Here is a 225,803-nt window from a genome sequence, read left to right as displayed (position 1 = left end):
AAACAGATTTGTTGGATATTTTACTGCTGATCAGCAATGATATTGAACAAGGTTGACAATTTTCAAAATTTTCTTTAGGTTTCAAAGTTGATCCATTGAGCTATATAGGGCAGTTTAAGCCTTTTAGAACTACAGTTACAGAATGTCCGTAAACTCAAGAAGACACCACTGCATTAGTTTGTACTCTGAACATTTTCAGCAATATCTTCTATGAGGGCTAGCAATATTTTTAAGTGAAATTTTAAATTGGGAAACCCAGTGCAAAGGCAAGGGGTAGATTCCACAGCCACAAAAATCACTGTCTATGTACAGACCTAGGAGAGAGAACACTCGGAGACACATTCCATTTTTTCTATAATTTATACAAAAATGCTGTTGTCTTAACCAAGGAGAGAGGTGCAACATAATCTGCCAAATAAATGTATATAAATGCAGCTGCAGACATTTTCTAAAATCTTATATATTCAGAGAGCGTGTGCACACTGATAGTACTGTCGTAGTGACTGAACTGAGAATTCAAATGTGGAGGGGCTAAAACCCTTACATGGTCAACCTCTCCTATGCAAAATATATATTTGTAATTGATACCATCAGGCATATTCCAACAGCAAATATTTGCTCTCCTGACATATCTTTATCATCCAGAGACTTGTGTCTTCCCTGGCAGTGAGTGATGTTTTAGCAGTAGCCAGAAAAGGCTGGGCAACACCCCTTCTAATTCCCCACATTCACTTTGTATAGCAAAGTTCAGGGGGGGGTTGTGAAAGGAGATAATGTGTGTACACAGGATGTGTGATCCATAGAAGGCTTGATTTCTAGAAAGCAGGCAAACTTTCATTTAGGTATCCATCCCATGCAGGGAAAGGGACAAGAAAGTATGTAGTGAGGAGAGAGGGAATGATCCTACAACAACTCACTCGGAGTCCACTACAGAAATGTGAACATGGGCAGGAAATAAGACAACAAAATAGCCATAATTAATAATAAAAAAGCAGGTAGAAACTAAAGAAACCGCACTTAGATACTACGGTAACCAGAGTAGACAACTAGCAATATTAATACTCTTACTCAGAATAGTCTGTTTTCCTCAGTGTCTGCAAAGGAACAATAATCAAATACAGAACTTAAAATAAAATTCTTAGAAGTTGCCTCTTTTTGGCCCCTTCCTCTCCTCTCCCTTCCCATCTCTCACTCATTCTCTGCCTTCTCACCATTTTTTCTCATTCACATTTCTATACAATGTATTCTCTTATATTTTAGTCCTTTCAGGATTTCACCTTCTGTAGGTCTCCCCCACCATCTGTCAACTGTCTTCTTCCCTTGACCCCCTTGGATTTCCACACTTAGCATTTCCTTCTTTGCCACCTTTGTTCCTCTCTCTGTTCCCCAGGATTTTCCCTCCACTCTCCACCCTGAGATTCTCCCCTCCCCTCTTTTGGATTCCCCTTCATCCTCTCTTTCCATCACTCCCATGGGATTCTCTCCACCATCCCCTCCACTACTTTCCTGGAATTTTCTTCTCCCCTTTTGTCACTCCTTACAAGGCCCCAAGAGGCAGGACCACAGTGATAGAAGAAGAGAGACAGAAAGAGGCTGGGGACCCTCCAAGGCAAGGGGTATTTCTCTGTCTTACTCCTCACACCTTACTCTCCTTCACTGCAGGGTTAGCAATGTGAGGAAGAAGAGACTAATGCTGATAGGCCAGTGGGGGTTGCCATAATGCTCCTCTGCACTCTGCTGTGGTGCTGGAAGTGGCTTGAAAAATAGCTTTTCTACCTCCTCCCAGATGCTGGATAACCAGGACGGGGGAGGGGGGGGCAACAGGACCTCAGAGATAAATGCAGAGCTGTCCTACAATCTGTTAGATCATAGAATTGTCCCACAAGGGAAATAACATAAGAATGGCCTACTAGGTCAGACCAAAGGTCCATCTAGCTCAGTATCGTGTCTTCCGACAGTGGCCAGTGCTAGGTGCCCAGAAGAAATGAACAGAACAGGTAATCATCAAGTGATCCATCCCCTGTTGCTCATTCCAAGCTTCTGGCAAACAGAGGCTAGGGACACCATTCCTGCCCATCCTGGCTAATATCCATTGATGGACCTATCAATAGTGGGATCCCCATTGCTTGGGACATACATGCCAAGCATGGCAATGTGCTAGTTAAAATCCTGCACTGGCAGGGGCTGGACATAGTGGACTAATAGGTCTTTTCCAGCTCTAATTTCAATATTTCTGTGACTCCACAGGGAAATCCAAGTATATCTCACAAAGCTCCTTTGCTTGCGGTAAACATCAGAGCTAAGTGGTTTCTGCTACATGGTAGCTTCATTCTGGAGTTTGTTTAACATAAATAGGTTCCACAGGTGCTCCTGAAGCACTGGGAATTTCACAGCTCAAAGGGACATTGTCAATGCCACGTTTCTAATTTGTTAAGGAGTAGGTGGAGTGGACTTCTTACAAAATTGCCATGAACGGAATGGTTTAAAGCAAAATATTTACAAAATCAGTTAACATTATTTTGAATGATCCCTTCTCATTTCAGTCAGGGCATAATAGCATGTTGCAGGAGAACCCACCACCTGCTGCTGTGGGGGAATGTGAGTGAAACACAAGTGGGAGGCCACAGCCTTGCTGTGTGGCCTTGGACCAGTCACTTAACTCCTCCATACTATCGCTCTGTGAAATAGGGAGCAAGGGGATGAGGAAAACTTCATATTTATAGAGCATTTTGAGAACTGTGGATGAAAGCACTGAAGTGCCCAGTATTATTTATTATCAAAAGTGAGCAAACGTGGGGAGAAGAAAGCATGGTTAATATTCTTTCCATTCTGGTAATCTCTGGTTATTTCTAACAATGGTAAGGAATGTTTCCTAACAAGCTGTGTTTACAGTGTCCTAACCATGGTTTAACAGACGGGGCACCAGCATGCACAGCAAAACTCTGGTCGGCACCACGATCAGTACAGTACAGTGTGCTTCCTGGATTGCCATAGAGTAGGCGTCAGCAACCTTTCAGAAGTGGTGTGCTGAGTCTTCATTTATTCACTCTAATTTAAGGTTTCGTGTGCCAGTAATACATTTTAATGTTTTTAGAAGGTCTCTTTCTATAAGTCTTTAATATATAACTAAACTATTGTTGTATGTAAAGTAAATAAGGTTTTTAAAATGTTTAAGAAGCTTCATTTAAAATTAAATTAAAATGCAGAGCCCCCCGGACCGGTGGCCAGGACCTGGGCAGTGTGAGTGCTACTGAAAATCAGCTCGTGTGCTGCCTTTGTCACACGTGCCATAGGTTGCCTACCCCATAAAGGGCACGGAGTTAATACTGAGCCATACTGGGGGATTCCGTGGCATTCTTATGGAAAGGCGGGTGGGCCAGCTTCCCTGGATCAACTTGGCAAAGGCTTTTGTGGTTTTTGCCGACATTTAATAAAGGAATCCTTGCCTGACACAAAAGCAGCACCTTTATAGATTTTGCTATATAGTGTTTGAAGAAAAATACATACATATTAAATGGATAAAATACATTTCATATATTGATCCAGTTTATTACATTCATCCAAAACAGATTATGTTACTTGAAGATAACTTTCTGAAATAAGATTGTGAGCTCTTTGGGGCAGAGTCTGATTTCAGTGTGTGTGTTATGTACATAAAGGAGTTAGCACAATGAGACTCTAATCTATGACTGGGGCTTCTAGGCACTACCACAATACAAATACTAAATAAATAATAATAAGACCACTGCATCTTTCCAGGCTGATTTCACATCCAGCTGGAATTTAGCAATACCTTAGTAGGAAACAAATAATGCAGGAGAGGGGAAAGAGGGACGGAATTTGATGAACGGCTCTACAACCAATGGATAAGACTGAAAAACTGAAAGGCAGTTATTCTATGAGAATAAAAGTTATAAAGGAGAGAATGCTGAGATCGGGCACCGAGCCTGGTCAAAGATTCGCATCAGCATAGAATAGATAATCCAGTCTTGGACAGAATTAACTGTTACCTATCAGAAAGTATCTCCAGTACTATAGCTATAGCTTAAAGCCAATCATTAATCCAGGCACAAAGAGCAGAGGGAAGAGAATCCATAACCATATGTCACTTACCCATATAACTGAACAAAATTTACCAACTGTTCATATATAAGATTTACAGCCTTTGGTAAACATGTGGACAACTTCAGATTAATAGACACCTATATAAAAATGAAGCAAATATTAACTATATTGAACATCACAATAATTATAGATTACATTTTTAAACATTCTCAAAGTTAAAATATTTGATTCAATTGTAATTAAATACAAAGTCAACCTAAAAACTAATTTTAAAAGTTGTATTTTTTGGGGTTAATGTGTTGGAAATATTTTAATGATTACATATAAAATGCTGTAGATGTGAATAGTGCTTATTTCATGGAAAATGCAATTTGATTTCTGAAGCAGTTAGAACCCAGTTCAAACAGGAAAGTAGCATCCATGTAAGTACTTGAAAAGAGCTGAGAGTTTCTTTAAGAAAACATGCTAGTATTTCCACATGACCTACTGAAGGGAAGGAGCACTGGTATGCTGCCAAATTCCAAGAGAACTGAGCAGTGATTAGAGTTTAACTCCAGCATAGGAGAGAAATGTTTTCCTTTGATATCCCAGCTCTAAAAAATTCCACAGCCCTCTCACTTCTCAAGTTCAAAAACATCCAATAAATACCAGTAAAGGAATTTCACTTGGGAGATACTTCCAGTGTATTTCAATTTTGTAATTCAGCAAAACATCCAATAATTTTTCACATCATGCAGACACATAGCATGCTAATTTGTATATGTGTGTGTGTGTAATTCTGTAGCCCTGAGCAGCACGGGAGACAGGCTAATTTTTTTGCTAAATCAGATTTAGAGATTACTACAGTATGTGGCAAGGACAAAGGACCCCATCCTGCTTCCACTGAAAATTCTGGCACTGATCTTGAGTAGAAGCAGAACTGAACCATGGATGAGGACTGGTGCAGCAATCCAATATTAACTTGCAGGGGAAGAGCGCAGCTCACGGCTCTAGCTCAGTCTCAATTTGGCTGCAGAAGCAGCAGACAGAATCCCCAGGATGAGGGCAATGCTGTGTGTCACTTAGTGCTGATCCCTCTGGCCAACTCAGGAGCAGTTTTGATGGACCTTGTAGAGAACTGAGTTTAGTCTTCAGCTAAAAGGCTAGGTAGGCTGACATGGGCAGGGGAAAGAAAGTACTGTGCGGGACAGCGTGTGGAAAAGAAGGATCCAGTGAGGATCCCTGAAAGGCTCAGACATTGTTGAAAATTATGTGCTCTTTTCTCAGACCTACAGGTCTGCCTAGCTTTCCTTGGAAACGTACTGAACAGCTTTCCTTGGAAACGTGCTGAACAGCTTTCCAAGGATGTAGAATAACAGACAGCGTTCACCAGTGTCTGACAGGCTCTTTGGCCAGATAGCCTCATCAGAGCTTGCACATGTGACTTGTGCCTGAAAGTTCTGCCAAACATAGGCCTTAAAGGAAAACTGCATCTCATTTGTTCATCCCACCTTTTACAAGTTCACATGGTAAGCAGACCTGATCTCAGTGCATGAATAAATGAGGGCCTCAGCTGCAAAACACAAATCTGGATTTAGATTCCTTACCCAAACAAATGAAAAGGTCTGAGAGGTTTGGTTCTCTCTGTGAAAATGCTATTGGTCAGTTAGAATAATCATTGTTTTACACATTTGTATTTATTTCAATATTTTACAACACACTCATGTTAGAGTATAAAGAGAGGCTACCGATTAGGAAAGACAATCGCAAACATCCCCAATGGAGTTGCCATAAAGTCACATACAAAAACTATTCTCAATGGGTCAAAAAGTTCAATAAATGAATGTTCTACTCACAAGACACAAACATTTAATTTTAGGAATAAATCCCAGGATCTTCAAACAAGTTCATGAATAATACATACTGCAAGTGCAGATCTCCTAGTAGAACTAGTCAATCCTATTCATCGCCGTACTCTACGCTGTGTCAGCTACAACACCTCTACCTGTATAATGTGTATGGTTGAGCTCCTCACCTCTGCTTCAGCCCCTCTGAGCTGAGTAAAGGGCCAGAGCAGCCTAAAGGGGCCCTAAAATCCCTGTATGCAGCTGGGGGCAGAGTTCCCCAATGCAGACACTGTGGGAGAAAAGCTGTCCTCCCAGGACCCCCTCACAAGCCCTGGTGTGTGTGGAGTATGCTGGGGAGGAGGTTGCAGTACCAGTACAGCAGAGATTTCAGGCAGTGCTTTGGCTCAAAGGGCACCCAGGGGATGCTGTTGTAACATAGCCAGTCCCCTAGAGCTGTCTACATTATGCCAGGGGCCTCTGCAACTCCCAGAACTGCCCAGGGTCAGGAAGGCCCAAGAGTGGCTTTAAGCCACCATACCATAGGCCTCTCTCCCTCTGGACTGCAAGTTCTGTGTTACACCTGTTAAAGCAGGGGTGGGCAAACCTCGTGGCCCAAGGGCCACATCTGGGTATGGAAATTGTATGGCGGGCCATGAATGCTCATGAAATTGGGGGTTGGGGTGCAGAAGGGGGTTGTGGCACCAGAAATTAGGGGTTCAGGGTGTGGCCAGGGGGCTTTGGGCTGGGGAAAGGAGCTGGAGCTTGGGGGGGGTGAGGGCTCCAGCGGGAGGTAGAGGCTCTGGGGCAGGGCTGGGGATGAGGAGTTTGGGGTGCAGGAAGGTGCACCAGGCTGGGACTGGGGTTCAGAGGGCAGGAGGGGGATCAGGGCTGGGGCAGGGGGTTGGGGCACAGGAGGAGATCAGGGGTGCAGGCTCCATATGGCGCTTACCTCAAGCAGCTCCCGGAAGCAGTGGCATGTTCCCCCTCCGGCTCCTACGTGGAGGTGTGGCGCTGACCAGGCGGCTCTGTGCGCTCCCCCATCCACAGGCGCTGCCCCTGCAGCTCCCACTGACCACAGTTCCCAGCTAGTGGGAGTTGTGATGGTGGTGGTTGGGGTGGAGCCCCCTGGCTGCCCCTATGCGTAGGAGCTGGAGACAGGACATGCTGCTGCTTCCAGGAGCCGTACAGAGCCATGCCACCTGTGGAACAGGGAAAACCTCCAACCCCGGTCCCTGGTGGGAGCTTGAGGGCTGGATTAAAACGTCTGACAGGCCTGATGCAGCCTGACAGCCGTAGTTTATCCACCCCTGTGTTAAAGGAATAGCAAAGAATCTCACCTATGTGTTTAAGTAATGGCAGAAGATCCAGAGCTTTTGCGGATGCCTTTTTATCCTTTACCAATAACTGTCAATAAGTTCCAATATCTTTTGAGCACATCTAGCTGCCCCCCTTCAAAAAAAAAAGAAGCACCACAATTAATTAGATTAGTCTGGGCCTGATTCTGCAAAGATTTACAGATATGCCTCATTTTATACACTGTTAGCAATGGGACTAGTCACAGTGTGTAAATCTTTGCAGGATCAGAGCTTTCTTTTGTATAGAGCTTGGCAAAGGGAAAGAAATTACTACAAGAGAGTTACATTTGAAAGTGTTTCAATAGAGTCTAATGGGTCTGACATTTCCCCACTGACATTGTCATTCATTATCACCCTGAAAAGGTATAATAAATATTTGAAACATAAAGCTCCTTTCATCTCCAAGGTCTGCAAAGCACTTGCAAACTATACACACTGTTTCATAATGCCTCCTCCTCTGGGGTGAAGGCAGCAGACCAGTTAACAGCTACACAACTGGAAGAGGAAAAGACAAAGAAATTGAGGCCAAAATTCCTACTCTTATGAAAAGTGCCATGGACCCTTTGATGGTGCTGCAGAGCAGACAAGGCCTTGGGTTAGAATGTTTCCTCTGAAAGAGTCCAACACAACAAAGTGTGTTGAAAAAATAAGCATATTTGATAGCTTTCTAAAAGTGGGTTGGGACAGGCTGCAATGCTTTATTCATGGCAAACCAAGCCTCTTCTCAGGGCTTCTTACTTTGGGGAAATATGTACCAATGGGCAGCGTTTTCCTTGATCAGTCACATGAAAACACAGGCACAAAGGGCAAGGTCAGAAAGCAGTGTGGGTGCAGTCATGCTCTCCATGTGATGTGTATAGTGAGAGAATTAACAAAGTGTATAGGATACAGCCAAGCTTTTGGAATAAAAGTGCTTTTGGAGGCAATGGTGGGGGGAGTCAAAGGGAGGAGGCAAAATTATGTAAACTTTTATAAAATCAAGAGTTTTAAAGGCCCCACAGCAGGTTTGAAGAAGGATGAGGTTCATTTACTATATTCTTTATTTCCATAGACAAAAGGGGCCAGTGAAATGATTGATTGCAACTGTTTTATAAGAGTTTGGTGTTATGTAACAAATCCACTTCATTCACTGCTCAGATGGAGAAATGCAAATATTTATTTTTAATGCGACTGCTGTTAACTTCAACAACATTCTTCTGTCTCAATGTATTTTAGCTACTATTGTTACAAATGACACCTAGGATTACTATAACAAACAGCCCAGAGAAAAAATATTTCCTTGTTTTTTCTGTGTGTTTAATTTCTACATTCGACAGCAATTTTTGTACAGTTTGGCCATTCCCCCTGTATAGTAATTTCTTCTGTTTATGTGCGTCTTTCACACAGCAATAGGGAAGAGGGGAACATTTAAACAAATAGGAAAATAATAGCAAAACTGGCCGAGAGACTCTGAGGCAGGTGTAGGATGTGAAATTTAGTCAAATTAAAAATGAAAATAAAAGTAGCTTAAAGTTGGCAGCAACCCTTTAAATGTGGGTGTGCTGTATTTGTTTGCCATTCAAATTCAGAGGTAGTTTGAGTAGGGTTAGTAGCCTTTTGCTTCCACCCCCAACAAATGGCATTTGTGTTGTCACCACGTGAGCACTCCTGCTGACAATGCGCTGTTCACACTGGCACTTTGTGTTAACACCTCTGAAGGACAAACGTTTTGTCATTCAATTGCCAGTGTAGACCCCCTCCCTATCTACTGGCTTCCCGGGTATGTGGATTACTTGCACTGCCAGGAAAATTGCTCCTGGCTGCTTCTCTGTTTCTGCATGTGGGCGTATACAGAACCTGCTCTCTCACTCCAGCCAACCATCAGAAAGTGGAGGGTTTCCCATGTGTTGTGAGTAGGCAGCCATCATTTGAAGAAACTGAATCAGTAATTAGGAACCAGGGCAAATCCTATATTCCTCAAATGTGTAAATAGCTGGCTGCTTGCTTTGTGTGCCTCCCTCCCTCAGTCACTGTGGTGCTTGCCCCACTCTCCCTGCCTCCATGACCATCTCCATCCTCCCCTTCAGGGATTCCTAGTTTTCCTCTTTTCCTTCTCCATCATCCTATTAACTCACCCCCTTCTATCACTTCCCCTCACTCCACACAAAAAAGCCTCTGGTTTGGGGGGTGCTATGGATCTAACAAACTGAGTGCCCGGTCCCCTGAACCTTTTGCTTGTATGTTCTATCCCTTTCCCGAAGAGTTTACAATCTCATGCCACACTCCTGTGAACATTTATGCAACTGCATATCTTTATACTGACATAAGGGCAGTGCAGGCTGGTGGGGAGAGGAGCTCCTCCCTCAGCCCAGCCCAAGCGCACCAGGGCTGCCGGGGACAGGAGCCCCTCCCTTGACCCAGCCCAGGAGGCGCCTCTCACGTGGCTCTGAGCTGCTGGGGTGAGAGAGGGCTGGGGGAATCCTCTCCCCCCACTACAGCCTGCATCCCACACCCATGGCCCCACCCCAGAGCCTGCCCCCCAATCCTGTGCCCCCTTCGCACCCCGTACCCCTCATCCCTGGCAACACCTCAGAGCCTTCACCCCTAGCCAGAGCCCTCACCCCTGGCCCCCAACCCTCTATCCCAGCCCTGAGCCCCCTCCCACACTCCAAATTCCTCGACCCCAACCCACCACATCATTTTGTTATGTGCACCAATATGACGGTGATGTGTCACACATCACCTCCATATTGGTGAACATAATTAAATTCATTCTGCATATGGACATAAAAAATTAGAGGGAACACTGGTTACATCCCTGACCATCTTGGCTAATAGCCCTTGATAGACATCATGAACTTATCTAAGGGAATGTCTACGCTACACAGCTTTTATAGAACCCCAACCACCAAAAAGGAAAATCAACCTTCTTCTGGTGGCATCTGACGCAAATAATGAAAATGAACATGTGTCGGTCCACACTGTTTGGATTGTTATCGAGCAGAACCCATCATCAGCATGGACGCATGTCTCCTGGGATGGTGGTTGAAGCATGAAGGGATATACTAATCTTTAGCGCATCTGGCATGTAAATATCTTGCGATGCCGGCTACAACACTGCCACGAGAACGCCTGTTCTCACTTTCAGGTGACGTAAACAAGAAGCGGGCAGCAATGTCTCCTGCAAATGTGAACAAACCTGTATGTCTGAGCGACTGGCTGAATAAGAAGTAGGACCGAGTGGACTTGTAGGCTCTAAAGTTTGATTGTTTTATTTCTGAATGAAGGTTGTTTCTGTACATAATTCTACATTTGTAAGTTCAACTTTCATGATAAAGAGATTGCACTACACTACTTGTATTAGGTGAATTGAAAAATACTATTTATTTTGTTTTTTACAGTGCAAATATAAAGTGAGTACTGTATACTTTGTATTCCATGTTGTAATTGAAATCAATACATCTGAAAATGTAGAAAACATCCAAAAATATTTAAATGAATGCTATTCAATTAACAGTGTGATTAATTTTTTTAAATTTTTTAATCCTAAAATATAGGAAGTGAATTATAGCTGTGTGTTAAGCTGCGTGTTTGTTTACACCATGTTCTGTGTGCCTCCCCTCTAGATTTCCTTATGTGACCCTTCTTCCCTGCTGTCTTTTAGACTGTAAGCAATTTAGGTCAGTGGCTATCTGCATTATATTCTTACATCATATTCAGTGCCAAACATATTTCTATGCTTCAAGGTTCTTTTTAGAATGTCTATTTTTCTACCACAGTAAATAAAATTATATAAAGATTAATGTAAATCTGATCTTTGCCCCTCACTGTACAATCTGTCAGTTTTTAAGAGTGCATATGGAATGGTGGATCATAAATCTGGTAAACTTCACACTTTAGATGTCATTGGAATTTCTCTTCAACAAATACTCATTTCTCATATTAAACAGGTTATATTCAAGAATCAAGAGTTACAGCTGCAAAAATAATTAAAACTAAAAGCAAAAGTCAGAGCCAGCCTTATGCACACACAAAGCTAGCAGCTGCTGGGAGTTTCAAGTCCCCTGTATGATCTGCAGAGATCTCCTTCTGCAGTGGGAGGAGACAGCTCCTCACTGTTTCGATGCTCTTGGCTGTGTAGTGGCCCGAGTTTAATGATGGGCTTGAGCAACAGTCGGATAGCCAGCTCACAGAGCAGATTCTACTCCTGTACAGCTAATACTGACTGCAGTAATGTTTTACTTGACTGCCAAACCCCACATTAGCTGATGAATATCTTATTTGTTCTAAAAACCTTGATGAAACCTTAATCTGAATGTTATTTTTCAGTTGTCTTTTGGGGTCTGGCAAATTGTTTCTTTATCAATTTGATGGTTATTGAAAATTTTGCCTATTTCCAACTACATTCTCTATCAGACAATGTTCTTTCCTGGAGACATTTTTCCTATGATCAGCAAGAAAAAAAAATCAGTAAGTGAACATGAATAATTAGAGTAAAAAGTTGATTAAGATTTTTAATGTATTAGATCAGGTGTCTGCAACCCGCGGCTCCGGAGCCGCATGCGGCTCTTCAGCCTCCTTGTTGTGGCTCCCTTCGGCCTTGACAAAAGAAAAAAAAAAGAAAAAAAAGAATAACGGTTATTTATTAATTTAATTTTTATTTATATATTATTTTATTTTTGTTTATTTTGTTGCACAGTTATCTTGGAGTTCGAGGTGATACTTTAACATCGAATTTTTAAAAAGTTTTTATAATTTGTCAATTAAAATATGCGTCACATCCACGTCTATAGCCCTCGCCTTTACCTGCAGGCGGCTTCTTGAGTGTGCGACCCCCGCGGTAAGCTAACCATGAATACATCCCAAAAAAGAAAAATCTCAGAAGAAAATAGAGAGTTTAATTCTGCATGGACAGATTCCTTTGCCTTCACTGCCAACGACGCTGGCTTACCTGTGTGCTTGATATGTGGCGAGAAATTAGCAAACAACAAAAAATGTAACATTGAAAGACATTTTCAAAACGAGCACTCAGCATTTTCTGAAAAGTACCCAACTGAAGATGGGCGAAAGAGAGCGATTTCGGAACTACTACGGAAAGTTGAGCAGAGCAAACATACTTTCAAGAAGTGGATCAACTCTCCAAACTCAACTACAGCTGCTAGTTTTGTGGCAGCTCATGAGATCGTAAGGAGGGGGAAGCCGTTCACAGACGGAGAATACATGAAAGAATCGTTCATAAAAATATCAGAGCATCTATTCTCCGAATTCAAAAACAAACAGGAAATTATTCAGAAAATTAAAGAAATGCCTCTCTCTGCAAAGACCGTCAAGGACAGGACCATTAAAATGGCAACAAACATCACCAGTAAGCAAATTGATGACATCAATTCAGCTCAAGCATATTCAATTGCCTGTGATGAGTCAAGTGATGTAAACGATATTGAGCAGACAGCACTGTTATGCAGATATGTGAACTCTGATGGGCCGCAGGAAGAACTGATTGAACTCATACCGCTAAAGGGCCAAACGCGGGGACAGGACATTTGTGAGGCTGTTTTGAGTTGTCTAAAAGCCAAAGGAATAAACACCACTCACCTGGTGTCAGTGTCTACTGATGGTGCACCCAGTATGAGAAGAGCACAGAAGGGCGTTGTGAATTTACTTCAAAAGTCGCTGGATCGAGAGCTGATGACGTTTCACTGCATCTTGCACCAAGAAGCACTGTGCACTTAAACACTCCCCCCTGAATGTGTGGAAGTGATGAACCTCGTTATTAAGATAGTGAACAAAATACAGTTGAACCGTTATGTCGCCGGCCTAGGGGTTTGCCAAAAATAGTCCAGATAACCGATGATCGAGATAAACCCCTATCCACCCCCCCACCCCTGAACTCCCCTGCCCTCTCTCCAATACCCCCTCCCTGCCCCCTTACCGCGGTGCCTGCACGTGGCTGGATCCGGCGAAGCGGGACGGGGACCCGGAGCCGGGCAGCCAAAGAAGCGGGACCCGGTAAGCGGGCCGGGCGGCAGGCGAAGCGGGACCGGGTAAGCGGGCCGGGCGGCAGGCGAAGCGGGACCGGGTAAGCGGGCCGGGCGGCAGGCGAAGCAGGGACCGGGTAAGCGGGCCGGGCGGGCGGCAGGCGAAGCGGGGACCGGGTAAGCGGGGGCGGGCGGGGACGGGCAGGGACCGGGTATGCGGGGCCGGGCGGCGGGGACGGGCAGGGACCGGGTATGCGGGGCGGGGATGGGCAGGGACCGGGTATACGGGGACGGGCGGGCGGGGACGGGCAGGGACCGGGTATGCGGGGACGGGCTGGCGGGGCCGGGCAGGGACCGGGTATGCGGGGCCGGGCGGGCAGGGACCGGGTATGCGGGGCCGGGCGGGCGGGCAGGGACCGGGTATGCCGGGGCGGGCGGGCGGCGAAGCGAAGCCGGGCGGAGGGGCGGGCGGCAAAGCGGGGACCGGCGAAGCGGAGCCGGGCGGGCAGGCGGCAGGCAAAGCGGGGACCAGGTCTGCGGGGCCGGCGGGGCCGGGTATGCGGGGCCGGCGGGCGGGCGGCGAAGCGGAGCCGGGCGGAGGGGGCGGGCGGCAAAGCGGGGACCGGCGAAGCGGAGCCGGGCTGGCAGGCGCCAGGCAAAGCGGGGACCAGGTATGCGGGGACGGGCGGGGACGGGCAGGGACCGGGTATGCGGGGCCGGGTGGGGACGGGCAGGGACCGGGTATGCGGGGCCGGGTGGGGACGGGCAGGGACCGGGTATGCGGGGCCGGGCGGGCGGCGAAGCGGGGCCGGGCGGGCGGGCGGCGAAGCGGGGACCGGCGAAGCGGAGCTGGGCGGCAGGCGAAGCGGGGACCAGGTATGCGGGGACGGGCGGGGACGGGCAGGGACCAGGTATGCGGGGACGGGCGGGGACGGGCAGGGACCGGGTGGGCGGGGGCGGGCGGGCGGCTGGGGACGCGGGGAGCGGGCGGCTGGGGAACCGCGCAGCTGGAGAGCCAGGGAGCGGGCGGCTGGGGACGCGGGGAGCCGGGCTCGAGATATTAGGGTTCGGCAAATCGACATAACGGATGAGAAACCCATAAGATAAAGAGGGAGTTTGGCGGTTCCACTTGTAAAACCTCGAGTTAATAGGATTGGCAAGTTAACCGAGGTCGAGATAAATGGGTTCGACTGTAATTGCAAATGGGTTAAACCACCGACAGTTTTGTTCATGGTTAGATGAAGTCGAGAGCGCATATTTGGATCTCCTGCTGCACAACAGAGTTCGGTGGCTGTCAAGGGGAGACGTGCTGAAACGCTTCGCTGCTTGTCTGGAACATGTGAAAACCTTCTTGGAAAGCAAAGGCCTCAGCTATCCCGAACTGGGAGACCTCGATTGGCTGGAAAAGTTTTATTTCATGGTGGATATGACAAGTCACTTAAACACGCTGAATAAAAATCTCCAGGGAAAGGGAAGCACGGCCCTGCAGTTGCTGGAGGATGTTCTGGCGTTTGAGCGCAAGATGACAGTGTTTGCCAGAGATGTACAGAGAGGTACACTCTCTCACTTCCCCTCCCTGAGGGAGTTCAAAGAAGAGAACAATCACATAAATTGTGATTTACACCGTGCAATTATGGCAATGCAAGCTGCATTTGGAGAAAGATTCAGCGAGTTCAGAAAGGAAAAAAACACTCTGTCCTTCCCTGTCACACCGCTGGACATCGACCCATCCCTGCTGAACATATCCGCATTCACAGGGATAAGTCAGCCCGATCTTGAAATTGAACTGGCCGACATAGCGGATAAAGACTTATGGGTGTCCAAGTTCAAAAGCCTGATAGCGGATCTCGAAGAAGTCGCCCGTCAGAAGGCCACTCTCGCTAAAGAGCACAAATGGAATGATATTGAAAACCTACCCAAGCCCGACAAACTTGTTTTTGAAACATGGAGTGCCATTCCCGACACGTATATGAACATGAAAAAGTATGCATTTGGAGTCCTGTCCATCTTTGGCTCAACATACTTATGCGAGCATGAACTTCATAAAGTCCAAATATCGCTCCCGCCTCACAAATGAGAGCCTACAGTCCTGTGTAAAGATCAAAGTCACATCTTACAGCCCCGACATAGGGAAGATCAGCATCGAGCTTCAGAAACAGAAGTCACATTAAACAGGTGAGAACACTAGCATTTAATAGGCTATTATTATTCAGAAAGAAACATTTATTTCAGACCCGGAGCTGATGTAGTTTTTTATTGTATGTTCAGGTGCTTCGGTTGATTGCTGGCCGAGAAAGAAACCCGAAGAGGATGAGAGCACACTGAAATGGACTTGTCAAAAAACGTTCCTAATTTTATGTTTACTTTTTTAAAACTGCTAAGCTGCAACTATATGTTTTTTTATATTAAAGTGGGCTACGTTTTATTTTAATTTTACACAAATACGGGAAGGACTCAAAAAGGCCTGCATAGTTCAGTGTTTAATTTATTTCAAAGTAGGCCTACACATGCACACTGCACTTCTGTTTGTTGTATTCTGTTGTTGTAACAGGTAAAATTAAAAAAAGATTAAAACTTTTAAAAGTTTATAAGCAGTGTTATGTTTTGCGGCTCCAGACTATTTTTCTTTAGTGGAAGAGGGGGCAAAATGGCTCTTTTGATAGTAAAGGTTGCCGACCCCTGTATTAGATAGAGGAAGTAAAAACACTGAGGTTTGGCTTTGTCTGGATAAGAATACAGGAGTTAAAACAGACAGTAGTCTGGAAGTGTTCAGTAGAAGCCACTGCTCCTGTGTATGAACTGAATAGACACACTGGATGTATGGCTTATTACAACGATCTGTAACCTACTTAACCCCTCCCCTCAGCTTTTTTTCTTTTCTTTTCCCCCTCTGACTGGAGGGGTGTTAACGGACCACTCCACCTTTGAAATGTGTTAACTGCTTATGCTCAGCAATCTGTTCAACCTTCTATTAGTTGTGACACTGAGTTCACTTCCCAGACCTAAACAGCTGTCTAAGCTCGAAACCCTGTCTCTCTCACCAACAGAAGTTGGTCCAATAAAAGATATTATCTCACTCACCTTGTCTCTTCAGTGAAGACACTCCTGCCATTTGCCAGGCTGAGATTTCTTTTTCAAACTGTGGTTAGCATGGGGAAAACTGCTTCTTTATGCTCAGAGTATGATACTGATCAACAGCAGCAAGGTAACAGGCATGATACGGGCATTCTTCCTTTTTTGCAAGTGTTTTCATGCTCCTTTTTAAAACTGGAACTTCAGTGATGCTGCAGCTGGAAATGGAAAACTCTTCTAGTTCCCTATAGTACAAAGTTCTGTGCACAAGAATGAACATATTGGGTAATTCTCTTACTGCTAATAAACAGTTCACGTTTTCTAAATTTCACCTTATTGGTTTAGCCCATTTCTTTTCACAGTTTGCTGTGCTACATTCTTTACTGTACATTAATGAACTAAAATTAAAAGTGAGACATGCTTAAGTTTATCCTCTATAATCAATAACTCGTATTATTGCTGCACAGGGCTTCATAAGGATTGAATTCAGCAAAAACTCTATTGTAGAAACCCGTCAAACTTGGTGTGGAAGGCAGCTATTTTAATGGGAAAATGACCAAAGAAATCTTGGATTAATGTTGGAATAACCAGAATTTTGGTGAGTGACAAATAATGGAACAGGTGTCTAAGGTATAAAAGCCAGATTTCTTAAAGAATACTGACTTCTTTAAGCATAGGAAATCAAGTAAGAAAGGGTATGCACTGAAGCCAAAACAAAATCAACTTTTAGTAGATTGGAGGGGCAGCTCTCACCATATCAGCCCAGGAGAGGGAGTTGTGGTGGAGCCCTGCTTGCTCAAGACAATGAAAGGAAGGGGAGTTCCTCACTGCTTTTAGCAGAGATTGGTGAACTGCAGTGCCCCTGCAGCTCCTTACTTTAACCCCTAGTAACTTGGGTTCTAGTCCTGCAAACCTAAGGCCAAGTCTACACTTGGAATGCTTTGCTAGTATAGCTATAATGGTATACTATACTGGCAAAGCACTTAGTGTGGATGCAGCAGGTTATACTGACAAACTGCTTTTGCTTATTCCAGCCCCTCTCCCGCACCCCCCGACCAAAATAAGCTATACTGGCAAAACCTGCCCAGCTATGTTGGTCAGGGATCACAACATAGCAAAAATGCGTAGTATAGCCATGGCCTTACCCACTAAATTCAGTGCAGCTTTTGCATGAGTAAGATCTGCAATGGGACCCTTCGATAATATAATAAAGCCAGTGACGTTTCTCAGCTATGAAAAAATCATGCCTGCTGTTACCTACATGCCTTAAGATTCTGCCTCCTCCAAAAAAGTACTAGAATTTGTCTTTAATAAAAAAGGCACAACATTTTAAGCAGTCTGGATTCGTGTTTATTGAAGCCAGTAACTAAAGACATGTCCTCATTTTTGCCAGCACTAGAAAGCAAGATTCCACATGACTGCATACTGCACCTGGTTAAAGCCATACAACTGGACTAAGGTTTGTGTTTGATACATCTGCAGTCCTAACTGTAAGTTAAAAAACATCAATAAACTTAGTATACAGGACAGTTAACTTTCATTTACAGCATGTATATTGTTAAGTTCATGATGTACAGAGCAGTCACCTTCAACGTAGTTAAATTAAATAAAATATGACATTCTGTTCAGTTTAAACAGTTTCTAAAACGCCAATAAAAAAGTGCAAACTTAAAATCAAGCAGCATAACCATAGCATTTTTATGGAGGGCCAATCCTTAACCTTTATACTTGCCTTATCTTCAAGTTGATAAGTTATTTTATTTTCTTAAGTTTAAACAGAACAGTAGATGCAATCACTATAATGCATATAAATAGTCATACAATAGTTTTAACAGTCTACCATACAAGTGTATCCTGCAAATAAAATTAATTTTATTTTAAAATGTAAAGGCTGTTTGCAGTTTGGCCTTTGGTTCCAATGCTTGAAAACACCAGAAAAACAACTGTGCAGCTCTCCAAAGTTGCTAGACTTTGGCAAACAGTGGACACTACATTACTTACAACTTTCTTCCAATAAAACTAGGAGCATTGACTTGCAATGAAGAACTGGAAATCAAACTTCTGTTTTGTCAGCAGCATCTCTTTACACAACTGACAAATTGTATAATACGTTACTGGCTTTTGCTCAGTTTTAGTAGATCTAACAAATTATACTTAAATTGTAACTTTTAGCCATACTGATCCAGAAAGTGCTTATCAGTTCAAATGACAAAACATTAATACAAATATGCAGTTTTGCACAGGTTTCATTACAGCTGTATATCATTAGAAACACATGCTTTTTCAATGTATGCGTCTTGCTTTTGATGTTTTATTCCCCAATCTCAATATCACAAGGACAGTATGCAATTGCTTCTTCTGGTGTGATAACAGGATTTTTTTTTTTAACTTAATCTTGTCACTGGCACCTGTTACACCAGGCAGTACAACCACACAACCTATCTGCTGTCCACAGCCTCTCAGTTTTCAACCATTTAGACAAATGTGTAACTCAAGGTCATAACATTAAAAAAGTAAAAAAATGGAAAAAATATAATATATTTTCAAGAATAAAACTGGCACAAGTAACATGCTTTTATGTTAATGTTTGTCAAAGAGGCAAGTAAATACTCTTAGCTTTCTAGATAATGTTTAGACAGACATACAAAAACAGGAAAAAGCCAGCCTCTTGATTTAACATAGGATTTGAAGTTATGTCCAGGACTGTGTTAATGGTCAATCTAATTCTGTATATTTAAGTAATGATATATATTAGGGAAGCTATATCCAGACATCAGATTTAGTACAACAAACAAGTTCATATCAATAAAAAGGAAACTCTGTATAATTCAAATTGTGGTTTTTTTTCCCTTCAAAGCACAGAATATGCTTGATACAGTTCATTTATGGTAGTGTTTATGTGTAAAACAAATATACCGTGATAAAATCAAAGTGCCATTTCAGTAACTGAAGAAGTGTTTTACATGACCAAGAACACTACTCCATATAGCAACAGGGGACAACTGCAACTTTCCATATGAAAATGCTACATTTAGGGAAAAATACAAACTGAACAGTCACTGGTTCTATATTCTTCAGTGTACACATTCATACTCTTCAATTTATTGTTAGAATTGGACAGTCTGCTGCAGATTGCAGCCGACATGGCTGGAATAAGAACCTTGAAAGTCTATAAAACTTCCATAGGTATAAGGCAGGAATCAGTCTGAGCTTGGTAGCCATTGTTTAATTACAAACAAGAAGTATTTGAGTATTCTGTAGCACATTTCATTATGAGAAAATGATATGTCACCCATCACTCTTAGGCTAGCCTCTTGGTATTTAAAAAAAACAAGGCAGGAGCAATCAGAAAACAGGATTTGAAATTAAATACAATTGTTAAAACTACTGATTTTAAAATAAAACCGAACAGTGACTGTTTGTACTACAGTGCACAATAAGTTCAAGCACCTTCTAAAGACATCACACTTTGTGCCAGGCACTTGGATCTAAGCAAGTTGTAGTTTCTCCCTGTGTTAGCTATACCAAAAAGGGCATGCCCCCATTTAATACATCTTTTGTTAAAGACGTAATTTATAACAAGAATAATTCCCATGATGCTTAGTGTTTGGCTTGGAAACTCTCTAATTTTAAGAAGTCTTTTAAAACAGTGATTATTTGCCCTATGTTGACCACAGGATTTAGTAACTGTGTTCCCTCTCCAGTTCAGTCAGCATTCTTTATTCCTACTGAGCCAAATCTTGCGTCCCCCTACCAGTGCTGCATTTCCTACCTGGATTCCTCTCTCCTCCATCTAATTAATGCTGTGCTGTATCACCACCTTTCCAAGTACACCAATGTGTTTGCTAACATACAAATGGCCAATTCCAGTAACTCTGAAAAGGGATTTCATGTCTTTCTTGCTTTGTGTGCAGTCAGTAGTAGTATTGCAAAAGGTATTCTGCATTTTGCTTCTCTGTGCTCTTCATAACAAGAAATTCAGTTGCTGATGTACCTGCTTATCTCCAAAATCAAGAGAATTGCCCTATATAAACTCTAAATGGTTATCTTATACAGAGGGATTTTATATGCAAACTTCCTGAATGTGCACTTTATACCGGGACAAGCCAATGAAGTTTTAAGTTCATTTCCCCTGCCCCAAGAAAACCTATAGCATCTGCCATAGCAGAAAAATCCTGGTCTTATCAGATCAATATACATAGTTATTTGGTCATTTACAGATACATTTTTTTAAGCGCTATCAAGCTTCATTCTCTGTTGGAGAGTTTGCTGTTACCATGGAATCGGGCTTGCGAGTCATTCTATCCAGTTCTTCTTGAACATTTGTCAAAACAGTCTTTTGCCCTAAAGAGAAAGGACAAATAGTAAGTAATATAGTTGAAATGCATTGTTTGAAATATCAGCAGCACAAATATTTATAGTAATTGTTTCTGTTGGTATTTTATTTAACTTCTCATTATTTCATCCTTCTTCATAGTGCCTGATCCAATTATCAATTGATGAGTATAGAAAGACTCCTAATAACTTCACTGAGAAATACATTAGGCCTTAAAATAAAAGCGAGACTGCTGTATAATTCAGCATTTAAGTATGTCTGATGATGTACATTGTTATGACAACTGAAATTTTAACTGCAATCATGTTAAGATGTTTCCTCCAAAAAACTAATAAGTAAACAATTCTTCCATAATTAGGATGATCATAGTATGTCTGTCTCATATCGAAGAGTATTTTATATGGAAATCTTTAAGTATTTAATAAGTTGCATAAGAAAAAAAAATCATGATATATGTGGCACTTGCTACAAAGTGTTGTTACTTTGGTTTTAATCACACATTGTTTCCTTCATTATTTACTGTACTGATCTCTCTCAGGAATCAAAAGTTTAATTCATATTGTGCAATTTGTGCCCCTCAAAGAAAAACGGGAAAAATGCAGATTCTTTAATACCGCATGAAGTGTTAGAATTTAAATATGTTGCATTCATTAATTAAAATCAACAGATACTTTCGAGTAGCTGTACAAATGGGAGATTTTACCCTTCTGATTTTTATGCATTAGGATTAGTATTCAGTTCAGTTATAGACAGATCACTAGCAATTTGTAGTTAGTTTTATTTTCTTCTCTCTTTATGCTTAATATATGAATTAATATTCATTTGTTAGCCTGTTTGTATCCTGGTTTATCACTGTCTGAATATGGACTTGTATATGACATATAATATTTTTTCAAGTTAAACTACACAAATGCTACGGTATAAAAGCAAGGTTTTGAGACAGGCACTTAAAATAAAAAAATAGATTAATTATATAACTATGTACAGCTTCCTCCAACAGTCTTTTTTTCATAGCCAAAGAATTTAACAAGCATCTGTTTTTCAGCTCAGAGATGTGTGTGAAATATTAGGTGATTTTTTTCCCAGGGTACATGCTGAAAACATTAAGTGGCAAGGTATGACTGCTCAGAGATTTAAGCGCTTTTTCCAAAGTACAAAGGCATGACCAAGTTAAAAACAGCTATCTTTAATTTTTTCAAAGGGCTAAAATACAAACTCAAGTTGAAATCCCTTAGCAATATTCTTATCAGCAGTACGAGTACTGAAGCATCTGTTCGAACAGTACTTATTTTCAAATTAGTTTGCGTACACTCAAATATTAACACAAAGCCCATTTTTCTTGCATCCTATTAACACCTTTGAGTTACAAAGGCACAAAGAAACCCTACTCACAAAACAGAACTAGGCCTATGTGTGAAGACATCAAAAAGTAAATAAGATATGCCAGGAGCTGGCTGCACGGAAGGAAGGCAAAGACTGTATGAGCAGCATCTGCCGAAGTGAGGAACTTCTTTCAAACATGAGCTGAAAAAAGTTTTGGAAAATAATACAACTCAAAACCATCCTGACGGACTGACATCTGTGGCATTTTTCTCAACCCAAGACATAACCCTATAATTCCTCCCACTGACAGGTAACACTGACGGATCTCTTCAAACAATGCATTGGGAATAAGTTTACGACTGAAACAGATGTACTGAAGAAAGTAAAAAGAACAGGAGTACTTGTGGCACCTTAAAGACTAACAAATTTATTGAAGCATGAGCTTTCGTGAGCTACAGCTCACTTCTTCGGATGCATAGAATGGAACACACAGACAGGAGATATTTATACATACAGAGAACATGAAATGGTGGAAGTATGCATACCAACAGGAAGAGTCTAATCAATTGAGATGAGCTATCGTCAGCAGGAGGAAAAAAACTGTTTGAAGTGATAATTAAGATGGCCCATAGAAGGTGTGAGGAGAACTTAACATAGGGAAATAGATTCAATTAATGTAATGACCCAACCATTCCCAGTCTTTGTTTAGACCACAGGTAATTGTGTCTAGTTTGCATATTAATTCGAGTTCAGCAGTTTCTCTTTGGAGTCTGTTTTTGAAGTTTTTTTGTTGCAAAATTGCCACCTTCAAGTCTGTCACTGAGTGGTTAGAGAGGTTGAAGTGTTCTCCCACTGGTTTTTGAATGTTATGATTCCTGATGTCAGATTTGTGTCCATTTATTCTTTTGCGTAGAGACTGTCCAGTTTGGCCAATGTACATGGCAGAGGGGCATTGCTGGCACATGATGGCATATATCACGTTGGTAGATGTGCAGGTGTACGAGCCCCTGATGGCGTGCCTGATGTGATTAGGTCCTATGATGGTGTCACTGGAATGGATATGTGGACAGAGCTGGCATCGGGCTTTGTTGCAAGGATAGGTTCCTGGGTTAGTGTTTATGTTGTATGGTGTGCGGTTGCTGGTGAGTATTTGCTTCAGGTTGGGAGGCTGTCTATAAGCGAGGACTGGCCTGTCTCCCAAGATCTGTGAGAGTGAGGGATCATCTTTAAGGATAGGTTGTAAATCCTTGATGATGCGCTGGAGAGGTTTTAGTTGGGGGCTGTAGGTGATGGCTAGTGGCGTTCTGTTATTTTCTTTTTTAGGCCTGTCCTGTAGTAGGTGGCTTCTGGGTACTCTTCTGGCTCTGTCAATCTGTTTTTTCACTTCAGCAGGTGGGTATTGTAGTTTTAAGAATGCTTGATAGAGATCTTGTAGGTGTTTATCTCTGTCCGAGGGATTGGAGCAAATACGGTTGTATCTTAGAGCTTGGCTGTAGACAATGGATCGTGTGGTGTGTCCGGGATGGAAGCTGGAGGCATGTAGGTAAGTATAGCGGTCAGTGGGTTTCCGGTATAGGGTGGTATTTATGTGACCATCGTTTATTAGCACAGTAGTGTCTAGGAAATGGACCGCTTGTGTGGATTGGTCTAGGCTGAGGTTGATGGTGGGATGGAAATTGTTAAAATCACGGTGGAATTCCTCGAGGTTTTCTTTTCCATGAGTCCAGATGATGAAGATGTCATCAATGTAGCGCAAGTAGAGTAGGGGCGTTAGGGAACAAGAGCTAAGGAAGCGTTGTTCTAAGTCAGCCATAAAGATGTTGGCATACTGAGGGGCCATGCGGGTACCCATAGCAGTGCCACTGACTTGAAGATATATATTGTCCCCAAATGTGAAATAGTTGTGGGTGAGGACAAAGTCACAAAGTTCAGCCACCAGGTTAGCCGTGATATTATCGGGGATACTGTTCCACTAGCCATCACCTACAGCCCCCAACTAAAACCTCTCCAGCGCATCATCAAGGATTTACAACCTATCCTTAAAGATGATCCCTCACTCTCACAGATCTTGGGAGACAGGCCAGTCCTCGCTTATAGACAGCCTCCCAACCTGAAGCAAATACTCACCAGCAACCGCACACCATACAACATAAACACTAACCCAGGAACCTATCCTTGCAACAAAGCCCGATGCCAGCTCTGTCCACATATCCATTCCAGTGACACCATCATAGGACCTAATCACATCAGGCACGCCATCAGGGGCTCGTACACCTGCACATCTACCAACGTGATATATGCCATCATGTGCCAGCAATGCCCCTCTGCCATGTACATTAGCCAAACTGGACAGTCTCTACGCAAAAGAATAAATGGACACAAATCTGACATCAGGAATCATAACATTCAAAAACCAGTGGGAGAACACTTCAACCTCTCTAACCACTCAGTGACAGACTTGAAGGTGGCAATTTTGCAACAAAAAAACTTCAAAAACAGACTCCAAAGAGAAACTGCTGAACTCGAATTAATATGCAAACTAGACACAATTACCTGTGGTCTAAACAAAGACTGGGAATGGTTGGGTCATTACATTAATTGAATCTATTTCCCTATGTTAAGTTCTCCTCACACCTTCTATGGGCCATCTTAATTATCACTTCAAACAGTTTTTTTCCTCCTGCTGACGATAGCTCATCTCAATTGATTAGACTCTTCCTGTTGGTATGCATACTTCCACCATTTCATGTTCTCTGTATGTATAAATATCTCCTGTCTGTGTGTTCCATTCTATGCATCCGAAGAAGTGAGCTGTAGCTCACGAAAGCTCATGCTTCAATAAATTTGTTAGTCTTTAAGGTGCCACAAGTACTCCTGTTCTTTTTGCGGATACAGACTAACACGGCTGCTACTCTGAAACCTGAAGAAAGTAAGAGTTCTGACATTTTACACTGTCACTTAATTGCAACTTTGATTAAAATAAGTGAACTACTCTAAACAAATCTGATTGCTGTGATGTGAAGAAGTTCAACAAAACTGCCTGGAGAAAATCTTTGTCTATATTTTAGCAACTAGTGATTTGTGGTACCCAACTTGAGGCACTATAAAGTGTCTTGACTTTCAGAAAGTACTGAGAATCCCTCTTCTGAAAATTAGACCCCTTGAAGGGGTTTTCAGGTTGGGCACTCGAAAATCACTACACCAAGAGTACTTTAGCATGTTTATTAGTGTAGAATAGGGTGCCACAGAATAACACACTTTCTAATCCGACCAACAGTCAGTGTCATTTCAAGATATGCTCCTCAAGGACCATTTATTGAGCTTTCCCCATATCCTCAACTTCACTGGCTCACAAACCAATGTTATTAGGAGCTCTTACCTTCGCTGAAAGTTTAATTTTGTGCTGCTTGAATAGAATCAAGAGCACATACTGTCAGAGTGGAGGTAAGATTTTTCTTGTGATGGAAAGTCCATTGTGCCATTTTCAAAAAGCTATTTATTTTAGGTTTAACACCCACTTCTGCTACATAATGTACTAACATACATTTTACTTTTACACTATCCACCCATATATATATATAACTGTTGACAATGTTTATTTTATAGCTAGTGCCTAATAATGCCCTCTGGATCGAGTTTAAGAAGTTTCCATTTTAATTTTTTTTTTTCCCCTTCATATAAAACTTTACAAAGTATACATCATTTGAACTGAAATATTTTACGCTCAATCTCTGCCTGAAGGTTTTTTGTTTTAATCTTCGAGCAAAATCCTCACAACCATTTGAGCTATGAGAAGATGGAAAATAATATGGTTGGGGGGGGCGGCTTTGAATTTTTACATGCCCCTACTCCATGATAAATATTCTATTCTAGTTCCTTTATTACAGCTATCATATGGGTATCTCAGTGACTACATTTTTTTTTCTTTTTCTTTTTTTTTGTGTGTGTAAGTTCAGGAAGTTTGGGGCTTAGTCAGCCCTCTCAGGATTTAAACCCGTGGTAATACTGAGTGACTTGAGAAATTTGAAAAAAACAAACAGGAGCCATATATTTATCCACTGCAGTACGAATAGGTTTTCAAAGTACATAGAAGCATGAATTTAATGGAAAAAGAAGAGAGGAAGCCAATATCAAAGTTGAAAGGTGACATGGTTAGAGCAGCAGTAAAGGGAGGTAATCTTGGGAGCTGCCTTTTGGGTGGAATTATGATGCAACTATGTATATTAGAAAACTGAATTAGTTCATTTTTATGGTGTAGGTGCCAAAAATCCTGAAGGTTTAACTTGTGTGTTCCTTCAACCTACTATAACTGCTCATTAGAGCCACAACTACATATGTATGATTGAGTCTTTGATCAAAGCTGACAACTGCTTTTGATGATACTTTAATTAAACACTTATTACTGCAGCTTTAAGACATTCTTTCATATTAGTTGCTATATATTAATTTTAAACTTGAATGCCAGAGAGATTTTAGGGATTTGATTGGAAACAGCAGCCTAAAACAAATAAGCTAAATTTCTTCCTCTCAGGTAAGTAGTAGCAAAGTGCCACATAGATAGAATTCAGAAATAAAGTTTAAATTACAAGGTAGATTAATATCTTCTGAATACAATCAAGGCTCAATGCTGTTTATTTCCCAGCAGTGCAACTTCATTAAAAGAGTCAAGCTATAGCAAGTTTAATAGCAACCCCAAAGTCTGCAAACCTGTAAGAAGAGACTTTTTATTCTGGCTCCATATCATATTCCTCAAGTTCTGTTATTTGACTGATCAGCTTAAATGATAAGCACGTTGATTTAAATGTGGTCCAAATAAAACATTAAAAATATGCAAGACACCCTGCAAAAACAACAGATTTTCAATACCTGATTTTTTGGCTGTGGTCTGCACTCCTCCAGCTCCAGGACTCCCAGGAGGGCCAGTCTTTTTACTCAACAGACTGTTAAAGAAGCTAGCCAACACACCTTCACTTGCAGCATTGTCTAATTAAAAAACAAATAATAACTTATTACTTTTCTGAAATCATAAATTCTAAAACATATGTATACCTACATTTCTCTAAGTGTTAGGAAAAAAATGTTACACACACACTAGCCAAAAGAGAAAAATCTCAAGTATAGGACAGACTGTCTCACTTATCCAGCCCCTATTTGCTGCTAGTTCCTCCTTTACCGTCTCCACACATATTTGCACTCTGGCACAGGAGGCATGTAGGGACAGCGCTGTAGCATAGATTGCCAAGGAGGATTCTGGGATGCACGAGCTCCTGAAGTAGCCCAGAATCCCCAGGTGTAAGGGTGGCTTAAGGCACCTTGTTTCTCCCTGATTGTGCCTTCTGTGCTGAGCCTCTTAAAGGTGCAGCAAAGAATTTCAACCTAAATCTATGTGCTTCAGCTTTTCCTTGTCTAGATGGGAAATGTAAGTCTCATGGACTAGATGGTGTCTGCACACCAGGTTTACCTAAAGATTTGTTAGCAAATTAACTGTCCTAATATTTCAGCTGCCGTTCTTCAGCCTCATTCTAAAACAGGAGTGGAATTTCTGTGGAGAGTTTTCAGTAAGTTTTGTATGCAAAGCTGTATATAATACAGATGTGTCTTGAAATCTTCAGCTAGCTAGTGTCAATTTAATATTAATGCTATAAATGGAGTGTTGAAAATTAAGACTGAACTGCTCAGTTTTCACCCCCCCCCATATATTTGATTTTAAAGAGGCAAACAAACAAGCTCACCAGTTGCTAGGCTCTTGAGTATTCACAGTAGCAAAAAGCACTACTGTTACAAAAGTAAGTAAAAATAAGTCAGATATCTAGACCAAAAATATAACTAATAACGGCTAATATAGCCAGAGTTATATGAAATCAACTTCCCACACGTAGTATGCAGGACAAAAAATATGAAGATATAGTGTGAACATGTAAGCCTAATAATACGTGTTAAGCATGTTAAAGCTACACTATCACCAGGGTTTCATTCAATCAGCCTAACACATCTTGACGGCTCCACAGCCTTGTCTTCACTAGGCTAGCCAATATGTGCCAACACTGCTCCTTTATATCCTAGTCTAGACAAAGCCTAAACTACCTTTAATTCATACCTTTTGTTATTTCAGTGCAAGTGAGAGCATGGACACTTGTTTTGTAATAAAAGTGTCCTATTTTAATTATGCTTAAGTTGCTAAAAATTGATAAATTAAATCAAAATAGGACATATCCCAAAATAAGAGTGTCTACACACAGATCTGCACTGAAACTACAACATATATGAATTAAAACCAATTTAGTTGCAATGGTGAACATTTGTGTTTAGACAAAGCTTTAGTTTGTTATGAATTCACCTTCTGCATTTGAACGCTTCTCTGTGTACTTTGGCCAAATCCTACAAATCTTGCATAAAAACTTTTATCCTGGGTACTCTTCATTTTTTAGTTATAACATTTAATTGAGAGTCTTTAAAGCTCAAACAAATTTAAATAAGTAGTAGCTTCAATGTTTCTCTGATCTGTTTTATTTATTAAAATGCTTAGGAAGCGTTTCCCTTATCTCTTCAGTATGCTCTGCTCTACATAACCTGGGCTTTGCTTCTCTGAGTTAACTACTATTCTCAGTTTGGCTACATGCTTTCAGGACTTGGATGCAACAAGATATTGTGTGAGGACAACTCTGCTTCCTACTTCACCACGTTATAGGTGAAACCGCATTATATCAAGCTTGCACAGCCCCACCCTCCCAGAGCGCTGCTTTACCGAGTTATATCCGAATTCGTGTTATATCGGGTCGTGTTATAGCGGGGTAGAGGTGTACTTGAACTTTGACCAGCTAGACAACAGTGCAGTGCTACTTGAAGCAATGAGTGTCTCAGAAGACAAATTGGAATTCAAAGGATTTGACATCTTCGTGTGAGTTGCACAAAGCATAAAGTATCAGTGAGTCAATCTCAAAACCAATGTACACAGGTTTAATCAGGAAATAATATTTTTTTCCCCTTTTAAAGGGAAACAAAAAATGCCTGGTAAAATACCAAAGTAGTAATGCATACTTTTAATATTTGGATCTGGTTTCTTAACTGATGTTATTGGTGAGGCACTGGGTACATTGACAGGACCAGCTCTGCCTTGGGTTCTTGGGGATCCTGCAGGTCCTCTTGCAGGAGATTCCTTAGATAAAAACAGTCCAAATCCAAGTAAGTGAATTAACAGATTAATTTATGACCATCTATAAATATTGCACTACAAACAAAGCTCCCACTTTTACCTTTTTTGATACTGTGATGTATATACACTTTTACCCTGAAAAATTATCAACTACAAGAGCCAATTTTGGGAGAGAGTGCCTCTGCATGAATATACACGATAATTACCACAGCACATTCTAAATTCAACTCATCCCCAATTTCCAGATTATTTAATGCCATGTTTCCACAATTATTTGTTAAAACCATGCTGTCACATGACATCTGAATACCTACAGACACTTTACAATTTCCGTGACACTGGAAGTTTTTTTTTTTTTATTAGGTCATGATTGCATTTATGAACTGCACGCTATGCCCCACACAGATTAGAACCATGCACTATGAAGGAGGGCTCATTTTTGGTTATTCAGAGAAGGAGCTCTAGTCTGTACCTTGTTTATAGACCAATTAATAGCTTCCTAGTCTAGGAAAAGCCGCCCCCCTTTCTTGAGAGGCTACTAGTGTATACTTACTGATGCTCTTGTAGGCGTGGCTGGCTGCTTGGCAAGTAAAGACTGCAAAGACAGTACAGTGATTTGTAAATATACCTCAGCAAAACTACACACTTTTCAAAATAAAAGCAGGGAAGCAGACTTTGGTTAAATTAACACATGGTCAATCTGTAACAAAATTTAGATACATTTCCAAATTTTACCAATAGAGGGCACTACAATTAAAAAAATTAAATACTGTGTGATAAATACACAAGAGCTTCCTTACACAGTTTCACTAAAGCATCTCAATCTTAACCTATAACATTCCTTAGAACTCAGTTTAGAACCTCTCAAGCACGTCCACCCAAACACATACAACTGTAAGGCACTGGTATGTTCTCATTTCTTTACTGTATATATTTATTACCAGTCTGGAGGCTGGCTTTATTCACGCTTAACACCTTGAAAGCTCATGCCAGAGTGTTGCTTGTATATTTAAGCCTGTGATGAATGAGACATTTTAATTGGGAGGTTGGCTACTGCATTATTATTGAAGTACAAAACAATTTCACCTCACTTTTAGGGTTTACATATCTGGGTAGCCAATTTCAAACATTCTGCCATTACTTCTGCTACTATGTTAATAACATTTATTTTTCTTCTCTGCTGTATAAATTAGTATTCATTTGTACCTGTCTGGTATTTTCGGGAAAATATGCCAATGTAATCCCAGCACGCCACACCCATTCACAGCCAAGCTTAAGGTACACCTAATATTTTCAGTTATGGCAAACATCCAAAAAGGTTATAGGATTCCATTTTAGAAGACACAAACACATTTTCCAACTTGATTGCCCAAAATTAGGCAACCATATCATACTTCAGCATCAAAAAGTGGCCTTATTTTTCAAGAGTGCTGAGTATCCCCAGCTCCTGCTGGCTTCTCAAAGGCACTCACTCTCAACTAACAGGTATTCCAAGTTTGAAAATGGTGGCCATACTTTCTATTCATATACAGGGAAGTAAAATAAAAATGGACATTTCTTATGCACTCAAAGTTTTATTATTTCATTTTAATCTGCAAAATAGAATAATGGCTACCCACTCAAAAATGAAATATTAAAAACAATGTACCTTGCCCTAAACTTCATATAACACTGAAAAGTTCAAAGTGAAGCATTGTTTATTTAAGTAATCTTTCATTTCAAATAGTTTCATTTTCACATTCTTACCTGCTGCTTCATAAGAAACACTTGCTCATCTTCTGCTGCCAACTCTTTCTCATGGACTAACTGTTGAACAATGCATTTCTCTTTAGAAACAAAGTGGTCACCCAAGCTATAAACAATTACAGCAGCATCTAAAAACAAAAGCCTAACTTCAACGCCTTTCAACTTCTTATATCCATTCAATCTTTTACATCCATTCTATGACGTGTGGCTTATTTCAGGTGCAGAATTGCTACTAACTGGGCAGTACGTTTGCTATGTCCTTCTGTCTGGCTTTCAAAAGGAGGGACACTTTTGCAGCAGTTACCCTTAAGGAAACGCAGGACCAAGATTATAGCTTTTTTTTTTTTTTAAATAGTTAACAAGTGTAAAATAACAGTGACAGGATTTGATAATGATCCCATGTAAACTTCAAGAACAAACATGTATATGCATCCCTAATCCATGCTTTTGCTGGTTAAATAGGCACAGCTGTAGAAATATTTTAAGTGGTTTTGTCCTTTCAAGAAAGGAGAGTATAGAACTAGCTCAGTGCTGTATTTACATGCAAATATTTGATCTTCCATCAAATACCGTCAGCTTTTTAATATCTGAAGCAAACTATTTCATGCATATTCCTAAACAGTGTAGCCAATTAGCGGCTTCACTGCTCGGCATCCACACCAGCACCTATGGTGCAGATGCATTTCACTAGAGTTCTGATGGGCAGTTGAACCCATCAGAACTGAACAGTCACTTGCCGAGTACATTAGACTACAATAAAGATGTGCTGCTTTTATATTTTTAATAGATATCTCTACCACTTTAAGCAGCAATGAAACTACTTCCAGTAAAAGCTTTGGGTTCAGAATGACTGGCCTGGCATAGTTGCAAAAAAATATTTTCTGAGGACAATTCCCTGGATAATGAGGAACTGGCAGTGGGCTGTATACATATTTGATAAATAATATTCATATTAAAATTTACTGAAGACGGCAAAGGTTTGATGTTCAAAGAGAATGGTTGCCTGAACTTTGGAGGGCTGCCTCTCCCATCACTCCAACAGAGCAATAGATACCCCCACCTAAAAAAAGAGTTGCCAGTGGTGTGCTATATCTTTAGCATCTTTAAGGGAGAACAATAAGCCCATTCCCCTCTCCTCCTTTCTCCCCACAAGTGTCTTCAAATGTTCCCACTCGTCTTTTCTTTCCCAATTTACCAGGATTTTAGATGGGACTGCAAACACGCAAGACAAAAGGTAAACAAACCCTGGGGAGTTGTCAAATATGGACTGAAATAGCATTTAAGGGTTTTACATATTACTTACTCTACTCCAGCCCCATTAGAAAAGAATGCATTCTTCCTCTATCTTTAATAAGTTACCTGACCATTGTCCAGACAATTAGCAGTCTACAGACTATTTATTTGTACTCCTAGATTGTGCTCCACATCTACTCTACAAATAGAATTTTGTAGTACAGAATATATTTTGGTGATAATTTAAAACAAGTAATAGAATAAATAGGGGCCCTTCTGTAGGACTCAAATTATGGACTCAATGTGATTTTTGCATGTGCATATCATCTGAAGTTAGAATTTTACGTAAAATTAATATTTTGGGGGCTGCGATTAATGTTAATGTTAAAAAGTATTGAAAAGTAACATTATGACACTAATGAAAAATACCTAGACCACCTCCCAGATGACCCCACCCCTAACCCGGGACCTCCCCACATGACCCCTCCCCATGTAACCCCTACCTGCTCCTAGCCCGGGATCCCCACACTCTCCGCATCCCATCCCTTCTCACCTTACTTGGGGCGGGCCAGGGGAGGATGTCTCTGGCCTGGCCGCAGCCTGCTGTGGCAGGCCAGGCGGCGCGGCTGCAGCCTGCCAGCCTCGAAGCTGCAGCTGCTTTGGAGGCTGCAGGGAGAGCAGCATGGTCAGAAGAGGAGAGACTCTGGCCCTGCCTCTTCCCTTCTGGCTCTGCTGGGGGGAGGCGGGGGGGAGAGGAGAGAAAAGTGTTCCAGCTCTCCCTCTGTATACCCGTTCATAAGCCAACCCCGTACTCTGATGCTTCCCTTTTTTTTAACTAAAAAAATTTGGCTTATGAACAAGTATATATGGTAATTTTTTTTGAGTTAACTGCAATTAATCAACAGCCCTATTAAGAACCCCTGCCCTAGACCAGTAGAGAATGTATGCCACTACTTCAAAAGTGGTTTAACATTGAGAGAAAAGCATATTATTTGTACGAGCTGAAGTTCTATATTATTAATTGTCAATATCAACCATCCAATTATAGTGAAGTGATTTGTAGTTTCTTTACACTGAACTTCAAAAATTAACTCTCTTGTACCTTTCTTACTGGAGGTTTTACAATGAAGTCTTCATATGCATCTTCTGGTTTCACCGTTGTGAAGTTTTCATGTAAAATAGCAATTTTCTTTTCATTGTCCCAACCAGCAGGTCTATAGGAAAAAAAGTTTTAGGGCAAGGTTTGCTTTTTTAGATTCAAAAGATTGTTGGCACAGCGCATGCATATTTAAGCAAGTAATCGTATTACCATAAAACTGTTACAGAGGAAATACAGTAGTATCATGTCATTGAGAGGTCCTCACTCTGAAAACACAGGCTATGCTTACCAAGATGTTGAGATGGCATTATCATTCCGGGTAAATAGACCTATAGCCACTATGCTTTTTTAAGCTATTGTGGAACACAAGAATGTCAGACTATAATTAATCTAGGCACTGAGCACTAAAACAATGCAAGCACAATTTTTTTTTTCTTAAAACCCAGAAAGTGCTTGCTGGAGAATCAGTCTAAAATGGTGTTTCCAACTTCCTTCCAGCATGCTGAATGTGACTATTAGATATTAGATTCTTTACAAATTTACTTCATTTCAATAAGTTATAGTATGAAATGCTCCTACAATTAAACAACCTTTTCAATTAATTATCTTTAGCCCTTTAGTTATGTATGGAAAGTACATTTAAGTAAATGATTCAAATTATTCTTTTTTTGTGAAATATGGTTTTGGAAGGCAGACTTCTAACCAGATATGGAAGTATTTCACAGAATGAGACAATTATATTTGGGGGGGGGGGTGCGTGTGCGCGCGCGCGAGAGAGCTATTATGGAGCTAATGATGAATTGTTTATGTGGAAAGAATTTTTCATTCTACTTTAACAAATTTAAATTGCACACATTAGAACAGAATATTTCACATCCCAGAGGCGATTTTATTTTCAGTTGAAGAGTTAAATGCACTAAAGCTTGGAGTGTACAAGTTTCACTTGTGTTCATAAGGAAATACAACATTTCAGTGATAAGAGCATCAGACAGAAACAAAAAGTTTGAAAAATATATTTCTTACATCAACTTACATAAAGACTGCATCCTTTTCTACCACTAAGGCGGGTGTGGTAAAGTGAAAACCATATGTTTTATGTACAATGTACTTATACAGTAAGTCAAGGTTCTTTTCTTCCTTAACTGATGTATAAATCAAGGCAGCTCCATCTAATTACTTCATTTAAGGAAAACTATAAAGTACAATACTTAAACATTAAATTAAACTGCAATAATTACTGAAGTTTTCTATTGAGTAATAGCCAAAATTTTCAGAGTAGGGTGCTTAAAGTTAGGCACCTACTGGCTCAATTTTTAGAGGTCAATGGAAACTATAGAAACTATAGGAAGGCGACACGCAAGCTGATTTTCAGTGGCACTCACACTGACCGGGTCCTGGCCACCGGTCCGGGGGGCTCTGCATTTTAATTTAATTTTAAATGATGCTTCTTAAACATTTTAAAAACCTTATTTACTTTACATACAACAATAGTTTAGTTATATATTATAGACTTATAGAAAGAGACCTTCTAAAAATGTTAAAAGTATTACTGGCACGCGAAACCTTAAATTAGAGTGAATAAATGAAGACTCAGCACACCACTTCTGAAAGGTTGCCGACCCCTGCTATAGGTGTTCAGCACCTTTGGGAGGAAGGGAAAAAGAGGATGAGAATCATGTCACTTTGGAAAGAGATTCAGCTTTTAAAATGTTGACCAATATAGACACCAGAAAGCTGTTTGAAAAAGTCACAGGGTGCAAGTTTAGTATGGAAATCCACGTTCTGGGAGAAAGAGTAATGCGGTGCATCTCAAAACTGAAGTCCCTTGCCAAGGAATGTAACAGACCCTAGATCAAATGTATGGCTTCAGATAAAAAAACTTGACAAACCTCTTAATGTATTTTCATAACTACACTCCAAATACTATACATTAAGTTAGTAAATGCCAGAAGTTATTTTGATATGCAGTTTCTCCTTCAGTTATTTTATTTCCCTCACACACTATAATAAAATACATTTCCTATCTTCCAGATTTTATTCTGCCACTATCCTCAGATTAGGAAAGGATACACTGTAAGCAGAATCTACGAATGTGTGACTGAATGAAGTCAAAGTGTTCTTCTCTGTAGTCATGTTCCTTCTCTAGTACACTCACTGCATCACACTGAAAAAAAAAAAGCAAAGCCACTTAACACTTTCTTGCATATAATCTGCATTTTCTTCAAGATTTTAGATATACAGTAAAATCTCAGAGTTACAAACACCATGGGAATAGAGGCTGTTCGTAACTGACATGTTTGTAACGCTGAACAAAACGTTATGGTTGTTCTTTCAAAAGTTTACAACTGAACATTAACTTAATACAGCTTTGAAACTTTACTATGCAGAAGAAAAATGTTGCTTTTAGCCCTCTTAATTTAAATGAAACAAGCTCAGAAACAGTTTCCTTACCTTGTCTAATCTTTAATAAAAAAAACAAACTTTCCCTTTATATTTAGTACTTTATGTTTAGCCCAGAATTGTACTGTATTTGTGTATGGGGAATTTATTTATTTAGTCTCAGCACTGCCTGATTGCATACTTCTGGTTCCACATGAGGTGTGTGGTTTGTAACTCTGGTGTTCGGAACTCTGAGGTTCTACTGTACACATCTTCCCTTGTATTAATCAGCATTCAATTCACGCTTTTTGTTGGGGAGACTGCACTAATTAACCAATGGGTAAAATGCTTACAAGGTACCAAAGACAAAAAGTGTCTAATTAAAAGTTAAAGCCACATCAAATATCCATTCCAACAAGAAACTGAGTTGATGCCATAAATGTGTATTTTTGAAATGCTATTTTCATTAAGTCATTAGTTGCTAAACACCTTCTCATGTAGTAACTCAGGTAACTATATGATGTACAAAGATAACTTGAAAGTATCCTTCTCAACTGACTCTTTTACATTAGAAATTCAGATCTCATCTACACTACCACCCACAGACTATTTAAGGAAAGACTGAGATACTATGCAAGTGAAATCTGATGGGAAAAGGAAGCATTTATTTCACATGCCTCAAAACACTGGGAGAAAAGATTTTTTGACAAACATAACATCTTCCCTTTTTCAATTAAGGATGGAGAATGTCCACGTTTTAGACCGCTAATGTCTTTCATCCAAACTGAAAAGACAAGACTGGTCTTTCTCAATCCTTGTGTAGTAAAAATAAAAAAATAAAAATAAAAACACTTAAGTCTTGTTTATACACCAAACGCTTTTGGGGTTTTTTTTTCTTCCCCAGGGGAAAGCACGAACGCAGTCCCTCACTAGCACAAATTATGCAGTCGAGTTTCCCAAATTTGAGGAAATCGCAAGGGTCAGCACACCTGCAGTGCAATGGAAGAGCCTCACCCTGGGGAAACCACCTTTGTGATCATGGTATCTCCCCTGCCAGGTAAGTTTATTTACTCTAAATCCAGAACTTTCACTTTCAGCTTGCAAACATCTGCATCAAAGTATCTTCCAAAAGGAAAAGTAACTAACCTTTCTAGTAAACTCAAGTTCAAGCTCACCTTTGTACAAACCACCAGCACAGGGATCCCAAGATTGTGAGTCAGCACATTCTCTCCAAGTGGCAAAGTAATATTTTCATCTTCTTGGCCAGATGATGAAGGACCTCTTCTCTGTGGTGATCCTTGGTAGCCTTCTTCAGGCTCCACATACTCCTGGAATTCCTTTATAACTATGAAAAAAGATATTTGTAAGGTAAGAGACGGGAATAAATTTTTAACATTTATATTGAAGTAAAATAGTTTCAGACAATTATATGTTTATGAGCAGTTGGGACATCTTTTCAACAACTTTTTTAAGGTAACACATGAATTGAAAACAGAATTTGAGCTTCAAGAAATTGTACAATTTCTACTGAACCAAATTAAAAAAAAAAAGATTTTGGAATCTGGCTATTACTAGCTTTCAGCCTTTGAATCCAAAGCACATCTCTAATTTAAATATAAGGGCCAACATTTTCAGGAGTGTTTAGTGATTCTCGGTGCTTCAATTTTTGGTTACTCAACTAGACAGACTGTGGAAGTTTGATTTTCAGAAAGTGCACTATGCTGTTTTGGGGGATTAAAATCATGCAATTTCAAATAAGCTTCCATGCCACGGAATAATCCAACAACTTCAAGTGAACTCTGAAATTATATTTATGAATAACTTGGACAATGTGAAGATGTTTTGTATTTACAGGGGGAGCCAATGGAAACATAAAAATAACCATAATCTTAGTGGTTAAAAAAGAAGAATTAATGTAACTTCTGATATTCAAATCTAGAAACTGTTAAACAAACCCTGAGATCTAAAGTACAAGTGCCTAAAATTAAAGAAGATGAGACGCAAAACTATTCAAACAAGTGATTTCTAATTTGATATCTTAGGAGCCTTGCTGAACAAAAATTTTGTTTTTGAAAAGTGGTTTCAGGCTCAGAAAAGCTACACATTCAATTCAGGGTACTGAAAGTTTAATCACAACACACACAAAAATAAATAAGAAATCTAGAAGTTAAGAGCTGAACATAGAAGTAGCACCCAAAGCAAACAAACTTCGTAGTATTTAAGTGTGCACTGACAGAAGCATCAAGAATAAAAGGGTTGTTCTGGTAGTTCAGGCCAAAAAGCCCCACACGATAGCTTTCTGTGCCTTTACATCAGACAGTTCATTGTAACTTACAGCAAAGCAGGGCTGTAACTTGTATTCACTACAAGCCTACTAAAAGAGTTAACATCTATAACTGCAAGCAAATACTATTTAGCCACACCCTTTGGAGATAAGCTTTTTTGTAAAATGTAAACAAGTACAGAAAACACCAAATTAAACAGCCACTCCTAGTTTACAAAGCAATCCATTTTTTTGCTGTTATTGTCTCTTACAGGAAGTTAACCACTATCTGCACACTGAATGCATGATTATATTCAAAGCTATTTTTAGTATGTGAGACATGAAATCTAAATCATCTGGAAAGGCCTCCATTTACGTAGCAGAGCTGCAATGAATTATGTAGAAAAATGAGATTTGGCAAAGATCTAAAGTTCTAAAGACTTTTTTGAAACTGAGTATTAAAATAATTCAAAAATGCAAAATGAAAATACTTGACTCATACAATATAGCAATACCAACTGGTATTCTGAGCTTTATGAAGTGGCCAACCTTTGAAGAGGTAATAAACCAATGTTCTCAAAACAAAACCACCATAAGCTTCTCAAGAAGAAGGGTGCCCCCCATGACTGAAGAAGTTGTGGTAGGAAGACCAAGGAAAGAGGACTCCAACACTACTCAATTTGCTACCACCACACACCCAAGATAGCAGGGGAAGAGGGAAGGGAAACAGTCCACTACTTACTTTCAAGGTGACATATTGAGTTTTTCAGTTGCCAATTCCAATTATCACCATTAACTGAACTGGCAGCCAAGAGAAATTCAGAAATAAAAATTTCTTCAAAGGCTATTTATTAACTCCCCCCTCCATTTAAACAGTAGAGCTTGGAGACAGATCTCCCAGCAAGAAAAAAATCAACATCTCCAAGTGCAGTTTCCTATATAGAGGATCTCTCCATACCACATTGCTACTTGAAGAACAGTTATTTTTGCTCTAAACTAAAGTGAAGCCCTCTCACATGCACGTGGAGGCCACAGCAATACCGGTATCAAGGAAAGACTTGACTCTTTTGCACCTTTGTGATCAAACCACATGGACGTTTAAATTCCAATACAAGTATGGAAAGCACCGCAAACATCACATATAGAATATACAGGAGTATTATGTATATTTACACGCACAAGTTTAGAGGAAGTAATTTATTCCAAAGCATTTAACAGGGATAAAAACCCAAAAATATGTATCTCATTATACCACTGAATAATCAGTTCACGGTTTCTCTCATGAGGGAAATGTGAAGTGATGAAATCCTTCATGAACACAAACATATTTTTGTGGCTAAAAGGATTCCTTTCTTCCACACACACACACAATCTTATACTACTGGTAGGTTTAAACCATGATGGGGTAAATTTGACAATCACCATAAACATATTTTATGCTTAGTTTAAAGTATTGGTAACAAAGCAAAGCTATCAGTGGTAATCTGCTAGGTCAAGGGTTCTCAAACTTCACTGCACTGAGATCCCCTTCTGTCAACAAAAATTACTACACAACCGCAGGAGGAGGGACCAAGGCTTAAGTCCGCCCGAGCCCCACCGCCCCAGGTGAGGGGGCCAAAACCCAAGGGCTACAGGGGGCCTGTAACCTGAGCCCCTTCACACGGGACTGAAGCCCTATGGCTTCAGCCCCAGCCCCAGGCCCAAACAAGTCTAATGCCAGCCCTGGCAACCCCATTAAAACAGGATTGGGACCCACTTTGGGGTCCTGACCCACAGTTTGAGAACCACTGTGCTAGGTTGTGTTCACATGATGGTAGAAAGTTTTCTTTACAAAAGAGTAGATTTATCAAAAGTCTTCAAATATGAAAAAGCCAAAGCCTTCCAAGATACCAAATGACTGCTATTACACTAATAAAAGCCGCCGAATTTTCAGTAAAACAACATAGAGCCTCAGGGCTCAGTTAGTAATTGTAACAAAAAGTCTAAACTAACAAGTATGGAGGGCCCAAGCCTGCAGAGGGTGTCCAGCACTTAATTCCCAAATGCCTTTGCAGGATTAGGCAGTGTGTAGATATAAGTGGAGATGAACTGGTGTAAAAACTGTTAAGAAGCTCAAACTATTGGCTGTTAAACTTTGATATACTTTGTTTCTGAAATACCAATCTCTTAAACGAAACACTATCAGTTGCTTGTACAGCTCAGATTTGTGCCATTTCTTTAAACACCCGTTTGCCAAATTCTGGAGTCTTTGTTCTTCCTTAAACTAAATGCTGGGTTTTTTTTTTAAATGCCAGAGATCAGCCCCTAAGAGCAAGCTGCATTCATCAGCATTCATATGAAACAGAAAAAACAAATTTGTTTAAGAACAATTTATTTCCCTTTCAATATATAAAGGAACCCTTTAAGACAACTTTAGATACACTTAGTCTTTGATGGATCAAACAGCACCAGCAGAATAGAGTTTTTTCCAGTGGGGTATAAATTCTTTTGCAGACTCTGATAGGAGAGCGTATACACATCCAAAATGTTTATGTAAAAAAAAAAAGAAAGCAACAACAGAAGCAAATGTAAATATAGAAAAGCTAACTTGTAAGTACTACAAATTTTTAAAAAGACTTTTACCCCCACACACACACCTCAAGAGCATTAGAAGTAACTAAAAGTCAATTGTATCATGGTATCTGAACAAAATACAATGTTGTAAGAAGTTAGCAATGTATTGTATTAAGTACACACACTCGCTATGGGATGTACAGCAATACCTATGAAGACTATCCCTACTCAGTGATAAAAAAATTGGCTTCCACCAGGTTTCTGGTTTAGGCAGAAAAGATGTCCATTACCTGTAAATATTAACAGTTTAATACACAATGGTTGAACTTCATATCAAGAGACACAGAATACCTATTAGCCCTATTCTAGTTAAACAGTTAAAAATATACTAACTATCCACCTTTCACTTTATACTAGATTATATATTAGTTAAGTTGCAAAATATTGATAGTTATGAACCACTGAAGCTATTCCACAGTGAGTGACTTCTTAAATAGGTACTGAGATATATCCTGCCATATTCTCTTGCCCTCCTCAAAGAGTGTGCAAAACCTGTTCTGAAGTTCCTACTATGCCAAGCCTTTTTTGGAGGTATGACAAACCAAAAAGTTAGTGGGATATTCACAGGTGAAAGCCCAGATATTTTTTGAGCCTCAGCATCTCCAGAATAGCTTGCCCAATTTACTCCAAGTTCTCCAGAAGATTCTACCCTGACTGAACAGCATATGAAGTATCAAGTGGAACAATCTGGCTTTGGCAAGGAAAGATCTGGATCATTCTCATTATTATGGTACCACAGTGCCTAGGAGGCACAGATGCAGTCATGCACTAGGACCCCACTGTGCTAAGCGCTGAACAAACACAGAACAGCCCCTGATAACAAGTCCACAGGTTGACTCTGTGTTGTCTGAAGAAGCACTTTCTTTGTTTTAAACCTGTTAACTATTACTTTCATTGGGTGACCCCTGGTTCTTGTGTTATGTGAAGAGGTAAACAACACTTCCATAGTCACTTTCTCCACATCATTCATGATTTTATAGACCTCTATCATATCCCCTCCTTAGTCATATCTTTTCTAAAATGAATAGTCCTAGTCTTTTTAATATCCGCTCATATGGAAGCTGTTCCATTCCCCAAACAGTTTTGTTGCCCTTCTCTGTACTTTTTTCCAGTTCCAGATTTTTTTTAGATAGAATGACAAGAACTGCATACAGTATTTCCAGGTGTGGGCAGACCCTGTATTTATATAGTGGCATTATGATATTTTGTGTGTTATCTATCCCTTTTCTAGTGGTTCCTAATATTCTGTTAGCTTTTTTGGCTGTCATTTTACACTTTGAGCAGATGTTTTCAGAAAACTATCCATAATGATTCCAAGATCCCTTTCTTGAGTGGTAACAGCTAATTTGGAGCCCATCATTTTGTAAGGATAGCTGGGGTTAAATTTTCCAATGTGGATTACTTTGCATTTATCAACACTGAATTTCATCTGCCTTTGTGTTGCCTCATCACCTAGTTTTGAGAGATCCCTCTGTAACTTGTCACAGTCAGCTTTGGACGTAACTAGCTTGAGTAATTTTGTATCATCTGCAAACTTTGCCAATTCACTCTTTACCCTTTTCCTGATCATTTATGAACATGCTGAACAGCACTGGTCCCAGTACAGATTCTTGGGGGACACTGCTATTTACTTCTCTCCATTGTGAAAACTGACCATTTATTCCTACCCATTCTTTCCTATCTTTTAGCCCAGTGTTTCCCAAACTTGGGACGCCGCTTGTGTAGGGAAAGCCCCTGGCAGGCCAGGCAGGTTTGTTTACCTGCCGCATCTGCAGGTCCAGCCGATCGTGGCTCCCAGTGGCCGCGCTTCACTGCTCTGGGCCAAGAGGAGCTGCTGGAAGAGGCACGGGCCGAGGGAAGTACTGGCCGTCGCTTCCAGCAGCTCCCTTGGCCTGCAGCAGTGAAGCGCGGCCACTGGGAGCCACGATCGGCTGGACCTGCAGATGCGGCAGGTAAACAAACCTGCCTGGCCTGCCAGGGGCTTTCCCTACACAAGCGGCATCGCAAGTTTGGGAAACACTGTTTTAGCCAATTAATGATCCATGATAGGACCTTCCCTCTTATCCCATGACTGCCTGCTTTGCTTAAGAGCCTTTGGTGTGGGCCTTGTAAAAGGTTTTGTGAAAGTCCAAATACACTTAATCCACTGGCCCATCCTTAACATGTTTGACACCATCAAAGAATTCTGACAGATCTATGAGGCATAATGTCCCTTTATAAATGCCATATTGACTCTTCCCCAACATATTACATTCATCCATGTGTCTGATCATTCTATTCTTTGCTACAGTTTCAATCAGTATGCTTGGTACTGAAGTTAGGCTTACTGGCCTGAAATTGCTATGGTCACCTCTGGAATCTTTTTTTTAAAAATTAGCATCACATTAGCTATCTGCTACAGAGGCTAGTTTAAGCAATAGGATACATACCACAGTAAGTAGTTCTGCAATTTCATATTTGAGCTCCTTCAGAACTCTTGGATAAGTACTATCTGGTCCTTATTACTGTTTAATTTATCAGTTTATTCCAAAATCTCCTCTACTGACACCTCAATAGGCTACAATTCCTCAGATCTGTCACCTAAAAAGAATGGCTCAGATAGCGGAGACAGATACAAAGAATTTATTTAGCTTCTCTGCAATCGCCTCGTCTTTCTTGAGTGCTCCTTTAGCACCTTGATTTTTCAGTGGCCTCACTGACTGTTTGGCAGGCTTCCTCCTTCACATGTACTTAAAAAACCTGCCGTTAGTTTGTGTACTTTTTGCACATTGCTCTTCAAATTCTTTTTTGGCCTGCCTAATTATACTTTACTTGCCAAAGTTTCTGTTCCTTTCTATTTTCCTCAGTAGGATTTGACTTCCCATTTTTACAAAAATGTCTTTTTGTCTCTGCCTCTTTTACTCTATTTACTGCCGAGATGACACTTTTGGTCCCTTTTTTGGAAATTATTTGGGGTAGCCTATAGTTTCAATACTGAGAGCTGTTTCAACCATGCTGAGATTGATCTGGCTGTTTCTGACATCTCTGAAAAGATGTCAGAGAGAAGCTTCCACAAGGTTGGGGGATAAAAATAATTTTATATAAAAAAATCTTAAAATCTTAAATTTATTTAAAAAGGATTTTTATTTACATTAAATTAGATTTTTTTAAAATAAACCCACTTTAAATTAAATTTGAACTTTACAACTTAAGTCTTAAACTTGTATTATATCAAAATCATTTAAATTAAAAATACAAAGAATACTAAGCGCTACATTTGCTACTAAGTTTCAAATAAAGCTAGACCACTGGACTGTTTGAAGTCGCTAGCTGAGCATCTGGAACCAGAGTTTGTTGAACTGCTAAGCCAGCTTTTGACATCAGTAGTCACGTCTGCAGGTGTAAACAGAATATTTTCTTTGTTTGAACTTACTGAATTAGTTCAGTTAAATGACTAATTCATTCAAAATTAAGAAACCAACCAAAGCAGGAAAGCTTATTTTCCTCTTTCAACCTATGAACAAAAGCTACGTGTGAGTGGATGAGATCTACTAGTTACAAAGTCTCAAAGGATATGGTGACCAAAACTATCAGTTCAATTCACTAACTACAGATATTTCTTCCTTTGCTAAATAAATCAGTTTTAAATACAAAACATGTTTTGATGAACTTTTTTCTTATATATATACACACACAAAACATATATGGTGATTTTATTTTTATAAAAAAATTAAAAGCTGTGGTGCATTTTTAACTGAATTTGAATTTCCATCCAAATGACGGTGGAGTCTCATATCGATGTTGACGTACAAGGATTCATCAAACACTACTGGTGAACACGTATATGTGAGGTCAGACCAATGTGAGAACCATGATATGGTTACACGTGAGACAGACAAGATCGTCCATTACCATTGCAGACATTACAGCATAGGCAGTGTGATGTTTGCATGCTCTGACAGAGATGACAGAACTGAATGTAGAACTGCAACTGCAACACTCAAAGTATTGGCACGGTACAATATGGATATTGACGCATTCAGTGAGACAAGACTTGCTGGTGAGTTGCAGACAGAAGAAGAGGGTGCATCTTTTATTGGACTCTCATATCTGAGGATAAATGCAGATACTTTGTTGTGGGGTTTGCCACTTGCTTTTTGATTGCCTGCAAACTTTAGTCACTGTCAAATGGCGTCAACGACAGACCTATGCTTCTCCACACTGGCCTTTGTGAAAGCTCATTATGCTTCTATCATCAACCCATGCACTAAAAATGATTAATCCAGATAAGGATACAGAGGACTTCTATCAAACCCGATAGCATCATCACATCAGTCGCATGTAATAAGCTGACCACTTAAGGTGATTTCCATGCCAGGGTTGGTCATGACTGCATCCTGGGGTGATGTGATAGGTTGTCATGGAGTTGGTAACAAGAACTCTAATGGCTTGTTACTACTTGCCAAATGTACCGAGTACAACCTAGTCATCATTAGTGTTTCAACAGGCAAACAAGTATAAGATGACCTGGACGCGCCTTCATTCAAAATAGTTATTTTATGACAAACAGAGCTCCATGATGTCTCCATATCAATATTTCAAGCCCTGAAAACTATGACACTTAATTCCAACAGAAACTCATGGAAGCATTTCCCTCAGTGACAGAAGCCTCAGTGGATGTAGGACTAGCCTGGAAACATTTTTGGGACTTGACATACAATATGGCTTCGCTTTGTTTAAAGGGAAACATCAGAACTACTTTGATGAGAATGACCCTGAAATATGTCAACTCTTGATCTCACCGCATGCTACCCAATGAGTCTATGTAGTGGACAAGTTTCAGTAGCTAGGAAGGCTGCATATCATTGAGCACAACAGATGGGTCAGACTGAAGCTCTGATCCTTGGCACCCCCTCGCAGGGCTGAACCCAGGAGGCATGGGGCTGAAGCCCCGATCCCTGGTGCCCCCCACGGGGCTGAAGCTCTGATCCTCAGCGCCCCCTCACGGGGCTGAAGCCAGGAGGCGTGGGGCTGAATCTCGGATCCTCAGCACCCCCCTGCGGGGCTGAAGCTGGGAGACATGGGGCTGAAGCCCCGATTCCTGGCACACCCCGTGGAGCTGAAGCCCAGAGCCCAGGGGCAGAGTTGGGGACATGGAAGGCATTGCGCTTCCCCCCACAAACCTGCAGTGCAAGATCAAAGCAGTCCTGGGGCATCACCACACCTTACCCCTCTCTCCCCCAAATCTCCAGTCCCCACCCCTTGTCCAGGTCAGAGGTGAGAAGCCGGAGCCTGACATCATGGGACAGCTGCTGCTCTGGCTGGTGCCATGGAACAGACAGCAACAGCATTCCTTCCTCTCCTGCTGGTGCCCCAGGTTGAAGCTGCTCCTCAGCTCCCAACCGCCTTTGCAACCGCAGATGCAACTGGTAAGAGTGGCTGGCAGACCCCTCCGGAAACAGGGACCACAGGGGAGTCCTCCCAGCACACAGCCCCTAATACCCATCTCCCTGTACCCTGAGCTATGCCCTCCCTGTAACCTAAGCTACCCCCTGCCTGAACACAGTCTCTAGTACCCCTCTCCCTACACCCATAGCCACTCCCTGGGCACACAGCCCCAGCTACCCCCTCCCTGCCAAGTTCAGCTACTCCCTGTCTGCACATAGCTCCTAGCTACCCCCTCCCAGCACCCTAAGGTATTTTCAAACTTTTTGAGCTAAGCCCTCCACCTCTGAGTTATAACTTTGGGTTGGGGGGTGGGGTGCAACAGGTTGGGTAGCCTACTGAGGTTAGTCGGGGGTGGAGGTGTGGACAGTACTTTGTCGGTGGGAGATGCTCTCCTGCCGACTAAGCTACCGTCCCTCATTGGGGGTGGTTTTATTTTGTCAGCAGGAGAGTTCTCTTCTGCTGACAAAAAGCAGCTACACTGCATATCTTACAGCGGCACTACTGTAGTGGCACAGGTGTACTGCTGTAAGGTGTGCAGTATAGACATAGCCTCAGTGTGGATTTAGGTCTGCACAGGGCATTATAAACATGATCTTCACAGCCTGTCAGCTCCAGAAAAAGTGTGTGTCCAAATAGAGCTTGATACAAACTGCAAGTAAAACGTAATCACCTAGTAAAAAGTTAAGCTACATAGTTGTGTAAATAAATATGCATGAATATAAATATTTTCCTGGTTAGCAAAAAGCAGCAAATTTACTGTAAAGGCTATATTTACTAGCAAATCAAATGTTTTAATGATTAGCAACCAATGAGAATGAACTTTTCTTCAGAGGAATAAATACACATGCAAACATTATTAAAACTGATTATTTTAATTAAAGTTTCCTGCTTGATGACTTAAATTATTATTAAAATCGGGGATGTAAATTGCTTTGATTTATCCACGCTCCTACTAAGCCCATGAAGGTCACTAACATTTCTCCATAACAATCACCTTCCCAGAATCTGTTATAGCAAGGAGCAATACAAGCTACTCATTCCAAGAAGCTTTGATATACAGATCCCAAAACAAGGCCACTGTGATCTTTCAAGATCCTCACACTGTACACTAACAACTTTGCTTCAGCGGTATCTAGACTCAAACTGACTTACCCTTCAGTTTACAGCTCTAAAGGACAGAGATTGCATCCCGGGGCTACCTCTTAACCTTTGTGCTCTGCTATCTCAAAGTTCTGATATGTTTCAGGGCTGCACATTAAATAAAAATCTTGTGCTGGCACTAATTTATTTAGATGTTGGCAGGGAAGGATGACCTATGCAAGGGGTCCAGTTCTCCTGACACCTAGTTTTATAACAGAATTATACAGCAGAACCCAGTTTATTCTGATTTAATTGGGACCAGAACCAGACTGGATAATTAAGCCAGCGAATGTGAAAAGGCCATTCTGCAGAACTTTCTAGCAGTCACAGGAGAGATCACCTGCTTCTGGCCCTGGAGTCCTGGTTGTCCAGTTAATGGAGGGTCAAATAAACAGGGTTCTACTGTACACCCAACAGTATTTTAAAAAAGCACAGATTCAAACAGAAAAAAAATGTTTGGGAAAAAAATTCAGTTAAACTAAAGAATCGGTTACAAAAAAGATCCTTTCCACCTTCCCTCCTCATTGTATGTATCCTTAGCCTTCTCCAAAAACAAAGCCAAATGGCATTTAATGGAACAGACAAGCGTGTGGGTTTGAAGTGGTACAAATGAATCAATAACTTTTCTTTTGCTTTGAATGAGAGGTAGAACAAAATAGGCTCCCCACAACAGAGGGTACCGCTATGATGGGCACATTAAAAATGCCTTTTATAGGTTTAACCTTATCTCCTTAACATGGCCAGATCCATCCCCCACCTCAACACTGGCATGCAACCTTCAGCTGGACAGCTCTGCACTTGCAGAAATGGGGGGGGGAGGTATGTAACCCCATGTACTCCCCCATGCCTCGCCTCTGTGTGTGGGGGGGCAATCCCCCGCAAAACCGCACACATCGTCGCCCCGCCCCCCCCAGCCCCACACAGCTTCCCTTTGCTTCCCTGCCGTTTTCAGCAGGGAAGCACAGGAATTTTGCGGGCACGCAGTCCCGCAGAATCCCCCCCCAGGAGCAATCCTTTAGAAAAAACATTAACTCTTGATTTAAAAATGGCCAGTGATGGAAAAACTACCACAACCATTGGTAAGTTGTTCCAGTGGTTACTCACTCTCAATTTTAAGACTTATTCCCAGTCTGAATTTCTCTAGCTTCAAATCCTTTAATTATTTGAATGACTCTTTTCTGAACCCTCTCCGATTTATCAATATCCTGCTTGAATTATGGACACCAGAACTGACACAGTATTCCAGCAGTGATCACACCAGTGCCAAATACAGAAGTAATACAATCCCTCTACTCCTATTCAAGATCCCTTTTTACGCATCCAAGGATTGCCAGCATCGCACCAGGAGTACACATTCAGCTAAGTATCCACCATGACTCCCAAACCATTTTCATTGGACCTGGTCCACACTTAAAACTTAGGTTAACACAGCGGGTGTTCAGGTCTGTGAAAAATCCACACCTTTGGGTGCCATAGCTATGCCAACTTAACCCCCAACATAGACACAGCAAGGTCGATAAAAGAATGCTTCTGCCAACCTAACTACTCTTGTTTGGGGAAGTGAAGTTGCAACAGCGACGGAAAATCCCCGTCTGTTACTGTAGTTTGCATCTACATTACAGGCTTACAGAGGCATAATTCTGGAACCATACCTCTGCCACTGGAGCAGCCGTAGTATGGATGTGGCCTAGGTAACTTTACTCTGCCATTCAGCTACAGAATACACCTCTACCCCGATATAACGCTGTCCTCGGGAGCCAAAAAATCTTACCGTGTTATAGGTGAAACCATATTATATCGAACTTGCTTTGATCCGCTGGAGCGCAAAGCCCAGCTCCCCTGGAGCGATGCTTAACTGCATTATATCGAAATTTGTGTTATATTGGGTCGCGTTATATCGGGGTAGAGGTGTAGTACATGTTCTCTTCTGAAGGCTGCATCTCACTCATATGGCTCTCCAGCTGGGTGGCTTCCTTACATGCTGTATTGTTTGAATTGCTGCTTACCTTCTTACTGGGGGGGGATGGGGCAGAAGATAGGGAAGGGCTTTCTCCAAGACTGACAGCATTTGGTGGACCATCACATGATGAGTCTTCTGCCCTTATTTCCTAAGAATTCACTCCTACATATATCAGTCCTATTACACTGTATCTTCTCATTTCAGTTGAAAATCTCTTAAAAATCTTTAAGAACTTCCAGATATACAATTACGGCCACACTTGAAAAAAAGCATTCAAACTATTTTCAGGACTGTAGCCGATGTAACACTGCATCCAACTCTAAACACCAAGCATCACTCCAGTTTTTTAAACAAACATATGCACCAAGAAAACCCAGAGTTTGGTGAAGATTTTAGTGCTCTTTCATGTAACAAACAACCCTGACCAATTACAACGACATTCTAGAATGACAAATACATTTAAAGAGTTTCTCTGAGGATATTAGCCATCTGAATATACCCTGACGCGTTTTCAAACCAGGAATGTAGTTCTTCAGAAAGTACATTACAGGGAAACCACTAGCCTCAAAATGACACTGTGTTTTAGTGTACCCTTCCTCTCAACACCACACTTAAGATAGGATTTTGCAGGCTATAAACAACCACTATTAAAGCATTCTTTCACCTAGATCATAATCCAGAATTTGACACTGGAATATACAACAATGGATACTCAACCCTAAAGAACAAGCAAGTAGAAGTGATTTAGAGAAGGTATATATTTGTGAGTATTGTATTTATGTACACAGCTACACACAGAACAGTGAGTAGACAGAGAAAAGTGTAAGTTTGTTCTGGTAGTTTTTTGTTTTTTTTAAAAGCTTGACCATATTTCATGTTGGCTGATTAAATACTGATCTATTTCAATGAAAGCAGGAAGGCTCAAATACAAGGCAACTTGAAAAGTTACATCATTTACTCAAAGAGTGATAAACTCAACTAGTATTCTGATAGTGAATACAAGCAAAAGCTGGAGGAGTTCTTTAAAAGCTTGATTAAAAGTCCATTCACTTAAAATCAGTGTTACAGTCAAAACTTCAAAGTTTACATTTAGCCATCTCTTGCTTGCTTGCATTAGGGAAGTAGTACAGCAAGACACGGTTTAAACAAACTGTCATTAAGATGCAAAAAGCCATGCAAGAAAAATCAAACTAGACTTACATTTTTGTTCCATGTCTCTCATCTCTTCCGGGGGAATTTTCAGCTTATCAATGTGCTCACGTAAGACACTGGCCCATTTTTGTAGAGATTCCATAACAGTCCATGGTCTAGACATATCTGCCACAAAGACTACTAAGGTCTCTTGCAGGTTTTCTGCAGAAACAGCAAACTTCAAGAGCCCTTTATGATACAGATCTCCATCTAGAATCCAAACATTACAGCGAGTCTGATCTGAAAAGGAAAAGGGGCAATTATACCTCAAACTAACGTGCCTTTTGCTACAGCCACATTAGCCCATCAGTAAGTAGCAAACCAACATGGTATTACAGTGCCAAATTGAAGATGAGTGGAAGCTAGCTACCAGCAAGTCTAGCCTGTTCGCATTTAACATAACGAGTGTATGTGTACCACCCATCCCTTAGGGAAAAAGAGCACCAAAGCAATTTGGCAGCGTCCCTGTAAAATGAGTTGTTGCTTTCTGTAAGAATCTTGGTTTTAACTTAGCGGCAAAGAGGTATGAAGATCTGTATTCTCTTGCTTTTCCTAAGTACACATTTCCTAAGTACACATTTTCATTTTTCTGCTTAGTGTGTTACAATCATTCACTTAATACACCTCTACCTCAATATAACGCTGTCCTTGGGAGCCAAAAAATCTTACCGCGTTATAGGTGAAACCGTGTTATATTGAACTTGCTTTGATCCACCAGAGTGCGCAGCCCCGCGCCCCCGGAGCACTGCTTTACCGCATTATATCCAAATTTGTGTTATATCTGGTGGCGTTATATCGAGGTAGCGGTGTAGATTATACAGCACAGCTGAATTTGGCATATGTATTCATACCTGGACTCCAAGTATGTCATGAGATCATTACAGTTGTGCCTACAATTAAGGCTTTACTGTGTTAGGCGCTAGTATATTTAGCCAGAATCCTGCAAAGTATTGCAAGTCTAGCATGAGAGGTTAAAATACACATTTATAATAAATTTGAAAATGCAGCTTTCAAAGTAATCAGTTTATGAACAAGCCCAACTGGAATTGCAATATAATTTAACCCCTACTCCACCTGTACATGTAATCTTTTATGCAAACCAATATTCTGCCAAGAACACTGAAGTATCTAATATTAGCAATCACTGGTCTCCACTCTTGTAGCAAGATGTGTTTTCATGACAATACTTATATGCAACATGTGAGAATTCGAACTTTCTACTGAAGATCTGTATGTATTGTAAATTCAGTAGATATTTTAAGCTATGCACCCCCCTTTTGCCCCAATATAATCCGCCTCCCCAGCAGCTGCAGACAGGAGCTGAGGCTGTGGGCGGGGCCAGAGCAGAGCTGGGAGTAGAGTGGCGCTCCCTCACCGTCCGCTATGAGGGTTGGCTCAGGCCCCACCGCATTCTCCCAAAACATTCCTCCACAACCCCCTGGGGGGGACGCCCCACAGTTTGGTACCGCTGTTCTAAGATGACTTCACATTTTGCTTTTTTAAAACTCAGTTGGTGCAAGCTGCACTTTAAATAATCTAAAGTATAGCAAATGTGGCCATCCTCACATGGTTAAGCCAATGAGTCACACACCTGAGACTTCATCAGGACACTTTTAGAAAGATGAAGAGGATAAAAGACTGAGCACACGGAGAACATACACAGTTAAAAATATGACCACTTTTTTTAACTGTGACTTTAAAAATTAAGAACTCAAGAAACAGTCAAAAGTTGATTTACTGCTTGACTTTGGTTCAGTTAAGTTATCCAAGTACCATCAACCCAGAAAATAGGTCAACAGTTATGCTTTTAATTGGATTAAAGATGTCTCGTCTCCCATCTGTGCTTCCTAGTAGTATCCACTTACTTTAAACAGTTACTCATCACAGTAACTGTGGTTCTTAGGGAGCTTTGTTGCTGCATATTCCCACTTGAGAGATATGCCTCCCCCAGAACCGATCACACTTCTGGAACTTCTAGAAAGCAGTGCCCCTTGGAGCCACAGAAGTACTCTCACAGCACTGAATGTTTGGAGCTGAAATTACAGAAAGGCCAAGCAGTCCTACTGCCTCAGTCCCTTCTGTTAAACCCAAAAGTCCTATGAGAATACAGAGGGGAAGTCGGGCTGAGTAATGTTAAGCAACCATTTTCTATTTTTTAAGAAGTCTCATCTGCATTTCCAGTTGTGGAAGTCTAGCTAATACAAGCTCCAGGAAAGTGGGCTGAGAATTTTTAATAAAAACATGAATTGCAAAATTACTTTTTGAAAGTTAAGATGACCAACTTGTTCTAGATACCAGTTGAGTGGTTTTGTATACATTCAGGTACATGCTTCCAGTTAGCAACCCCACAGAAACGTTTAAATCGATGCTGACTTAACTATGGGCTCTAAGACTCTAAATAATAAATCATGTCTCATTGCACAGTCTAATCCACTGAGCACATGCCTAAGAAAAAATGGCTTTGTACTGATTCCAAATTGGGAAATGGCTACACAGTCTTATTTATCTGCTAAATGCCTTAGTCCCCATCCAAACAGCAGCTCAAAGCCATCTTAGGTAAACTAGTCTCCGTATACTGGATGCTAAGTAAAATCAAGTTGCTGGGAAGAACACAAAGTCTAATTTGTGTCAAACACCTTTGGACACCTTTTCAGTTTAATGAGAGATGAAGATGCATGACAAAATTTATTCTGTGTTCAGTGGGATGATCAGTAGTAAAACTTGCAACTCATATTTCTTCCAGGTGTAACTACTTTATAAACAAGTAGTATAAAGAGCATTCTTGCCAGGGTTTGAATAGTGTGCCTATCAACTTTATCAGCGTCATGGCAACATCCCACCAGTCAGAACCTATTCCGTGATAGGAAGATGTTAACTAGATCTTTCAGGAAAGTTGTAATAATGAGATGACTGAATAAAGAATCAAACATTTAGCACATCATACACTGATATGCAGACAGGTGCAACTTGTTAAGATAAAAGGAGGGCAAATGTATTTAGGGTACAATAAATAAAAAATAAAATGATGCAACCATAGAAGAATGGTCCTATTTTAACCACATCTGCCATGGTCAGAATCTGCTTATATTGCCCCTGCAGTGTGAAGCAGTCTGATAGCATGCTCTTTCTACTGTTATCTGGGCATCAATCCCACACAGCCTTTGTCTCCTGCCACTTCACCCCTTGCTGATGTAATAGTCTGCTGTCTTGTACATTATCACTTAACAACGCTACCCTTGATCAGTGGCAGAAAAGATTTTAAAAGCCACTTTATAAATAAATATGCTGTAACAGAGCTATATGGAGCTCATCTTCCACATGTTCCACTAATTACATCCGCTTTTGACAATGTGCTCCTCTACCTAGATAAGATGTACTGGTGGTGATTACACAGCCAGGGAAAAGAAATTGAAATGAACTCCATGACAATCCCTAGAAACTCTCACCATTAGAGGGTCTGGTAAACTTTCAAAGGAATATAAGGCTTACAGGTCATTCACACTGAGTGAATTTTGCTGACCAAAATGTTCAGATGAGCTGAAAGTGTCATGTATGTGGAAGAAATGACATTAGCTTAAGGTACAGGCCTACTGGCCTTGGAGGATCCTCTTGCTTGCCAAGTGTCCCTGAACCTCTTTTATGGAATAAATCCCTTGGCCTAGGTAGAGTAGGGGATAACACGCTATGAAGGAGATTCTTCAGGTAGAGATAAAGTAGTGGATTTGTTCTAATATGTCTGGAGACTTACAGATCAAAATAGTGTGCATGTAATGTTGAACGACTAATACCTGGTAATAACTGGCCTGAACTGACCAGTTATCCCAGAAAAGGACTACATGAATAACTTGGCACCCAAGACAGATGTTAGTTACTCCCAAGAATTGGGCAGAAATCTCTGATGTGGTAGAAAGGACAAAGGTAAGAATAAGAGCTCCAAGGTAAGTCACTAGGGCCTAACAATCTATAACTATTCTACTAGAAGTTGAAAGAAAATGAACTAAATGCTCAAATGGGATTTTGGAGGGAGGAAAGAGGAAAGCAAAGGGTGAAAGAAGGAAAGTAAGTTTATCTGGCTTTGGACTCATGAGCAATCAAATTTATCATCTTGCTTCTAAAGGCTAAATTAGGTACAGAGGGAAGACGAGCCAGTTCTCTGCCCAACATATTTTGCTTTTTCCTCCCAAGATTAAGACTCTTCTGGACCCAAGTCTGGAAACATGAAGATACCAGATAATGGTCTCTAGAACCAAAGAAAGATGCAAAGGCCATTCTCTTCTTGCTTCAATGAAAGAGTTCCAGGGACCTAATGTTGACTTGGTGCCCTTCATTTTCCTCCAGCATCTTGTTGGTTTTCAGGAATCCTTTCTTTTGACACAGGCCTGAGTCCCTGATAAAAGGCAGATGACCTGACTCAGACATACCATCTTAGAAAAGATATTGATGCTACTGCATAAGTCAAAGTCTGAAACACGGTAAGCTGCTCACTGGATGTTACTCAACACTGCATTCTTCTCACTTGCCAGTTCCTTTGCTCTCTTTCTGCTCCTCAGAAAGGTGGACAACTAAAGAGGATGAGTCTCCAAAGAGGAAAGTGGTACTTGCCAGTTACCCAGGACTATAAGAGAGCGTGAGGAGGGAGCAATCCCTTCCTGCTGGTTAAAGTACTGTTGCAGATCCCAAATTCCTTCCCTTGCCTCTGAAAGAGGCAAGCAGTCAGGAATAATGGCCAACAGAAAAGGCAATGCTGCAGATGTTAGTATCCATTTGGGTGGCAGAGGAGATAGCAGTGAAGATGTTATCTTCACTGCTTTGGGAGAAGCAGAAGGGTAAGTTGCAGTAGGTTTTATGTCTGATTAATTATCTCCAGACCCCCAGGCGTAAGGAGGACCACAATGCCAGCAAGACCATATAGCCTATGGGTCAAATATAGTATGACAGCCTGTAGACGACTTTAGCCGTCTCTGGATTCAAGGAGTATGACTCATAAGGCATCTTTGGCAAGGAAAGTACCGAGCCTCTGCTGAGTATCGATGTGAGCATGAGGTGTGTCAGTCCTACACACAAGCAGCAATGTGGCCAATGCACTGCTCCTAAGGTCCTCTATTTTCAGGGGCACAGAAGAGCAACACCATTATCACTTTCATCTAGAGAGCTCAAAGCATTTACAAATAATGGTTAATATCAATATTCTCACTTTATAAATAAGGACACTGAGGCATAGAGAGGTAAAGTGACTTGTGCAAGATCAAACAGCAGGTCTGTGGCACAACACCAAGCTCTCCTGACTTTCAGACCAATGCTCTACTTCCTGGACCATGCTGACTCTTTTAGTTAACTTGTCTTTTTCCTCCAGTGTACCAGAGAACAGTTGCAATGAAACCAGCAACAAGTTTTGGGAAGTGGGAGAGGAGGAAAAGAGAAAGACAAGCTCCAGTTTGAAGAAAAGGAAATATTGGTTCTGTCAGTGGCTTAAGATCTCCTTTTCACTCACCTAACCATGCTTACTGGAATTTCTCCATTATGTAGACGATGGCAATAACCTAACCAAAGACACAAGATACAGAAGACTGTAACCTACATATAACTTAGTTTAAAAAGTTTTGGCTACAATAAGAAGTTATGAAATCCAAATTTAAGATCCTGGTTGCTCTTGGATGGGTTAAGAATCCTTCCTGTAGCTCAAGACTTGGTATGCACCTTTATTTGAGTGTAGGCAGGATGAATAATGTACTAGTAAATCAACATCAGCAAAATGTCATCCTGCAAGTAAATGGATCCTCTGAGAACAAGTTGTTCTAATGTATTTTTCCTTAAAGAGCCCAGACTGCAGGAAGGGCAGAGAGAAACACAATACTCTACGTGTGAAATGCATTTTTCTTTTATGAGCCATATCAATTTCTTACAACGTATACAACAAGGGAATGCTGAGACAGCTATTTCACTGTAATCCAAAGATACACTACGGACACCCATAATGATTATAAAAATGTGTCAACTACTCAATTTCAGCAAAAGACTACACCTGAAAGCATGTAACTTACCATCTCTGTCTTCATCATGAATATTTAGGTACAAATATTCCAATCCTCTTCCTTTCTTGCTGTGCTCTGCTCCTTGTACTTTAGTCATAAGTGTTGTTTTACCTGAACCATCATCACCTGCCAATAAGTTTGTACAGCAAAAAGATACATTCAGAAGTGTATTTGTTACTGGAAAGATTTTTTAAGCAAACTTCAGAGGTTAAAATTTTTTGTAAAGGGGTTCTTGTGTTTCTCCCTTCCTCAAGTTTTGGGGCTAAATTTGTGAATTTATAGGTTGACAAGTGAGAAGAGCAGCTGCACTGTTCAAAAACATATTTCATTAGTTTGAATATAGTCTAACAGCATGAGGCTAGACAGTTCACTCTTCTGGGGACAGGGACATCACATAGCACCTCATGAATTTAAAGTAAGTTTATCTATATCTTAATACCAATTGATATATCTGATATTCCACCTCTTAATTCCCAGTATAAGCAAAGCCAGTTCCAGAGCAACTTTTCAAGTTCCACCCAACCTGGGGATCCCATACTTACTACATTTCTGCTGCCTGAAAGAAAAGATAAAATTTATGATCACCCATGATGGGCCAATTATAGTCCAACAAAATGGCCTTGTCTACCCATTTAAAGTTATTTTAAAAACACATTAAGTTAAACCAGTACAAATGCAGATCTATATTTGCCATGTTATATTGGGTTAGCTTGCATGTATACATTTACCAATGCAAGCTAACTGATATAAGCCAGGTTTAAAGCCAAATTACGTGCATCAACTCATGGTTTTGTCCATACAAAGTTTTGAATGAATTTTGTTAAATCATTTAACTCCGCCTTTCCCTCCCCCACAAAAAAACCCTGTTCTGTGTGTGCACCATGCTTTATTATTTCTAAGAAATCCAACCCTCTCCACTGCTTGAAGATACTACTCACCAAAAACAAGAATGTTTTTGCCTGATGGTAATTTAGACCTGGACCGGGTGGAAACTTCACTCAGTATTGAGGACCTATGGGGACAGCACCACTTGTTAGTTTGCCAGTGGGGCACCCAAAAAGAAAGATCAGGTAAATGTCAGCTCCAAAGCCCTTATGAGCAGATATTTAAGCAGACCTGTCTAACGTCATCCATTCAGAAAAAATATCTACCAGCTATGAAATCTCTAAATAAAAATATTCAAAACAGATACCTCGCTCAGATAATCTGAAAGGCAGCTTCCAGAGCTGCTCACTTTTATGACAAAGAATGTTGCACTGCCTCAGTGACACATTCAACAGCGAATCGTTTTTTTACAAACTTGAACCTCTAATGAAGAGGCCTACTAATTGTAAGAAGATCTAAAGCTATGACTGCTGACTGCCTGACTGGTACTAACCTATGGAGAAGGTTGCCTTTACTCTGTTGTCTTTAAGACCAGGAGAGGAAATCAGACCCATTACTTAGTGGTGAAAGCGTAAGGGCTGGGAGACCACAGAGCATCCCCAGCTCTGCCATGATTTCCTATGTGACTACACGCAAGTCATTCTCTACACCCCACCCAGGAAGTGCAGAAGCGCTGTGGCCAGGGCTGCCGAGGGGCTTCAGTCCCTGAAATCCCTAGGGCGCAGGGAGAGTCCCCCGAGGGGGGCCAGGCCAGGAGAAAGCGGGTGCGAGCCCACGCGCGGCGCCCCGATATCCCACCCACCCGGGCAGCGCAGGCCCCGCCACTGCGCCCCAGCTCTGCTTCCAAGCCGCCTGGCCGCTGCAGGGGTGCTGGGGGCCCACGCGGCACTAGCCACCGAGAGCAGGCGGGCAGCAGGGCCCTCCAGCCGCGCCCGGCCCCCTCCTGACACGCGGGGCCGCGGCCAGGCTGCCACCCCGCTCCCCCGGGAGGGGACCCAGCCCCAGCCCGCCCCGCCCCGCCGGGGGAACCGCAGCCCCGCCCGACCCTCGGGCGCAGCCGAGGCCAGCCCCCGGCCCAGCTCACCACAGGTTCTGCCCTTCCTCCTCCTCGCTGGGGATCTCGGCGGCGCCGGCCGCCTCCGGCCCCAGCAACTTCTTCTCCACCAGCACCGGCGCCATCTTGCCAACAGCAGCCGCGGCCACCACAAAGAGTGACCTCACCCGGGCCCGCCCAGGACCCGCCTGACGGGGCTGCCCGCTGCCGCCGCCTCCCACCCGGGGGACACCGCGCCCGCTCCCCGCACAACCCCTCAGCACGGCAGCCCGACAGAGTCCTCGAGGCGGGGCCTGTGGGGGGGGGGCGCCCCCGGACCGCGCGCCGCTTCGGTCAGGCAGCCACGCGGGCAGCTATGAGTTCAGCGGCTGTGGAGAGCCGCCGCCTAGTGTCCCGGGGAGCAGCGCCCCCTAGCGCCCGCAGCGCTCACAGTGTCCGCAGGGAGCAGCGCCCCCTAGCGCCCGCAGCGCTCACAGTGTCCGCAGGGAGCAGCGCCCCCTAGCGCCCGCAGGGCTCTCAGACAACTGGATGCAAGTCCGAAAACAAAGCAGTGGAATTCTGAGACATCCATCTTTCTCTCTTTTTACTGTGCTCCTTACCACGGATTCTGCCATGTTGCTACGGTTCTTAGGCTTTTCCTTGCCCCAGTTGTTGCTGGTGAATGAGTGCTGGAAGAGGCCATTTACTTCTGCTCACGCTAACTTCCAGTTGCTGAAGAGGAGTGAGGTTGAGAGGAAGAGTTTTGCTTTTTCTCTCCCCAGTCCTTGCTCTCAGCTGCTAGGTGAGAAAGAAGAAGTTACTCACCTTGTGCAGTAACTATGGTTCTTCAAGATGTGTGTCCCTATGGGTGCTCCACTGTAGGTGCGTCTGCGTCCCTGCGCTGCTGATCGGAGAACTTCGGTAGCAGCGTCCACTGGGCCCGCACATGTGCCATCTTTCCTCATGCTGCGCCAGGAGGCTAGCCAGCACGCAGGAGCTAACCGTCCTCAGTTACTTTTCTACCACAGAGTCGTAAATGAGAATTCCAAAGTAGAGGGGAGAAGGGAAGGTTGTGTAGCACCCATAGGGACTTACATCTTGAAGAACCACTGTTACTGCACATGGTGAAAGAGAAGGTTACATTAGGAATGAACTTTGGATGTGGCCTGAGTGTAACTGTGTCTGGGAAGAATATTATGTAAGGGGGATGCACCATCCCCTATTCTTCTAGCCGAGGTAATTGCTATCAGAAACGCCATTTTCATTGATAGGTATGTCAGTAAACTGGTGACATAGATTTGAACATAGATTGAAATGGGGGCCTGGTCAGCCTTTTCAGTACCAGGTTTAGGTCCCACAAGGGGTAGGAAGTCGAGTTTGAGGGAAGTGGTTTGTTATACCTTTGAGGAACCTTTTGATAATTGGGTGTGATAGTACTGAGTACCCCACTATAGGCTGGTGAAATGCTGTGATAGGTACTAGGTGTACCCTGAGAGAACTCAGGGATAACCCAGTTTTTTTAAGGGTCAGAGCATATTCCAGAATATGTGGGAGATTTGCTGACACGGGAGAGATTGGTTGGGATGTGCACCAAATCTGAAACCTGGACCACTGCTGCAGATAAGTGCATCACACGGAGGGCTTTCTACTGTGTAATAGAACTTCTTGTACTTCCCTTGAGCATGAGCTTTCTACATGCTGGAGCCACCTCGGAACCATGCTTTGAGACGGAGAATCCCCAAGTTGGGATGTATGGTACACCCTTTGTCCTGTCAGAGGATGTGCGGAGTGGTCAAAAGGAAGATCGTCGGGCACATCACGAGCTGCATCAGGTAAGGGTATCAGGTCTGTCTTGGCCAAATAGGAGCAATCAGGATTACGTGAGCTTCGTCCTTCTTTATCTTTAGCAGGAGAGGAAACGGAGGGAAGGTGTAAAGGTCTTTGTCCCAGGGGGAAAAGAGAGCATCACCCAGAAAGTGCTGTCCCGTCCCCGCTTTGGAGCAGTATTGTGGACACTTCTGGTTATGGTAAGTGGCAAACAGATCTGAGGAAGGTGTTCCCCACTGTGAGAACAAGTTGTGAAGTACTGTCAGGTGCATCTCCCACTCATGGTTGTGTGGGAATTTGAAACTGAGCTTGTCCGCTATCGAGTTCTGTGTGCCTGGGAGGTAAGCCACAGACAAGGTGACATTGTGAGAGATGCACCAGTCCATAGCTTCATCGCTTCTGCACATAGGGCGGGCGACCTGGCCCCTCCTTGGAGGTTGATGTAGTACATGGAGACTATGTTGCCTGTTATAATCTTCATCTGTGATCCTGCTATCAGTGGAAGGAAATGAGTGCAGGCATTCCTGACCGCTCTCAATTTGAGGAGATTGATGTGAAGCAATATCTCCACAGGTGACCATTTGCCTTGTGTTGTGAGTCTGTTTAAACGCGTGCCCCATCCTATGAGCGATGCATGGGTGGTAAGGAGCGATGATGGTGATGCCTGCAAGAAGGAAATCCCTTTGCATGCTATGGCTGGGTTATTCCATCAATCCAGGGAGTTTTTGACCCGTAGCAGCAGAACCAGGAGGTGTGGGTGCCAGATTGTGGTTTCGGTGCCAGCAGTGCCGAGGATATCAAGAGAGATGGCGATCGCTTTCAGCTATCCCTGGGCTCACTGAAGGGACTTCCCACTCTCTTTTTTGACCCGTGAGAGGAGTCCCTATCCCATTTATTTGACCCATTGTCCTACAAAGTTGAAGGTGGGGGGGGGAGGACTCACCTGCCGGAGGACTGGGGTAGGAGAGCTACCTCCATAATGATAATTTTTTTGTCGAAGCTCTCTGTCCTTGCAGGGTCTTTGGCAGTGATGCTGGCAGAGGGAGCACTTTTGCTGGATGTGACCCTCACCAAGGCAGCAGATGCAGTGGTAGTGCTTGTCCGTGACCAGGATCTCCTCATTACAAGTGCAACACTTCCTGAAGCCCAAAGACCTGAGCATACTCTTGTCTGGGGGTTCCCCTCCCACTGTAAGTTGACAAAAGTCCTTTCTTCTTCTTCTTCTTCTTTTTTTCTGGAAATGGCCAAATAAACAGTAAAATGGGGGAAAGAAACAAAAGAGGCTTCAAAGGAAGCTAAAAATTAGCAATTGTAAAAAAGAGTTAACAATCCGCAAATGGACAGCTAAATCTCTGTCTCTGTCCAGGGGTGGTTGAGAAGGAACTGAGGTCTGTTAGCCCGCACACGCTGGCTAGCCTCCTGGTATAGCAGGAGAGACTGCGCATGTGCGGGCCCAATGGACACTGCTACTGAAGTTCTCCGATCAGCAGCGTAGGGACTCAGACACATCTACAGTGGAGCACCCACAGGGACACTCCTTGAAGAAGAACATTGGTGTGGCCAGCAATAATACTATTACTGTGAATGTGGGAGGAGAAAGGAGGTTTATATATAAATTCCTGGGCCATAGTTACCAAAAGAGAGGTGCGAGCAGGAATATTGTCCACACCTTTGCTTACTGGTCATGGCCACAGCCATGATTCTTCTTCTAGAGGGGTAAGGGTGGGGTGCCAAGAACTAAAAGACCAATATGTAGGTATATGAGGCTTCAACGGTATCCTGGAGGAAGCGTACAAAACAGCTAAAGGCACTTGATGGTAACAGTTTCTGTGTTATCCTAGTGGCAGTTGGTGAGGCATTGATTTCAGGGTGGGATAGAGGCTAGAAGGAGGCCATAGTGTGTGATATCCCATACACTGCAGGAGTTTTGTGAGAAATGTCTAAGAACCTTTTTCAGTCCAGTCACCTGAAGTCTTGATGATAGCATCCTCACTGCAGTTCTATATAAATGTATCCTTTCTCCTCTCTGAGAGATTAAGCAGTTTGACTTAATAGAGACAAGAAAATAGAATAATGTTCTCATAGAAATTTAAAAAAGTAAACAAGGAAACTAAATCATGTCAAGCCAATCAAATTTCCTTCTTTGATGGGGTTATGGGCCTAGTAGATGGGGGGGAGGGGAGTAGACACGATATATCTTGATTTTAGTAAGGCTTTTGACAAAAACCTACATGACATTCTCATAAGCAAACAAGATAAATGTCATCTAGATTACATTTAAAACAATTATCAATGGTTCAGTATGAAACTGGAGTCCCACGGGGTGAGTCCTGCATCCAGTACTATTCAATATTTTCATTAGTGGCTTGGATAATAGAGTGGAGAGTATGATTATAAAATTTACAGATGGGAGAGATTGTATGCACTTTGGAGAACAGGAGTAGAATTCAAAATGGCCGTGACAAATTGGAGAATTGGTCTGAGTTCAACAAGATGACATTCAATAAAGACAAATGCAAAGTACTCCACTTAGGAAGGAAAAATCAAAATGCACAGTTGTAAATGGGCAATAATTGGCTAGACAGTAGCACTTGCTGAAAAGAATCTGGAGGTTATAGTGGATCACAAATTGAATGAGTTATCAATGTAATGCAATTGCAAAAATGATAATAGTCTGGTGTATATGAACAGAAGTGTTGTACGTAAGACACAGGAGGTAATTGTCCTGGTCTATTCGGCACTGGTGAGGCTTCAGCTGGCATACTGTGTCCAGTTCTGGATGCCAAGCATATCATTATAACAAGTGGAAGAATGGGGTTTCCTTTCTATTACAGGAAAACACTTTCAGTTTATTTTTATGTTAGGTACAAGTTGTGTGACCATGGTTATAAATTATTTCATACTGTAATTTTAAACCTATAAAATGTACATGATGTTTTGAAACACTGGGGTAGGGAGAAGAGGAACTATTGTCTTGGCGCTTAATGAAAAAATTAAAAACAATTTACTTGATTTAAACTAGATGTACAACTCATTTACTCATCTTCCCAAATAGCCCCACTGAAGAGGATACTATTGTCCTTGGATCAAATTAGTGGCAAAGTTTATAATTGAATATTATGTTGGTGAAGTAATGTTAGTCTCTAGTCACTTCAAGCCTTTAAATCTCACTAATGTAATTCCCATTTCTATGTGTGAGAAGAAGAGAGGGATGTTTAAATATTTGTCTTCTTCAGCCATTAGTCTGCATTAGAAGCATGTTATTATTATGATCCCCTGACACTGTAATTCTTTCCCCTCTTCATATATACTAATTGTAGCCTAATCAATTCTCATATAACAGATTAGGTTTCTCCACTTGCAGTTTATTTGGGTAGGGCTCAATCTTTAATAGAAAGAAGCCTGACAAGAGTCTCCTTAAAAAGGGCCAAATTCCGTCCTCATGTGTATGCCACTCCCAGTGACTAACTTTGTCTCTGATCGGCCCTGATCTAAGTGCTTAACCTTACTAGCGTGAGCAAGGATGCTGGAACAATTTGTGTAGTGGGGATGCTGAGAGCCATTGAACCAAACTGTGAACCCTGTGTACGATGGAGACCACTTCAAGCCAGGGTGTGCAGCAGTACCCCAGCACCTCTGAGCATGAGTAACATCACTGAGCGGAGTATTAATAGTAGTAAAGTTAAGCATCTTCATAAGTGTATGAAAGACCTGGGTCTTTGAGGGTATGTCGCTCAAAGAACACCTTTTGTAAGTTTTTGAAGAAAGATGCTTATGATGCATTGATTCAGCCGATACAAAGCAGTTACTGTATATTATACAGAGCTAAACAACAGCTACAAATGTTAAAATACCTATTGAGGATTTTTGAAAGACTTTTTGCAGCAGAAAACCAAGAATTACGTTACAGAATTACGTTTTCCCCCCTGTAATGATGTTAGTGCAGTATTAAGAAAACTGCACACCGAATAAGGCAAAACCCATGTTAACTAACTACAGAATATTAACATTATTTGCATGTTAAAATTAATTATATCAGAGCCTCTACATAATTTGAACTAGAAAATAAAAATGAAATATTAAACTTATCAATGAAAAATGAAGTTACTAATACTTTTAAAGCATTCTATAAATATGACATAATCAGAGCAAATAGTGGGTTTACCCAGATTTCTGAATGTCATATGGTAATCTGTTCAATTGTAAGCAGAAGTCAAATTTGATAGTAGTTGCTGTCTAATAATTTAGTGTAACATTTAACTAATTTTACATGGTACTCTGGACAGCTCCCCAGCCAAGGCTAACAGACAAGGACTATTATAGCTGAACTCACCAGGGACACACCTAATCTTCTGTACAAAAAGTTCTGACCTTCTCTTAGGCTCTCTATGTAGAACACTCTAAACAATATATTAATTTTACTAATTGACTTAAATTTTGCTAATTATCAGTATAAGACTTTCTCAGCAGTCACTCTAAATGCTTATACACTTAGTAGTGCCCATTTACAGTATACGGTTAGTCTTTTGTAGCATAAATTTAAACAGCTCTGAAATCGGACTTTTGTATGTAACAAAAGATACGTTACAAAGCTTGTCTAACCTACAATCCTATCTCTTTCTCTAAACCTCCCATGTGTTGTTTATAGACTCTGTAAGGTGTGGAACTCTGCTACATTTGTTGCTCTGACATCCTGGCAGCTTATTTTTTTTTTTTTACATGTAATGGTTTTATTAGCTTCTGTAATTTTCAAAAAAGTTTTTCCTTGAGTATTTAGATTAGTTTTTCAAAGCATAAATTAGTTGGGGACCTGGTGTCACTATTCATAATTTTGCAGCAAAAATGCATCTACGGTAGAACCTCAGAGTTATGGAGACCTTGGGAATGGAGGTTGTCTGTAACTCTGAAATGATCTGTAACTCTGAAGAAGAGGTTACAGACTTCAGCCACATGGGGGCTTGGGGCTGCAGTCGCAGGGCAAGTGGGGGATTGGGGCCCTGGATGGGGGGCGAGGCAGAGTTGGGGCTTCTAACCGTTGGGGCACCAGGACTCCAGGCAGGGGGCTCGGAGCTTCAGGGCAGCAGGCAGGGAGCATGAATTCAGTGCTTTAGACCTGTGGGCAGTGCTGGGGCTCGGGGTTTCAGCCCCACAGATTTGCTCCCATTTTCAGTGCTGCGGGGGGTGCCGGAGCTCAGGGCTCCACTCCTGGCTTCAGGGGGGAGGGCATTGGCATGCCAGGGCTCGGGGCTTTAGCTACGTGGGAAATGCTGGGGCTGAAACTGGTGCTCCCCTCACAGCTAAAACCCCGAGCCCTGGCGCCCCCCACGGGGCTGAAGCCAGGAACAGAGCCACATGGCTGAAGCCCAGAGCCCCAAACTCCCCCCACGCCGCAGTCTAAATCCCTGAGCCCTGGTGCTCCCGAGGGGCAGAAGCTCTGAGGGCCTTCCCCCCGCCTAGAGTCCTGATCCCCCCCCCCCCACCCTGCAGCTGCAGCCCCCAACCCCCTGTGGCTGAAGCCCTGGGCTTTGGGGCTAAAGTCCCAAGGCAGTACAGTATTTGCTTTTATTTATTTATTTATTTTTGGTCTGCACTGCTGCCTGATTGAGGATTTCTGATTTCACATGGTGTCCGGTTGACTGGTAAGTCCATAACTCTAGTGTTCATATCTTTGAGGTTCCGCCAGGGGCATAGCCACGGGTGGGCCGTGGCCCATCCACTTAGCATCCAGGCTCACCCAAATCTGAGCAGGGTGTAGTGCTGCCACAGTGGCCCAGAGCGTCACTTGGGCATGTGAAATCCAGGACCGAGCTATGTGCGCGCCCTTCCGAAAGCTATGCTCTGGCAGCTCTGCCCTGCCATTTCCTGAGCCGCCCCATATGTGTGCCCGACTCAGCAGGTGAAGCTCTGTGTCTGGGGGCAGCAGGGCCAGGAAGAGGGCCTGGTGCTGGAGGAGAAGCTGAGCTAGCATAGTCTGTCATTGCCTGCCCACCCGAAAGTTGGGGCCCTGCATTCCACTGTATTAACAAATTTGTCATTGATAAGGAATACACCATTTTATAGCTGTGAAGGGGTTGACTCACTGTTAGCACCTTCTTCTGGCCAGGCATGGCATAGCAGCTCTCTTCCCATTGGGGACTTCCTGCTGATGGTTGCCCCACCTCTGTTGTGGTCTGCATCTTCCTGTGACTCGGCCCTCTGTCCAGGTCACTTTAAAGTCTCTTCCTTTCCAGGGTAATCCATGAACAAAAAGAAGGGGGAATTAACACAAATAGGAAATGGAGGGGAATTATTCCCTCTCAAGGTACATCAGAATTTGGCTCTCAGGAAAGGGCCACTGGGGAGCACTCATCTGAGGAGCTCCTACCTTCAGTCAGCCCTTTCCTCAGGAGTTGAGGGTCTGTTCTCTTACTGGTTGTGGCAACAGGTACGCTTCTTTGCTTCTCTTTTAAGCTCCTCCTCTATGCATGTGCATGTATTGCAGGTGTGGTATGAAGCTGCCTGAGCCCAGAGCAGCTCTTTAGTCCCTTGTTGTCCGGAGTGGGGTTTGTATAACCCATCACAATAGCCTGCTGTTCTTGGCCCGCCTGAAGTCTTGTAGTGCATTATATAAGATCACAACAAGCGTGGCTGCTTAAGTCTAACACTAAATTATTTACTCTTATTGATTTGTGACATCTTACATGTGACTCAGTACAATATTACAGAAAAGGACAGATTCTCCTGTTACATGAGTAACCTAATTGACGTCAGTGGAGTTACTGTTTCAGAACCTCTGCTGGTGTAAATGAGCGTAGCATAATGAATCATTGTATTTACAAAGTTAAAGAATTTAGACTCAACACACACAATTAAGTTAGTGATAACAGTCATGTTAGTGGGCATATAGAAAGTAGATTAAACTGGGACAGGCATACATGTAGCAAGAGTTTCTTTAGAGTCAATTTAAAATATTGGCCTAAAAGTCCCCCAGGGAAGAGGACTACTCACAGTGCAATAAGTGTATGTAATTCTTTGCAGGATTGTGGGCAGAGACTGAAGTTGCTAAATGGGACATTAGGTAACTGTCACACTCTCTTTGGGGTTCTCAACACTGAGGATGGAATTTGAAAATAAGCTGTCATAAATTGTAGGTACTGTTTTATATCTAACTACTTGATTTTATGTATGTTATGACAAGTTCTATGAAAATACTACAACAAGAAGGTAAATTTATTTTTCTATGGAAACACAATGTATTGTTAGATGTATTATCAGCTGTTAAGCTGTGGTATACAATGGCTTTATTCATGTGCAGTTCTAGCTCTATCATCAGATTTTATGACAGAGTGAATGAAATACAAGATACACTTCAACCCACATGTTTCATCTTGGTATTAAAAACCTCATCCTTTTTTAACAGCTAGATAAATGTGGATCCTATTCATTCTTCTTTCTTGTTCAGATGATCAAATAATTAGTATTAGTTACTGAGGGTATGTCTACACTGAATTAGACACCCACAACTGGCCTATACCAGTTGACTAGGGCTTATGCTAAAAGGCTTTTTAATGGAGGTTTAGACATTCAGGCTTGGGCAGGTGCCTGGGTTCAAGTCTCTGTGGGGTGATAGGGTCTGAGCTCAGGCTGCAGCCTGAGCCCGAACATCTACATTATAATTAAACAACCTCTTAGCCCAAGTCAGCTGCAGGTATCTAACTGCAGTGCAGATATACCCAAACTGACTCACCAGCCTTGTGGCTTGGTGCTGTGTTATAGGGCTTTCTCTTTATGTGGCCCCACTGGCTGGCCATTCAGGTCTGCTGCTAGCCCACCTGTTTTTGTGACTCAGCACTCCAGCCAGGTCGTGTTTAGTCTCACCACTTTCAGGGAAAACCAGAGTTCAACTCAACAGTACTGCCATGACTGTACATCAGGTCATCAGCTCAGATCCAAGCTCCGGAGTCCTGATCCTTTTATCAGGGTCTTCATGCTAGCCTCTGTGGGTGAGGCTGTACAGGAACCCCGTCCCTCCCTCCACCCTGGATTCCAAACCCAGGGAGCCTGTAACAAGGGGTTGTTCGTCTCATCAGATCTCTTGCTGCTTCTGTTGACTGCTTCCTATATCAGCCCACCTTCTCAGGGGGGTTGCATTGTTGTCTGGGATCTGCTCTAGGGTTAGGCCTCTAATCCCAATTTCCAAGGTGACAAAGGAACGAAAACTAAATTAACAGAAATAAAAACTAGCCCCAGCCCTTCTGTCCTGCAAGGGTCTTTCAACCGCTGTATTACTGCTCCACATTTGCAGGAAACCTAAGAGAGCTTGGCTCTCTGGTTTGCTTATTTCTGGGAGGTGAGAGTGAGACATCAGTCCAATCTCCCAGGGCTGGGGCCTTCTGATCAGGGCTTCTCCTGGCATTCCCAACACTATTACTACCGTGTCTAAAGGGAATACAAGAACACTAGCTTAAAGTACCCACTGCTCTTCAGAGTAAAGGAAGAATGGCTACTAACACAAAAAAAATGGAAATTAAATGAACATCCAAAACAGAATTAGTTTGATAGTAAGCTCATAAAGACAGGGTCCATAACTGAGGTTTATAAAGGACTGCATATAAGTAATGTTCTAAAAATAAAAATGGCTACAACCTGCTTTCCTATTCATTCTGGTATAGATGTACATTATAATTGGGCTCCTTCAACTTTAGCAGCTTTCAATATTAGTTCTGTATACCCACACAGCAGGGTAGTTTGTGACACAGGCGCCAACTTTCCTTGGGTTTTTTTGGGTGTGCCTCTGTAGTACAGTTAAAGCATTTTAATTTTCCTGGTATACATTTTATTTAATGAATGTACATTAGCATTCTGAAAATACCTATCAAAATACATTTCACTTAAGTCTACATCAGAGCCTAGCCCTATACAAATTACAATAAAAAATCTGAAGTGAAATATGTAGAGTGAATATTAACAATACCTAACTCATTTACACTATAATTCTGTCCTTTAAACTTCCAAATTCTTTAGCAGAATATAAAATACTTTAGAAAGATGTTACAGATCTTCTTTATTTTCATTCCTCTGTAAAATTTAAAAAAAAAAGTAAATGTCAAGACAAACTGGTATTTTCATATACTAAATTGTGATACAAGATCTAGTACACATTATATAACAGGGTTAAGAGGAAGAATACCTGCTAGTTGTTCAAAACATGCTTCAAATACACCTCTACCCTGAAATAATGCTGTCCTTGGGAGCCAAAAAATCTTACTGCATTATAGGTGAAACCGCGTTATATCGAACTTGCTTTGATCCTCCGGAGCACGCAGCCCTGCCGCCCTGGAGCGCTGCTTTACCACGTTATATCCGAATTCGTGTTATATCGGGTCATGTTATATTGGGGTAGAGGTGTATTAGCTAATCAATTATAATCCTTCATACCCTTGCATAAGGGGTAAATAAAAATCATCTTTATTTTACAGATAGAGAAAACTGATATACACATAGAGAAACTTGCCCCAGGCCAAACAAGTCATTCTCAGAGAGAAATTAGAACTCAAGAATTCCTGGCTTCCAGTCCCTAGTCAATATGTTGGACTATCTTAGGGATTTTGGGTGAGATTATCACTCATCCTGGCCCTTGTATTCTGAGTAATGGGGCGGGAATGACACTAAGGAGTTCTAAAAGTCCTAGATGTAGTTCTCTCCCAGCACAGGGCTTGAAGAAGACAGTCACAGTGAGCAACAGGCTGCTCCAGCTTAGGCAGCCTACTAGGGCTGTCTTACAGCATGGCTACACTTGCAGATGTAGAGCGCTTTGAATTAAACCAGCCTTCATAGAGCGCAGTAGGGAAAGCACTGCAATCTGTCCACACTGACAGCTGCAAGCGCACTGGCATGGCCACATTAGCAGCTCTTGCAACGGACACAGAGCAGTGCATTGTGGTAGCTATCCCAGCATGCAAGTGGCTGCAACATGCTTTTCAAATGAGGAGGGTGGGGTGGAGTGTGACAGGGAGTGTGTTGTGTATATGTGGGGGGAGAGAGAGTGGGTTTTGGTGGGGCTGAGAGCATGTCAGCATGCTGTCTTGTAAGTTCAGACAGCAGCAGACCCCCCTCTCCCCTCCACCTCTCTCTGTCACATACAGCATTCCACAGTAATGGTTGCTTTGTCTTGGAGCAGATAAGCATGCCGTCTGTCAAAAACAGAGCTTTCAAAGGACATATCAGCATGCCTGCCGTGATTCCAAAACAATGACAAGAGTGGCCACTTGACTTGGGATTATGGGACATTTCCGGAGGCTGATCAGAGCGTAGTAATGCAACACCTCGTTCACACTGACGCCTGGGCGTTTCAGCCAATGTGCACCAAGTGTTAATCTTCTCACCAAGGTGGAGTACCACGAGCGCTCTAGCCCTGGAGTCAGAGCACTCTACGTGCCTTGCCAGTGTGGACGGGTAGTGAGCTAGGGTGCCTGGGGCTGCTTTGATGCACTCTAACTCGCAAGCGTAGCCAAGCCCTCAGTTACAAGAGGGAGCAGCCTGAACTGGGAGGGCACAAAAGGTGGCTTACAGTCACTTTAGCCCTTTTGCTCCCTGGGCTGCAACTTCTGTGACGTGCCTCAAAGGCACAGCACAAAATCTCACACTTTTGTCATTTCACAGCAAAACTGAAAATGCAATTAGAGGTTACAATTCAAATCAGTTTTTAACTTTAGCATAAAGAGACTATTAGAAAATTAAGTTTCCCTTACATGTGTCTGTAACTGGCGGTATTTTTTAGCAAGATCAACGTTTGTCCGTCCTTTCTGAAATGGGTAGGACCACAAAATTGAATTCCAGTGATAGCCCATTTTCCTTACACCACTCAAAAGATAGTTTACTTCTTCTGTTGTAAAATCTTTCCGGATTCTTCGTTTACTCTTTTTTAAAGCTCTTGCATGTGTGTCCAATGAAAGACTTTCAGTGCTCTGTAAGTATTTATTTTGACTTATTTAAAAACTATGTAAAAGTATATAGCGTTGAAGTGGAAATACCATTTAACATAATTATTAAATGTTAGTTCTTATATTATAGAGGCCTACAGAATAACAGAAGGAGAGGTTACTTATCCTATACAATAACTGTGCCCCATGCACTTTTGAGCAGAGATTTGGTAGCTGCACCTGGTCTGCACATACACCCTAACTATTCTTGTGCCCCATACCAAAGATATATAGTGTTGGGTGAACCACCCTCAGTTCCTTTTCTACCACAAAGTCCCTTCAAGATAAGATTCTGATGCAAAGGAAAAGGAGGACGGATAGTGGAACATCCACAGGGATATTACTCAAAGAATTCCAGTTGACTGTATAGGGCAGGGGTCTCAAACATGCGGCCCGCGGGCCGCATGCGGCCCTCGGAGCTCTTCCCTGCGGCCCGCGGAGCTCCCCCAGTTACTTCCTGTCGCCGCCAAACTCCCCTCACCCCCGCCCTCCTCCCCGAGTTATTTTCTGTGCCTAAGCTCCCCGCGCGCTGCTCCCCAATGTTTGGGGCCGGGTCTCTCCCCTGGCCCCACTTGCTGCCCCCTCACCGCCCGGGAGCCTGCCCGGGAGCTCACGCTGACTCCACTCCTCCGCTATGCCGGCTTCCGGCATCACCTGCTGCCGCAGGGTCCTAGCGCCCCCCTGCACTAGGGCCAGGGCAGGCTGCCCTTCCCCTGCCCTTCTGCCCTAGTCCTGAGACTCTCCAATGCCCCGAGCCTCTCCAATGCCTCAAACCCCTCACCCTCAGCCCCACAGCCCTCACCCCTGCACCCCCTCCTATCCCCAAACTCCGTCCCAAAGCCTGCACCCCCACCCCCTGCCGCAGCCTGGAGCCTGCACCGAGCACAGAGCCTGCACTCCAGACCCCCTCCCCCACCCAAACTCCAGCCCAGGGCCTGTACTCCAGACCCCCTCCCCCACCCAAACTCCCTCCCAGAGCCTTAGGCAGTAAATCTAAGTGCGTGTTTTGTCCTTTGAGTGAGGTGCATTACTGAGTGTATATATTTATTAAAACTGCTTGGAAATGACTTCGTCAAAAAAAAGAACACTCATGGAAGAAAAGAGAGTTTTCCAAGACAAATGGGAGAATTTATATTTTTTCACAGAGGTAAAAGATAAAATTCAATGCCTTATTTGTCAGCAAACGATTGCTGTTCCCAAGGAGTATAACGTGCGTCGGCACTATGACATGATGCACCGTGAAAAATATGATGCATTCACCGGAAAAATCCGAGAGGAAAAAGTTCAGCAACTTAAAGCAGCATTTGCCAAGCAAAGAAATTTATTTTCAGGGATTAACAAGTCTAGCAAAGATTCAGTAAGAGCAAGTTTTGTGATAAGCGAAATGATAGCTAAATCATCGTGACCTTTTACAGAAGGCTTATTCATAAAAGAATGTCTTATGAAGGCCAGTGAAATTTTATGTCCTGATAGGAAGAAAGTTTTTGAAGGCATAAGCTTGTCTGCAAATACAGTTGCCTGCAGGATAACGGATTTAGCTGATAATGTGCAGAAACAATTGATTCAAATGGCAAAAGACTTTGAAGTATTTTCAATTGCTCTTGATGAGAGTACAGATGTATCAGATACCGCACAGTGTGCAGTGTTCATTAGAGGTGTGGACTGCAATTTGAATATAACGGAAGAATTGCTAGACTTAATGCCACTGAAGGGTACCACAACGGGACGTGACATATTTCAAGGATTGGAAGAGTGCATTGAAAAAGCTGCGCTGCCATGGAACAAACTCGTATCTTTGGCTACGGACGGTGCGCCATCAATGTGCTCTGAAAACATTGGTGTGGTTGGATTATTGAAGACCAAACTGAACAGCCTCAATATACCAGGAATTAGCTTCACCACTATACATTGTATTTTGCACCAAGAAGCCCTGTGTAGTAAAAGTCTACAAATGAAAGAAGTTATGGATGTAGTTGTTAAAACTGTTAATTTTATACGTGCACGAGGGCTGAATCACAGACAGTTCACTTCTTTTCTAGCAAGTATGGACAGTGAATATGGGGAACTTCTGTATCACACTCAAGTTAGATGGCTGAGTCGTGGAAATGTTTTGAAGCGTTTTTTTGCACTTAAAGAGGAGATTGATTCCTTCATGAAAATGAAAAACAAGGAGGTTCCACAGCTTGCTGATTCCACTTTTATCTGCAACCTTGCTTTTCTAACAGATGTAACTGATCACCTGAATGCACTGAACTTGAAACTTCAGGGTGGAAAACAGGTGATAACACAGATGTATGACAGTATTAAGTCATTCAAAGTCAAGCTTACTTTATGGGGGAAACAGCTGACTGCTGGCAATTTGGTCCATTTCTCAACTCTGAATTCCTTAGGAAAAGTTGAACCCAAATCCTTGAAAGAATATGCAGAGATCATTTCTAACTTACACAAACAGTTTGATGTGCGGTTTAAAGATTTCAAGGCACTTGAACCACATTTTCTACTTTTTTCCACACCATTTGCAGTTGAAATTGACAATGTTGCAGAGGAAATGCAGATGGAGTTAGTGGAGCTTCAGTGTGACACAATTTTGAAGCAGAAGTATACAGATGTTGGAATTCCAGAATTCTACAGGTTTCTTTCACAAGAAAGATTTCCCATGTTATTCTCTGCTTCTGCAAGGATAATGGCAATGTTTGGAAGTACATATATATGTGAACAGTTTTTCTCTTCCATGAAGATTAACAAATCTGTGTTAAGGTCAAGGCTCACTGATGAACATTTGCAAGCAACACTGAGATTGGTTTCGTCTCAGGATATCAAACCTAATATTGATGCTCTGGTTGATGCAAAACGCTGCCAGCTAAGTGGCCAAAAATGAAATGACTGTCAAAATTAGCACTGACGTTTCACATTACAGTTAAAGAAGTTAATTAAAAAGTTAATAAATTAACTTTTAATAGCATACTATATTTTAATACTATACTACTATATTACTCTTCATTTTTTTTCTGCCTACCTCCAGGCGCTTCCCGCCGCCAAGCCGCCAAACAGCTGTTGGTGGCGCTTAGCACTTTCCAGGAGGGAGGGGGAAGGAGCGGGGAGCCGCGCGCTTAGGGGAGGAGGTGGAGAAGATACAGGGCAGGGGCGGGGCCTCATGGAAGGGGTGGATTGGGGGTGGGGCCAGGGGCTGCAAGGGGGCGTGTCAGTGATGCGGCCCTCGGGCCAATGCACTAGTCCTCATGCGGCCCTCGGGGTCATTTGAGTTTGAGACCCCTGGTATAGGGTGAGCAATCTCTCCTTCAAGTTATGTCCCTATGAGTGCTCCACTTCAGCTGATTCCTAAGCAGTACTCCCTGAAGAAGGTGGACGCTTCAGAACCTGCTCTAAGATGGTCTGTAGAACTGCAATACAAAGATAGCATCTGTCCTGGAGGCATGCAGTAAGGCATAGTGTTTTGAGAAGGTGTAAATCAAAGCCTCAGTGGCAGCTTTGCATATTTTTGTAATGGACACATTCTTCAAAATGGAAATGGAAGTAGATTGAGATCTGGTGGTATGGGCTATAACCCTAGGAACAGGGTGATTAGCAGCCTCATAACAAGAGAGGATACAACTTTGGGTGGAAACAGATATCCCTTTAACTCTGGCAGCAAAAGAGCCAAAATTCTGGGTGTGGTCCTTAGCAGGACCGGGTCTAGACACCAGCAAAACAAGCAGGTGCTTGGGGCAGCACATTTCCAGGGGTGGCATTCCGGCTGCCTTCTTCAAGAAGTCCAACATCAATCCCCAGCTCTCCTCAGGCAACAAAGTGCCCAGCAACTGCCTGGATGTGTCCGGCAGCGGCCCTCCGGCTACTGCTACAAAGTCTGTCTGACCCCAGAGTCCGCCAAGAGCAACTTCATGTTCCTACAGCCCGAGTCCCCTGAAGAACAGCGAGAAAGCCGCGGAGAACTTACCAGGGCCGGGCAGGAAGCCCCGAGCGGCCAGTAACACTGTCAGTGCCACCAGCCAGGTAACCCTGCGCTGCAGTACAGCTGGTGGGGCTCAGGGAGACACACCAGGAGAGAGCGCCATGAAATATCACCCCATCCAAGGGTTAGCCCAGCTTTCCCCTTCTTCTTTCCTGCCCGCCTCCTTGGAAACGAATCTGAGCCAGGGGAAATCCTTTCATTGAGGCACAACTTTTTAAAGATAATGACCCGATCCTTTGATCAAGTGGCAGTGTCGGAATTAGCACCCGTCACACAGCAGGCAATTCTCCAGCATGCTCCTTACCCAAGTCAGTTAATGATTTGGGGAACATCAGGCTCATTTTAAATGAGCGAAAGTAGCAGAGCGCTCAGAAGCAGTAGCCCAGCTCCTAGTAAGACTGAAATACGGAGCGTGCCCAGGAAAGCCAAGGGCTGTCTCAAGAGATAACTGTCCCCTTTGGAGGGCTCTCGCTCAGCCTCCGATTGCGGCTGTTGTTTTGTTTGACTAGGTGCGGTACTGATGCAGCATTGGGCGACGACTGCATCCGAATCTGCTTGAGCCCAATGCTGCATCAGTACCGCACCCAGTCAAACAAAACAAAACAACAACATTGCAAAGTGCAAACATGTGTAAAAGCCAAAAAAAAAAAGGGGCGGGGGGCATTTTTTTGCTTGGGGCGGCAAAAAACCTAGAGCCGGCCCTGGTCCTTAGGGTTTGGTCCTGTCCTGATAAAAGGCCAACTGACCCCTAATGGCTAAGGTGTGGAGGGCAGCTTCCTTCACAGATTGTACAGAAATTGCTAAATTAGCCCAATATCATGATTTTTCCAATAAAGGAGAGATGGAAGTGAGAATCTGAACCTGGTCTCATGTTTGGTGAGGCTCATAGCCCTCCTGAACTGCTGCCTTGACAGCAGAATAGCCAATGCATGTGCAGTGTCTCTCGGAGACCTTACCTCCTTAAGCTCTGTGATTTACTGCCTATTAATGAAACCAGAGGCGGTGGTGGAAACTATGGCAGGGAGACGATTTCTGAAGAGCCCTGTCCCATCCTCCTTTCTCTGACCACATTGACCTGCCTAGCGTGCCCCCTCACCAGGGGAGCACTCAAGCCCCAGCTGCCCCATCCTGACTCAACCACCTGTCAGCACCAGCCCTCCACTCTGTGGCCACAGGGACCAGGTATTGGGCAGAAGGTGGTGGTTAAAGGAGAGTGAAGGGCTGAAAAAAAAGTAGTACTAAATACATCCCTAGTATAAGTGGGTGTAACTGCACTGACAATCAATGGAGATGTACCTGTTTACACTAGGGTTCAACTTGGTCATTCATCCTGGTGCTGGGTTCCTGTTACAAGTGACTACACTAATAACAATAAAGATATTTTTAAAAACCACACAGGTATTGACTTTATTTGGATTTTTATGCAAATATATAAGGGTATTATCTGGCCTCACAACTTACCTCATCTTCATCAAATGAATATTTATTTTTCTCATTCAAGCCTTGATATTCTGTGTAGTGTCTCTCTCTGACTGTTTGTTTCCTCAAGTGTGTGTCTTGGTTTGTTTGGAGAGCTGTGGAGTTATGAACAAGGCCATCTATTAATTTAAACTAACTGAAATCTAAGATAGAACTGAATGGGGTAATCTGAAGCAGCAGTTCTTCTAACAAAAGTTGAAGTGTGAATGTTACTTATTTTATAAATTCTAATACTCAGATAATATAAAAGTATCTTTTCTCCAGCATTAAGGCTACATCAATGTCACTGATGCATTAAATATGCTAGGGGTTATATCTTAGGTGCAGTAGAAGTAACTAACCAACAGATGATAGAAGACCATGCTCACAAGTCACATCTGTATTTATTAGAGTTGAAAGATAATAGTATATATCATTTTAAATTCTCATACCTTGATCTCCAATGATGAGCATAGATTTGTGAAGCACAGCCAGTTGCAATGCCCTCAACCAGAGACAGAATAAAATTGATTTTACAACTTCCTGAATTCTGTGATTAATTTTATGGTAATACTCACCTTTTGTGTATGTAGGTATTAAGTTATATTTTTCTTGGAAATTAATATTTTTGTTGAAGTTGTCATCTATATTTGAAATACTACTTTGGGTTTTCTTCATAGGAGTCAAACAAATACCTTTCAAAACACAACAAACAAGGTAATGATTTAGGAACCAAAATTCAAGGGAAAACCCTCTTCCCAGCTATATTATTAATTTAGCTGTGCTGGACTAGAAGAATGTGCCAGGCAGGAAACCTTTGCCTTCCAGATGCCATATCATATCAATCTAAAGGGGGTGATGACTTGAAAATAATCAGTAATTTGGAAAAGGTTATGCTGGCAGGCCAGTCCCTCTGGGAAAAAATTATAACCAATTTTGGAGTCTGGAGAATAAATGAACCAATTAACTAGTAACTTGGTATCAGCAATTTGTTAATTTGGACACTAATATAAACCCAAGATTTTCAAAAGTAAGAGCCTAAAGTTAGGTTCTTAAGTAAGTGGCCTGATTTTCAAAAGCATTGAGCACTAATTGACTTCAGTGGGTACTGCTGCATGCTCAGTAAATTTGAAAATCAGGGCACTTATTTAGGAGCCTAAATATGGATTTTGGAACATAACTTTGGACTATTTTAAACTGTGGTCATTAATAATACAAAACAGTGTCAGTCACTAGCACTGTATGGATATGGTTGGTGCTGTGTCAAAATGAAGTGATTGTGGTATCTTAAAGTGAGAATCCCTCATGAATTATCTTAAAAGTAGAAATAAGAGTTCTCATATTTTATGGGGTAAACTGACACACTGATCCACACCCATTAGACTGAAATTTATTACAGAGAGATTGTGAACTAAATTTAGAGGCTGAGATATAGGCTGGGAGTTTCAATCCAATTCTTAGTGCAGATTAGGGCTGTCGATTAATTGCAGTTAACTCATGTGATCAACAAAAAAAATTGTGATTAGTCACAGTTTTAATCACACTCTTGAACAATAAGAATACCCATTAATAAATTTCAAATATTTTGGATGTTTTTCTACATTTTCATATATATAGATTTCAATTACAACACAGAATACAGAATGTATATTATTTTTTTATTACAAATATTTGCATTGTAAAAGAAAAGAAATAGTATTTTTCAATTCACCTCATACAAGTATTGTAGTGCAATCTCTTTGGTATGAAAGTGCAACTTACAAATGTAGGGTTTTTTGTTACATAAATGCACTCAAAAACGAAACAATATAAAACTTCAGAGCCTACAACTCCACTCAGTTCTACTTCTTGTTCAGCCAATCGCGAAGACAAACAAGTTTGTTTACATTTACAGGAGATAATGCACTCTTCTTATTTACAATGTCACCAGAAAGTGAGAACGGGCATTTGCATGGCATTTTTGTAGCCGGCATTGCAAGGTATTTATGTGCCAGATATGCTAAACATTAGTATGTTCCTTCGTGCTTCAGCCACCTTTTCAGAGGACATGCTTCCATGCTGATGATGCTCGTTAAAAATAATAATGTGTTAATTAAATTTGTGACTGAACTCCTTCAGGGAGAATTGTATGTCTCCTGCTCTGTTTTACCTGCATTCAGCCATATGTTTCATGTTATAGAAGTCTCGGATTATGACCCAGCACATGTTGCTCATTTTAAGAACACTTTCTCTGCAGATTTGACAAAACGCAAAGAAGGTACCAATGTGAGATTTCTAAAGATAGCTACAGCACTTGACCCAAGGTTTAAGAATCTGAAGTGCCTTCCAAAATCTGAGAGGGAGGAGGTGTGGAGCATGCTTTCAGAAGTCTTAGAAGAGCAACTCTCTGATGCAAAAACCTGAACTACCAAAAAAGAAAATCAACCTTCTGCTGGTGTCATCTGACTCAAATAATGAAAATGAACATGTGTCGGTCCACACTGCTTTGGATTGTTATCGAGCAGAACGTGTCATCAGCATGGACGCATGTCCCTGGAATGGTGATTGAAGCATGAAGGGACATATGAATCTTTAGCACATCTGGCACGTAAACATCTTGCTATGCCGACTACAATAGTGCCATGAGAATGCCTATTCTCACTTTCAGGTATCCTTGTAAACAAGAAGTGGGCAGCATTATCTCCTGCAAATGTAAACAAACTTGTTTGTCTGACGGATTGGCTGAACAAGAAGTAGGATGGAGTAGATTTTCAGACTCTAACATTTTACATTGTTTTATTTTTGAACCCGTTTTTTTTGTACATAATTCTACATTTGTAAGTTCAACTTTCATGATAAAGAGATTGCACAACTGTACTTTTATTAGGTGAAAAATACTATTTCTTTTGGTTTTTTACAGTGCAAATATTTGTAATAAAAATAAATATAAAGTGAGCACTGTACACTTTGTATTCTGTGTTGTAATTGAAATCAATTTGAAAAATAGAAAACATCAAAAAAATTTAAATAAATGGTATTCTATTATTAAGTGCGATTAATTGCACGATTAATTTTTTTAATCACTTGACAGCCCCAGTGCAGATGTATACATCACACCAAAATTGCTCTTATCACAAATGGCACCAGTAACCAATAAAGGGAATAAAGGGAAAGAGGCTAAAGAATGAATGAGCCATGAATATTTAACTCCCTTCTCATTCTGAAAGTTGTTGGTACATGTCAGGTTTATGCAAATGATTGGGAGGCAGGTTCAGGGGCAACTGCTGCTGTCCTGCACTGTACCTGTTCTGTGAATGGGTAGAAGACTTCAGCCTCCTCGGTTATCAAGCTTTTCATTTCTTGAGGTCAATAAATTCCCTTTTTTTGCATTTAATATTTACGATACAATGCGTTTGCTCCAGGAAAAGTGCTTTAAAATACTGTAAAAATTCTGACTTTGTACTTACTAGTAAATTCCTTACTTAATTCACAATTGTGAATATGTATAGACAAAGTCTGCAAGAATATTCTGATCTTGTTGTAACCTGTCAATGTGCATTGCAACAAAACTGGCATGATTCTCCTCTCACATCAGTGAAAGTCAGGAGCAAATCCACTGAAGTCAATAGCTTGGTCTACATTACAGTTAGGGTGATTCACGCTGCCTTATGTTGACATAGTTGTGCATGTGTCTGCACTTAAATTTGTCTCCCACTAATGAAAGTGCTCAGATACAGTGATGCAGTAACACTACCTCCCCAAGTGGCATTGAGCCTGGGCAAATGTACTGACGTTGATGCAGTGCGAGTGTAGACACTGTGTTATTTATGTTGACCCTAAGAATCCACCCCCTTTCCTTCACAGATATTATGCAGGATACAGCTGTCAGGTATAACCATTGGGATGTTTTTTTTCACTGAGATCCAATCTTGTGAGTAAACAATGCCAGTGTCCCTTCAACCTAATAAAGCACATTCAGCTTCACCTACAGGTAGATGACTCCTTCGTTGGTGCTGTCAAGGTGGCTGGTGTACGGCTTCATGAGTCAGGAACCAAGGGGTATGCTGGGTCCCCCAGGATCACTACAGGCATTTCAACATTGCCAATAGTAATCTCCCAGTCAGGAAAGAAAGGCCTTGCTTGCAGCTTTCTGTGCTCAACCTGACCCTGATGTTTTGGGGCCTGTTAGGAATTGTGTGGTGCTTGATGTATATCTATGAATATAATAGTCAATGCACCTATTGATTTTATGGTGTTTGCTGTACATTTCTGATTATTACTATCACTGATCCTATGAGTTGTGTCACACTGTACAGTAACAAGTGGGTGCTTTCAGAACTACTAGGCACTCTGCAGCATATTTTCTGTGTTCTTAAAATCCATGCATCATGCACCTTCCCTGACCAGCCAACACAGATGTCAGTGAAGCATCCCTGGTGATCTCCCATCAATTGCATAACTATAGAAAAGTAGCCCTTTCTGTCTATGTACTCTGTAGCAAAGTAGTCTAGTGCCAAAATAGGGAGACGCATGCCCTCTATTGTTCTACTTCCACCACAATTCAGGAACCCCATTTCTGCAAATCCATCCACTATCTCCTGCTAATAAAAGCAAAAATGCCTATTTCTCTATTTTCTGCTACACCGAAATGAGATACCATCTTATTATTGATTATTGGAGTGATATAGTTATGCTTAATATTGTAGAGTACCCAGAGGAGGACATAATTCCCCACACAAAAGATCTCACAATGAAGTCTTGTACGGGTATGTCTACATAGCACTCATACTAACATGCTAAAAATAACTGGGTAGACATTGCTTTTACATTGTGGCTCAGGCTGGAGCTCAGGCTCTTAAGATGGGAAGGCTTCAGAACCAGAGCTCCAGCCCGAGCCAGAACATAAAAACAATAACATTTACGTGGCTGTTTTTAGCATATTAACACAAGCCCTGATACAACAAGTCTGGATCTGGGCTGGGAGGCTTATGTAGAAATGCCCCTTGTGTACCCATGCAATAGAATTACTCATACAATAAGAAGTTTTTGCATGAGCTTCAGTTGCAGGACTGGGCCCTTACTTTGGAAATTTTCCTCAAGATTTTTTCTGCTCTTGAAGGTTGACGACTCTGTATTCAGTCTTCCTTTCTTAACTGGGGTTAACAGTATTTCTGGAAAGCACAGGACAAACATTTTATCATCATCATAAATGCTAGAAGCTAAAAATCTTTCATTCTAAAAATCCAGTCTCTCTTTTCAGTAGAAAGCTATATGTATTTGAGGATGCAATTTCCCTCACCCACCATTTCAATCAAGAGTTCTAAGCCCCTCACATCCTTGAGGAAGTGATACTGGTATGAGAAAGGGCTTGTTGTGCTGTCATGCACTCATTCACTCTTTCCTAATGGTAGAAGGCAGGGACTTACTAATTCTGGCTAAGAGGACAGACAGTCTCATCCAAGTTCATAATGAGGATATACAGCCAATTACCAAGGAACACACAAGAGAGAAGTACACTGTAGGGACCGGGGTCTAATTATGTCTCAATTATACACCAGTATAAATTATGACTAACTCCAATTAAGTTAATGGAGTTACACCAATGTAAGATTACTAGATCAGAATAAGTCAAAACATATTACTAATTACAAATACCTTTTAAACTATACCCTTATCTATTATAAAAAATCCTCATAATTACTCTTAAAAGCCTCAGAACGACTGTTATTACAGATAACCGATTTTCGTAGTCCCCTTTTATATCTCTCTTCAGCTTCCAGAATGACTTTGTGACGATCACACTGATGTGGACAAGTATGCAAGATCTTGCTAAAATTTCTGCTATTGAAAGGCAGTCCTACTGTTATACATCCTGGAAAAAAAAAAACTATGTTGCAGAAACAACATATATAAAATGTAGATGTAGGAAATCTATTTGTTATAAATGTCTTCAAAGTGGTTTCTAGAGCTTATGCCACAGTCTTTCCAAATAGTGTCACTTATTTTAATTTCGTTCTTTCATGTTCTGCAAAGTTCAACCTTGATGCAGCCAGCAAACCCTTGTTCTGAAGCCCCAGCATGCATTTCTATGAGCCACCACTAAACTCAGCAGATTTGTTGTTTTGCCCAAGAAGGGTTCAATTTGTTCTTAGATTTCCATGTACACGTCAAGGAAGACTGGCCCTAAAATTTATATTTTTTAAAATGCTTGTTTAACAATTTGTAGTAGCTCTCCAAAAAAACACACTTGTTTTTATTAAGTCCATGGAAAATAAATTATATCCTCAAAGGGCCAGATTATGTATAGACCCCGCGCAGAAGTGCAAGGAAGGTACAGGACAGAATACAAGGAGCCTCTGTTCCCTTTGCACACTCACATTGGGGCATTGGTGGTGGGTGAAGCTTTTCTCTTCTGGCCAAGGCCCCACCCCTTCCGGCCAAGGCCCTGCCCCTGCTTACTGCTCTCAGTTCCCCGTGGTACGGGCTGGGGAGTTAGGGGACTGAGAGCTCTGCCCTTCCCCCCATGGCTCTGGCCAGGGAAGGGCAGGCTGAGAGCTCGGTTGGGGCCACAGGGGATTCAGCTGAGAGCTCTCAGCCTCAGCTGGGACCATGGCAGAGCTCTCGGCCCTGGCTGGAGCTCTGAACCCAGAGCCCCTCCCCCATTCCACCCCTTCCCCTGTGGCCACGCCCCTGTTCTGCTCGCACTCTGCCTCTTCCCCCAATGTTCCACCCCTGCTCGCTCCTCCCCTCGCCCCCTCTGTCCCCGAGACCAGAAAAGCTGTGCCCGCACCACTGGGGCTGTGGCAGGATGAGATTTTTCCAGGGGCCCAAATCCTTCACTCCCCTCACCCCCCGGTGGTGTGAGGTTTGGGGAGGCTTAGGTTCCCCAGCCTCCATTATGCACTGCCCAGGCACAGGGGCCAAGTACAAGTCCTTGTGCCCAGGGCCAGAGACACTGTTAATACCAAGCTGTATATAGTGGCCAGAGAGGGATGACAGCATGCTTCTAACACCTGTGTGAGAAGTGAAAGGCACTGCATACTACAACCGCTTTAATAGTGGCATAGCCACTGTACCTCTGGAGCATTGCAGTTTTTCAGTGTTCCCATTAAATAGCTGTGACTTAATGCTACAATTTAGCCACAAACATGTGCGTACTGGATTAGACAACCGGTTGGATATTAGCATAATTTTTAAAAAATAGTGAGAGTCAGGAGACCTATTTAGCAGAGAAAGAATATATTCTCTCCCCTTTCTGCTTACAGAAAGCAGAAAAATATCCAAATCTTCTGTTTGGGAAAAGGATGTGGACCTAAACTTGAGCGTGTGGCTGGTGAATCTGCCCAGTGGTAGATGGGGACAATTACACTTTATTACTGGGGAGAAAAATAGGCTAAAGGCAATAGATTTATTAGTATTGTAGATGCGTCAAATCAGATGTAATATCAAGTAATTTAATGTATTTCTGATGGGGCATAAAAAGATTTTTATGGTATAATAAAAAGTCTAAGATAAATATCATTTACCTGAGCACCTTAAATCTGTCATTTTAGGAGATGCAGAAGTAATTGGAATACTTATTTCCTTGTTTGTTGAGTCTGAACAAAATGTAACTGTTTCTAAATTTGAAAAAAGTTTATTTCACTAGGATGGAAAAAGCAAACTGTCTTTCTGGTGGTAACTTCTCCACAGTATACATAAGTCCAATTTTATTTTACATTTCTAGAAGACATATAGATGTTTAATTTACACAACAGCAAAGAATGAAAAAATACTATACGTCAAATGGGAATTTCAGTTACTCTAGTGTAAATCTAGATTAACTCCAGGAAATTCAGTACTTATATTGGCTTCATTTTATGCAATGGGCCTGATTTGTTCATTTGGTCATATCAGTTTTACCTGGTGCAACTGTGTAAAATAGATATGATGAAGTTGGACCTCAGGTTAATTGTATTTATTTCAAATCTAGAGTCTGATCCTGCAAAACCTTACTCATGTAATAGTCTTTACTCTTGATTTACAGTGATGTAACAGAACACAATTTGGCCCTTTCTAAGGTACCAATCAGGCAAACACTTATTCAGATGAGAAATTCTTACTCCTCTAAATTGTCAATAGGTTATTCAAGAATAAAGATTAGATGGATCAGAACCGAAGTATGAAAAATACACTGGCTATAATGAAGCAGAGATCAAAACTAATCCCTTACACCCCATCCTACAAACATTTACACATGTGCTTAATTTAATGCATGAATAGTCCCACTGAAATAAAAATGGAACAATACACATGCTTAAATGCCAGTTCACAAGATTGTTTCTTTTGTCTGTCCACTATTTAGAGCAGAGGTCAAAACAAATTCTTGTACTATTGATGGCTTTCATTGCTCAATCCAAATTTTTTTTCAGACATAGCAGAAAACATTTATCTACACTTATCCTGTGTAATGTTAGAAATTATTTTACAGTAACTCCTCGCTTAACGTTATAGTTATGTTCCTGAAAAATGCGACTTTAAGCAAAACGATGTTAAGCGAATCCAATTTCCCCATAAGAATTAATATAAATAGGTGGGGTTAGGTTCCAGGGAAATTTTTTTCACCAGACAAAAAACTATATATTATATAGATATACACACAGTACACGTTTTAAACAAACAATTTAATACTGTACACAGCGATGATGATTGTGAAGCTTGGTTGAGGTGGTGAAGTTAGAGGGTGGAAGAGGGTGGGATATTTCCCAGGGAATGCCTTGCTGCTAAATGATGAACTAGCACTGAGCTGAGCCCTCAAGGGTTAACACATTGTTGTTAATGTAGCCTCTCACACGAGGCAGCACAAACACCAGGGAGGGGAGACAGCATAGCAGACAGAGACAGACACACACCTTGTATGTGGGAGAGAGAGAGAGAGAGATGCACACTGCCCTTTAAATAAGCTAACCCACTCTTAAGTGCATTGTCTTTTTAAATGGATCAGGAAGTTGAGACAGCAGCTGCTGCCCCAGGCTCTCTCTGGCTCGCTCCATCTGTGTCCCCTCCCTGCTCTATATGGAGAAGGAGTAAGCGGGGAGCAGGGGGGAGGGGGACACCCTGACATTAGCCCCCCCACCACTCCCAACCAGCAAGCAGGAGTCTCTGGGAGCAGCTCCAAGGCAGAGGGCAGGAGGAGTACATGGCAGTGGGGGGAGGGATGGCTGACCTGCCTGGCAATTGACAGCCTGCTGGGCGGCTGCAGCACAGGGAACTTAGGGGAGCGGGGAGCTAATGTGGGGGCTGCTGGTCCACCCTGGTTCCAAGCCCCCACCAGCTGGCTGCAACGGGCTGCTCTTCCTGCAAGCAGTGGACAAAGCAGGCGGCTGCCAAACGATGTTAGAAGGGAGCATTGCACAACTTTAAATGAGCAATTGATCAGCAACATAACAATGAAACAACATTAACCGGGACGACTTTAAGTGAGGAGTTACTGTACAAAAAAAATACTAAAGAAAAACATTTTAGAAGATAAAATCTAAACAAAAGAAACAGATTCTCATTTTAATAGTTATTTAATATAAAATTCCAAATCTACACAAATATTTACAATTTTATAACACTGTACATAATGGAATGGGGGTGTACATACAGTATGATACACACTGTATGATAAAACATAGCTTTAAAGGTAAGCGATATGGACCATATTTTATTTCCAATAACAATCCATAACATACAACATTATCTGGAAAAAAAGAATATATTTCAGTTATTTGTACCTGTTACTTGTGCCTGTTTCAGATTTTGAACAGTCAGTGATGGCTGTTTAAACAAGTGTTCACTGGAAAGATCAAAAACACATTAATAAAGTTAAAACCAAATCTCATAACATTTAAAATAATAGAAATATATGGCTTGCAGGGATCTTGAGAGGTCATCTAGTCCAGCCCCCATGCACTGAGACAGGACCAAGTATAGCTAAACCATCCCTGACATGTGTCTGTCTAACTTGTTCTTAATACCTCCAGTGAATCCACAACCTCCCTTGGAACTTAATTCCAGTGCTTAACTATCCTTAGGTTAGAAAATTTTTCCTAATATATAACCTAAATCTCCCTTGCAGGAGATTAAGCCCATTACTTTTTTTCCTATTTTCAGTGTACACAGAGAACAACTGATAACAGTCCTCTTCATAACAACCCTTAACAAATCTGAAGACTGTCATCAGGTCCCCCCCTTGGTCTTCTTTTCCTCAAGGCTAAACATGCCAATTTTTTTTAACCTTTCCCCCTAGGTCAGGTTTTCTAAACATTTTATCATTTTCTGTTGCTCTCCTATGGACTCTCTCCGATTTCTCCACATCTTTCCTAAAGTGTGGCATCCAGAATTGGACAAAATACACCAGCTGGGCCCTCACCAATGCTAAGTAGAGTGAGAGAATTACCTCCTGTGTCTTACATATATAATGCCCCTTTCCTCCCTGGGTTACTCGGGAACAGGCAACACTCACCTGTGTGCCTGATTCTGTTGACATTAAAGAAGATTCTGAGTATCCCACTATTCACCCCTCTGCTGCAGTCCCTTTACTCCTAAAGGAATTTAAAATTGGCAGTGCCTCTACCTGGCTGGCCCCAGTACACACTCAATGTGCCTTGGGAACCTCCAGGAATGAAGCTATTCTAATAATAAATAATAATAATATAATCCGTGGCATGGGCATAACTCAGAAATACCAATTATAAATAATATACATCCAATATACTTAAATTAGAGTTAACACATCTTTACTTAACAACTTAAAAAATCAGGGTATAATAGTCTAAGATTAAATGTCACTACTAATTTAAATCCACAGGGGGCTGTTGAATAAAATCAATTAACAAATATAATATACAGTAATAAATGAAACCTATTTAACTAGCATTTGCACTGCCACCATTTACCCCACCCTGGAGTGTACACTCCTCTGGATTTCAGAGTCGTAGACACTTGCGTGGATGTGCTTGAAGATCTGCAGTTGGAGACAGTGCTCTGTTGGTTCTGTGTATCAGTCCAGCCAAGGCAACAAGCTGCACAACCCCTCTGACAATTGGAGCTAGTCCCACTGAATGTCAACAGCTCTGGGTCCTGGTTCGGTGGGAAGATCGCTCTGCCTCTCTTCAGACTCCATCTCTCTGCTGTGCCCCTTCCCTTGCAAGTACTTTCCCAAACCAGAGTGGGGGTTACTCACAGTCCTTCACTGCAGGTCCACCTCAGTCAGCTCTAGGCACAGCAACAGTCTCTGGCTCCAGTGAAGCCACCAACAGCCTCTGAGGCTCCCTGCTCAATCAAGGGCTGTGCCATCCCTTCTTCCTCCCCTACAGGAGGTGTTAATAAAGCTCCGTCAGTTTTGGCATCCACCACAGAATTACTCATTGTAGAAGGAGCAATATCTGTAGCAACCTGGTTCCCTTCACTTGAAGACACGGGGATTGTTGCATATATCTACACCCTCCCTATGAACTTCTCCCATAGGAAAGAATGGAAGAGCTTCAGGGTTTAAAGGGGGTGTGCTAGTTGCACTTTCAGGTTGATCTGGCTCAAGTGACAGCACAACAGACCCAGGAGACATATCTGAGGATTCATGATACATAGATATATATTCAGGGTAAACCTCCTCAGAATCAGTCTCTGATGGGGGACCAATTATGTCCATCATGGTAGCAGGGCCGGGCACAGGATTAGTACCACCTATGGAGTTGGGGGAGGAACTTTCAGACGTCAGAGCTGTCCTTTGGTTCGATGATCTGGGTAGATAGGTAGGCTCAATATCTGATGGGTCATCCATTCTGACGTGTTGCCCCAGACGTGTTGGTTTCGATGTAAAGTCTTTAATGGGCTGCCATTCTTTTCAGGCTTTAGGTGATATAAAGGTAGCCTGAGCATCTGATTCTCCACAACGCCTGCTAATCCCAACAGTTTGCAAGTTTATGTTTTCCAGGGAGCCCAAGATTTTTTATCAGAACACGATCACCAGGTTGCAGATCACAGTATTGCACCTTCTGGTCATAACAGTCTTTATTGCCCCAGTTCACCTTATCAGATGCTGCCTGAGCAAGCTGATAAGCAGCACACAAGTCTTTTTTAAAATTAGCCACATACTGGAGGTAAGACTGGTGGGAAGACACATCCACTGAGACCCCAAAACAGAGGTCTATTGGTAATCGTGCTTCATGTCTAAACATTAGGAAATATGGAGAATACCCAGTGGCCTCATTTTGGGTACAGTTGTAAGCATGCTCAAGACGGCTAACGTGCTGGCTCCATCTAGATTTCTGTTTGGTATTCAAGGTTCCCAACATATTAAGCAGGGTCCGATTAAATCATTCAGGCTGTGGGTCTCCCTGTGGTTGATAAGGTGTTGTTCTAGATTTTTTTTATATCTAGCATAGTCAGAAGTTCCTGAATTAATTGACTCTCAAAGTCCCATCCTTGATTTAGTGCATCTGCTTGGACAACCCATAATGCACAAAGTACTTCTCCCAAAGAGTTTTAGCAACAGTAGAAGCTTTTTGATCTTTAGTGGGAAAGGCCTGTGCATACCTTGTGAACATTACTAAGTATTTCTGCTATCAGGTTCAATTGTGAGAAAATCTATACAGACCAAATCCATAAGGCCTTCACTGTGAAGATGAAACAGTGGAGCAGCTCTCATGGGTAGAGTCTTCCGTTGTATACACCGGGCACGGGTCTTAAAATACTGCTCTACATCAGTCTTCATCCATGGCCAGTAGAATCGGTCCCAGACAAGGTCAGATCCCAGGCTGCTGCACTGGACAGCACAGTATGGGGAGGAGGTGAACAGCCCTCAGTGGTGAAAGAACAGGTTAAGGACTATTTAGAACATGCACAAGTCCATGGGGACGGATCTAATGCATCCGAGGGTGCTGAGGGAGTCGGCTGATGTGATTGCAGAGCCATTGGCCATTATCTTTGAAAACTTGTGGCGATTGGGGGGAGGTCCTGGACGATTGGAAAAGGGCAAATATAGTGCCCATCTTTAAAAAAGGGAAGAGGGAGAATCTGGGGAACTACAGACTGGTCAGCCTCACCTCAGTCCCTGGAAAAATCATGGAGCAGACCCTCAAGAAATCCATTTTGAAGCACCTGGAGGAGAGGAAGGTGACCAGGAACAGTCAACATGGATTCACCAAGGGCAAGTCATGCCTGACCAACCTGGTTGCCTTCTATGATGAGATAACTGGCACTGTGGATATGGGGAAAGTGGTGGACATGATACATCTTGACTTTAGCAAAGCTTTTGATACGGTTTCCCACAGTATTCTTTCCAGCAAGTTAAAAAAGTATGGATTGGGTGAATGGACTATAAGGTGGATAGAAAGCTGGCAAAATCATCCGGCTCAACAGGTAGTGATCAACGGCTCAGTGCCCTAGGGGTCTGTCCTGGGGGCAGTTCTGTTCAACATCTTCATTAATGATCTGGATAATGGGATGGATTGCACCCTCAACAAGTTTGCGGATGACACTAAATTGAGGGGGAGAGGTAGATATGCTGGAAGGTAGCGATAGGGTCCAGAGTGACCTAGACAAATTGGAGGATTGGGCTAAAAGAAATCTGATGAGGTTCAACAAAGACAAGTGCAGAGTCCTGCACTTAGGACGGAAGAATCCCATGCACTGCTACAAGCTGGGGCAGTTCTGCAGAAAAGGACCTGGGGATTACAGTGGAAGAGAAGCTGAATATGAGTCAACAGTGTGCCCTTGTTGTCAAGAAGGCTAATGGCATATTGGGCTGCATTAGTAGGAGCATTGCCAGCAGATTGAGAGAAGTGATTGTTCTCCTCTATTCAACACTGGTGAGGCCACATCTAGAGTAGTGCATCCAGTTTTGGGCCCCCACTACAGAAAGGATGTGGACAAATTCAAGAGTCCAGCGGAAAGCAACAAAAATGTTAGGTGGCTGGGGCACATGATTTATGAGGAGAGGCTGAAGGAACTGGGCTTATTTAGTCTGCAGAAGAGAAGAGTGAGGGGGGATTTGATAGCAGCCTCAACTCTCTGAAGGGGGGTTCCAAAGAGGATGGAGCTAGGCTGTTCTCAGTGGTGGCAGATGACAGAACAAGGAGCAATGGTCTTAAGTTGCAGTGGGGGAGGTCTAGGTTGGATATTAGGAAAAACTATTTCACTAGTGAAGCACTGGAATGGGTTACCTGTGGTGGGATCTCCATCCTTAGAGGTTTTTAAGGCCTGGCTTGACAAAGCCCTGGCTGGGATGATTTAGTTGGGGTTGGTCCTGCTTTGAAGCAGGGGGTTGGACTAGATGACCTCCTGAGGTCTCTTCCAACATCATCTCTGATTCTATGAAAAGAAATGTGAGAGAAAACTGGAGGGGGGGAATAGTATGGATTTTATAGTTTAAATATTTAATCTTATATCAGATTTTTAAAATAGTGCCTATAAATGCATTTGAGATAGCTGCAACCACTTCCTCTAGAGTACAAAGACAAAATGCTTTTCCTTTTTCTTTATTGCATTGAGATTCTATTTTCTTTGATCTAAGATGTCAAAGATACTACCATCTACACCTAAGAAACGCTGTGGTGACCAAAAAGTTGTCTATTTTCTCTCACAATAAAGAGCTAGTTAGTAAAAAATAATTAAATAATTAAATAAAATTACATTTGATTTGGAAATTTTCATTAAGTGAAGAGCAACTTTACATTTTTACTTTGCATTGAGACATCAAATACTATACCTTGCTTGAGGAACTGACTGTTTCTTCTCACAAGCAGTTTGTTCATTTGTAGTATGACTTTTTTGTACACTACCTGTGTGTAGTTTATCAGCTGAATGCAGAGTAACATTTTGCTCACTCTCTCTGGTAGAAGCATCTATTAGATTCACAGTCTTTAATATTCCATTTTTGGATGACTGATTATTTGCAGATGTAGTACCAACCAAATCATCAGACTTACAATTTAGCTGTGAACACTGCATTTTTGTATGTGTTCTTTCAGTGTTTGCTTTTTTGTCACTGGCATTCATTTTATGGTATTTTGATGTCGTTTGCATAACTGCTTCCTGAGGTATATCAACAAATATTTGTCTTCTTACTGTTTCCTATATTGCAAAAATACCAATTAATGATTGTACAAAGCATGAATAAATCCTATTGTAGGGTGAGAAGAAGACAGACCTGGGCAATTTGAGGGTAGACCCTGTTAACTATGAAGCTGAAGAACTGCCTGGCTCTAGTTAGACACTGTTAACAAGAAATCCAGCAAAGCTATGAGAAAGAATTTAAAGGAACTGTAACCTAGTGAGAACTTGGATCTGAAAACAATAAATTGGGTCATACTCAGGGGCGGCTCTAGATATTTTGCCGCCCCAAGCACGGAAGGTCCTCTGGTCCCGCGGCTTCGGCGGACCCTCTGCAGGCAAGCCGCCGAAGGCACCCTGCCTGCCGCCCTAGCGGTGACCGGCAGAGCGCCCCCACGTGGCTTGCCGCCCCAGGCACGCGCTTGGAGCGCTGGTGCCTGGAGCCACCCCGGTCATACTACAGAGCAGTTCTAGAAGCCTGAGACTCATGTAAATTAAGTCACTGAGCACTTAGCTACTGACTACCTAAAGGGACCAGATAGTAATGGCAGACATAGGAAACCATCAAGGAAAGACTGAACTGCATGCTGAACAAGAAAGATACAGTACTATATAACACTGAATAATCAGTATACATTAATGAGCTCTATCTGAATATTTCAGCATCTTTTTCTGTTACACTCAGACCAATATGCCTACAGCTTTTCTTACATGATTCTATGCCATTTCACACAACTATTTTCTAGCTTTGTCATTTGGCATAATTTGGGTTCTTTATCTCCATTTCTATCACAGGGTTGATTACAAGGCTTTTTTTTATCTGATTTGTTCTCTTATGTTACAGAAAGTATATAGCTTTTTTAGCTGGATACTGCTTTTGATGGCTATGTACTGTTTCCACAGTTTGAAAGTTGCTGCATATATCCTTGAAATATAAGAAACATTTTAATTAATTTGAAATACATATAGACTATTACTTTTCAATAAACCATGATAGTTACCTGGGTCTATCCATTCAAACAAGATATAAACAGAGTCCTAGCATAAGAAGGCTTAAGCATTTACATTTTAGAACTAGATATTTGGATGCTTAATTTGAGTACACATTTGTGCATGAAGTTATTATGACTGCACAGGCATTTCACACACAAATGGGGAAATGGTAGGTTCAAAATACATATGGACACTGTAGGGGGCAGTTGCCCCACTTTGGCAGAGGAGGGGTTAAAGCAGGCTGGTGGGAGCCTGTGCAGAACCCAGCCAACCAGAGAAAGGCAGAAAGACAGCCAATCAGGGCCAGGCTGGGCCCTATTTAAAGGTTGCAAAGCAGAGGAGACAGCAGTCTCTTCCTGACAAGCAAGGGAGAAGGACTGCTCCCTGCAGATAGAGCACCTAGGCTAGAGCGGTGCTGGGCAGGCCTGGAGGAGCAGAGAGAGAGCTCTGGCCTGTCACCTGCCAGGTGGCAGCCCCTGACAAAAAGGACCAAGAAGGTGCATGGGCCCAGGGTTCACAGGGAGAAGAGGGGATTGAAGGAGGGCTGTGGGAGACTGCTGCTAGGGGGTCCCTGGATCGGGACCCAGAGTAGCAGGCGGGCCTTGGTCCTCCCCTCCCCACTTACAGCGCAGCTTACCATAGAGGAGCATGGCCGATGGACTGTGCCTCGTCCCTGAGGACTGCACGAAAACAGGTGCAGACTGAGAACTGCTGATACCCCCCTGGAAGAGGGGAGAATAGAGCAGGGGCACAGCTGGAGGGCTGTGTCCAGAAGAGGATGCCGCAAGCCAGGGAGCAACGTGGGTCCCAGACAGCACAGCCAAGCAGGCAATGGGTGGGACACCACCCACAGAGGGCGCTCCGTGGCTAGGACAGAGCTAATTCCTAGAGTGACCAACAGGAGCTGCCAAGGTGGTGAGCACAACCCATTACAGACACTTAAAAAAATGTGGGTATTCTTTTTCTGCCACATTGTTCAACCTGGATTAACTGCATACTAAGTACTACAGAACTGGATTTTCTACAATATATTTTGTACAGTTTCTCGCAATGCACTAAAACTAGGATCTCAACCTTGTATTCATTCCCTTCTCTGAGTGCCTCCCCTCATCTCTATCTTATTATAATATACAGTAATGCCAAAGGGAAGAGTTGTAGGACATGGACATCAGAGAAACTAATTCTTTCCTACCTCTATAGTTCACTGAGATTATCTAATGTATTTCCTTCTACTTCTCCCTAAACTCGAGGAGAAAGCTTTCTTTTGAGAGATTTGCTTAGGTTTTCCATATTTTGAATAAATGTGCCTACCTCATCATGCTCTTTTTCAAGAAGTTCTATTCTGTGTAAAATTTCTTTTACTTTCTTCCAGTAGTCCTCTAGATTCCTCTCTTTAATCTGTAGATCCATTTTCAACTGTTCTGCATCATTCAGATTTAACGAATATTCATTTATTTTCAGAGACAATTTCTCAGCTTTGTAAAGCAGAAAATAAAATAAAAATGTGGTCTTTATACACTGAATAGTATATTGAAAAATGTTTCATTTTTATTTTTTTAATAGCTTAAACATTAAAAAATAAAAATCTTAAATCCACTATTCAGTTACAATATATATTACAACCTTTTTATAGTTAAATTTGGGGATAATGAAGTAGAATGAAAGTTCCATATAGCTTCAAAATGTAAACTGCAGTTATGGCTATTGGTCCCAGTCCATCAAGATATTTAAACATGTAACTAGTCTCTCTGAAGCCACTGGAATTGCTCACGTGCTTAAAAGTAGGCATGTGCTTCTGTACTTTGCTGAACTGGGGCCATACTGAGTTGCAGTTATAGTAAACCTTGCTTCTGTAGAAGTTGTTCCTTGAAAAACGACTTTACCATGGACCTGATCTGAAGCTCAATGAGAGCTGTAGCTTTCCAGTACTTATCAAGATCAGGCCATATGTTAAGGTTTGATTGTAATATTTTATCACTGTCCACCAAAAAATGGAAATTCAGTAGGAAATACACTATAAGCCAAAGCAGCAAAGAATCCTGTGGCACCTTATAGACTAACAGACGTTTTGCATCCGAAGAAGTGGGTATTCACCCACGAAAGCTCATGCTGCAAAACGTCTGTTAGTCTATAAGGTGCCACAGGATTCTTTGCTGCTTCTACAGAACCAGACTAACACGGCTACCCCTCTGATACTATAAGCCAAGGTTTTTGTTTGTTTATAAGTGTCCCAAGTCCTACAACAAAAATCTGCTTGCAACTATGCACCCATATATGAATATGTGGTACAGCAGGAGCCTGGATAGATACTTATGCAGTTAAGTACAAACTATTACCCAAATTGCACACACCATCACAATAATTGTGTGCACAAATAAAGGCGTAGAGTTGCACATAGATAAGACAGTTACTCACCTTTGTAACTGTTGTTCTTCAAGATGTGTTGTTCATATCCATTCCAATTAGGTGTGCGCGCGCTGCGTGCACGGCCGTTGGAGAACTTTTACCCTAGCAACACCCGGTGGATTGGCCGTGGAGCCCCCTGGAGTGGCACCTTTATGGCGCTGGATATATACCCCGGCCGACCCAGCGCCTCCTCAGTTCCTTCTTGCCAGCTACTCCAACAGAGGGGAAAGAGGGTGGGTTTGGAATGGATATGAGCACCACATCTCGAAGAACAGTTACAAAGGTGAGTAACCGTCTTTTCTTCTCCGAGTGCTTGCTCATATCGATTCCAATTAGGTGACTCCCAAGCCTTACCTAGGCAGTGGGGTTGGAGTGAAGTACCGTGGATTGTAGAATCACCCCACCAAATGCTGAATTGTCTCTGGCCTGTCTAATGATGGCATAGTGTGAGGTGAATGTATGCACTGAAGACCAAGTTGCAGCTCTGCAGATCTCCTGGATAGGCACCTGGGCCAGGAAGGCTGCCGACGAGGCTTGAGCCCTTGTGGAGTGCGCAGTGAGCTGCGGGGGTTGGGATCCTGGCCAGATCATAGCAAGCATGAATACATGATGTGATCCAAGAAGAGATCTGCTGGGAGGAGACCAGAAGACCCTTCATCTGGTCTGCTAATGCGATGAAGAGCTGCATCGTTTTCCAGAACGGTTTCATACATTCAATGTAGAAGGCAAGAGCCCTACGAACATCGAGGGAGTGAAGCCATTCCTGACTATTGGCGTGAGGTTTTGGGAAGAAAACTGGAGGGAAGATGTACTGGTTGATATTAAAAGTCGATACCACCTTGGGAAGAAAGGCAGGGTGAGGTTGTAGCTGCACCTTATCCTTATGGAAGATCATGTATGGTGGTTCCGATGTAAGAGCTTTGAGCTCAGAGACACGCCTTGCTGAAGTGATAGCAATGAGGAAAGCTCTTTTCCAAGAGAGGTACAAAAGGGAACATATGGCCAAAGCTTCAAAGCTTCATAAGTCAGGAGAGGACCAAGTTGAGGTCCCATGTGGGTACAGGCTGTCGTACCTGTGGATATAGACGGTCAGGGTCCTTGAGGAACCTACCAACCATGGTGTTGGTGAAGACAGATCAGCCATTCACTCCCAGGTTGAAAGCTGAAATGGCCGCCAGGTGAACTCTGATGGATGATATCATCAAGCCCTGCTATTTCAGGTCCAGGAGATAGTCTAGAATGAGAGGCAGGGACGCTTGGAGGGGAAGCGTGTCGTGGAGAGAGCACCAGCATGAGAATCACTTCCATTTAGCCATATACATAGCCCGAGTGGAAGGTTTCCTGCTGTTCAACAGGATCTGCTGCACCAAATGAGAACAGAGAAGTTCAGAGTGGCTCAGCCATGCAGCATCCATGCCATGAGGTGGAGGGACCGCAGGTCAGGGTGACAGAGGTGGCTGCGATCTTGCGTGATCAGGTCCAGAAAGAGAGGCAGTGGAATCGGGGTGTCCACCAAGATCTCTAACAGCGTGGTGTACCAATGCTGCCTTGGCCACCCTGGGGTGACCAGAATCAGCCGTGATCTGTCCCTGCGTGCCTTGATCAGGACCTTGTGTACAAGGGGAAACGCGGGAAGGTGTACAACAACCTGCTTGTCCACAGGAGTAGGAAGGCGTCTGTGAGAGAGCCTGGGGAGCGGCCCTGGAAGGAGCAAAACGCCCGGCACTTCCAGTTGCTGTGCGAGGCAAAAAGGTTGACCTGGGGAAACCCCCACTTTAGGAAGATGGAGTGGATGACATCGGGGTGGAGCGACCACTCGTGGGATTGGAAGGACCTGCTGAGGTGGTCCGCCAACGTGTTTTGGACCCCTGGGAGAAACGACGCCACCAGCTGAATGGAATGGGCTATGCAGAACTCCCAGAGTTGAATAACCTCTTGACAGAGGGGGGAAAAACGAGCCCGCCCTTGTTTGTTGATATAGAATATGGCCATGGTGTTGTCTGAGGACCACCACACAACGACCATTCAATCACTCCTGAAAGGCTTGGCAAGCAAGACGCACCACCATCAGCTCCCGTACATTGAGATGGAGAGAGATCGGACAGGGCCCATAGGCCTTGCGTCTGGATGTCCCCGAGGTGAGCACCCCATCCCAGGGCTGACATGTCCGTGACAACGTACAAGGAGGGCTGAGGGGTGTGGAAGGGGACTCCTTCACATACCACCCTTGGGTCTAGCCACTATTGGAGGGAGGCCAGGACCCCTTCCGGAACAGGTTCCGGATGTCTGACCTGGGCGGTAGACAGATGCCAACCAGGCCTGAAGTGGTCAGAGTCAAAGTCTGGCATGTCTGGTCACGTATGTGCAGGAAGCCATAAGACCCAGGAGACTCAGGCATGTTCTTGGTGTCGGGGTTGGGAAGCTTTGAAGGCTCCGGATGAGGCCCGTCAGAGCGTGGAAATGAGCGTCCGGCAGGAGGGCTCGGGCAGGCACAGAATCTAGGACCCCCCCGATGAATTCTATTCTCTGGGTTGGTTCTAGAGTCGACTTCACCACATTGATGAGAAGACCTAATCAAGAAAACGTGTCCGTGACCACTTGAACGTGGGATTGCATCTGTTCTTTGGTGCGACCTCAGATGAGCCAGTCGTCGAGATACGGGTATACCTGTATCCGTCTCCAACGAAGAGAGGCTGCCATGACTGCCAAACATTTGGTGAACCGCCGGGGGGCTGTGGAAAGGCCGACCGGAAGGATCATGAACTGGTAGTGTTCGTGGTTGACCACAAAGCAGAGGAAGTGTCTGTGTGCCGGATGGATTGCTATGTGGAAATATGCATCCTTCATGTTGAGAGCGGCGTACCAGTCTCCAGGATCCAGGGAAGGTATAATGGTACCCAAGGAGACCATGCGGAACTTCAACTTTACCATGAATTTGTTGAGTCCGCACAGGTCCAGGATAGGGCGAAGCCCGCCTTTGCCTTGGGTATTAGGAAGTAACGGGAGTAAAACCCCTTGCCCCTTAGCTCCCATGGAACCTCCTTGATCGCCTCCATGGATAGGAGCATTTGAACCTCCTGAATGAGGAGTTGCTCATGAAAAGGGTCCCTGAAGAGGGACGGGGAGGAAGGGTGGGAAGAAAGAAAATTGGAGAGAGTATCCACTTTCCACCGTGCGAAGAACCCAACGGTCTGTGGTTATAAGGGACCAAGTACAGCGGAAACAAGATAAACAATTCAGGAAGGGTGGGGTAGGATCCTGACCGCGGTCCAGTACATCGTCCTCAAGTGTCCCTTCAAAAGTTTTGCTTAGGGCCCGCTGAGGGCTTAGAAGGGCCTTGTCCGGGTTGGTGGTTGGAGGGTGTCCTCCTGGTATTACGCCCCCGCCTCCTATAGAAGTCCTGTCTCGGCCGAGGAGGAGGATAGGAGCTTTGGGGCTGAGGCTTAAATGACTTCTGCTGGGTAGCCGGTGTATGCATCCCCAGCAATCGCATTATGGCCCTTGAGTCCTTGAGGCTCTGAAGCCTCGCGTCAGTTTTGTCTGAAAACAGGCCCTCTCCATCAAAGGGGAGATCCTGTAACGTTTGCTAAAGTTCTGGTGGTAAGCCGGAAGCTTGCAGCCAAGATATACGTCTCATTGCAATGCCCAAAGAGAGGGTCCGAGCGGCAGAGTCTGCGGTGTCCAATGAGGCCTGTAATGTGGTCCTCGCCACCGTCTTGCCCTCTTCCACCAAGGCCCCAAACTCATCTCTGGACTCTGAAGGAACCAGCTCCTTGAACTTTAACATGGAGTTCCAAGAGTTATAGTTATATTGGCTCAGGAGTGCTTGCTGGTTTGCAATCCGGAGCTGAAGACCACCTGAGGAGTAGACTTTGTGCCCAAATAAATCGAGGCGTTTGGCCTCTTTTGATTTGGGTGCTGGGTCTTGCTGACCATGGCGCTCCTTCTCATTCACTGAGGCCACCACCAGTGAACAGGGCTGTGGATGTGTGTATAGTCAGTAATATTCCTTGGAGGGTATGAAATACTTCTGTTCCACCCCTTTAGCAGTCGGAGGAATAGATGCGGGCATTTGCCAGATTATTCTGGCTGTGGTCTGAATGGTCCGGATGAGCGGTAGGGCCATCCTAGATGGCGCCTCTGTGGAAAAAATGTCAACCACAGGGTCCTCCACTTCTATAACCTCCTCCGCTTGGAGGTTCATATTCCACGCCACCGTACGTCAGAGGTCCTGGTGGGCCTGGAGGTCTATTGGGGGGGGACCTGAAATAGCAGTGCCTGCCACCGCCTCATCAGGTGAGGAGGAAGAGGAGGCCACAGGAGGAAGAGGATCATCTGGGCCCTCTTGGTCAGCTGTGTCTTGGAGTCCTGAGCCTGTGATCTCAGCGTCCGGAACTGGAAGCGGGGTTGGAGGAGGGTCTGGAGCCTGGATGGACGACGCCCCAGTTTCCATGCCCCCAGGAGCAGGATGGCTGACGGTGGCCTCTGGCACCTGCGGCTCAGAGGGAGCTGAACGAGAAGCCCCTGATGGAGCACCCTGGGCCTGGTGGTACGCCCAGGGCATCCAAAAGGGCCATTGAGTAGACCCTTGGACCGGACCTTGTCCCAGCGCCTGCCAATGAGCAGCCCCTGAGTTCAGATGGCTGGAATCCAAGTGGTGGCAGTTGGATAGACACGACCCCGCGTCCGACTCTGTTGAACGAGAGGTGGAGCCCGATGGCCATGGTGGTGCCGAGCAGGTCTGCGCCAAGTCGTATCGACGCAATGGAGATCGGTACCGTGAAGATGGAGAGGGGGAGTGGTGCTGTGACCTAGATCGGTGCCGGGGTCTGGACCAGTGCTGAGATCTGGATCTATTCCTCGATGGTGATCATTGTCGGGAGTGGCGTCTGGACCAAGATCTGCTCCTGGATGGTGACCGACGTACAGAGCAGTGCTGAGAACAGTGCCAGGAGTCTGATTGGTGCCGCAAGTACAACCAGCGCTGCAAAGGAGAGCTGTGCCGGGACTGTGAGCGACGTTGGGACCGCGAGCGGTGTCAGGAGCGGGAAGAGTGCCGAGAGCGGGATTGGAGCCGTGGCTCAACTGACAGTGCCGGGTGGAAAAGGGCCGGCTTGCCCCAGGATGGGACCACAGGAGCAGGAACCAGTGCCTTTGTCTGCTGAGGGGATACTGACACTGTCATAGCAATCAGATCCCTTGCAGCTGCAAATGTGTCTAGAGTCGATGGCAACTGGACTTCAACCATGCTAAGCATCGGGGAGTCCAGACGCACCGGACTCAACGGCTCTGCTCTCGGTGACGGAGTCAATGGTGCCGAAGTCGGCACTTGTGCCCCTGGCTGCTCCTCTACGGGATGCGACACCAAGGGTGGGTCCAGGGAGGCTGGCATCTGCTGAGGTGGGCCAACCTTTTCCGGTCTATGGTGCCGCTTCTGACAAGGCGAGTGGGAGCGGTGCCGGACCGATGATGTCAGTTGCGGTGCCGGGGAACGCCGGTGCTGTGGGTCTCTATCAGAGTCCGACCGCGGTGCAGTTCCTACTGTTGCCGCCAGGGCACTGCGCACTGAAGCCTGGTCTTGGCGTGGTGCTGGAGGTTGAGGGCTAAGAGCTGCCTCCATGAGGAGCCGGAGGAAATGTCGCTGCTTCCTGGGAGCCACCTGATGTAAGCACCACCCAGAGGAGCCTGCACCCCAGCCCCCTGCCCCAGCCCTCTTGCACCCCAACTCCCTCCTGGAGCCTGCACCCCAACCCCCAGTCCTGAGCCCCCTCCCACACCCAAACTCCCTCCTGGAGCCTGACCCCTTAGCCCCCTCCGGAACCCAAACTCCCTCCCAGAGCATGCACCCTGCACCCCCTGACACACCCTAACCTCCTGCCCCAGCCTGGAGTCCGCTTCCACACCCAAACTCCCTCCCAGAGCCTGCACCCCAACCCCCTACCCCAGCCCTCACCCCCATCCTCCAAACTCCTCAGCCCTAAGCCCCTTCCTGTATCCCAAACCCCTCATCCCTGATCCCACCCCAGAGCCCGCACCCCAGCTGGAACCCACACTCTAACTCCCTGTCCCAGCCCAGAACCCCCTCCCACACCCTGAACCCCTCATTTCTGGTCCCACCCTGGAGCCTGTGTCCCTAGCCAGAGCCCTCAACCCCCCCTGCACCCCAACCCCATGCTCCAGCCTGGTGAAAAGGAGCAAGTGAAGGTGGGGGAGAGCAAGCAATGCAAGAAGGGGGGATGGACTGAGCGGGGGTGAGGCGGGAGGCAAGGGTGTTCAGTTTTGTGTGATTAGAAAGTTGGCAACGCTATAATTTAAAGGGAATCAGCCTTTTGTTCACAGATTATGCCTGCACATTTTTGCATTCAACTGAATCTCTGCAACTTTTCTTTCACCCCCCTAAATGTTATAATCATTCTATGGTGGAAAATATACAACTATTCCCAAGGAAAACAAGCGTTATTGAAGTGCACTGCATTACCAACCTGCTACGGTTACAATTATTTTGAAGGTTTACAAATCTTAAATACTGAGAACAATGAATTAAATTTTTTTAAAACAATAATAAGCTTACTGATTTGCTTGCAATTTTGCAGCACAAAAGTTGCAGCTTTGTTTACTTCTTCATCCTGAGACTCTGTTAATAACTGAATCATAAGTGGAAGGCCATTGTTCTTAAGCAGATCATACTGATTTTCTTCTAAAGAAGATTAGCATTAAAGGAAAATAAATCAGTTTCTAACTTGTACCATGGTTAACAGTTTTCTTACATTATCTTTAGAAGACGGTATAAATTTAAATAAAATTCAGCAAAATGTTTCTTTTTATCCATAAGCCAAATTCATTAAATCGTATCTGGTTAATTTACGTATAATGCATGAACTACTTTATATGAATTGCTTTATTTATTTTTTGTCCAGTTTAGGAAGCAATTAGGGATGATTCATAACTTCTAACTTACTGTATGAAACAGTCACTTCTAAAATTTCAGTAGTAGTATAAGCTAATCCAATAAGGATTGAGTCAGCTAAAAAGTAAATACTGCTAATTCAAGTGAAAAATACATAGCTATCCATAATTAAAAGTCTGCATTAAAAAAATCTAGAGTTTAAGTTAGTAAAAAACCTGTATATTTATTAAATGGGACCCAAGTGAATTTCAGTTGTTGACTAGGGCCTTATTTTTCATTACGGTTGTTGGTTGTTTTGGTTTTTGGTTTGTTTGTTTGTTGCACTAAGGTAGCTGCATTAGTGCAAACCTCTCACTTACATGTGTATAGTGTAAACTATGATTTACAATTGTCTGGTGTACTCCAGTTCGAAGTCTGCATTGTAAACAGAGCCTATCTAATCAGTTCTTCCCTGGGCAAGAAAAGAATAGTCACTCCATTCATAATTCATGTAATCGTCTAAAATTGTATCTTCTAAAACTATGCTAACATTTGCATGCTAATATTTGCATAAACTTTCCAAAAACATTTTTATAGTTCAGACAGGATCTTAAACTCTCTAATTATATTGGATCTTTTCTTTTCTTTAAAAAAAAATCCTGAACTCTGCAAACAATAACATATTAAAATAAAAATTCTCTTATTTTATAAGATCATAAAATTTATATTTGCAATATATTTTCCATGGAGCAAAGCCCTCCTTTGATTCAATTAGTTCCTTTACAGCCCAATCCATCTCCTGTTGCAACTGTCAAACTGCCACTGACTTCAAAGGCAGCAGGATTAGGGCTTTACAAGATATTCTCTATTTGACAGATTCCAGAGTGCTCTTGAGAGAAAAGCGAACAATATAAACAATCAATCATCAGTATCTTGCAACTATCCACGCAGTTTGCTTTCATTGCCACAGGGTGCCAATTGACAGTCTGAGTTGGGGAACTTTATTTTGGACAAACACTAAGGCCTGGTCTACACTAGGGTGGGGGGTCGAACTAAGGTACGCGACTTCAGCTACGCAAATAGCGTAGCTGAAGTCGAACTATCTTAGTTCAAACTTCTTACCTGTCCAGACGCCGCGGGATCGAAGTCCGCGGCTCCGCCGTTCGCGGTGGTGGAGTTCCGGAGTCGACGGGAGCACGTTCAGAGTTCGAACTATCACGTCTAGATTAGACGCGGTAGTTCGAACTCCAAGAAGTCGAACGCTACCCGTCGACCCGGCAGTAAGTATGGATGTACCCTAAGATGTCAGGCAAAAGCGTTTCAGACAAAATCCTGTTCTCACTTCCAAAAGTAATGCTATTAAATTCAGTAAAATTATTTATAGGTGAAATATATCCCTGTGCAAAGGGTCAGCACAACATCTATGCTCCAGGTACTACTGGAGGAGTTAAAATAGAGCTTAAGTGGAACTTACATGATGCATATGTCTTGTTCTGGCCCTCTGGACAAGGTGAATTTCACCCTATGTGAATGAGGTGAACAGGATTTGGTCCTTTAAGTGCTCCTCGTGAGACTCTACTTTCTTTTAACCCTGAAGATACTGTATGTTGTATTGAGATAACAGCTCTTCAAAACCAAAGATAGAACACTACAGATAACTTTTCTTTGAGTTTTAATATTGAATTAAATTATGTGGAAGAATTTTGCTTTGAGTATTTTAATGAAAATTGCTGATGAGTGCAGCATTGAAGTGTTTAAAGCCACAAACCAAAATTCATAACAGAAATCAGAATCTTACCACAACCTTCTGTGCAATGCCCAATTGTAAGAATAATACTAATTTTTTCTCCTGAATCCAGAGTGTCAGAAGTCAGCAACCTCAGTAGCTTAGACACAATGTGATACTTTACCAGGACATCACCAACAGCAGCTATTAGTACAAAATAATTTAAAGAGACAAAAATTAAACTAAAGAGTAAGTACACAACACAATGCTACAAAAATACATTTTCTTTTTCAGGGTGTCCTCCATATCCCTGAAGAAGCCTTGAGATTGCCCCCATTTCCCCCCAGCTTTCACTCCCTCACTCCAACATTTGAAGTCAGTCCTGTAAATGCTCATTCCCAGCCCCAACACTGTCCCATCCCCCAAATCCTGCTGCGTAAGAAGCCCTGATAAATCAGGGCTCTCCAGCACACTGGGGTGCAGACCTCTGGAAAAGTTCCCCAAATCCTTTACCAGATTCAGCACATGGAGAACTCACTGCAATTGCAGAGGACATGAAGATCTAACTCTTAGGTTTATCGGCAATAAGATCCTCCCCATAGAACAACTGGAGACACTTCCTATAAAGAAATCAAACTTCTCCAAAGACTTAGGGGCACCTAAATTTGTTTGTGTATCTATGTGCTAAAAATCAAGCTGTTAGTCAGACCCCCATGTCTCTGCAAATCCCAGCAGGTGCAGGTGCATTTTCTTCACTCTTTCTAATTTCAGTTGGAGACTGTTTAGGGAATTCTGACATGTAGAACTGTATTTTGCACATGTGCAATATATGTACACTTACTTGCCATTTCGTGTCCATCTACATACTTTTTTTCTAAAATCTAGACCTATTAATTTATTTCTAGAAATACCATATATAGATATAAAAATGTTTGGGGTCCATTCACTCACAGTTATCAGCAATGCAAGCATCTAGAGTCTTTGTTACCACTACTGCAAGTTTTGCACTTGAGTAACTTCTAGATGAATCACGAACCAGCTTGATAAGTATTTCAGCTAATACTTCTAATCCACCAACAGAAACAAAGTATTCCTGTACATATGCTTAAGGAAAAAAAGAATAAATACTGAATTGCAACATTTATATCTCTATAAACTAAAACAATATTAATAAAGCAATGTGGGAATGATTTTTTTTGTGTTTGCTAATTTTCCTGCCATCTAACACAATTCCATCAATACAACATAATCAAAATTGGAATTATAGAAGAGGTGGCAAATTTAGAAATGTATTTTTCATAAGCATTATACAAAATATACAAGCATAATATACACATGTAAACAATGTACTGGTGTTCTGCTTGATTTCATTTAGTTATAGCCATTATTTTCTGTGTTGTAATAATGATGAACTAACCTTTGGAAAATCAAAATGGTGCCCAAAGAATTTTACAGATTTTACTAACTTGAAGCTAATGGGACTATTTGTGGAGGAAGATATCAGAATCTAGCCCTTAAAGTAAATGTCACCATGTGCAAAGGAACCACACAAAGCCCTCTAAGCCACTTAAACTCTATGTTGTTTTTCAATGATGAAAGGGATGCTGATGGACAAGTTCCACTGCTTGTGTTCAGGGGATTGTGGAAGGGGCTGCTCCATGCGCCTGAGACCGGGAGATTCTTCACTAGCAGTGTCTGTTGGTCCGCACCTGTGCCCTGTACTTCCCCATGATGTAAAATGAAAACATAAGGAGCAGTGTAGACCAACCGCATCTCCAGTTCCTACTCTTCCATGAATCATATGAGGATCTGAGCAGAGGGGAAGGGAGGTTGGTTATGAATACCCATAGAGGCCACACATCTTGAACAACTCCAGTTACATAAGGTAAGTAACCTTTCTTTTAATGAAAACTGGTGAGGAGTACAGCATTGAAGTCGTTAATGCCATAAACCAAAATTCATAAAAGAAATCGGAAATTTCGGAAAAGAAATCTTACCACAGCCTTCTGTGCAATGCCCAATTGTAAGAATAATACTATTTTTTTCTCCTGAATCCAGAGTGTCATAAGTCAGCTGGGTATTCGCTGTGAGTCATTCACAAGCAGAACTCATTGATGAAGTGGAGCGAGTGTAAGGACCCATGCCCATACTACTGATTGAAGGACTGTTGTGACAAAGGATGCAGCAGTTGAAGAAGCTTGGACCAAGGCATAGTGGCTGGTAAAGGTGTGCAATGAGCTCCAGGTTGCCATTTCTACCGATTTCTACAAGAGGTATATTTTAGAGAGAATTTACAGAGGTAGCGTGTACTCCAGTAGAGCGGGCCCTAACATCCTGAGAAGGAGGGGTTTCCCTTTGTTCATAACGCAGTCAGATACAACTTAAGATCCATTTCGAGAATCTTTGCAATGAAATCACTTCCCTTTTCGTCTGCTTAGTGAACAAGATGAACAATCTTAGGGATTTTCTAAAGGCTTTCTCCTCTGTAGGTAGAAAGCCAGAGCTCAACAAACATCAAGAGAAAAGACCTTCATGTCCTTCCTGGAAGAATACAGGCAGATGAATAGGAAATTTGGAGGGAACCTTTGTGATGAATTTGGGATGTAACCACAGACACACTCCATCCTTATGAAATATTGTGTAGGGATGGTCTACTGGGAGTTTGTGGCTTTTAGGCAATCTCTTAGTGAAAGTTATTGCCTTAAAGAAGGCCACTTTCAGGGATAAATAGAAAGGGAGTAGAAGGCCAATGGCTTGAATGGTGGATTAATAAATGCTGACAGCACCAGATTAAGCTCACAATTAGGAGTTTGTGCTGATAATGGAGGGAGGGTTCTGACAAGGCCTCTCAGGCACCTCAAGCATTTAGGGTGTGAGAACATTGAGTAGTTGTCAGTCAGAGAATGGAAAGTGTTGATCACTGCCAAATGCACGTGTAATGAGCTAATGGATAAAACCGATGATTTCAGGGAAAGGATATAATCTAAAATGGCAGGGATCTGAGTCCAGAGGAAGGTCATGGTAATGCTGGCATCAGACGGCAAATCTCTTCTACTCAGCAGCATAGCATTTTCTTGTGAAAGCTTTTCTGCTATTATTGAGGACTGATTAGCCCTCCTGTGAGCAAAACATCTCTATACTTGTTGTTCATCCAAAACCCAGACCATAAGGTGGAGGGATGTTGGTTGGGAGGGATGGTTCTGCTATCATTCTGAGTTAGAAGGTTCAGCAATGGTCATAAGCAAATACATTGACATGTGTACATCTGGAAGATGCGGGTGAACTAAAATTGTTTCAGCACCAGAGAGCTTTGGTTGTAGTTGAGTCCAGGGTCACTCTAATAAATTCTTTAGTGCACGCTGGGATTAAAGTGGACTTTTCTAGGTTTCCTCAAAGTCCCAAGTACTGTATTAGATTGGGGAGGGAGCACACCTGACTTCTTGAGATGAATGGCCTGTGAGCAGCTGATCAACAAGGTAAGGAAACAGTGTGCTGCCCTGGTGATAAAGGTGTGTTGCTACTATGGCATGCACCTTTGAGAATACCCTCAATGAGGTCAAGAGCCCAAAAGAAAGGACTCTATACTGGTAATGTTCTAGGCCCACCGTACAGCACAGAAATGGATGACTACAGGAACTAGATATACTTTAGATCGAGAGCTGCAAATCAATTGCCTTTCCTGATGGAGGGATGTGTCCCTAAGAGAACTCCAATGCCAGGTGGCACTGTTTTCATATTAACCAGAAGGTGGCATGTAATATATCAATGGAAAACTAATAACTCACCAATCATTAATATTCTTCTGTGATATATGTACGGTAAACCCAGAAAGATCTTTACAGATATACTGAAAATATGTGACTAAAGTGTGTTTAAACCAGATATGTTGGTGGAGTTGATAAACTGGTTTTCTTCAGAAAAAGAAAGGAGGCCAACACCTCAAACCAGGTCTGGGTAAATTCAATGAGCTATTCATTTGTATCAGAGGTTGCAGGAAGAGATCATTTGCATTGTAAAAATCACTAGCTGGGGAGGAATCAGCATGGTTTCTACACCAGAAAGTATAGTGTCTATATGCAGCAGGAGAAAGGAACTTCATGTGGGCTTACTTTTCAAAGGTTTACTGGACTGTAAAAAGAAGGGGAGAGAATCCCTAAGTTATCCTTCACCTGTGGAGACAAAAGGAACTTAGAATTTTGAGCTCTGTGAAAGATCCTGGACATAGAGTCTGGTCACTCATCTGAAAAAGAGACTTGGTGAGAAACACTTCTTTGAACAATGGGGTATGAAGACATTAATTTGTCTAAGATCTAGAATGGACCTCCATTCATCCCTTCTTGTTGGGAATGAGGAAGCATCCTGAATACAAACTCTTCCCCTTGTGTTGAGGCATGGGCTGTAAGGCTCCTAGTTGTAGAAGACAGTCAACTTTGTCTGAGAAACCTCTTGTGAAAGGGCCTCCTGAAAAAGGACAGGGAAGGGGGTATGAATGAACGGATGGTCAGGAACTCTTATTGTGTAGTCCTTGGAGATAGTCTCCAGGACAATCTGTCCAAAGAGATATGTTGGCACATAGAGAAGAAGCACAGCAGGCAACCACCAAAGGGTGTAGGGGTGTCTGGTTGTCAGGAGACTGGCTGATAGCCTTCAAAAGTCATGTCAAAATGACTTTTTAGTGAGGTGCTGCGGCTGAGGAGGAAACAATGGTGGGGCATTCTGTCTGCTACAGTGAACCCTCTGGCATTTCCTGAGTGGTTTACAAACCTGTTGATGACAAAAGGGCTGAGGCATCGGGATGCTGCCTATAAGGAGGTGGAGTACTTTCTCCAAGGGACAGGGGTATAAATCCCTAGGGAGCAGAGGCTAGCTTGGGAATCCTTAAGACTGTGCAGTGATTTGTCTGTTTTTTCACCGAACAGGACAATACTGTTGAAAGGAGGTCTTCTGCTGTTGCCTGGACTTTCTTAGGAAACCCTAAGGAATGAAACCAGGAAGCCTGGCTCATGACTACCAAAGTAGTCATAGAACAAGAGAAAGTGTCAGCTGCTCCCAGCAATGCTTGAAGGGACAACCATGCTATGAGCTTCCCTTCATCCAGGATAGCTTGGAACTGAGGTCTGAGCACCTGAGGAAGCTTGTTAGTGAGCCGAGAGAGCTTATTGTAATCAATAAAGTCATATTTCAAAATCAGAGCCTGTTAATTCACTATCTGGAATTGTAGGCTACCAGAAGAACAATTTCTCCCTAGAAGGTCCAGTTTTATCATTCTTATTGGAGGGAGTAGACCAAAGCTGGTGCAGCCTGTTGTGCCTGGTAACAGGCTATACTACTAATGAATCAGGGACAGGGTGGGAAAACAAAAGTTCCATCTCTTTAGGTAGAAAACAGCATCTTTTATCTGTTCTTTTCAGAGTTGAGGCACAGGTGGCTGGAGTGTGCCAAACACCCCTGGCTAGTTCCAGAATGGCCTCATTGATGGGAAGTGCCACCCTGCAAAGGCCTGGAATCTGGAGGATGTCTGAAAGCTTGTGAGTAGGGTCCTGGACTTCCTCTAGAGCAATCTGTAAAGCTTCTGCAATCTTCCTCAGGAAATTCCTGAAATTGTTTATAATTATTTGGCAGTGAAGGTGAAGAAAGCATTGCAGATGGATGGGGATGCACTAGATAGGCAGGTTGTTCTTTCTCCTCATAGAGTTCCTGAGGGGACTGAGGCTCTTCTCTAGATGATGCCTGAACAAACTCCTGCTCTGATCTCCTGGAGATAGGAGGTCTAAAATAAGAGTCCCAAGCTCCTAATGGGACCAGAGTTAGGATTGTGTATTGGAACAGAGGTGGACATGGCTGTAAGGCTATGAAAGTGGAGCCCAATAGCAAGGGTAGCACTGGTCCAATAGTATGTCTTACGAAGGTGAGCGGAAGCCCATGAAGCTCTGGAACCCCTCACCACATGTCTTGTGATTCTAGAATGGGCAGTAGATGGGATCAGGGAACAATGTGCTGTTGATACTGGTAGCCCAATTCCATGGCTGGTGGAAGGAACCAGTGAGTAACGTACTCTCAGTATAGGCACCTCCCTGGAGATCACTGGATCAGAAAGTAGTGGTGGTTCTGGGTTGGTGTAGACCACTAGGTGCTCAAGAACAGTATAGCCTAGACCGGCTGGAGAGCAAAAGGCATTTCTGAGCACAGGCAAATTTAATGGTGCAGGCAGTACGCGATGGTACCGGTAAACCCTTTTTCCTCTTAAAGTGCAGAGCCAATGGTACTGTTGGTGACTGCTCTCTCCTTTTTTTTCCACTGGTGGTGGGGCCTGCCCCTTACACATGTGACCGTTTTTGGAAAACCTGGGCTTTCAGTGTCGACAGTGCCAGGCTATCATCTTGTCCAGAAGCTCCAGACCCACACATACCAGGACACTGCATTGTGCCTGATTTAGCAGAGGAAGGAGAGACTAATCTCTTCTTAGAGGGTTTAGATGGGGACCTTTCCTGCTTTTCACATACCGGTAAGTGTTTTCTCCTATCTTCGTTACATCCATGCGTATCAGAGACTTTAGCTCTAGGATCTGATGAGCCAAAACTGTGAAGCTCCGGGTTTGGAAGGGCAAAAAAAGGTGGATCTTGTCAATATACAGAGAGGTCAGATGTCCCTGTATTGGGCTGTGGCCTCATGGAAAGCTCCATTAGATGTCTCCCAAGTAGAAATTCATGAGATTGTCATGCACAAGGTGGGAAACAACAACAAATATCATACTTAGAATATGTGACTCTCCAAGGCAATAGAGGCAAGAGTGTGTGTGTGTGGCCGGGGGGGGGGGGTTGGGGGGGAATCATTAGGCGGGAAGACAAGGGGACAGGTCACACAGGACTTAAAACCAGGAATCTTGGGCATAATAGATGCCTGGAAAGCGAAGGTGAAGGGAGAGGTGGGAAAAAACCTTAACCCCAAACACTAAAGTATACTCTAAAATTAACTAGTTAATTAACAGGAACTAGGTACAAAAAACCTGGAAAAAATGGGCAGGAATACTGTAAAGCAGCAGACACTGTCGGAGTTCCATTTTGGGCATGAGTGGCAGAAAGGAAATAAAGAGGTGATCAGTCTGCACTGCCCCTTATTCTCTCAGAGCACTGTAAAAGGAAGTGCAGAGCCCAGGTGCAGATCAATGGATGCTTCTAGTGAAGAATCTTCCAGGCTCAGGCATATGGAGTTCATGCACAGTCACAGTTAGTACCCAGAGGAACCAGCACTCAGAGAAGAACTAATTCTTTTTGAGATGAAGTTTTCCCTATTTGGTCTCAGTCAAGAGTCAAATTTCTTTTGGAAAGTTTTAGCAAAAATTCTTCAGTCAGCTTTCTGTTTTTGCATGTGCGTAGGCCTAACTTGACATAAATAAGACCTCATTTCTCCCAGGCAATGATTGGGAAGGTGAATGGAAGATTAAGTTGTATATAAGGGTGTAACAAGCATTAGTCTGGAGTCAGTCTAGCTAAGGTAAGCAGGAACACCCTTGTACTAGGGACAATGGACAAGATAAACCTGGAATGTAGATATCAGTTTATACATGAACAGCACATTGACAGCATGCTGTATAGGGATTGATTCCTGAAAAGTAACCAACTCAATCACAAAGCACAGAATGCTGACAGAGAGATGGAGCGCACCCCTGCATTTGAGCCTGGCCACCTTACGCATAGTGTTGCTGTATGCCAAATTAAAGTGAATAATTCCAGAGTTGAACTGAGTTTTTGAGAATGGAATGGAAGAGATTCTTGGGGAATCCCAGCAATGTGTTTATAAACAAAAAAGCCACAAACATTTCTCTCATGTGTTCTGATCAGAATTTCTGTGCATGGATACCTCAGGTACAGCTGCACTTGTTCAAACTTGGATTATTTTGTAGACATAATTAAAATGTAAGTAGTGAGCTCAGTTTGAAGGAAGTTGGCTCAGTTTTGAACTTATGGCTGTTGAAAAGATATTATGTATGTAAAGAAGAATGTTGTTAGGTTCTATTGTTCCAGCATGTGCACTAGATGTAATTGTTTTTATGCTCTCTCTAAAGTAAATTAAAATAATGAGGACATAGAGATGCACTCTGCTTAAACTAAGCTCAAAAAGTCTTTAAAAACCTACCAAACATTGCAAATACTATTGGATACCCAGGATCCTGCACCAGAATTTCTCAGAAAGAGGACAAAGAGATAGTGCCCTCGTAGGAATGAACATTAGGCTGAAAGTCCAAAATTCCCAAATTCTATCATCACGTCTGCTCTGACTGGGCTTAATAATACTTTACACTTACACAGCACTTTACAAACCACATTTAAGGCTTTACAAAACTGCTATAACATTGTCAGGGTTTTTTTTTTCCATGGAATAAATATTTATTCATTTGTCCACTATGGAAGTGCAGCCACTTCTGGGATGAAGCTCTTCAATTCTTTAATAAAACACAGAAACACTATCCAATATTTTTAGAATAAAAAGTGAAGTAAACAGTATCAATTTGAAATTGGAGGAATAATTTAAATCAACACAGTATAATTATTATAATTAATTTTAATATAATTGTGTTATTTATTATAACACAATTTTAAAAATCTTTTTAAAGTATTTTCTTTATGTCCACCTTAAAGGAACAAGGGAGATGTCTCTGGCTGCCCAGAAGTTGGTTGCTTTTCCTTTTTCTTTGAGAAAGTCACAAGTCACTGGATAAATATGCTTATAAATTATGGACAAAAAAGACAACTTGACAGGGAAAAAATGGGCTTTAAATAAAGACCTAGAAAAAGTCCAAGTTTCCTTGGTAATTTTTTTTATGCAGCAAAGATGCCAAAACACCAAGAACTTGAGGTCTGTTGATCATGACACCAAACATTAGCGTCTCTCCACATTGTCTTGGAGTATAGTATCCACTTCCTTATTAGAACCCAACACTAATAAATCACACGAAGTAGGCAAAAAAAGAAGGAAATATCTGGAGCTCACAACACATTAATGAATGTTATGATAGGCCAGGTAGGGCCTAATGCATCAAAGAAAGGAAATGTGGCCACAAAGGCAATAGATACAGATAGGAAACATGGAAGATTAATAAATTAGTGCTGAAAGACTGTTCCAAAGTAGGACACTTACAGTCTGCTGGACAGAGGCTAAAGGAATGCACTGAAATTGAGAAGGATGGTGTGACAAAACTGCTAGTGGATAGAGCCCGCATACCATCAGCTTTTATACATCTTATACGATTCAAAAGAAACTCTCTTTACCTATCTTACCTAACTTCTATTTAACAGTAAAATAATTGATTAGCTCAACAGAAAAGCATTTTGGAAATGCACATGAAAAAAATATCATAAGGGACTGGGGACCGTAAAAGTATCTATGATGTTTGTTCTGATGTCATGTTCTCTTGTGGTATAACCAAGTGGTGGCAAGAGACAAAGAAAGGACAGAATCCTTAGAGAAAGACTCACCCAAGGCAAAGGTGCTTTTAAAAGAAAACTGCATCCATTTACCTCAGGAAAGCAATATAAATGAGAAATATTTCTCACCATGTTTAAACTGAACTATATTTGAAAACAAAGAGCCTGATTTTTTGTTGCTCTGCACCTTGTTTAGTCACTTACCCAGCACAAAGTGGATGTAAAACACTACTACACTGATCTGGTAGCATTTTTACACCTATGCTGCACTCTTTGAGGAAAATGACTAAATAGAGTCTAGAGCAATAATTTCTTCAATGCAACGTTTTTAATTACAGTTGGTATTTCTAAGATTACTACTGACAGTAACCATCTTACTGAAAATTCCAGAGAGGTTTCATAAGAGAAATATACACACAGAGACATTCTCTCAAGCTGGATACCTCTAAGCAAAATGATTCATGACTAGCTGGCCCCCAGCACTCTACCTCCCCACTCCAGCAGAATGGTTCCATTGGAGCTGATCTACCAGAACCTGGATTATTTTTTCCTAGGAATCTCCAGGAGACCAGTAGGGGGATGATGTGAATGCTTACTCCTGCCTCATGCTCACCCTACCTCTTTGCCCAGTGCAAACCCTGGACCTGTAAGTGTCCTCTGTGAGGTTTGGAGGAGAAGGGACAATGACACAGAGACTTTCTATGCTTTCTGCAAAGAAGGTGCAAGATCAGTGAATGAATCTGGGGAGGTAGGGAAAGAGGAAGAAATTTAAAACTTAATTATTGTTTCCAATTAAATGTAGTTCCATGAAATCTAAATTGTTGACAGGATGTCATGTACTTACAATTATTAGCAACTGTAAGTCCAACAAATGAACAAATAGGACGAACTATCTCAGGCTTTATGCAACTTTGGAGCCAGTCTTTTGCATGTGGAAAAACTGAACAGCAAGTGTTTTGATTGTCTTCTGTAAAGATGTAAAACAAACACCACCACAAATCTAAATGTAATATATAGTTATGTTTATAGACATGCTAGAAAATGGAAGTCAGATGTCACTTTTTAAAAGTGTTCTTTTTATGTTAACTATCATTTTATGTTATACAATTATTTAATAATAGTTACCATTTTGAGGATTATTAACACATGCACACAGAGTACTGCAGACTGAAGACCACAGCTGATAATACTGATTAACATTTTCATCTGACAAATTCATCTCAGATATTGGAAGAGTTGTTCTGTTAAGAAAAAAGCAAACATAAGGGCAAAGATGACTTAGGACCTAAATAGTCTGTTACTTTATATCTTAACAGAAACTGTTTATTTACCTGAATAATTGTAGCAGAACACCAATGCAGCCTGTTTCTCTGATGTGACTTTGCCCACTCTCTATAAATGACCATATGCCAGTATTGGGAGAGACAATACATAATTTTAAACAAAGTATTAATACTTGAAATGCCATTTAAATAGTTCAGTTTTACTTCAGCTCCCTTAGTAAGCCATGTACAAATGAACAATGTGTTATGTGCTTGCATCCTTAACTGTATAACAACAAAAAGTGCTAACTATGTTCTTCAATTTTTATAAACTACAAGACCTTCTAAATTAATTGTTACTTTGTGTTTTAAACCATATGTTGTACAGAGCCCAGAAGTATGGGTCCCTCTGGGTGCTACTGTAATACAAATAATAATTAATAATGATCAATTGTTATGTTTCAATTTCTCTAAAAATGTGAGAAACCCTCATTTTGCATTACGTTTTGCTAAAAACTACATGTAAGTTTCTTACACAATAAGATAAAGTAATTTCAACATTTAAAAAAAACCAAACCTCTAATGTTTGATCTACTTGTAACTGATTTTGAGATCACCTAAAAGTAATCTATGTCACAATTAATCTTTATATACTAAACGTACAAAATATTAATGAAATCTTGAAGTCATGATAAATGGTATGGGCTGTTAACCAGCAGTGTTTTAAAATGAGTTACACAGTTTTAATAATTTAATGGTATTTTTACAAGTGAATGCAAAATACTTACTGTTATTTGAAACCAGTACTAATATAACATAAACAGACATTCTTTTCAAATTCACACTAGAATTCTTATTAGTTAAGAGGAAAATGAGGTCTTCAAACAATTCAGATGTACACAAAGTTTGTTGACAGTAAACTGAAACCAGAAAATGAATTATCAGTATATTAATTCCTATTAAGTCATTTACAATTTATATTTATTTAGGCAATGAAGTCTACAAATTACAGACTGATAAAAAGATTCTGTCTAAAATATACAGACTGACCTATACTGAAAGGCTGTCAAGAGAAAAACAATTTTCAAGACTGAATCAGATATTAAAATTTAAATATTTCATACCATTACTTATTTGTAAGGCAAATTTCCTCTCCTCCCTTCCCCCAACCAACATATCTGACAGCCAGGCTGAAAAGTCTTTTGACCCTTCTATAGATGTGACTGACAGCAACCTTTCCCCGATCAACAAGATGATACATACACTAACCATAATTGGGTCATTTTACGGAACAAAGTATCAGGTCTACTTGAAAGCTCCCATTCTAATTTCCCTCTTCATGTCATGGCACTAATCCAGAAGTTCTGAGATAGCTGTTTCAAGACATAGGACATTAGAAATTCATCTTACCTAGCAACAGTTTAACAGTTACTAGGCAGAATGTAGCTTCCAGACTCACTCTGAAGGATCAAATCTCAAATCCACTTGTCAGTAACTTTCAATGTAACTTGACAATGTAACCTGCAGGTCTTTGCCTAGATCCTCAGTTGTGACCAATATGTGGTGGGCGCCTCTGATGGAAGAGGGCTGCAAAAGAGCTATTTGCTGCATCCTGATCCTGGAGCCAGTTCTGAGGCATGATACCGAGCAATCTCAGACCATCATGCCACTGGGGGACTGAAGAAGTGCACCACCCTGCTTTTGCCCACCCATGCCCTCTACACCAGAGCCTATAAGTGGGGCTGGTGATGTAGCACCAGCCACTCCACCCAAGGGATTCCCCCAAACCAGAGGAATTCTCAGATGTTCATTTAAGCTGGCTTTATGGCTCCTTTGAGCTTCCAGAATGGAGAAAGTATGGAACAGCAAAGTCAAGAATCTGGTCCCATTTGTCAGGCTGGGATCTGTTGTAACCTGATAAATAAATATATCTAAAACTACATTAAACCATTGGTTGATATGATAAATACAGGCTGTCATAAACAGATAGTTAAGGGTTAATGTCTCTTTTATCTGTAAAGGGTTAATAAGCTCAGTAGACCTGGCTGACACCTGACCAGAGGACCAATAAGGGGACAAGATACTTTCAAATCTCGGTGGAGGGAAGTCTTCGTTTTGTGTTCTTTGTTTTGGGGGGTGTTCTCTCTTGGGATTAAGAGAGGCCAGACATACATCCAGGCTCTCCAAGCTTCCTGAAATATTCTCTTCTATTCAATATAGTGAGTATTAGAAAAGGCGGATTAGTCTTTTGATTGATTTCTGTATTTGCAAATGTGTGTTTGCTGGAGAAATATTTTATTTTTGTTTGCTGTTACTTGTGCTTATGCTAGAAGAGCGGGGGAGTCCCTTTAGTTTTTATAAGCTGTATATCCTGTAAGCATTTCCATCCTGATTTTACAGAGATAGTTTTTACTTTTTCTTTCTTTAATTAAAAGCTTTTCTTTTTAAGAACCTGAGTGATTTTTTCCCTTGTCTGAGACCTCAAGGGATTAGTCTGCCCCACCAGGGATAGGTGGGGGGAAAAGAGGAGGGGGAAGGTGAATCCCTCTTTGTTTTAGATTCAAGGAGTTTGAATCAATGTGGAGCCTCTCAAGGCAACCCAGGGAGGGGAAAGTCAGGGAGGGGAGAGGAGGGGGGAAATGGTTAATTTCTCCTTGTGTTAAGATCCAAGGAGTTTGGATCTGTGTTCCCCAGGGAAAGTTTTGGGGGAACAGAAAGTGTACCAAAACACTATATTTTTGGTTGGTGGCAGCATTATCAGATCTAAACTAGAATTTAAGTTTAGAAGGGTCCATGCAGGTCCCCATCTTTTGGACGCTAAAGTTCAAAGTGGGGAATAAACCTATGACACAGGCAGAGGAGGAAATCTTAAATATTCAGAAAGTGCAGTGATATAGAACTTGGAAAAATAAAAGTATACATTACCATTACTCTCCATTACAACTGCTAATGTAAATAAGGCTGCTTCCTTTACTATGCAGTGCACACTTGACTTTGCAAGGTCACTTACAAACATCAAACCACCAATCTCTCGGAAATAATCACTTGCATCACCTGTTGCATATGCAGACACAATGAACAAAAAGGGAAATTTATCTTAGGTACTAATTTGGGAATCCAAAAACAATCAGAGCAGTATGGAATACATAACATTTCCAAGATTTTATACCTTTACAGTCTTATGACTCCTAGACATTATTTTAAAATGTGACAATGTTTAATATGTATTATGAAAAAAAATTCTAGTATTACCATATTCAAATATCCCAGATAGGAAACAACAAATGCCCCAGTCAAAATGTCATGGTAGAATACTTCTTACTGTTTTGTTGGCAGATTGAATAAATAGTGATCAAGGCCTCTTTTTGAGAAGCAGGGCTGTCCATTTGGTATTTAAGACATTCAAGCAGTAAATTCAGATCTGTCTTCATCTCTGGGGAAAAAAACGGTTTTAGAAGAATTTCACAGGAAAAGTATATTTTCCTTTGAATGCACCCTTTTAAATTGACGATTAATTTTTATGTTAAGACTCATAAAAATGTGGAACCATCTTCTATTTTGAAGAGAAAAAAAGAACAATCTGAAATTGAATCTTTTTTCCCCCCACCTAGCAATAAAAGTTATGCACAGCCCAAAAATGTGTCTCTAAGTAGTTTTTGTTACTAGATGATTATTTTATTTGCTAATGGAACAATCCCCTTTTCATATTCACCTTATTGCCTTCAGTAACAATGTTGTTCTCTAGCTGCAAAATTAATTTAAACAGAGAATATGAAATAAAGAAAGAGATACAGGTTGAAATCCCCATTGAAACCCCACTGAAGTAAATTGGTGTTTTGTTATTGACTGCAACAGGGCCAAGATTTTATCCACAGAATGTGATCTCTACTAGCAGAATTTAATCCTGGATCAGGACCAGAACAAATTTTGATTTATTAAGGAATACCGGATTTCCCCCCCCCCCACCCCTTTTTTTTCTTTTTTAGATCTTCCACTGTTTGTAACACTATTTTAGAAGATTAAAATACAGATGATTTGCCAAGCAATTTTGCCTTTGTTTATAGTGTTTTAAATTAGAGATGAAATTAATGTGGCTATTTTTATCTAACACTAATAAAAACAATCACTTTACACAGTAGCTGATTTTATCACTTTGTTTCTGCATATTTCCAGGAATATTACAATTAAAAGTCACTGCAGAACCAGCCTTTAGACAAAAGAACTATGTATTTGTTGGCCCTCTCCAAATTAATGGTATCTGTATTATTATTATTTTTCTATGATTGATGATAATGGCGGCTTCCATCAAATTCAACAGATGAGCTACAGTCATTTATTGTGGGTCCTGAGATGAGTCCAAAGACCAATTTCAGACATGCTGCCCCATCCGCAAATGCCACAGGTAAAAACAATTGAAGATGAATGTGCATTGCTTTTAGCTTTACACATCGCATGCTCCTCCTTCACTGCATCAATCTGTGAGCTCTCGAAGTCTTTCAGTACAAGGTGGCAGAGCTGCCGCTATCAGGTCTTATTGTGGGCTAAGAGCTCCCAAATGTTGAGGTCAACATTACATGACTGTAGGTGGGCCTTCAGAGTGTCTTTGTAACATTTTCTTGGTCTGCCCCTAAAACAAGTTCAAGTCTGCAATTCTCTGTAGAAGATGGCCTTCGGTATTCTGCTGTCAGACATATGGACCACATGACCACACCATCTCAAACTGCACTCTCACTATAAAAGCTTCAAGGTTTTTGATGTTGCAGCACTCAAGGACTTCAATGTTTGGAACCAAGTCTTGCCATTAAAATTTCCACTATCCGCCACACAGTCATTGTAGGTGGAACTGGTCCATGCATTTTATAAGGCATCAACATCGTCCAAATAATACAGCCGTAGAGCAGTGAGGTGATAACAATGGTGCAATAAACATCAATTTTTGTTTGCAGTCTGACATCTTGTCCATTCCAGAGATGATGTTGAAGTTTTCTGAAGGCATTACTAGCTGTCCAATGCACTTCAAAATGTCATCATCATCAATCACCGCATCTCATGAAACAACACTGCCTAGGTAGGAAAACTGTCAATGACCTTGACAGGTGCATCATCAATGAATACAACTGGCGTAGTTGCAATACTTCCTGGTCGAGGCTGAACCATGATTTCTGTCTTCTTTAGGCTGATTGTTAAGCCAAAACATTTTGCTGCATGTGCAAAGCAGTCAGTGAGCAACTGAATGTCCCTGAGTTATGGGCCAATAAAACACAGCCATTAGTGGACTGTTATTAATGAATAACTGTCTTCGTAACTTTTGTATTTGAATGCAGGAGATGCAGATTCAAGACACCTCCATCTATGTGGTACTTCATATAAATGCCATAACCAATGTCTCTGAATGCATCTATTAAAACAGCTGCAAACATGATGCTAAATAATGTCAGAGAAAAAAAACAGCCTTGTTTTACTCCATTGGTGACAACATAAGTAGCTGAGAAGCAGCCTTGGTCAAGAACACAAATCTGCATTCCTGCATGAAAAAAATTAATAATGTTGACAAACTTATCAGAGCAATCGAACTTGTGGAGAACTGTGCACTGGCCATCTTAATTTATAGAGTCAAAGGCCTTAGTAAAATCAACAAAGGTCTTGATTCTGTTCATGACATTTCTCCTGAATTTGCCAGAGTACGAAGATCCCATCTGAAGTATCACACCCAGGACAGATGCAACATTGGATTTCAGGCAATATGTTCTTTGCTAGTTGATAATCAGCCAGTTTAGCATGACTCAGGTGAGTATCTTTTTTGCAGTGGCAAGGAACGAGATGCCATGATGGTTATCACAAGATGCACGAATGCCTTGCTTTGATAAAGGTGAATAATACTAGCATCTTTAAGTTCCTGTGGCACAGTTTCCCGTTCCAAAAACTTCTAGTAGAGGCCAGTGAGCTTCCTGACAAGTCATGGCCCTCACATCTGAAGATCTCTGCAAGAACCATCTGGACTTGTTGCTTTGTTGTTTGACATTTGCTTGACAGCTTTCCATACTTCAGACATGTTCAGTGGAATTACAAGTTGGTCATGAACTGGAAGTTATTCAAGATCATCAACAGCTGACGCTGATGTAGTGGATGGGAAGTTCAGAACCTTATTAAAATGTTCAGCTCATCTTTTGAGAATTTGTCCACAATAAGTCAGTAGCAGTGACTCATCTGCATTCCAGACAGGGATGGTACCATTAGATAGCAGGTCATACATGGCCTTCAGCTAATCAAAGAAATATTTGAATTTTTTTGATCTGCTGCTGATTGAGGCTGCTCAGCTTTCATTTCCCACCAGATATTTTTCCTGTGGTGAAGCTTAGCTTGCACATTGCACTTTGTACAGGTATAAGAACTTTTTAATAGATGAGTTTTTATCATTTATCCATAATGTGTGAAGACCACACATGGATGTCAGGAGTTTCTTTATCTCAGCATCATTTTCATCAAACCAGTCCTGATGCTTCGTCTTTATAAAGCAAAGGACTTCTTTAGGATGCATCAAACATTATTTCCTTAAAAGATGACCAGGAAGACTCAGTGTTTACTGTGTCTGCCTGAGAAAGCATGTAAAGAACTTCATCAAATTCTTTAACAAGCCTTGCACATGCGAGCTCAGATTTCAATGCTTTGAGCATGGGTATTGCAGATTGACAACATTGGTGCTGTTTTAATTGCAAGATAAGTGTCATTTTGCATCTCGTACAGATGATCAGACCACATGCATGCTCCCTACAGTGCATGGGTGATTTTGATATCCCAGTGGTCACATTGGCATATGACATAGTCAATAAAATGCCAATGACCAGAGTGGAAATGCATTCATGTTGTTTTGTGCTTTGTTGAAATATCATGTTTGTGATGACTAGCTGGTTCTGCATTCACGTTGTGAAGAACAGTGCACCATTTAAGTGCTCTTTCCCCACACCATGTTTACCAATTACTTTTGGCCAAGCTTTGTGACTGTGACCAACTCTGGCATTAAAGCCACCTAGAATGATTAAATTTGTTGTGCTGACGAGCTGATTTTATGGCCTTGTCGAAGTCTTTGTAGAATTTTTCTTTGACATCGTCAGAACATGTCATCATGGGTACATATGCACTGATGACTGTTACATGACATACAGATGTTAAGGTGAGGCAAAGGACCATGTGGAGATCATTTATTCCTTTTGGTACACAATCAAGAGTGTGTGCAATAGATGTCCAAATAGCAAAGCCTATCCCTGATAGTGACCTCTCTTCCACAAACATGCCTATCCAGTACAATGTGTATCCAGCGCCGAACTCTTCAAGATTGTTATTACCTGGAAGACATGTTTCGTCCAGTGCAGCTACATCAATGTTATATTTGATATCTTTTCAAATGAGTGCAGTATGCCTTTTGAGCCCACCAGCATCATCAGAAAGAGTGTAGACATTTTTGGATGCAGAGTTCAGTATTTTTGTGTGATGTTGCTTTTTACCACACAAACTGGATGACCAGATAGTTGCAGTACACTAGCATGTTGATAATGGAGTGAATGACGTTTAGGGATCCTTTCTTCCCCCTTCTCTGGATTGGGGAGTGAAGCACTATTCTTAAAGAGGGCTGCTCTTCAGTCAGTGACAAATGACCATGTCACTCACTCTGCCTGCATGCAAGTTTGTGACTAGGAACCCCAGCAGCATCCTCTGTCTGTCCCTGTCACCACATGCCCATCACCACAGGAGTTTCAAAGAACAGAATTTAGAGGACTTTCCTCATTAGATTATAATTATAAATTATATCAAATGCTGGGTCTAAAATCTTGATCATGACAATGTACTGTATAAATAAAACCTTCAAGGACAAATCAGGAGAAGCTGGGTGTTTGGTATATTAAATTCTCATTTAGGGTTCAATTCTGCCAGGTGCTAAGTGCCCTTACTCTTGCTGAAGACAATTGGAGTTTAGGACACTCACCACCAACCAGGACATAATCACAATAATTAAGAGACCAATCCAACTAACACTGGGAGTTGGATCACATCCTAAGGACAGATGAACTGTTGAAAAGATATGGTCAGATTTAGGCACCTAAAGATGCAGATAGGTGCCTAGTGGGATTTTCAAAAATGCCTACACATCTAACTCAGATAAGAGTTAAATGCCTATGTGCTTTCAAAAATTCCACTAAGCACCTATCTGCATCTTTAGATGCCTAAATACCTTTGAAAATCTGGCCCTTAGGGTCTTGAGTGTGCTACCAAGGTGACTTTATTATCAATTATTTTACCACTTCTGTTAATAGTAGCTACTGAATTTCTCTTAAAACTCACAATGCTTTGGTGATTTCAAGGAATATAAATTGTTAAATGAAAATAGAGATAAATGTGGAAACAATAATTATCAAAAACGTGATTTCATATTGACACAATTTAGTGTCTGAAATTATGCCATTAGCTTTGTCTAGTATCTTCATCACAACATATAATATATGATATTATGATATATACATATATGAATATAGTAGCAAGGCACAAGCAAATTCACCCAACAGTCACCCATCCCTATGGTAACCCAGCTACCATCAGAGTCTGGTAAAACAGTGAAAAACAGATTCAGATATGACAAGTGATTCTAGAGATCTTACCACATTGTGTGTTCTGTACTTCTATATTTTCCATTTTCGATTGTATTCCTATTTTTATCCTGCAACTGTAAGAAATGGCACTTTCTCAACAGTTCAGATAAGCAATGTTCACAAAAAGTATACACACAGTATAAGTCCATCATGCCAACTTTCTTACAACATCCTCCCTCCTCTTCTGGTTATTTGATTTTTAAACTACATGCCATATGACATACACCCAAATCAGTGTGATCATGAATGAAAAAAAAGATTCCCTTCGGAAAGGTATCATTATAAGGTAATATACTACTACAATTACAAGGTTTTTTTATCCAATTTCATTTTGTAGACAAAGTAATTTGGTTCTACCATTATGATGCATGTAAAGATAAAAACTCCCAGCCTCACACATTTTTAATCTTGATTATATTATTTATCTCAATAAATCTGCCACACTTTCTCCCCCTATGTCTGGCTGCCCACTTACTTCAACTGCTTGCTGATGATATGGAACCACTGGCCAATTTAAAAACTAGTAGTTCAAGTTTTCAAAGGAAATCTATGACCTTCTAGCTCCTGCTGTTACCACTAAAGAGGAGCAACCAAACCTTGCATTGCATACACTTATGACTGTTTAAAAACCAGTATGGATCAAAAACAAAGACACTTGATGGAACATGGACTGCAGAGGCAACTCCTTCAATTAAGATTTTAATATTTAATTGATTAGTAAAATTAGCATATTTTACATAAAATCAGAAAAATTCACAATTTCAACTCTAAAAACAAACATAAGGGCCCAGATCCTTTGGTCTGACAGAGCATTCAGAGTGAGACTTAGGAATGGGGAGCACAAAGGTAGCTTAAAGTCACAGTCCCCAAATGCTTGGGCCGGTCTGCATCAGTCCAGACACTTGCAAGTAAATTAGAGCAGATTGAGAGGTGCTGTAAATTACACTGACTACCCGCAGCTCCCAAGAGATTAATCCAGCAACTGAGAATTCCGGGAGCATAGACATAATCCAACTGCATTTCCTTTTCCCTGGACATGCCAAATGTCCCAAGGTCAACAAAGGTAGGCCTCAAGCCACTATGGTATCTTTAAGCCCCTTGAAGATTTTCCAGCTCAATGTAGGAATTTCAAGGGGGTTGGTTAAGCTAATTTTATGACCACTTAGTGGCATCAGAGTAGTGCCTTTGAGAAATATCACAATGCTATCATAAAAGAGGACAGTTCTTGCTTTCACTAAGAATTCTTGATTTTCCCCTTCCCTCATTTCCTCACTGCTTCACAGAATAGCTCATGTACAAGGACCTTCCCAGTCCCCTCAAATCTGTCAACCACACAAATTACTTGAGAGGGAGAGGTTGAGTTTTTTAAGCAGAAAGGACTCTTCTTCCATTCTCATCCTATTTTTACTATTAAACACGCACTCTCTCTCTCTCTCCCCTGATCCTCTGCCAATGACAGAAAACTCTGTAGCCTCCCAGTCTCTCTCTGCTTCCCACAGAGGCCACATTGAGAGGCTGACAAAATACTAGATCAGCTTCCTATTTATTTATTTAGCAAAGGACTGACCTTTCTCACCTTGGAGCTTCAAATATCATTTTCAGTTCAGCTGAAGTAATTTTTTTAAAATGTATGATTACAAACATGATTTTTTTTGTAATGTGCATTGCTAGTTTTGAATACTTTTAAGATCAGAGTCTACTTGACTACTTTTTAAATGGACTTTTTTTGAGAGAGACTGTACATAAAATATCATTTTATAAACCTCCCATTGTTATGTATCAGTAGATCTGCTTCATTATAGTATCGCAGACCAGAGCCAAGCTGAGAAAGTCACCAAGCTCTGCTGCAGCAGAGAACGTTTGTGAAGCCTGTAAGTTTGATATAGGGTAGAAGACGAAAACATTCTTTCTTCTCCGTCAGCTAAGGCTATCCAACCCAAATAATATATTCCCAAATACAGGCCTATTTGTATTTTTGTACAGCAATAAGGAAACACTTGGCTTATAATATTCAGAAATGTACCTACAAAAATGAGGTCTGGGGAATGCTTTTCAAAGTGGATGAGAACATTCCAGACACTCAATGCCCAATTTCAGGCTATCATATGAGCTGTGTGACTCAATCATTCTGCTGTAACACCAAAGGAAAAATCCAAAATTCTCTCTGGCTGCTAATTAAGCCCTTTTTTTAAACTGTACGTTTTTAAAATCCTAGGGATAGATTGTCAGCTGGTGTCAACTATCACAGCTTCATTGAAATCATGACAGTTTATAGCAGCTGAGGATCTGACCTTTATATTTCCAAATATACCAGTGTGTTTATCATTCATTGGTAACACCTTGATGAACTTACAACACTTAGAATGGTCATCATTTCTGATCCCCTAGTGTGCCACCTGTGTGTTCATTCCATCTCTCCCGCCACAATTGCTCACATATGTTAATGATTTCCATGTGTGGGGTGGGAAACAATTAATTGCAGGAATCAGGCACCGAAAAAACCAAACTATTGGTCCACTCTACCCCACCTCAAACAGACATTAGAGATTTAAGAGTCCCACACTAGACAGAGATCAGGCTTCAACTCAAGTGCTTTCCCCCATCCATACTGCTGAGATGCCATGATCACTCAGAGGTTGCTTGAGCTTTCAGGGCACCCCGTCCCCTGTACAATCAAAAGGCCTACATGAACATAAGAACAGCCATACTGGGTCAGAACAATGGTCCATCTAGCCCAGTATCTTGTCTTTCGACAGTGGCCAATGTCAGGTGTTCCAGAGGAATGAACAGAACGGGTAATCAAATGATCCCATTCCCAGCTTCTGGCAAACAAAGGCTAGAGACACTTCATAGCATGGTTTTACATCCCTGTCCATCCTGGCTAATAACCATTAATGGCCCTATCCTTCATGAGCTTATCTAGTTCGTTTTTGAACCCTGTTATAGTCTTGGCCTTCACAATAGCCTCTGGCAAAGAGTATGCATTGTGTGAAGAAATACTTCCTTTCAAACCTGTTTATTAATTTAATTTGGTGGCCCCCTAGTTCTTGTGTTTACTCCTTCTCATAAAACTTCCTTACTTTCTCTAAACCAGTCATGATTTTATAGACCTCTCTCTTTTTTCAAGCCGAAAAATCCCCGTCTTATTAATCTAGGGTGACCAGACAGCAAATGTGAAAAATTGGGATAGGGGGTTGGGGGTAATAGGAGCCTATATAAGAAAAAGAACCCAAAATCAGGACTGTTCCTATAAAATCAGGACATCTGATCCTTCTATATTAATCTCTACTCACACCCCTAATCATTTTTGTTCTTTTTCTGTATCTGCTCGGGCAATAGGGACTTTAGGGCAACGTCACCATCCCAGATTCAGTGTGTGTGTAGGGGAAGACGGGGGAAGCAGCACACCTGGCAGCAGGCCCTAGAGCCAAGCACACTGGCCCCACCTCTCACGTAACAGGCTGAAGGGCAGAATGACCCCTTTGCCCCTTCCCAAAGTTACTGCTTGTCCCTGGGCTTGTCCTAGCTGGCAGCAGGCTCCAAGGGTATGGGTACACTGCAGTCTGACACCCACGGGTGGCCCATGTCAGCTGATCCGGGCTCATGGGGCTCAGGCTAAGGGGCTGTTTCACCGCCGTATAGACTTTGCAGCGAGCTCTGTGACCCTCCCACCTCGCAGGGTCTTAGAGCTCAGCGCTGCAGCAGGAGCCTGCACAGCTAGACACCCCAAGGAAACAGCCCTCAGCCCAGGCCAGCCGCGGATGTCCAACTGCAGTGTAGACATAGCCAGTGATGAGCTGCCAAAATCATAACAACCGGTTCCCTCCTCACCCCAGGAGGGATCATGGCCCACCCCCCACGTTCCTTGACGCCCCCGCCCACCCCAGGGACCCCTGCCCCATCCACCCCCCTTCCCTGTCCCCTGACTGCCCCCCGCCACGGCATCCAACCCCTCCTCTCATTCCTGATGGCCCCCCAGGACCCCTGCTCCATCCAACCACCCCTTCTCTCTGTCCCCTGACAGCCCCGGGAACCCTTGCCCCTGACTGCCTCCCACCGCCCCATCCAACCCCTGATCCTTTCTGACTGCCCCACCAGGACCCTTGCCCCTATTCAATCCCCCTGTTCCCTGCCCTCTGACCCCCCCATCTCCCTAACCACCCCCCCCATCCCCGAACTCCCCTGCCCTCTCTCCAATACCCCCTCCCTGCCCCTTTACCGCGCTGCCTGGACGTGGCTGGCGGCGCTACAGCCCGGCCACGGCTGGAGCCGGGAGCCCAGGGATGCGGGGCCGGGGCAGGAGTCGCGCGGCCCGGAGCCAGGCGGCTGGCCAGCCGGAGCCGGGGAGGGTCGCGCCCAGACCCGCGCTGCCGGAGCTGGAGCCCGCCCGCCGCCGCGCCCGGACCCGCGCTGCCGGAGCCCAGCATCTAGGTAGGTGGGGTCGCGGCCGCCGGGGGCTGCAGCTCAGCACTGGACATAGCCCAGCCCCCCATTAGCAGCTCTGCTCTGCCGGCAGAAGGGCCCACCAGCTGCAGGGTGTTGCCTGTTTCCCGCCCAGCCGGTGTGGAGAAGGGGCCGGGTCCTGGCGCTGAGCAGGGCGCTCGCCCCGCCTCGGGCTACTATGAGCGTCACCGGCCGCTTCTCGGAGCTGATGCTCTTGCAGCTGCACGGCGCGAACTGCAGCGAAGGCCTGTCAAAGGGCAGAAAGGCGAAAGCAACCACTTCTCAGTCAGGGACATACCAGCCCGCGCCCTGTCCCTCCGCGGGGAGACCCCCGCGCGGCCTGCGGCGAGGCACGCTCGCTCCTGCAGGGCGCCTCAGCCCCGCGCCTACTGGGGGCGACCCGCTTGTCTCTCCCGCCTCAGGCCGCTCTCGCAGAGTTGCGCTGTTGCTGGACAGCAGCGCGTGCAGCGCCCTGCCAATGGGCTCAGCCCTGTGCCCCGCTCTAAGCTGAAATGTGGGGCACGGCCTATACGAACTAGGGCCGGGCTCGCCCCGCGCCAGCTTCGCGCGTATCCCCGCAACATTTAACAGGGTCCCCGCCGCGCACTGCGCTCCCCTCCCCAGGGAGAGCTGTCCATAGAGAGGGGTTAGGCGCGCTCCCTGTTCATGCACCTGTAGCGAGTCTTCTACCACCTTCCTTGGGAACAATGACGAGTCACTACTTGGTGTGGGTGTCTTCTGGTAAAGGTGCTAAGGATGAAAGCTCCCCCCTGCCCCAGGATCTCTCTCACCTGTTTCCATCCAAAATGCTTTTAATACTATCACAGTCTTCAGCATTTTTTTTGATTACTGCACAAAGCTGCATGTGTGTATCAGGATGATACCCATTCTCCCTCTTGTGCCACAGGGCCCAGGGTTGAGAAGATTATTTTCCTAAAGCTTATTATACTCCCAATTAAAATACTATTCTAGTACTTCCTTACCGTAACCGGTTTCAGGTACAAGGGTTTATTATTACTATTTTGCTTAGAACCAAGCAGTTCAATAAGTCTCTGCCTAGACATAAGTCAGCAAGGTGTAAGTGACTAAATTTAACTTCAGTTACTATAGAATAGACATTGCATTGTTTAAAGACACTTGAAGAAATAATGATCGGAAATTCTACATATTACATGAAAACAAATATCTTCCATTTTATGGTGTGATATACCTGTCCTGTCCTCAGAATAAAATAATAAGAGAACCCTTTATTTGCAACAAGATTTTAATAGGGAGGAAAATACATAAGAGTTTAGTTAGTGGTACCACACCACACTAGTGATATTTTACAGAATGGAGCAAACCTGACTGCAATTACAATTTCCAACATATATACCGTAGTAGTTCTACAACTGGAAAGTTGCTGATGTCTGTGACATTCCACTGTAAATATAGGTGTTATTAAAAATTACAAATTGTCCTGTAATTACTTTGACAACCTCTTGAGCAGCAGCACCTATTAAAGTGAAGGGGAAAAAAGAATGACATTGGCAGGTAATTATATTTTAAAAAAACAAGAACATTATCTGGTTCAGATTTCAATATAATGATTAACCTCAGTCTGTCAAACTGTTTCAACGCTTTCCTGAATCAGGGCAAAAAGTGATTTGGTATTTTTTTTTCCCAATTCAATTTTTTAAAAAGGCATATGCATATAAGTTTATGTAAATATTTATCATGTGAACTGGTGAAAAAGAAAGAAACTGATCTTTCTAAATTAACGCAAGAGAAGTGTCTACATCCCCTAACCTGATTTTTTTTCCCTAATCAACCATTTTTCTAAAACACTTCCTCCCCTCCCATTCAAAAATCCCCTTTCCTTTCAAAAGAGATTATGCAATCCAGAGTCTGAGTATTGGAAAATTCAGGTGATAGAAAACTTAGCTAGTAATTAGCTTCTCTACGTTTTATTTCTTTAACAATTGAACAAGCTCTTAAATTTTATTTTATTGCTATAACCCCTTTTAATACCTCTATAAAAATACTGTGTTCATGTTTTCTTTGCAATTATAAACTCTTAACCCCTATCTTGTCTTCATACATTTTTCTAAAGTACCACATACACCCATGGCAATATAATTTTCTTTAACCTTTAAAAAAAAATCCAAGTTGTTTATATAACTAACACTTTAACTGTCACTGTAAGAAGACAAGCAAAAACAGTTAAGATTGCAATAATACTTCTATTATATACATTTCAAAATGATTTACATCTTGGTTATAAAATATTTATTGCAGCCTCAAATAAGGCAATGTTGGTTAGGTACAGATTTACAAAGTTTGCAGAGTTAGCAATGTCTACACTGAAATTAGAACTAAATTAAAATTAGTCATATTGTACTATTGTTTCTGTCAATGCTTCAGATTTTTATACTTTCACTAGTCATATATACACATAATATATTTTATTTTAAACTAGAGTAATAAAAGTACAAGTAGTATAACTGGCCTAATAAGGTCATTAATTTTCCATTATTTCTTTTATTGCAGTCTGATCACTTTCTCAGACAACTTTTTCCATATAGCATATGACACACCGACTTTAAAATGTTGCAGTACTAATGCAGTCTTTGTCTGCAGCCCATAGTTATTCCCTTTGCTCCAAATATACTGAAGAGGAATTCCATTAAAATTATAAAAATTGGGCTCAAAAATAGCTCGGTTGACAGTTCTAAATGGACCTATGAAAATAAAGTGATATTCTTACCTCCCAAGAATGCAGCGATAGTATGTGGCTCAGCAGCTCCATAGCGACAACTAGATAGCAAAAAGTAGAATAATTAGTATTTTAGGGCAGTTTAAATAAACTAATGAAAGTGACATCTTATCATACAATACTTACAATTCATGGACATAATCATCCTTCACTGTTACAGACAGCCCATATTCCTGAAGAAAACCACTGAGGCAAGATTTCAATTTTCCAATATCATCTTCCACTTGGTAGTTATACACACCTAAGACAAAAATTATGAGCCATTTCTCCTCATTAGACTTTAATATGCCAGAGTTAACACATCCAATAATTTTTAAAATTCTACTATGATTATCTTGTTTGTTATTGTGGTCATTAACATTTTTATTCAAGTAACATACATTAATATTTAATTATAGCTCTAACAATACTGAACAATCAAATACCACTGATGATGATTTAGTATTCTGCTGAATGAACATCATCATGTAATTTAACTATAATTTTTACAAGCAATTAAAACCATCAATCTGCATTAATTTGTTAATCTTAAGAATGTGGTCACTTTGTAATATTTGCACAATAAATGTACTCTAGTTCAAATATTTGCTTAATCATTTTTATAGTTTGTATGTACTACTGTATCATAAATTAGATTGTTATATTGCCTAGAGTGACTGATATGTATCGAAAACTATTGTAATAACCTACCTGGGTATCTACCATGCTGTTTATAAAATCTATCCACAGCTCGTAGCATTAAGTATAGCACTATCTCACTGTCTGGATTATCCATGCTTGAAACTGAAAATGATAAAAAAAACCCACACACACACCTCAAAATACAGATTTTAAATTGGTTTAAAAATAGACTTGGAGATAGATGGAATGATAAAAATATTTCATATTTGCTTGAATGTAAAACACTTTTTTTTTTTTTTAAAACAGTTTTGCCACCACACCCAGGGGCGGCTCTAGCGATTTCGCCGCCCCAAGCACGGCGGCACACCACGGGGGGCGCTCTGCCGGTCGCCGGTCCCGCGGCTCCGGTGGACCTCCCGCAGACGTGCCTGCGGATGCTCCACCGGAGCCGCGGGATCAGCAAACCCTCTGCAGGCACGCCTGCGGGAGGTCCACCGGAGCCGCCTGCCGCCTTCCCGGCGACCGGCAGAGCGCCCCCCGCGGCATGCTGCCCCAAGCACGCGCTTGGCATGCTGGGGCCTGGAGCTGCCCCTGACCACACCCCCATGGGAGACAACTGAGAGGTTTCCCTTCAAGCTTTAGTGATGGATTGTTTAGATATGTAAGTGACGAAGTATACTAAATGTTATGTGCCCATAGATTTTTATATAATCTCAGTCTGGAGCTGTCCACCTGTTCCTACTTCAACTCCACCAATGCCAACAATTGCTTGGTTGTGATATTTATGTCGAGTCACAATTTGAGTTTCATAATTACACTTGGCAGAACTTTATTTTTTTATAATTGTGATCGATAAAATATTTGTGTTGATTTAAATGTACACAGTTGCAGGAAATTATGGGGGGGAGGTCGGACAATTATTTTCATGACAGTAGGCATTGAGAGTCAAAAAGTTAAACTTTATAACCATTAAAACACAAATTGTCAACATTACATCAAAATACAGAAAGTAAATATCCTTAAGTCAAACTCTTACTACAAGATTTTTCTTATCTGCTTATCTGTAAATTTTGATTTTTAAATCAATCAATGGGACTATTTTTTTGGTTCATTTTCATTTTTGAAATCAGTGTTTACCCACACAAATCTAATCCTGCCAAGCCTATTTATAATGTATATTTACAGAAGAAACACTAAAGGCAATAATTATATAATAAATGGAAGTCTGCTTAAGATAGGCACAAAAAATGATGTATGGACAATGCATATTAAACTTTTTAAATGTAAAATTAAACAAGTTCCTGAATTATTGTACCCAATATAATATGAACCAGTTCAAGGAATTTTACTTATGTACTTTGTGAATGCGATAAACAAAACAATTCTTTTGTCCAAAACATTATAAGACAAGACTGAAAAGACACACACTAAACCTGCTGTTTCCCTTTTAGTATTTACCTCGGAATTTGGAGTTATGTATGTTTGAAAAGTCTGTAGCAGTTATGTGCCTAATTTTTATTAAATGATACTTTGCCACAATTTATTCACAAAATACAACAACTGTCAGTAGCTAAAAAAAGATAAATAAGTATTTGCTCCTGAGGAAGAACCTTTCTAGCTCCTGTTACAAAAAACTTAAGTCAGACAGGAGAGAATATAATTTAAAGACTATAACACCTTGATGACGATGAATGTTTTACTTACATGGCTGCTGAAGAGAAAATATCTGCCAGGGAAAACTACCACACACATTAATTCAGTGGCTTATCTTTGAGCTTTTAAAACAAAATTGTCATTTAAAAAATATTTTTTAAATTATGCTTTGAAATATATACAATATGTATTTTATGTTTAAGTATGGAGTCATGATAAAAGAAAAAGGTTCAAAGAAAAACTACAAATAAATAAAAATAAGTCCTTACTAATTTCATCCTTGTTAAATGTATTTAAACCATACTCTTCAGACAGGGATCTACACCGCACTACTCGAAGGAACGCTGAGTTGCTGCCTGAACACAGAAAAGAAATATTGGAGCACTGGTTAAAAGGGTGCATCCGACAAAGTGGGTATTCACCCACGAAAGCTCATGCTCCAATATGTCTGTTAGTCTATAAGGTGCCACAGGACTCTTTGCTGCTTTTACATATCCAGACTAACATGGCTACCCCTCTAATATTTTCTTCAGGCATTTTAGAATTTACTTATTGTTAAACAGTGTACTGTAAATCTATCACCAACTGATGTTATTTTAGTTTTTAATTGTATTTCTTCAGTGGTGCAATGTAATAAAATCTTTTAGATAAGTAATTTTTCTTTATAGGTCCATGAAGGGAAACAGTTTTATTAAAATGTTCTATATTTGTGTACTTCAAAATTCCAATCATGTTGCCTATTGTACTGTGATAAGGATTGTCAATACATGTGGTACCAGACTCCAGAAAGCATGATGCCTCCTCCTCTTTTATGGTCATCTGTTGGACCACAGGCATCAGCCCCACATTTTCTTCCTCCATCCTCCCAAAAGCTGTTCTCTTTCCTAAGTTGCACTAAATAGTGCTGCTTCCTGCTCTCTCTATGGCTGCCTACTCTCTCTGTGGCAACAGGCAATCTAGAGAGCAACATTCTAAAAATCTGTAGTTGGGGATGGGCAAGAGTGAACCTGTGGCAGTGGTCAAATGACAGAAAGGGGAAGAAAAAAACTAGACAGACAAATATGGATGAACATAGGGAAGGAGGAAAAAACACCACCTCAAACAAACCAAAAACTCTAAATACATGCCACAACTACAGCACTTCAAAAAACAATACTTATAGTTTCAGATGGCTGCTGTTTTCCTTGTCAATATGCCCTAGTATTTATTAATATACAAGGGTAAAACAAACTTTGCCCAAACAAACAGTAGTTCTATCCAGAATCATCAGTAATTAATTTTATTTATTTTATTTTTGTGGGCATTTAACGTTCAGGCATCTGCCTATAGCTTTCCATCCACCTTATTCTGACAGGTGCTAAGCACTTGCAACTTCTATTGAAATCAGTGGGAGATATAAGTGTCCATTACTTCTCAGGAAAAGGCACAACATTTGTAATACAAAAGAGATTCAAATACTGAGCTAGAGATTAATTTAGCTACATTGTGAATAATTTTAAGACTTCCTGAAATTTTGTATGTGCATAAAACAAGAATGATGTAATGCAAAATCCAAAGATACTTACAAAGCAATTTTAACTCTTTCTGTGAAATTGACTCTGGTGCCTGCAAAGGAATAAGAATATGTTTGTTCCTGCACAAGACAATGGTTAGAAGATTTACATTTTCAAAATTATACTGAAATGGATGTTACATCAAATGTTAGCCAAGGAAGACTTATGTGTTCATATGTCCCTTTCACTTAACATTCTAAATAGTCACAGGAAAGTACAAACAATGCAGAAATACACACACTGTATGTATAGTGAAATCATATTAGAACTTTATTTAGTAAGACTCTTCATGTGGTAGTTAAGTCAGCTCTTTACTGTCTCTATTTTGCTCCTTTCCCCATTCTTTACTGACTACATAAAAAATCATTGTCTTTTGAGAGAAATGAAATGAGGTTGTAACATAACTACCTTGCCTATTGACTGTAACAATTTACCCGCATGGTTACCCACAGCAGCAGCATCTTTCTTTGCTTTTTCACGGTATCTGTAAAGGGTAAGAAATAGTTTTAATAGTTTAAACCGCAGTTTAAAGCTACAGTTTTATTTTAAGAGCCTAAAATTGAACAACACTTTTATCAATGCCCTCCATTACTATAATGCTGATTGTCTTTGAAGAAGAAACTCAAATACTTACACATTTTGCAATTTGATAAATTTACCCGAATCTGCTATCATATCAGGAATAGTGCCCCGAACAGGTAAATTTCCTTGCCCCTCTTTTGCTACAAATTCTTTTACAGCTCGAGCTAAAATCCAAAAGGAAGGCGTCTGCAAGAGTACAAATAGCAGTAATTTATTTTCCTTGTACACAAAAGTATTATCTGTAATAATATTCCTACACAAACATCTTGTCCTTAGTTACTCTTGTTACCTGCTGTGTGAGATTGATGCAACGATCATCATTAAAAATGTCCTCAATACAGCTTGGAATCTGTAAGAAAAAAAATACACACATGTATTTACCTAAGTTTCTTATTCAAGAATTGTCCCAAAAGTAATTATGTGGGCAATTCAATATCTAAATGACATTAGACTTTCTAGGCAAAAGTCATTTTTAATGAACCTCCATGAAAGAATCTGTCCCACTGGCTACAAATACTTTAGGATAAATTACCTCTTTACCATCATATTTAGGAAAGTGTCAATTGCTAGAAGTGTAGGCTTCTAATTAACCCAAACTTTACACACCAAATCTGACCTTAGCAACACCCTTGCAATTTCAATGAGAACTGGAGAGGATTTAAGAAATGGAAACATTTGCCCCTAATTTTAGGAATTACATACATTTAACAAGGGCATCATTTCAGAAAAATTCTGAGGGCAGGAGGAGGGGGAAAAGTGTGTCAGCATACAGACCAAATAGCAACACAAATAAAAAATTGGGCAATTATTGCTTTCCTAATGACTGCATCCAAAGTCGGGGGAAAGGGAGAAATATGACTGTCCCCAACCCCATAGCAAATGATGCTCCTGGAATGTAGTTTTGGTTATGTCCACACTAATATTATTAGTCAAATAGGAGTTTTGTTCCAGCAAACATTCCTTTAGCCCTTCATAAATCAATACAGTATGTTAACTGAGGAGTAGACCAGTTCTGCAGTAACCTGAGGCTTGCTAATACATGTGAGTTGGACGTGTCTTTAAGAAAAGCTTAACACTTCAAGTACACAAGACCATGCAACAATGTTTTCCAAAACATACATAGTTTGTTATAAGAAATCCATAACCCTCTAAAAACTTTCTGTAGATCTCTTGATTTAGGTTAAGAAAGAACTGGTAAGTTCTATGCAAATGAATACTTTAAATTTAATAAGCTGTAAAATTTATTTCACTCAATTCTTTTAAACACTCATGAAAGTACTGCATGTTCACCTTAAGTGATACTGTGGAAATGCTTTTGACACTGATTTGGAAGACTGTTCTACTATCTGACTTCACTAAGTATTTTTAATGAATTAACTCCTCAGCAAGGAGCACAAGGCCTTTAACATTAGTTAAGCAGCAGAGCTTAGAAGAAGGAACATTTCTCTGATACAAACACCCAATTTTCATAAAAAATAGTCATGTGATGATATCCAAAAGTAAGCCTTACTCTTCTTAATACATCCATACCATTTAAAAAAAATTAGTTAATGCAGTGTTTATGAAAGTGAAGAAAAAATAGTTTAACAAGTGGCTCCAATCAGGCAGCATGTGGACAGGTACTTTGTACGTTTCCCAATACAACTGTGCCATTGTATTATAGCCCAACTGGAACTACCCTTTTGTGCACATACTACTGGTCCTGCCAAATTGTTCCAAAATGTTTGTTTGGTTTATAAAGAGAATAAGAGGAGGTCATCAAAATAACTTTGACTTTAGATCTGCTGTGGAATTTTTGTTCTGAAAAAACAAGGATACTATCAAAAGATACATGGTCCCCTTAGCTCTTCAAATGCATTATGTTCTATCATTTAAAACTTAATAAACTACTTTTACCTTAGTAACATTTAGTGCTGTGTTTACATTTTTTATAGCTTCTTCAAAGTTCTCTTCATCTTCTGGGATCCCATTTTCATTCTTTAAGATTCCTGTTTGAAAAGAAACAGGAAACACAAGCAATAATACAAACTCTGCCTCCCACATTACATTTATGTCCTGGCAAAACATCAGATTTTCTCTTGGCGAATCTGTGACATATCACTGTTCTAGTTCTGTCATCACAAAACATATATACATCACCACATTAAGAGACAAAAACGGCTATCTTCTCCCTCATCCATGTGTACAAATATTTTGATATAGTATTAAAAATACTTTGTGCTCATGATGTCTTCCATGGTAAGATCTCACAAGTTCATGTTATGAACATTAATGAATTAAATGTCACAATGTATAGGATGTAGGGAAAATGCTATCACCAAACAGACAGAGAAACTAAGGCACAGATGGAGCATGTGATTTGCTCACTGTTGTATAGAAGTTCAAATCAAAGTCTGTAACAGAATCCAGAGGTCCTGAATTTCTGTCCAGTGCTTTAATCACTACACAGATATAGATATATGAGATCATCATTTCTCTCACATACAACTGTTTCTTTATCTTATACTTATCAAAATACTTCTGGTGTCTGTAAAGTGACTTGCAGGTTATGAAACACTGAAGCTCTCCCTTTACTTGACACACAACAAAAATATAGTTGAACATAACTAACAGGAGATAAGGAAATGTTACTGACTGTAAATATAATTGTTAAAATTACTACTGTTTCACTTTAATACAAATGTTGAATAGAGTACTTACTCTAGGCTGCAGCAAAATCCAATTAGCATAAAACTCTGCACTTCAGTTCTATTAGGGAACCAATCTTTATTTTAATGCAAATAATTTTTTGAATAACTTACAGTGATGTAAATAGGATTTAGATATCAAGAGAAAAACAAATCCGTTTGTTTGTACCAGAAACTAAGTCTGTTCATAACTGGAAATAACATGACCTTGTTTCTATAGCAACTTAAAATGCTTTATTTACATTTCTTTTAAAAATACTCTGTACATTTTCATGCTTGTGAAGGGTGCTAGATTGACAGCCCTTAACAGCCAAGTCCTCCATCCAAAGACTAATTACAATATGGTCACTAGATATGTACATTTCCCTATGCTACTCACTAATGGGTGTCTCTATAGAATCACCACCTCTAGGGCTGAGAAAGTAATTCAACCTCCATGCTCATCTTAATCCTTGACCTTTCTGATGATGCTGTTAAGAAAATAACAACTTTGGAACTGATCTGTATGTGTGCATTAGCACTCACATGCATGTGCACGCATGAGAGATGTGGACACAACCATTTGAAAATGAAATGGGTACAAACTTATTTCACATTGGCCCATGAGCCAACAGATATTTTTCAGGCTGGTTTTATACCAATGACATAGCCTCTTAATTCCACTAATAAGGAAAACCCAGAGCCCTACTTTAGCAAAATTTTAATGTTAGGCAAAGGTAGATATGTTTTCCAAAAAGTTAGCATTTGTCTTTTCTTTAAAGAACTGCAATAGAATGAAGGTGCTTGCCTTTGCTTAGAAAAAGAAATAAGTATTACCAGATGGCTTCATAAGCCGACTCAGGATCCTAAGACACACCTATTCAAGAAATCATGAATTTGCATTGATGCAAGTTCAATTTCAAGCCACAGTGACAAGTTGTGTCTTGTATGTCTTTTCATAGTAGCCGAAATGCCCGTAACATATATTACCTTGTCTAATCAGCTCTCTGAAGGCTTCCTTTTCTTTGTAATTCCTAGGTATCTGCTCACTTTTCTAAATTTAAAGTATAAATAAAAGATAGATTAATCTAACAATTATCCTGTCACATGACTGCCTTCTTGTGTCAAAGTTAATACACATATATTTGTGTTTCAGTAAGTGGTAAAGGAAACATAGGGTAAAAAACAAACCAGACACTTTTCAGTAGTTACAGGCTTCATTCAGTGCCCCCAAAATAAATCTTTGGACACTGTTCAATGTGGTACTTTTTATCACCTGTCCAATTCTTTTTTACTCCCAAGTGATCTAGTTTGGAGTCAGATATACTTTCATTAAAAGCCTACATTAGAAAGTCTGGATGCTATATATTTGATTCATGATAAGACATTATCAACATACCTCACTGTACCATTTTGCTAAATACTTTGCTACAATCACAATCCATGGAGTGTGACTATGGTCCTGCAATGAACAAACAGAAAAAAAAATCTGTAATGGACAATTCTGAAAGTAGTTAGAAATAAATTATTTCTTTAAAGATGACAGCTCTGTATGTTAGATTACCACAGTTTTAAAATCCTATAATATTGAGGCACCATAGGAGAGTTAAGAACAACATTTCTGATTCAATAAAGTTGCCTAGTTTTGAACAATGCCTGTAACATTATGTAAACAGATTCTACAATTAAATGAAATTTCAGATAAGTTTGTCAGGGATGGGATGGTGTCCCTAGCCTCTTTGCCAGAAGCTGGGAATGGGCGACAGGGGATGGATCACTTAATGATTACCTTTTCTGTTTATTCCCTCTGAAGCACGTGGCATTGGCCACTGTCAGAAGACAGGATACTGGGCTAGCTGGACCATTGGTCTGACCAACTATGGCCGTTCTTATGTTTGTCATATATTAAATAAATCTTAAGAAGGGGGAGCAAATAAATACTAATTGTCTATAAAAGTTATGATGTGCTCAGTTTTGAACTTTTACAAATAACCCAGGAAGTAATTTGATGGTAAAAAACGCATTATATAGTTTAAAATCTAAATCTGAGAACTGCAAATTGCACAATTATTTAGAACTGTCCTGCATGTGGATTTAATAATTAAAATTAAGTTTAAGCCCTCTTAGATGCAAAGGTCTAGTATTATCATTAGGGTAGTGACCAGATGTTATACTTTTGATAGGTTAGGGCAGGAAAAAGGAGATTAGACATAGACCAGCCCTACTACAGGAAAGCTAAAAGGTCTTTCTTTTTCACATTGCAACTCCCCCTGTACTCTCCTTGGAAAGTAAGACCTGCTGCTAAAATTGTGACAGGAGCATGAAACTTGCATTTCCACAAGTGAAAGATTTAGGCCACAAATCACTGTTTATAATCTTCCTCCCCAATTTACATTTAAAAATGCAGACCAATTCATACCCCTAGGTTCTGTCAGTACTCACATATACTATAAATATCATACAGTAATCCGATCCAAAGTTTATATTTTTTAATTTGTAGCTTTGGGATTTGCTGTTTGAACTGAGAGTTCCAGACAATCAGGGCTGGCTCTACTGTTTTCGCCACCCCAAACAGCGTGCTGAATTGCCGCGAACGGCGGGGGCAGTCTGTGCGCCCTCAGAGCGGCACGCACGTTTCCACGGCAGCAGCAATTCGGCGGAGACAGAAGCTGCGCCGCCGTGGACAGCTGAACATAGAAACTGCCGCCGAATTGCCGCCGCGGCGGAAACGCGCATGCCACCTTAACGGCGCACGGACTGCCCCCGCCGTCCGCGGTGGCAATTCGGTGCACTGCTTGGGGGCAAAAACACACCGACTGCCGCCCCAAGCACCTGCTTGGAAGGCTGGTGCCTGGAGCCGGCCCTGCAGACAATCATTGTCAAAAACCCTTTTTGCTTTCCTCCTTAACTAGGGATGGTCACACTGCACAAAGATAAAATAGAGGGTTTGATAAAATAGAGCAAAATGGTGGTTTAGATTTTACCTCTGCACTCTCCTAATCTTGGTGCTGCCCTGTGAAAGCCATTCTATCTGCCCTCAGGATGCTCTAATTTGTACTGGGTTGCAAAGAGTACAGGGGTCAAAGACACAGCCAAGAATTGGCATAGCACAGGACATACCAACTACACCCTCTTTCCTCCTCTAGCCATAAAGGGGACAAATTATGCAAGAGACTTCACATTGGCTCTGTGCCATCAGTTACCATATTTTTATGGCCAGATTACACTAATCCCACCTAACATAAGGAAGGATGTTTCCCAAAAATGTGGCTTCAGAATGCTTACTATGTGAAGTGACATTTACAGCAGACACACACAGTTTGGTATTTTAACTCACAATTAGCTTTTGCGATAGCCAAATTCACTGAAGGCATCAAACTCTTTAAAAAAAAAAAAAAAAAAAAGGACCCTTGGGCTCCAATCCTGCAACCATCTCTGCACAGGGAGGGCTCTGTGCAGGAGGAGAGACCCATGCACATGGAATTACTTGCAAGAATAGGGCCTATTTTGAATGTGTTTTAGAATGCAAGTCTCGTGCCAACCTTTTTTTCCATATGATCCAAGTCATAAGACTGCATATGTTCCCTCAGCTCTGGAAATGGGTTGTCCAGTCTCAGATCTTCTAATGCATTGTCTGGATGAGATTCCACGACTGCCAAAGAGTTACACAAGATAATTTAATTTGAAAGATAAACAAGACAGATTGTAAACTACAAAATATAGCAGTAAATATTCAGTGCTTGGGTAGTTATGTGAGTCCCACTAGCATAATTACACATTAATGGAAGTAGTGCCTCATTGTAAATGTATTCTATAATATAACGCAGTATAGTATTGGACAAAAGTCTCCCTTCTGCTGCATCATTGGGTTAATTACTTGTTGCATGCAATTTTCAGTAAGTCATTTCCATGGCTAGAATGATTTTTTAGGGTGCAAAATTCCAACTGAAAATGACAAGGTTATTAACTAACACTAAATACTTCACAGGATAAAAATGAAATAGTTCTTAAAATATATAAATGTCATCTACATAAACACCACAACTAAAACTTATAGAAAAGAGCTTTCAATTCCACCTTTAAATCCATCTAAGTCTAATTTCTAAAGAAATCTCTTACCTGGATGTTCCTTAATAATAATTCTCATATAGCCAACTAGTCCATAAGTCCTACAGACTAACAGAGGGATGTTAGCATTCCAGAGAATTTCAGCTAAACGCACCAATATACTGAAAATAAAAATAAAATGACTCTTAGAACGTATAAGAGATAATCAGGTATGCAACAATAATTTTAAAAAAATACACTGTTTCCCACATGAGAGGCATTCAAAGGTAAAAATATAACATGATCAAAAGGATGTCATAAATGTATATGAAATAAGATCAGAAGAGATTTTAAAAGTTACAGCAAAAAGACATCAGATTATTTATAGCCATTGGCTCTTTAGCGTTGCATTGTTTTCTATGGTCCCAAACTTTTAAAAGGTCAGTTTAAAAAAAAAAAGAACGTAGGCAAATAAAATAATTGGAAAGAAAGAGATCAGTTGGATCCACAAATTGTGAAGTGGAACTCCTAATAGACAATCCTGACAAAGCTTCTGATAGAGTCACATGGAATTCTTCTTACTAAAGTAATGTGTGGCAATACAATTATGTTCACAGTTAGAAAAGAGGGAGTTGGATGGGTGATAAAGAGACCTTCACAAAGACTTGAAGGTATCACGGATCCCATTACATGTGAGGCCTCAAATTAGATGACTAAATTGACATAGCTATGGTGGGTTAGGAAGAACTCCCTCACTAGAGAGAAGTACTCAACATTTAAGTGAATTTGAAGACTGTGCCTAACAAGTCAATACAAGAACTTACAAAAAAAAAATGGTGTATTAACATACAAAAGGTATAATGAAAATCATCATCATAAAGCTTTCCTGTCTATAAATGTTGCATGTGACAGCAAAAAGGGCAATGTTGCTTCACATAAATTATATTTTCCCATAATAAAGCTGCAAACAAAACTGTAGTTGTAAGAAGACTGAAAAAATCTGAACAGGACTCTTACCTTTCTGGTAACTGGGTTGCAACCACTAAATTAAACCGACAGAAAAATGAAGGATCATTGTCTAGAAGTTTGTCCGGACTCTAAATAAAAGTAAAAAAATATTCACATATATTGGAACATAAATTTTGCTTTATCTCAGAAAGACACAAGCATATCAAAAGTTAAAGTGAACATATGTATTCAACACTGGAGTTGGATTCAAAATGCTAGATGTGGCTTCAAAATGCTAGGTGTGACTTCTGAATCTTTATTATCATTAAGTACAAATGTTATTTACGTATATACTTAAATGAACTTGACCCACATAATTTAAGATCTTATTTCCAGATCTGTATTACCATAAATTCTTACACTGCAATGACAGATACAGATAAATTTGTAACTAATTATTTTGCCATGCACTTAAACACCAGAACATGGATAGGAATTCAAGGATACAAACCTCTTCCACAAAATTTCCTGAAACATCATTATTTAATTCTTGTAAGAGCTCTGTGGCACTTTGGGCTCGGTTCTGTTTTAAAACAATTAAAAATATACCTGTAAATTATAGATATGTTTAAACATGTTGGTTTTATGTTTTACATACCTTACTAGTAGTATATATGCTGTATTACAAGTAAGTACATTATGGAATATTGATATAGTTCAACTATTTCAAACCTCACATTCATCTTAAAATCACTATGTAATAGCAAGGATTTTGTTTGAGCCAGACTGTACTTTACTTTAAAAAGATAGTCTAAAAATCAAAAAATGTAATAACTGGCTTATATCTAATTTTAAAAATCACTGTACTGGAATCACGGTAAGCTCCTGATGCAGCTTTCTTAAGCACTAAGTTAAAAGCTAAGCAAGCTCTAATGAAACTCAGAGCAGTGAGTGATGGCAAGAAGATCGTGAAGTGAGAAAGAGCTACTAAAGATACTTACAATGGAGGAAGGAAACTGCAGAAGATGAGGTCAAAGGATTGGGGGAGGGAAGAAGAGTGACACAAGGGAAGATAAGTAACAGCACCTACTAGCAGGTGAGGTAATTAACTTTAGGTAGATGGCACAAACCCAACTAACACTACAAAATGCAAGTCAATGTTCTTTTAGATAATGTAGGCCCCCCCCTCATTTTAAATCTTTTGTAAATAATGGTTTTACAAAATCTTTTCTACTGATAGACTAGAAACAATAGTGATGAACAGAGACAGAATAAAACTTTTAAGTGTTTTTTTAAGTTAATAAAACTGCCCCCTACTCCCTCTCCACTCAGAATTTTATTGATTTATCAAAGTTTTAAAAACAAAACAAAAAAACCAGAAAGAGGTAAGACTCCTTATTACCTCCTCCATCTCTCTCCCCGTTCTAGTGTGCACACACACTTCCTCCACTCTCACTGACATTGAAACATCTTCCCGATTCTCCAGCTCTTCCCTCTGCCTGAGTGACCCCATTCCATCTCCTAAGCTTCCTAGTCCCCTCAACCTCTCATTTTCAAGAGGTTTATTCCCCTCCCAATTCAGCCTTGGTCTTCCTCCTCTTAAAAATTCACCATGGGCCCTGAATCCCCTTCAGATTATCATCCACATTCTCTTCTCCCATCTCCAACAATTATCTACAACCATCTTCTTGAGTTTCTTTCCTTAAGTTCCATTCCACACGCTATGCTTCTGCCCTCACTATTCCACTGAAAACGCTCTAACCCAGGTTTCTAATATCTTACTAGACATAACACAGGCCTAGTGCTCCTTTCCCACATCTTGAGTCCCTCTGACAGTCTCAACCATATCCTCCTCTTGGAATATTTTCCTCTCCTAGTTGTCTTACTACCTCTTATTGTTCTTTCAGTGGGTCCTCATTCCCCCCCCGCCCCCGCCACACACTTCAGTTTTTGGTGGGGGCCTCCCAGGGCTCTATCCGTCTCTCCCTTCTGTACTTGGTATCTTTTTTTTAATTGATGACAAATCCACCTGTCCACCCTGGACTTGTCTTCCTCCATCAAGGTTAAGTCACAGCAGTCTTTTCAACATCTCCTTGTGGGCATCCAGCCACCAATTTAAACTCAACATGGCCAAAACTGGGCTTTTGTTCCCACTCATCTCCTGGAGCTCTGTTCTCCTCACTCACTACTATAGAAGAAAGGAATTTTTTATCCATGTATGTCTAACTTTCATTTTATACACAATCACTCTCTCAAGATACTTACAAACCGTGTTTAATATTGCTTTACCTGGCCAATATTGCTTCTTTGTAGAAAGAAACTGAAAAAAAAGAGAGACAGTAGAAAGTGACATTAATAACATCTTTCACCAAACTTAAGCTTTTAAGTTTCCCTACAGTGCAGAACATATTATATAGCTTCATGCAGGGCAGAAGGAGTCCTTTAATATCTATTTCCATCAATTATTAATTTTATTACATCTTTAACATGACTTCTTTTAAAACAGTCTTTTTGAATCTTGTAAAGTCAGATTTTTAAAGAAGCCTTATCCCAGTCCCTAAGGCCCCCCAATCTGCAAACTTTGTAGCACATGCAGAATTTCACTCTCCCAGTAAGGAACTCATTGTAGGTGAATTTTCATCCTGCTAAATTCTCCATGCAGAGGGATCCCTATGCTCACAGAGCCCTTCTCAAGTCAACAGAGCTTCATGTGGGCACAAGAGTCTGCCTGCACCTTACAGGACCAAGGCCTAAGTTATTATCATTAAATAGCTACACAGAGTCCACAGATGTTGCATTTTGATGTAAATCTACATATATTGTTTTATTTATGTAAGGATTTCTATTCTTTCCCTAACTGCATGCATTTTTCAGGAGTTATGGAAGCATACTGAAGGAACAGTACTCTGCTTCCTTCTCCAAAGCTGAAGAACTCCGTGTAGCTTCAAATCTTCTACCTTCCACCAACAGAAGCTAGTCTAATAAAAGATATTACCTGACCTACCTTGTCTCTCTAAATAAAAGTAGTAAGTTTTAATGACAAAACAGTTTAAAAGCCATGAAACTAAATTTAGATATATAAAAAAGTTTGTGGATTCTTAAGTCACTGTAGGAGAGTAAAATATTCACTACACTTCCTTGGTGGGTTTTTGTTTGTTGGTTTGTTTTTAAAGAATATGGTCTTTCCAACTAATGCATTTAAAAATTGGGAATTTCTTATTAATTGACCTATTAACACATAGTACATTTCACAACTATTCAAAAATCCACTCCCCAAAACAAAATAGCCAGTTTGTTTTGAGCATAACTTCTACAGTTACATAAAGTTAACCATTATTTTTAAACAGCACATAGTAAAACTACTGAAACCTTATCACTGCTGAACTTGTATAGAAAACTGATAGTAAACCTACTTATTTCCGACATCTTCTCCGGTGACTTGATTCCCATCAACAATCGTAAATGAGCCAATACCTTGAAAATAATACAGTAAGAAATAGGCACTCAATTATTCAAACTGAAATTCTTCCTAAAATTTAGGATTGAAATTTATTCACCTGGTAGTACTAAATTTTTGAGGATTTCAGTTCCTGTGGCTGTTGCATTTATCACACAAACATGAGCAGCTTCTAAAGCTTCTTGTCCATGATCACCCCACAACCTACCAAGCAAGAAACACAGAAGCATTCAGAGGAAAAAGTAACTTGTGGTAACAAATACAGTTTCAATGGCAGTGAGAATCTGATGTCACAGTCCATGTGGTTTAGCATACCATTTCTCCACACACTATTAAGTAGTGTATCTAGGAGCATGATTTACACTGGGAGTTTTGTCACTGACTTTAGCGAGGCCAGGATTTTACCTTTAGTCCCTTCAGATGTGGGGAAAAAATGTCTATGGAGAAGACAGAGCAAAAGATTCCAGACTGTCAAGCAACAGTTAAAACCATTCATATTGTCCTGTGAGACTTAAAAAATAAACTCCTGAACTGCAAGTGTTTTCAGACATGCTCCTCTCTCACTGCTGAAGATGTGTGTCTTCAAGATGCAATGTATTCTGTATGGTGACCCAGTACAGATTTTTTTAAAGCTGTTTCCAAAGCATTATTTGGCCAAACACCCAATTAGCTTATACACCTGCTCTGGGTTTTTGTTTTAAAGACAAATTCTAGCATATATGGCTACAGAGATAATTTCCAAACATGAACCAAAAATGTTTTCCTGCAGACCTACAGCTCTAGCACCTCTGCTGCTATTCAGAGTAAAAAAGGTATGGAAGAGTATCATTAATTTTCACTCCTATTATTGGAAATTAGGGAGCAATGACTTTCTCAAGAATCAAGTCATTTTCACCCCAGTACAAGTTTAATAAACTCTGAGGATAAGCAGACAGTGGAGCTAATGACTGGAGAGGCAGACTCAAAAATTAAAGTGGGGAGAGAAAAGTAGCTTAAATTTTTTAAGTGATGTGACAGGTAAATACGCCCTCCCCAATTTGCAGCCTTAACAGTGTTTTTTTTTTCCCTTTGTTTTTTTTTTTAAACAAAACCTTTTGGAATATTGACAACTGTTAAATTCCCACGCACTTTATAATATCGATTTAACTACTGACACAAAATGGATTTTTAAAAGAACCCAGTTATAAAAGCATGAAATATGAACATCGTCTCCAAGAGTTCACTAATGAGCACTTTTGGGATTATAGAAATAAACGAGGCAGTATGGACACTTGTGATCAGAGCTGGTCGAGAACTGCTTCCCCTATGCCCCTCATTGGAAAACGTTGAGTTTCCAACAAAACCATGGCGTACCAAGCAGCAAAGAATCCTGTGGCACCTTATAGACTAACAGACGTTTTGCAGCATGAGCTTTCGAAGAAGTGGGTATTCACCCACGAAAGCTCATGCTGCAAAACGTCTGTTAGTCTATAAGGTGCCACAGGACTCTTTGCTGCTTTTACAGAACCAGACTAACAGGGCTACCCCTCTGATAATGGAGTACCAAGACATTTCAGTCCTCAAGGGCTTGCTTTTCCCAACAAAATCGTTTTTCACGAACATTAACATCCTCAACCGCCCAGTTTTTCCCGAGGCCAGCGTGTGAGTGTGACCAGCCCCCTCCAGAGTAACGCCACCCCCCGTCGCAGCGGTGCGCGGCGCCGAGCTGCCCGCACCCCCGCCTCTCGGGGAGCGCTTCGGACTGGCCCTGGACTCAGGGAAGCCGCCTGGAGCCAGGCGCCCCAGCCAGCGCGGGGCAGGCCCCGCGGGGACGGTCACTAGCCAGGCCGCGAGGCGCACCTCGGGGCAGGCGGCGCGCAGGGCCCCACAGCCTGGTCCCGCGGGCCCGGCAGGCGGCGGAGCCGGTCGCCCAGCCGCGCCCCCAGGAGAAGGGGGAGGGGCGCTGCGCCCCCAGCGGTCCAGGCTGTGCCCCCCCCCTCCCGGCCTTGGGCCGGCCCAGGGCCTGAGAGCCGGCCGGGGGCGGCCCCCGCTACCTGAGCTGCCGGTCGTATCTCCGCTCCTTCATGCTGAGCCCGCCCTGCTGCGCCATGGTGCCGGGCCCGCCCGGCAAAACACCTGGGGTCCGCGCTGCCCGCGCTCGGCCACCGTCCGGAGTGGCCGCTCCGCTGTCACGGCGCATGCGCGATCGATCGGGACATGCTCAATGACGCCCGCTGAAGGCAGGGCTCTCCCTTTGCCCGTCTCTTCGCCGCCAGGACGCAGAGGGGGGGTGGGCGGAGTCTGTGCAGGGGGCAGGAGAATGAAGCCCCTGGGGCGAGAGGAGGAAGCGAGCAGACTGGCAAAATTAAGTGTGAAATTTTCTGATAAATTTGATTTAACAAAACTGTAAGAGAATATGTTCCTGATGTAAAAAACCCCAAAGCAAATAAAAATAGCACATTTGTGCACAAGCATGTTAATATTCAGTGATAGCTCTGCAAGGACTACTGGATTTCTAAGAACTGACTCCGATTAAACGCTTTGCTGAACCTAGGCCTATGACAGTAGCATGTAGTATGACTACAAATGTGTGACACTAACAACAGGATGGGCACAATGTCGGGCTCATCCTAAAAGTATTCAGTGTCAAACTTTGATTATTTTTAATATATAACTATGATGCATTTTCTAATAAATTATTAGTTTGCAGAAAGGTATTTGGAAGATAAAAATATGTACAAAGGGGACACCACACAAAAGACCCTGAATTTGTATACAAAGAAAAAGAGTAATTCACTTAATTAATCAAATAAGAACTTTGTTAGATATTTTTAATGAAGCTACCGTAGATGGGAAGGTAAACAGGATGATTGGCATTATGTCATACAGTACAGTGGTATAAGTCACAGGTTTGATGTTATACATGAAATGTTTTGCTTATTGCATGAATAATAGGCTTAGTTTGTATAAACTGAAAAAAATGTTTCATATTGAAAGAGCATTGAAAAATAACAGGAAAAGGGTATAATTACCAGCATACAAGGACCAGATTAAGACAACCAAATGTGAAAAAAAAATTGTTACTTTTGTTTTTGAAATGACATCCATGAATAAGTTCAATTTCTGTTTTCATAAAAATAATTTAAATAAATCATATTGATTTTGTATTCTGTGTGGAGAACTACTGAATGTATTGCAGCTATATTGACTTCCAGAATGACAGTGAAGATGGGATGATAGTAAGAAATAAAAAAATTGGGATATGTGTATCCAGACTAGGGTTGCCAACTTTCTAATGGCACAAAACTGAACACCCCTGCCCCGCCCCTTCCCTGAGGCCCTGCCCCTGCCCCACCCCTTCTCTGAGGCCCCGCCCCATTCACTCCATCCCCTCACCCTCCGTTGTTCATTCTCCCCCAAACTTACTTTCACAGGGCTGGGGCAGGGGTTTGGGGTGTGGGAAGGGGGTGAGGGCTCCAGCTGGGGTGGGGCCAGAGATGAGGGGTTTAGGGTGCAGTAGAGGGCTCCAGGGTGGGGCAGAGGGCTGGGCTGTGTGTGAGGGGGGTGGGGGCTCCAATGGGAGCTGAGGGACCAACACTCAGAGCGGCATCAGCATGCGGAGCCTCCCTGGCCACCCATGCACCTAGGAATTGCAAGGACCTGGTGGCCGCTTCCAGGAGCCCTGCGGAGGTGGGGCAGGCAGGGAGCCTGCCTTAGCCCTAGGTCCCGGCTGCGCCACCAACTGGACTTTTAACAGCCCGGTCAGTGGTGCCGACCAGAGCTGCCAGGATCCCTTTTTGACCAGGCGTTCCGGTCAAAAACCGGACACCTGGCAATCCTCCTACAGACATAGCCACCATGAAATAACCTAGATAAGGATCAGGCTTGTGGTAATAATTTGATATTAATAAATATTTCATGCACGGCTGAGAGTAATAACTTGATTACAGATTAGCATTGGAGGAGCTATACCTTTATTTAGATTGCCTAACACTTTCCCTTTATTGTGATATTTTCCTTAAGGAGGTCTCACATCTACATTGTTTCCAGCAGACCTTTGATACTTGATAGGGGAAGTCCCCTCAATATAGAGAAGTGCCCTTCCTTTGTCCTGTGAAATTCCATTCAGATTTATTGAAGAGAGATAGTATTAAAAGTCACCATTTGCCTTCTCCCTTCCATTCCTCAGAAAGATTTTGACAGCCTGCCAAAATCACTGAAGTTTCCAATGACAGGTTCATGCTACCACCAAACAGCAGCAGATACTGCACTGAGAACACCTATGAGCTGCCAGAGCAGCTGTAGGAGGAAGGGGGAGGAGAGAGTTGGGCTTCCCCTCTTAGCCCTTTCCCAACCTGGCATTTGGGCCCCATGGGAGCCCGCATAGGGCAGTAGTTCCCTCATCTTTGGAGGGTGGAGGGAGCAGCAAAAGAGAGTCAAGCTGAGCTGCTCCTGGAATGCCCCTGGACCTAGCATAAGGCACAAGCTTCCCATCTTCCTCCCTGGTGGCACCAGCTTCCCCAGCTCCAGGAGTGGGGGAGAAGGAGCTGAGCTTGGTTCCCCTTGTAGCTCTCTCCAGTCCCAACACATGGTACCAACAGCCACCCAGGGCATCACATGAAGCACGAGCCCTCCCCCCCCACACACAAACCTGCACCCACATCTGAGCTGGGCTCCCCATGCCCATCCTCTGGACTCACCCCACTCAGGGGTAACAGCCTTCTGCTGCTGCCACCTAATGTAGTTATTCCTGTAGCTCAAGTGAAAGCAGTTGAAAGGTACATCTTCACTACCCGTCGTATCGGCGGGTAGCAATCGATTTCTCGGCGTCTCATCTAGATGTGATATATCGATCCCCAAACGCGCTCCTGTCGACTCTGGAACTCCACCAACCCGAACGGCGGTAGCGGAGTCAACATGGGGAGCCGCAGACATCAATCCCGCGCCGTGAGGATGGTAGGTAATTCGATATAAGATACTTCGACCTCAGCTACGTTATTCACGTAGCTGAAGTTGCGTATCTTAGATCGATTTTCCCCTGTAGTGTAGACCTGCCCTGAGCAGCTGTAGTAAAGACTACGTGTACATACCCGGTAGGTGGTGCATAAGTAGGAGTGGGCTCTTACAGACATATAATAGAAATGGTTATTACTTGTGTCCTTAAAACACCTAGGAAATTACATACAAAAACTATGTTAAAGAATGTTATTTAGGTCTGCAAAGTCAAGCACTCAAGGGTTTGGAAATGCTAGCTTTATGGTTGTCTGCAGGTGGATGGGAGGAGGAGGTGAGGAAGTAGCTGGATCTGCTGAGTTGGGAGTACTTATTCCCTGCACACCCCACACCTCTACCAAGCTCCTCCCACTTAAGTTGATGCTTTTCAGAGAATTCCATAAGTAGAGCCCTGCGTGGATACAAAATTTATATTTGCATCCAGTCCGCAAACATGGTCCGCAGATATCCACATCCCCAGATATAAAGTGGATATCTGCAGATTTGCAGTGCTCTATCTGTAAGATTAACTAATCTTGCCAAGTTGTCTGTACCTCTGCCCCTTTTCCCACAGTATTTTCCAATTCCCTATTCTTCTCTTCTACATTGAGTGAGAGATCTGTACTTGATACATGAACTGGACCTTACACTCAACTCAAATAAAAATGTTAGAACTCATTTTGATTGGGACACAGTAATACTGTGGGAAGTTTTGCCTCATGTTCCTTTCTGAACGTTTCCTATTCTGCCATTCATTCTTCTTTATAAAACATCTATATATGGTACACCCCAAGTGAACCTGTTGAAATTGAACAGTGGGAATGATGGGAATGTACTGTATTTTGGGTTTACACATGCACTGTCTTTTATGGTGTCATATTTTCCCAGATAATTACCATGAGAAAAGTGCAGCTGACTTCACTGTCTGAGTTATTTGTCATGTAATAAATTATTTGCTGACACCAGGACCTCTTTTTGTTGAATATTATAGTCACATCCAAATGCCTTGATTCTGCTAGGGGCTTCATGTGGGTGGACCCCAGCACCCACACAGACCCCACTGAAAGCAATTATTGAAGCAGAAGGATAATTTTAGTTTTTAAATTTCCTGCTGTACAGCAGGTGGGTTATATTAAGTTGCACTGAACCACTTGGAGTATTTGTTTGATTTATTTTGAAGCTATGTCAAGGGCACCTAAAACATGGATAGACTCCTGGTTTTAGTAATTGCACACATCTGAATAAATGCACATTATTTAAAATATACACATTATTTTAATAATATGCAAATTAATTGAAGCTAAAATTACCCAGAAAATGAAAACCTAGTAACTCAACTGAAAAAAACAAAAATAAACATAGCTATTCAGTTTGCATGGTAAATCACCCATGTGCTCTGAACCTGCAGAAGCCTATATATGTGTTCACCTCTATGCCCTGTCAATAGCCCCATTGACTTTAATGGATCTACTCACAGTACATGAAGTTAAGCACATGGATACATCTCCAGAATCAGGGCAATAGGCTAGTAGCCATGATTGTGGACATCCCTTTATGAGCACAGTAGATTCTAGGATCCCACATATGGATGCAAGCCTTTACTATCGAGTCACCCAGATGTTAGGAGTTTGAACACTGTAAAGATGCAGAGGTGTTTTTGCTGATTTGTGCTAATAGGTGGATCTTATTAATTCCAGCCAGGATTTAAGAAGGGTTAGAGTCCCCTTTTAGTGCAAACTAAGTTATGATAGTTTGCATGGAAAAGACTAGGAATAGCTAAGTTTGGGGAGTTTTATGTGTTGGGCTGATTTATGTGTTGCTATTCAATTAATAATAAAGCCAAAGCCCGGGAAGGGATTCTAGGGTGTGCTCCTGAAATCAGAACTCTACTCGCTCACAATACCTTTTAAAGCATGTCTTGCAAATTATAGGAATATGGAGGGAAAAGCAATAACCTAATTGCTTAATCTCTTTGGTAGTATGTTTGTTTATTAATTATTATTTTTATTTTATTATTTTTGCTGTCCAGAGATCTGATTTGTGTCATGGTCTTGTATAAAGAAAATTAATGGTGGTGTGGAATTCTCTTTCAACTAAGCAAAGTTTGCATCCATATCCACTGGGGCTTACCCAGTGTAGGTCCTTTGGGTAGAGGATCTCCCACTGAAGTTGGTGAGAGTTCTGTGCTCAGAGCCTTGTGAGACTCAGCTCTTGAAGGTTGTAATTCTAACTCTGCAAACCCATTTCTGGACTCTGACATTTAGGTTATTCATGTTTCTTCACAACTTGTCAGGGCTGGCTCCAGACCCCAGCGCACCAAGCGTGTGCTTGGGGCGGCGTGCCGCGGGAGGGCGGCAGGCGGCTCTGGTGGACCTCCCGCAGGCATGCAGAGCCGCGGGACCAGCGGACCCTCCGCAGGCACATCTGCAGGAGGTCCACCAGAGCCGCGGGACCAGCGACCACCAGAGCGCCCCCCACGGCATGCCGCCCTGCTTGGGGCGGCACAATTCCTAGAGCCGCCCCTGTTCACAACTCTGACTCCAGTTTTCCGTATCAAATTTCTAAAACATTAAACACCAGTATTAATGAGAGAAAGGTCCTTTTTCTGATGCCCACATTTAGGAAACTGTAGTTAGGTTTTACCAGTAGAGGTATTGTACAATAATGCAGTATCAAGGATGTACTGAAAATGCCCTAATTATAACACTGAAGTTATAATTGTGAGATCACTCTTCACACCATCATTAGACTTTAATGCGACCCTGTTCATAAAAGTCTCTCTGTGGCACCAATACAAATTGTAGTTGACAGACCAAACTATCCCATCTTACACTGGTATGAACCATGCTTTTTGCAAAAAGTACCAAACAAAGATGCAACCTAAAACCTGTTCATTCTAGCCAATTTGTTGTCCCATAAAAGGTATCACATGGTAGATTTAGTCTAATTCAAGGATACTATGTATGAGGGAGCTGTTAAATATCCACTGAATTAAAATATACAACCGTGCAATTATGATTTAGAGTTGTATATTGGATAGATGATTTATTGCAAGAAAATACAGTGCTTCCCCCTTTTTTACTTGGCTAGTTTCATTTTTCTCAGGCTTTCTGTTTGCCAAGTCATTATAAATTTACCCTTCTGTTGAAACTTCAGTGACTATTAAAATATTTGGCATGTATATGCTGTTTACAGAAATCAAATATTGACTTATTTCGTTCTTGTTATCTGGTGTCTTTGTACAGTTCCCTGTTATCCTCAGTGATCAAACCGATTACAAATTATAATCCCAAAGAGTTACTTTTTCATTCATTGTTTCAACACACGCACACTCAATTTAACTATAGCTCTCAGTCAGAAGTGTACTGCTATAATGGCCAAACGTTGCTTGCTTTATGTAAACCATCCCATGAATCCAATAGAACCTTCATACCTTGGCTTCCATTTCTTCCTATGCTTCTTTTTCCTTTCTTTCTCTCCTTCACTGACTCCTAAGTCTTTTCCTTCTAGCTCACCTATTAGAATGACTGCCTAGTTAATACATGTCAAGCTCCTTTGCCTCCTTGAAATCTCTTCTGAAACCTCAGAAATCTTCAGTGAGGCCTACCAGCAGTAGTATGTGCCCACAACTTATTTTTAGTTATATTGTGCCAATATATAGCTTTAGATTTATCAGCTTTTAGGGGCAGGGATCTGGTTTGGTTTGGTTTTGTCATTTTAACAATGTTGCCAACTTATGATATTTGGGATTGGAAAAGGGGGAAGGTGTCAACTTGTGATATTTGGCGGTGGATGATGGGATGAAAAGGTTAGGGTTAGCTAACCCCAGCTCCTGAAATCATCTGATTGGATGAGAATCTCAACTTTAAATGTTTTCAAAATTAGTATCTAACTTTCATGGTTGCGGATAAAAACTTGACAATATGAACCCTAAGCCTCAGACATCAGAAGACGAATGAAAAGACCCCAAATTTATTAATTTTTAAAATTTCATAAATTTTAAACTAATTTCATGTTTTTGGATGATATGACTTAATTTTTGAATGCTTGAGGTTGGCTATACTACTTTCTATTTAGAATTTATTACATATTTTAAAGTTCTGTGTGCAGTTCTTGTACTATAATAATAAAACTACTAACTAGTTAGAATTTCTTTAATTTCTTTAATTACACATAAAATCCAAATATAACCTTAATATAACTATTGTCTAGAAACCAACAGCATCAATAAATGCAGTGTAAGGGGAGAATGCACTATCAGGATAAACTAGATACTGTTTCAGGAACTTGAGGTGCTTGCTGGTTCTCAAATGGTGAGCATTTCAACATTTCATCTGCCCTGATCTAATGTATTCAAAGGTTCAAAGGGTGAACAGCCTATATCCACACTGATAGTACTTCTGCAATATTTTGTTAATATGCAATGAAGTGTCAACCACATCTATAGATTCATTTAATAAAAAAGGCACTTGACACCCTGTGATGAGTTCCCTCCGGGGTGCCACCTGGAACTGGCTTACCTCTGACCCACCAGCCTGGGCTCCAGCTCACACTGTGCTGCTGTGACAAGTTGCAAAGCCCTCCAAGCTTGCACTTCCAGCATGTGACACACCCAGCTGCAGTCACATGCAGGCTTTCTCACCACCAGCCTCCCAGCCTTCTTCCCACTTGCTGGAAAGCTCTTTTGCTGTGACCTGGGTCAAACAGTTCCCATTGTGTAGTGCTATCTCAGAGAGGTTTCTACTGTACACAGTTTCTGGGATAATCCTTGTGCTTGTGTGCATTTCCTCAATAAGCCATTAACATTTTTTGGCCTTTTTACTGTTGTACCTGAAAGGCTGCTCGTAGGTGTTTTCAGCCTCTGAACATGTTTCAGTAATACACAGGGGCGCCTCTAGACATTTCGCAGCCCCAAGCACGGCATCATGCCGTGGGGGGCGCTCTGCCACTCGCTGGTCCTGCGGCTCCGGTGGACCTCCCGCAGGCTTGCCTGTGGAGAGTCCGCTGGGCCCGCGGCTTCGGTGGAGCCGTGGGACCAGCGGACCCTCCGCAGGCACGCCTGCAGGAGGTCCACTGAAGCCGCGGCACCAGCGGACCCTCCGCAGGCATGCCGCCGAAGGCACCCTGCCTGCCGCCCTCCCGGCGACCGGCAGAGCGCCCCCTGCGGCATGCCACCCCAAGCACGCGCTTGGCATGCTGGGGCCTGGAGCCGCCCCGGTAATACATACATAGCCAAACTTCATAACTTCGCCTACGATGATAGCACATCGTAGATATTAATATAGATAACCAACAAGATATTAATATCTAGAAGATCAAGCCTTTTAGAATAACACCCCACAAGGTGCACTTTGTACAAAACACATCCTAATTACATGACAGTGGTGAATATTGGGGTGCCAAGATGTCACACATCCAATTCAGATATACCACTCCCACTGTTAAAGTTAGGCTACAAAGAAAATCACAAAAGATCTACCTCAGCAATATGTACTCAAAGCACTTCTTAGCCATTCACTACATCACCACCAAATAACTATTTTTTTCTTTTAAGTCCCTGAGGTTGTGCTCATTAGCTCCTCTCTATAGTTGCACATTAGCATGCACCAGCTATGTTGTCACAGCTGACACAAAGTCTGTCTGGAGTCTGGAGCCTGTTCATAAAAATTCAGGTATGTATATTTTTTTTAAATCTGAAAAACATGACTTAATCAGCCCCTATGGAACCAGTTCCAGTCTCCTTTGGAGTTATTTAGCAATAATACTTAGTATTTATAGAGCAGTTTTCACCCGTAGATCTCAAATTAATTTACAAATCAGGTTATTCCCCTTTTACAGTTGGGGAAACTGAGGTAGGTATGACTTGTCCAACATCACACAGCAGTGACAGAGTGAGGAATAGAACCCAAGTCTCATGATAAACACACTGGTGGTCTGTTCATTGGATTACACTGCTATGATCTAATCAAGGAGAAATAGGAGTCAATAGAATGAAGCTTAGGAGGGCTTGACATATTTAAAAAGTTATTTGTTAAGTATCATTGTGTTGAATGCCCTTTTAACCTGTCATGTTTTGCTGACATGGATGGATTTCTCATATTTTATTGCAATTTACCATTCAACAAGAAAATGATCTTAGGATGTAGCCTTATGTCTATGGAAAACATGGGAAAAGCACCACAGTCTCAGATGGGCTGAGAAAGTGCAGCTGCTCTTTCAGCTCAAAATTGGAGACACTCAGAATTTGAACATCTATTACTTGATTTTCCTCACTGAAACCAGTGTAACTTCACTGATATCAATGGAATTATTCCTGATTTATATGTTTATAAAATAAGTGGGATCAGAATCTGGCTCCTACCCTCATCTTAACATTAAAAAGTGTTTTGGGGACAGAATCAATGGAAATCCAGGGCATCAGAATTATATAATCATCTACTTGACATATTCAAATATGAAAATCAGATACACACCCTTCCCCCCATTTAGAAGGGAATTTCTTGACATCAGAATAGACACTGCCTCTAAAAGAGAAAAACCTGATTAGCTTTGGGGGATGTTTTACATCACATATTCTCTGCACCCTGTTGGAACATTTCCCTGAATCCCAACTATCCAAACTTAAATTCTTTTCAAAATGCAAGAGCTTATCTCCTCTCCCACATCTGAAAGGAACGTGTTTCTTCTCTTCTCAGAAATTTTCCTGTGCCCTCCTTTTCAGCCCAAATTCTTATCCACAGGTAAACATATACATAGAAGGAGATGAAAGCTTGATAGTTTTGAATGGAGAAAATATACACTAATCATTACATATAATGTCAAATGACTTCAGTGGCATTGTGCTGTATGTAAGATGAGAATTTTCAAGATTTTCTATATAATTGTCCTTGTTCCACCTCTCTGACTTCAGCTTTTACAATTTTATGGCCTATTCCCTATAGCCCTTGAATGCCAGACTCCTTCCCTTTCCCAGCTACTCCAGAGTGAGTAGCTGATCCTTTTCCTGTTTTTGCCCTGATCATATAGAACAGCTTTCCTGCCTATTTGCAGCTAAATGATTCTATGATTCTCTTCAAATCCCATCTCACAAATGTCATCTGGTCTCCCGTACCTATTGAGTGACCTAATACAGATATTTCACCACTTAGCTAAAATCAATGTAAAAACTAATTTGGTTAAACCAGTGCAAAAGTCCTGTGTGGACACACTTGCATCAGTCTACAGCTGGTTTACAGTGGATTAACTTGCATCAGTCAATCACAGAGATTTCATATCAGGCTCATTATTTAAATTGAGAGGTTCAGAAAAAGAAAATTAAATCATATTAAATAACTCCAAGAATGTGAGTACTGCATACCAATATTTTCATTGATTTTTCTTTATTTCTTTTTGTCTCTTTCCTTTTCTTGGTTCCGTAGTAAGAGCATTCATATCATTGTGTGTGATTGCTGTAATTAAAACCACTGATGCATTTGTATAATACAGTCTTGACAAAATCTAGCACCCTCAAATCTAGCAAAAAAGTATGGATTTGGAAGCACGATCAGTCTGAATGCCTACATGCATCCCTAAAATATGCTTTTACCAATAATTGCTCTGAGTTAGTGTGAGCCACCAAGACAAATTCAGAGCAGATGTAAACATGTGCAGATCCATTGATCTTAATTGGTAACTACAGTATATGTTGCTATTGGTCAAAAATGTATCCAGCTAAGGATAAATGAATGTTTTATTTACGTGTCTCTTTTGGTACAGTCTCTTTGGCATGGTAGAGACATCTGAGCTGATACCTTTAAGCCATACCACAACCAGATTGTTGCTACCAGACCCTACCTTTCTTTGTCATGCCATGATGAGGAGTGGTCCCTCTTGTAACAAATATTCCTCAGGCTTTGTGAACTTTTGCAGCAACAGATTGGATAGCCCATCTGGCTGTCTCTGGCCTTTTTATGACATAGCAGGACACAGGTAGGCATTGAACTGGACCAGATTATGGAGACTTAGCAAGCTGGTACTTTTCTTTCAAGTCTGCCATCTTGTGTTCCAGAAACTAAGCTATGATGCTGGGTTGGGTTTTTTTTTTTTTGTTTTTTTTTTAAAATGTAAGTCTCCTTACAAAGACAACCTGATTACAAAGAAAAGGTACAAATTGTGAACTGAGGATAAACCAATATGTAGTATCTGCCTGAGTCAGAAGACAGCATGAGTCAGTAGCTCTGAGAAGGGAAAAATCCTTTAATTCATCTCATGTTGACTCTGAAGCTTAATGATAATTTCAATGTAAACATTATTAACTATTTCACTGTTGAACAAAATATTCAAAAAAGAAGAAAGATGACGATCAGATGTCATTCCATGTAGAGCATCCAAGAAAGAAGGAAGATGCTAATAAGAAGATTTGCACAGTTTATTGTGAGTGATATCTAACATTGGCAGGTCAAGTGGGTAGGGCTCAGTTTGTGGATGGAGCTTGAGAGAATACAACTACTTTGTCCCAGATTTGACCCTGGGTATAGGACACATGCCACTAGCCACCTGACAGCGTATTGTCTTCTGGCCAACTGAATGCGTCTATAATACTGGGAATGGGGCACTGAGAATTCTAGAGGTTCCCTTTGTACCAGTGCAGAGTAGGCACTGGAAATGGGGTGAGCAGTGGCAGCAGAAATCAGAGTGGAATCTGTGTAGCTGGGACTATCAGGAACTAAGATCCTTCCCTCTTCCTGCAGGAATTGCTTTAGCTGCTCTGTGTCTTTAAGAGGCTGAGACTATCCTGCAAATGAGCCATTATAAAGACAGGTAAGCAGCAGCAATTGGATCAAAGAGCTGAGAGCAAAGCAGAGCACAGCAGCCTGCATAATGACCGGACACCACTGCTGGGGATACGGACAGGATGACGGTATGTTACATCCATCCTTTCCTAACCTAATCACTCTCTCTTTTTCTCTCCTACACATCAGCTCCTCAATATCCTTGTCTAATCCTTGCAGAGATGCCTGTATTTCATCATCTGCAGGCATCAAATGTGCAGCAGGCAGTTAACTAGTTTATCAATATTAAACAACACCGAAAGAAGGGCACCTGGAGATGACAAACTTCACCTGCTGCAGTCCTGTCATAATCAGCAGCACTGCCATAATCTGTATGTAAGAAACCTGCATCTTTCTTAAATGGGGGTGGAGGACATTGAGAGTCTTTTCTGCAGATATTTTAGCCATCTCCTCCACAAAATGATGATAGTAAACTGGGGTTTTATTTCTCCCTCTAAAGCAATCATTTGAATGAAAGAGATTTGGTGGAGTGGTAATGGACAGTCTGATCCCACTAAGATGACTAAAATGTGATATTCATGCTATATAGCAGGGGTTGGCAAGCTTTCAGAAGTGGTGTGCCGTGTCTTCATTTATTTACTCTGATTTAAGGTTTCGCGTGCCAGTAATACATTTTAACATTTTTAGAAGGTCTCTTTCTATAAATCTATAATATATAACTAAATGATTGTTTTATGTAATGTAAATAAGGTTTTAAAAATGTTTAAGAAGCTTCATTTAAAATTAAATAAAAATGCAGAGCCCCCCGGACCAGTGGCCAGGACCCGGGAAGTGTGAGTGCCACTGAAAATCAGCTCGCGTGCCGAAGTCGGCACGCGTGCCATTGGTTGCCTACCCCTGTTATATAGGTTCCTTGAATTCCAAGAAATTCTATAGATCAGTATTTAAACACTGGAGGCATTTTTTATTAAACAAGCCATACTATTCTTTCTGGTGTTTAACAGCCCCTTTAATTTAGAGTTATTCTCTTTCTGCGCCTCCTGCTCCTCAAAAAAGTATATGTGTAAAGAAAACTTATGTGGAGACTATGTAGACTCCTGAAAATTTGTACAATATCTATATCATTTGAAGAGAATGGATGGATGAATGACTGATGTTACCCCAGTAAAACAAGTTTATACATGACTGAGTTAAAGCTAGAACACTGAGTGAAAGATGCATAGCTCCGGCAGATATTATTTGTAAGTGTGTGTGTGTATTTGTATGTATCTATTTTATTAATAAAAAGCTTATGAGGAGGCTCAGTTATATTGTATAGGCTTCAATAGAATTTCAATACCTAATCTCTTTTAAAAACAGCCCCCAGATTGAGAAAAGAAAAATATATAGTTTATAAGCTAGTGCTTCAATGCCTGCCAAAGACCGACATAGTATGTTATATTACATTTATTTTTTTTTAAACAACATAGGTTGGGGAAAGTGCGGTAGTTTACACCTGTCAGTGATTAACATTTTTAACAAAAATGAGAATGCTACAATTAAAGTGTTCTGGGTTATTTTTAATGTATTAAAAAGTCAACATGATAACTTTCCCAAAACAGGGAGTAGAAGAATTACATTGCTGTGTGTTGTAATAAAATACACAAGTGAAACAAAAGTAAAAGATAGCAATAAATAATTCTTTGATGTAGTTATGATCTTGTTATCTTAAACAGCACGAGAGCATTCCTGCTCCTAGAGCAGAAAGCTATGTGATTATACTGGTATTTAATCCCACTCCTTTGGGGTCAGGAAGTCCAAAGATATTGATAATCATCCTGTACTGCTCATTTGCGGTAAAGAAATAGCATAGTGGCATTATGGAATAATAATGCCTGTCTCTCAAAGATTTACTGCAGTCATGAAATGGGTTTAAAAATAAACACATAGTAGCTGAGACATTCTGAGTCATCTGTATCTAATTTGAATCTCGAGCATTTATCACTGTCCTACCCAGGAAAGCTAAAATACACAGTGTATGTGTTTAAAATATCAACAGAGAGAGAGAGAGAGAGAGAGATTCCTCAACCAAGTCTATTCTGGAATAATCTATTTGAAATTGCATTTAATTCCTACAGGAAGCTGGGGAATAAGCAGAAAGGTCTTGGTGTGCCTGTGGCTCTATTATGTTCCCATCATTATGCTTTTCATAAAAAAGCTAAATCGCCCATCAGGCTGCACTGCTAGTATCTGTAAACACAAACAATACAATGCACAGTGTTTCAGATAACTCCTATGATGACAAACTTACGTGATTTCCCGTGAACATGGCATTCACTCTGAGGCTCATAAAAACTTCTAATGATTCTTTTCTATCTGTGGCAAAAGTGAAGTAACAGTGTTTTCCTTTCCTTTGTTTCAAAGGGCCTTCTGAGTGGTACAAATCATATCCCATTGCCCAGGGACATCGTCAGTCACCTGTTGATATAGTCTCCACTCAAGCAGCTTATGATCCTAGTCTGAAGCCTCTTATTATCTCATATGAATCGTGTACATCTCTTGAAATCTCCAACAATGGCCACTCAGTCATGGTGGACTTTGAAGATGCTGATGACAAGACAGGTGAGCCTGATGCTGTCTTAGAATTAAGATCTTGTAGCTTATATTTCTTCACCTTCTTAGCTAGAGAGATGATAAAATACATTATTTGAAGTAAAATTAAAGGCTAGTGTACAATTTTGCTCTATTTAAATCTTCTGATACGAGACGCAGTGGCATTACTTGCCTGGGATATGTGATTTGAGACACTTTTGTTTTACCATTTTCTTGAGCCTGCCTTTTTTTTTGTTTTTTTAATACCACAATCTGGCAGAGGTTTTAAAAGTGGAGAGACTGGGCACTCAGCCTCTGTGCAGAGTGTCACTTAGCAGATCCACATCCCTACATGGTACGGAAGAATTCAATCTGCGGACAGGAAACTCTGCATTTCAATTTGTGGTGGTTCCTCTGAATTGTCCTGAGATGGAAAGGTTGTCACTTCTGCTGAATACAGACCACATGGATATCAAGTGCTTTTGATGACCTAGAGCTATCAGCACAGAAACATGGTCCCTCTACATTGATTCCTCTTTCCCATGGCAGAACGGCTTCTTCAGAAATGATACAGACTCTCTCGCTAGTTCTGCTGAGGAGACAGACTGTGCATGTTACACAAGCTGCAGCTGCCTTTTATCCTTCATCTTCATCTCTAGGTAGTGTGAGTTTTGATGTTGTTAAACACTCGATCGGGGTGGCCAAACGTACAGACCCCTTGAGCCGCATATGACAATCTTCAGAAGTTTGAGAGCCAGGGCACACCTGCCGGGGCTCAGGGCTTCAGCCCCATGGGAGGTGCCTGATGGGGCTCGGGGCTTCAGCTCCACTCCTGCTGAAGCCTCAAGACCCTCCTCCTTCCTACTGGGAAGAAGCCCCTACCCAACCACTCTGCTGCAAGGCAGAGGTCCCGAGCTTCCCCCCGAGTCTGGTAGGTGGAGAATGGCAGGGACCTGAGGGACTCCATGAGCTATACTTTAACTGTAAAAGACCTGCATGTGGCTCGCAAGCCACAGTTTGGCCACCCTGTATTAGATTGCTCTCCTTTTACCTCTATAGAAAATTTTGCTCTGATTCACTTACACACTGATTCTGAGGAACAGAATATCAGAAATCTATTTGTAACTGGTAAGTAGAGAGGAGCTTTTATATAAATGGTCTACGATTGGCCAGTTTGTTTTATTTTAACTTATGTCAGCAACTAATGATCATTCATCCAGTTTGGTGCTTTTGCTGATGCCAGTTTATTTTGATATTCAAACCAAATGTTATGGTTGCTGGGAAATGAATGTCCTGCAATGGCCTGAGGTACTCTATTGCTTTGAAGTAATCCCATAAGGTTGTCGGAGCATTATCAGGTGTGAGCTTAAGTTACAGCTACTGGATCTTTTAAAAGAAGAAAACCCAAGGACAAGCAAACAGCTCAGTGAATGATCAATTTGCAAGTGTAATTTCTGAGTTTTAAGTAAAGACAATGGATCTGAGTTTGCCTAAAATTAGCTTCTTTAAAGATTCCTTTAAGCATGGGGCCTTAGAAAGTGACTTTGTAAAATGTATCTGGAAAAACGATCTTCACGGACAATTTTAATTTAGTTATAAATAATAGAAATCTGTCCATTTAATAGTGAAATTCACCTAGGTTTGGAGGGTTTGCACTACAGGGTCCTGCATTGCTCCTCAAGGGGAGGGCACCACCACAGCATCCATGGTAGGGGCTCTCTGCCCCTGGTACATTATGGAGGGACTTTCCATCCACTAGACTGGCATGAAGGGGGCTATTGGAGGAGAGCAAACCTGGAGAGAAGCTACTGGAGCTGCACTTGGATAGAGCCAGTGATGGGGGGAGGCGGGGTTGGATGAGAGGGATGCATTTCATCTATCCTATAAGCCCCCATTTAGGCCCCAATTTAGCAAAACATATAAGAATGTGCTTAACTTTAAGGGGATGGATTTTAGTCTAGTTAACTTCAGTGGGACTTAAGCATGTGCTTTGGGGTATAAAGGCTAGTTTCCTACACAAAGTCCAATTTGAGCCGTGTGGTGGACTTGTGGACTGCACTCTTAAAAGTTAATATTCCATGTGAAGAGCAGTGAAATAATTTCATAATATGAAACATTTGGAAGCAAATAAAATGATACGGGCTATGTTGATAAAAATACATTATAGACACTGTGTGTGCATACTTTACAATACTTTTTAAATTAATTACCAGTTTTCAGTTCTGTTTGACAGAAGATGAACTTCTTGGTGTCCTGTCTTTTAAAGCACAAGGAAATTACTAGAACTCTGCTGAAATGTTATTTTCTTCCTATAAATGTAGACCACATTGCCTAGGTATTAATGGGCTGCATTTATTAAAAGTATTATTTTAAAATTTAAAATGTTAAAAGTTTGTATTTACCTTGACCAAATCCCATAATCTCTCCTATCTGTCTTCCCCACCTTTGTAAAGTGACTTGAGATCCTCTTATGAAAGGTGCTATGTTAAGTACAAGGTATTTCATATTAACTTCCTCTACCAGGATCAGGTATTAACAGAAAACAGAATATAGAGAATTTTTGCTGGAGGGAAAAAGATAATCCTAAAGAGGAAATATGTAGCAAAATGATCTATGGCTGTGTAAAACTGCACCTTCTAACTCAACAGAACCACTCCCTGTCTTCCATAAAGTCTCAGGTACCTATTTAAAAACACATCACAAACTGTTTCTAATTCCAATTGTTTTTTTTAAATACAAAAAACACTTCAGCTTTCTGAATTTCAACAGAAAGCATCCATAGCTTGGTTGCTTGGTGGATAGCTATTAAGTCCTTACCTCAAATTTACATTTCCAAAGGCTAAATAGGAATATGGTAAATTTCTATATAAGTAATTGTCAGTAAAAATTTGTTTCTCTTTCTAGTATAAATCTTTCTGCTATCTCTGGTATCAGCCAGGAGGAAAAACTCTTTACCCTCACTCACCTTCTCCTAAACTTGGATAGGGGGGGCTGATGTGAGATATTTACTTACACAGATGATATTGTGAGTTTCCAACAGATTTGGTGGCATTGGATCATGGGTCAGATACATCCCTAATGTAACTTCATTGACTTCAATCAGGAATAAATTTTCCCTATGTTATTAATTCTAAAAATCTGAGAGCCAAGATAAAGCACTTTCTTTGTATTTTGTTAGTTGTGGCTTTGGCTTCTCTTCTGTATACCGTATATCAAATATATATATATTTTTTCCCCTCCTGGCTCTTGAGAGATGCTGTTTCTCCACTATTGATCCAACTAGTTTCTACAGTCAGGCAGTAAAAAAAACAAATATTTAATCTTTTGAATTCTCTTTATGCACTTCCATTTACAGTGATCAATGGGGGCCCCCTTGAAGGTCCCTATAGGCTAAAGCAGTTTCATTTTCATTGGGGAATGAAGCACAGTCAGGGATCAGAGCATACAGTTGACAGCAAATCTTTTCCTTCTGAGGTAAGAACTTTTTCACAACCACTTTACTACAACCAGGATGCAAACCTGAAACAAAATTTGGAACAGTTTGCATCCAGATCTGAATTTTGTAGCTTGGCCCATCCATCGATTTAACCAAGCAATATACTGCTATCTATATTCATTAATTGAAATGCTGTCTACATGCAGTTTCTAGCTGGCCATTTCTCTCTATCCACAATGGGGTTTGAAAGCAACAGCTCTGCACCACACACTTTAAATAAGTAACCAGTATCTCTTGCTTATATTTGCCTATGCTCTATCTGTCTATTACTGTGTTCATATAGTATGTAGCATGAGAGGGCCCCATTCTTGGTTGGCCCTTTGGCACTACCCTAATAAACATGGTTTTGGGGGTGGGGCCATAACTCTGGCAGCCAATAGTAGTTTGCAGATAAGGAAGAAGAGACATGGTTCTTGCTGACCCTGGGAGTGCTTTTTTGGGGATGGTAGGGTGTTCATTGTCTAATCTGCTCAAACGACTGCTGTTTTGGAACCTGGTAAATTCCTAGTTGAGTTGGTTTGTCCCAGAATTTCTGGCAAATCTGCTCTTCAAGCAAAGCTTTATTATGTGATAAATTGACTGATGTTATTGCTTACTAAGCGTAATACAACTGATGTGAGGGCCTTTATCATTTAGCTTGTTCATACTTCTGTTTTATGATTCCCCTTCACAGCTCCACTTGGTTCATTGGAATGCCAGGAAGTATGCAACATTTGGAGAAGCAGCAGCAGCTCCAGATGGTTTGGCGGTAGTTGGTATTTTCTTGGAGGTAAGAGTCATTAAAATAATGGTGTGAGTTTTATGTGTAGAGGCGCATCAAACTGTCAACTGTTTAAGAACTAAAACACATAGTTGAGAAGAACTGTTTGGGGAAAATAAATGACTTTACTGGAAGCAGTGACTCAAGGCAGACTGCAATTAAACCTACTTCAGTGGGAACGTGCCTAAGACAGAAAATGGCCTGTTATATATTCAAAGCATAATTATTAACTATATCATATCTATATTCTCATGCAACTGTATCCATTACACTTGTAGACTGGAGAAGAACATGCCAATATGAACAGACTAACTGATGCCTTGTATATGGTAAAATTTAAAGTAAGTTTTTTGTTTGCTCTTGTATCTGTTTTTCTTCCCCTCACTTGGATGACTTTTAAACAGTATAAACTTGTGCATGAGCTTGAGTGAAATAAAAACAAATTAAAGCAGCAAATTCCATCTCCCGCCCCTCAAAATTCATCCATCATTAGTACATAACGTAATGCAAGGGCATATAAAAGTGATAGTTTAAACACTCTTCATTCTAATGTATTGTCTCTTACCACTCATGGTTGCCTTGTATCCTAGAATTGTAGGATCTAATGCACAAAACTTCAATATAATCCCCTTATGCTAACAAGGAGTTCATAATGAATGAAGATGTTGTTCCTGCCTCTGTGTGTTTTGAGAAGGGACTATTGAATTCTGATGTTGTGGATATGTGCTTGGCCATAACTCGCTTCCCCGCTTTGAAAGGAAGTGTTGCCCCTTCAGGCATTTCTTGTAATTCCTTTTAAAAATGGCAGGACTGCCCTTCAGGATGAGATGCCCTTGTCCTCACTCCTGCTGGGTTCTGGGCTGAGCAGAATTTTGCTGACACGTTGGCATTTTTTGGTTGCGTGGCTGTGGAGTGTGAGTGAGCAGGTGCCCCCTCCTCCTGATCTGCTTCTCAGTAACAATGCCTGGATCCAGGAGTCCTGTTCTGGACCACTGTTACCATGAAGATATTCGTGTAACCTCTCCTGGCACTGCACTCAGTGCCAGCTCAACATCCCTCTGCCACATGCTTACCTGAGCTGGAAATTACACCTACAGCTTCAGGATAAACCTGCTCTTTGTTCTAGATTTGGGTGTTTGATTGCAGAGGCAATCTTTGCCTGGATTGCCTTGTTGCTCCAGACACCAAGCAGAGTAGTAAGGCACAAAAAGTGGCAGATAATTAGCACTGGAATGCCACAATTCAGTAGAAGCAAATGCTGGTGATGAAGTGTGCACCATTAGCAGCTCATGCTGGGCACTATACAGAGGAGAGATTTTCTGCCTAATTTCCCGATGGGGAAGGGGCACTAATTGCAAGGGGACCTTTTGTTTTACTAGCTCAGTGCTAACACAGGCAGCAGGAACATACATCCCTAAGTCAGCATCTGGGTCTGGGATCACCACAGCTCATGTGATATCACCACAATACTAGATAAGTGCTATTCTCATGATGTTGTCGTGCTTAGACAGAGTCAAATTATCATCCCATTATTCTTGCAATTTTAAGCTATCAGCTGGTGTTTCTGTTTCTCAATAAATATCTATCTCCTTAAACACATTTTTTTAAAAAATAAATATAATGTATCTGTTCCTTCCAGGGGACAAAAGCTCAGTTCAGAACCTTCAACCCAAAATGCCTCCTGCCATCAAGTCTAAATTATTGGACATATCCTGGTTCTCTAACAACACCTCCTCTATATGAGAGTGTAACATGGATAGTGCTGAAAGAGCCCGTCAGGATTTCTGAGAAACAGGTAAACTTGCAGTCAGCTTGTCCCCAAATTTTGATACTCTTGGCTTAATTTTTTTTAGAGTTCAAAATGGGATCTGTGGGCAGTGATTGTTTTCTTTGTACAATGGGACTAATTTAAGAAATGGCAAATAGCCTGAGATGTCTAGTCTTGAAGTACTGAATGATGGATTTTGTGGATAAAGTAGAAAGCCAACATATTGTTTCAGAGTAGCAGCCGTGTTAGTCTGTATCCACAAAAAGAACAGGAGTACTTGTGGCACCTTAGAGACTAACAAATTTATTTCAGCATAAGCTTTCGTGGGCTACAGCTCACTTCTTCGGATGCATAGAATGGAACACACAGACAGGAGATATTTATACATACATAAATATATAAATATCATCTGTCTGTGTGTTCCATTCTAGAAATCCAGATCTCCGACTTTCCACTCCTTTGTGTTAGCCTCAAGAGCAGACTTCCTCCCATTCCAACCATCTTCCAAGAGAGCAGTCATATCTGCACATTCATTGTTTCCAAACATTTTATATTTTAGGTCTCTAACTCTTTTCTTCCTAACTTTAACACCTCCATCAGAATCTCGCTTCATGTAAATCTCTTGTTGATTTTATTGACTAGATGTTTTTGTTCTTTTGTGTGAATTTCTAGTGCGTGTGAAAAGTGCCTTGTTGTGAGCCCTGGAGACTGAGGTTCTTTATCTACAAAACAGGTATAGCACAGGCAGCAGCAGTGCAAGTTTCCCTCACTGCCCCGCCAATGTGCTTCACCTTGGAGGGTGAGAGGATTGTTTAGTCTCCTCCTAGCCCACTTAAACGGAGATGCCAAGGTCTTTATTGTGGTGGTGGTGGCAGTTTTGTAGATACAACAAGCCTACCCCTTGCCAAACAACATAACTCATTATTAATTTGATAACCTCCACGCCCAGGTCACTTAGCACTACTGTTTTCCAGATTTCTTCCTCCCATTGGATGTCTGAGTTTCAGATAAGTTTTGCATAAATATATTAGTTTGCAGATTTCCAAACTGAATCTCCTTTTGATATTTTCTAATATTTCTAGATCCCTGTTTATTATTTTTCCATCTGCACTGCACTACAAACTGAGAATGTTATCCAGGATCTTCTGCATTCCTGAACCATCCAGTCACAGTAGAGGGTATGATCTGGCCCAAAGAAAGGGAAATTTTAGGCTGACTATCAGGAGAATTTCCTGGCAGTGAGACATATTACATTTGAAATATTCTCCCCGATAGGAAGTGATAGAAACAGTCTCTTGGTGCATTTAAAACTAGACTTAGCAAAACACCATAGGAAACAGTCTGATGATAATGGTGGGGGTATTGTCTAGATGACTGAACAGGTCTTTTTCATCTCTAACTGGAACTGAAGCTTCAGAAGTGGGAACTTGCACCTTTCATATTAAAGATTCCAAATATAGAAAACAGTGGAACATATTGAAGTGAGCCAATCATGCATTTCAAACAAATTACTTTTGGAGGTATCTAATATTCAGTAACCGTTGGGAGCCTTCATCTGCCATTAATAGTCTTTCTAGGCTCTTAACTTGAAAATGTTCTATTATCAGATTGAAAAGTATTGATTGCCTTCCTCTAACCTTTTTTCAATGACATTAACACCAATTGCCTTTGCAAGTAGTAAAGTTATTTCATATGAATTTACAGCTGGAGAAATTCCGAACTCTTCTCTTCACCAGTGAAGGAGATGAAAGGATCCAGATGGTGAATAATTTTCGCCCCCCTCAACCTCTTAAGGGAAGAATAATTCGTGCTTCTTTCAAGGCCTAAAGAAGAAAATTAATCATGATCTTCAAACCTCCAAGTGCTTCCATGTCTGAAAGGCCTCGCAAGATCACTGATCTTCAGATGACTATCTCATTGAGAAAGCAAAACAGCCATTTCCACGAACACTTTGTGTTGTGGTGCAGCAAAAAAGTCAATACCTCTTGGTTTTATGCTTTGCATGGGCCAGATCCATTCTTTTAAAATAATTATTATGGGATTTTGTTCTCTAAAAGAAAGAACATTTTTAAAAATCAGGAATAATTTAGTAATCCAGGGCGTACTCCAGTAGAATAGTGTGGTCACGTTCCATATTTTTAACCATAATTTTAAGTTTGTATCTTAATATTTTAGAATGGGAAATTGCTTGTGCAATGATCTAATAATAATGATGGGCACAACTTCTAATGATTAGAGCTATTGTCCATAATCTAGTCAAGAATGGAATAATATTAATGAGCTCTGACACTGGAAGATCAAAGGCTTAGATCTTTCTGCAGATTTCCTGTGGATTCTATTCAGTTTGACCAGCTCCTCAGGTTTAGAAGATACTTTGACTATATTCTAATTAATTGCAGTTGCCTTCTTACATGCAACCAGATCCTGAAACAGTAGCACATACTAAAAAAATGTGATTTCTTCCATTCACCTCAAATGGGGTTGACTTTGAAGCCTAATTCAAGACAATTTTAGTGTTAACATTTTTTAAATAATTATTATTAAGAAATAAATCACATAGTGTTATAAATGCACTCAGTGCTTCACAAATAACCCATCTCCCTGGACATCATTGTACTTTGTACAAACATTCACCCAGAGCCATGCATAAATAGTAGGCCATGCATAAATATCGGACCTTAATGCTTAATTCAGTTGAAAGGATGTTCCTTAGTAATAAGGCTACATTCAGATGACTGAGACAGCTGTTACTGTCCTTGAAATAACTAGAGTAAACGCAGTGTTTACAAGTGCTTAATCTTATTCCACAAAAAGAACAGGAGTACTTGTGGCACTTAGAGACTAACAAATTTATTTGAGCATAAGCTTTCGTGGGATACAGCCCACTTCTTCGGGCTGTAGCCCACGAAAGCTTATGCTCAAAAAAATTTGTTAGTCTCTAAGGTGCCACAAGTACTCCTGTTCTTTTTGCGGATACAGACTAACACGGCTGCTACTCTGAATCTTATTCCACTCTCTCAGAGCAGTGGGGGGGGATTGTGAGAGTTTTCTAGCAAACTTAACCCAGAAGCAGTGAGGGCAGTTGACTTTTGAATAAGCAGGGGCCAGATTGTGATACTCACACTCACGAACAGTACTACCTTACCCCACAAGTAGACCCACTGAAGTCAGTGTATCACCATATATCCAATGTAAATATTTTAACTCTTCCTTGTGTTCACAACTAAAATAGGAATAAGGAAAAATCACAGAGAAAACAAACAACCCTGTCACTACAGAATACCCCATGGACACCCACTTAGGGTAACCAGACAGCAAGTGTGAAAAATCGGGACGGGGTAGGGGGTAATAGGCGCCATATAAGACAAAGCCCCACATATCAGGACTGTCCCTGTAAGACTGGGACATCTGGTCACCCTACACCCACTTAAAAGTCCTACAGCTGCCTTGTGTTGTGAGTTTGTTTGATCTTACAAAACTAAGCAGGGTTAGCCCTGTCAATGTTGGGATGGGAGGATTTCTACCTATATGCTGCATGAAATGGTGCTGGGGATCCAGCAGGTGGTGCTGTTCTGTGGGAGTGCCAAATGTGTGAAATAATGGACGAGCTGCCATGCTGCTGGATGTGCTGACTTTTACTATGTCGGGTACACTTTGAGCGATTGTTGTTATGGCATGGATGTTAACCCTTCAAATTCTACCTCAACTCAGTGCATGCCTCTGCAGCCTGGTTTCCTTCATTTCTTGCCCTAAACGTTATGATGTTGCTGTGCATAGTTAAGCAGATGCTGTGTTCCTCTTTAGGGGGCCTGAAATAGTTATAACTTAACTGCCTTCTTTGGCATTAGTCCTGACTTACACTGGTGTAGCTGATGTGTGAATCAGCCGCTAGGTTTCAGGGGTAAGTCGAGCACTCCTTGTAGTTGTGAGGCTTCAATTCTGGGTGCTTTCACCTGCTCAGAGGAAAGGTGCCCCTCAGCTGGGCAATGTATTAATATTATCATAATTTCTGCCACTTTGGTGGCAGAATTCTCCACAGACTTCTTTTGTACCAGCTAATCAACCTGACGCTGATGTTAGTTGTAACTGACATCACTACATTCCAATTAGTTATCAGAAATCCTGAGCCCGATGCAGAATGGCATGTGCACGTTGCGTAATTCAGAGGGAAAAGTGGTAAGTTTCAACCATTCTGTCTAATCTATATTTTTCAACCAAGGCTGCCCCCACTTCCCTCCTGCTGTGTAAGAAAAACTGTACAGCATAGGGGAGCAGAGAATCTAAAAAAGAGAAGCGCTGGCTCAGTTGAGCAAGTCTCCTCGGAAAGGGAGAGAAGGCATCGTATTGTGATTGAGACAATACTGGGAGTGAGGAGCGCAGGGTTCTAGATATGCTGCTTCCTGTGCAGCTTGTGCATTAAACTAAAACTCTCCATCCCTCACTTCTCTTATCTGTGAAATGGGGATAGTGATACTTACCTACCTCACAGGGGTGTTGTGAGGGTTAATTCAGCAATGTTTAGAAAGTCCTTTGAGATCCTTGGCTGGACGGTGCTACCAAAATGGAAAATCATTATGAAGTGCAATGGATTGACCATTATGAATGTGATCTGTACAGCCTGTAGTGCAGGCTGCTATTGCAGAAGGCAGGAATTCTTTATACAAGGTATTCTCCATTTCTTTAACAAATCAAATATATATTTTTAATAAATGTGTGTGGGGTCTTGCTCTAGGTCTTTTTTGACCAGGTCAAATTCTTGTGATGCATTAGAAGAATGCTCCCCCCGCTGTAATTCACTTTTTCTAGGGCTTCCCCACCCACCCCCATAACTGAGAAGTGCTGTGTGTTCTTTTTCTCCAGAACTGTTTTGTATAAGTCTGTACCAGATTTGCCTGAGATCAAGGGAGGCTCCAAACTACTTAATGACTCAAAGTTTCCCTCATTCTCAAAGGGACCCTGAACTGTTGCATAGTAAACAGCACAAATAGAGATATGATTTATCTCCTCTCAAACATTTGATTTAAAAAAATCAGTTTACTTGGGCAGGCCGCTTCTCTGAAACCTGTAATCTAAGAAGTATTTTAACACATGCCAGATTTATTTCACAAAAGCATCTACCCATCTTCTGTGGCTCAGTAGGTCCACTCTTGTTAAATGGAGTAATCTTAATTAAAGCACCTCTTGGCCACCATCTTTCTGTATCTGATGTATTCAGCTCTAGTCTTGGCTAGATCTTTTCTTGCCTCGTGCCAGAGATGAACAGGGATGTCATGAGTGCTATACGTGTCTGTTCAAAAATAATTGGATAAGTTCATGGAGGGTAAGTCTATCAATGGCTGGCTCTAGGCAACCCTATACCTTGGACTGTCGGAACTGTCCTGTTTTGTGCACTCCCCCATGAAGCTCTGTTGCTAGCCACTGTTGGAGACAGGATATTGGGCTAGATCAGTGGGTCTCAAACTTTTTTACTGGCGACCCCTTTCACACAGCAAGCCTATGAGTGCGACCCCCCCAATAAATTAAGCACACTTTTTAATATATTTAATACTATTATAAATGCTGGAGGCATTGGAGACTGGAGGTTGACAGCTCGCGACCCCCCCCATGTAATAACCTCACAACCCCCTGAGAGGTCCCAACCCCCAGTTTGAGAACCCTTGGGCTAGATGGACCATTGGTCTGAACCAATGTTCTTATTTAGCTAAAATCTACCAAACAAACCCTCATTTTAAAATGTAAGGTGTGCATTTAAAAATAAAACATAGATTTGATAGTCCTGGAGTTAATAAAAATATTATCCTGGTCCAGTCTTAGGCAATAATGAAAATATTGTGTTGACCACAAATAGCTTATTGATAAAATAAAAATACCATCATGGAACATTACTTCTTTCTAATTATCAGCAATAAAGCCATTTATATGCCATTTAAGATTTACCATTTAAGATTTTCAAGGTATTCTCTCATTCTGCACATTTATATGATTGAAGAATTTAAGGGATCCTCTACTCCTCTTTTGAATGGAGACCCTCAAGGAAGGCAACATAGTCTAATTAAACCAAGGTTGCCTGCGTTCTGTTCCTGATTCTGCCACAGGCATTCTGTGACCTTGATCATGTCACTTAATCTGTCTCTGCCTCAGTTTATTCATCTGTGAGACAGGGATAATATTTACTTCTTGAGGTTATTGTGAGGCTCAGGGCTTAGCTACATGAACACTTATTTCACGGAAAGCTGGAGAGTAAATTTACCCCATGCTAGCCTGTTGTGCACTAAATGTCCATGTGGACCTGCTGTTATGCACTAAAAGTTCCATGGTGTGCTGTAATCTTTTTCTGTTTCAAAGGGGGTGAGATCAAAGTTCACTAGGCAGTAGGGCTCACATGGACACTTAGTGGGCAGCAAACTAAAATATGGTAGAATTACAGCCCAGCTTGCTGAGAACTACATGTTCATATAGACATGTTCATGTTCATACATGTTCATATTGTTTGTAAAGAGCTTTAGGGGCCCAATCCCACAAGTTGCTCTGCTTCGTGCTTAGTACCCTCAACTTCCTTTTTTTCTGTAGAGGGTCTGCACTATTCCAGAATAAGAGTGAGGTTAATTGGGAACAGGCAATCAGGAATAACTCCCTGTGTAAACAAGCCCATATTTAGGAGTTGTTTTGCTTTGAGGTTAGAAATCATGAACCGTTCTTACTGTGATTAAGTGTAATCTGTTGATAGGAAAGTTACCCTATGAATTCCTTAATTTTTTCCTTGATGGAGTCAAAATGCATAAGCATTGGAATTCCAGTAGAAAAGCGTAAGTGTACAATATGGATCATAGTTATATGCTGTACACACTCCAGAATTTACTTCCCTTTGTAATTATTTTGCAGTAAATTTCACAGGCTAAGTCTCCTTTCTGCCTGGGACCCTTTCCCCTTACTTCTGTTCTTTGAAAGTCGTTGATGTCATGAGCAGAGATGACGGAGAAAAGAGGTAAATTGGAGGCCACTGTCTCTCATTCCTATACCACTCTGCTCTCTTTGAGGATTACCCCCCACTGGGGTGCAGGCGACAAGTAGTCTCTTGTGAGGTCTGACCCGTCCCTGTGGTGGAATGTAAATTTCTTATTCACACCTTCCTGTTGCTGGAGAATGGGTGTGTAAGTAGGTGATAGCCCTTTAACACCTGGTGGGGTGTCAGTGTGTCTTTGTCTCTGAAAAATTGGTTTGGGCCTGCTTTTCTTAATCTTGGAGCATGTTATAACAATGCTATACAGCAGAAGCTTATTACTTCACATACAATATTGATGCATTTATTTTACCAGGACAATAATGTTCAGCACACGATGAGTTTTCAAATGATACCTCACAAGGCATACTTTGTACATTTATCTAGTCTTGTAAAAGTGGTGAACATAATAGCACTGATCGTCACAGTGAGTCTTTCACCTACAGAGATTTAAGACAATATCAGCATTTTATAAGAAATGTTAAGTTTCACAATAGAGTAACAATGAAACATAAATTGTGTAAACCTGGGGAAGGCAACCTATGGCACGCGTGCCGAAGGCGGCACGCGAGCTGATATTCAGTGGCACTCACACTGCCCGGGTCCTGGCCACCGGTCCGGGGGGGGCTCTGCATTTTATTTTAATTTTAAATGAAGCTTCTTAAACATTTTAAAAACCTTATTTACTTTACATACAACAATAGTTTAGTTACATATTATAGACTTATAGAAAGAGACCTTCTAAAAAGGTTAAAATGTATTACTGGCATGCAAAACCTTAAATGAGAGTGACTAAATGAAGACTCGGCACATCACTTCTGAAAGGTTGCCGACCCCTGGTGTAAACCATAAGCACAGAGTAATTGGAAAATACATTCTAAGAAATCTTACCATTAACAGTAACTGCATTTCTCCATTTTAAAAATCAGTATTAGAGAAGCATATTGCTAAATATGAAGATAACATTTGTTCCCACAGGAAACTGCAGCAAAAATATTTCCACCTTAATCCAGGCCAATCGACAATGTCACCCCCATGACACTCCAGAAACAATTCTGTCTTTGCTTTTCTCTGTTCTTTCCCTTGATGGTTGCTTTCATCTCAGTGCCCAGCTGCTCAATCATACTGTCACAATGAGCCAAATGCTTAGCCCACTGAATTCAAGGGAGCTTTACTAATGGGATCAGGATTTGGCTCTAGAAGGGAACTGTAGCACACAGAACCACTCACCTCCTGTTTTGGGATTACTCCTGAAATCTGGGATGATAAGAAAGGATAAGATAAGATGGGATGATAAGAAAGGAGTCTGGTGTGATTCTTGAAAGATGTGGCTCAGAAATTTGATATATCTCTACATAGTAGAACCTCAGAGTTATGAACAGCCAGGGAAAGGAGGTTGTTCATAACTCTGAAATGTTTGTAACTCTGAACAAAACTTTAGGGTTGTTCTTTCAAAAATCTACAACTGAACATTGACTTAATCTATCTTTGAAACTTTTCTATGCAGAAAAAAATGCTGCTTTTAATCATCTTAATTTAAATAAAACAAGCAGAGAAACAGTTTTCTTACCTTGTCAAATCTTTTTTTGAACTTTCCCTACAGTTTTTTATTAATTTTTAGTATTTTAGTATTTTTAACACAGTACTGTACTATACAATATTTGCTATTTTACCTTGTCTCTGAGCCTGATTGCATACTTCTGGTTCCAAATGAGGTGTGTGGTTGACTGGTCAGTTTGTAACCTTTGTGTTCATAACTCTGAGGGTCTACTGTATTTTGATCCATACAACATTGATTCATAACTGTCCCTGATAAATTCCATTACTCCCCTTGCATAATACTGAAATCAATGGCAGATGCTGTGCAAAGAGTTGAGAAAACAGGAACAAAACAAAACAAAAAAGTTAATATTTTTCATACTGCCAGCCTTGTATTTCTATCATCTTTGTTATAATGTTGTATTATTACCCATGCAAAACCTTCTTCTTCAATATGGCATGACTAAACACTGCTGCTAAGGGATGAGTTGTCAAAACATATCTATGGCTGTAGACACTAGTATGTGTTATGCTGGTGCCCTGTGGATCCTGAAGAGAAATGCCATATCAAAATGGAAGATATTATGGATCAGATCTTCAACTAGTGTAATCAGCAGGGGCTTAGTCCTACTGGCAGTCAAATTGATGGAAAAACTCCCATTGACTTGAATGGCGATAGATCAAGCTGCCCTTAAAAATATGACCTAGTGTATTTACACCATCATTATAGCAATAACTATGTTAGTCCTTCATTGGGAAATACTGGTCATTTTGGGGAGGTAAGAGAGCGGGGATTTGAATGTCCAGCTTTGCACATTCAGAATTTTCTATTCCCTTGTATTTTAATTTTATTCTGAGGCAAAATACAAGTGTTTTACCTCTTAGATTTTGGAATAGTGTCTCCAGGAAAATGATGGAGTTCACACTGGTTGGGCCACTAAAGCTTGGTTAGAAAAAGCACTAGAGAATATGTTGCAGGGAGCAATCCTGCACTGACCCTTGAGGAACGGACTGGGTGACCTAATCCATCTTTCTGTCTATATGATTCTACAATATTGCCAACCCTGAGTATTAAAAAATCAAGACTCAGGCTCCTGAAATCATGAGATTGGCTTCAAATTCATGAGTTCTTTTAAAACAATATGTTCCTTTTTGTTCTTGATATTTTCCTTTTGGTGTTTTAGCTTTTAGAATTCACATTTTCAAATTTTCTGTGGAACTACAAGGGCCAGAAACCACCCTGGCTAAAAATAAAATAAAATCAAATAAAAGCCAGGGGGAGAAAGAAAAGAAAAAGAAAACTAGCTGAGATTCTCATGCAATCACTCGGCTTTTGGAGTTGGTTTAAGAAAAAACAAATACTGTGAGACATGCTAAAATGGAACAGTTGGCAACACTGCCATTTCCCCTACACTTTTCCTAAACTTCAGTACAGGTAACTGAAAATGAAACATTGTATTTCAGGCAGCACAGATCTGTGGTATTGAACAGACAGACTCTTATACTCTCCTTATTAGTGACTGCCATCTTCTGGCTAGTTAAGCAAAGGTCATAAGTACAAATAGCATTTTACAGTTTAATATACACAATCAAACATGGAAAAATATTATGTATATATGAGGATAGAGATATATTTGTAATACAGAGTCAAGTTTACTTATTGCAGTTGTTCAGCTTTTCTTATTACAGATAGACGTTTTCTTTCATTTTGCAGTCTACATTGGGAAAGACCCTTTTAATCTAATAGGTCTTCTCTTAAGCAAGCAGTAATGATTTTCTGTCATTATTTAAGCATTATTTAGTCTAATACATTCTAGAGTTGAAACAATGAAAATTCATGCTGAGCTTCCAGGAAATATTAAAGGCAGAGTTTTAAAATATATTCCATGTTCTTTCCGAATAGAGCCATGCATTAGAGAACAAAGGGTTTGGGAAAGCCTGCTTGTTATTTCCAAAAGGAGCTGTGATCAAAAGCCACATAGTCTTGTAGTGGCCAATACAGACCACTTGAGATACAGTGCACCCCTTGCACAGAGATTAATTATCATGGAAAGCATTGGATTCTACTTTAAATGAAACTTTACCAAGCGGTTTTGTGCTTCAGGTCTGAGGGCTCAATTTTGTACCCTTTACCTATGTTGAGTAATAAACAAAATAGGGCTACTTGTGTGAGTAAGTACTACTGAATGTGAGCATGGGTTTCAGATTAGGAATTTTGGAAATTTTAGTTAATGAAGCAGAGTTGATTGCAAGAGAGTAAGGGTATGTCTACACTACCTGCCGGATTGTCGGGCAGCGATTGATCCAGCGGGGATCGATTTATCGCATCTAGTCTAGACGCGATAAATCAACCCCCAAGCGCTCTCCCGTCGACTCCTGTACTCCAGCACTGTGACAGGCGCAGGCAGAGTCAACAGGGGAGAGGTAGCAGTCAACTCACTGCAGTGAAGACACCACGGTAAGTCGATCTAAGTATGTCGACTTCAGCTATGTTATGCACGTAACTTAGATCAATCCCCCCACCCCAGTGTAGACCAGGGCTAAGGTCCCATCCCATTTCCTTACCCATTTACTTTTCCTTAGCGCTGGTCTACACTGGGGGTGGGGGGAATCGATCTAACTTACGCAACTTCAGCTATGTGAATAAAGGAGCTGAAGTTGACTTACTTAGATTGACTTACTGTGGTGTCTTCACCGTGGTGAGTTGACTGCTGTCACTCCCCTGTTGACTCTGCCTGCGCCTCTCACAGCATTGGAGTACAGGAGTTGACGGGAGAGCGCTCAGGGGTCGATTTATCGTGTCTAGACTAGATGCAATAAATCGATCCCCGCTGGATCAATTGCTCCCTACCGATCCGGCAGGTAGTGTAGACATACCCTAAGATATCTTTGGCTTCTTCCTGAAACTTCTATCCAGAAACAAAAGAGTGCAGGGTTCTTCTAGGATCTAGGGCATGAGAAGTTCTCTGTAGCTTTAAAATTGCAGATTCATAACAGGCTGTAATTATCTGCCTGGAATTTCCTTCCTAGATAAATGAGGATCACGTGTTCCTGGTACATCAAACCACTGCAATTCCTCAGCATTCAGGTTCTCCCAAACCTCTCTTTTTCAGCTCCATGAGCAGTGTCAGAATCCAGCCAAATGAGAGATCCAGGCTCACTTCTGAGCTCTACTTCCCAATCTACTTGGCAAATGGGAAGGAAGCCCAAAGCTAGCAGTACAGAGCAATAATATTGTCACAGAATTAGAGAGGGGAAAAGTTTATCCCCCTTTGGGGGCAGGGTATAGAGAACAATCTGATATTTCTAAATGGCAGTTTTTCTATAAAAGGAAGCATTTGGAGCTAGTTCTTCATCTGGTATGTAGAAAGAATTTCTAATGATCTTGGGAACTATTTGAGAGAGACATTTGTTAACATACAAAGTCTGTCTCTTATCCTTGTGGCTAAGCCTAATATTTCTGTCACATTATTAAAAAGACATTCACTTGTCTAGATCACCTAAAGCTAGCAGAGTCTTCTGAGCCCCAGAATGAAGGACCCTGCACTATTTCTGATTGATATTAATAGGACAGGGAGATCTTGCTACTTTTTAGCTGCCAACTGCACTTTTTATATGTAAAATACAGTGTCTACACTGAAATAGATTGAACTGAAAATGGAGAATATTTCAAAATTAAATGCATGAGTACAGCAGAGCATGTATCTTTGCTCTTGATCCAACTCTAGCACTCCCACTGATCCATAATTCTGTTTAAGATCAGACCCTTAACCTTTATCTGTGAAGTGTTTAAACTAATTATATTTGACTTTTAAAAGAACCCTCTATTTTGCATGAATCGTAGGCCATGTCTATATTACAAACGTACGTCAACCTAACTTACCCCGGCATACAGTCACCACAGTTATTAAATCTCTTGTGTGTATGTGCGTGCACCTGGCTCCTTGTGTCAATGGTGTGGACTCACCAGGAGCACTTGTATCGATTGTATTGTCATTGCAGGGCATTGAGGGATGGCTCCTAAAGGCTAGTAACAGGCAGCTTATGTTAACCTAACTGTGTAATGGAGACCAGGCCTTAGTTGCAATGCTGTAATACAATTCTGTTCTCAGCATTTGTAGTAGAGTATGATAAATATTACAGTACATGAAGCCATGACCATTGTATCACTTCACCTCCTGCTGGGATAACAGGCATTCCTCCACTGAATCAGTTGTACTGACATAGTTAATTATAGTCTATCAGTGCATTTGTCTTTACATCTATCCTAGTCTGTGCTATGTGGGCCATGATCTGGAAGCAGCATTTACAAGAGAGCAGCACTGTCAGAATTATAATGGACAAAATACTAACTAGGTTGTAGTTATATCTGAAACTGTAGAACTTACTGAAATGCAACCAAACCAAATAAATGTTTATAAAACAATCCAACCATGACAGGGTGGTCTTCCCTTTAAAGGCAAGGGTAAACCCACTCTGCCACATGGTATGGCCCTTTAAGGGTTTGAAGGTTCATTTTAAGGATGTAAGGGAGCTGTGGAGAGAAAGTAAGTGGTCTGAGGAATGAATGGTGCTTGGGAGGAAATCTTGTCACTGTATCTTTAGGGGACCAAGGCCAGGAGCATTGCAGAGAGGACAGGGCCAGGTTCCCCTCTGCCCCTAACCAATTGGGAATGGTCTGGGAGAAGGGAACCAGCATAAATGCTGCCTCCTGCCTCATAGCAAGGCAGATGCTCTATGGAGTAAGAAGGTTTCTGCAGAGCCTTGAGTTGCCAGGAGGAAGATGCTACTAGCAGAAGCCTTCCTCTGAGCCTGAGGCGTAAGTGGGGCCAGCTGAGGGAGAAGCTTACTAAGGCTCTACAGTGGGCTGAAGTATCTCCAGCTCTAGGAAGAGAGTGGGGCTCCTTCCTTGAGAAGAGACAGTGACTGAATTACCCCAACCTACAGGAGGAGAGCTGGCCACTCCCTGTTTGAGGGAGTGACCAGTTGAAATACAACCCTAGATCCAGGAAGGGAATTGGAGGATCTCTTAAACAGTTGAGAGCTGATCAGACTCGTATAAGAACTCAGAGTAGGGTGACCTGGTGCCATTAACAAAGTAAGTTAGCCTTTCTAGAAAGACTTTCTAAATCAGACTCTAAGAAGGTGGTACATGTCTAAGTTTGGAAAGGACCTGAGCAGGAGCTGAGTGTATGCACCCCCAAAGGGGTTGTCCTGAAGGCTAGTAGCCCTTAACACCAACTTACTGGTAATAGATTGAAACTGTTTTGCACTGGCCATAGAACAAACTTCCAACTTAAGCTCCTTCTGTGGCAGTAATAAAACAGGAGTTGTTTTCTTATATCTACTATACAAAGTGACAAAAATTAAAAAGTTGTACAAAATTCCAGCAACAACAAAATAACATGTACCCCTGACACTATAATATTCATCAGCCTGTTCAGCTTGAACTCTTTCATTATGAACACATTAGATAACAGGTAGAACAAGTAACTTCCCGGTAGCAGGTGCTTCTGGGACAGCTCAGCAATGGCAGGGTATTTCAAGGTTGCAAACAACTGTGAAATCTCATTATGCTCAAATGTAGTTGTGCCTTAACTGTGTACATGATTGGACTCCTTTACACTTCTCCAATCCATTTGCCTTACTCTTACACCCACTGTGCACCCATTTTCCACAGGTGCTTAGGGCCGGCTATGCAAGATAAAAGGCAGTGGAGAACTAAGCCCAAGCTTGCTTTCTGCCCACAGGAGAGTTACTGGTACTGCACAGGCAGAAAAAGGCAAAGCTTTCTTTTGGTCCCTGCAGGCATTAGTTTCTTTGCCTATTAAATCTTTGTCCTATCTGCTGATACTACCAATAGGGGTATTGATTACAATGGTGGTGGTGATTTTGTGGACTGTCATAGGGTGAGATGGTCCTTTAAGGGGGATTGGGCTGGGCCTCACCTGTGCCAGCGTTAGCCCACCTCCCCAGGTGGAGAGAATGAATTCAAGGATCACATAATAGGGAATATGTGTCTATACCTTGGCCTGCTGGGAGACATAAAGGGCAGCCTGGGGCAGTTTGGGAGAGACTTCAGGGACCTGGATGCTTATTTCAGTGACCAGATCTGTAGTGACCACTGCAAGACCTCCTTGCTGAGCCCCTGCTGCACTACCCTCATCTTCGGGCACAAGTGGTAGAGCCCCAGCAGTGTGCTGGGTGCTGTCATCAGAGTTGGAGACCTCCTGGATTATGGCCAGTGGGAGTGGGTGGATATAGCAGGTGGGGCTGCCTCCCTAATGTGTCACCTGCCATGTACTCCAGGACGTCAAGGCTGCTCTGTCTCCCTTGGTTATCTTGAGTGTGCTCTACAAGAGAGTGCGCCCAGACCCTCCAGAGCTGATCACTCAGACCTTCCTCCCTTCCCCTGTCCCCAGCTGCCTTCAGTGCATGATCCAAGTTGGCTGCATGCTGTCAGCTGGCCTGTCTGAACTGTACCTTGTGAACAACTCTATGCACCTGTGTTCCATACCATCCACTTCTTGCCCTTATGTCCTGCCTGGACACTAAATGGCATGACACTTAACCATCAATGGAGGGCAAGGAGCTGTGGTGGGCCAACTTATCTTCTACTCAGGCCCCATAGCCTGCTGGGGATATTAGTTGGTAGCTCCTCCACGAAGCCATGAGCCTGGGCACATGGCTGGTGTGGTTCAGAGTCTCCTGATATTTGTTCTTTTGTGGCAAGAGGGAGAACCTAGCGCATGTTTGTCTATAGTGCCAGGTTACAGCCTTTTTCTGGCTCCTCCAGAACCTCCTGCTTAGGTGCTGCCCCATGAAAATTGAGACCTCCTACTCAATCTCCTTCAGGCACTAGTCAAGATAACAATTCAACAGACCAGGAGGAGGAAGCTTAATGGCAGCTGTGCTCTGTGACTGGGACCCACTTCTGTTCCTTCCTTTCCTCATGCATCCAGGCAGAGTTCTCGGGGCAGTGACCACTGACTCCTTGGACTCCTTTGTGGACCAGTGGGTAGAAAGTCCAGAATGAGTAGATTTGGCAATGTGATGGGGTGTCTGCCCCACACTGATGGAGAAAGGGTTAAAAGCAGCCCTGAGGGGGCTGCACAGCAGACAGGCAATTAGAGAGCAGCTGCAATAAGCACCCAATCAGGGCGGAGCAGACCCATATATAATGAGAGCTGCAGGACAGAGGAGTCAGTTTCCTCTTGGGAGCTCAGAGAGAAGGGACTGGGTCCCTGAAGGGCTGAGGGAACCGCCAGCACTCTGGGCTGGGTCAGGGGAGCAAGAGGGAGCTCCAGCCTGACTGGCTTAAAGACTGAAGCCCTGATACAGGGGCAGAGAAGGTACTAGGGCTACGAGGAAGTGGCCCAAGGAAATGGACGGTGGGGGTTGAACAAGACACAGCGCATGGCTGTGGCCTAGAGGGTCCCTGGGTCGGGACCCGGAGTAGTGGGTGGGCCCAGGTCTCCCTCACCCATACTTGCCACTGAGGGGAGTGGCCAGTGAAGGGCTGCAGTCAGCCATGGAGGCGAATGGCTGGACAGAGGACTGCTGTTCCCCCAGAAGGGGAGGAGACTGTAATGGGGCACGGCTGGAAGGTGAGGTCCTTGAGGTGATGTGGGTGCAGAGCAGAAGTGATGATGGTGAGACACCACCAGAGGAGGGTGCCTTTTTCTTAAAGTAGTTTACCACGGTGAACAATGAAATGGAATATTCCCCAGCACTAAACGATATGCCCTTTACATCAGATGTCATTTGTGATTAGGGTGACCAGATGTCCCGATTTTATAGGGACAGTCCCGATTTTGGGGGATTTTTCTTATATAGGCACCTATTACACTTGCTATCTGGTCACCCTATTTGTGATAGCTCAACCAAAAATACAAATTTGATCCCTAAAATTTAAACCCAAATTATGTGCACTGTGCTCTCTCATGGAGAGGAGAAAATGAAGGTAAAATGAGGCCCTAAAGTTTCTAAAGAAACAGAACCCATATAGCATGATCCCCTCTTACTCGTTCTCCTATGCTGCAGAATATGCAGATCAGCTAACACCAGGTAGTTTCAGCTTGACCAGAATGTCACTTTTATTACATAAAAAAAAAAGCTATTGTATTGTAAAATGGATGTAGCTAGCTAATTATAGTTAGCCTTGGAGGCTGGCAGTCAGAACTCCTGGGTTTTGTTTTGAACACGGTCAATGATTTGCCATGAGACCTTGAGCAAATCATTAAACCATTCTTTGTGCTTGTTTCCTTGTCTGTGAAGTGGGGATAATAATGCCCCACAGGAATATTGTGAGACTCAATTAGTTTTTATCAAGTGATTTGAGATCATCAGGGGAGAGCTGTTATAGAAGTACAAAGGTATTATGCTTAAATGTCAGCACACATGAGAAGGGGCTCAGTGATAAGTAGTCTGAAAATGCCACCTAGTGGCCTGTTTTCACATTAAGATACAAGAAATACCCCAAGAAACTTTTTCTTTGAGAAAACTTAGCCTATTCTAGTCATAAATGCTAGTGGCCAGGGGAATGGAAAAAATGGTCTAGGTAGCAGGGCTAGAAATCCCTGTTTTGGCTGTAAGGATATAGTCGTGGAGTCAGTGTTCTGTGTGTTTAGAAATCACTTTATGTTAGTGCTTTCCTTTATCTGATAGATTGGAGGCAGAGCTGATGCTAGGCGTAAGCAGACTAAGCAATTGCTTAGGGCTCCACGCACTTCAAGGGGACCCCCATTCGCTTTTATTGTGTGCTGTGGGCTCCCCCCAATAGTCATGCTTAAGGCCCCCAGTGGGCTAGCACTGGCACTGACTGGGGGAATCCTCAGCCCAATAAAACGTATGTTCTGTTAACTAACTTTTAGGGCTGTCAAGTGATTAAAAATTGTTATTGCGATTAATTGCGCTGTTAAACAATAGAATACCATTTATTTTAAATATTTTTGGATGTTACTATATTTTCAAATATAGTAATTTCAATTACAACACAGAATACAAAGTGTATAGTGCTCTCTTTATATTTATTTTTATTACAAATATTTGCACTGTAAAAACAAAAAAAATTGTTTTTCAATTCACTTCATACAAGTACTGTCATGCAATCTCTTTATCATGAAAGTTGAACTTACAAATGTACAATTATGTACAAAAAAACCTGCATTCAAAAATAAAATAAGGTGACATTGTAAATAAGAAGCAGGCAGCAGTATCTCTCGTAAATGTAAACAAACTTGTTTGTCTTAGCGATTGGCAGAATAAGTAGGACTGAGTAGACTTGTAGGGCTCTAAAGTTTTACACTCTTGTTTTTGAATGCAGATATGTAACAAAAAAAATCTGCATTTGTAAGTTACACTTTCATGATAAAGAGATTGCACTTCAGTACCTGTATGAGGTGAATTGAAAAATATTATTTCTTTTGTTTATCATTTTCACAGTACATATTTGTAATAAAAAATAATAATGTAAAGTGAGCACTGTGCACTTCGTATTCTGTGTTGTAATTGAAATTGATATTGAAAATATAGAAAAACATCCAAAATATTTAATAAATTTCAATTGGTATTCTATTGTTATAAGTGTAATTAATCGTGATTAATTTTTTAATCACAATAAATGTTTTTGAATTAATTGCGTGAATTAACTGTGATTAATTGACAGCGCTACTAACTTTTAATCAGTAATAGTTCCAATTTGACTTTGAATTTTTCTGTCTTCTGAAGACAAAAACTTTTGGGTACTTGCAAGGAAATGTTAGTTCAGTGGTGACATAAACAGTGGTAAACTTCACTGAAGTTGTAAATTGACCAGAAAATGGGTGTAACTTAAGTGACAAAGTACTATAGTGTGACTTGTTCTGACTGGGCATTCAATGGTGTGCAAAGGCTAAGGAGGCAGAAGGGAAGCATATCAGGAAAAGCAACAGAGAGTCTATAAAATAAGGTAACTTATCTTGCATCTCCTGTTAGTTGCTTTTCATGCTACACTATTCCTCCCACTCTTAAGGCATATGAGGTCCTTCTACACAGCCACCCAATATTAGATCAGCAAATGGTACTATTTTGCCACTAATACCTGGCTTCTGACAAGTTAACAGTTGGGCCCTGATTTTCCTTATTTATATCAGTTTTACTTGTGAAACTGTGGCTTCAATAGAGTTACTCCTGACTTTCACCAGTGTAAGGCAGAGGGGAAATCAAACCCCTACTGTGATACTTAACACACTGTTTGTATCACCATTGAAGTTCAGTTGTTTGTTTGTTTTTTAAATGATTGTGCTGAGGCCAGGTCTAAACTTGGTCCAGTATGTGTTGAGTTTCCCCTTGGTCTCAGCACTGTTGAACATAGTAGAGTAATCCATCTGTATTAAGGCATAGGTTAGGACGGGATATATGTGCTCAAGTTTACTTTGGTATATTACTGGATTAAGTTAATTGGCATATGACCCACTCTGTACCAGGACAATGTATTTACATTAGGCTCTTGCACTCTTGAAGCTGCATCAATGTCACCAGCACAACTTTTATGTAGATAGAGACATACTGGTCTCTGCTGCTGTGGAATGAGGTCAGGGAGACTGGAATGACATTTTACTTGTGGCTGATTGTTAGGGTGACCAGACAGCAAGTGTGAAAAATCGGGACGGAGGTGGGGGCGTAAGAGGAGCCTATATAAGAAAAAGACCCAAAAATCGTGACTGTCCCTATAAAATCGGGACATCTGGTCACCCTACTGATTGTGCTTATCCCATGTGCATTTACTGTTTTCAGTTTGTTTGCATTTCTGGGATTTGGGTATTTGTTAGGTTATTTATGTAATAGGCTCAAAGTTTGGAGTTTGCCTTAATGAAGGTAAAGGAATGTTATTGCTCTGACTGAAGTCTTGAGCATATTTGTTTTGCTCCAGCTATTTATCTGATTTATTGTTGTCTTTATTAAACACACAGATCTAACCTTCTTGTAAAGGGTTCCTGGCAAAGTATATCCCATTATCCAAGCAGCACAATGCCTACTGTAAACTCCTGGTTCAGTGCATGCCCTCCACATGGAGGCACAAAAGTCTGTGGTGTGAGGCAGAATCATTTTGTGTGTAGCTTGTGTAGGTTTTTTTTTTTAAATATTTAATTCTATTGGTGCACTTCTAGTGTGCAGAGAAGGCCTAGCTCAGTCTGTATGATCTGCTGAGGGCAGCTCATCTTATTCATAGACCAGCCTCCCTTTGCAAGGGCTACTAATGTTTAGATTTATTAACAAATCGCAAGTATTTAGATCTGTTATGGGTGTAACAGCTGTTGTGGGTGTAACACCAACTGAAGTAGGTGGGTGTAACAGCTGCCTTTCATCTATGATAAATATAAAGTAGTCATAAAGCTCCTTGGGCCTTACCTATAGTTCTGGTTGTTAAGAAAACAGATGGCAACATCAGATTCTACATGGACTACAGAAAATAAAATTAAATCTCTTTAAAGGATTCTTATTGATTGTCATGAATAGACAATTCCCTGGACGCTGTGGCAGATTAAATCTAGTTTTCCACACTGGATCTTAAAGGTGGGTATTGGCAGGTGGAAGTGAATCCAAAGGACAAGGAGAACTTTTTTTTGGCAGCCGACCATGTGAAAGGCTAGTGGTGAGTGTATCACATGGCATGCCTTAGCTTGTTTGTTATACCTAGATGATGAACTGGTGCATACTAAAACTTTTTTGAAAAAGAACTGAAACATTTACGGGTGGTCCCTGATAAGCTGAAAACTGCCAATCTGAAACTGAACACAAAGAAATGTGAGTTGTTTTTTTTTTTAAAGAAGTATTTTACCCTGGGCACACAGTTGGCAGTTCTACTGGCAGAGATAGCTGCAGCGGTACAGAGTAGATTCTACTCTTGTTACAGAAGGTTTCTTTGGGAAGTTTGCTAATACTGCAAAACAACTTACACAAGTTTCACACTTATTGATGTCAACAGAATTACTCCTAATTTACACTGATGTAAAGCAGAATGGAATCAGACCTCTAATGTGCTACCTACAACACTCAATTTCAGTGAAAACTGCACCCATGTATGCCAGGTCTTAATTTGGCCTGGCTTGCCTTGCGGGTTCCCCCTTGGTGATCACAACATAGTAGAACAGTCCACATGTATGTAGGGACATGCTATAGCAGTGGCTCTCAAACTTTTTTACTGGTGACCCCTTTCACAAGCCTCTGAGTGTGACCCCCCCTTATAAATTAAAAACACATTTTGATATATTTAACACCATTATAAATGCAGGAGGAAAAGCAGGGCTTGGGGTGGAGGTTGACAGCTCATAACCCCCCCCCTGTAATCACCTCGTGACCCCCTGAGGGATCCTGACCCCCAGTTTGAGAACCCCTGTGCTATAGTAAATAAGATCTAGATTCTGTAACAACTCTGACCTAGCTACATTTCACACCAGCGTAATAACATTGATGTAGTTTCACTGGTACAAACACCTAATGTTGATATGCTGCACTGGTGTGAAGTGGGGCTTTCACTAGTACATTTTTCTTTGGTATGTTGGATTAAGTTGCACTGGTGCAAGCCCTGTTTTGCACCAATACAGTGCATTAGGAATTTATACTGGTGAGCCTACAATTAGCCTGACTTTCCTTAATGTAGATAGAGCCAGAGGCCTTGTGTAAACTGAGGGGTTATACAATTTAATTTAAATCAGGTGTTAAATTGATACAAATCCCTGAGTGGGCACTCTTATTTCGCCTTATTAGCGGGGTTTTTTCCAGTTAATCTTAAACAGATTCCTAATCAATTTGCCAAATACTATAAACCAAAATAAGTGTCTATACAACCTTTTGCACCAGTTTAACTAAATCAGTGTTTAAAAATCCCATCTTCAGTTAAACTAGGTCAACTTTGTCTGCAGACAAGGCCTTGGTCAGTTCTGTAACAGCAGAGGTAGGATGAGGTTGGGACTGGAATTGGAATAACATTTTGCTAATGGCTGTTTGTGCTTATCCTGTGTGCTTCAGTGTGTTCCGTTTGTGTGCATTTCTGGAATTTGGGTATTTGTTTTAGGTTATTTACCTAACAGGTGTTCAAAGCTTGGAGTTTGCCCTAATGAAACTAAAGGAATGTTACTGCTCTGACTGAAATTCTTGAGCAAACTTTTTTTGTCCCAGCTTTGTTTTTATTTGTCTCATCTCTAAAACTAGATCTGTGTCTATTAAAGTGATAGTTATTCATGCCCACCTTTGGAACTTCAGAAGATGATGGGGTAGCCTGGTGAAGTGTGTGCTCTGCATGTGGCTCAGTGCATGCCCTCTGCATGGAGGTTCAAAAGTCCATTTGGGGTGAGGCAAGGCCATTTGTCCTTTCAAAAACCTATGTAGTTCTACTGGTGCACTGTGTGTGTGGGGGGGGGGGGGGGCATGGCCAAGCTCAGTCTGTGTGCTCTGCTTAGGGTTGCCAACTTTGTAATTGCATAAAACTGAACATCCTAGCCCTGCCCCTTCCCTGAGGCCCCGCCTCCTCTCACTACATTCCCCCTCCCTCTGTGACTCATGCTCCCCCATCCTCACTCACTTTCACTGGGCTGGGGCATGGGGTTAGGGTGAGGGCTCTAACTGGGGGTGCAGACACCAGGGTGGGGCCAGAAATGAGGGGTTCAGGGTGTGGGAGGGGACTCTGGGCTGGGGCAGGGAGTTGGGATGCAGGAGGGGGTGAGGGCTCCAGGTGGGAGCGTGGGTTCTGAGGTGGGGTTGGGGATGAGGGGTTTGGGGTGCAGGAGAGGGCTCTGGGTTTGCGGGGGCTCAGGACTGGGGCAGGGGGTTGGGGTGCAGGTTTACCTTGGGCAGCTCCCAGTCAGTGGCACTGCAAGGCTGAAGCTAAGGCAGGCTCCCTGTCTGTCCTGGCACTGCGCTGCTCCCCGGAAGCGGCCAGCAGGTCCAGCTCTGAGGCAGGGAGGCCAGGAGGTGCTGCTCTCGCCCCCATCTCCCACTGGCCACAGTTCCAGTCTTCTGGAATTTCCCCAGTGCTCCAAGACTTGTTGAAAAATCAAGATTAATGGTTGTCTGAGCTCCTCAGCCAGCTCTCTTAAAACTCTTTGCAAGTTATCTGCGGCTGCTGATTTAAAAAATGTCAAACTTCAATTGCTGCTGTTTAATATTTTTTTCTATTCCACTAGTATCTCTGAGGGGGGGGGGTTGGAGGAAGAAGGAGGGAGTTTCATCAAATAAAGAACAGAAATATTCAATAGAAAAAAGCTATTCTAGATCCAAACTTTTTCCAACCGTTTAAGGTACGTATTCTAAAAAGTTGTTTGGTAAGCAAATATGAAAAGGTAGTTTCCATGCTTGAAGCTCCATCTTGAACTCACTCTTTGCTTCTTGCCTTTGGAATCACTTACATTTGGTGAAGTGTCTTGCTCAATTGTATGCATCTATTAACTCTGCTAAAATGAGAACCCTATCCAGAGATGTCACTGCTACATCAAAATCATTTTAATTCGCTAACACTTACTACTTCTTTCCTAAAGGTGTATGGCCTCTTTGTCTCTTCTTAAGTTTCTGGCACCTCTGTTGCTAGGTAGTTATTGAATTTTAGAAGTGAGCCTAACAGAGCTGCTATGAAACCAGTTACAGTGGAACCTTGATTATCTGAACTCTCTTAACAAAATTTCAGTTATCAACAAGTTGAATAGTCTCCAGGACTTGAATTCAGCCACTACATCTTTTTATGTAGAGTACTTTAGACCCTGAAGTGCTTAAGTAGAGTTTTAAGCTCTGCAGGATCTCTGCAGCCTTTTTGCCTGCATATGCAAACTTTAAATGCAAATTTTGCAGACTTCTAATCCCAGCATCTTCTATCTGATCAGAATACAGCTAGTATTCTAGTTACTGCTGAATAATCAAGATTGTTCTGTAGTTCTTTCCTAGGATTACTTCCACTATGAATGATTGCTCACTTTCCAGTATATTTGGCACCGTTTGCAAAGGTTATCCAATTCAGACCAGGCCTCTGAAATATGACTGTTGCAGAGGCTGCATAAAGTCACTGAGTCTTGCCCGTGCAGAGTGCAGCATCAGGAATTATGCATTGCTGAAGTGGAACAATTACAAATGTCATTGTCTTTGTCAGCGTTTCTCTCTCCTGCCTGGTGTAACGGTAACTAACATTGAGCTGGTTATCCCCCCTCAGACTGTTATCAGAGGCAGCAATTCATTCCAAAAATAATGCCACCTCAATCTTTTGCTATGAAACTTGAACTGGCCAAGATTCTGACTAATGAAGATCACTTTTAGTATTATATTGAGACTGCATTAATGTAAGTTTTTGCATTCAATGTTAAGGTTACACCATTAAAATTAGTCAGAACACGGAAGAATCTAAAATAACTAACCTGGCCCTATTGAAAGCCTGTATATTCAATGGTGTGCACTTAACATCATAAGCAGCTATATAGGAAGACAGTAGTTTTATTTATGCAGCCCTAACATAGGCTGGGAGCTTTACAGATATAGAAGACAGATCCATTCCTTTTGAGTTTACAATCTTAGACCCTGATTCTCCAGTGAACTCTGCAACAGCGGGGCACTGCACCTACAGGATTCAGTTTAAGGGCATGTGCGTGTGTGCACGCGCGGAGTGGCACATGGGGCACCACAGCCATGTCTTCCCCTTCCCCCCAAAAAAACTGATCACAAGCATAGTCCTTGAACACACAGTCTCTTTCATGAACACACATTTCTCCACCCATGCAACTACACTAGTCAACAGGGCTAGCTGGCTGTGGAAATGAGCATGTGCTGCACTTATCTTAAGGGGTATAGCAGCTAGCAAAGTTTCCCTGGTGTCTCAAAGCTCCTGCTGAGGTGATACAGCTACACGCCACTAATCCAGGCCTGTGTTCTGAAGGCCTCCTCAAAACCTAATAAAATCAGTCGACGGATTCCCATGGATTTTAAGGAGTATCAGATCATGTCTTAAATGCATGATGTTTTCAAAAATGGCCTGTAACTTCTGGTTGCCACAGTTCTGGGTGTTCACAACTTGAGGCTCCTCGGGGTTTGTTTGTCAGAAGTGCTGAGTATCCATATGTCCCCCTGACATCATGAGTCAGTATTATGAGAATTTAACAACTGAATAAACAAATCAAAAGAAAAACCATTAAGTATACTCAGTTCGGGGGCGGAGGGGAGGAGCTTTAAAAGAAAAGAGCTCTTATCCTATAGGTGCTCATTAGTTTCCTTTTGTTGCTCATTACTTGGAATACAGTAAATCAATTATTTAAAATCAAACAGATGAATAAACTACCATCTCAGGAAAGCACAATCTAGGTACTTGAAATTACATTAAACTATTAGGGAAGATTATTTATGAAACTGTAAAATCCACCACCATTTGGAATGCTTAAAATAAGGTTGAATAAAGCTAAAGAAAATGTACTGTAGGAAAGACTCCAATAAACAATTGGCTTGGAATGGCCTAGTTAGGCCATATTATTATGGTAGTGCCTAGGAATGTGAGTCTCAGAGCCTGACTCTGTTCTGCTAGGCACTAGATAAACACAGAACACAAGGATGGTCCCTGCCACAAACAGTTTATAATCTAAATAGCTGACTTCCATTTCTAACATTTCTGATTCTGCAAAGCTATCTGTAAATCAGATTCTAAATAGGCAGGGCTAGCAAGTTGGTAACATTTGTTAAAAATGAGGAGTGTAGGTTTGAACTTGCTTGATTTTAAAATACTGAGGTTTAAAATTATACACATAGATGCATCTACCTTGCTATGGTAATTGCCAAGATTGTACATACAAATAAAAAGTTTTCCTCACAAAGTCCAATTGTTCATATAACTGGCAATGTGTGTGCTGTTAGCCAGTTGGCATTTACAGTTGCATTAAAAATATAGAATGGCCATACTGGGTCAGACCAGTGCTCCATCTAGCCCAGTATCCTGTCTTCCAACAGTGGCCAATACCAGGTTTTTCAGAGGGAATGAACGGAACAGGTAATCAAGTGATCCATCCTGTTGCCCATTCTCAGCTTCTGGCAAACAGAGGCTAGGGACTCCATCCCTGCCCATCCTGGCTAATAGCCATTAATGGACCTATCCTTCATGAATTTACCTAGTTCTTTTTTGAACCCTATTATAGTCTTGGTCTGCACAACATCCTCTGGCAGTTCCACAGGTTGACCGTGTGTTGTGTGAAGAAATACTTCCTTTTGTTTATTTTAACCCTGCTGCCTATTAATTTCATTTGGTGACCCCCTAGTTCTTGTGTTATGACACACAATTTGTGTTTGTGACCTGCAAATGTTTTTAACCCTCCATCTCAACAGAACTGATGAAAATCCATCTGATATATTTGTAAGGTCAAGGGTCTGGGTGGGAATGTTAGGAGAGAGCTAGAAGCCGATGTTCTTACAACATTGTCCCTTGGTACCCCAATACTGAACAAAGACTACATGGAAAGTGAGAAAGCAGAAGGGAAGAGAAGAAAAGTACATTTAGAGACTAATTTTTTAAATCATGCATATGTGCCACAAATATAAGAACATCGGCTTCTAGCTCTCTCCTAACATTCCCACCCAGACTCTTGACCTTACAAATATATCAGATGGATTTTCATCAGTTCTGTGGAGATGGAGGGTTAAAAACAGGTACTGGGTCCTACTGAAAAAGATACAGAGCTCCTCTAACTCTGCAAAGGTGTGGCATATGAGACTTTTATAATCTGGAAAAACTGTTACTGAGGATGTAAGGCTGAAATTCCCTGTGTCTCAGGCCATCGTGATAATGGTTGGAAAAGGAGGAAACATCACTTTTTTTTTTAAATCATGCCTGCTATTTCAAGTTGATTAGGGAGTTGGATGGTAAAAGTAAGTCCAGGGTAGATGGCTTAGTGGCTAGAGGCCAAGGAGGGAACAAAGGTGCATACTTTAGACATGTATTACTAAGTATTACACGTATCATTAGTGCCTCTGCAGGGGTAGATTGCACGTTGTCTTGTTGTATGAAGGCAGTGGCTGTGTGTTAGCCAATAGCTCCGGCTAGACTCAATCACACACCATGGACTTTCCCGTGGCTTGTAATGGCTGTGGTGGGGCGCTGGGCTGCGCGGGGCCCAGAAGCGAGCTCACCAGGACTGGCTGTGGCTGTGGCAAGGTTTGGGAGACCCTAGATGCGGCCTGCAGCACCACTCCGAGCACGGAGCCCGAGCCAGGGACTGGAGGCGCCTCCGCCCTGGAGCGAGAGCCTGCCGGGCTCGAAAGGTGCCCAGAGCCCCGTGTTCTGAGCCCAACCCCCAGACCGGCCCCGCTCTGCCGCTCCTCCCCCCGCTCTGCCCCGCCCCCCTCACCTCACACGGGGAGGAAGCCGCGGCCTCGAGCCGAGCTGCCTGAGGCGAGGCGTGTGGGCGGCTCCCCAAGCGGAGCAGCCGGTTGGCTGCAGGCTCTGCGCGTCAGGGCCCCTCCGCCCTGGAGCCACCGGACGACCCCTGGCCCGGAACCGGCACGGCGGATTAGTGTCTGGGCCGGCGCGGCTCTCGCCTTCGGCAGGCGCGCGGCGGGCAGCCTGAGAGCGGCATCCCGCGGCCGGGTAAGGGCGCCGAGCGCATCGCTGGGTGCGAGCTGCCGCGGGGGCGGGGGGGAAGCCGGTGGGGCTCCCCTGGCGCTGTGGCGATGCTGAGACCGAGGGCGCGAAGCCGCGGCCTGTGGTGCTGCCCCTTGTCGCTTGGGGGCGCCGCTGAGACCTACCCCAGCTCCGCGGAGGCCTCGCTCCCCTCGGGACTGGAGGGGAGGAGCCGGGCGGGACCCGGGCCGCGCCCCTGTGCTTGCGCCGGGCTGGGAGCGCTGGCTCGCCGCCCAGTGGCGGTGAGCGCGGGCTCGAGCGACGAGCAAGGCGAGCCCCGCGCCATGGTGGCCTGGGCTGGTCCCGGGAGCGCACAGGGCTGGGCGGCTGTTACCCTTCTTCCCTTGGGAGGGACGGGCGGTGCCTCCGGGAGGCACGTTTTCCATCGGGCCGCCCTGTCGAAAAGGGACCTTGCTCCTAGGTGTAGGGGCAGCCACAGGGGCTCCGTGCACTGCCTGCCCAGAGTGCCGGCTCCACAGCTCCCATTGGCCGGGAACCGTGGTCAATGGGAGCTGCAGGGCCAGCGCATGGAGCCGCCTGGCCGCACCTCCGCCTGAGAGCCAAACATGTGGCAGCTTCTCATGAGCCGCTTGAGGTAAGCGCCTTCTGCATCCCAAACCCCCCCCCCCGCACCCCAGTCCCTGTCCCCAGCCCCTTCTCGCACCCAAACTCTGTTCCGGAGCCTGCACCCCAACCACCTTTCCGAACCCTGTGCTCCCTGCTGCACCCTGAACCCATCATTTCTGACCCCACCCTGGAGCCCACATCCTCAGCTGGAGCCCTCATCCCATAGTATAGTCATACAGCACAGAACCAGACTGTAGCTTTACTTTTCAAAGGGAGTGTTTAGAATCACTGAGGTGCTCAAGACAAGTTCTGTGGGGCAAGCTCCAGTGTGAGGTCTGATAGCACCACGTGCCATTAAGAGAAGTCATGCAGATGTGGGCAGTAGATAAATGAACAAGGAGGCGTATCTCAAATGATCTAGCAACCATCCTTGATGAAAGCAAAAATATGAGTTATGCATAGGGTTCGTATCAATTCATGGCAATAGGCCACTCCTGTTAATGTAGGAAGAGTCATATTAGAGCTGTTTGGAACACTTTAGATAACCCAGCATATTTTGACAAAAAGTTGTCAAAACTGAAATCTTTTACGGAGAGACACTCAATTCATTGAAGTTCTCACCAGGAAGGTTTCTGAAGTCCACTGTGAACTCTAGACAAATCCAGACATAGAGATTAATCTGACCTTTTTGACTGGAAAACAGACATTTTGACACAAATCCTTTTCACAAAAAATATTTGAAGGGTTTTGTTTTCACTTCACTGTGGAATGAAAACAAATTTGAAACCTCAGAAGTTGTTGCAAAACAGAATTGTTGTCCTCCATCCAGCTCTAAGTGGTAAATTTAAGTAAATTACTTGCTAGGTCTTTAAAGAAATTCACAAAGAGGTGTTCACACTAAGGCTTTGGCTACACTTGTACTACAAAGCGCTGCCGCGGCAGCGCTTTGAAGTGCTAAGTGTAGTCAAAGCGCCAGCACTGGGAGAGAGCTCTCCCAGCGCTGTCCGTACTCTACCTCCCTGTGGGGAATAACGTACAGCGCTGGGAGCCGCGCTCCCAGCGCTGGGGCTTTGACCACACTGGTGCTTTGCAGCGCCGCAATTTGCAGCGCTGGAGAGGGTGTGTTTTCACACCCTGCTGCAGCGCTGCAAATTTGCAAGTGTAGCCAAGGGCTAACACTGTGTCAATGCTAGCACTGCTGTCGGGATAACTTATGTCACTCAGGGTGTGAGGGGGAAAAAAACCACACCCCATACCAACCTAAGTTACACCAACAGACGTGCTGGTGTGGTTGGTGCTACGTCGGTGGGAGGCGCTCTCCTGCTGATATAGCTGCTGCATCAGCATGGAGCAGCTACACTTGAGATCTTACAGTGTTGCAGCTGCATCGGTACATCTGTGCCACTATAAGCTCTTTAGTGTAGAAATGACCTTACAGTCAGAAGCCTAAATAATGGTTAGCTCTATCTGAGGTCTTTGCTAGGGTGCTGCAAAATAGAATTTTGCTGGGCATATGGCTTTCCCCTACTTCCACAACTCTGCAGTGCCCTGAGCAGAGCCAAAGCATGCACTTCGTACCCTAAGGAAGGTACAGAGGGGGTTATGGCAGCAGTGATGTGGCAGATGACACAGGGTGACAAATTACCACCGAGCAACACAAGCTGTTGGCAAAGCAGGAATCCACATATATGTTGATGTTGGGTCCTGTTCACTTTTTTTTTTTTAAAAGGGGGCACCAGTGTAACTACATCAACACTTCTACAGATCCTTAATATTGATGCATGCACTGATGTAAATCAGGGTTTACACTAATGCAACTTAGGCTTTGTCTTCATTGCAGACTTGGGTTCAACCACAGGTTTTCCCTAGAATATGCTCTGTGTTCACCTATCTACATCCTCATACAACCACCATGTCCTGAGGTATAAGGCACACCTGGAGTTAGGTTATCCTACATATTACTAACCCAAGGTAGTTACAGTGAAAATGTGCACCCATGGCCAGTCACAAAAATCAAGACCTGATGGTCCTCCACTCCCTTTCCACAAACCACATCCTTCCCCTCTCCCCCCCTTCTCCCTCCCAGAATCAATTCCTGTGTTACTATCTTGCCATATACCTGTGCTCTGACACCTGACTGGAAGTTGCTTATATGCCTCTGCTAAACATCCTCAGTCCCACATGGCCTGTCTGCATGCAGTTTCTTCAGCCTCATCCAGCTCCAATTATTGGATATAGCAGCAGAGTGCCTGGTAAATACAGATACTAGTGTGCAGCTTTAAGCCAAAGCAAGCAAAAAGCACTGTTTTAATTATTCAAAGAAGAAAGTCAAACTGTAAGATGGTATATCTCAGCACCTGCAGTCTGAACACAGGATCATATGGACTGGACAGCAGTGCAAGGAGAAGATAAAGGGGCTGAAGGTGAGGCACTGAAGACTATGGATAAGAATCCCAAATCCAGAGATGACTGCTCCAACAATCTCTGTATTGTGATGTTCAGAACATGATTCTGTTCATCATGGCACCTTGAGCAAAGACCTCCATTTCAGCATGGATTCATCTGTGGATGACAAGACATAGCCATGCAAACCTCAGGACTTTGCTGTTCTCTTCTGAACCAGGATGTTTTCAGATTAACGATGCCACTAACTGTTCAGGCATTCCATCTCATAGACTCATAAACTCATAGACTTTGAGGTCAGAAGGGACCATTATGATCATCTAGTCTGACCTCCTGCACAATGCAGGCCACAGAATCTCACCCACCCACTCCTGTAACAAACCCCTAACCTATGTCTGAGTTACTCCTCAAATCATGGTTTAAAGACCTCAAGGTGCAGAGAATCCTCCAGCAAGTGACCTGTGCCCCACGCTGCAGAGGAAGGCGAAAAACCTCCAGGGCCTCTGCCAATCATCCCTGGAGGAAAATTCCTTCCTGACCCCAAATATGGCGATCAGCTAAACCCTGAGCATGTGGGCAAGACTCACCAGCCAGCACCCAGGAAAGAATTCTCTGTAGTAACTCAGATCCCACCCCATCTAACATCCCATCACAGACCATTGGGCATATTTACCTGCTAATAATCAAAGATCAGTTAATTGCCAAAATTAGGCTATCCCATCATACCATCCCCTCCGTAAACTTATCAAGCTTAGTCTTGAAGCTAGATATTTTTTTTGCCCCCACTACTCCCCTTGGAAGGCTGTTCCAGAATGTCACTCCTCTAATGGTTAGAAACCTTTGTCTAATTTCAAGTCTAAACTTCCTAGTGTCCGATTTATATCTATTTGTTCTTGTGTCCACATTGGTACTAAGCTTAAATAATTCCTCTCCCTCCCTGATATTTATCTCTCTGATATATTTATAAAGAGCAATCATATCTCCCCACAGCCTTCTTTTGGTTAGGCTAAACAAGCCAAGCTCTTTGAGTCTCCTTTCATAAGACAGGTTTTCCATTCCTTGGATCATCCTAGTAGCCCTTCTCTGTATCTGTTCCAGTTTGAATTCATCCTTCTTAAACATGGGAGACCAGAACTGCACACAGTATTCCAGATGAGGTCTCACCAGTACCTGGTATAACGGTACTAACACCTCCTTATCTTTACTGGAAATACCTCACCTGATGCATCCCAAGATCGCATTAGCTTTTTTAACAGCCGTATCACATTGGCGGCTCATAGTCATCCTGTGATCAACCAGTACTCCGATGTCCTCCTCCTCCTCTGTTACTTCCAACTGATGTGTCCCCAATTTAGAACCAAAATTCTTATTAATCCCTAAATGCATGACCTTTCACTTTTCACTATTAAATTTCATCCTATTACTATTATTCCAGTTTAAAAGTGAAGGGTTAAAATCCATGTGCATTTTATATAACAACATGGTATATGGATTGTGCCATCTCTTTTTTTAGACCCAAAGTCCAGAGTTTGGTCTGGAGACCAGAGGCCTAGCAAATACTGATTAGCTAAGAGAAAGCTGGGGTAAACAGATAATCTTGTTTTGCTAAAATAGGCCTGGTCAGCAAATTGCCAGGTGTTGGAGCTAAGAACTAAATAATTGTTTTATTCAAAGTTGCAAATTGAACAAAGGATCCCTGTTGCTATTGTGTCAGTCTCTTCTGTAGGGAATGTTCTTCCCACAGATCCAACCTTGAGTTTATGAAAATTGGCACATGTCAGTATAAGATATGGCATCCTTCCACCTCCCTTCCCAGGGACCAATGCCTGCCTTAAGACATAAAGGAGACAATCTGTATTGTCATATACTTTCACTGTTTCTTTGCTTTAACCCCAAGGAATGTACCTGTTGGACAATCAAAGGACTTGCTCCATTCCTATGGACCCCAAATCAGAATTCAATATATATATTTTATACTAATAACATTTTATCAAAGTATTAATTCAATGTTAACTTGCTAACTTGAGACCATGAGCGGAGACATTATGTAACTTTTTAGCCATTGGCTAATGTGCTCTCTTGTCTTGCTGCAAAACCTATCCCGGGGTGTGGAACTGCCTACCCTGTCACTTTATATCTTTTCTATAGATATATAGAATCTATATATTCTATTGTAATCAATTGATTGACAGTGTCTCTGAGCCTAATAAGCCAGGTGACACTCCGCCAGCGCTGTGCGTAATAAACTCCTATGCTTGACCTCTACACGGTGTGGATTTATGTCCTTCAACAAGGTCATCTAGATCTTCCTGTAGGACATCCTGGTCCTTCTCTGTGTTAGCAATGCCTCCCAGCTTTGTGTCATCCGCAAACTTTATTAGCACATTCCCACTTTTTGTGCCAAGGTCAGTAATAAAAAGATTAAATAAGATTGGTCCCAAAACCAATCCCTGAGGAACTCCACTGGTAACCTCCTTCCAGCCTGGCAGTTCACCTTTCAGAATGACCCGTTGTAGTCTCCCCTTTAACCAGTTCCTTATCTCCACCTTTCAATTTTCATATTGATCCCTATCTTTTCCAATCTCTAGTCATGAACATCTGTGAACCTGAGGCAAAAAGTTTGGCTAAGGTAAAATATGTATTGGTTGAGTAGGCTCTAATATAACAAAATAGACGTTCAGTAGAAGGGATGCTTCATAAGCATTCCATCTCAAACATACCATAAAGCTCTACTTACAGTAAAGAAACACATTTTTGCTGAATGCATACTTGATATGAAACTATCAGCTGAACTTGCGAACTGTTGCAGAGATCTACCTAATGTTTAATAGCTCAGAGTTTGAGTACTTAAGCATCAAATAGGTAAGAACCACTCTAATGACTAGTATAGCTTTGCAAAATAAGGGTTATTAAATTCAAATAAGTTTATCTTTGGTAGGACAACTCCAGACAAATTGGCCTAATTAATTTACTCTACTCAATTGTAAATTTACTAAGGATAGACACACAAGGAATTATAAAAGTGTCTCTTGGTGTGATGGGGAGGGGTTTGGCATGAAGGCATGCAGGCATGGGCGGCGGGTGAATGTGCCCCTGGGGGAGGCTAGCTCCTGGCCCCTCCCCCTCAGCCCCGCCCTTTCCCTCTTGCCCCATTGGAGTCCGGAGCACCACCCCACACACAGCTGTTGGCCCCCCCACATGACTCCAGCCCCACCGCACTGGGTGGGTGGCATGGTCCCTTAGCCACAGACGGGAACAGCTGGCAGGAGGGCGCATGGGGGTAGAGCATGGGTGGGGCCACGCCAGGTAGTTTGGGGAGGCAGTGTCTTCACGGTGGGCTGTTTGGGGAGGCACAGCCTTCCCCTACCAATGATACTTACCATTGATGCATGTAGGGTCACAATGCTGAAAATAGACAAAGCTGCTAATGGCCTGAGTTACATGTCTTGGTTGGAGTGCTGGAGGTAGAAATGCCTGTGTGAAATCTACAACAGTCAACCAGTCAATCAACTCTTGGAGCAGTTGAACTGGGATAGATGGACCTGAGAGGGTGTTTTTTTTTTTTTTAAACTACTTTTTTTTAATTAAACCTGCTGAAACCAAGTCTAGTAAAAATACTGTTTAAAAGTGGATCCAGTTGGGAAAGCCTTGAATGAACTAATGCTCCCCCTGGTGGAAGACGTTGGCTTTGGTGGGAATCTTTAACTAAATATCACCAGTGTAGAAAAGGGCTTTGCTGTTTTCCCATCTTCTGTTTTTGATGACGAGTGGGATTTTCTGTCATTCATCAAAAGATATACCCGAGGATTATCCTGGGTCTCTGTTGCTGACTTCTCTGCCAGAGAAGCCACCACACAGTAAAATCCCAACCTCTCTTAATGATCACTTGGAAGATGGGATGGTCCTTTAGGTGATCTGCCTCAGTGGCATATATCAATGTCACATATTGTTTTAAAAAAATACCCTCAACTCTATGTGGGAATATCAGTAGTGTAACTGAAAGTGCTTGAATGCTCCTTCAATTTAAAGAGACAAGGTGGGTGAAGTGATAGCTTTTATTGGACCAACTTCACTGTCATAGTACTATGATGTTACTTTGTTCTCCATGCAATGATGTTTTGCCCCAGGGGTTTAAACCCAGCTTTGATTAAGCAAGTGCAACTACCATTGTGTTGCATCTGCTACATGTAGGCAGAGAACAAAACTTAGCCCTGTAGTAAGAAGTGTACAACTATATCCGTATCTGCTTTCAGGCTAAATTTTGCCCTCTGCCTCTGAATGGCAGACAATGTGATGGTGAGTTTTGTAGTAGCAAAGAGTTTTTGCAGATTTAGTCCATACGTTCTAGTCCAATGGTCATATTCAGAGTGATCCAGGTGGGACTGGAGATCTCAGTCTTAACACTGAAAATTCCTCTGCATAAAGCATCAAGCAGATCTGAGATTAAAGGATCAGGTCCCAAGAGTCTTTTATACAGTTTTCTAGCAGCCTCTTAACCATATAGTGAACAATAGGCTTTTGATGTAACCTTCAGTTTCCCAAACATCACCAGTTTGTTTATCACAAACTTTAAAAGAGACATGTAGACAATGACATTATTTCACCCAAGATTCATCTAAATGTTAATATTCCCTTTTGATCTCTGAATCAATAGCTACAGTAGTAGACAAGAACTGTTTGTTTACATGGCCAACATCTAACAAGATATAACTGAACACATACAATTAGTATTACCTCTGATTCTCTAACAATAAAGGTTTGCATTTCAAACTTAGTTCTAGTCTATCTAAGATGGAATGGCCCTAATTACCATTTACATATATTTCTAGCATGTTTGTAAAGGTTGAATCTGGGTCACTTAGTCTGTGAGCTGCTTAAACTTTTCTTGCAATGTGCCACTACAGGTATCTAATACCTACTTTGGTATAGGGAACACTGAGATGGTGGCAGCTTATCTAGATTGTCATGAATTCCTCTGAATGTCTGCTGCTGTAAGGCCAGTGCATCCTCTCTTGTTGGTCGCAGATCCACTTACAGATGAGCACTCTAATCGGTTTGACTAACCCTGGGTTGCTGGCACCCTCGAATGCAATTTGTTTGTTTGCATCCAGGCATTAAGATTGGAGTCTCTGCCTGTGGCCTTTTTAGACTGGTCTCTGGAGACTGACAAGATTCGGCAGCCGGCGTGTGGATGTGTGTGTTTGTTTTGTTTTTGTGGGAGTGCATACATACTATGTCATGCCATTGTGAAATTATTTGACACGAGGGAGCAGGACTCACTGTCTGGATATAAGCAATTTAGACCTGGATATGCCTATCCACAGCAGCTTTCTGTTCTAGACGCTATGCTAAATGACTGTTCGGCAGGGCTTGCTTTCTCTAGGCACTTACTATGTGGTGATTGGGTATCTAGGACTAAATAATACATAATGAATACTTAGTAGCTTAGTCATTATTCTGATGCTTGGTTTTTCTTATTGGGTCAGCACTGGTGAACAGGGGGAGAGAATTATTTCTAGGCCTTGCATGGGATAGCTAGCATACTGCAATGATCAGATAACTTTCTCTCTGTATTGTCTAAATGTTGTTCCTTTCACTCAGATATCACTATCTTCATTTGAATCCCAGTACATGAAAGCACTGAAGCATGGGCTTAAAGTTAGACACATGCTTAATTGCTTGTTCTGCTTCTTTTCACCTGTAGGCTATCACAATGAGCTTGCATTTCTCACCAGTCTTGCAGTTCCTTATTTTAATCTTACTGTGATTAATGCGAAAAATAGTTTTTGACTATTTGAGGTGTGATAAACTCACCCTACCTGATCCAGTGTGATAATTATAAAAGAGACACGCATAGGCTCTTATATTCCATGAACTTACAAGCAAGTGATGGAAGAGCCAGTGCTGATATAACTCTCTTGTCCTTCAATAGCATGTTAAAAATTCAGCTATTTTCTTCAAGCTCTAGGGACTACATGTGAAACATTTGTGTGTGGCTTCTAATTTTTTACTTCTGCCTTATTTTTAACTCCTAGGTCTTCAAAAAATTTGCTTTGCTGAAAGAATCACTCTACAAAGAGTTCATCTTATGATGTCCAGTACTGTATCCTCCAGGATTTTAAGTTCTGCAAGAAACAGTATCATTGTCTTGCAAGGAAAAGGACGTTTGTACTCAAGATATATCCCAAACAGAAACCAGGTGAAATGGAAGTGTGGGTTTGCCAAAGGGCCTCTTTCCCCTTTTGTGCTGAGCTGGAGCATCGACAATGTCTTCACTTTAAAAAAAGCATTCAGACATACTTCAACTGAAGAAGAAGACTTCAGTCTTCAGTTGACATCATCACAAATAAATGATATACTAAGAGCAGATGAATTTTCTCATAAAATTCATGACTTTGATGGTAAAAATGCAAATTCTGTGCTGAAATTTGAGAGTAACCAGCTGGCTGCCAACACACCGAATGAAGATCGTAGAAGTGCAGCCACATGCTTGCAGACCAAAGGGATGATGTTTGGAGTCTTTGATGGTCATGCAGGTTATGCATGTGCTCAGTCGGTAAGTCAGAGACTGTTGTATTATATAGCTGTCTCTCTCATGTCTCAACAAACACTGGAAGAGATTGAGTTTGCCATGGAACGCATGAAACCAGTTCTGCCAATTCTGCAGTGGTACAAGCATCCAAATGACATGTATCGAGAAGTAGCCTCACTGTACTTGGATCACCTCAGAGTTTATTGGCAGGAACTATTGAACCCAGATGTAGAACTGGGATTCAGTGTAGAAGAAGCCTTGATATATGCATTCAAAAGGTTAGATTCAGATATATCACTGGAAGCACAGGCTCCCCTAGAAAATGAAATGATGAGAAACACTGCCCTTCAAGTGGCTTTCTCTGGTGCAACAGCCTGTGTGGCTCACATTGACAGTGTTCACTTACACATTGCAAATGCTGGGGATTGCAGGGCAGTCCTAGGGGTTCAAGAAGAAGATGGAATATGGTCTGCACTCTCTCTTACTCGAGACCACAATGCTTTCAATGAAGCAGAAATCAGAAGGTTAAAGGGAGAACATCCTAAGTCTGAGGAGGAAACTGTAATCATAAACAACAGGCTGCTGGGGATTCTTATGCCCTCCAGAGCTTTCGGAGATGTCAGATTCAAATGGAGTAAAGAACTGCAACACAGTATTCTGGAGAATGGTTGTGATGTTGAGGCTTTAAATATTTATCAGTATGCGCCTCCCAATTACTATACGCCTCCCTATTTAATTGCAGAGCCTGAAGTCACCTACCATAAGCTAAGATGTCAAGATAAATTTCTAGTTATTGCTTCAGATGGACTGTGGGACATGCTGAACAATGAAGATGTCATAAAACTTGTTGCAGAACACCTAGCACAATCTAATGTGAAGAAACCAAGGATGACTTTTCAAAAACCAGCCAGCTTGGGTTACATGCAAAGTCTGCTGCGTCATAGAAAAGCCAGGGGTATTGGCTCATATGACCAGAATATAGCCACTCACCTAATAAGGCATGCAATTGGAAATAATGAATATGGAGAGATAGACCAAGAGAGACTTGCTGCAATGTTGACTTTACCTGAAGATCTAGCAAGGATGTATAGAGATGACATCACTGTTACTGTGGTATATTTTAATTCAGATACAATTGACAGCTACTACAAAGAAAATGAATAGGGGTTGCATTAATATTGTACCATATAATGGCCAACTCTGATACTGGGGACCATTAATGTTTACTTCCACTAATAGTCAAGCCATTACAAATGCTATTGTCTGCAGGTCCCCTGTTCTTTAGTACTGAATAGCCATGAGCTCTTTTGGAAATAATTTTCTAGAACAACTAATTAGTAAGATTTTTCTGGGCTCCCAGTTTTGTGCTGATTGAAGTAAAATGTTGTGCTTGCAGTTCAGCAGAATGTAAGTGGAGGCAGGAATGAAAGACAGTGAGCCTACTCATGGTCCCATTGACACCAATGGCAAAACTCCTGAAGTGAACAAAAAGCAGACAAATATACTAGTTTAGATCAAACTTGTCAGTGATGAGTAGTACTTGTAAAAGAACCAAGAGCAAAAAGAGCCATTGTTCAAAGGCCTCATGTAAGATAGGGTAGCCTTCTCCCAAAGTATAGTAGTCAAAATCTAGGACTGTGCACTAAGAATGGACACTAGGTTATATCAGATACTTGAAACTGACTCCCTTGAACTAATGCGTTTCCTTTTATGCTCGGAAATTAATTTAAAACCAGACTGTAAACTTGGATTTTGGGACTGCCAGACTACTTTTTGCTAATCATATTTTATGCCTATTGTAAGGAAACAAATCATACTTTTTTTTTTCAAGACTGGCTGGCTTTAAAGTGTGAAACTGAATAGAAATGGCATGTGTGTGAACACATGTGTAACAATCCACAGCTCTAGTTTAAAATAGTTTACAATTTTTTCTTTAGGAATATTATATATTTCTAATTTAATGAATACTTTTACTGCACCAACAGTACTTGATTGGATTATTTTCTTACGTATATTGTTTGACTTACTAAAAATCAATTTTATATTAGAAACTGCTGCTTTAGTGCACAATATTTCATAGATCAATCTGTGAAATTGCAACTTAGATATTGTCCATCTATGGATTTGGAATTAATAAGTGCATCTGAAACTTAAATGTAGGAGTTAGAAACGATACTGCATTTACTTTTTCTTTAAAAAATAGAATTGACGACAATACTGGCATTTTACCAAAGAGAACTTCATTCTTGTTTTTTCTACTCCCTGAGCTTTTAGGACATGAACTGCTTATGTCCATGTGTACAATGCTGTTTAAATGCTCTTGATTACTATTTAGATCCTTATTTCCCTGGTGAATATTTCTTTTTACATTTTTTTTTTTACATTTAAAAACACTTTTAGTACAACATTCTTTAAGTTGTACTAAAAGAATCAACATTGTATAGCTTTCTTTTATACTCCACCTTCTAGAATACCCTATTTAAAACTTGAAACTAGCTTTCCTTTTTTACAATCTTGCCTACACAGTGGTTTAGTGACTTTTTTTGTTATGCACTGACATAATTGCTGCCTTCAGGAATGTGTATAGTGTAGTTCTGGGAACAGAGGCCTCAGTTTTACTGTGGTTGCTACCAGGAAAGTACCTATGCATGTGCTACAGAACTAGTAATATGTGGAGCTTCCCCCGCCCATGCACTCCATTTTTTAAAAAGGGTGGCCTTTTTTCTTAATTTTCTTGCATGTTAGAGTGTTTGATATCTACAGTTCAGAGAATATTTCTCCTTCTAGTAACTGTAAAGTAGATAAAATCTTGGGCCTAAATTAGTAGCATTTGTCATGTGGCTTTTCCAAAAAAAACCACATTTATTCATCAGTATAAACCATCTATTAATAGTTTGTAGAGATTTAAATAAGATCCCACATTAAAATTAGCTAGGAAACTGAACAAACTGTTAAAAATACTAATATGGATGATTAATTGTAGGCAGATTTGGGACAATCAAGTGTATGTATTTTGATGTTACGCTAACAATTACTGCATCCATGGTTGCACATGTCACAGCTTTCTCTCCATATTATCTAAATGTTTTTTTCCCTCAGATATGACTGTGTTTATTTATGGGTCCCAGTACCTGAAAGCACTTAAGCATATGTGTAATTTTAAGCCCATGCTTAACTGCTTTGCATAATAAGGGATGCTTTCCTGAATCAGGATCCTAGCACCATATAAGTAACATACCTTAAAGTACTTTGTTTAGCACATATCAGAGCAGAAAAGGCAATTTAACTTTGAGGCCGCTGGCATTTTTTCTGTATTCCTAGTCAAATGTGGCTTTTCTGTGCTTAATGTATACAGCAGAAAGGATGGCTGAAGGAAGAAGATTTGAGTCTTGGATTGGTGGTGGAGGCTGAAGGAAAAAATTGTGTGTGTTTGTCGGGGGTGGGGGAATGTTATAGGGGGTGTTGAAGTTTTGGTGTCTCATGGTCTCATTTAGTCTTAATCCATCCCTACCTGTTCGGGTGGCACTGGGCTCACTGACATCTCTCTTTTGGAAGAAGAGGAGAGAGGATGTGGAGGAGGAATTGTAGGTTGCAAAGCTAAGGAGGAGACTAGTCTCAGATCAAGTTTTTTGAGAGCCCTCCCCAAATCTCTAGTTCCCATTTAGCTTTAATCTCTCTGAATGGTTTAAGTGGGATATCTTTTCCCATGTGCCTACACTTGGTTTTTTGAAAGTGTCTATGCATGAGCAGCTGTATGGTTTCATTATTTACGTCAGTCAGATTGTAGCCATAAAAATAGTGCTGTAAAGGAGTGTATATCTGGACTACCTCTTACTAGATAAGGGCACAATATCAGTAGTGATGTGGCTAAGAGAACGAAGGTGCTAGACTCTGATAGAGTATATAAAATCAAAACATATATAAAAGCAATCAATATGCTCAGTAAAATACTTAGAGGTAATGCAAGCCTTTATCTGTTAAAGTACAGTGTTGCAAATCTAAGAACTCTTAAGGTATAGTTAAAATGACTTAGGCTTTAATTTTGTGAATATTATATAATTCATGGGGTCAGGGATTTTGTTGTGCAAAAATTGAGCAGTGTGTGTAATGAGTGACTTAAATGGTCTAATGTGTTACTACTACATATGCAAATATAACTATTTTTTTAAAGCAAATTGGTGATTATTATTTTGGGGATTGCAATCACATCTGACAATAGAAATGGTACTAGCTCTAATTTCATGCCAGTATGTGCCTGAGTTAACTTGTAACACTGTAATTATTGTTCCTTGGAAAATGGTAACATTAAAGCAAGTGCTTAGTGTTCAGTTTACTGGCAAATAATGGTGTTTAGCTGCACACTCTCTTGCATTTTGCTGGAAAACAATGGTGGCCAATTCCTGTTGGTGATTAATTTGATAGCAAAACTCCCATCAACTTCAGTCAGAATATGGTCATAACTTATCTTTGTAACTGCACAAACAAGTTGAATAGGCATTAATGTGTACAGTATGCAGTGCTTTGAAGTTGTGGTAACATGCTTCTGTGCTAAACCAATTTAAAGAAGTTAACATGTTGATCATATCACACTTACAGGATGACTTGATAAGTTTAGCTGTGTAAACCTTGCTGTATCCTAAATATCTACTGTAGCTTTACTGACAGTTTAATTGGCTTAGTTTGAGTCAACTCTATGCCTGGAAATTAAACATTTTTCACTTTAACTTTCACTTGATATAAAAAATAATTTATTTTTTAATAACAACAAGTCAAGATGTAGTAATAAAACTACCCATTGCCTATGGAACTTGTTTTTTGCATACCCACCTAATGTGCCTCTTAAATCTAAAGAAAACCATCCTGGTTGAAACACTGGTGTACATACTCATCCCTTCCAAGGAAATGTGTTTATATAAACCTAACTTTATCTTGGATTTGAACTATAACTTTCTGGCATTATTTTGAAACTTATTTACAATATGCAAAAATATTTGTTTTTGTTGAGTGTTTGATTTAAGAATGCTTTTCTCTCTGTACTTATGACTTATTTGTATTTAAGTTTTCAAAACTTCATAGGGTTTATTGATTTTTCTAACTTTGTAAATATTGAAGTGAATTAATATTTTGTAAATAAAATATGCACCCTACACTTGTGTGAAACTGATTTCAAAATGCCACTTTAATAGCCAGACCTTATTTGTCTTGGGGGGGCTAAGGTGGGTGTGAGAGCTAGGCGAGGGCGGGTGTACACTAAAAACATCAGTAAAGCTGTCTCTCTCAGGGTGTAAAAAATCCACAGCCCTGAGAGGAGATGTAGCTATGTCAAGCTAACCCCTGGTGTATACGGTGCTAGGTCAACTGGAGAACTTTTCCATCACCCTAGTTATCGCCATTGGGGAGGTGGATTACTTATCTGATGGGAGAATCCCTGCCATCAGCATAGGTAGTGTCTACACTGAAGGGTTGCCGCTGTAGTATTTTAATTGTAGACATACCCTTAGAGCTTGGCTACATTTGTGAGTTAGAGTGCATTAAAGCAGCCCCGGGTACCCTAGCTCACTACCCGTCCACACTGGCAAGGCACATAGAGCGCTCTGACTCCAGGGCTAGAGCGCTCCTGGTACTCCACCTCAGCAAGAAGATTAACACTTGGGGCTTGGGTACACTTGAGAGTTGCAGCGCTGGTGGAGGCTTTCCAGCGCTGCAACTTAGTAACTGTCCACACTTGCAAGGCACATCCAGCGCTGCAACTCCCTGGCTGCAGCGCTGGCTGAACACCTGGTCTGCTTGGGGTGTAGCGAGTGCAGCGCTGGTGATCCAGCGCTGCTCATCAAGTGTGGACACACACCAGCACTGTTATTGGCCTCCAGGATATTAGCAGATATCCCAGAATGCTTTTAACTAAATTACTCTCTTTGTTTTGTTATGCAGCCTCTCTTTGTTTTGTTGTGAACTCGGAGCTCCGGTGCTCCGGGAGCTGCTTATCTAAAAAACAAATACAGCTCCTGTTTGCTGTGATCAATCTGTACCTGACTGTGAACAATCAAATGAGAGAACCCCTGTGAATGAGGCAGGCAGGGAGTGAGTGTTTGCTTGACAGAGAAACAGCGGGGGCAGAGGGGAGAAAGGGAGTCCGTTGGATGCAGGCTGTTTGCAGTTAAGAGTTAAGAGTAAGGGGTCGGGAACATTTTCTGATTTTGCAAGGCAGGAAGCTAACACACAGTGTTGGCTCCAAAAATCCACTCTCTCTCTCTCCCCCGCTCCCTGTCACACTACACCCCACCCCACCCCCCTCTTTTGAAAAGCACGTTGCTGCCACTTGAACGCTGGGATAGCTGCCCATAATGCATCACTCCCAACAGTGCTGCAAATGCTGCAAATGTGGCCACACACCAGCGCTGGTAGCTGTGAGTGTGGCCGCACACCAGCGCTGTTCCTACACAGCTGGATGACCAGCACTGTAAACTCCCAGCGCTGCAACTCTCAAGTGTAGCCAAGCCCTTGGTGTGCATTGGCTGAAACACCTGGGTGTCAGTGTGAACGAGGTGTTGCATTACTGCACTCTGATCAGCCTCCAGAAATGTCCCATAATCCCCTTAAGTCAAGTGGCCACTCTTGTCATTCTTTTGGAATCACTGCAGGCATGCCAATATGCCCTTTGAAAGCTGTTTCTGGCAGTCGGCATGCTTATCTGCTCTTGAGACAAAGTAACCATTACTGTGGAATGCTGTGTGTGAGAGAGGGAGGCGGGGGTGTGTGAGGGGGGGGTCTGTTGCTGTCTGAACTTACAAGACAGCATGCTGACATGCTCTCAGTCCCCCCCAAAACCCACTCTCTCTCTACACACAACACACTCCCTATCACACTCCACCCCACCCCCCTCATTTGAAAAGCATGTTGCAGCCACTTGCATGCTGGGATAGCTACCACATGCTCTGCTCTCTTGCCGTTGCAAGAGCTGTTAATGTGGCCATGCCAGTGTGCTTGCAGCTGTCAGTGTGGACAGATTGCAGCGCTTTCCTATTGCGCTCTATGAAGGCTGGTTTAATTCAAAGCGCTCTACATCTGCAAGTGTAGCCTGCCCTTAGTGTACTGTCCTCTAGGGTGAGGCCAAGATCAAAACACCACCTCCGCTGATGTCGTCAGCCAGTCTTCTGGGTTGCTGAATGTGAAGGTTAGAAATAGTTAATCTTCCTGGGTATATTTTATTGCATCTTACTTATCTACTTCAAAGTTCTAAATTTCTACTTGTGTTGCATTTTCTTTAATGGGGTGGCAGGAAAATTAGAAAGTAGTTCCAAGATCTGATTTTTGAGAACATCTGATACCATGTAATAAAAGTTTCTAATTAAGCTGAAAATGGTCCTCTGAGTCTAAACAGTGCAAATGAATATTTATACTAGAGGGTGGATTGATTTAAATCAAGGTGATTTTAAAATCAGCAATTTAAATCAAGTGGAAAGCCTTGATTTGAATCATGACTCAATCAACTTTTCCATTTGTACTTCAGTTACTTTCTAAACAAAGGTGTGTTCTCATTGGTTGATATAACTATTAAAACATGTTGATTTACAACTAAATAGAACCTTTACACTAGACTTGGTACACTTTTTGTTACCTGGGAGGGTAAACTAAAGCTATATCATTACTTTAATGTGTATAGTTAATTATTTTCAAATTCTTATCAATTGTACATTTTTAGTATGTTTAGAAAATGGTAAATAATAAACTGCTTATTTAGTAAACTAATGTGCTCATGATTTGTGAAGAGCTGCATTAAAATGATAACTGGAATGTAATTAAACATAATTTTTATTAAAACAGCATTAAATGTTTTTATGTATATAAACTCTTATCAAAACATGTTTCACGTTCACAACTAAATGATGCATTTAAACAGAAGAATTAGCGAGTCATGGAATTAAACTGATTACTTCAGATCAGCCTGGCACAATTTTCAGATACGCCTAAGTGAAAGTGCCTGGAGCTTAAGTTCCTACTTGCCTAAGTCTCATGAAAATGAGACAGTCTCCTAAGTTATGTAGGCTGTCCTTCAGATTTTTAAAACTAGTAGATCTCATTCTCTTCCTCCATTTTTATTCATAGACTGGAAAAGAAAGACAAGTTTTCCTGCTCTTTTCAACTCCGAAGCAGTCTCTCAACTTTGAATGAATTCATCCAAATAAAGAAAATATTCTTTCTTTGTCTGCAGAAGAGGCTACTGCTGTCAAAAGCTGGTTTAGCACTTTCTGGTTCCAGGTGCTCAGCTAATGCCTTCCACCAGTTCGGTGGTGTGACTTTCTTTAAAACACTACCAACAAACATGTAGTGCTTGAACGGTTCCTCTTAGGCCATGTTGTCTATACTATCATTATCTACAAAACTTGCGTCGCTCAGGGGTATGAAAAAACACACCCCTGACCAACATAAGTTACACCAACAAACATGCCAGTGTTGACAGAGCTATGTCATTCCTGCCGACGTAGCTACTGCCTCTCGTTGGGGGTGGTTGATGTGAGAGCTCTCTCCCCTCGGCTGCACCGGGAATTTTACAGCGGTACAGCTGCATTGATAGTTGTGCTGTTGTAAGGTTTCTAGTGTAGACGTAGCCTTTAGCTGCAATAGTTCCATCTATTGTCATGATTTTCTTCACAAGTTGTCATTAGAATTCGCCAGTTCTTAATAGCACAAAACAGCCAACCAGTGAATTCCATCCTACGTCTTGCAGGAGAATTAAGTTTGGATCCTCCTGTTATCTTCAGTGAAGCTGAAGCAATATAACTGTTGTTGAAATGCAAAATACTTACTTAACACTTTTTTTATTCCTGGAGTTGTACTTAAGGAAAAAGTCTTTGGTTAAAAGAGGTGCAAAACCATGTAAGTTTCAAGTTCCCTTCATTTATCTTCTAGATTTTTTTTTCTCATTTTTGCTGTGTTTGCAGCATTGTCTGTGACAAAGCTACGCACTTGTCACTTGAATTTTTGTTCAGTTTGTTGTAGGTCTTACTGCCATTCTGGTGTATAGGCATTTCCAGATGTATCAGTTCCTGTAAAAGACAACTGCATCTTGTGTTATCACACAGGCACATATTACTGGATCATTATGTACATTGCTGGATACCATGTATGAGATGGAAATTGAGTATTAACAAATTTCCCCTCAATTTTTTGCAATCTGAGTTTTGATGGGTGGAACAATGTCTGCTCTGCTGGATGGAGAGTAGCCTGGGTCATAATGATTGGTCCATGACAATGAAATGTTTGTTTTGAACAAGATGAAAGGGAGACTGCTTGGTTCATTTATTCAACAATCTTTTAATCTATGGAGTTGTTCTGGAATTTGCAGGTCCTAATTACCAACTCATCCATGGTTTTACTGGATGATGAAACTTTTTTTTTGTTTTTGATACAGGTAACTTCTTGTCATTTAGAGAGGTGAGTGAGGTAGTATCTTTTATTGGACAAACATCTGTTGGTGAGAGAGAGAGAAGCTTTTGGGCCACACAGAGCTCTTCTTCAGGTCTAGGAAAAGTACTTGTCACACCTAAAATGTGAAGTGTAACAGCTTGTTTAGAATAAGGAGTTAGAGTACTACTAAGGGACCATTCAAAGCAGAGTGGCCGGTTAACACCTCTGCAATCATAGTTTAGTAACATCACTGCCAGTGGTGGTGGTAGCAAGAGTCTGAAGTTGTAGATGTTGCAGATGATGGATATTCATTATCCTGTAGCCTAAGCTGGAGCCTGAAACATAATGTTAACCCCCCCCCCCCCAAAAAAAAACCCACCTCAGTCTGAATATTACTCATTGCACTGCCTTGAAAAAAAATTGTAAATGAAAGATTCCTCCTATGTCAGATGTTTGTACCACTGTTTAAATGATATGATTTTATTCTAAACCCAGTTTTATAGGGAAAATAATGCATCTTGGGGGTTTAAATAATCCCTATCTCTAGAAACATATCAAACAAGTTGAAAAAACCCCACTTTTAAAATTTTTAACCTACAAATGCCTAATAAAACTGTATTCTTAAACAGGAAATCTTCACCTAGGATGTTTGATTATATTGAGCAATAAAAAATTGTAGAAGTAAATGTAATTGATAAACACCCCACAACAAACAAGTTATATTTTGAACATACACACTTTGAAATTCATAAGTAATCAGGGATTCTGGAACAATTTGTTTAGTGAGGGTGCTGAGAGCCATGGAAGCAAATTGTTAACCCTGTACATGATGGAAACCATTTTAAGGTAGGGGGTGTGGTAACACCCCTAATTCCAGTACCTATGTAAGTAGTCCACCCAAAACATACTAGCATAGTAAGACATAATGGTAGGCAGTCCATAAGACTGGTGCAAAAAATAAGTGCCAGTTGATCAAGCTTGTTCACATGTCTACATAATCTTCAGTCATTACCTTCTGAGGAGCCTTTTTCATAATGTAGTTGAGTCATTCTGACAATCTGGCCTTACATTTCTTTGTTGCACTGGTTACATATGGCATGTTCCTTTTTACCCTGAAGTACAGGAATTTCTTGAAAATATTCCCAAATAGGTTCTCTTCTACAACGTGCCATCATGGCAGTTTTTCCTCCAATCTCCAGGTCTTGAAATCAGCACTAGAGGCAGCACTCTGAAGAATATCGTCCCTTCTTCACACAGTGTCGCTTTGATACCGGTGTTGCTCCTTTCTGGTTGTACACTCTGCTCCTTCTCCCTTGTTACCTAACTTCCCTGACCCCTGAAAAATGAACTAACAACAGTCCAAGACTTCTGCTCATATAACCTTCATGCCTTTTCTACTATAGAGATTATTTGTTCAGAGACAAAGAGGGAGGCAGTTGAGAAATTAATGAGTTTGGTTGTTTGTATCTCAATCTCTGTGTACACCTAAAAGGAGACAGAGCAAGGCCATTTGCTTGAAGTGCCCATACCATCCAGAAGCAAAGTCTAGAAGTTACTAGGCAGATCACTGTGTTTCCATGACCTGGAGAGTAAGTTTGCATGGTGAGTGGAGATATAAACAGTCAGTCATAATTTGAGAACTGAGTAAATCAGAGGTCAGGCAGGGAGAAACTATAGAATAGCAATATGAGAGCACCCAGGTGGCCTCCATGCATGATCCTGCTGATGTCTCCTGGAGTTAGAGACCAGGTGCAAAGACCTGTGATGACTTTGCCAGTAGCACAGCCCCTGGGTCCCCCACAGGATCAAGCCCTTCATATAGTATATGATGTGTGGTGCTCTATTTATAAAGCTTGACCTCAAAAGTTAGGGGAAAATCATCTCTTCTTTATATAGAAGAGCAGACTTTAATGCAAAGTTTTTGATAGAAGCTCATGGACTGAACATATTTACATGTGTTTAGAGATAATAGATTTTGTATTAAATTCAGATTTAATTTTGTTTTTAAGAAACTTTACATAATTAAATCTAAATTTAAAAAAAAATCAGTTTTTGTCCATCCCATTGTACTATTCTCTCACCGTGGAAGTCTGGTTTTACAAAACAAAACAAAACAACCTTCTGCCTGATTTTTAATGGAGTAACCAGCAGAGGGAGTACAAGCTTACCAATTAGCTTCTCCAGGTAGTGCTGCAATTAACATGCCACGGGAGTAAATAAGGCTCAGCACCAGTGGTGGCCTTACCTGGGGAAGACTGCAAGAACACAGATAAGTGTGTCTCACGTAGAAAAAGGTGGAGGGGATGTGGAGAAGTGTCCTTAACTGTAGGAAAAACTAAATTTCCTCTTCTATAGCCTTTGAAAGGGGATAGTATTGTAATTCCGGCACTTACTTTTCACTTCAGTATAGTAGGGGTTCAAAACCTACTGTGTTTTTCCTGCTTATCCTTGAATTGTATATGTAATGCAGCTGAATATTGAGGTGATAACACTGAATGTGCTTTTGCTAGTCTTTTGAACTCATTAATTAGTTTCGTTTCACATATTATTCTGAGCTAGTGGAGGCTTCTCCTGGATGCTGCTCTTAAACTGGCAATACCCTGTCCACTATAGTACAAATTTACTGTCACTTAAAAGTGCAGATCTATGGAAGTGTGATGGGGGTATCGTGGGAGGCAGTGGGATGCTGTGGAAATGGCCTGAGAAGAAGGTTCTTCTGCTTCTTCATTTTGAAACATTGGGACTGCTGTTGTGAACGCAAAACAACCCAGAATAAAATTATTCCTAGTCCTCAGGCTGTTTCTTATATACAGGTTTTACTTTTTTCCATCATTTTCCAAATGTAAATAGTAAACGAAACCATCAATAGCAAACAACCATCAAATGCACAAACTCTGATGTAAAAAATAAATGTAAGAATCATAAGCCTTAAAGGTACCATAGATAGAATAGGGAAGAATATGCACAAATGACTTGACAAAGGATAAGAGATTAGTATCATAAACCGGGGTCACAGTGATCCTTTGTTGCTTTTAGCCTTAAACGGGGTGATGCTAAACACCTGCAATTTCCAGTAAGCTTAAATGGGAGTTGTGAGTACTTAGCATCTCTTGGGAGCGAGCCTGAGTGGGCTGTTTGTTTGTCTTCCAGCTTTTAGTCAAATGGAGTGAGATTGTGTGGGTCTCCCAATCTGTCAACACTGGAATGTACATTTTTGCCAGCAATTCTGAGACACTGAAACATACTATTTTTGTCATGAAAAAGTGATACAGAAAGACTCCTTTTCTGTGTGTGTGAATAAAAATTTACATGTGTGGCTAAGGCTTTTTTATTGGTACATTTACAAATATTTAAGCAGGTGCTCAGCTGCAGCTAAACAGTCATTAAAATAGCTTTCACAAAATGTTTGCTAAAATTAAGTATTCTAGTAAGCATATAAAAATGAGAAACTTCTCTTGAAATGAGTTTATCTGTGGCACAATGTAAAGTGTAAAACTAGCAAGCTTGCACCGCCTGGAAGATCAAGGAGTAAGAGTTCACTTAACCCTCAATATCCAATTCCTGATACATGAACTCTAGGTACTATGCTATGTTCCTGGGGTGGCAGAAGGAGAAAGATAGGATATGCAGTTCTCATATCCCTTTCTTTTTATTTCACAATTCTGTCTGTAACTCTCTTTCCTCCAGGGCTGTCACAGGCAAGAATATTGATATAAACTTCAGTGAATCTGTTTTTCTTTCTCCTGGAAAAGTGTCCCACAGTCATAGTTGTATAGAATTAACTACTGAGCCACAACTGAGGAATGACTATAAGCAAGATTGTGCATATGAGCACAAGTTGTTTCGAAATAGCTGCTTGGAGTAATGGTGGGGGGGAGAGATGGCGAGAGAAAGGATTCCTATTTAAATTAAATACAAATAAAACTAGTCTATATTTTCTGGAACAACTTTTATCTTCACAAGAGGAAACACCACCTGCTTCTGTCTTTTGCTGGAATTGACTTCTCTAAAGTAAAGCAGAGAGAGCAGCAAGGAGAAATGTGGTCCATAGTATTGGGTGAGAAATGCATGATATTCCTGAAGAGCTCAAGGCATACAAACAAGCGGTGGGGAGGTAACCAGCCCATGGTGCATGTTCTGAATAGAGTGGTTATACATGCCATATACAGAGAGAAAGTTTAGTTTTAGTTTTGCTAAATGTTTAAATGCATGTTGTGCTCTTGAAAGGTGTTAGACTGGTCACCCTGGAGACTAGAAGCCCTCTATCCACAGCATGGGGATAGCCTGTGCTATCATTACTCATTCTTTCTCCTTACCCTGCCTCGGTGTCCTCACTGCACCTGGAGAGATATCACCTCTAGACTAGAGTGAGTGGGCTAATAAAGACTGTGCTTGCTGCCTTGGTTTCTCTGCTCTGTCTCAGCGCAGACTCGAAGAGTCCTGTTGTGGTGGTTTAGTGATCTGCTGTCCACTACAAACTGAGGTGAGGCCACCATACTCATTGCACCCAGAGTACATAATACCCATCAGAAATGAACAATTGCTGTTGCCTATACACTGAGGTGGATTTGAAATTGTGGCAGAAGCAGAATGTTTTATATTCCACTACCAACCCCTTGATCGCTTGCTCCCTTTTTATTTTGTTACAAGTGCTGTAGATTAATCCTTGCTGAAACAACTTTTATAGCTTTTCAATGGCTTTTTTATCACCTCCATTTTCTGCCCCTTCATCATGTTTTTCTGTGTGACAGAGCTTCATCGCAATGTTCATTTTGGCAGACTGCAATGGTTTGGTGGGCAGTTCTTTGTAGATAGGACTTAAAAGTGTGGTGTAAACATCAACCACAAGATGTCAGTGTTTGATCTTGCAGAAGGAATGATGCACAGCTGTGATTGTTTCTCTCTCTCTCTCTGAAAGCTCTGTTCACTGTTCTGACTCTGTTTCCACATGGATTTGTGGAATGCAGACAAAATTTTATTTTAACTGACTTCAAATCACATTTGAAATATAAAATGGTGGTTTTGGAGGCCAAATTAACTTATACACTTAAGTCTTACAGCTCCTCTATTGAGTAGACTGTTGAAATCGTGGTCTCTACCTGCTGGATCTCTCTCTCGGCTTCTCACAATCTGTCTTGGTTCAAGTCAGCTTTCTGTGGCCCAATTATCCCAAATTGTCCTGGTTTAGGAGAAAATTTCTCCCTCATCCTGACCTTACCACATAGCACTTGAGGTCAGGCAGACCCCACTGAATTTCCTGAAGAATCTTAATTCACACAGGTAGGAAAAGGACAAAACTCCCTAGCCTGGGGAACACTTTGCTGTGCATCATCCCTGCTTCCACTCTGACACAGTCAAAAAGCTGCAGATGGTCACTGTTTAGTCCTATGTACTATTCAACCTAAATGTGTGAGGCAGTAAAATGCTGTGGCCTAGAAGCGCTATCATATTGGGATGTATCTCTGTTCCCCCAGAAGCCTGCAGTGGAGAGCGGTAAGAGACTCACAGGCAGATCTGTGAACTTCATATGGCCCTAACAAACAAACAAAAACAAAAAATCCCACACCAAACCAGCCCCTCTAGTTGCCTGCAATGCAATCCACAGGAGACAGGCTTGAGCTTTTGATCATTCTCTGGCCAACTGGGACTGAGGAAAAACCTAGTTAGTTTTGTCTCTTCCTGCAGTTCTCCTTACTGTGCACTACTAGCAGCTGCTCCTGAAGCTGCCATGACTGTCAGAAGTTGCTTCTTGTGCAGTTCTTCCTCAATCTTCTATTCCGTGCCCCCTTCTTGTCTCCCTACTCTAAGTGCTTCACTGCAAGCAAAGGGGCAGCCAGCCTCACCCACACCTCCCTCTTTCCACACCCTTCTAACAACTGGCCCTCCCCAGCAGGTGCAGTTTCATCCTCCCAAGGGAGGCAAGAATATGAGGGGTGGGGGGGGGAGATGTGGCAGTGGGGGCAGAGGCAGGACAGGGATGAGACATACGGGGAATGGAGGAAAATATGAGATGCAAGACAATGCAATTACTGACCGAGGGAGAGTGTGGGAGAAACAATGAAGGGGCGATATAGTCCACCAAGATGCTGGATGGAGGAGCAGGTCTGCTCTCCACTTTCTGAAGATGTAGACGAGAGAACATGCTACCGGCTATCCCTGGTTGTACCAGAGATGGATTGCAGGCTGCCTTTTCCCACCCTCACATAGACTATAGGTGAGATGTTGCTGGGGCCTGCTGGGATCTCCATAGGTCCGGTAAGCATGAACAGATAAGAATCCTTCTCCAAACAACTGGTTGAATATAAACTTTTATCTTGTTGCTGCAACTTTTATGTGTGCTTCTATGTGTCTTTGTATTAATGCAAAAGCAGGATGCAGCACAGGGGGCACTTAAACAGTGCAGATCTTTAAAAGAGTAGCCTGATGCTGTGTCAGTGTTTGAGGACTGGATAATTTAGTTATTGAGATTAAAAATAACCTGAAACAAAACTGGTGGCTGTAGAGCTGGAGGGCCTTACACCCCGGGCTTATTTAGAGTCTTGTCCCTGGAAGCACTTTCTTAAAATGCGGAGAGCTATTACCTTCTGCAGCTGTAGCATCTCTTTTTTTGAACTTTAAAATGATCAGCAGTATTGGGTTACTTATTGTGGAAGTCATGAGTTGGTTCCTAAGCAAAGCTATTCCCATTTAGAAAATAATCTTGTTGAGATCATTGATAATACCGCTGTACTCTGTCTGTGTCCTCCTTATCCTCAGGGCCCACAGGGTATCTCTACACTGCAATAAATGACCTATGGCCTGGCCATGGCTGGCCTGGGTCAGTTGACCCAAATCCATGGGGCTCGGGATGGCAGGGCTAAAAATTGCAGTGAAGACATTTGGGCTTCGGCTGGAACATGGGCTCTGAGACCCTCCTACCCCACAGGGTTTCAGAGCCTGAGCTCCAGCCCAAGCCCAAATGTCTACACTGCAATTTTTAGCCCTGCAAACCTGAGTCACTTGATCTGGGCTCTGAGACTCAGTGCTGAGTTTTTTTTGTTGCAGTATAGACGTACCCACAGTGTACGCAATGTAAGGTTCATTTGTTGATTGCTAAATCAAGTGCCATAAGATAGAGTACCAATCAATGAGGTGCTTACATAGTGACATATCCTGCCTGGTTTGGAAAAGGCAGTTTTCTGTGGCTAGTTATTATTTGTCAGGGCTGCAGTTTCCCACACTACCATGGACTATAGTAAAGCAAATAATCAAAGCACTCAAGTGCTCTGAGGACCAGAGCTATTGATACTATTCCTCATACCACAGTAAACAGCCCAGCTTCACCTTCTGTTTGATCCCAAAGTCCAGAGTCAGATATGTTTGTGGCATCCTGCACTTTTACCATGAAAATAAATGGGATCTCCCCAATCCATCTGACTAATTCATATTAGGATTGAGATAACAGGCAATAATGGAGTAATAAAAACAAGTTTCCAAATGTTGGATATGGGTTCAATTTTCCCTAGATCTGTTCATACTCTAAAGTCAGATGTGGGCTGGATTCGGGTTTTGATTTTGAGCCCACGTGTATTTTAAACACTATGCTGAATTTAGAACTAAACAGTGTAGCAAGGACTTGTCTTTACTGAAGGGGAAAGTATTTAAATTTTACGTGTGAAGATCCACTTTAAGATGGTGTTTTTGCCCAATTGCTATGCCCTGTTTTGGTAAAGGTCATCTTTTTAATATTGTACTTTCTCATTCAAAACATTCTCACCATATGCACACATGTTGAAGACTGTGAGTATTTGTCAATGTATAAGATCAATGTATCCTCACTCATTCTGCTATAGCAATATGCTAATAACTTTCCTGTTTGTCAGTCTTCCCCCCTTCCCCCCGCCTTAGGGACTCTAGCTATGTCTTGCATGAGTTTTCTGTGTAGTACAGCATCAGGTCTTGCTGCACTATGTTCTGGGACCTCTATCCTACATGTAGAGCTAAGTTTGTAAATAAGAATTAAGCAAACAATTACCACATTTGTCACCTATGGTAACAGCAGACAATAGGCTCTATATGCCATCACTTATTGAAAAAGCTATGTATTTTTTGTTATTGTTGTAGTATGCCCTTTTTCAGACATCTATGTTGGCTGTAATGCAATAGATCCCTCTGGCCCATATGTCTACAAATAGATTTTTAATGATTTTACATAGAATGGAGTTGGGATCACGGGCTGAGATTTACTTGGGTCCTCCTTCATGCTCCTTAATAAAATCTACAAACAAATATGCTTATGGAACGTATGCTCCCAACCCAGTGCACTCAGCATTCACCTTTCCCAACCTACACATTTCAAACAGAGGAAGATGCTGTCTCATCTTAACTTTAAAATCACTTCAGTGTCATGTTCCAGGCCACTGACTGGAAGGAGAGTGTCCCAGGTTACCTTTGTTTCCTTTTTTGGCCTGGGTAGTTAATATAATCAATTTTTAAGTGGTTTATTCACTCAGGCTTTTAAGGCCATTCTAGTACTATTTTCTTTGCCTGCCTAGTAATGGATACTTCTGCCTTCTCCACCTCCCAGCTCATCTTTTATTCATTGTGCTGATGAAAACAGAAGCAAAATCATACATGAAACTTGGCATTGCAGAAAGAGGGGTCAGCATAATTTTCCACTTCAAAGTTAATAGCTTCCCTTTCCACTTAGTTTATCAGTTTTCTATTACTTATGTTAGTAAAATTTCTAAGGAATTAAAAATAGTGTAATTATTTTCTTTATACTATTTCTTTAGGATAATCAAAGAAGTCAGAGACCAGGTAGACCACACTTCCCAGTAAAATTAGTGAGATAAAATAAAAATACAAAGTTCTTAAATAATAATATATGGAGATATATCTATCTCATAGAACTAGAAGGGACTCTGAAAGGTTATTGAGTCCAGCCCCCTGCTTTCACTAGCAGGACCAAGTACTGGTTTTGCCCCAGATCCCTAAGTGGCCCCCTCAAGGATTGAATTTACAACCCTGGGTTTAGCAGGCTCATGCTCAAACCACTGAACTATCCTTCCCCCTCCCACATTCCTGCTGTGGAGTATAAATACAGAACCAAAATAACAAATGTATTTTCTTTGTATTGTCTTGAACCTAAGTAGTAGGAATTTGCACAGCTTTGCCTAAAGTCCTAATCCTGAAATTATGCTTGTGCTTAATTTCACTTGCATGAGCAGTCCTTCTCACCTGCATACAGTTACTTCAACTGTATTTATTTTGAAGATATGTTTAGTAAAACATACATCTTCCAACTGTTGCAGAATTTTGCATAATCACATGACAATTTCATAATAATTTGATTTAAATATATTTTTGCATTGTTGTAACATGTATACATTCTGCACTGCATGTTCCAAGCTGTGATAGGTGCATGTAAAGATGAGTGGGTATTAAATTGAAAAGAACTGTTGATCAGTTTATACAAAAAATGGCTGCTTAGTCATAATAGTACAGTTGAAAATATGTATATGCTTCCCTAAAGAAGTTGCTTCTTCTATGTATGGCTCATTGGGTGAAAACCTGGTCCTACTGAAATCAGTGGGGATTTTCCATCGACTTGAGTGAAGCCGGGATTTCACCTCTTATTTTCTTTGTTGGATGGTTTAAGACCTTTTCCAAGTCCAATTTGTTTGGTTTAAGAGAGATAAAGAATCTGAATACAAATAATTACTTTCCACCAATGGAGGAAGTTTCTTATGGCAGACTCCTTCCTCTGAGCTGGTCAGCCTTTTGTAGCAATTTCTCAGTAGGATCCAATAGCTTCTGTGTCGTATGGGTGGCTCAGCAGGAACAAATGTCTTGAAACAGGTATCAGAGGATTTGATTTCCCTGTACTGTTTTGTTTGACCTTTGGTTAAAGACCCACTTCTACTAGAAACTGATTGTTTCGCTCTTCTTCCTGGAGTGGTCACTTGAGGTTTCACTAGTGGAGTGGGAGGGAAACATAATTATTAACATTTTAAAATATACTTCTTTTGGGGCCTGATCTGAAGCCCATTAAAGTCAAATGGAAAGGCTCCCTCTGATTTAAAACACCTAATCTAAAGCCAGTTAAAGAGCCATACATTTTAAAGGCACGAGAGAATTAAAATTATGATATGTACACATTGTGTGTATGTAAATGATGCAAATTACATTAGACATACAACATTGCTGGACTCCAGTGATGCTATTTCTATATCCTTTTTCATGGCCGCACAAGACTAGCTTTTTAGGATTTCCCCTTTTTTGCAGCAGCTGTAACTGGATAGGTTATTGACGGATTATTGATGAAAGCAAACCTAAAAATTCCAGTCATCTGAAAACTCAGAGGAACAGCTATTTCCATCATTCCTTGTTCTGTGCCCATTTCCATTTTAACTCTGAACTCATAAATCATAAATGAGCCTGAAGTATTCATTTCCCTCTTTCAGCACTACCATCATCTAGTATTTGCTGACGTGGCTCATTACAATTTATTTCTGAGCACAGTCAGACCTTGTTTTCTGAACAGATGAATTCATTGTTGGAAAAGATGCTATAAATAGAATTTGGGAGCCACCTAGATGAGAAATTCTAGCTCATTAAGGGCAGTCAGGAGAACAGCATGATTTGATCTACAGAAGTTTTGCAATGACAAAAAGAAGGCAAAGATTTAGCTGATTGGTTCTAAACCAAATTAACATTAAATTACAAATGGGCTATTTTTGTATCATCATGGAGGGTGAAAGAAATGATCTGGAAAAGAGATGGATTCAAGGGAGTGTTTATGGGAAGTGAGAGAGAAGATAAAGGAAAGTTGGGCTAATGAATGTTAAAGAACAAGCATGGAGAGTATGGAATGGAAACAAACTGGTGATCTGTGGTATGGCAGATTATCTACCTTCAGAGATGAGGTTTGCACAAAATGAAAGCCTCGGTGCAAAGCAGCTCTGCCCTTCTTTCTGATCTGTGGAAGGCAGATGCTTCTAATGGCAACATTTCAGTGCTAGAAACAGCCTGTAAAACCACTGCCCAGTCTGAGTCAAATAAAAGGTGCAGTAGGAAACAGGCTTCTGATGGTGTAACTAACTCTAGTAGAAGACCTGTGAATTGTTAAAATTATCTACTCCCACTGAAAACTAAAGGTTTACTGCATCAATCCAGGAGAGCATTTGGATTGAGAGCAATGGTGAATACTGTGCATAAAAGCTATAAAATCAGGACATCTGGTCACCCTAGCATTGACCCTTCAACAGAAAGTTTTCTAACAGCAAATCAGTAACACCAAGCTGTCTTATCCAAAACAGACATGAAATCTTCAGCAGCCTAACCAATCTCTTGTAGCTTATTTCAAATATAGTTGGATTGATATGTCCAGTTTAGTTAATTTATTTTGCCCTGCATTATTGTCTTAAATTAATAAACAAGAGGGAGTATGTTAATCTCATTTTTTTTAAAGTATAACTTTCCTTCAGCAAAAACAGTACCCTAAACTGGGAGACTGGACATGGCTGTTTGTACTATACTGAGGGAAGGCCCTACAATTTTATAATTTATCTATAGGTGGAATGGACCTATTGCCTTTTCCTTATAGGATTTGTAATCTTCCACTATGTAGAATTTTGAGATGAAGAATCAACCCATCCCACTCCTATCTTCCTAAACCAGCTTCATTTTAGTTCTGTACTTTCTGCCATAGGTTTCTATTAGACAAGAGATGAAACAGTGGATGGACTGTTGTGAATTACATCTATTGAGGTTGTAGAGACACCAACAAAACCTCTTGATGAAACTATTTTTTCTGTAACTCAGTTGTGTCATGTTCTTTAAATAACATTAAGATCTGAGCAGTGGCAGTGTAGTGTGTGAAATAAATCCTAGGTAAGTATAAGATTTGGGACTTGAGTGGCAGCAGACTATGTCCTATACTAAACTGTTATCAGTAAGCAAAGATCCAGAGAGCTGCAGCTTAGTTTAGAAGA

General features: G+C 41.6%; 5 protein-coding genes and 1 non-coding gene across 13 annotated transcripts; 2 read left to right on the top strand and 4 right to left on the bottom strand.

Moving 5' to 3' along the window:
• Positions 1-17,602: 17,602 nt before the first annotated feature.
• On the bottom strand, positions 17,603-58,292 carry DYNC1LI2 (dynein cytoplasmic 1 light intermediate chain 2). The gene is made up of 13 exons (XM_044987439.1): positions 58,140-58,292; positions 57,109-57,182; positions 56,180-56,296; positions 50,148-50,378; positions 36,720-36,889; positions 35,236-35,329; positions 34,199-34,334; positions 33,169-33,280; positions 30,834-30,893; positions 29,641-29,682; positions 28,973-29,090; positions 26,801-26,917; positions 17,603-20,619 (listed from the first exon to the last, which is right to left on the bottom strand). Exons 1-13 carry the CDS (start codon positions 58,232-58,234, stop codon positions 20,516-20,518), a joined length of 1,470 nt encoding a protein of 489 aa, XP_044843374.1. The 5' UTR covers positions 58,235-58,292; the 3' UTR covers positions 17,603-20,515.
• Positions 36,446-36,609, bottom strand: LOC123349680. Its single transcript, XR_006573623.1, has one exon. It is a non-coding gene; the product is annotated as a U1 spliceosomal RNA (small nuclear RNA).
• A 10,431-nt stretch (positions 58,293-68,723) lies between the features above and the next one.
• On the bottom strand, positions 68,724-127,562 carry TERB1 (telomere repeat binding bouquet formation protein 1). 7 transcript variants are annotated; one of them, XM_044986812.1, is made up of 21 exons: positions 127,443-127,562; positions 122,711-122,775; positions 117,382-117,492; positions 116,985-117,113; positions 114,848-114,979; positions 114,129-114,189; positions 113,923-114,038; positions 113,642-113,764; positions 104,324-104,476; positions 103,445-103,576; positions 101,332-101,457; positions 93,666-93,829; positions 91,018-91,382; positions 86,042-86,103; positions 83,810-83,902; positions 81,985-82,155; positions 81,365-81,454; positions 76,883-76,999; positions 76,308-76,420; positions 70,646-70,861; positions 68,724-68,972 (listed from the first exon to the last, which is right to left on the bottom strand). In XM_044986812.1, exons 2-21 carry the CDS (start codon positions 122,742-122,744, stop codon positions 68,946-68,948), a joined length of 2,535 nt encoding a protein of 844 aa, XP_044842747.1. In that variant the 5' UTR covers positions 122,745-122,775; positions 127,443-127,562; the 3' UTR covers positions 68,724-68,945. The 7 variants fall into 7 exon arrangements, with proteins under 7 accessions (XP_044842747.1, XP_044842750.1, XP_044842748.1 ...); XM_044986815.1 differs by having other exon boundaries at positions 93,666-93,775; XM_044986813.1 differs by lacking the exon at positions 127,443-127,562 and adding an exon at positions 127,228-127,325.
• Positions 127,563-128,371: 809 nt separating this feature from the next.
• On the bottom strand, positions 128,372-147,634 carry NAE1 (NEDD8 activating enzyme E1 subunit 1). The gene is made up of 20 exons (XM_044987685.1): positions 147,460-147,634; positions 145,527-145,630; positions 145,383-145,443; positions 144,259-144,289; positions 142,481-142,552; positions 142,039-142,118; positions 141,094-141,203; positions 140,517-140,626; positions 138,374-138,436; positions 137,965-138,028; positions 136,205-136,296; positions 134,598-134,657; positions 134,361-134,494; positions 134,135-134,210; positions 133,739-133,778; positions 132,443-132,529; positions 130,590-130,682; positions 130,026-130,140; positions 129,891-129,940; positions 128,372-128,639 (listed from the first exon to the last, which is right to left on the bottom strand). Exons 1-20 carry the CDS (start codon positions 147,603-147,605, stop codon positions 128,530-128,532), a joined length of 1,698 nt encoding a protein of 565 aa, XP_044843620.1. The 5' UTR covers positions 147,606-147,634; the 3' UTR covers positions 128,372-128,529.
• An 11,606-nt stretch (positions 147,635-159,240) lies between these two features.
• On the top strand, positions 159,241-169,613 carry CA7 (carbonic anhydrase 7). The gene is made up of 7 exons (XM_044987575.1): positions 159,241-159,296; positions 161,572-161,769; positions 165,095-165,213; positions 165,909-166,004; positions 166,274-166,336; positions 167,635-167,790; positions 169,468-169,613. Exons 1-7 carry the CDS (start codon positions 159,257-159,259, stop codon positions 169,588-169,590), a joined length of 795 nt encoding a protein of 264 aa, XP_044843510.1. The 5' UTR covers positions 159,241-159,256; the 3' UTR covers positions 169,591-169,613.
• Positions 169,614-187,799: 18,186 nt separating this feature from the next.
• Positions 187,800-209,158, top strand: PDP2 (pyruvate dehyrogenase phosphatase catalytic subunit 2). Of its 2 annotated transcripts, none has more exons than XM_044987193.1 (2): positions 187,800-187,858; positions 203,924-209,158. In XM_044987193.1, the coding sequence occupies exon 2, from the start codon at positions 203,977-203,979 to the stop codon at positions 205,582-205,584; it is 1,608 nt and encodes a 535-aa protein (XP_044843128.1). In that variant the 5' UTR covers positions 187,800-187,858; positions 203,924-203,976; the 3' UTR covers positions 205,585-209,158. The 2 variants fall into 2 exon arrangements, with proteins under 2 accessions (XP_044843128.1, XP_044843127.1); XM_044987192.1 differs by lacking the exon at positions 187,800-187,858 and adding an exon at positions 194,772-194,885.
• Positions 209,159-225,803: the final 16,645 nt, after the last annotated feature.

The sequence above is a fragment of the Mauremys mutica genome, chromosome 14 (genome assembly GCF_020497125.1).
Source record: "Mauremys mutica isolate MM-2020 ecotype Southern chromosome 14, ASM2049712v1, whole genome shotgun sequence".
Classification (NCBI taxonomy): domain Eukaryota; kingdom Metazoa; phylum Chordata; order Testudines; family Geoemydidae; genus Mauremys; species Mauremys mutica.
The sequence above is the reverse complement of the archived record's forward strand: the minus strand, read 5'-3'. Positions and strand labels throughout refer to the sequence as shown.

Bases quoted from the DNA above. Each gene is read 5' to 3' on its own strand.
- NAE1 (XM_044987685.1), bottom strand. From the start codon at position 147,605: ATGCGCCGTGACAGCGGAGCGGCCACTCCGGACGGTGGCCGAGCGCGG. The intron at 144,290-145,382 runs GTAGGTTTACTA...CTTTTTTTTCAG, and splicing joins GGAGAAGATGTCGGAAATAA to TTTCTTTCTACAAAGAAGCA. The intron at 138,437-140,516 runs GTTGGCACGAGA...TGTTCATTGCAG, and splicing joins TGGATCATATGGAAAAAAAG to GACCATAGTCACACTCCATG.
- CA7 (XM_044987575.1), top strand. From the start codon at position 159,257: ATGACCGGACACCACTGCTGGGGATACGGACAGGATGACG. The intron at 161,770-165,094 runs GTGAGCCTGATG...TTCCATTTACAG, and splicing joins AGATGCTGATGACAAGACAG to TGATCAATGGGGGCCCCCTT. The intron at 166,005-166,273 runs GTAAGAGTCATT...TTACACTTGTAG, and splicing joins TAGTTGGTATTTTCTTGGAG to ACTGGAGAAGAACATGCCAA.
- TERB1 (XM_044986812.1), bottom strand. From the start codon at position 122,744: ATGGAAAATATAGAAGTACAGAACACACAATGTG. The intron at 101,458-103,444 runs GTAAGATTCTGA...AATCTTCTTTAG, and splicing joins GCATTGCACAGAAGGTTGTG to AAGAAAATCAGTATGATCTG. The intron at 77,000-81,364 runs GTAAGGGCCCAG...GTGTTTTGAAAG, and splicing joins TCTTGAGGAAAATTTCCAAA to GTATTTGTTTGACTCCTATG.
- PDP2 (XM_044987193.1), top strand. From the start codon at position 203,977: ATGATGTCCAGTACTGTATCCTCCAGGATTTTAAGTTCTGCAAGAAAC.
- DYNC1LI2 (XM_044987439.1), bottom strand. From the start codon at position 58,234: ATGGCGCCGGTGCTGGTGGAGAAGAAGTTGCTGGGGCCGGAGGCGGCC. The intron at 35,330-36,719 runs GTGAGCTTGAAC...TTTTTTTTTCAG, and splicing joins TGCTGGTGGTTTGTACAAAG to TGTGATGCAGTGAGTGTACT. The intron at 29,091-29,640 runs GTAAGTATACAC...TTTTTATCTAAG, and splicing joins CCACGCCTACAAGAGCATCA to GAATCTCCTGCAAGAGGACC.